Source organism: Schistocerca cancellata, chromosome 3, assembly GCF_023864275.1.
Source record: "Schistocerca cancellata isolate TAMUIC-IGC-003103 chromosome 3, iqSchCanc2.1, whole genome shotgun sequence".
In the NCBI taxonomy this organism is placed as follows: domain Eukaryota; kingdom Metazoa; phylum Arthropoda; class Insecta; order Orthoptera; family Acrididae; genus Schistocerca; species Schistocerca cancellata.
The window spans coordinates 69963039-70251396 of NC_064628.1; positions in this window are offsets into that span (position 1 = coordinate 69963039).

The following is a 288358-nucleotide window of genomic DNA, read 5'->3' on the forward strand; positions in this document are numbered from 1 at the left end:
ACATGCTGGCCTTCTTGTCGAGCGATGTCGTTATCCTGAAGGAAGTCATTCACAAGAGGTACACGATGGGGGTGCGAATTGTATCCCATGAAGACGAATGCCTCGCCAAAATGCTGCCAATATGGTTGCACAATCGGTCGGAGGATGACATTGTCCTTTAAAGACGTGGTGATGAAGTTTTCAAAGGCGACTTTCTGAATGTAAGTAATAGTGAGATTTTTTTCGACGTTGCCTTCTGTGTTACTTTTCTCAATCCCAGCCCGTGCACGTGATAGTGCGTCCGCAACAATGTTCTCCTTGCCGGGAATGGAGACTATTGTGAAGTGGAATTCTTGCAGAAACAATGCCCAACGTCTTAACCTGTCATGATTTAATTTTGAAGACATAAGAAATTGTAATGCACGATGATCACTGTATACTTTTACGTGCTTAACAGAAGGAAAGAAATGGAATTTGTTAAATGCCCAAACGATAGCTAAAGCTTCTAATTCAGAAACGGAATAATTTTTTTCAGATTTGGTTAGCACGCAGCTATCAAAAGCAATGGCTTTCTGAAGCATAGCGTCATATTCAATGGCTTCTTGAAATAAATGGGCACCAAGACCGACATTTGAAGAAGCCGTGCTAAGGCAAAAATATTGTGACGGATCTGGATGAGCTAGTATTGGCGCGCTAAATAGCGCTTCTTTCAGTGAATTGAATTCCAACTGTGCCTGTTAGTCCCAGTTCCAAATAGCACTTTTTCAGATGAGAGAACAAAGTTTTGGTGTAACTAGAATTTGCGTATTCAGAAAACGACGGTAAAAATTTAAGAGACCTAGAAAACTTCGGAAATGTTTTTTTGTGGATGGAACTGGAATGGCTCTGATGGCTCCTGACTTTTCAGGATCCGGCTGAATGTCTTCAGAAGAAATAATGTGTCCCAAAAACTTCACCTTTGTCCTACTGAATTCAGACTTTTCCAAGTTAACTGTAATTCCAGATTCTCCAAAAATACGTAACACACTGTTGAGGTTGCGATTATGTTGTTCCCATGAGGTGTCTGTTATTAGAATATCGTCCATATATAAGGTGATGTGACGTTTTAAGAACTCAGGTAATATGGAATTTAGCCCACTAATGAATGCTGCCGAAGAAATGTTCAAACCAAAAGGAAGTTTCCGAAAATAATAACAAACGCTAAAACAAAGACAAGCTGTGTACTTTCTACATTCTGGATGAAGTTCGATCTGATAAAAGCTGGATCTGAGATCAATAGAAGACAACACTTTTCCACCATTAAAATTTTGAAGAAGTTCTTCCAACGTTTGCAGCTTGTTTGTTTCAGGAATGATGATAGTACTGACTTGTCTCGAATCTAAGACAAGCCTGATCGACCCATTTTTCTTCTCAACAACATATAATAAATTGCTATATGAGCTTATTGCAAGGCTCAATAGTGCCCTCGTCAAGGATAGATTGTATTTCTGTTCTAACACAGTCCCTCTAATGTGTGGGAATTACGTATGGTCTAACACAAAATTTAGTATGCTCACGAACACGAAATTAGTATTGAAATCTCTTGATTGTTCCTGTTTTGTGAGTAAAAACTGTGGAAACTGCTTGTAAAATCTAAAAACGTCCTGCCTATCAGTGTCATTACAATTCTCAATTGTTTGAATTTTATTCTGAATTTACTCATTAGTATCAAATACGCAGTCGACATCATTCCTGTCAATACTTGCAGAGTGATTGATTGTTAGTGTGAAGTTCCGAACTGTTGTCTAACAAGAGGTAAAGCTGATTAATTTTCTCGTCATGGTTTGAGAGCCAATCTTAAAATTTCACAGCTATCGACTTACCTTCTTTCTCTAAACTTATTTCAGCATCGTGAAAGTTTAAGATTGCTTTGTATTCATGCAAAAAGTCTACTCCCAATATAATGTCCGTCGACAATAATGGAACAACAAGAAAGTTCATAGAGAATCTGTGGTTTTGACAAAAGAATTCTAAGATGGTTTGTTGGCGTACATCTACACTTTTTCCAAAGATTGCACCTTGTAGCCGGCCGAGGAACCACTACGGTCGCAGGTTCGAATCCTGCCTCGGGCATGGATGTGTGTGATGTCCTTAGGTTAGTTAAGTTTAAGTAGTTCTAAGTTCTAGGGGACTAATGACCTCTGAAGTTAAGTCCCATAGTGCTCAGAGCCATTTGAACCATTTTTTTGCACCTTGTAATTTAATCTTACGTAAAGAAAGTGTGGGACAATCGTTCGATTTGTTGCATTTGCTAAAGGCTGTTTCACTAATTACTAGAATGGGACTGCCAGAGTCAAGTACTGCCGTAAATTTTATGTCATTTACTGAAATGTGAATTACAGTATATGCAACGTTGCTATGTTGTACGTTGTGTTTCTGGAGTAAGATGTTTTCTAATGTTTTCCATTTTTACGTAATTAATAGCCAAGGCAGCTACTTCGTCAGTTTCATAAGCACGTTTTGTGGCTGCCAGCGGTGTGAGTCATTGTCTACTGTCTCTTCGTTGTCGCACGTCGTTATTGGGATTTGGAGATCTAACCTCTACAATTTCAGCTTGTCGAGAGGGCCCTGCCCTGTTTGAATTCCGCCAGTCCTGTGAAATTCAGGTCTGTCGTTATGATTATAACGTCTGTCGTCATGTCGGTAGTTTCTGTAATTTCTTTATTTCTTTCTTGTCGGTCACGTGGTGGAGAACTTCTCCCTGAGTCGTAACTGCGCGGTGGACCGTCGCGTCTGAAGTTATTCTTTTCCCTTGATAATAATTATTTTGGTTTCCATATTGTGTGTTTCTCTGATTGTCTCTGTCATAGTCATTACCGCGGAGAGGTGGTCTTTCCCTGTAATTATTATTACTCTGCCAACGGTTGTCATACGGGTGGTGTCTGTTTTGGTCACGATTTGCGTTGTAAGAATAGCCTTGTCATGTCCAGTTATTATTTCTGTCATCGCGGAATTGTGACGGATGTGACCTGTTTTCGCTTCCCGCGATTGTCAGTGTCAATTTCCAATTCTTGTAACAGTCCCTGAAAAGCTTCCAAGTCGTCTTTGCAACGTCCTGCCAAAATAATATGCCGTAAATGTTCAGGGAATTTGATTAAGCAAGTGCGGATGAGTTCTGACGGGCTGTATGGCTTTGACAGATACTGATTCTTATGCAGCATGTCTTCAAACTGGAAAATTCAGATTGTTCGAAATGTTTCATCATCATGATGCTATGTTTTACTCGGTCTTGTGTGGCTCGAGACCAATATGCTGAGAGGAAGGCATGGTAAAATTCTCCTTCACTGTGGCAATCGTGAATGACCGATCGCATTCTTACAGCTGGTTCATTCTCCAAGTAGCCACACATAAATTCTAACCTGTGCTCCAATGACCAGTTGGGAGGAAAACAATGAGAGAATTGATGGAGCCACGCTTGTGGATGAATGTCGTTGGCAGAATTCTTAAATGTTTTGAATTTATGTGTTGTAATGAACAGCTTATAGTCAAAATCATCACGTCAGCGAGTCGCGTATCGGTCATTGTTACGTCGTGTCGGCGGTTCCATTTCAAAATTCGGTGCACCTTGCCAATTTATTTCATATTTTCCGAAATGCCCTGTGTTATTAATTTTTGGCTTTTCCATATTTCTAAGTCCCTCTTCCAGTATTGGAGCGCAAGTGTCCTTTGAAATATGTAATTCTTGTATTACTTGTGCCAACTGATCTTGTACTTCGCGGATTTCTCTTTTGTGTTGTGTATTAATTTGATTCTCATTTTGTTTGAATTTCCTAATTTGTTCGTACTCTTCTGTGTCAGTAAAGACTATACCGGTCTTGTGTCATTCAGACTATTATCTACCTTCGTAGATAAATTATTTAGCTGATCCGAAAGTTTGACCACTTTCTCTGATAATGAACTGATTTCCTCCGTGTGTCTTTCTGAACCAAGTTTCAGAGTAACTACTGTGTCCTTTAAGTTTTCCTGAGTTTTTGCAAGTTGCGTAACCGAAACGGTATATGCAACTGAGTCAATTTTAACTTGCAAGGTGTTGTGATTTTCATGAACAGTAGTTTGTAGTTCTTTTATGGCTGCTTCGTGATTCTGTAATGCATTTTCACGCCGCGAAAAAATAGGTTGAAAATGATCACAAATTTGTGTTTTTACGTCATTACAGACTTTTTGACATTTCGACTCGATTTTAAGTAACTCAGGAGTTAAACCTCCACGTGTTTGTTGAAGTGTTTCATTAATTTGTTTCTGATTTTGTTCCATTTGTTGCTGTGATTGTTTTTCATTTTGATCCAGTTGTTTTTGATTTTGTTTCATTTGCTGCATTAATTGCAATAATAATGTGTTAGTGTATGGAACATGTTTCTTTGTGCCTATCGGCAGTGCATTTGCACCAGCAGCATTCGTACTTTGAAAAGCAGAAAATGTGCCTTGACTTAATTGAGAAAAAGGTGTGGAAGCAAAACCTGACTCTACAGTATTTGCAAGATTGTGTCCTGTCATCTCGGGTTCCTTGGGCGAGCTGTTGCCGACCGATCGATCGACAGTACTACCGTCTTCACTAGCTGTTTCACTGTCTACACGTTTATTTATTGCCTGGTCCATTCCCCTCTGTACAATTACCATATTACTATGTTCAACATTAGTTAATTCATTATACGTTGGCGCTAACAGACTACTCTCGTCATCACTGTCATTTCTCAGTTTACTTTGGAGCCTAGTATTACTTTTCTCACACGCCATTATTGTCACAATATTTCACACAATAACACAGAAAAGCACAATTTGAAGAGTAAAATTAAAAAGAAAAAAAAACACGTTAAAATAGCACTGAAAATAATATCCAATTAATTGGATGTGCGGCTGCGAAATACTTAGTGCAAATCTAAATGCATGCCACAACTGTTTAAGAGTGCAACAATGAAAAACTACAACGACAAAGGATATTCTCTCTACAATTACGCGCTAGCAATAAACAATAACTACATTAATTACACAAACTACAGGAAAAAATCAGAAGATTCCAGAGGTATCCTCGGCTAAGGGTCGACGTATGAAACGTCCTCTTTGAAAATTAAGAATGACCATGCTGGTAAAACTCTTACGTTATTTGATTTTCAAACACCTGAGCAAAACTGAACGTACTCAAACAGTTCTCTCTTTACTTATTCAGATCATCACTAAACTGACACACAAATTGCTTTAGCGCAACGCAATCTGACTTTCAATAGTCCCTACAAAACAATGACCTTGACTAACAATAACCTATACCTTTCATGAATCACTTACCCACAAAAATCTTCGTTACTCGAACTACTGCAATACAGCGAGCGCCAATACTGCCAGCTAAACAAAAGATTCTAACTACTGAAGGCACTAACTACTGATAGGCATAGTTAGCAAATCAAAGCTTTTGATAGAGAACAAACAATGTATTTACCTTAATAGCGTTCAAATGACATCCAATTAAACAAATTTCCTTTTTCTGACGGATACGCGTCCAGATCGTCCGCTCAAAAATCTGGCATCTCTTCTGTCCACATCCACCACTGCTGGCGGCTCACCTCCAATTGCGCAACGCTACCCGCTGTTCACATCCAACTGCCCAACACTACAATAGCGAAGATTCCAACAATGCCAACCAGCCACAGAGTGCACACAGCACACTCAGTGTTTTTCATACAGAGCGAGCGCTACGTGGCGTTACCAACATAAAAACCTAAACAGCCTACTTACAGTTTTAGAACTGCACCTTTTTTAGATTGAAGTCGGCTGATAGGTATACCTGCTTAAAGGAAGTCCCTCTAACGTAGGATTTAACCTCAGGAGACGTCATGTTTTCAAGTAGTGAAGGAATTACGATATTTCATCAAAATATAAGAGGTATCAGAGATAAAGTTAGTGTATTGCTTATAGATGTTGACTTTAAAATTATTGCTATATTGGAGCAGCACTTAAATTATTAGACAATTTAGAGGCTTCCTTCACCAAGAAGGCTGTTTCTGAAGGAGTTCCATGCGGAGTGGGGTAGTGGCCATGTACGTAAACAACAGTATTCCATTTGAGTCCATAAACGTATCAAGGCACTGCACTGAGCAGATATTTGAATGTTGTGCAGGGGCAGTTGAATTTAGTGAAACCAAACTTCTAATTGTTGTTGTCTATAGGTCCCTTAACTCTGACTTCAGAGCATTTCTGCTCAAGCTAGAGATGGTTCTTGATTCATTTTATAAGAAGTACCAGAGATTAGTGACTTCAATATTAATTTTGTATATGGCTGTGAAAGAAAAGGATGTTGGTAGATCTCCTAAATTCATATGATCTGATGCAGACTGTTTTTTCCAACTAGCGTGCAGGGGAACAGTAGCACAGCCATAGACAATATTTTTATCCATTCTTCATTACTAGATGGGAATTCTGTTAGTAAACGGGTGAATGGCCTTTCAGACCATAATGCACAAATTTAACACTGAAAGACTTTTGTACTCAAACAAATGTCACATGTAATTACAAACTATGTAGGAAAGGTAATCCAACGGCAATAGAGAGATTTTGAAACCTCGCCAAGGAACAAGTGTGGCAGCATGTTTATAGTGCCAATAATATAGATGACAAATATAAGACTTTCCTTAACATATTTCTCATGCTTTTTGAGAGTTGGTTTCCATTAGAATATTCTAAAGGGGGTACTAGCAGTAATAGGCAGCCTGGTTGGCTGACTAGAGGGATAAGGATATCATGTAAAACGAAGCGGGAATTATATCAAAACGTTAGAAGTAGTCATAATCAAGGTACAGTAGCCCGATACAAACAGTATTATAAGGTGCTTAAAATGTTATTAGGAAGGCAAAGAGTATGTGGTACGCAAATAGAATAACTAATTCACAGGACAAAATTAAAACCATATGGTTAGTTGTGGAGGAAGTATCTGGTCAGCAGCACTGTTACTGATAAATCAGTACAGTGTTTAACAATCAGTTTCTGAGCATTGCTGGTGAATTAAATAAAAATTTAGTTTCTACAGGGAATCATACAACTCTCTTAGAAAATGCCTTTCCGCGATTGATGTCTGAAATATTCCTGTATCATACAGACAAGGGGGAGATTGAGTCAATAATTAAATCATTGAAGACTAAGGACGCTCATGAATATGATGGAGTGCCTAGCAGAATATTAAAGTACTGTGCTGCCCATGTTGGCTCTGTATTTAGCCATATTTGTAAATTTTTCTTTAGGAATGGTCAGTTTTCCAAACGATTAAAACACTCAGTAGTAAAGCCGCTTTATAAAAAAGGAGAAAGGGATAATGTAGACAATTTTATACTTATATCTATTCCATCAGTGTTTGTTAAAGCTACTGAAAAGGCTGTGTACGTAAGGATAATTGATCATTTTATGTCACATAATTTGCTATCAAATGTACAGTTCGGCTTTAGAAGCCGTTTAACAATTGAAAATGCTATATTCTCTTTTCTCTGTGAGGTACTGGATGGGTCTAACAAAAGGTTTAGAACGCTACGCATATTTTTTTCATTTAACTAAGCCATTTGATTGTATTGATCACAGAATATTGCTCCAGAAGTTGGACCATTACAGAATATGGAAAGCAGCTCACAATTGGTTCACATCTTACTTTAACAACAGACAGTAAAATGTCATTTTTCACATTGCCTAGAATAGCTGTGACGTGGGGTCTGAGTGGAGTACGGTCAAATGGGGGGGAGGGGGGAGGGGCACCCCTGTTCCTTATTTATATAAATGATATGCTCTCTAGTATTATGGGTAACTGTAAAATCTTTCTGTTTGCTAATGACACTAGCTTGGTAGTAAAAGATGTTGTGTGCAACATTAACTCGGTTTCAAATGGTGCGTTCATGACGTAAGTTCATGACTTTTTAGAAAATAAACTAACGCTAAATCACAATAAGACACATTAAAGAAAACCCGACAGTTTACTTTCACAGAATGGGCATATGATTAGTGAAACTGAACAGTTCATATTTCTAGCTGCACATATAGACAGTAAACTGTCGTGGAAAGCCCACGGTCAGGATCTTGTTCAAAGACTTAATGCTGCCATTTTTACTATTCGAACGGTATCTGAAGTAAGTGATCGTTCGACACGAAAATTACTCTGCTTTGCTTATTTTCATTCGCTTATGTCGTACGGTATTATATTTTGGGGTAACTCTTCCCATTGTGAAAGGATATTTTTGGCTCAGAAATGGGTGGTTCGGACAACAAGTTATGTGATTTCGCGAATCTCTTGTCGACCCCTGTTCATTAGCCTGAGTATTTTGACATTGGCCTCTCAATATAAGCTTTCATTCAGTTAATACTCTGAAGAAATCCAAACTGCATTTGGATCAGAGTTACTTAGCTCTTGTGCAGAAAGGTTTGCAGTATACTGCTGCATCCGTTTTCAATAACCTACCAGTAGAATTCAAAAATCTTATCAGTAATCCACTCGCTTTCAAATCGAATCTGAAGAGTTTCCTCATGGGTTACTCTTTCTATTTTGTTGAGAAATTCCTTAAAAATTAAGTTGATTTTAATGTTATATTGTTGACTGCGTTTACTTAACCTCGTGGTTTCACTTTTTTTGGGTTCATTAACATTTAATTTTTCTGTTATCACTATTATGTTGTAATTTCATGTAGTGACGTTCCATGACCTTGGAGATTTGCTCCTCAATTTGGCCATACGGAACTTGACGTGTAAGCAAATAAATAATGCGCTACTGCTGTGAACGCTTATGTCACAGTGAGTGAAATTCATTCTAAAGATTCCTAGTGCCATTGCTGTGAAATGCTCACCAAGCACATGGAGAAATCTGGAATGCGGTGGCCAGTGTGTCTCTGCTTTGGGTTGAACGATGGACCTATGTTTCCATTTCCCATTCAGATCCATCTCTGCGCCAGATTCTTTGGGACAGAGGTGAAGTTTTAAAAGTGCTGTGTGTACAAATTCGTGAGTGAATAAATTGGTTGGTTTGTTGATGCGGGGAAGGTGACAGAACAGTGAGGTCATCGTTCCCCTCGGATTAAGGAAGGTTGGGGAAGGAAGCCGACTGTTCCCTTTCAAAGGAACCACCCCGGCATTTGCCTGAAGCAGTTTAGGGAAATCACGAAAAAACCTAAATCAGGATGGCTACTCGCAGGTTTGAACCGTCGTCCTCCCGAATCCGAGTCCAGTATGCTAACCACTGCGCCACCTCGCTCGGTCAGTAAGACAGAGCGATCGCAGTCCTTCTGCAGTTTTTGTTAGAGCGGGAGCGGTTTGTTGAAGGGAATTTGCTATGTGTTAGACAACGACTCGCTGGAGGTGGTGTTTGATAACGAGTCGGTCTTAGTAAGGTGTCACAGAAGACAATAAATTTCACTTGCTTCCGTGAAAACTTGGGGTACTTTTGCGTGTTTCCTTCTCCGCTAACTAGTGGTGTAGGAGAACTGACGTTTAACCATATCGCGCGGGTCACATCAAGGCTGGTACCTCCTTTTTAGCACGACAGTGTATTTGGCGCAGTGCACAGGAGTAATCTGGGCCCGCCATCAAACGTTTCCGAGGGAGTCTACGGCCGGATACGTCGCGTAATTTATCTTGCACACCGCACGTCCCTAGAGCAGTTGGCACACTGAACAAGGCAGCTAAAGTTGACGTGATCGCAGAGGGGATATCCACGTAACGAAATACAGCGCTGTCAGCATACGGGTCTGTCTAATTGAGGCGGTCGTGCTATCTCAGTGATCTCCGGCGACAATTCGCAACTTTATTTTTGTCGGAAACAATACAAATTGTTCAAGAAAAGGGGCGCGCGTAAAATTCCTACTTCAGCTCTATTAAAAGGCACATTTCTTGCATATGCTAATCACGCTATTTTGTCTTTAGTATCATCATCATCATCATCATCATCATCATTTAAGACTGATTATGCCTTTCAGCGTTCAGTCTGGAGCATAGCCCTCTTTATACAGTTCCTCCATGATCCCCTATTCAGTGCTAACATTGGTGCCTCTTCTGATGTTAAACCTATTACTTCAAAATCGTTCTTAACCGAATCCAGGTACCTTCTCCTCGGTCTGCCCCGACTCCTCCTACCCTCTACTGCTGAATCCATGAGTCTCTTGGGTAACCTTGCTTCTCCCATGCGTGTAACATGACCCCACCATCTAAGCCTGTTCGCCCTGACTGCTACAGCTATAGAGTTCATTCCCAGTTTTTCTTTGATTTCCTCATTGTGGACACCCTCCTGCCATTGTTCCCATCTACTAGTACCTGCAATCATCCTAGCTACTTTCATTTCCGTAACCTCAACCTTGTTGATAAGGTAACCTCAATCCACCCAGCTTTCGCTCCCATACAACAAAGTTGGTCGGAAGATTGAACGGTGCACAGATAGCTTAGTCTTGGTACTGACTTCCTTCTTGCAGAAGAGAGTAGATCGTAGCTGAGCGCTCACTGCATTAGCTTTGCTACACCTCGCTTCCAGTTTTTTCACTATGTTGCCATCCTGTGAGAATATGCATCCAAGTACTTGAAACCGTCCACCTGTTCTAACTTTGTTCCTCCTATTTGGCACTCAATCCGTTTATATTTCTTTCCCACTGACATTACTTTCGTTTTGGAGATGCTAATCTTCATACCATAGTCCTTACATTTCTGATCTAGCTCTGAAATATTACTTTGCAAACTTTCAATCGAATCTGCCATCACAACTAAGTCATCCGCATATGCAAGACTGCTTATTTTGTGTTCGCATATCTCAATCTCACCCAGCCAGTCTATTGTGTCTTTAGTATATTTAAATAAAAACTTCACTACCCGTGAACACCTAATAAGAGAAAAATGAAAGATATATGTCCAGTCAGTAAGGACATCAGCTTGTAAGAGTTCACCAAATTGAACAAACTCACTCCCAACAGTGAACGTACTTAATATTTACATAGAATTAAGTATTACATAAATTATTTCTATTAATGTCATAAGAAAGACCCACAACCCTTTAAAAAAGTGAAAGTGGAAATAAACTTAAGGGACAGCAGGATTCGAATCGTCTGCCAACTTACTCTTTATTCAGTAACGGTGTGACTTTATCCACTATACTAAATTGTAGCTTCGTGTTGACTGAATTTTGTTATTTTATAGTCTTCTATAGGCTTTAATCACTATAATGTTATTAATTTACATTTAATTTTGACAAATCCTAACTAGAATGACACTTTTTTCGTGAAACTTCGATGTGCGGTTATGTGAAAACTGCTTACTCTCGTTACACGCGAGTTATAACGCTGTAATAACTAAATACTAAAATTATTTAACCACCAAGATGACGCTTCCCGTCGTTTTACTACAAAAAATCGTATTAATAACGACTTGTTCTCGAGACATTCAGTGTAATGGGATTTGGAACAGCATAGATTCATGGAATGTAAGATGTAACATAAAACCCAACAAATGTGCGATTTACTGAAAATGACAAATGTAATATGGCGTCTTGATTTCTGCTTGTGATGTAGGGAGCGTTCTTGGTTCCTACTGGTTTTATTTCATGTGCCACATCACCGAAAACTACAGAATTTACTTCGTGTTTCACTTGACGAAATGGCCCTCAGCATGATGTAGACGGAAGTTGTGGTGTCACTTATCGATAGCAACCCGCGGCGTATCAAGGTTGGTAGCAGACTGGCAAGTTTCCGTCTGAAGCTGAAAGCTCTCGCGCGGGATCTAGCGGACCCAATGGTACACTCCTGCGGAGCCACACCCCCAGCAGCTCTGTACCAGGAGCGCCCTCTGCGGCCACGTTACAGGACGGCCGGTAGCAGCGACACAGCTCACTCGCTCCTGGAGCCACTTCGCTACAGGAGGCTACGCAGACACCGACTAGCTGTTACTGCCATATGTTTGTTCATGGGTATTTTTTTCAGCCTGTGAAGTAAATATCTGAAGCTGGCTGCTTTGTGAGTTACGGGGTGATTAGACTGGGATGAGGTGTACTGTGAACCTGATGCCAATTTAAAATATAATTTATTTCATGACATTTTTGTAAATGCATTTGAAAACTGCTTCCCCAAGAAAATAGTTAAATATACTCTTAAGAAACCTTGTAACAAACCATGGCTTACTAAGGGTATAAAAATATCTTGTAACCGGAAAAGTGAAATGTATCTGACAGCAAGAAAGAGTAGTGACCCAGAAACTATCAAAAATTATAAAAACTACTGTGTTATATTAAGAAAAGTTATTAAAAAATCCAGGAGTATGTGTATCATGTCTGAAATCAGCAACTCTGATAATAAAATTAAAACAATTTGGAATATTATTAAAAGAGAAACAGGTCAACCAAGAGCAGAGGAAGACAGTATTACCATCAAATTGAATGAAAGCTTTACGAACAAAAAGTCAGAAGTTGAAAATATTTTTAATAATCATTTTCTAAATGTTGTGGATATAGTAGGATCCAGGTGTTCATTAGAAGATGCTAGGCTGTTAATGGAAGAGGCCATACCTATGCAATTTGATACAATTGAAATCTCACCCACTTCTCCCTCTGAAATTAAGAAAATAATAAACTTGCTTAAAAGCAAAAACTCACATGGAATTGATGGCATTTCCAGCAAAATACTAAAAGCTTGTTCTCAACAGATAAGTAAGATTCTCAGCCACCTGTGTAATAGCTCTCTGGAACAGGGCATTTTCCCTGATAGACTGAAATATGCTATTGTTATACCTTTGCATAAAAAGGGGGATAGATCTGATGTCAACAATTACCATCCAATCTCCCTTCTAACAGCTTTATCCAAAATTTTTGAGAAAGTAATGTATTCAAGAGTAGCTTCACATATTTGTAAAAATGAAGTACTAACAAAATGATAGTTTGGTTTCCAGAAAGGTTTTTCAACAGAAAATGCCATATATGCTTTCACCAGTCAAATTTTGAATGATCTGAATAACCGAAAACCACCCATTGGGATTTTTTGTGATCTCTCAAAGGCTTTTGATTGTGTAAATCATGAAATTCTGCTAGACAAGCTCAAGTATTGTGGCATGAGTGGGACAGTGCACAAATGGTTTAATTCGTACCTAACTGGAAGAGTGCAGAAAGTTGAAACAAGTAGTTCTCGTAACATGCAAAGATCAGCACATTCCTCAAACTGGGGAACTATCAAGAATGGGGTTCCACAAGGGTCAGTCTTGGGTCCTTTGTTGTTCTTATTATATATTAATGACTTTCCATTCTATATTCATGAAGAGGCAAAGTTAGTTCTCTTTGCTGATGATACAAGTATAGTAATCACACCTGAGAAACAAGAATTATCTGATGAAATTGTCAATACTGTCTTTCAGAAAATTACTAAGTGGTTCCTTGTAAACGGACTCTCACTGAATTTTGATAAGACACAGTACATACAGTTCCGTACAGTGAATGGTATGACGCCATTAATAAATATAGACCTTAATCAGAAGCATATAGCTAAGGTAGAATATTCCAAATTTTTAGGTATGTCCATTGATGAGAGATTAAATTGGAAGAAACACATTGATGATCTGCTGAAACGTTTGAGTTCAGCTACTTATGCAATAAGGGTCATTGCAAATTTTGGTGATAAACATCTTAGTAAATTAGTTTACTACGCCTATTTTCACTCATTGCTTTCATATGGCATCATATTTTGGGGTAATTCATCACTGAGGAATAAAGTATTTATTGCACAAAAGCGTGTAATCAGAATAATAGCTGGAGTCCACCCAAGATCATCCTGCAGACATGTATTTAAGGATCTAGGGATATTCACAGTAGCTTCTCAGTATATATACACTCTTATGAAATTTCTTATTAACAACCAAACCCAATTCAAAAGTAATAGCAGTGTGCATAACTACAATACTAGGAGAAAGGTCGATCTTCACTATTCAAGATTAAATCTAACTTTGGCACAGAAAGGGGTGAATTATACTGGCACTAAAGTCTTTGGTCACTTACCAAATAGTATCAAAAGTCTGACAGATAACCAACAAGTATTTAAGAAGAAATTAAAAGAATTTCTGAATGACAACTCCTTCTACTCCATAGAGGAATTTTTAGATATAAATTAAGAAAAAAAAAATTATTAAAAATAAAAAAATAAAAAAAATAAAAATAAAAAAACACACAAAAAAATAAAGTTGTTATATTAACTTAAGTATGTTGTTAAATTAACCTAATTATGTCATGTATTGGAAAATTTGACTCGTTCCACATCATTACGAAATATCGTATTCATGATCCATGGAACTAGTATTAATCTAATCTAATCTAATCTAATCTGAGTAATGGTGCTGGTGATTGTGGGTTTTCTGTAGATTGTGAAATCATGTTTGTTGTTTCTCTTGTGTATGGCGAGTTCTAACAGTTTAAGTTTTTCATCTGTTTGTGTTTCAATGGTGAATTGTATTTGTGGGTGGATGGAGTTTATGTTGTCATGGAGTTCTTTTATGAGAGACTGTGGTTCATCTAATAAGCAAATTACGAAACAAATGAACACCACACAGCCACAACAACACGTAATGGCAGCGAAAACTTCGCCTATGCTTTGAGAAATCGAAAAAGTGCAGTGCCAAGCGACCATAGTTCACAGAGTAAACCTATTTACTTCGCCAACAACACAGGACAACGCACCACAACTTTAAAACTGTAAGTTACACACAAAAAACGTGATACAGACTCATTTCCGTTCGTAAATGCATAACAAACAGAAGAATAAATTACGTTTTGCTGTTTGCAGATGACAAGTTGTATATTGTGTAGCAGAATAGCTACCAAAATAAATGGAAATTACATCATGTGAGGTATGTTAACTAATGCATACATCCAATTTCGCCAATTAAGCTACAAATGGAACTTTGCCATAAAGTTATAAACAACACAAATGTTAATACACTACTGGCTATTAAAATTGCTACACCACAAAGATGACGTACTACAGACGCGAAATTTAATCTACAGGAAGAAGATGCTGCAATATATTAGCTTTTCAGAGCATTCACACAAGGTTGGCACCGGTGGCGACACCTACAACGCGCTGACATGAAGAAAGTTTCCAACCAGTTTCTCATACACAAACAGCAGTTCACCGGCGTTGTTGTGATGCCTCGTATAAGGAGGAGAAAGGTGTACCACCACGTTTCCGACTTTGATAAAGGTCGGATTGTAGCCTATCGCGATTGCGGTTGATCGTATCGCGACATTGCTGCTCGCGTTGGTCGAGATCCAATAACTGTTAGCAGAATATGGAATCGGTGTGTTCAGGAGGGTAATACGGAACGCCGTGCTGGATCCAAACGGCCTCGTATCACTAGCAGTCGAGATGACAGGCATCTTATCTGCATGGCTGTAACGGATCATGCTATCACCTCTCGATCCCTGAGTCAACAGTTGGGGCGTTTGCAAGACAACAACCATCTGCACGAACAGTTCGACGACGTTTGCAGCAGCATGGACTATCAGCTCGGAGACCATGGCTGCCGTTACCCTTGGCGCTGCATCAGAGACAGGAATATCTGCGATGGTGTACTCAACGACGAACCTGGGTGCACGAATGGCAAAACGTCATTTTTTCGGATGAATAAAAAAAAAATGGTTCAAATGGCTCTGAGCACTATGGGACTTAACTTCTGAGGTCATCAGTCCCCTAGAACTTAGAACTACTTAAACCTAACTAACCTAAGGACATCACACACATCCATGCCCGAGGCAGGATTCGAACCTGCGACCGTAGCGGTCGCGCGGTTCCAGACTGTAGCGACTAGAACCGCTCGGCCACTCCGGCCGGCTTCGGATGAATCCAGGTTCTGTTTACAGCATCATGATGGTCGCATCCGTGTTTTGGGACATCGCGGTAAACGCACATTGGAAGCGTGTATTCGTCATCGCCATACTAACGTATTACCCGGCGTGATGATATGGGGTGCTATTGGTTACACGTCTCGGTCACCTCTTGTTCGCATTTGCGGCACTTTGTACAGTGGACGTTACATTTCAGATGTGTTACGACCCGTGACTCTATCCTTCATTCGATCCCTGCGAAAACTTACATTTCAGCAAGATAATGCACGACGGTATGTTGCAGGACCTTTCCGGCGCTTTCTGGATACAGAAAATGTTCGACTGCTGCCCTGGCCAGCTCATTCTCCAGATCTCTCACCAACTGAAAAAGTCTGGTCAATGGTGGCCGAGCAACTGTCTCGTCACACTAGGCCAGTCACTACTCTTGATGAACTGTAGTATCGTGTTGAAGCTGCATGGGCAGCTGTACCTGCAAACGCCATCCAAGCTCTGTTTGACTCAATGCCCAAGTGTATCAAGGCCGTTATTACGGCCAGAGGTGGTTGTTCTGGGTGCTGATTTCTCAGGGTGTATGCACCCACATTGCGTGAAAATGTAATCACATGTCAGTTCTAGTATAATATATTTTTCCAATGAATACCCGTTTATCATCTGCATTTCTTCTTGGTGTAGCAATTTTAATGGCCAGTAGTGTATGTAACAACAATTTTACAGTTAAAAATAAATATTAAACCCACTGATGATGGCACAAAAGTGCTGAAACATATATGGGTGAAACAAAACAGAAAAAAGGTGTCTTGCATAAGGTGGAACTTTTCATCCCATGTTGCTGCTATCATTCGTGATTTAGTATAGAGAGAGCTGGACCCTATTTCTTGTTGCAGTATCTGTAACGAGTTTCCGTTCGCTTGGAGAAATACAAATTAAGTAAATCTTCTGATCGATGCGTTAATTTGTTCGCTAATCATTTCTGATCCTGTCCAGTTTTCCTACGACGACAGTTGCCACACGCTCTGTATCCCAGCTCTCCTTACCTTCACAAAACTGGTAGAGCACCTCGTCAGCATTAGATAATTCATCCCGTATGCCGACGGCTTAAGGGCATGTAGATAGTGATCGCGACTGCGAGTGGGCGTTCGTCACACGCTACGGAGGGTTCGAGATGACAGACGAGAAGGAATGTATCAACCATGACAATGAATTGCGGTTTGAACGTGGAGATAGTTGGGGCTTTCGGACGGTGGGAGAACGGTGTCGCCGAGTTGCTAGTCAGGCGGCCCCGGCGGGGTCGTGAGGAGGAGCGGCTAAGCCCGTGGCGGGGCCTGCTAACGTAGCGGACGTGGGCGTGTGCTGGCGTGGCGCACGCGGCCGCCACTTGCCATGGGCCCGGCGTGCCCTCCGACGCAGTTGGGATGCGGTGCGGTGGGCTCGCACGCGCAGCTCTCACCTGTGCAAACCGGCGGCCCTCACTCCCACAGCCAAGCACCTCGTGGCGTCTGGTTGAAGGTTGCCTGGCTGGTCGGTGTGTGTCGCCACAATTTACGTACACTCTAAGCCAAAAAAAAAAAAAATAAATAAATAAATAAATAAAATAAAATAAAAAGAAAGACACACCACGGTTGTTGTTGTTGTGGTCTTCAGTCCTGAGACTGGTTTGATGTAGCTCTCCATGCTCCTCTATCCTGTGCAAGCTTCTTCATCTCCCAGTACCTACTGCAACCTACATCCTTCTGAATCTGCTTAGTGTATTTATCTCTTGGTCTCCCTCTACGATTTTTACCCTCCACGCTGCCCTCCAATGCTAAATTTGTGATCCCTTGATGCCTCAGAACATGTCCTACCAACCGGTCCCTTCTTCTAGTCAAGTTGTGCCACAAACTCCTCTTCTCCCCAATTCTATTCATTACCTCCTCATTAGTTATATGATCTACCCATCTAATCTTCAGCATTCTTCTGTAGCACCACATTCCGAAAGCTTCTATTCTCTTCTTGTCCAAACTAGTTATCGTCCATGTTACACTTCCATACATGGCTACACTCCATACAAATACTTTCAGAAACGACTTCCTGACACTTAGATCTATACTCGACGTTAACAAATTTCTCTTCTTCAGAAACGCTTTCTTTGCCATTGCCAGTCTACATTTTATATCCTCTCTACATCGACCATCATCAGTTATTTTGCTCCCTAAATAGCAAAACTCCTTTACTACTTTAAGTGTCTCATTTCCTAATCTAATTCCCTCAGCATCACCCGATTTAATTTGACTACATTCCATTATCCTCGTTTTGCTTTTGTTGATCTTCATCTTATATCCTCCTTTCAAGACACTGTCCATTCCGTTCAACTGCTCTTCCAAGTCCTTTGCTGTCTCTGACAGAATTACAATGTCATCGGCGAACCTCAAAGTTTTTACTTCTTCCCCATGAATTTTAATACCTACTCCGAATTTTTCTTTTGTTTCCTTTACTGCTTGCTCAATATACAGATTGAATAACATCGGGGATAGCCTACAACCCTGTCTCACTCCTTTCCCAACCACTGCTTCCCTTTCATGCCCCTCGACTCTTATCACTGCCATCTGGTTTCTGTACAAATTGTAAATAGCCTTTCGCTCCCTGTATTTTACCCCTGCCACCTTCAGAATTTGAAAGAGAGTATTCCAGTTAACATTTTCAAAAGCTTTCTCTAAGTCTACAAATGCTAGAAACGTAGGTTTGCCTTTCCTTAATCTTTCTTCTAAGATAAGTCGTAAGGTTAGTATTGCCTCACGTGTTCCAACATTTCTACGGAATCCAAACTGATCTTCCCCGAGGTCCGCTTCTACCAGTTTTTCCATTCGTCTGTAAAGAATTCGCGTTAGTATTTTGCAGCTGTGGCTTATTAAACTGATAGTTCGGTAATTTTCACATCTGTCAACACCTGCTTTCTTTGGGATTGGAATTATTATATTCTTCTTGAAGTCTGAGGGTATTTCGCCTGTCTCATACATCTTGCTCACCAGATGGTAGAGTTTTGTCGTGACTGGCTCTCCCAAGGCCATCAGTAGTTGTAATGGAATGTTGTCTACACCACGGTGGAATTATCCAAATGGGACAGAAATCAGTAGATGTGATGTTCAGACTAACAAATAATTAGAATTTCATAAAAACTGCATGATTTATTCGAGAGAAAGAGCTTCACAAATTGAGCAGCACGTCGGTCTACCTTTAGCCCTTATGTAAGCAGTTATTGGGATTGGCTCTGATTGATAGAGATGTCGATGTCCTCCTGAGGGATGTCGTGCCAAATTCTGTCCAACTGGCGCGTTAGATCTGCAACATCCCGACACGGTTGGAGAGCCCTGCCCCTAATGCTCCAAACATCGTGGTTTGGGAAGAGATCACACTACAAGGAAACACTGGTCAACCAGGGATCATGTCGAAGCCAGACTCATCACTGAAAACAATTCCACTTGTGTCAGTGAGATTCCAGGCTGAAGACGTGCCTGGAAACGGCCTGGAGAGTGGTGAGATTGCAGCGGACGACCAGGAGTGATGGTATGGGGTGCTTTTCCTTTTCGTAGCAGGACACCTTAGATAATCATCAGCGACACCCTTACAGTTCAGCGGTGCATCGGTGATGTTACATCTCAAATTTTGCTGCCTTTCGTGGTAAGCTTACATTTCAGGAAAATAATACACGCCCAGACACGGCAAAAGTTTTGTCTTCGTGCTTGCCAGTCCCTCCCTTGGCCAGAAGGTCACCGGAAATTTCCCCAATTGAGAACATTTGGAGCATTATGGGCAGGGCTCTTCAACCATCTTGTGATTTCCAAAATTTTGTGCGGCAGTTGGTAACAATTTGGTGTGATATCCCTCAAGAGGACATTCAACAACTCTGTCAATGAATTCCAAGGCGAATAACTGCTTGCATAACCGTCAGAGGTGGATCAACGCGTTAATGCCTTCCCCATTTCCTAATGCTCTTTTTATTGAATACGAGGGACGTTTGAAAAGTCTGTGCAAAAAATAAAAAATACTTACATGTTTGAGGTAAACCTTTTTTATTTTTGGACATAGTCGCCTTTTAGACTTATACACCTCGGCCAATGCTGTTCTAACTTCTTGATCCCTTCGGAATGATAGGAATTGTCCAAGTCTGCAAAGTAGCTGTTATTTGCTGCAATCACCTCCTCGTTTGAATAAAATCTTTGTCCCGCCAGCCATTTCTTTAAATTGGCGAACAAATACTAGTCCGAGGGAGCCAAGTCTGGAGAACACGGGGGATGTGAAACGAGTTGGAATCCTATTTCCATTAATTTTGCGACCCTTCCGAATGATAGGAATTGTCCAAGTCTGCAAAATAACTCTTAGTTGCTGCAATCACCTCTTCGTTTGAATAAAATCTTTGACCCACCAGCCATTTCTTTAAATTGGGGAACAAATACTAGTCCGAGGGAGCCAAGTCTGGAGAACACGGGGGATGTGAAACGAGTTGGAATCCTATTTCCATTAATTTTGTGACCCTTCCGAATGATAGGAATTGTCCAAGTCTGCAAAATAACTGTTAGTTGCTGCAATCACCTCTTCGTTTGAATAAAATCTTTGACCCACCGGCCATTTCTTTAAATTGGGGAACAAATACTAGTCCGAGGGAGCCAAGTCTGGAGAACACGGGGGATGTGAAACGAGTTGGAATCCTATTTCCATTAATTTTGCGACCCTTCCGAATGATAGGAATTGTCCAAGTCTGCAAAATAACTGTTAGTTGCTGCAATCACCTCTTCGTTTGAATAAAATCTTTGACCCGCCAGCCATTTCTTTAAATTGGGGAACAAATATTAGTCCGAGGGAGCCAAGTCTGGAGAACACGGGGGATGTGAAACGAGTTGGAATCCTATTTCCATTAATTTTGTGACCCTTCCGAATGATAGGAATTGTCCAAGTCTGCAAAATAGCTGTTAGTTGCTGCAATCACCTCTTCGTTTGAATAAAATCTTTGACCCACCAGCCATTTCTTTAAATTGGGGAACAAATACTAGTCCGAGGGAGCCAAGTCTGGAGAACACGGGGGATGTGAAACGAGTTGGAATCCTATTTCCATTAATTTTGCGACCCTTCCGAATGATAGGAATTGTCCAAGTCTGCAAAATAACTCTTAGTTGCTGCAATCACCTCTTCGTTTGAATAAAATCTTTGACCCGCCAGCCATTTCTTTAAATTGGGGAACAAATATTAGTCCGAGGGAGCCAAGTCTGGAGAACACGGGGGATGTGAAACGAGTTGGAATCCTATTTCCATTAATTTTGTGACCCTTCCGAATGATAGGAATTGTCCAAGTCTGCAAAATAGCTGTTAGTTGCTGCAATCACCTCTTCGTTTGAATAAAATCTTTGACCCACCAGCCATTTCTTTAAATTGGGGAACAAATACTAGTCCGAGGGAGCCAAGTCTGGAGAACACAGGGGATGTGAAACGAGTTGGAATCCTATTTCCATTAATTTTGCGACCCTTCCGAATGATAGGAATTGTCCAAGTCTGCAAAGTAGCTGTTATTTGCTGCAATCACCTCCTCGTTTGAATAAAATCTTTGTCCCGCCAGCCATTTCTTTAAATTGGCGAACAAATACTAGTCCGAGGGAGCCAAGTCTGGAGAACACGGGGGATGTGAAACGAGTTGGAATCCTATTTCCATTAATTTTGCGACCCTTCCGAATGATAGGAATTGTCCAAGTCTGCAAAATAACTCTTAGTTGCTGCAATCACCTCTTCGTTTGAATAAAATCTTTGACCCACCAGCCATTTCTTTAAATTGGGGAACAAATACTAGTCCGAGGGAGCCAAGTCTGGAGAACACGGGGGATGTGAAACGAGTTGGAATCCTATTTCCATTAATTTTGTGACCCTTCCGAATGATAGGAATTGTCCAAGTCTGCAAAATAACTGTTAGTTGCTGCAATCACCTCTTCGTTTGAATAAAATCTTTGACCCACCGGCCATTTCTTTAAATTGGGGAACAAATACTAGTCCGAGGGAGCCAAGTCTGGAGAACACGGGGGATGTGAAACGAGTTGGAATCCTATTTCCATTAATTTTGCGACCCTTCCGAATGATAGGAATTGTCCAAGTCTGCAAAATAACTGTTAGTTGCTGCAATCACCTCTTCGTTTGAATAAAATCTTTGACCCGCCAGCCATTTCTTTAAATTGGGGAACAAATATTAGTCCGAGGGAGCCAAGTCTGGAGAACACGGGGGATGTGAAACGAGTTGGAATCCTATTTCCATTAATTTTGTGACCCTTCCGAATGATAGGAATTGTCCAAGTCTGCAAAATAGCTGTTAGTTGCTGCAATCACCTCTTCGTTTGAATAAAATCTTTGACCCACCAGCCATTTCTTTAAATTGGGGAACAAATACTAGTCCGAGGGAGCCAAGTCTGGAGAACACGGGGGATGTGAAACGAGTTGGAATCCTATTTCCATTAATTTTGCGACCCTTCCGAATGATAGGAATTGTCCAAGTCTGCAAAATAACTCTTAGTTGCTGCAATCACCTCTTCGTTTGAATAAAATCTTTGACCCGCCAGCCATTTCTTTAAATTGGGGAACAAATATTAGTCCGAGGGAGCCAAGTCTGGAGAACACGGGGGATGTGAAACGAGTTGGAATCCTATTTCCATTAATTTTGCGACCCTTCCGAATGATAGGAATTGTCCAAGTCTGCAAAATAGCTGTTAGTTGCTGCAATCACCTCTTCGTTTGAATAAAATCTTTGACCCACCAGCCATTTCTTTAAATTGGGGAACAAATACTAGTCCGAGGGAGCCAAGTCTGGAGAACACGGGGGATGTGAAACGAGTTGGAATCCTATTTCCATTAATTTTGTGACCCTTCCGAATGATAGGAATTGTCCAAGTCTGCAAAATAACTGTTAGTTGCTGCAATCACCTCTTCGTTTGAATAAAATCTTTGACCCACCAGCCATTTCTTTAAATTGGGGAACAAATACTAGTCCGAGGGAGCCAAGTCTGGAGAACACGGGGGATGTGAAACGAGTTGGAATCCTATTTCCATTAATTTTGTGACCCTTCCGAATGATAGGAATTGTCCAAGTCTGCAAAATAGCTGTTAGTTGCTGCAATCATCTCTTCGTTTGAATAAAATCTTTGACCCACCAGCCATTTCTTTAAATTGGGGAACAAATACTAGTCCGAGGGAGCCAAGTCTGGAGAACACGGGGGATGTGAAACGAGTTGGAACTCTATTTCCATTAATTTTGTGACCCTTCCGAATGATAGGAATTGTCCAAGTCTGCAAAATAGCTGTTAGTTGCTGCAATCACCTCTTCGTTTGAATAAAATCTTTGACCCACCAGCCATTTCTTTAAATTGGGGAACAAATACTAGTCCGAGGGAGCCAAGTCTGGAGAACACGGGGGATGTGAAACGAGTTGGAATCCTATTTCCATTAATTTTGCGACCCTTCCGAATGATAGGAATTGTCCAAGTCTGCAAAATAACTGTTAGTTGCTGCAATCACCTATTTGTTTGAATAAAATCTTTGACCCGCCAGCCACTTCTTTAAATTGGGGAACAAATACTAGTCCGAGGGAGCCAAGTCTGGAGAACACGGGGGATGTGAAATGAGTTGGAATCCTATTTCCATTAATTTTGTGACCCTTCCGAATGATAGGAATTGTCCAAGTCTGCAAAATAGCTGTTAGTTGCTGCAATCACCTCTTCGTTTGAATAAAATCTTTGACCCACCAGCCATTTCTTTAAATTGGGGAACAAATACTAGTCCGAGGGAGCCAAGTCTGGAGAACACGGGGGATGTGAAACGAGTTGCAATCCTATTTCCATTAATTTTGTGACCCTTCCGAATGATAGGAATTGTCCAAGTCTCCAAATAGCTGTTAGTTGCTGCAATCACCTCTTCGTTTGAATAAAATCTTTGACCCACCAGCCATTTCTTTAAATTGGGGAACAAATACTAGTCCGAGGGAGCCAAGTCTGGAGAACACGGGGGATGTGAAACGAGTTGGAACTCTATTTCCATTAATTTTGTGACCCTTCCGAATGATAGGAATTGTCCAAGTCTGCAAAATAGCTGTTAGTTGCTGCAATCACCTCTTCGTTTGAATAAAATCTTTGACCCACCAGCCATTTCTTTAAATTGGGGAACAAATACTAGTCCGAGGGAGCCAAGTCTGGAGAACACGGGGGATGTGAAACGAGTTGGAATCCTATTTCCATTAATTTTGCGACCCTTCCGAATGATAGGAATTGTCCAAGTCTGCAAAATAACTGTTAGTTGCTGCAATCACCTCTTCGTTTGAATAAAATCTTTGACCCGCCAGCTGTTTCTTTAAATTGGGGAACAAATATTAGTCCGAGGGAGCCAAGTCTGGAGAACACGGGGGATGTGAAACGAGTTGGAATCCTATTTCCATTAATTTTGCGACCCTTCCGAATGATAGGAATTGTCCAAGTCTGCAAAATAGCTGTTAGTTGCTGCAATCACCTCTTCGTTTGAATAAAATCTTTGACCCACCAGCCATTTCTTTAAATTGGGGAACAAATACTAGTCCGAGGGAGCCAAGTCTGGAGAACACGGGGGATGTGAAACGAGTTGGAATCCTATTTCCATTAATTTTGAGACCCTTCCGAATGATAGGAATTGTCCAAGTCTGCAAAATAACTGTTAGTTGCTGCAATCACCTCTTCGTTTGAAGAAAATCTTTGACCCGCCAGCCATTTCTTTAAATTGGGGAACAAATACCAGTCCGAGGGAGCCAAGTCTGGAGAACACGGGGGATGTGAAACGAGTTGGAATCCTATTTCCATTAATTTTGTGACCCTTCCGAATGATAGGAATTGTCCAAGTCTGCAAAATAGCTGTTAGTTGCTGCAATCACCTCTTCGTTTGAATAAAATCTTTGACCCACCAGCCATTTCTTTAAATTGGGGAACAAATACTAGTCCGAGGGAGCCAAGTCTGGAGAACACAGGGGATGTGAAACGAGTTGGAATCCTATTTCCATTAATTTTGTGACCCTTCTGAATGATAGGAATTGTCCAAGTCTGCAAAATAACTGTTAGTTGCTGCAATCACCTCTTCGTTTGAATAAAATCTTTGACCCACCAGCCATTTCTTTATATTGGGGAACAAATACTAGTCCGAGGGAGCCAAGTCTGGAGAACACGGGGGATGTGAAACGAGTTGGAATCCTATTTCCATTAATTTTGCGACCCTTCCGAATGACAGGAATTGTCCAAGTCTGCAAAATAACTGTTAGTTGCTGCAATCACCTCTTCGTTTGAATAAAATCTTTGACCCGCCAGCCATTTCTTTAAATTGGGGAACAAATACTAGTCCGAGGGAGCCAAGTCTGGTGAACACGGGGGATGTGAAACGAGTTGGAAACCTATTTCCATTAATTTTGCGACCCTTCCGAATGATAGGAATTGTCCAAGTCTGCAAAATAACTGTTAGTTGCTGCAATCACCTCTTCGTTTGAATAAAATCTTTGACCCGCCAGCCAATTCTTTAAATTGGGGAACAAATATTAGTCCGAGGGAGCCAAGTCTGGAGAACACGGGGGATGTGAAACGAGTTGGAATCCTATTTCCATTAATTTTGTGACCCTTCCGAATGATAGGAATTGTCCAAGTCTGCAAAATAGCTGTTAGTTGCTGCAATCACCTCTTCGTTTGAATAAAATCTTTGACCCACCAGCCATTTCTTTAAATTGGGGAACAAATACTAGTCCGAGGGAGCCAAGTCTGGAGAACACGGGGGATGTGAAACGAGATGGAATCCTATTTCCATTAATTTTGTGACCCTTCCGAATGATAGGAATTGTCCAAGTCTGCAAAATAACTGTTAGTTGCTGCAATCACCTCTTCGTTTGAATAAAATCTTTGACCCGCCAGCCATTTCTTTAAATTGGGGAACAAATATAAGTCCGAGGGAGCCAAGTCTGGAGAACACGGGGGATGTGAAACGAGTTGGAATCCTATTTCCATTAATTTTGTGACCCTTCCGAATGATAGGAATTGTCCAAGTCTGCAAAATAGCTGTTAGTTGCTGCAATCACCTCTTCGTTTGAATAAAATCTTTGACCCACCAGCCATTTCTTTAAATTGGGGAACAAATACTAGTCCGAGGGAGCCAAGTCTGGAGAACACGGGGGATGTGAAACGAGTTGGAATCCTATTTCCATTAATTTTGTGACCCTTCCGAATGATAGGAATTGTCCAAGTCTGCAAAATAACTGTTAGTTGCTGCAATCACCTCTTCGTTTGAATAAAATCTTTGACCCACCAGCCATTTCTTTAAATTGGGGAACAAATACTAGTCCGAGGGAGCCAAGTCTGGAGAACACGGGGGATGTGAAACGAGTTGGAATCCTATTTCCATTAATTATGTGACCCTTCCGAATGATAGGAATTGTCCAAGTCTGCAAAATAGCTGTTAGTTGCTGCAATCACCTCTTCGTTTGAATAAAATCTTTGACCCACCAGCCATTTCTTTAAATTGGGGAACAAATACTAGTCCGAGGGAGCCAAGTCTGGAGAACACGGGGGATGTGAAACGAGTTGGAATCCTATTTCCATTAATTTTGTGACCCTTCCGAATGATAGGAATTGTCCAAGTCTGCAAAATAGCTGTTAGTTGCTGCAATCACCTCTTCGTTTGAATAAAATCTTTGACCCACCAGCCATTTCTTTAAATTGGGGAACAAATACTAGTCCGAGGGAGCCAAGTCTGGAGAACACGGGGGATGTGAAACGAGTTGGAATCCTATTTCCATTAATTTTGTGACCCTTCCGAATGATAGGAATTGTCCAAGTCTGCAAAATAACTGTTAGTTGCTGCAATCACCTCTTTGTTTGAATAAAATCTTTGACCCGCCAGCCATTTCTTTAAATTGGGGAACAAATACTAGTCCGAGGGAGCCAAGTCTGGAGAACACGGGGGATGTGAAATGAGTTGGAATCCTATTTCCATTAATTTTGTGTCCCTTCCGAATGATAGGAATTGTCCAAGTCTGCAAAATAGCTGTTAGTTGCTGCAATCACCTCTTCGTTTGAATAAAATCTTTGACCCACCAGCCATTTCTTTAAATTGGGGAACAAATACTAGTCCGAGGGAGCCAAGTCTGGAGAACACGGGGGATGTGAAACGAGTTGGAATCCTATTTCCATTAATTTTGTGACCCTTCCGAATGATAGGAATTGTCCAAGTCTGCAAAATAGCTGTTAGTTGCTGCAATCACCTCTTCGTTTGAATAAAATCTTTGACCCACCAGCCATTTCTTTAAATTGGGGAACAAATACTAGTCCGAGGGAGCCAAGTCTGGAGAACACAGGGGATGTGAAACGAGTTGGAATCCTATTTCCATTAATTTTGCGACCCTTCCGAATGATAGGAATTGTCCAAGTCTGCAAAATAACTGTTAGTTGCTGCAATCACCTCTTCGTTTGAATAAAATCTTTGACCCGCCAGCCATTTCTTTAAATTGGGGAACAAATATTAGTCCGAGGGAGCCAAGTCTGGAGAACACGGGGGATGTGAAACGAGTTGGAATCCTATTTCCATTAATTTTGTGACCCTTCCGAATGATAGGAATTGTCCAAGTCTGCAAAATAGCTGTTAGTTGCTGCAATCACCTCTTCGTTTGAATAAAATCTTTGACCCACCAGCCATTTCTTTAAATTGGGGAACAAATACTAGTCCGAGGGAGCCAAGTCTGGAGAACACGGGGGATGTGAAACGAGTTGGAATCCTATTTCCATTAATTTTGAGACCCTTCCGAATGATAGGAATTGTCCAAGTCTGCAAAATAACTGTTAGTTGCTGCAATCACCTCTTCGTTTGAAGAAAATCTTTGACCCGCCAGCCATTTCTTTAAATTGGGGAACAAATACCAGTCCGAGGGAGCCAAGTCTGGAGAACACGGGGGATGTGAAACGAGTTGGAATCCTATTTCCATTAATTTTGTGACCCTTCCGAATGATAGGAATTGTCCAAGTCTGCAAAATAGCTGTTAGTTGCTGCAATCACCTCTTCGTTTGAATAAAATCTTTGACCCGCCAGCCATTTCTTTAAATTGGGGAACAAATATTAGTCCGAGGGAGCCAAGTCTGGAGAACACGGGGGATGTGAAACGAGTTGGAATCCTATTTCCATTAATTTTGTGACCCTTCCGAATGATAGGAATTGTCCAAGTCTGCAAAATAGCTGTTAGTTGCTGCAATCACCTCTTCGTTTGAATAAAATCTTTGACCCACCAGCCATTTCTTTAAATTGGGGAACAAATACTAGTCCGAGGGAGCCAAGTCTGGAGAACACGGGGGATGTGAAACGAGTTGGAATCCTATTTCCATTAATTTTGTGACCCTTCCGAATGATAGGAATTGTCCAAGTCTGCAAAATAACTGTTAGTTGCTGCAATCACCTCTTCGTTTGAATAAAATCTTTGACCCACCAGCCATTTCTTTAAATTGGGGAACAAATACTAGTCCGAGGGAGCCAAGTCTGGAGAACACGGGGGATGTGAAACGAGTTGGAATCCTATTTCCATTAATTTTGTGACCCTTCCGAAGGATAGGAATTGTCCAAGTCTGCAAAATAGCTGTTAGTTGCTGCAATCACCTCTTCGTTTGAATAAAATCTTTGACCCACCAGCCATTTCTTTAAATTGGGGAACAAATACTAGTCCGAGGGAGCCAAGTCTGGAGAACACGGGGGATGTGAAACGAGTTGGAACTCTATTTCCATTAATTTTGTGACCCTTCCGAATGATAGGAATTGTCCAAGTCTGCAAAATAGCTGTTAGTTGCTGCAATCACCTCTTCGTTTGAATAAAATCTTTGACCCACCAGCCATTTCTTTAAATTGGGGAACAAATACTAGTCCGAGGGAGCCAAGTCTGGAGAACACGGGGGATGTGAAACGAGTTGGAATCCTATTTCCATTAATTTTGTGACCCTTCCGAATGATAGGAATTGTCCAAGTCTGCAAAATAGCTGTTAGTTGCTGCAATCACCTCTTCGTTTGAATAAAATCTTTGACCCACCAGCCATTTCTTTAAATTGGGGAACAAATACTAGTCCGAGGGAGCCAAGTCTGGAGAACACGGGGGATGTGAAACGAGTTGGAATCCTATTTCCATTAATTTTGCGACCCTTCCGAATGATAGGAATTGTCCAAGTCTGCAAAATAACTGTTAGTTGCTGCAATCACCTCTTTGTTTGAATAAAATCTTTGACCCGCCAGCCATTTCTTTAAATTGGGGAACAAATACTAGTCCGAGGGAGCCAAGTCTGGAGAACACGGGGGATGTGAAATGAGTTGGAATCTTATTTCCATTAATTTTGTGACCCTTCCTAATGATAGGAATTGTCCAAGTCTGCAAAATAGCTGTTAGTTGCTGCAATCACCTCTTCGTTTGAATAAAATCTTTGACCCACCAGCCATTTCTTTAAATTGGGGAACAAATACTAGTCCGAGGGAGCCAAGTCTGGAGAACACGGGGGATGTGAAACGAGTTGGAATCCTATTTCCATTAATTTTGTGACCCTTCCGAATGATAGGAATTGTCCAAGTCTGCAAAATAGCTGTTAGTTGCTGCAATCACCTCTTCGTTTGAATAAAATCTTTGACCCACCAGCCATTTCTTTAAATTGGGGAACAAATACTAGTCCGAGGGAGCCAAGTCTGGAGAACACGGGGGATGTGAAACGAGTTGGAATCCTATTCCATTAATTTTGCGACCCTTCCGAATAATAGGAATTGTCCAAGTCTGAAAAATAACTGTTAGTTGCTGCAATCACCTCTTCGTTTGAATAAAATCTTTGACCCGCCAGCCATTTCTTTAAATTGGGGAACAAATATTAGTCCGAGGGAGCCAAGTCTGGAGAACACGGGGGATGTGAAACGAGTTGGAATCCTATTTCCATTAATTTTGTGACCCTTCCGAATGATAGGAATTGTCCAAGTCTGCAAAATAGCTGTTAGTTGCTGCAATCACCTCTTCGTTTGAATAAAATCTTTGACCCACCAGCCATTTCTTTAAATTGGGGAACAAATACTAGTCCGAGGGAGCCAAGTCTGGAGAACACGGGGGATGTGAAACGAGTTGGAATCCTATTTCCATTAATTTTGAGACCCTTCCGAATGATAGGAATTGTCCAAGTCTGCAAAATAACTGTTAGTTGCTGCAATCACCTCTTCGTTTGAAGAAAATCTTTGACCCGCCAGCCATTTCTTTAAATTGGGGAACAAATACCAGTCCGAGGGAGCCAAGTCTGGAGAACACGGGGGATGTGAAACGAGTTGGAATCCTATTTCCATTAATTTTGTGACCCTTCCGAATGATAGGAATTGTCCAAGTCTGCAAAATAGCTGTTAGTTGCTGCAATCACCTCTTCGTTTGAATAAAATCTTTGACCCACCAGCCATTTCTTTAAATTGGGGAACAAATACTAGTCCGAGGGAGCCAAGTCTGGAGAACACGGGGGATGTGAAACGAGTTGGAATCCTATTTCCATTAATTTTGTGACCCTTCTGAATGATAGGAATTGTCCAAGTCTGCAAAATAACTGTTAGTTGCTGCAATCACCTCTTCGTTTGAATAAAATCATTGACCCACCAGCCATTTCTTTAAATTGGGGAACAAATACTAGTCCGAGGGAGCCAAGTCTGGAGAACACGGGGGATGTGAAACGAGTTGGAATCCTATTTCCATTAATTTTGTGACCCTTCCGAATGATAGGAATTGTCCAAGTCTGCAAAATAGCTGTTAGTTGCTGCAATCACCTCTTCGTTTGAATAAAATCTTTGACCCACCAGCCATTTCTTTAAATTGGGGAACAAATACTAGTCCGAGGGAGACAAGTCTGGAGAACACGGGGGATGTGAAACGAGTTGGAACTCTATTTCCATTAATTTTGTGACCCTTCCGAATGATAGGAATTGTCCAAGTCTGCAAAATAGCTGTTAGTTGCTGCAATCACCTCTTCGTTTGAATAAAATCTTTGACCCACCAGCCATTTCTTTAAATTGGGGAACAAATACTAGTCCGAGGGAGCCAAGTCTGGAGAACACGGGGGATGTGAAACGAGTTGGAATCCTATTTCCATTAATTTTGTGACCCTTCCGAATGATAGGAATTGTCCAAGTCTGCAAAATAGCTGTTAGTTGCTGCAATCACCTCTTCGTTTGAATAAAATCTTTGACCCACCAGCCATTTCTTTAAATTGGGGAACAAATACTAGTCCGAGGGAGCCAAGTCTGGAGAACACGGGGGATGTGAAACGAGTTGGAATCCTATTTCCATTAATTTTGCGACCCTTCCGAATGACAGGAATTGTCCAAGTCTGCAAAATAACTGTTAGTTGCTGCAATCACCTCTTCGTTTGAATAAAATCTTTGACCCGCCAGCCATTTCTTTAAATTGGGGAACAAATACTAGTCCGAGGGAGCCAAGTCTGGAGAACACGGGGGATGTGAAACGAGTTGGAATCCTATTTCCATTAATTTTGTGACCCTTCCGAATGATAGGAATTGTCCAAGTCTGCAAAATAGCTGTTAGTTGCTGCAATCACCTCTTCGTTTGAATAAAATCTTTGACCCACCAGCCATTTCTTTAAATTGGGGAACAAATACTAGTCCGAGGGAGCCAAGTCTGGAGAACACGGGGGATGTGAAACGAGTTGGAATCCTATTTCCATTAATTTTGTGACCCTTCCGAATGATAGGAATTGTCCAAGTCTGCAAAATAGCTGTTAGTTGCTGCAATCACCTCTTCGTTTGAATAAAATCTTTGACCCACCAGCCATTTCTTTAAATTGGGGAACAAATACTAGTCCGAGGGAGCCAAGTCTGGAGAACACGGGGGATGTGAAACGAGTTGGAATCCTATTTCCATTAATTTTGTGACCCTTCCGAATGATAGGAATTGTCCAAGTCTGCAAAATAGCTGTTAGTTGCTGCAATCACCTCTTCGTTTGAATAAAATCTTTGACCCACCAGCCATTTCTTTAAATTGGGGAACAAATACTAGTCCGAGGGAGCCAAGTCTGGAGAACACGAGGGATGTGAAACGAGTTGGAACTCTATTTCCATTAATTTTGTGACCCTTCCGAATGATAGGAATTGTCCAAGTCTGCAAAATAGCTGTTAGTTGCTGCAATCACCTCTTCGTTTGAATAAAATCTTTGACCCACCAGCCATTTCTTTAAATTGGGGAACAAATACTAGTCCGAGGGAGCCAAGTCTGGAGAACACGGGGGATGTGAAACGAGTTGGAATCCTATTTCCATTAATTTTGCGACCCTTCCGAATGACAGGAATTGTCCATGTCTGCAAAATAACTGTTAGTTGCTGCAATCACCTCTTCGTTTGAATAAAATCTTTGACCCGCCAGCCATTTCTTTAAATTGGGGAACAAATACTAGTCCGAGGGAGCCAAGTCTGGAGAACACGGGGGATGTGAAACGAGTTGGAATCCTATTTCCATTAATTTTGTGACCCTTCTGAATGATAGGAATTGTCCAAGTCTGCAAAATAGCTGTTAGTTGCTGCAATCACCTCTTCGTTTGAATAAAATCTTTGACCCACCAGCCATTTCTTTAAATTGGGGAACAAATACTAGTCCGAGGGAGCCAAGTCTGGAGAACACGGGGGATGTGAATAGAGTTGGAATCCTATTTCCATTAATTTTGCGACCCTTCCGAATGATAGGAATTGTCCAAGTCTGCAAAATAGCTGTTAGTTGCTGCAATCACCTCTTCGTTTGAATAAAATCTTTGACCCACCAGCCATTTCTTTAAATTGGGGAACAAATACTAGTCCGAGGGAGCCAAGTCTGGAGAACACGGGGGATGTGAAACGAGTTGGAATCCTATTTCCATTAATTTTGTGACCCTTCCGAATGATAGGAATTGTCCAAGTCTGCAAAATAACTGTTAGTTGCTGCAATCACCTCTTCGTTTGAATAAAATCTTTGACCCACCAGCCATTTCTTTAAATTGGGGAACAAATACTAGTCCGAGGGAGCCAAGTCTGGAGAACACGGGGGATGTGAAACGAGTTGGAATCCTATTTCCATTAATTTTGTGACCCTTCCGAATGATAGGAATTGTCCAAGTCTGCAAAATAGCTGTTAGTTGCTGCAATCACCTCTTCGTTTGAATAAAATCTTTGACCCACCAGCCATTTCTTTAAATTGGGGAACAAATACTAGTCCGAGAGAGCCAAGTCTGGAGAACACGGGGGATGTGTAACGAGTTGGAACTCTATTTCCATTAATTTTGTGACCCTTCCGAATGATAGGAATTGTCCAAGTCTGCAAAATAGCTGTTAGTTGCTGCAATCACCTCTTCGTTTGAATAAAATCTTTGACCCACCAGCCATTTCTTTAAATTGGGGAACAAATACTAGTCCAAGGGAGCCAAGTCTGGAGAACACGGGGGATGTGAAACGAGTTGGAATCCTATTTCCATTAATTTTGTGACCCTTCCGAATGATAGGAATTGTCCAAGTCTGCAAAATAGCTGTTAGTTGCTGCAATCACCTCTTCGTTTGAATAAAATCTTTGACCCACCAGCCATTTCTTTAAATTGGGGAACAAATACTAGTCCGAGGGAGCCAAGTCTGGAGAACACGGGGGATGTGAAACGAGTTGGAATCCTATTTCCATTAATTTTGCGACCCTTCCGAATGATAGGAATTGTCCAAGTCTGCAAAATAACTGTTAGTTGCTGCAATCACCTCTTCGTTTGAATAAAATCTTTGACCCGCCAGCCATTTCTTTAAATTGGGGAACACATACTAGTCCGAGGGAGCCAAGTCTGGAGAACACGGGGGATGTGAAACGAGTTGGAATCCTATTTCCATTAATTTTGTGACCCTTCCGAATGATAGGAATTGTCCAAGTCTGCAAAATAGCTGTTAGTTGCTGCAATCACCTCTTCGTTTGAATAAAATCTTTGACCCACCAGCCATTTCTTTAAATTGGGGAACAAATACTAGTCCGAGGGAGCCAAGTCTGGAGAACACGGGGGATGTGAAACGAGTTGGAATCCTATTTCCATTAATTTTGTGACCCTTCCGAATGATAGGAATTGTCCAAGTCTGCAAAATAACTGTTAGTTGCTGCAATCACCTCTTCGTTTGAATAAAATCTTTGACCCACCAGCCATTTCTTTAAATTGGGGAACAAATACTAGTCCGAGGGAGCCAAGTCTGGAGAACACGGGGGATGTGAAACGAGTTGGAATTCTATTTCCATTAATTTTGTGACCCTTCCGAATGATCGGAATTGTCCAAGTCTGCAAAATAGCTGTTAGTTGCTGCAATCACCTCTTCGTTTGAATAAAATCTTTGACCCACCAGCCATTTCTTTAAATTGGGGAACAAATACTAGTCCGAGGGAGCCAAGTCTGGAGAACACGGGGGATGTGAAACGAGTTGGAATCCTATGTCCATTAATTTTGTGACCCTTCCGAATGATAGGAATTGTCCAAGTCTGCAAAATAGCTGTTAGTTGCTGCAATCACCTCTTCGTTTGAATAAAATCTTTGACCCACCAGCCATTTCTTTAAATTGGGGAACAAATACTAGTCCGAGGGAGCCAAGTCTGGAGAACACGGGGGATGTGAAACGAGTTGGAATCCTATTTCCATTAATTTTGCGACCCTTCCGAATGATAGGAATTGTCCAAGTCTGCAAAATAACTGTTAGTTGCTGCAATCACCTCTTCGTTTGAATAAAATCTTTGACCCACCAGCCATTTCTTTAAATTGGGGAACAAATATTAGTCGGAGGGAGCCAAGTCTGGAGAACACGGGGGATGTGAAACGAGTTGGAATCCTATTTCCATTAATTTTGTGACCCTTCCGAATGATAGGAATTGTCCAAGTCTGCAAAATAACTGTTAGTTGCTGCAATCACCTCTTCGTTTGAATAAAATCTTTGACCCACCAGCCATTTCTTTAAATTGGGGAACAAATACTAGTCTGAGGGAGCCAAGTCTGGAGAACACGGGGGATGTGAAACGAGTTGGAATCCTATTTCCATTAATTTTGTGACCATTCCGAATGATAGGAATTGTCCAAGTCTGCAAAATAGATGTTAGTTGCTGCAATCACCTCTTCGTTTGAATAAAATCTTTGACCCACCAGCCATTTCTTTAAATTGGGGAACAAATACTAGTCCGAGGGAGCCAAGTCTGGAGAACACGGGGGATGTGAAACGAGTTGGAATCCTATTTCCATTAATTTTGCGACCCTTCCGAATGATAGGAATTGTCCAAGTCTGCAAAAAAACTGTTAGTTGCTGCAATCACCTCTTCGTTTGAATAAAATCTTTGACCCGCCAGCCATTTCTTTAAATTGGGGAACAAATATTAGTCCGAGGGAGCCAAGTCTGGAGAACACGGGGGATGTGAAACGAGTTGGAATCCTATTTCCATTAATTTTGTGACCCTTCCGAATGATAGGAATTGTCCAAGTCTGCAAAATAACTGTTAGTTGCTGCAATCACCTCTTCGTTTGAATAAAATCTTTGACCCACGAGCCATTTCTTTAAATTGGGGAACAAATACTAGTCCGAGGGAGCCAAGTCTGGAGAACACGGGGGATGTGAAACGAGTTGGAATCCTATTTCCATTAATTTTGTGACCCTTCCGAATGATAGGAATTGTCCAAGTCTGCAAAATAGCTGTTAGTTGCTGCAATCACCTCTTCGTTTGAATAAAATCTTTGACCCACCAGCCATTTCTTTAAATTGGGGAACAAATACTAGTCCAAGGGAGCCAAGTCTGGAGAACACGGGGGATGTGAAACGAGTTGGAACTCTATTTCCATTAATTTTGTGACCCTTCCGAATGATAGGAATTGTCCAAGTCTGCAAAATAGCTGTTAGTTGCTGCAATCACCTCTTCGTTTGAATAAAATCTTTGACCCACCAGCCATTTCTTTAAATTGGGGAACAAATACTAGTCCGAGGGAGCCAAGTCTGGAGAACACGGGGGATGTGAAACGAGTTGGAATCCTATTTCCATTAATTTTGTGACCCTTCCGAATGATAGGAATTGTCCAAGTCTGCAAAATAACTGTTAGTTGCTGCAATCCCCTCTTCGTTTGAATAAAATCTTTGACCCACCAGCCATTTCTTTAAATTGGGGAACAAATACTAGTCCGAGGGAGCCAAGTCTGGAGAACACGGGGGATGTGAAACGAGTTGGAATCCTATTTCCATTAATTTTGTGACCCTTCCGAATGATAGGAATTGTCCAAGTCTGCAAAATAGCTGTTAGTTGCTGCAATCACCTCTTCGTTTGAATAAAATCTTTGACCCACCAGCCATTTCTTTAAATTGGGGAACAAATACTAGTCCGAGGGAGCCAAGTCTGGAGAACACGGGGGATGTGAAACGAGTTGGAATCCTATTTCCATTAATTTTGCGACCCTTCCGAATGATAGGAATTGTCCAAGTCTGCAAAATAACTGTTAGTTGCTGCAATCACCTCTTCGTTTGAATAAAATCTTTGACCCGCCAGCCATTTCTTTAAATTGGGGAACAAATACTAGTCCGAGGGAGCCAAGTCTGGAGAACACGGGGGATGTGAAACGAGTTGGAATCCTATTTCCATTAATTTTGTGACCCTTCCGAATGATAGGAATTGTCCAAGTCTGCAAAATAGCTGTTAGTTGCTGCAATCACCTCTTCGTTTGAATAAAATCTTTGACCCACCAGCCATTTCTTTAAATTGGGGAACAAATACTAGTCCGAGGGAGCCAAGTCTGGAGAACACGGGGGATGTGAAACGAGTTGGAATCCTATTTCCATTAATTTTGTGACCCTTCCGAATGATAGGAATTGTCCAAGTCTGCAAAATAACTCTTAGTTGCTGCAATCACCTCTTCGTTTGAATAAAATCTTTGACCCACCAGCCATTTCTTTAAATTGGGGAACAAATACTAGTCCGAGGGAGCCAAGTCTGGAGAACACGGGGGATGTGAAACGAGTTGGAATCCTATTTCCATTAATTTTGTGACCCTTCCGAATGATAGGAATTGTCCAAGTCTGCAAAATAGCTGTTAGTTGCTGCAATCACCTCTTCGTTTGAATAAAATCTTTGACCCACCAGCCATTTCTTTAAATTGGGGAACAAATACTAGTCCGAGGGAGCCAAGTCTGGAGAACACGGGGGATGTGAAACGAGTTGGAATCCTATTTCCATTAATTTTGTGACCCTTCCGAATGATAGGAATTGTCCAAGTCTGCAATATAGCTGTTAGTTGCTGCAATCACCTCTTCGTTTGAATAAAATCTTTGACCCACCAGCCATTTCTTTAAATTGGGGAACAAATACTAGTCCGAGGGAGCCAAGTCTGGAGAACACGGGGGATGTGAAACGAGTTGGAATCCTATTTCCATTAATTTTGCGACCCTTCCGAATGATAGGAATTGTCCAAGTCTGCAAAATAACTGTTAGTTGCTGCAATCACCTCTTCGTTTGAATAAAATCTTTGACCCGCCAGCCATTTCTTTAAATTGGGGAACAAATACTAGTCCGAGGGAGCCAAGTCTGGAGAACACGGGGGATGTGAAACGAGTTGGAATCCTATTTCCATTAATTTTGTGACCCTTCCGAATGATAGGAATTGTCCAAGTCTGCAAAATAGCTGTTAGTTGCTGCAATCACCTCTTCGTTTGAATAAAATCTTTGACCCACCAGCCATTTCTTTAAATTGGGGAACAAATACTAGTCCGAGGGAGCCAAGTCTGGAGAACACGGGGGATGTGAAACGAATTGGAATCCTATTTCCATTAATTTTGTGACCCTTCCGAATGATAGGAATTGTCCAAGTCTGCAAAATAACTGTTAGTTGCTGCAATCACCTCTTCGTTTGAATAAAATCTTTGACCCACCAGCCATTTCTTTAAATTGGGGAACAAATACTAGTCCGAGGGAGCCAAGTCTGGAGAACACGGGGGATGTGAAACGAGTTGGAATCCTATTTCCATTAATTTTGTGACCCTTCCGAATGATAGGAATTGTCCAAGTCTGCAAAATAGCTGTTAGTTGCTGCAATCACCTCTTCGTTTGAATAAAATCTTTGACCCACCAGCCATTTCTTTAAATTGGGGAACAAATACTAGTCCGAGGGAGCCAAGTCTGGAGAACACGGGGGATGTGAAACGAGTTGGAATCCTATTTCCATTAATTTTGCGACCCTTCCGAATGATAGGAATTGTCCAAGTCTGCAAAATAACTGTTAGTTGCTGCAATCACCTCTTCGTTTGAATAAAATCTTTGACCCGCCAGCCATTTCTTTAAATTGGGGAACAAATACTAGTCCGAGGGAGCCAAGTCTGGAGAACACGGGGGATGTGAAACGAGTTGGAATCCTATTTCCATTAATTTTGTGACCCTTCCGAATGATAGGAATTGTCCAAGTCTGCAAAATAGCTGTTAGTTGCTGCAATCACCTCTTCGTTTGAATAAAATCTTTGACCCACCAGCCATTTCTTTAAATTGGGGAACAAATACTAGTCCGAGGGAGCCAAGTCTGGAGAACACGGGGGATGTGAAACGAGTTGGAATCCTATTTCCATTAATTTTGTGACCCTTCCGAATGATAGGAATTGTCCAAGTCTGCAAAATAACTGTTAGTTGCTGCAATCACCTCTTCGTTTGAATAAAATCTTTGACCCACCAGCCATTTCTTTAAATTGGGGAACAAATACTAGTCCGAGGGAGCCAAGTCTGGAGAACACGGGGGATGTGAAACGAGTTGGAATCCTATTTCCATTAATTTTGTGACCCTTCCGAATGATAGGAATTGTCCAAGTCTGCAAAATAGCTGTTAGTTGCTGCAATCACCTCTTCGTTTGAATAAAATCTTTGACCCACCAGCCATTTCTTTAAATTGGGGAACAAATACTAGTCCGAGGGAGCCAAGTCTGGAGAACACGGGGGATGTGAAACGAGTTGGAATCCTATTTCCATTAATTTTGTGACCCTTCCGAATGATAGGAATTGTCCAAGTCTGCAATATAGCTGTTAGTTGCTGCAATCACCTCTTCGTTTGAATAAAATCTTTGACCCACCAGCCATTTCTTTAAATTGGGGAACAAATACTAGTCCGAGGGAGCCAAGTCTGGAGAACACGGGGGATGTGAAACGAGTTGGTATCCTATTTCCATTAATTTTGCGACCCTTCCGAATGATAGGAATTGTCCAAGTCTGCAAAATAACTGTTAGTTGCTGCAATCACCTCTTCGTTTGAATAAAATCTTTGACCCGCCAGCCATTTCTTTAAATTGGGGAACAAATACTAGTCCGAGGGAGCCAAGTCTGGAGAACACGGGGGATGTGAAACGAGTTGGAATCCTATTTCCATTAATTTTGTGACCATTCCGAATGATAGGAATTGTCCAAGTCTGCAAAATAGCTGTTAGTTGCTGCAATCACCTCTTCGTTTGAATAAAATCTTTGACCCACCAGCCATTTCTTTAAATTGGGGAACAAATACTAGTCCGAGGGAGCCAAGTCTGGAGAACACGGGGGATGTGAAACGAGTTGGAATCCTATTTCCATTAATTTTGCGACCCTTCCGAATGATAGGAATTGTCCAAGTCTGCAAAATAACTGTTAGTTGCTGCAATCACCTCTTCGTTTGAATAAAATCTTTGACCCGCCAGCCATTTCTTTAAATTGGGGAACAAATATTAGTCCGAGGGAGCCAAGTCTGGAGAACACGGGGGATGTGAAACGAGTTGGAATCCTATTTCCATTAATTTTGTGACCCTTCCGAATGATAGGAATTGTCCAAGTCCGCAAAATAACTGTTAGTTGCTGCAATCACCTCTTCGTTTGAATAAAATCTTTGACCCACCAGCCATTTCTTTAAATTGGGGAACAAATACTAGTCCGAGGGAGCCAAGTCTGGAGAACACGGGGGATGTGAAACGAGTTGGAATCCTATTTCCATTAATTTTGTGACCCTTCCGAATGATAGGAATTGTCCAAATCTGCAAAATAGCTGTTAGTTGCTGCAATCACCTCTTCGTTTGAATAAAATCTTTTACCCACCAGCCATTTCTTTAAATTGGGGAACAAATACTAGTCCAAGGGAGCCAAGTCTGGAGAACACGGGGGATGTGAAACGAGTTGGAACTCTATTTCCATTAATTTTGTGACCCTTCCGAATGATAGGAATTGTCCAAGTCTGCAAAATAGCTGTTAGTTGCTGCAATCACCTCTTCGTTTGAATAAAATCTTTGACCCACCAGCCATTTCTTTAAATTGGGGAACAAATACTAGTCCGAGGGAGCCAAGTCTGGAGAACACGGGGGATGTGAAACGAGTTGGAATCCTATTTCCATTAATTTTGCGACCCTTCCGAATGATAGGAATTGTCCAAGTCTGCAAAATAGCTGTTAGTTGCTGCAATCACCTCTTCGTTTGAATAAAATCTTTGACCCACCAGCCATTTCTTTAAATTGGGGAACAAATACTAGTCCGAGGGAGCCAAGTCTGGAGAACACGGGGGATGTGAAACGAGTTGGAATCCTATTTCCATTAATTTTGCGACCCTTCCGAATGATAGGAATTGTCCAAGTCTGCAAAATAACTGTTAGTTGCTGCAATCACCTCTTCGTTTGAATAAAATCTTTGACCCGCCAGCCATTTCTTTAAATTGGGGAACAAATACTAGTCCGAGGGAGCCAAGTCTGGAGAACACGGGGGATGTGAAACGAGTTGGAATCCTATTTCCATTAATTTTGTGACCCTTCCGAATGATAGGAATTGTCCAAGTCTGCAAAATAGCTGTTAGTTGCTGCAATCACCTCTTCGTTTGAATAAAATCTTTGACCCACCAGCCATTTCTTTAAATTGGGGAACAAATACTAGTCCGAGGGAGCCAAGTCTGGAGAAAACGGGGGATGTGAAACGAGTTGGAATCCTATTTCCATTAATTTTGTGACCCTTCCGAATGATAGGAATTGTCCAAGTCTGCAATATAGCTGTTAGTTGCTGCAATCACCTCTTCGTTTGAATAAAATCTTTGACCCACCAGCCATTTCTTTAAATTGGGGAACAAATACTAGTCCGAGGGAGCCAAGTCTGGAGAACACGGGGGATGTGAAACGAGTTGGAATCCTATTTCCATTAATTTTGCGACCCTTCCGAATGATAGGAATTGTCCAAGTCTGCAAAATAACTGTTAGTTGCTGCAATCACCTCTTCGTTTGAATAAAATCTTTGACCCACCAGCCATTTCTTTAAATTGGGGAACAAATACTAGTCCGAGGGAGCCAAGTCTGGAGAACACGGGGGATGTGAAACGAGTTGGAACTCTATTTCCATTAATTTTGTTACCCTTCCGAATGATAGGAATTCTCCAAGTCTGCAAAATAGCTGTTAGTTGCTGCAATCACCTCTTCGTTTGAATAAAATCTTTGACCCACCAGCCATTTCTTTAAATTGGGGAACAAATACTAGTCCGAGGGAGCCAAGTCTGGAGAACACGGGGGATGTGAAACGAGTTGGAACTCTATTTCCATTAATTTTGTGACCCTTCCGAATGATAGGAATTGTCCAAGTCTGCAAAATAACTGTTAGTTGCTGCAATCACCTCTTCGTTTGAATAAAATCTTTGACCCACCAGCCATTTCTTTAAATTGGGGAACAAATACTAGTCCGAGGGAGCCAAGTCTGGAGAACACGGGGGATGTGAAACGAGTTGGAATCCTATTTCCATTAATTTTGTGACCCTTCCGAATGATAGGAATTGTCCAAGTCTGCAAAATAGCTGTTAGTTGCTGCAATCACCTCTTCGTTTGAATAAAATCTTTGACCCACCAGCCATTTCTTTAAATTGGGGAACAAATACTAGTCCGAGGGAGCCAAGTCTGGAGAACACGGGGGATGTGAAACGAGTTGGAATCCTATTTCCATTAATTTTGCGACCCTTCCGAATGATAGGAATTGTCCAAGTCTGCAAAATAGCTGTTAGTTGCTGCAATCACCTCTTCGTTTGAATAAAATCTTTGACCCGCCAGCCATTTCTTTAAATTGGGGAACAAATACTAGTCCGAGGGAGCCAAGTCTGGAGAACACGGGGGATGTGAAACGAGTTGGAATCCTATTTCCATTAATTTTGTGACCCTTCCGAATGATAGGAATTGTCCAAGTCTGCAAAATAGCTGTTAGTTGCTGCAATCACCTCTTCGTTTGAATAAAATCTTTGACCCACCAGCCATTTCTTTAAATTGGGGAACAAATACTAGTCCGAGGGAGCCAAGTCTGGAGAAAACGGGGGATGTGAAACGAGTTGGAATCCTATTTCCATTAATTTTGTGACCCTTCCGAATGATAGGAATTGTCCAAGTCTGCAAAATAACTGTTAGTTGCTGCAATCACCTCTTCGTTTGAATAAAATCTTTGACCCACCAGCCATTTCTTTAAATTGGGGAACAAATACTAGTCCGAGGGAGCCAAGTCTGGAGAACACGGGGGATGTGAAACGAGTTGGAATCCTATTTCCATTAATTTTGTGACCCTTCCGAATGATAGGAATTGTCCAAGTCTGCAAAATAGCTGTTAGTTGCTGCAATCACCTCTTCGTTTGAATAAAATCTTTGACCCACCAGCCATTTCTTTAAATTGGGGAACAAATACAAGTCCGAGGGAGCCAAGTCTGGAGAACACGGGGGATGTGAAACGAGTTGGAATCCTATTTCCATTAATTTTGTGACCCTTCCGAATGATAGGAATTGTCCAAGTCTGCAATATAGCTGTTAGTTGCTGCAATCACCTCTTCGTTTGAATAAAATCTTTGACCCACCAGCCATTTCTTTAAATTGGGGAACAAATACTAGTCCGAGGGAGCCAAGTCTGGTGAACACGGGGGATGTGAAACGAGTTGGAATCCTATTTCCATTAATTTTGCGACCCTTCCGAATGATAGGAATTGTCCAAGTCTGCAAAATAACTGTTAGTTGCTGCAATCACCTCTTCGTTTGAATAAAATCTTTGACCCGCCAGCCATTTCTTTAAATTGGGAAACAAATACTAGTCCGAGGGAGCCAAGTCTGGAGAACACGGGGGATGTGAAACGAGTTGGAATCCTATTTCCATTAATTTTGAGACCCTTCCGAATGATAGGAATTGTCCAAGTCTGCAAAATAGCTGTTAGTTGCTGCAATCACCTCTTCGTTTGAATAAAATCTTTGACCCACCAGCCATTTCTTTAAATTGGGGAACAAATACTAGTCCGAGGGAGCCAAGTCTGGAGAACACGGGGGATGTGAAACGAATTGGAATCCTATTTCCATTAATTTTGTGACCCTTCCGAATGATAGGAATTGTCCAAGTCTGCAAAATAACTGTTAGTTGCTGCAATCACCTCTTCGTTTGAATAAAATCTTTGACCCACCAGCCATTTCTTTAAATTGGGGAACAAATACTAGTCCGAGGGAGCCAAGTCTGGAGAACACGGGGGATGTGAAACGAGTTGGAATCCTATTTCCATTAATTTTGTGACCCTTCCGAATGATAGGAATTGTCCAAGTCTGCAAAATAGCTGTTAGTTGCTGCAATCACCTCTTCGTTTGAATAAAATCTTTGACCCACCAGCCATTTCTTTAAATTGGGAAACAAATACTAGTCCGAGGGAGCCAAGTCTGGAGAACACGGGGGATGTGAAACGAGTTGGAATCCTATTTCCATTAATTTTGTGACCCTTCCGAATGATAGGAATTGTCCAAGTCTGCAAAATAGCTGTTAGTTGCTGCAATCACCTCTTCGTTTGAATAAAATCTTTGACCCACCAGCCATTTCTTTAAATTGGGGAACAAATACTAGTCCGAGGGAGCCAAGTCTGGAGAACACGGGGGATGTGAAACGAGTTGGAATCCTATTTCCATTAATTTTGCGACCCTTCCGAATGATAGGAATTGTCCAAGTCTGCAAAATAACTGTTAGTTGCTGCAATCACCTCTTCGTTTGAATAAAATCTTTGACCCGCCAGCCATTTCTTTAAATTGGGGAACAAATATTAGTCCGAGGGAGCCAAGTCTGGAGAACACGGGGGATGTGAAACGAGTTGGAATCCTATTTCCATTAATTTTGTGACCCTTCCGAATGATAGGAATTGTCCAAGTCTGCAAAATAGCTGTTAGTTGCTGCAATCACCTCTTCGTTTGAATATAATCTTTTACCCACCAGCCATTTCTTTAAATTGGGGAACAAATACTAGTCCGAGGGAGCCAAGTCTGGAGAACACGGGGGATGTGAAACGAGTTGGAACTCTATTTCCATTAATTTTGTTACCCTTCCGAATGATAGGAATTGTCCAAGTCTGCAAAATAGCTGTTAGTTGCTGCAATCACCTCTTCGTTTGAATAAAATCTTTGACCCACCAGCCATTTCTTTAAATTGGGGAACAAATACTAGTCCGAGGGAGCCAAGTCTGGAGAACACGGGGGATGTGAAACGAGTTGGAATCCTATTTCCATTAATTTTGTGACCATTCCGAATGATAGGAATTGTCCAAGTCTGCAAAATAGCTGTTAGTTGCTGCAATCACCTCTTCGTTTGAATAAAATCTTTGACCCACCAGCCATTTCTTTAAATTGGGGAACAAATACTAGTCCGAGGGAGCCAAGTCTGGAGAACACGGGGGATGTGAAACGAGTTGGAATCCTATTTCCATTAATTTTGCGACCCTTCCGAATGATAGGAATTGTCCAAGTCTGCAAAATAACTGTTAGTTGCTGCAATCACCTCTTCGTTTGAATAAAATCTTTGACCCGCCAGCCATTTCTTTAAATTGGGGAACAAATATTAGTCCGAGGGAGCCAAGTCTGGAGAACACGGGGGATGTGAAACGAGTTGGAATCCTATTTCCATTAATTTTGTGACCCTTCCGAATGATAGGAATTGTCCAAGTCCGCAAAATAACTGTTAGTTGCTGCAATCACCTCTTCGTTTGAATAAAATCTTTGACCCACCAGCCATTTCTTTAAATTGGGGAACAAATACTAGTCCGAGGGAGCCAAGTCTGGAGAACACGGGGGATGTGAAACGAGTTGGAATCCTATTTCCATTAATTTTGTGACCCTTCCGAATGATAGGAATTGTCCAAGTCTGCAAAATAGCTGTTAGTTGCTGCAATCACCTCTTCGTTTGAATAAAATCTTTTACCCACCAGCCATTTCTTTAAATTGGGGAACAAATACTAGTCCAAGGGAGCCAAGTCTGGAGAACACGGGGGATGTGAAACGAGTTGGAACTCTATTTCCATTAATTTTGTGACCCTTCCGAATGATAGGAATTGTCCAAGTCTGCAAAATAGCTGTTAGTTGCTGCAATCACCTCTTCGTTTGAATAAAATCTTTGACCCACCAGCCATTTCTTTAAATTGGGGAACAAATACTAGTCCGAGGGAGCCAAGTCTGGAGAACACGGGGGATGTGAAACGAGTTGGAATCCTATTTCCATTAATTTTGTGACCCTTCCGAATGATAGGAATTGTCCAAGTCTGCAAAATAACTGTTAGTTGCTGCAATCACCTCTTCGTTTGAATAAAATCTTTGACCCACCAGCCATTTCTTTAAATTGGGGAACAAATACTAGTCCGAGGGAGCCAAGTCTGGAGAACACGGGGGATGTGATATGAGTTGGAATCCTATTTCCATTAATTTTGTGACCCTTCCGAATGATAGGAATTGTCCAAGTCTGCAAAATAGCTGTTAGTTGCTGCAATCACCTCTTCGTTTGAATAAAATCTTTGACCCACCAGCCATTTCTTTAAATTGGGGAACAAATACTAGTCCGAGGGAGCCAAGTCTGGAGAACACGGGGGATGTGAAACGAGTTGGAACTCTATTTCCATTAATTTTGTGACCCTTCCGAATGATAGGAATTGTCCAAGTCTGCAAAATAACTGTTAGTTGCTGCAATCACCTCTTCGTGTGAATAAAATCTTTGACCCGCCAGCCATTTCTTTAAATTGGGGAACAAATATTAGTCCGAGGGAGCCAAGTCTGGAGAACACGGGGGATGTGAAACGAGTTGGAATCCTATTTCCATTAATTTTGTGACCCTTCCGAATGATAGGAATTGTCCAAGTCTGCAAAATAACTGTTAGTTGCTGCAATCACCTCTTCGTTTGAATAAAATCTTTGACCCGCCAGCCATTTCTTTAAATTGGGGAACAAATATTAGTCCGAGGGAGCCAAGTCTGGAGAACACGAGGGATGTGAAACGAGTTGGAATCCTATTTCCATTAATTTTGTGACCCTTCCGAATGATCTGAATTGTCCAAGTCTGCAAAATAGCTGTTAGTTGCTGCAATCACCTCTTCGTTTGAATAAAATCTTTGACCCACCAGCCATTTCTTTAAATTGGGGAACAAATACTAGTCCGAGGGAGCCAAGTCTGGAGAACACGGGGGATGTGAAACGAGTTGGAATCCTATTTCCATTAATTTTGTGACCCTTCCGAATGATAGGAATTGTCCAAGTCTGCAAAATAGCTGTTAGTTGCTGCAATCACCTCTTCGTTTGAATAAAATCTTTGACCCACCAGCCATTTCTTTAAATTGGAGAACAAATACTAGTCCAAGGGAGCCAAGTCTGGAGAACACGGGGGATGTGAAACGAGGTGGAACTCTATTTCCATTAATTTTGTTACCCTTCCGAATGATAGGAATTGTCCAAGTCTGCAAAATAGCTGTTAGTTGCTGCAATCACCTCTTCGTTTGAATAAAATCTTTGACCCACCAGCCATTTCTTTAAATTGGGGAACAAATACTAGTCCGAGGGAGCCAAGTCTGGAGAACACGGGGGATGTGAAACGAGTTGGAATCCTATTTCCATTAATTTTGTGACCCTTCCGAATTATAGGAATTGTCCAAGTCTGCAAAATAACTGTTAGTTGCTGCAATCACCTCTTCGTTTGAATAAAATCTTTGACCCACCAGCCATTTCTTTAAATTGGGGAACAAATACTAGTCCGAGGGAGCCAAGTCTGGAGAACACGGGGGATGTGAAACGAGTTGGAACTCTATTTCCATTAATTTTGTGACCCTTCCGAATGATAGGAATTGTCCAAGTCTGCAAAATAGCTGTTAGTTGCTGCAATCACCTCTTCGTTTGAATAAAATCTTTGACCCACCAGCCATTTCTTTAAATTGGGGAACAAATACTAGTCCGAGGGAGCCAACTCTGGAGAACACGGGGGATGTGAAACGAGTTGGAATCCTATTTCCATTAATTTTGTGACCCTTCCGAATGATAGGAATTGTCCAAGTCTGCAAAATAGCTGTTAGTTGCTGCAATCACCTCTTCGTTTGAATAAAATCTTTGACCCACCAGCCATTTCTTTAAATTGGGGAACAAATACTAGTCCGAGGGAGCCAAGTCTGGAGAACACGGGGGATGTGAAACGAGTTGGAATCCTATTTCCATTAATTTTGCGACCCTTCCGAATGATAGGAATTGTCCAAGTCTGCAAAATAACTGTTAGTTGCTGCAATCACCTCTTCGTTTGAATAAAATCTTTGACCCGCCAGCCATTTCTTTAAATTGGGGAACAAATATTAGTCCGAGGGAGCCAAGTCTGGAGAACACGGGGGATGTGAAACGAGTTGGAATCCTATTTCCATTAATTTTGTGACCCTTCCGAATGATAGGAATTGTCCAAGTCTGCAAAATAGCTGTTAGTTGCTGCAATCACCTCTTCGTTTGAATAAAATCTTTGACCCACCAGCCATTTCTTTAAATTGGGGAACAAATACTAGTCCGAGGGAGCCAAGTCTGGAGAACACGGGGGATGTGAAACGAGTTGGAATCCTATTTCCATTAATTTTGTGACCCTTCCGAATGATAGGAATTGTCCAAGTCTGCAAAATAACTCTTAGTTGCTGCAATCACCTCTTCGTTTGAATAAAATCTTTGACCCGCCAGCCATTTCTTTAAATTGGGGAACAAATATTAGTCCGAGGGAGCCAAGTCTGGAGAACACGGGGGATGTGAAACGAGTTGGAATCCTATTTCCATTAATTTTGTGACCCTTCCGAATGATAGGAATTGTCCAAGTCTGCAAAATAGCTGTTAGTTGCTGCAATCACCTCTTCGTTTGAATAAAATCTTTGACCCACCAGCCATTTCTTTAAATTGGGGAACAAATACTAGTCCGAGGGAGCCAAGTCTGGAGAACACGGGGGATGTGAAACGAGTTGGAACTCTATTTCCATTAATTTTGCGACCACAACTGCTGAGGTGTGTGCTGGTGCACTGTCGTGGCGGGAAAGGCCTTTTTGCGGTCCAATCGCCGGCGATTTACTTGCAGCTCGGTTTTCAAACTGTCCAATAACGATGAATAGTATGCACCTGTAATAAGTTTACCCTTTTCCAGATAGTCGATGAGGATTATCCCTTGCGAATCCCAAAGGACAGTCGCCATAACGTTTCTGGCCGAAGGAATGGTCTTCGCCTTTTTTGGTGCAGGTTCTCCCTTGGTTACCCATTGTTTAGTTTGTTGCTTGGTCTCAAGAGTATAGTAATGTATCCATGTTTCATCCACAGAGACGGAACGACGCTTAAAGTCCTGTGGATTCTTCCTGGACAGCTGCAAACAGTCCTTGCAACACTTCACACGATTCCGATTTCGGTCAAGCGTGAGCAGTCGCGGAACCCATCTTGCGGATAGCTTTCTCAGGTCCAAATGTTTATGCAAAATATTATGTACCCATTGATTCGAGATGCCCACAGCACTAGCAATCTCACGCACCTAAACTCTTCTGTCATCCGTCACTATATCATGGATTTTATCAACGATTTCTGGAGTCGTAACCTCCACAGGGCGTCCAGAACGTTCAGCATCACTTGTGCCCATATGGCCACTCCGAAAATTTTGAAACCACTTATCAACTGTTCTAATCGAAGGTGCGGAGTCAGCGTAATGTTTATCAAGCTTCTCTTTAGTCTCCTGAGACGTTTTGCCTTTCATAAAGTAATGTTTAATCATTACACGAAATTCTTTTTTGTCCGTTTTTTGACAATCACTCGACTTCCTTGATTCACACGAATATCAAACACAAAGAAATACACCAGTATGGCTGAAACTTGGAGTGCGTTCTTTTCAAAGATGTTACTAACTAAGCATGACCTCAATAATCGCCGGTTGTGCGATCTCTCGGACTTTGCACGGACTTTTCAAACGCCCTTCGTAAATCATCCAATTTTCCTGAAATTGTAGTCATTTGCTTGCTTGTACATCTAAATCTCACGCACCAATTTCTCTCATTTTCAGATAATTCCTTCGCGGTGCGTCGTTTCCCTGTTTTTGTCTTACAGTGCACCAACTGACGTACGACGGTCTGTAAAGGAGAACCCGCAAACGTACACGGGAGTACTGTAGCTGGTAGTAGCACTGCACAAAAAAATTGTTACCCACACGAGACGTCACGCCAAAACCCTGTAACACAGCCTCTGGCATTGATAATGGCAACAATTCGGTGAGGAAAGAAGTCCACAATATTATTCAGTCATGCCCAGTCCTGATGAATGTACTGACTGATGATTAGATACCATTATTTTGTAGTCGTCGGTCTTCCTATTGGCTTCACTGCAGGGATGTTGACTTACTCGTTTCAGCAGCCGTTCCACTTAGTCCCAGGCATTTTCTATGAGAATTGGAACACGTGATTAAGCGGGCCAGTCGAGGTCCGGGATAGGGTACTTCAGGAAAGGAACGTGTGCTGCTCTGTAGATAGGGCTGGAGTCGTGTTGCAAGTCGGGAGTGTGTACAGCAGACTCTTCATGGAGATGTAGAAGAAATGGCAACACATAGTTACCTGCCCAACACAAAGTCTTCAAAATGGGAGAAACTGCGAGCTCCCAGGGTGGAGAGGAGGGGCGTTCACCAGATTTTATATAAATCTGTATCTGAAAGGCGGGTACGCTCTACCCATCCTTGAACAGCCATTTTTTCTATCACGGAATGAGCAACAATTAATGGTGCAAGAAATCATTTGGGTCCTGAGCGGGCTATTCAAGAGTTGACACCTGCATCATTTTTTATTTTAGTGTAAGTTTGATTAATTAGTAACTCCAAAAAAATGTGTGGCAATGAGGCAGGGTGTAAAACTTGAAATGTTAGTCAGTTTGAGTATCACTACTATTTTTTTTTATCTTACGACACAATGATAATTGAGTATACTACGTGACGATACTGTAATGTCGACAAAAAAAATTACTGAGAATCAGCTGTTGGCAAACTCAAATAGGGACTTACTATGTAACTGCGGTTCCCTACATTCTACTGTAAGCAGGATGAAATTTCACATGGACTAAAAACTCGACTACGCTTGGAATAGTGTTCGAGTAAGATTATTCCACTATAGTTTCACACATGCAAATAATTCCTGCTGTGGCCACAATGCGATGGTGCACCTAGCTGAGAGCGTCAACATGAGCAAGCAAGTTCCTGTGAACAGGACGCGTGCAGTGGAAAACTTCAGCACTATTAAATTCCTCCTCCTTACACCAAGTGACCATCAAGATGTTAAGACCACATAGTTGTGTACCTCCAAGACTCTATGTCCTTCCAAAGGTTCATAAAGAGGGTCTTCCTCTGCGTCCACTAGTGAGCAACATTGGAGCTCCTACGTATGATTTAGCTAAACATATCGCTTCCTTACTCAGACCTTTTGTGGGCAAGTGCTCACATCACATTCGGAACTGAGCTGATTTTATCAATAGACTGGGGGCTCTTCGTCCTAGCAGTGTAGACCTTCTAGTAAGTTTTGATGTGGTCTCACTTTTTACAAAAGTTCCTCTTGCAGATTCTTTGACACTGATTGGTAACATGTTTCCTGTTGATATCACTGCTTTGTTCAGGCACGTTCTTTCCTCAACTTATTTTATGTTTAATCAAGAATATTTTGAACAGACTGACGATGTCGCCATGAGTAGCCCCCCGTCTCCTTTGGTGGCCAACCATTTTTTGGAGGATTTTGAGGAGAGAGCGCTTGAATCAGCTGCCCTGAAACCAACAGTTTTTTGGAGGTATGTGGATGACACTTTCATAGTGTGGCCTCATGGAGAAGATAAATTAATGGAGGTTCTACATCACCTCGTCTCCATTCATAGCAACATCCGGTTCACCATGAGAATAGAGAAAGATGGTTGTTTGCCTTTCTGGGATGTCCTGGTTCGAAGGAAGAATGACGGTTCTGTAGGGCATTCAGTTTACCGGAAACCCACTCATACTGATTTGTACCTGTAAGCATCGAGTTGCCATCACCCATCGCAAACCATGAGTTTGCTTAAAACACTTGTTCATAGAGCTCATACTGTCTCAGATCTAGATACCTTACCTCAAGAACTCGCCCATCTAAAGACAGTATTCAGCGAAAATGGGTATTCCATCAGGCAGATTAACAGGGCACTAACAGTTAAAACTAAGAAGCAGGAAGTGAATAAAGAGGAGAACATGCCGGAACAATCTTTAGCTTTTCTTCCTTTCGTTGCCTACATTTCGTTTAAAATAGCAAGAATCCTCCGAAAATTTCAGGTAAAAGTGGTTTTCCGACCACCATCGAAGATTGCGGACCTTGTGGGATCAGTTAAGGACAATCTGTTACTACGAAAGGCCAGAATTTACAAGATACCGTGCCAATGTGGTATGGTTTACATACAGGGTGTTTCAAAAATGACCGGTATATTTGAAACGGCAATAAAAACTAAACGAGCAGCGATAGAAATACACCGTTTGTTGCAATATGCTTGGGACAACAGTACATTTTCAGGCAGACAAACTTTCGAAATTACAGTAGTTACAATTTTCAACAACAGATGGCGCTGCGGTCTGGGAAACTCTATAGTACTATATTTTCCACATATCCACCATACGTAGCAATAATATGGCGTAGTCTCTGAATGAAATTACCCGAAACCTTTGACAACGTGTCTGGCGGAATGGCTTCACATGCAGATGAGATGTACTGCTTCAGCTGTTCAATTGTTTCTGGATTCTGGAGGTACACCTGGTCTTTCAAGAGTCCCCACAGAAAGAAGTCACAGGGGTTCATGTCTGGCGAATAGGGAGGCCAATCTACGCCGCCTCCTGTATGTTTCGGATAGCCCAAAGCAATCACACGATCATCGAAATATTCATTCAGGAAATTAAAGACGTCGGCCGTGCGATGTGGCCGGGCACCATCTTGCATAAACCACGAGGTGTTCGCAGTGTCGTCTAAGGCAGTTTGTACCGCCACAAATTCACGAAGAATGTCCAGATAGCGTGATGCAGTAATCGTTTCGGATCTGAAAAATGGGCCAATGATTCCTTTGGAAGAAATGACGGCTCAGACCAGTACTTTTGATCACATGGTGTATGAGCAATTTGAAAGAGCGGTTTTGTACAAGTATTGATCAAGAGGCTATTGAGAAAACAGGTGAGGAAACAGGAGCCCTTTCATATTAAACAACGTAGTCTCCGAAGATATTTTGAGAAGTACTTAAAAAAAAACTTGCTACTGGAATGAGCCTATCTCTCACAATGATGTGTTAAGAATTCTGAAGGCAAAGTTGCTTTACATATTCATGAGAAACTCCTACACATATCAGGAGAGGTTCTGAACATTTTATGCGATGTCACAGCGCCTTGTTATTCCGAATTAAGACGCAATGCCGACACCGGGCAAGCGAATTTCAAGTAAAATGTGTCCCCTCTACCGGAATATACATAGTGGATGTACGAGTAATGGTTTTAGACACATGGTTGACGGCATATGGATGTCTGGGTCTGGCCGTGAGTCGTGCTCCGGTAGCCAAATGGTAAGGCAACCACTCACGATAAGCGGGAAATCCGGGTTCGAGTCCCGGTCAGGCACAGACTTTCATTGTCGTCATTCCACAATACACCTGATGGTTGTCCATGTTCCTAACTGCGAATACATTTAATGTAGAGAACGTTTTATGTTTATTCTAGGTTCTATTGGTCTTACGATATGAAGGCCTATAACCACAACAATAATGGCCGCAATAGCGCGCCGCAGTCAAGTCAGCCGCGCCTGCAGAATCATAACACCAGCCATCCTAATGCCTACCACATTGCTCCAGTCACGTCACCTCCTACATCACCTGGATATGTTGCACGTAGCGTAGAACACCATCTGCAAAATTTGAATAGTAATAACAGAAGTAGGTTTAATAATAACTGGTACCACCTTGGTTACAAGGGAAATAGCACTCCGTCTTCAGACCCCAATGCCCCATCGGGACCATCCGACCGCCGTGTCATCCTCAGTTGAGGATGCGGATAGGAGGGGCGTGTGGTCAGCACACCGCTCTCTCGGTCGTTATGATGGTTTTCTTTGACCTGAGCCGCTACTATGGTAACAGCGCATGGCGGCTGGGTGGTCACCCATCCAAGTGCCGGCCACGCCCGATAGCGCTTAACTTCGGTGATCTCACGGGAACCGCTGTTTCCACTGCGGCAAGGCCGTTGCACAGGGGAAATAGGTGCATACAAAATTTTAGAAATATAACTGTAACTACACTCAAAATAACGAAACCCACGAACGAAACAAACATAGGCACCAATTATCCACAACATAATTGCGTACAACATCGTGCGCATGATACTAGTTGGCAAAATTAGGGTTATTCGATTAACACTGTTTAAGTCGCCAATGAGCCACCGCCAACTATCTGAACCAAAGCATCATTAAACTAATTCCGACCCTGTTAAGCCCTCCGACGTCGTATTACGGGATGGAGCAATCAGGGCAGTCACGTTAGTTGATTACGATATAATGATGGAAATGATATCAGAGACGAGTTAACTATAGATCACCATAAGTGTAATAGTTATACACAACCTTTACTACAAGCTTCAATACACGTCATAATGGGAACGATTCTTACCACAATAGAAGGAGATACAAATGCCTCTACCAGTGTTTTATCACAGAAATTGTTTAATATGATTAAAGATTACAGGGTAAAAAACTGTCGTATTGTTGGAACTGTAAATGCTAAATTGCAACTTGTCATATGCAGATGGAAGAACACGTTGTAATTGGAAATGGAGCTATGGTATGCCATTCCTTATTGTGAAAGGGCTTCTGGTCGACTGCTTGCTGGGGATTGATTTTTCCCGGAAAAGGACGCAAAATTAGGCTTTCCTTTGGGTAAGTGCTATTTATGCGTTGAGGGCAAAGATACTGAAGCCGACGTAATACAAACACCCGTGGAGCATGCTAAGAACTAACAGGGAATTAAAATAAAAATTTTAAAGGAAAAGAGAGCACTTGTAGGTAGTTTCTCAAGTAACTATGATAAAAATAACAATAACAAAACGTATATACATGGTAAAGGAATGAAATCTTTTTTTCTCAATGAACATCAGCAGAAAAATTTAAGAAACATCTTTTGAAATACTGACGTGTTTTCGAGGAGAAACCTGGTATAAAAAATACATGTGTTTACCACATGGATGTGATATCATGTGACACATTTTTCCTTAAATCCTACCCCATTCCGTGGATGAAACGAGAGGTTGTTGATTGAAAAATAAAACGGTAGTTTCCATGGAAAGTTATTGAACCACCACATTCTCCATACTGCAGTCCATTATTAGCAGTAAAACTGGAAATGAGCGTTTGCCGTCATTGGCCGGAGGCCCCTTGTGGGGCAGTTCTGACCGCCTTGGTGCAGGTCTTGTTACATTCGACGCCACAATGGGCGACCTGCGCGCCGGATGGAGATGAAATGAGAATGAAGACAGCTCAACACCCAGTCCCTGAGCTGAGAATATCCCCAATCCAGCCGGGAATCGAAACCGGGCCCTTCGGACGGCAGTCCATCACGCTGACCACTCAACTATCGGGGCAGACGTTACTAGCAGTGAATAAACCTAATGGTCAAGTATGCATAATTCTGGATGCACGAGCCATTAATAAAATAATTATGCCCATTCATACGCAACTTGAAAGTTTAGAAGAGCATTTACAAAAATTTCATGGAGTACACTATTTGACTAGCCTAGAACTCTGCTCGTCATATTGGTAGGTTCTATTGTCAGATGAATCTAGGAAATATGCGGCTTTGGTCCATGCTGGCAGAAGTTATTATCTTTGTGTTTTACCATTTGGACCCAATGTAAATTATGGTGTATTTCTTACGTTTGTTGACGGAGTTCTAGGACCTGACCTAGAAGATAAAATATCATTATATGTCAATGACATCCGGATCGCAACTGCTACATGGAAAGAACATCTCGAATTACTGGACAGAACATTATGTAAATTTTCGCAGGATGAAGTGATAGTTAACTTACAGAAATCAAAGTCTTTTCATGAGGAAATTAAATTTTTGGGCCATGTCATATCCCCTGAAGGGAAATACCAGAGTCTGATGAAATAAGTGCAGCAAAAAGTCTTCCAACCCCAGAAATAAAACGGCAATTGAAATCATTTTGTGGTCTCTGTTTCTTTTTTCGCCATTTTTTGTTTCTGGATAGTTACCTAGTAGTGCAGCACTGTTTACGACAGAAAAATTCTGTTGAGTACTGGTCATACAAATATCAGTCACATTTCGAATCAATAAAGGAAGATTTTCTAAATTCAAAGAGTTTAGAATTTTGTTTAGTCACAGAGGCATCCTTTTCGGCAATTGGGTCTGTCTGTATCAAATTCCAGAAAGCGACGGTAAAACTGAAGTTAGCATGATTAGATTCCCCAGTAGAACGCTTTCGGAGTGCGAATGTGGATTTTCGGCTAACGAGCTGCAAACCCTAGTCGTAATATGGGCGTTCAAAAAATTCAGCCATTACATTTACGGAAAACACATTAAGTAACTTTGTGACCTCCAAGATCTGAACTTTTTGTTAACCTGTAAGTAACAACAGCCTACGATTATGAGCTGAACAGGTTTGCTTCATGAATACACTTTCGAAATAATGTATGCAAATGTAATGATAATGTTTCAGCTGACGACTTGTAGCGTCTACAACAAGGATTGAGTGACCGTTCGGATTTAACGAAACAATGAACTAATTACAGGATTTTGTTGATGAGAGAGACGAAGTATAGCAAGACTATTTAGATTCCAAGTTGCTACTCCAAGTGGGTGTAAAAACAAATGTGCACAACAGAAAATACTGAACGCGAAAACGAAGATTTGACCCTGTGCGACTATCCTCTGAAGTAGATCTTAGGATCTATTAATGGTGATATTATCACCTCCTTCGTACTCTTTAACATATAAATTCCAAAATAAACATAAATGATTAAGGGAACTAGTAACTACTAAATGATAAATGTTGTTCCTGCTTATCATTTATTGTAGACTGAAACCCCTTTATATTTTACAGATGTTTGTATATCACTTTCCAGTGAATATAAAGAGATACAAAACAATTTCCTAACTAATATTATTGATCAATTGCCCAAACCTGCCCTTTTTATGGGTACGCGATCTAATATTAGTAATTGCGAGATGACTGACATCATCTACGTACCAGACACTAGGAGACACTACTGTCAAAGACGATCTACAGTGGTGTGCAACCGCAGTGGAAATAAAACTTACGTGATCATAGCTGTTTAGCTTTATAGCCCCAATAAGCCAAAATAGCAACATCACCGTATGTACCGCATCTGGTGCGTCGGAGTGATGGTTCTCGTACACGTCTGCGACGATGGAAGAACTCCAGGCACAAAATAAAATCTCTTTCAAACACTTGGACGGCAGAAGGCGGTCCTCTGACTAGTATAATCTAATACTGTCTTCTCCTCTCTGTGTTTTACAGACAAGAAACGCAAACTCCCAGCCTCAAGGATGGAATTCACGTAAGGTCTCTACGTGAGTATAGACAGAAAGAAGTGTTCTCTATCGCTGAACGCTGCGTACTCAACGATGAGTCCCTACCTGGAGTCGAAGTCAAGATTCATATAAGTTCTCAACAGTACAGTGCCTAATCCTTCTAACTATAAAAACTGCAGAAAGCGAAGACAGTAAGTCCGTCTGTACCAACAAAAGCTGATACTGAACGACCGTCAGACACTGCCGCTCAATAGAAGACCTCTTTCTCCCCACCGCTGGCTTCCCAGGGAAGCTCGGCTCCCCTCCCTCATAATTGCAGAAGGCGAATAATATTCTCGAGACCACGGAATATTCTCCCTCTCCACAGATTCTTCCGAACGCCAACCAATCGTCCAACATGGAAAGTTTGCGAGGAAATACATATTCCTGTTAATTAGGAATTCATACAATGGTATGCTTCTCAGAGTAAAAATCCTCGGTAATAACCCAGCCTGCATGATTTCCGAAGTAAAGCTTCCTTGTTTCTCTCTGCTGCGTCCAAGATTGTCAGAGTTTTCGAAGTATTATCCGGTTATCTTTCCGGCCTTGCCTGTTTCAGGAAACATCGTTCTTGTGCAACGCAACTAGCTCTTTATTCGCACGAAGTAATGGCCGCTATCGACAGGGGATCTCAAGTTGATTCCGTATTTCTAGATTTCCGGAAAGCTTTTGACACCGTTCCTCACAAGCGACTTCTAATCAAGCTGCGGGCCTATGCGGTATCGTCTCAGTTGTGCGACTGGATTCGTGATTTCCTGTCAGGAAGGTCGCAGTTCGTAGTAATAGACGGAAAATCAAATGGTTCAAATGGCTCTGAGCACTATGGGACTCAACTGCTGAGGTCATTAGTCCCCTAGAACTTAGAACTAGTTAAACCTAACTAACCTAAGGACATCACAAACATCCATGCCCGAGGCAGGATTCGAACCTGCGACCGTAGCGGTCTTGCGGTTCCAGACTGCAGCGCCTTTAACCGCACGGCCACTTCGGCCGGCAGACGGAAAATCATCGAGTAAAACTCAAGTGATATCAGGTGTTCCCCAGGGAAGCGTCTTGGGACCTCTGCTGTTCCTGATCTATATAAATGACCTGGGTGACAATCTGAGCAGTTCTCTTAGGTTGTTCGCAGATGATGCTGTAATTTACCGTCTAGTAAGGTCATCCGAAGACCAGTATCAGTTGCAAAGCGATTTAGAAAAGATTGCTGTATGGTGTGGCAGGTGGCAGTTGACGCTAAATAACGATAAATGTGAGGTGATCCACATGAGTTCCAAAAGAAATACGTTGGAATTCGATTACTCGATAAATAGTCAATTCAACTAAGTATCTGGGTGTTAAAATTACGAACAACTTCAGTTGGAAAGACCACATAGATAATATTGTGGGGAAGGCGAGCCAAAGGTTGCGTTTCATTGGCAGGACACTTAGAAGATGCAACAAGTCCACTAAAGAGACGACTTACACTACACTCGTTTGTTCTCTGTTAGAACATTGCTGCGCGGTGTGGGATCCTTACCAGGTGGGACTGACGGAGGACATCGAAAGGGTGCAAAAAAGGGCAACTCGTTTTGTATTATCGCGTAATAGGGGAGAGAGTGTGGCAGATATGATACGCGAGTTGGGATGGAAGTCATTAAAGCAAAGACGTTTTTCGTCGCGGCGAGATCTATTTACGAAATTTCAGTCACCAACTTTCTCTTCCGAATGCGAAAATATTTTGTTGAGCCCAACCTACATAGGTAGGAATGATCATCAAAATAAAATAACAGAAGTCAGAGCTCGAACAGAAAGGTTTAGGTGTTCGCTTTTCCCACGCGCTGTTCGGGAGTGGAATGGTAGGGAAATAGTATGATTGTGGTTCGATGAACCCTCTGCCAAGCACTTAAATGTGAATTGCAGAGTAATCATGTAGATGTAGATGAATACGAGCCAGCCGCCGCTGTATTGTGCTTCGGCGCCCGGGTGCACCGACCGTCCGTCTTGGGCTACTTCCTGTGTGAAGCAGGACCAACACACCTGTGCGGCTTTTTCCACCCAGGGCCTGAGTTACGCCTGCCGTTTCATTTCCACTGTCGTTCCAACCTCTGCTAGTATAGGAAATCATTCGTTACGCCATTTCGGTAATAAAGACAATCCATCACCTTTCATGCAATAAGCGTTAACCATTATTCACAAGGTGTACGTCACAATGTCAGTCTTCTTTGAATATTCTTATATGCGATGTACAACCTGTCAAGTGATACCTAATTCCGATTTTAAATCACGGCAAAGTATGTAGATGAGTGCTTGTAAGGTGCGAAATTATAGCCACCTTACAAGATGTATGTAACAGCATGTCACACTGCAAGATATAGGACTGAGGTGGAATAAGATAAAGACTCTCCTAGCACAAAACCTATCCAAGAAAATTTTACAGCATCACAGATCTCAAAATAATGTGTTATACTGTACACCACTGTGTGTGTGCATCTCTGTTGCTTGTAGAAATATATTAGTTTGGCATTTACATTATGCTTGAGGTCACTACGGTGCCATAAAATTTTGAAGAAAACTAAATCTGTATTTCTACGTTCCGAATGTGCGAAGCTATGTAAAACAGCGGTTGAAAACTTGTCTACTGTGTCAGAAGGAAAACTTGCTAATAAACGTTGCTACACTGAAGTACATCCCGTGTTAGCGACACAGTCATTACAAATTGTCCCTTGATGTTAGTGGACTAATGTCCACTGCACGAGGTGGTGTTAAGTACTCGTACTTAATAGCTGTACATGATTTTTTTTTCAAAGTATGACAAGCTATATACTACAAGATCGACAGCAGTGCCAGCTACGTACGAACGATTCTCAAACATTACGTACCAACAGTTGGAAAACCAGTTGTATTCCTTACAGGCAGAGCATCGAATTTAACCTGTAAAAAAATGGAAAGGTATTTTACAAGACAATAGTATTAAGCACATCTGGATATCCCTGTACTATTCTCAAAGTAACCCTGTTGAACAAATTTTCCAAGATTTTAACAGATTTTTAAGAACTTACGCCAGCACAGAACTCACACATTGGGTAGAATTTATTGATCTGTCTGAACACACTGTAAATAACTTACCGATGTAAACTACACCATATGCGAATACCCTTTCGAACTACTGAATAAACGCAAAGAAACCAACGATTGGTTAAACCCAATACCATGCCTAGATAAAGAAGAACCTGCGCTGGAAGAAAAGGTAAAACATACACGTGCTGCACTCACCGATCATGCCACAACCAGAAAGAAGACGTATGACAAAAGGTAAGGTCGTCTACAAAAATATTTAGCTGTAGAAACAGTTTTACTTAAATCTCATCTAGAATTTTCCGCTTTACACAAAAGAAATAGCAAATGGCAATTACTGTACACAGTAGCCTGGGTCGTCGAGCAGATGCGCAAAACTATAGACCTATCTCTCTGACGTCGATCTGTTGTAGAATTTTAGAACATGTCTTTTGCTCGAGTATCACGTCGTTTTCGGAAACTCAGAATCTACTATGTAGGAATCAACATGGATTCCGGAAACAGCGATCGTGTGAAACCCAACTCGCTTTATTTGTTCATGAAACCCAGAAAATATTAGATACAGGCTCCCAGGTAGATGCCATTTTCCTTGACTTCCGGAAGGCGTTCGATACAGTTCCGCACTGTCGCCTGATAAACAAAGTAAGAGCCTACGGAATATCAGACCAGCTGTGTGGCTGGATTGAAGAGTTTTTAGCAAACAGAACACAGCATGTTGTTCTCAATGGAGAGACATCTACAGACGTTAAAGTAACCTCTGGCGTGCCACAGGGGAGTGTTATGGGACCATTGCTTTTCACAATATATATAAATGACCTAGTAGATAGTGTCGGATGTTCCATGCGGCTTTTCGCGGATGATGCTGTAGTATACAGAGAAGTTGCAGCATTAGAAAATTGTAGCGAAATGCAGGAAGATCTGCAGCGGATAGGCACTTGGTGCAGGGAGTGGCAACTGACCCTTAACATAGACAAATGTAATGTATTGCGAATACATAGAAAGAAGGATCCTTTATTGTATGATTATATGATAGCGGAACAAACGCTGGTAGCAGTTACTTCTGTAAAATATCTGGGAGTATGCGTGCGGAACGATTTGAAGTGGAATGATCATATAAAATTAATTGTTGGTAAGGCGGGTACCAGGTTGAGATTCATTGGGAGAGTCCTTAGAAAATGTAGTCCATCAACAAAGGAGGTGGCTTACAAAACACTCGTTCGACCTATACTTGAGTATTGCTCATCAGTGTGGGATCCGTCCCAGATCGGGTTGACGGAGGAGATAGAGAAGATCCAAAGAAGAGCGGCGCGTTTCGTCACAGGGTTATTTGGTAACCGTGATAGCGTTACGGAGATGTTTAACAAACTCAAGTGGCAGACTCTGCAAGAGAGGCGCTCTGCATCGCGGTGTAGCTTGCTCGCCAGGTTTCGAGAGGGTGCGTTTCTGGATGAGGTATCGAATATATTGCTTCCCCCTACTTATACCTCCCGAGGAGATCACGAATGTAAAATTAGAGAGATTAGAGCGCGCACAGAGGCTTTCAGACAGTCGTTCTTCCCGCGAACCATACGCGACTGGAACAGGAAAGGGAGATAATGACAGTGGCACGTAAAGTGCCCTCCGCCACACACCGTTGGGTGGCTTGCGGAGTATAAATGTAGATGTAGATGTAGATGTAGCCTACAAAATAGTCAACATACAGCACCCATGTAGTATCTTTTGGCGTTTCCTAAGTCTAACAGAATTAAACGACGCTACCGTCACCAGAATCTGAATAAATTGTTTTCATGTGTAATGCTTATGATTCTGTTCTCTGGACTGAAGAAATATTTTAAGTACCAATTTTTTTTCCTAATGGCCTATGTTTGAAAACTGAGAAGAAACGAAATGGAAACTAGTGCTTTTATACCGTGTATTTTGTGCTGATCGAGAAAAATGCAAGGAAAGTAATGAAACGGAGTTCACTATTTACAAAATCTTTCTGTAATATGTCTAAATTTTTTAACTACAGCAAAAAATGTCTTATTCACTGGACAGATTACTGAGAGACCAGAAGTTGTGAGAATTATTGCACAACACATCATAACTGTAATGGAAATTACTTTAACTCGTCTTGCTGTGTGTATAGTGTACTGAAATGAGATATGAACAGAAATATGGAATGAGAAATACTGAAAAATGTATTTATGAAGAAACTCGCGTTTTTCTTTAACAAAAGTCTGAACAGTAGTCTTAACATTTCTTAACCTATCATTAGTTATTATGAGCATATGTACACACCTGGAAATTGAAATAAGAACACCGTGAATTCGTTGTCCCAGGAAGGGGAAACTTTATTGACACATTCCTGGGGTCAGATACATCACATGATCACACTGACAGAACCACAGGCACATAGACACAGGCAACAGAGCATGCACAATGTCGGCACTAGTACAGTGTATATCCACCTTTCGCAGCAATGCAGGCTGCTATTCTCCCGTGGAGACGATCGTAGAGATGCTGGATGTAGTCCTGTGGAACGGCTTGCCATGCCATTTCCACCTGGCGCCTCAGTTGGACCAGCGTTCGTGCTGGACGTGCAGACCGCGTGAGACGACGCTTCATCCAGTCCCAAACATGCTCAATGGGGGACAGATCCGGAGATCTTGCTGGCCAGGGTAGTTGACTTACACCTTCTAAAGCACGTTGGGTGGCACGGGATACATGCGGACGTGCATTGTCCTGTTGGAACAGCAAGTTCCCTTGCCGGTCTAGGAATGGTAGAACGATGGTTTCGATGACGGTTTGGATGTACCGTGCACTATTCAGTGTCTCCTCGACGATCACCAGTGGTGTACGGCCAGTGTAGGAGATCGCTCCCCACACCATGATGCCGGGTGTTGGCCCTGTGTGCCTCGGTCGTATGCAGTCCTGATTGTGGCGCTCACCTGCACGGCGCCAAACACCCATACGACCATCATTGGCACCAAGGCAGAAGCGACTCTCATCGCTGAAGACGACACGTATCCTTTCGTCCCTCCATTCACGCCTGTCGCGACACCACTGGACGCGGGCTGCACGATGTTGGGGCGTGAGCGGAAGACGGCCTAACGGTGTGCGGGACCGTAGCCCAGCTTCATGGAGACGCTTGCGAATGGTCCTCGCCGATACCCCAGGAGCAACAGTGTCCCTAATTTGCTGGGAAGTGGCGGTGCGGTCCCCTACGGCACTGCGTAGGATCCTACGGTCTTGGCGTGCATCCGTGCGTCGCTGCGGTCCAGTCCCAGGTCGACGGGCACGTGCGCCTTCCGCCGACCACTGGCGACAACATCGATGTACTGTGGAGACCTCACGCCCCACGTGTTGAGCAATTCGGCGGTACGTCCACCCGGCCCCCCGCATGCCCACTATACGCCCTCGCTCAAAGTCCGTCAACTGCACATACGGTTCACGTCCACGCTGTCGCGGCATGCTACCAGTGTTAAAGACTGCGATGGAGCTCCGTATGCCACGGCAAACTGGCTGACACTGACGGCGGCGGTGCACAAATGCTGCGCAGCTAGCGCCATTCGACGGCCAACACCGCGGTTCCTGGTGTGTCCGCTGTGCCGTGCGTGTGATCATTGCTTGTACAGCCCTCTCGCAGTGTCCGGAGCAAGTATGGTGGGTCTGACACACCGGTGTCAATGTGTTCTTTTTTCCATTTCCAGGAGTGTATATCTTAGTTTTTTAGTTCTGCTATGCATTTGACCTGGCTCTGGATTGATTAAAGTTAACATGAACTTTCGAGATGAATACTGAAAGTATAATGTAAATATTTCTCATGGGATTAACATTTTAGGTGTAGTTGTCGTATGTCTTACTTCTTTATGCTTACGAAATTTTTGGCCTAGATGAGGCGCTTATTCACTAGCTTTAGGTAAATATGTATTTGTAAATAATGACGATGGGAAATACTTTAATGAACCGTTCTGCTTTTAGCTGTTCTATATTTTCGGTTTGTTTTGCTTGTATTTGCACACGTACGCATGTCTTTACTCTGCACTGTGTAGATAGCTGTACTATAGTGACACAGGTCATGCCTGTTGTCCAGACTTTACCAGGTGTTGGACCCGCACGACAGCAAATTTTAAAGCAAGATTGGCTTGTTCTGGCCTAAAAATTTGCCCACCAATCTGAAGATGACCACGAAAAATTAAAAAAAAAATTGTTCAAATGGCTCTGAGCACAATGGAACTTAACTTCTGAAGTCATCAGTCCACTAGAACTTAGGTTAGTTAGGTTTAAGTAGTTCTAAGGACATCACACACATCCATGCCCGAGGCAGGATTCGAACCTGCGATCGTAGCGCCTAGAACCGCTCGGCCACTTCGGCCGGCGAAAAATTCCATAAATGAATATAAACGACTGATTCATTTATATAAATATAATGAAAAGATGTTTAATTTCATGACTAATAACGATATCAGTAGGGACAAATCGAGACTTTAGCTGTGTAATGTAAATAACAAGGCTCTGAGCGTGTTTTTACTTTTTTTTTTCTTCGTGGTAAGTTCATATGGGACCAAACTGTTGAGGTCATCGGTCTCTACGCTTACACACTACTTAATCTAACTTAAGCTAACTTACGCTAAGGAAAACTCACACACCCATGCCCGAGGGAGGACTCGAACCTCCGACGGGGGCAGCCGCGCGAACCGTGGCAAGGCGCCTTAGACCCCACGGCTACCACGCGTGGCTGAGCGTGTTTAAACCGTTAGTGTTTAAACCGTAGTGTTACCCGAAAAGAATGTCGCCTTCCCTCCAGGGATTCCCACCTCAGTTCGCAAAACATCTCCGTAACACTTGCGTGTTGTTTGAACATACCGCTAACAAATCTAGCATCCCGCCTCTGAAATGCTTCTGTGTCGTCCTTTAATCCGACCTGGTACGGATACCAAATAGTCAAGCAGTAGTCAAGAATAGGTCGCACTAGCCTCCTACATGCGGTCTCCTTTACAGTTGAGGTGAACCACACTTTCGTAGAATTCTCCCAATAAACCGAAGTCGACATTTCGCCTGTCCTACCACAATCCTCACACGCTCTTTCCATTCCTTATAGCTTCGCAACGTTACGGCTAGCTACTTAAACGGCATGACTATGTCAAGCAGGACACTACTAATGCTGCATCCTAACAATACGGGTTTCTTTTCCCTACTCAACCGCATTAACTTACATTTTTCTACATTTACAGCTAGCTACCATTTACCACACCAACTAGAAGTTTTGTCTCAGCCATCTTGGATTCTCCTACAGTCACTTAACTACGACACCTCACTTCATCAACAAACAACCGCAGACTGCGGCCCACCCCATCCGCCAAATCGTTTATTTATACAAAGAATAATAGCGCTCCCTTCACACTTCACTGAGGCACTCCTGACGATACCTTTGTCACCGATGAACACTCGCGATAGAGGACAACACACTGGGTTCTATAACTCAAGAAATCTCCGAGCCACTCAAATACTTACAAATCTATACCATATTCTCATACCTTCTTAACAGCCTGCGATGGGGCACCCTCGCAAACGCTTTCAGCAAATCTAGAAATATGGACTCTGCCTGTTGCCCTCTGTGGTGTCACCGCCAGACACCACACTTGCTAGGTGGTAGCCTTTAAATCGGCCGCGGTCCGTTAGTATACGTCGGACCCGCGTGTCGCCACTGTCAGTGATTGGAGACCGAGCGCCGCCACACGGCAGGTCTAGAGAGACTTCCTAGCACTCGCCCCAGTTGTACAGCCGACGTTGCTAGCAATGGTCCACTGACAAAATACGCTCTCATTTGCCGAGACGATAGTTACCATGGAGCCGGCCGGAGTGGGCGAGCGGTTCTAGGCGCTCCAGCCTGGAACCGCGCGACCGCTACGGTCGCAGGCTCGAATCCTGCCTCGGGCATGGATGTGTGTGATGTCCTTAGGTTAGTTAGGTTGAAGTAGTTCTGAGTTCTAGAGGACTGTTGACCTCAGAAGTTAAGTCCCATAGTGCTCAGAGCCATTTGAACCATTTTTAGTTAGCATAGCCTTCAGCTACGTCATTTGCTACGACCTAGCAAGGCGCCATTATCATTTGCTATTTAGCTTGTGATGCATGTACCGTCAGACCGATGTTCACCAATTATGAATTAAAGTTAAGTATTCCAGAAGCTACGAACTATTTTTGCTACTATAAAGACCTTGTCCTGTTCCAGACCTCACGCCATCCTGCGTGAGCTTAAACGCGTGCCCTTCGGCATCCCGTCCTAGTGGATTGGCTGTCTTGCCAGTCCACAACACCCTCCATCCGTAGTTCACAGCATATCGTGTGAGAAAAGGACAAGGAGAGTTCCACACGAGGGACGTAATTTTCTTGGTCTCAAAAAAACGTATTGTATTCGAACTGAGAATATGTTCAAGGGCTCTGCAGCAAACCGATGTTAGAGATATTAGTGTGTTATTTTGCGGGCCATTCTTTTGCTCTTCTTATACATAGCAGCCACCTGTTCTTTTCTCCAGTCGCTTGGGACTTGGCGGTGGGCGAGAAACTCGCGATAAATGGAAGCGAAATAAGGGGCCAATTTCGAAGAGTATTCTTTCAAAAAACGAACTGGGAATCCGTAAATGTTAAAGAGAATCCGAAAGAAGATCGGCAAAAGTTTAGGTGATAGTCTGCGTCTTAAGGTAGCTTGTTGTCAGTTCCTACCTCGACAGATAGAAAAGGATATTTTTTTTTATTTAGAGAGACACGATAAATTTCCTGTCCCCCATTGCGTTGGAAAAACTGATGTGACACATCGTTCTCCTGGACAGAGAAGCAGCCTTGTTATTTCGGTCATGGTTGTTGCGCAAACGTAATGGTGTCGAGGAGTGCATTGGCGACCCTCCTCACACGCGCGCGACCGGATTTGGCGACTCTCCAAAGCCGCCAGCTGTCAATCACCCGCGTGATTTGTATGGCGCAGGCGACAGCTGATTAGCATTTGGCGTCCTCATCATTCACGCACGGCCGGCGCACGACCGGAAACAGCCTAATAACACCGGCGCGTCCTTAATAGGGAGCGGGGTCGGCCGTTGGGCTTCCGCCCGCCTGAGCCACTGTGCAGCGCCCTCCGCCCAGCCGAGGGGGCGGGTCCGCGAGTCCATTCACCCCAACCTGCTTCTGGTCCCACTGTCGCTTCTGACGGAATCAGCTGGGCGAGGTGGCGCGGTGATCAAATTTCTACTACTTTTCAGGAGGCGTGCCATTAAAATATCAGTTTGCATTTACATATATGCACTAGATTCCCCCCCCAAAATGAACCATGGACCTTGCCGTTGGTGGGGAGGCTTGCATGCCTCAGCGATACAGATAGCCGTACCGTAGGTGCAACCACAACGGAGGGGTATCTGTTGAGAGGCCAGACAAACGTGTGGTTCCTGAAGAGGGGCAGCAGCCTCTACAGTAGTCGCAGGGGCAACAGTCTGGATGATTGACTGATCTGGCCTTGTAACACTAACCAAAACGGCCTTTCTGTGTTGGTACTGCGAACGACTGAAAGCAAGGGGAAACTAAAGCCGTAATTTTTCCCGAGGGCATGCAGCTTTACTGTATGGTTAAATGATGATGGCGTCCTCTTGGGTAAAATATTCCGGACGTAAAATTGTCCCCCGTTCGGATCTCCGGGCGGGGACTACTCAGGAGGACGTTGCTATCAGGAGAAAGAAAACTGGCGTTCTACGGATCGGAGCGTGGAATGTCAAATCCCTTAATGGGGCAGTTAGGTTAGAAAATTAAAAAAACGGAAATGGATAGGTTAAAGTTAGATTTAGTGGGAATTAGCGAAGTTCGGTGGCAGGAGGAAAAAGACTTTTGGTCACGTGAATACAGGGTTAGGCATCAAGGGAAGACCAATTTAGTATTTGAGGGCAGCGTGGAGGGCACAAATCGTAGAGGGCGACCAAGAGATGAATACACTAAGCATATTCAGAAGGATGTAGGCTGCAGTACGTAGTGGGAGAAACCAGTCTCAGGACTGAAGACCACAACAACAAACAACAACATATGCACTAGCCTATTTGATCAGAAAAATCCGGACACCCTTTACTGGACGTTAATATGGGGTGTCTTCACCCTTCGACTTTATGACGGCAGGACATTTTCAATGAGCTGCCTGAAGGTCTGTGTCGCAATGGCAACCCGTTCTTCCTCAAGAGCGGAAATTAGAAGAGGTAGTTGATGTTGCAAACTGGGGTCTGGAGCAAAGTCGCCTTTCTGACTCAGCCAAAAGGTATACCATTAGGTCCAGCTCGACAGTCTATTTCAGGAATGTTAGTGTCCACAAACCATTGCCTCAAGATGCTGCTTTGTGACAAACTCCATTGTCATGCTAACACAAACACCCATTGTCTCCGAACTGTTCCTCTACTACAAGCAGTACACGACGCTGTGAAATGTCATCATGTTACCTTCCATTCGGAAAGTGGATGCACTCAGCGACTGTATGTGACCTATAAATTATAGAGTGCAGCAATCAGTCGTCCTTTGTAGATTTTCTTATTCAAATCAAGAAATTCTTCCAATCCGTATGTGGCATACAGCTGACCAGTGCTTAACAGTGGTGGTTAAAAAGTCTTGGTTGCAATTTTAGTTTTTTTTTTCAACTACGCGTTTCGCCTTATTTACGCATTTTCAGGTTATCTTAATTTGGTATTTCTTAGGATCCTTTAGTCAGTGTAGCCAAAGGGCATCGTCGAATATATCAGGCCAAGCGCTGTGAACGGGAACGCGTGATGCAGGTCTTGGTGTCATTCGCGTCCATCTAGGAACGTTTTTACTGAGTTTAACGAAAGCGATGTTGGCCTGATATATTCGACGATCCCCTTTGGCTACACTGACTAAAGGATCCTTCTAAGAAATACCAAATTAAGATAACCTAAAGATGCCTAAATAAGGCGAAACGCGCAGTTGAAAAATAAAAAAATAAAATTGCAACCAAGACTGTTTTTAACCAATACCCAAATCCAGATTTCGGCTAGTAGCTAGCCATTCTCAATCCGCTATTTTTTTTTTTAAATTCTCAATGCATGTAAGTTGTTCGGACGTCAGTCACAGTTCTTTGACTGTGACTGACACCCGAACAACAGAGAATTAAAAAAAAAAAAAATGCGCATTTAGAATGGCTAGCTACTAGCCGAAATCTTGATTTTCGTAATAAAATCTAAAAAGGACGACTGATTGCTGCACTCTGTAATTTATAAGCAGTAAAACGTGTTCACATCCATCCACATTCAGCATAGTGCAATTAGGGGACCACACCCAAAACGCGAAAAAACCTTCCTTCATACTACACTGTTGGCACTACACATGATGACAGGTAAGATTCTCCAGGCATTCACCAAACCTAAACTCTTCCGTCGGACTGGCACAGAGCATAGCGTGATTCGTCATTCCAAATCACTCTTTACCACTCTGGAGATCGGCACACCGGAAACTGATCTCCTATCGGTAATAGGCCGGAAAGTTTTCGGGATCTGGAATACCAAATGCCACACGCTAACAACGCTATGCTGTAAGGGAAACAAAAAATGTGTGGAGGTCATCCAAGCGAGCCACTCTCAGGGACTCCATTGTTCTTTGCCGGGTCCACGTCGGCCGTACTTGGCTGACTCTCACGGACACCTCCTCCGTCGCGAGGACCTACCCCAGTGTCGATGCGGATCTCGATTGACAGTAGTCCGCCATATTGTGGCGGACTTTTAACCCTTCCCGGCGCACTACCTACCGTCTTACCGTGTTATATAAAAAAAAAACCTCTTGAATAAAACTTGAAATTAGATCAGCCGTTGACGCATTGACACCTCAATCTAAGGGTAGCCGCCTAGTCTTCTCTTTCAGGCCATCATCCTACCTGCGTTTTCACTATACCTCGTTCCCTCTGGTGCTGTCTGTTCGACTTGGTGTTTATCTTTCCACCATCAGTGATTCACTTTCCTTTTTTTTTTTTTTTTTTTTTTTTAGGCTGGAGATTTTAATGTGTTACAGAGTGACTGGCCCCTCCACTTTTTATCTTGCGATCAGCCACTCAAGACCGTCTGCTGCATTGTTTTAACACCTTATAGTGTTTCTTTCCTTTTAGTTAATGTTTTTCAATTTTGGCTTGATGCTTTCCTTTTCTACTTCAATGTGGCTTCACACATAGTTCAATGCATTGAAAGGTCTCTGTTGGATTCCTTTCATGTTAATTTCTTAAATCTGTTGTCATTTACGGCATAAATTCCTCTTCTAAATTTACTGGGGCGTTTCTGACTATCTGGGAGGAGACTGAGTAGTGGAACGTGTTACTTTTACACATAAACAAGAACGATCTGTCACACTACTACACTTTAAAACACAGTTTATATGTAATTCATGTCACACAGTCTCATACGGAACCTACATCCGCTTTCTTTTATATACTGTGTATGATAAGATACTGTCAACCCCCTTCCCTTCTGTGTGAGAGGATGAATGAGCATATATATTTCTAGTTGCATGCCTCAGGGTAGCAGACAAGCCTGTCTGCTAGAGAACAGTAGGACCAACGTCGGAACAGGTAGCTACGCTTTCTAAAAGCAAAGAGGTTTCTATCCTTAGTATGGTCCTGTCTGTCCCTTGTCATGTTGGTATAGGAAGCTGCCCCTCTGGCCACTTCCATTTGTAGTGGGGAGCCACCCTCAGAAAGTGACCAGGGCAGTCGGTCCGGGGCGAGCGTCTGAAGTGGTAAGATCTCCGGCTAAGCGCGTGTCTGCTAAGTCCGTAGGACAATGGATTTCTTAAGTTCAGCCTAACTGAAAATTTAATCACCTTGATTTCAGGTTTAGCTCTAAAATATCTAATGTTATCTTAAAATTGCAGCGCAGTGTAATTCTCGTGTGAAGTTCAGAATATATTCCGGTAGTTGCTTTGTCACTACTTTGTGAGTAAAGTGGAACCACGTGTTGATCAGTAACTCTAACTAAGTTCATCAATCTTAAATGCGAATGTGCGTGAGATTATAACGTCTCGTCTTGACAATATTTTTCAATATAGCAACTTTTCTTTATGTTCAACCCACGTGGGGTGTACTTTGTGGAACCAGTACCACGTGCTTATACAATTGTTTGACCCATCAGGTTAATAGTAAGAAGATAGTAACCAGTTCGAGGTTTTTCTTTTGTAAATTGCTTTTCGATCCAATTTATTTTAATTATCAAAATTATTGTGGAGTTACACTCTTTGTGTAAACCAAGTTGACCACGTGAAGCATGTGGTGTAATCATCAAAGTAGCCCTCAGCTATTCTTTTCGGGAAGTTTTCACAGAGAGTTAATATGAATTTAGTATGGTAATTACATGACGGACAGGATTGTGCTACGAACGTAACTTCTTTGGGTGAAAATTGAATCGGTTGGTAGTGGTTAATTTTCTCCTGCATATGTTTCAACGTTCTTTGTGTATTGTTTTATGAATGCAGTCTCCCAATCTTGGCTCCATATTTGATGTGTTCCGTAAGATTACAATCTCACATTTTCACAATCCTAAATAAGGCACCAGTTTAGTTAGGAATCAAGTTTAATGTGCTGAAATTTCAATGATCAATGTTAAAATAAATTTCCAAATATAAACTGATTTATTTCCTTTTATCTAAATTCTCTTTTATATATATATATCACCGGTTGTCGTATGACTATTAAAAGATTATAATTAATGTTAGTCTGGTTGGGAATTTGGTAAGCTAGACTGGATACCTGGTGAAACAGTTGCGCAGTAATGCAAGGTTAACTTCCCCAGACAGCGCACAGCTTTTAAACCGCTTTTATTGTCTATGAGTTCCGCTTTCATAGTAAATTAAAGCAACAACGTTACAGCATTTTGCTCCTTCCCGGGGTTTCAGGCGATATGGTTCTGTTGGGGTATGGTTTTAATCCGAGACCTGCGTGACTAAGGAAAAAGGGTTCATAACCTTGCAGTTTAGTCCCTTTAATGTCCAAACCAACAAATAAACCAAGTCTTTACCAGTCGTCCACTGTCGCTCTTTACAGCGCCCAAGCAGCGCTTAGCACTGACTGACCCACTCTTTTTATCTACCCACGTACAGTCACTGTGCTGGCTGGACAGCTGGCAGCTCTTCGCAACTCACAAGTGATTCTTTCCCCCGATTTCATGCAAGTTTTTACAGCCATCCTCCGCAACGATCGGCGGTCTCCCTCCGTCAGTTTATGAGGTCTGCGTGAACTGGGTTTAGCTGCGGTTTATCATGTTCGATTCCATGGGAATGATTGTGGTCCATGACCGCGAAGTAAATCAGGACAGAAAGAAGGTAAGCATCGGTCATAATGTCATCCGTCACTTTTATTGCATTGCGGATCTAGTTTTCAACTGACAGTGAAGCTGTCATCAGTGCGTTATAAGCAATCATGTAGAATGAACGAAATTATTACATCACATATTCCAGTCTAATTAAAGCATGTACAAGTATTAATCCACTGTTAGTTGAAACCTAGATCCGCAATGCAGTAAAAAAGATAGATGACATTATGACCGATTCTGACCTTATTCCTGTCCTGGGTTAGCTGTGGTTCTTCTTTCTCCTTTACACTTCACATTCAAATGGTTCAAATGGCTCTGAGCACTATGGGACTTAACTTCTTTGGTCATCAGTCCCCTAGAACTTAGAACTACTTAAACCTAAGTAACCTAAGGACATCACACACATCCGTACCCGAGGCAGGATTCGAACCTGCGACCGTAGCGATCGCGCGTTTCCAGACTGTAGCGCCTAGAACCGCATGGCCACTGCGGCCGGCACACTTCACATTCGGACCACCAAAAGCCGATTTGGGCAGCTTTATAAGGGTTGAAATTTCTCTCATGAATCTATTACTCAGGTGGCGACCAGTCACTGACCTCTCCTGATCGACCGATTCTACTGTTAGTGCTTCTCTACTGGAAGCAGGATAGCCCCGCCTCCTTTTATATTGTCAGGTCCGCTTCTCGTTACATCTAGTGCTCAGTTCCTTGCTACGTAGTGATGTCCGGATACTTTTGATTGGATCGTGTGTACTCCGCAAACCACAGTACAGTGCATCATACCGATACTATTGATTTACTGTCCTCGTCCATTCGCTTGTTAAGCAAGAGGAAAAGGCCTCTCTATGTTCCCCACTCTTTGAACTTAGCAGGTTTGTTTGGTGGTATATAAATAAACCGCACCTAACTACCACTGTCGAGGTCAATGTCCAGTAACTTTTCTTGCGTGTCTCCGCACTGGTAGATGGCTACCAACAGAATTACTACAGACAGTAAACTCTGAGATCTCCTTAAACACTGACAGCGCGGTGCTCACATTCAAGGGCAGACCCGTTTGTTTCGCTCTCGCTGTTACATGCTGTAATTACTCAGTTTCTAATTTCATAAAGATGTGGCCATGGAAGGAGAGGGTTAACTGCTGAAATATGCACCTCTTCTGCAAATTTATCGAACCGTAATATAGTTATCTGCACAAGGAGAAACTTATTCAGCATTTGCAGAAAAAACGGAGCTACATAAACAGTAATATCTCCAAGTTCCCAGCACCCACACAGGCATAAAGACGAAGCTTTCCATTCGATGGTGCTTTGCCTCATATCTGTTCAATTATGAATCTGCCTTTCAAACAGAACTACGATCTATGAAGCATATCGCTTCCAGTAAGGGCTACAGCTCTGCTACTTATTAGTTACAAAATTTGCTGCATTATCCCATGTATCGGCAACATTGCACATAAACTTGCAATAAAGTTGATGTCTCGCAACTACAGACCGGCATTTTATAATAGCAATAGCATGTCAGAATTTTTATTCAATGGTAAAACAAACTGCAGTCGTTGACCCAAAGAAGTGTGCATAAAATGACTTGTAGGCGCTGCGGAAAAGTGTATGTTGGTCGAGTTGTGGCAGGAAGATTATCTGAACATGAGTGAGGCTGCAGGTTAAGAAAGAAAGATTCAACTTTTACCGATCACCTTTTAGTAGAAAAGTACTTATATGATGTAGAACGTAAAGGTTCGCATTTATTTCTTAAAACTGACCCCACTGATTGGTAATCAACAAACATATGACACAGAAAGCCATCTTAGTATTAAGTGATGAAACTCAGTTTCCTTTTCCCCCCTGATGAACTACGTTTCTGTTACACATACTAGATTGATATTGCAAAATCAGTTTTATTTTTTCATCAGCTGTTAAATGTATCTCCACATAAAAAATTATTTCCTTTTTTGGTTTACGTAACTGTCTGCATGAAAAAAATGAGTAATATTTTCCTACGTAAATACTAAAAGCCATCATTTTTGTTATTCACTGTATAGATAATATTTAAGTAAGTCGCACGTCATTTTATCTGTGTTTTCGACGTCGGTTGTCACCTGAAGATGGCCTAAGAAGCGGAAAGCCGGTTCATTACGAAATAAATATAATTTTGCACAACGTCAAAAGGTATTGCCTTGTACTGTTCAAAATGGTTCAAATGGCTCTGAGCACTATGGGACTTAACATCTGTGGTCATCAGTCCCCTAGAACTTACAACTACTTAAACCTAACTAACCTAAGGACATCACAGACATCCATGCCCGAAGCAGGATTCGAACCTGCGACCGTAGCAGTCGCGCGGTTCCGGACTGAGCGCCTAGAACCGCTAGACCACCGCGGCCGGCCCTTTTACTGTTGACAAACTGCCTTTTGGCTTCTGTCTCGGGTTCTTCGGCCGACGTTCATCTAATGATTTTTCTGACGTTTCGCCAGCACGAGTGGCTGGCATTGTCAAAGCTTCACCCTCCATTGCCGGTGGTGAACTGGAGGCGAGCTCGCGGCCGCAGGCTATATGTACCTGTCGCGCCAACGCCCGAGGGCTTCTCCGCGGTCATTTGCGGTGCGGTTCTCCTCTTGCTACCTGCGACGGTCGTTCGCTGCAGTACGGGAAGCCAGGATCCGTTTACCTTAAGGCTTTCCTCTTTCTTGTTCAAGCTGTTCGCATGTTCAGAGAAGCTGTAGAAATACAAAAACACGCGAACAGCTTGAACAAGAAAGAAGAAAGCCTTAAGGTAAACGGATCCTGGCTTCCCGTACTGCAGCGAACGACCGTCGCAGGTAGCAAGAGGAGAACTGCACCGGAAATGACCGCGGAGAAGCCCTCGGACGTTGGCGCGACAGGTACATATAGTCTGCGGCCGCGAGCTCGGCTCCAGTTCACCACCGGCAATGGAGGGTGAAACTTTGACAATGCCAGCCACTCGTGCTGGCGAAACGTCAGAAAAATCATTAGATGAACGTCGGCCGAAGAACCCGAGACAGAAGCCAATAGGCAGTTTGTCAACAAGTGGCCACGAAAGCCTTAACACTTTTGCCTTTTACTGTTACTGATTATTGTAGTAACGAGAGTGATACACATGAAAATGCCTCAAAAGAAGTTAGACCTGTTAGTGCTCTCTAAGTAATCAATCCAGAGCAATTATTAAGAAACTTGGAACATGTGCAGAAATTTATCTACCTTTCAGATGCATTATCACTAATGACATCTCGCAGAGTGTCACACACATTAATATTCTAACAAATGGCTCTATGATTCCAGCTAAAATTCCTCTGCATTTAAATCCCTTCGGCGGTGGTCCTGGAGATGCTGGAACTTGCCCACTGCCGGCTGGTTTGGCCGAGCGGTTCTAGGTGCTTCAGTCTGGAACCGCGCGAGCGCTACTGCCGCAGGTTGGAATCCTGCCTCGGGCATGGATGTGTGTGGTATCCTTAGGTTAGTTAGGTTTAAATAGTTCTAAGTTCTAGGGGTCTGGTGACCTCACATGTTAAGTCCCATAGTGCTCAGAGCCATTTGAACCATTTGAACTTGCCACTGACGAATCGGACGTGGAGTGCGACTTAAATACTGTGTGAAATGGGCGTGGTCTGATTTCCTCATGGTCAGTAGACACACTCGTTTTCAGAGCTAAAACGTAACTGTCGATAGTCGACTGTCAAAGATAAAAACTTATCTATCGTAACTGTCGATAGTCGACTGTCAAAGATAAAAACTTATCTATCGATTCTGCAGAGCGACTGTCTATGTATCACCATGTATCACCAAGTTCAGTGACTTCCTCTTTTCTATCAGAATTATCTCCAAGCCTATAAATTGATCAGCCAGAACATTATGAGCACCTACCTAATAGCCGGTATGTCCACATTTGGCGCGGATAGCAGCGATGATGCGTCATGGCATCAATGCAGTGAGGCCTTAGTAGGTTGCTGCTGGAAGTTAGCGCCATATCTGGCACACACAAATCTCCTAATTTCCGTAAATCACATCCCAGATGTGTTGGATAGTGTTCAGACCAGGCGAGGCGGGCTGGGGGGGGGGGGGGGCAGTGCACCACTCCATCACACCCCTGGCCTTGTGACACGCCGCATAATCTTGAAAAATGCCACTGACTTCGGGAAACATGATCGTCATGAAGGAGTGCACCTGATCTGTAGTCAGTGTACGACACTCGTTGGCCCACATGGTGACTAACACGAGCTCCAATGGACCAATGGATGTGCAAACGAATGTTCCCCAGAGCATAATGGAGCCGCCGCCACCTTGTCTTCCTCCCATAGTACGGGTGACAGGCAACTGTTCCCCTCGAAGACGACGGAACGACGGATGCGCGACCTCCCTTCGGCAAGATGAAGAACGTATCTGGATTCATTAGACCAAACTTCTGCCACTGCACCAACGTCCAGTGGCGATGAGCAGCTGCCCACTTCAGTTGTAGTTGCAGATGTCGCGGTTATAACATTGTTACGTACATGGGTCGTCGTCTGTGGAGGTCCATCTTTAGGAGTGGTCGGTGCACTGAGTGTTGAGACACACTTGCACTCTGCCCAGCATTAAAGTCTGATGTTACTTCCGCCACAATTCGCTACCAGTCCTGTTTTACCAGTCTGCCCGGCCTCCAACGTCTGACATCTGTAATGAGGGGTGACCACCCAACCCTATAACGTCTGGATGTAGTTTCACCTTGGTTTCGCCACGTGTTGAAGAGACTCACCACAGCTCTCCTCGAACACCTGACAACTCGTGCAGTTTCTGAAATGCTCGTGCCGAGCCAATCTGCCCTCGGTCAGACTCGGACAGACCGCGCGCCTTCCCCATTCTACACACGGACAGCAAGCTCACTGATACTACATGCCCAGTGCGAGTGTCTGGCTATCAGCCATTCCTCTCCAGGTGAAGCTGGTATCTGCTGGACAGGTTTATATCGATAGTGGGTCGGTGGTGATGGTGTTCTAGCTGATCGGTGCGTATTCCAATGGCTTTATTTAATCTAATAAAACTTTTTTCTGTTTTAAACCAAATCTTATTAAAAGAGCAGAAAAAGAACAAAATCTACAAAGCCATGGATAATAAATATAATTGTAGATTACATTTTGGTTTCAGAATACTTCTGTTCATGATTAAGATGCTCTGCTACCGCTATTTTTTCTGTGTTGCCTAATCGGAAGAGACATTTATGTTCTTTCACTTTTGTACTCACGCTATTGATGCCGTTTCCAATGTCGACCGTTCGACAAGTACATAACAATGTACCATTAATTTTGCACCAAATATTAACTCTCTCATTGGCATTAATTCTTCTTCTGTTCCTTGTGTACAATGAGAAAGGCTTGTCCGTTGTAACAACACAGGTACCATAATTCCTATCTGCAACCACTCCAATTGCAAATGTTCTATAACAGATAATGTCTCTATCATAGTACGACTCCAAACCAGATTTAGGCTTCTCATCACCCCTCACTAGAGCAATCGTCATCCATGAATTGCCTGGTACAACTTCATTTGTTGTACAAGAGAAATTAATTTTACAGCCAACAAAAGTTATTGGCCCACTCAGAATCTCCTGTTGAGAAACATCATTTGGTGTCTCATCAAAAGTGAAAACAGTCTTGTACACTGGCATTCTGCTCCTTCTTGCATATCTTCTACGGCGGTACAGCATGGCTGTGTGCTCGGTGCAGCTGCCTCGAGTCGACTGAGCATGCTGCTGCCTCAGAACAGGATGTGAACTTCCTGCCCCCACTCGCGCGCCCATTCAGTAAGCGAGCGTGACTCAGCATGTCGCAACCGGAAGTGTTTGATTATAGCCCCACACGGCCTAAGTAATACTAGCGGCCGTGTGGCGCGGCTGCCTCGCTCAGCGGCTAAGTCTGCTTCAAGGTCATGCGCCTATAAGGCGAAACAGCCATGTAAATGGCTGTGTGTTTCGCCTTATAGGCGCATGACCTTGAAGCAGACTTAGCCGCTGAGCGAGGCAGCCGCGCCACACGGCCGCTAGTATTACTTAGGCCGTGTGGGGCTATAATCAAACACTTCCGGTTGCGACATGCTGAGTCACGCTCGCTTACTGAATGGCTGTGTGTTTCGCCTTATAGGCGCATGACCTTGAATCGGACTTAGCCGCTGAGCGAGGCAGCCGCGCCACACGGCCGCTAGTATTACTTAGGCCGTGTGGGGCTATAATCAAACACTTCCGGTTGCGACATGCTGAGTCACGCTCGCTTACTGAATGGCTGTGTGTTTCGCCTTATAGGCGCATGACCTTGAATCGGACTTAGCCGCTGAGCGAGGCAGCCGCGCCACACGGCCGCTAGTATTACTTAGGCCGTGTGGGGCTATAATCAAACACTTCCGGTTGCGACATGCTGAGTCACGCTCGCTTACTGAATGGCTGTGTGTTTCGCCTTATAGGCGCATGACCTTGAATCGGACTTAGCCGCTGAGCGAGGCAGCCGCGCCACACGGCCGCTAGTATTACTTAGGCCGTGTGGGGCTATAATCAAACACTTCCGGTTGCGACATGCTGAGTCACGCTCGCTTACTGAATGGCTGTGTGTTTCGCCTTATAGGCGCATGACCTTGAATCGGACTTAGCCGCTGAGCGAGGCAGCCGCGCCACACGGCCGCTAGTATTACTTAGGCCGTGTGGGGCTATAATCAAACACTTCCGGTTGCGACATGCTGAGTCACGCTCGCTTACTGAATGGCTGTGTGTTTCGCCTTATAGGCGCATGACCTTGAATCGGACTTAGCCGCTGAGCGAGGCAGCCGCGCCACACGGCCGCTAGTATTACTTAGGCCGTGTGGGGCTATAATCAAACACTTCCGGTTGCGACATGCTGAGTCACGCTCGCTTACTGAATGGCTGTGTGTTTCGCCTTATAGGCGCATGACCTTGAATCGGACTTAGCCGCTGAGCGAGGCAGCCGCGCCACACGGCCGCTAGTATTACTTAGGCCGTGTGGGGCTATAATCAAACACTTCCGGTTGCGACATGCTGAGTCACGCTCGCTTACTGAATGGCTGTGTGTTTCGCCTTATAGGCGCATGACCTTGAATCGGACTTAGCCGCTGAGCGAGGCAGCCGCGCCACACGGCCGCTAGTATTACTTAGGCCGTGTGGGGCTATAATCAAACACTTCCGGTTGCGACATGCTGAGTCACGCTCGCTTACTGAATGGCTGTTTGTTTCGCCTTATAGGCGCATGACCTTGAAGCGGACTTAGCCGCTGAGCGAGGCAGCCGCGCCACACGGCCGCTAGTATTACTTAGGCCGTGTGGGGCTATAATCAAACACTTCCGGTTGCGACATGCTGAGTCACGCTCGCTTACTGAATGGGCGCGCGAGTGGGGGCAGGAAGTTCACATCCTGTTCTGAGGCAGCAGCATGCTCAGTCGACTCGAGGCAGCTGCACCGAGCACACAGCCATGCTGTACCGCCGTAGAAGATATGCAAGAAGGAGCAGAATGCCAGTGTACAAGACTGTTTTCACTTTTGATGAGACACCAAATGATGTTTCTCAACAGGAGATTCTGAGTGGGCCAATAACTTTTGTTGGCTGTACGACTGACTTAGCCGCATGACGACTGACTTAGCCGCTCGAGCGCGCCTATATATTTACTTAGACTCGTGTGGGGCTATAATCAAACACTTCCGGTGTTGCGTAATGCTTTTGAATGAGATTGACGTCATAGATAAGGGACTTGTATTATTTTGTAGTTCGTCGTGCCACACCTTACGCCGGAAGAGGAGGGCGTTTATCCTTTACTGGTGGAAGTGCATGACTTATTTTCTTAGTTTGTCTAAAAATCGGTATGATGTCATGTTTCTGTAAAATCTTCCCAATCTGATCCTCTGCTTTTTCGACAAAGGGGTGAGAAACCGTTCTTCCATCGCTGTGGTATATCGTTGTCTTTTGGCCTGCTGTTATTTGGCCGCAGAACCTTCGACCATAAATATAATAGACTGGTCCTGACGTCATTTTCGTGGCTCCAACATCTCTGGGCTAAAGTCACATGACTGTTGGCAAAACGTGGTTGTTTCGTGTTGCACTTATGGCTGTACTCAGCGTTTTGTCGGGGGAAATGGCATTACATTTCACGTATAAGTGTTTCTATGATAGTACAGATGCGTTTATTGAAATCTGCTGAAGTGACTTTTATGTTTTTTACACTCGAAATAGAGTATCACGTAAATTGAAGTGTTGAAAGTGATGCCTGTAAAGTCAGACTCATATTACATTTTGGAAAGTATCTGTGATAATTCGGTTACAGAAGTAAGTATAACTGTTTCTCGTTCCTACTCATAGGTTCCCTAAGGGTGAAAACCGAAGGCACATTTGGATACAGGTCCTGAAACGGAAAAACTGTAAGCCATCTGCACATACGCGCCTTTTTGTATACACAAGTGAGATTATAATAAGGTAGATCACCTATAGTCGACACGTGCTAAAGAATTTTTTTGTACCTTCTAATACTATTAAATAAATGCAGGCTGCAAAATTATTTTCTGAAACTTCAAAGTCTCACCTTTCATCTAAAATATCATTTTTTTAAAAACTGATAGTTTAAACTTTTGTAAAAATAGTAGGAACTGAACCTTTGAAGTGCACCTAAAATTGATACTCTAAAATGGACCTGCTCCTAAAGTCGACAATTTTGGCACCTATAGTTGACATAATTCCCAAGTCCCATTTTCTTTTATAAGTGACTAGAGCTCAAAACGCGGCAGATCCAATGTTTAAAGTTTTGACACGGGCACACTCTTACTGTTTAAAAGAATTTTAACAACATTTTACTTTAATTAGTTTATAGTAATTTCGTCCCGCTGCCCACCAGAGGGGCGTTGGATGTATTTGTTAGATTTCATAAATGGTACTGTGAACAAATCCAGGTCAAATGTAGTTCTGACATAATTCTTCGCAAATAAAAAAGCAATTTTTGTTGGAAGCGTTTGGCAGTCAATTGAGAAATATCGGTAAAATACGATACAAACATAGGATGGCAGACCGCTGATTTGAAATCCCACCAAGTTTTGTCAACAGTCACGTGGTTTATGTTGGAGCCACACCAGCCCTATAGCTTCTGCACAGCAAGGCCAGTCTACTAGTATCTATGGTCGAAGCGCAGAACCCAATTTACAATCTTTGCCTGAGCAGCCATTTTTCTCGAAAGCCTGTTTCAGGTGGTTTAATTAGGCGTTCAGGTGTTCCAGCGTGCAATTCTTTCGGCTCAGATAACAAAACTTTTCAACCTCTCTTTTATTGTGAATGATGATTGGAGTCGTTATGCAAATATCTGTTAGTATGCGTGACTTTACGAGAAAACCTTACGTTTCAAAATTTCATCAGTTTCTCTCATAACTAAAACATCTAAGAAGGATATTGTGTTTTCATTTTCAGGTGCCACGGTAAACTGGATATTTGGATTTATGTCATTTACTTGACTCCGTCTACTTGTGGAAAGGTCTACATTCGAACTACCAAGGGCAGCCTGAATACAAAACTGAAAGAACATGGAAGTGAAATCCAGCCGCATACTGTGATTGCTACTGGTGAAACGCCAACAGGGCAGGGAGCTCACTGTTAATGCTATTGCTGCTGCCGCTGCCGCTGCCGGCGTTACTGGCTGTGTGGAGTCATGTAGTTCTCCTACTGTAATGAAAGAATAGCGCAAGTATATATGAAGAATATAAGAATAAAAGTAGCAATAATAATAATAATAATAAGCAAGTACTTACTTTCAGATGCACACTTATTATTCCTCCTGGTTGGTCGCTGCTGTTGTACACGCTTCATCATGATTTCGCTCGAATTGCTGGGCGCAAGTGGCTCTGGTGCTTCTCAGATTTGTTGGTGTGAAATGTTATTCCACAAGGAGTCCCTGCGCTCAGGAGTCCATTGACCGATAGGCGCCGATACTCTAATGCAATTGGACTTCCCAAAACACTAGGCGAGAGGGAGAAGGAAGGAAAGGGGGGATGGGGAGTGAGTGAGTTAAAAAACCAACTAGCGTCCAACTAATTAAGATGCTATCTGTGAGGGGACGAGAGCCAAGATCATAAATTAAATAAAACGTCCCAGAAACGGCACTGTCGTTCAACTTACCACTCACAGACTGGTAACAAGACATACAGGGTGTTTCAAAAATGACCGGTATATTTGAAACGGCAATAAAAACTAAACGAGCAGCGATAGAAATACACCGTTTGTTGCAATATGCTTGGGAGAACAGTACATTTTCAGGCGGACAAACTTTCGAAATTACAGTAGTTACAATTTTCAACAACAGATGGCGCTGCAAGTGATGTGAAAGATATAGAAGACAACGCAGTCTGTGGGTGCGCCATTCTGTACGTCGTCTTTCTGCTGTAAGCGTGTGCTGTTCACAACGTGCAAGTGTGCTGTGGACAACATGGTTTATTCCTTAGAATAGAGGATTTTTCTGGTGTTGGAATTCCACCGCCTAGAACACAGCGTTGTTGCAACAAGACGAAGTTTTCAACGGAGGTTTAATGTAACCAAAGGACCGAAAAGCGATACAATAAAGGATCTGTTTGAAAAATTTCAACGGACTGGGAACGTGACGGATGAACGTGCTGGAAAGGTAGGGCGACCGCGTACGGCAACCACAGAGGGCAACGCGCAGCTAGTGCAGCAGGTGATCCGACAGCGGCCTCGGGTTTCCGTTCGCCGTGTTGCAGCTGCGGTCCAAATGACGCCAACGTCCACGTATCGTCTCATGCGCCAGAGTTTACACCTCTATCCGTACAAAATTCAAACGCGGCAACCCCTCAGCGCCGCTACCATTGCTGCACGAGAGACATTCGCTAACGATATAGTGCACAGGATTGATGACGGCGATATGCATGTGGGCAGCATTTGGTTTACTGACGAAGCTTATTTTTACCTGGACGGCTTCGTCAATAAACAGAACTGGCGCATATGGGGAACCGAAAAGCCCCATGTTGTAGTCCCCTCGTCCCTGCATTCTCAAAAAGTACTGGTCTGGGCCGCCATTTCTTCCAAAGGAATCATTGGCCCATTTTTTAGATCCGAAACGATTACTGCATCACGCTATCTGGACATTCTTCGTGAATTTGTGGCGGTACAAACTGCCTTAGACGACACTGCGAACACCTCGTGGTTTATGCAAGATGGTGCCCGGCCACATCGCACGGCCGACGTCTTTAATTTCCTGAATAAATATTTCGATGATCGTGTGATTGCTTTGGGCTATCCGAAACATACAGGAGGCGGCGTGGATTGGCCTCCCTATTCGCCAGACATGAACACCTGTGACTTCTTTCTGTGGGGACACTTGAAAGACCAGGTGTACCGCCAGAATCCAGAAATAATTGAACAGCTGAAGCAGTACATCTCATCTGCATGTGAAGCCATTCCGCCAGACACGTTGTCAAAGGTGTCGGGTAATTTCATTCAGAGACTACGCCATATTATTGCTAAGCATGGTGGATATGTGGAAAATATCGTACTATAGAGTTTCCCAGACCGCAGCGCCATCTGTTGTTGACAATTGTAACTACTGTAATTTCGAAAGTTTGTCTGCCTGAAAATGTACTGTTGTCCCAAGCATATTGCAACAAACGGTGTATTTCTATCGCTGCTCGTTTAGTTTGTATTGCCGTTTCAAATATACCGGTCATTTTTGAAACACCCTGTAAGAAGAGCGGTTGCAAAAAAATCCTAACCGATGGGGACTAGAGACGAATGTCACGTCTGCTCAATGACAGTCGGTTTCAGATCCGACAGAGATCACTGCTGCCAGTTAACGCAGGCCCTCAATCAGCTTCCGCAAGAAAGTCGTGAAGGGATCTGCATGCAGTCGACATTTGGAAATGTGGCCTCTCAATAAGCTGTTTCTCACATCAGCACGTAACGTTGGCACCACATCTGCACACACGAGTCGTCTAATTCCCGTAAATTCCGGGAAGGAGACGATGAGCTGTGATTCCACCTTGAATCACATCCCAAATGTGTTCGATCGTGTTCACATATGGCGATTTAGGCGGCTAGTACATCAACTGGAACTCGCCACTGTGCTCCTCAAACCACTCCATCACGCTCCTGACGTTGTGACAAGGCGCATAATCTTGTTGGAAAATGCCACTGCCCCCACATAACACAGAACTAGACAGGAACTGAATGGAGACGTGTCGTGTCGCGGATTTACCTCTTTTGAAATTGCGTCGACGGCACCGATCGCCCAACGACATTTAACCAACCCACTGGCAGGCGAGACGATGAATTCTTGTTTCGCAGAGTTTCCTCTCTTGTACTTCCTCGTTCGACTTTAATACACGTCCATGCATGTCTTTCTTCGGATCACCATGGCTATGGATATCACACGGTGAAAGATCCGGGCTGTATGGAGGATGTAGCAGTGCTTCCCAACCAAAGTGTTGAGACGTAGAACTTATCCAATTGGCAGTGCGAGAATGGGCGTTACCGTGCAACTGGATTATTCTGCCCGATAGCATTCCTGGCGTGTCACAGATCCTGCACGGTGTCTTCACAGTATTAAACATTGATTGTGGCTCTACACTCAGAGCGCGCCGCGCAGGATTAGCCGAGCGGTCTCAGGCAATGCAGACATGGACTGTGCGGCTGGTTCCGGCGGAGGTTCGAGTCCTCGAGTCCTCCCTCGGGCATGGGCGTGTGTGTTGGTCCTTAGGATAATTTAGGTTAAGCAGTTTGTAAGCTTAGGGACTGATGACCTTAGCAGTTAAGTCCCATAAGATTTCACACACATTTGAACATTTCAGAGCGCCCCCTGCGGCCGAAAACCAAGACCTTCCAGGAATTTGTGTGAACAGCTGTGAATATCTTTGTGGTGGGGCGGGGGGGGGGGGGGGGGGAGGGGAAGTGAGATGTTTCCACTGTCGGCTTTGCCCTTTGCCCTCAGGCTGCCGGAATGCTGTCAGACGGAATCATCCTGTTGCACGATAAGGCCCTTCCCCCACTGCCTAGCAGACGAAGGCTATGCTTCAGCGATTTGGATGGGAAACATTGCACTATCCTCTGTGCAGCCCGGACCTTTCACTATCTGATTTTCACATCTTTGGCGACCTTCAGATATGCATGGACGTTTATTTCAGTCGCACAAGGATGTTCCAGAGTGGGCGCAACTGTGGATCCATTCTACGAAACAGGAATTGATCGTCTCATCTCCCAGTGGGAGAATTGTCTAAGCGCTTCACGTGATCACTTTTGAATGAGACCTTTCCATGGTCCTAGTGTAGCGAATTTTCTGTTTTCATTTCGGTGCCCTTATAGTTCAAGATGGACGATGGTCTATGACGTACTGAGTGTGTTTCTCTTACCATGTAGTGGTCCCAATTCTTCACGTTTCGGTCTAAGTGATTCAGGATGTTTATTTCAATATTCTCAGTAGCCAAGTGTAATCCTTTTTTATGTATCTAAATGGTGACTATGCTGTGGATACATCGTTTTGCTAAGGTTTGAAGCTCGTCTTCTCGTTCTTCCGTGTTTGCGATTTAAAAACTGGGTTACTTCGGAAATCAGCCGTATGCAAACACAAATAGATTATTTTTATATTTCCCCAGACACGTTTCGACACCAATGTGTCATCTTCTGTGGGTTAACTTTTATTTTCTGTAAAGTACAATATCACATTTGTAATAATTTAACTACTGTAGGCCTAAGAAATACAATATTTGCGATTTGCTTCGTTTTGTTTGGACACTCACCTTAAGGTTTGACATCGCTAATTGAATTGAATTATTAAACATCGATTTTAATGCTGGTTTTCGTCGTCTTTTTGACAGCACGTCATCTGCAAACTGCCCATGAAGAAAATTATTGGGTATTTGCGTATTTTTGGAGAACTGTTTAGAGTTTATAGGTTATGTACGTTTCTGTACTTACATTTTCCGCCCTGTTTCGTGTCCCTGGTTGGGGTCTCAATCAGGTACTATTTAATGCATTGCTTTCACTCAGTTCTTCATAAATTTCCGCTCACTACTTTACCTCAAAAGCACTTACACAAAATCTGGCGAAATGTGATCTGAGCAGACTCTTCTGGCAATACACTCAGTGAGATGTGTCATGTTATTGTCGTTGCTCACTTGTTCATCTTTCGTCTTGTGTCTGTTATGGCGCTGATTTTGAATGTGAATATGAATGTGTGTGTGTGTGTGTGTGTGTGTGTGTGTGTGTGTGTGTGTCAGCGAATGAGATAGAGAGAGAGAGAAAGAAGGAGAGAGAGTGGGAGAGAGAGAGATGGGAAAAGGAGTTAAGTTTTTTCTATGGTGTCACGTTTGTATAGTTCCTTGAGTGTTCCAAACAGTGTTTTGTTGCACAGTGCTGTGAGTACATCCCTCTATCAAGGTGTCAACAGCCATGTTCACAGATGTTTAGACAGACGTTTCTGGTTTGACAAACACTGAGGCATCCTATCAGTAGCTGGCTGACTCTCTATACGTCCCTATCATGTAGCCATAGAAAATTTTTGTGACTCTTTGGAGCGGAGGGGGAATGTAACAGTCAAAATCTCTACATTTCTTTAGCTCTATGGGACACAATAATTAATGAGTGGCTTCATCTGAATTTGGTATACCTGATGTAACTTGTAGACACTGTTCCTCGCCGAATTGTGGCCATTATCGGTACTATAGGCCCTTGTCACACAGTATTAGCGTGATATTTCCTGGCTCTGACTAACGTTTTGGCCAGTGTGCTTACGTACCAGATGTCACACTTCCTTGCTCGTTAAACACTCTTATTATCTGCTATTGAGTTTCTAATACCACTGCTATGAAATCAGCGAATCTGTCACGTTAATTTTCTGTAGTTGTGAAACAGCTCCCACAACGAGATAGCCTGTTGCTTCCCTCATAGCCTCTTTCGCACATGAATTGAGTATCAGTGCCGGCCGGAGTGGCCGTGCTGTTCTAGGCGCTATAGTCTGGAGCCGAGCGACGGCTACGGTTGCAGGTTCGAATCCTGCCTCGGGCATGGATGTGTGTGATGTCCTTAGGTTAGTTAGCTTTAAGTAGTTCTAAGTTCTAGGCGACTGATGACCTCAGAAATTAAGTCGCATAGTGCTCAGAGCCATTTTGAGTATCAGTGAACTATCATGTGCTGTCTTACACCTTTCCTGATTTTGACCTAATGGACCAGGGTGTTCAGTGGTACCTAGATGCGGACGATAGGTGGTCGGTCGGTCTGTAAGGACCGCTGAGTTTAGTTTGCTATGCATTTAGAAGCAGATAATCTGACAGCCCTTTGTTCAGCTTGACCCCGGCTTCCTGAGGCAACACATTTGAAGAACAGTTGCGTGACGGAGTGTTTGCTAAACGCAGATTAGAGCAGGATGCCCACGCCTGTTTCCTGGAAGGCGGCGGCGGTTCCTGCCCCCCCCCCCACGGCCCCGCCCCCCGTGCCCCCTGCGCCCACCCGGCGCCTCTCGCTAATTACAGGCTGTTCCCGCTCTTCGCCAGGGCGGGCACTTTGTGGGCTTGCGTGCCCATTCCAGGCGGGGCCCGGCCGTCCTGCCAGCACACGTTTAATCTCCAGGCCCGCTGTGCGAAAACTTTAAGCACCGGCGCGGGGAGGTTCCTAAATTGCAGGATGTCTTCATATTTCAGTTCCGGCGTTCTGTTACATTTATGCCAGTTTGCACCCGTAGCTCACTTAGTCCCCGCTGTGCTAGTTAACAGTTTTCCTTTCGTGGTGCGCAGCAAGCAGTTCCAGAGTGGCTCACAAACTTTCTTAACAGAATTGTTTTGCCTGTATGATGATAACTCATTAAGTAAGTTACAAACCTGGTCCGTAGTGTTGGTAAAGTGAGAAAACTGTCTTTGCCGATAACAGAAATATTGTCAGTGAGAGAACAATAGAATTCATTATACAGAAAGCGAATGAAACCCTTAAGGAAGTGTACAACTGAGGTGCTGGTGGAAGTAAAAGCTGTGGGGACGGGTCGTAAGCAGCACGTAGCTAGCTCACTTGGTACAGCATTTCCGCGCTGAAGTCAAAGGCTCTGAGTTCGAATCTCGGCCTGGCACACAGTTTTAATCTGCTGGAGAGTTTTATATCACCGCACATTCCTCTGCAGAGTGTCTCATTTTGGAAGTTTACAATTAGTTATCGTTATCAGTAGCTGCTCTGCCATGCAGCTGGTCCAGCCATGACATCTGGTCACCTCTTACAGTCTTGATCTTTCTTCTTCAGTTCCACGTAGTCGTCTTACCTAACTCTGTCTTTCCTGTTCTATAAATTGCCAGCCATTGTTCCACGTACAACGGCGGTGGCTCCTGCATCCAACATGAGCCTTAGCTGTCAATGAGGAATCCATGTCTCCAACATGAGCACAATCCCTCCAGCTCAAAATACTCCATTCAGAATTTTTATTACAACCAGCACCATGCCTAATCACTATCAGTTCTCTGTACTGTTCATTGAAGTGGTCAATGTGCCTCCTTAATGTGACACGAGTGCTTTAAGCTGATATGGTCCGTAACTGGGCTGGGCTGTTTTGAGGGAAGAGACCAAACTGCGAGGTCATCGCTCTCATCGGTTTAGGGAAGGACGGGGAAGGAAGTCGGCCGTGCCCTTTCAAAGGAACCATCCCGGCATTTGCCTGGAGCGATTTAGGGAAATCACGGAAAACCTAAATCAGGATGGCCAGCCGCGGGATTGAACCGTCGTCCTCCCGAATGCGAGTCCAGTGTGCTAACCACTGCGCCACCTCGCTCGGTGGTCCGCAACTGTGATCACTTAGGTGAAAGAGAGGTGAGCCCAAAAGACCAGGCACCTTCCACTCTCATGTCCAAAACTGGCTGGTGGGGAGACGTTTTTGCTGAAATTTTGAAAATGTCAGTGATTGCCTAGTTCGTGATTCAGCATTTTGTCATCTCCCTTATTCAAGAACATCTTCCTCACCTCCAAAGTAACAATCTCTTTCATGTGGTGGGGAAAACTTTTCATAAAATCTAAACATTTGAAAGAACTAAACTGACTTTCCAGCCGATTCTGGCTCTTTTCCTTCCACTGTCACCACGATCAATGTATTCTTCATTAAGCACACTGCCACCAAATACGTACGCACGCAGTGTAAACAATGAAGCAACTTAAATGGAATAAAACACCTAACATCTCTCACCTTCCTTCCAGAGGGCTTAAGTGCAATCTCATGAAGACTAGAATTTAGCATGGCAGACTTGTACAATGCCACAGTGGAATGCACAATTTGTCAATGTGTGCAGGGTTGTCAGAAACACTCTGAAAAGGTCGTAAGAGTGTTGCACGGGAGTTTGTGGTCAGAAATAACTGTTAACAAAAAAATTGATACGTTGAGCCATTTCCAAGTTAACTGAATTTAGTCATTCAGGTCATCGCCCACGCAAATTCAAGCAGCATATCACAGGTGGTGACACCAAACGTGTTCTTCGTTTGGTTTCCTCAAACCGAGCAAACGTAGCTTTCGTTCGCCCAGCTTAAATTTATCACTGCCAAAAAGGCACATTTTAACTAGTAATGAGCATACCACAAGTGGTCTCTCACGGACCTACAGATGTCTGTGCATCACCTCATTTTAGCGCCTCCAACGACATGACTGGTTAACTCCAATGTTAAATAACTTGGAAACGACGCAACGCATTGAATCTTTTCCTTCACAATCATTTTTAAGCACAACGTCCCCCTGAAACACCCATCCAAGCTTCTCAGGCTGTTTCTGACAACTCTGTGTAAAGAAAAAGAGACTAATAGTCGGCCACGTTTCAGTATGCGTCAACATTGAACAAAAACACTTAACTTCTATGTCATATGCTAATGGTTTTCATTAAAACATTTATCTATACAATAAAATGAGTTTTCACGAAGAAACGATTTCAGTTCGTGTTTATTAGTTAGTTTCCCACCTGTCAGACTTTTGTAGTATTCAACGAGTGACACAAGGTTAATAAAACTTATTTTGAGAACACTCCGTGAACAAAACAGAATTTCTTCTTGTTTACCATTTTGCTACACATTTTCAGTGCTGTTACACCATAAGTGGATGTTTGTTTTACTTAACATCTACCACCCTCTATTTTACACGTTAAATCTTACATTTCGTCGTCTGTCGTAAGCTAACCAAAATGCAACTATGGCTTCATGCTAACTTAATGCTGTTCCTTGTATCTTTGTAAGTTGGTTTTCACGGCACGGTTGCCGCATACGGGATGGTTGCAGATTCTCTTGCATCTCCGTGACACTCTCCAAAGGGGCAAACAAACTTGCGAGCATTCGCGCTGCACTTCTTTGTATAGTTTCAGTATATGCCCAAAACTCCCAAACAAACCTGTAAACATTCATGGTTGAAATGGCTCTGAGCATTATAGGACTTAACATCTATGGTCATCAGTCCCCTACAACTTAGAACTACTTAAACCTAACTAACCTAAGGACATCACACACATCCATGCCCGAGGCAGGATTCGAACCTGCGACCGTGGCGGTCACGCAGTTCCAGACTGAAGAGCCTAGAACCGCACGGCCACACCGGCCGGCTAAACATTCATGCTACCTTTCTTTGCACCCTTATAATTTCAATATCAAAACTCCGTTCAGTTTACCAAAAGCACTTCACGCCATTTTTACTGTTCTGTATATTATGTCTTTAAATACCCTAAAGATAAAAACTCGTTCTAAACACAAAAACCCGTGAACTTGTTACCTTTTTATAACACTAACTCTCGTTTGCTGTGATACAAAGTAATGTTACCCTGTGGGTGGATTTTGAGTTTTGACCGTGCGTGTGTCTAATGGATAAAGGGTATCGGACACTAGTTTTGTATATATAATGCAATTAGTAGAAACAATAAACGGTCTCCAGTCTCATTAGGCATATGAATTTGAAATATTGTGTTTAAGAAAATTGAATATTAGTTGTCGAAGTGACTTTCATCAAGATTCCCTTTTGAATATTATACTGGATACACAAGAATACAGGACGATCTAAGTTATGGGTAGCAGTAGTTACCATAAATGCACAAGCCAGTAGTTATAGAAATCCAAATAGTATTCCACTCATAATAATAAGTTACAATCACAATCATTATGCAACTCAGTACTGAGATGTCACTGCAGGAAGCACTGGACCAAAGTTAGATATGAAAAGGTTTCTGACTTAACCGACATATAAAGACACAAATACAATTAATTAATAACATAATTACACTGTTTATACTCCCACTTATAGAAATGTATAAGATTTCTTTAGTAGCGATAATATTCCAAATAACTTTCAAATACGAAAAGGATATAGTGGGGACCCATAAACTGATACTGTCTCGCCAGTCAAACTCTATGAATATTACAGAAGCAAAGTTCGATTCAACCAAAATTAATTCTTAGCCCCACTTGGAATAATTTATGTTTTCATCCTTTAAAGCAAATTGCTCCACACTGAACTCGATTAACCCAAAAAAAAATCATTCATGAAAGCAATCAAGGCTAAATTACGTTTCAAATATGTTTGATTTATGTCCCTTTTCAATCACCTGTGAAGCAGGTATTTTAGACAATAACATTTACACTCTCTGGCACTGAACTTTTGCACATTTAATACACAGAAACAAATCACCAGTTAGAAACTGGATACTCGGTTTTCTGTACAGTTGTGAGGGAATCCTGCATAGGTTCATAATCAGGATAAAAGATATAGTTCTAAACACAGGTTTATAACACTTGTATTGTTATTAAAATCACTCACACAAATTAACTGGTCCATGCTCTAATACATACCTGTACGCATGAAGTTGGTGGAGCAGTGGCCAAGTTGTGGTGGCAAGCGACGTGGCGGCTAACTGTACTCACGGCTCTTGGTGTTTGAATGCTCTATACAATTTTTTCTTGGCGACATATTTTTACTATCCGTACTATGCAACAGCCAAATCCACATCCGAGGCAAACTTCCCTGCTAAGCGGCTTCCAAAAGACTCCCTTGGCACCGTCGGTGTGTACCGTGCAACGGCTGGTCACTGGCTGCGTCCCGTTCCCACTAAGTAGCCGGCCTGTTCGACCACCAAAACCACCTTTTACATCACGCCAAGCCACTTCCGTTGCGGAGGGACTTCACTACAGCTTTTACCTTTCACAATAGAAGTTCCCTAAGCGTGAACCAGCTTGCAATATACAAATTTTTTCTTTATGATCACATCCTATAATATAAAATTTCCGCTTGAGTCTGGAACCGTGCGACCGCTACGGTCGCAGGTTCGAATCCTGCCTCGGGCACGGATGTGTGTGATGTCCTTAGGTTAGTTAGGTTTAAGTAGTTCTAAGTCTAGGGGACTGATGACCTCAAAAGTTAAGTTCCACAGTGCTCAGAGCCATTTGAACCATTTGTTCTCGTCAGTTCTGAATTTCTCACTGGCCAGAAGAAACCAAATGGAACCTGTAGCATTCACGTTCAAAAATGGCTCTGAGCACTATGGGACTTAACTTCCATGGTTATCAGTCCCCTAGAACTTAGAACTACTTAAACCTAACCTAAGGACATCACACAACACCCAGTCATCACGAGGCAGAGAAAATCCCTGACCCCGCCGGGAATCGAACCCGGGAACCCGGGCGTGGGAAGCGAGAACCCTACCGCACGACCACGAGCTGCGGACAGCATTCACTTATGCACGTATTTTTCAGTGTAGTGCTATCACTGTTTCAATCAATACTTTCTTTGTGAATGGATTATAGTACGTTTTGAAGAGACTTTTTCAGTATTTATGTATCACATCCAGTGTGGCAATTCGTCTTCGAAGTATCGCTTGTGCGAAATTCGGCTTACCCCTTTCTCGCACCCTGTCGATGTAGGGCAATAGGGAGGCTCCTCATTCCTGGACTTTCTGAAGAAGTTTGACACAGTGTCCCACTGCAGGCTGTTATTGAAGGTCCGAGCATAAGAGATAGATTCTGGGAGTGGCTCGAAAACGTTTTGATTAGTAGAACCCAGTACGCTGTCGTAGACTGCGAGTATTCAGCAGCGACAAGGGTGTCGTTAGGAGTGCTCCCAGTGGAGTTTGATACGATCGTTTTTATTCTCTATAGACATAAACGCTCTGATGGATGGGGTGAGCAGCAGTCTGCGACAGTCTTCTGAATACATTGCAGCGTACAGGGAAGTGTCGTTCGTCATTAATTTTAGCAGGATACAAGATGGCCGACAGAATTTCTATTCCATGTCATGATTCTCAGCTTGCTGATACTGAGGAAAAATCTGTGAAAATGCAGACAGGTAGGAAAAACAGTCCTGTAATGCTCGAATACAGTGTTATTTATTTTATTTATTTACACTCCTGGAAATGGAAAAAAGAACACATTGACACCGGTGTGTCAGACCCACCATACTTGCTCCGGACACTGCGAGAGGGCTGTACAAGCAATGATCACACGCACGGCACAGCGGACACACCAGGAACCGCGGTGTTGGCCGTCGAATGGCGCTAGCTGCGCAGCATTTGTGCACCGCCGCCGTCAGTGTCAGCCAGTTTGTCGTGGCATACGGAGCTCCATCGCAGTCTTTAACACTGGTAGCATGCCGCGACAGCGTGGACGTGAACCGTATGTGCAGTTGACGGACTTTGAGCGAGGGCGTATAGTGGGCATGCGGGAGGCCGGGTGGACGTACCGCCGAATTGCTCAACACGTGGGGCGTGAGGTCTCCACAGTACATCGATGTTGTCGCCAGTGGTCGGCGGAAGGTGCACGTGCCCGTCGACCTGGGACCGGACCGCAGCGACGCACGGATGCACGCCAAGACCGTAGGATCCTACGCAGTGCCGTAGGGGACCGCACCGCCACTTCCCAGCAAATTAGGGACACTGTTGCTCCTGGGGTATCAGCGAGGACCATTCGCAACCGTCTCCATGAAGCTGGGCTACGGTCCCGCACACCGTTAGGCCGTCTTCCGCTCACGCCCCAACATCGTGCAGCCCGCCTCCAGTGGTGTCGCGACAGGCGTGAATGGAGGGACGAATGGAGACGTGTCGTCTTCAGCGATGAGAGTCGCTTCTGCCTTGGTGCCAATGATGGTCGTATGCGTGTTTGGCGCCGTGCAGGTGAGCGCCACAATCAGGACTCCATACGACCGAGGCACACAGGGCCAACACCCGGCATCATGGTGTGGGGAGCGATCTCCTACACTGTCCGTACACCACTGGTAATCGTCGAGGGGACACTGAATAGTGCACGGTACATCCAAACCGTCATCGAACCCATCGTTCTACCATTCCTAGACCGGCAAGGGAACTTGCTGTTCCAACAGGACAATGCACGTCCGCATGTATCCCGTGCCACCCAACGTGCTCTAGAAGGTGTAAGTCAACTACCCTGGCCAGCAAGATCTCCGGATCTGTCCCCCATTGAGCATGTTTGGGACTGGATGAAGCGTCGTCTCACGCGGTCTGCACGTCCAGCACGAACGCTGGTCCAACTGAGGCGCCAGGTGGAAATGGCATGGCAAGCCGTTCCACAGGACTACATCCAGCATGTCTACGATCGTCTCCATGGGAGAATAGCAGCCTGCATTGCTGCGAACGGTGGATATACACTGTACTAGTGCCGACATTGCGCATGCTCTGTTGCCTGTGTCTATGTGCCTGTGGTTCTGTCAGTGTCATCATGTGATGTATCTGACCCCAGGAATGTGTCAATAAAGTTTCCCCTTCCTGGGACAATGAATTCACGGTGTTCTTATTTCAATTTCCAGGAGTGTATTTAAATTGATCTGATTATGACCATCAGGTCCTCTTTTACATCAGACGGTGGATTTCACACATGCAGCACCTTTTTAACATTGTAGTTACCTAAGAAATGACCATTTTAATATGGCAACTAGAATTAAAACGATTTTAGTGTCTGAAGTGGCAGTGTGAATAAATTATGCTCACTATACACTAAGAAAGTTAATACTGACAGTACTTGTACAACTGCAGCTGCTGCAACTAATAGTGATAGCAGTAATAACGATAATAAGAATAAGAATATGAATCAGAATAATAATAATGTCAGTAATAACAATAATGATAGTGGCAGAAATAAAAAGAATTTAGAACTGAGCAAAAGAAATGTTCTCTGATGTAGCGAGTTCTGCAGAAAGGAAATTTAAGGAGACTGCATCAGCCAGGAATATTAGGAATTGAAGGAAGATCAGGTTGGAAAGAGAGTAGTGCAAGGGTAACGAGTGCGTACAGGGCCAATGGTAATACTTATCATTGCTTTAGGGGCTATGTCATTAATTGTCTTGTGAAGCTGGAGATGTTATTTAGTTCTCTAATATAATGTGGGAGGCTGTTCCAGAGTCGCGTTTCTGCTACCGAGAAGGACTTCGAGAAAGTCACTAAACGATGCACTTGGACAAAAAGGATTTTGCTCTGCTGGGAGCGAGTTTTTCTGCCGTGTTGTTTAGGCAAGAGAGCTGTGGTCGGGGAGAGATATGAGGCACGGTGTTCGTTGATATGGCAGCAGTGAAGTCGAGAGCATGGAAATCCCTGCCCTTGTCTGCACGCAGCCAGAGTAGTTGTGCGCACGATGGCGACATATCATCAAAGAGTCGAATATCACAGACATAAAGAATACAGGAATTCACAATTAAATCCAGGCGCCGTAAGCTTTGCAGTGTGACGTCTTTGTAATCGATAGCTGGAAGTATATTTGTACAAGTTACTTATTCAGTCAAAAGGGAAGAGCTTGTTATACTTTCGTAGAGCACTGAGCGTTGCTGATGCTTTCTTGCACATTGCGGCTACTTGGGCAGTCTAATTTAGATTTCCCTCTAGTATTACTCCTGAACTTTTTGCTGAAGGAAAGTTGATATCTGTACCCTATGGGACTAAAGATGGTAGGGATTTCCGATATTACGGGCTGTTGAGCATAGAACAACGAGCACCGGTCGGGTTTTGGATAGGCTGAGCTTTAACCCTATGTCCAGCGCCCATTTTGATAGTGCACATAGGTCGGTGTTGACCTTGTCGATAGCTGTCTTCAGGTTTAGTGGTGCGCTCCTTGGGAGTAAGGTCGACTACAGGGACGGCGAATAGTGTGGCCTTCGGTTTATTGAGAGAATTCTGGAGAAGTGTAGTTCATCCATAAAGCTGACCGCGTATAAAACGATCAATCATTGTGCACTACATGAACGCTTGGTATGTCCACGAGGTCGAATTAAAGGAAGGCATCGAATTAAGTAAGAGATGCATTGCTAGATTTATTACTGGTAGGTTTGATCAGTATGTGAAGATTACGGAAACGCTCTGTGAGTCCCTGGAAGGGAGAAGATGTCCTCTTTGCGAAACCCTGTTGAAGAAGTTTAGAGAAGCGGCAATTACGACAGACTGCAGAATTATTCTGCTGCCACCAGTGTACATCTCCTGTAAGGACCGCGAAGACGAGATACGAGAAATGAGGTCTCGTACGGAAGTACTTAGATAGTCGTTTTTCCGTAGCTCCATTTGCCGGTAAAGAAGAGCATATAAGTTGTAAGGTGGCAACGGCCTTGGACCTTACATGAGTCCATTTAACGTGACACTTTAGGTTTTGTTGGGGTAATACTCTGAGTTACGGTGTAGGAAATCTGTGGAAACGCATCGGCAAGCGAGAATTCCGCGATTTTGTAATTATAAGATTTTGCGGAAAGGCAGTACGCGAGACAGAGCTCGGCTACGTCCCCGCCTAGCCGCCGAAGGCCACAGCCTAACGGTATGAATGGTGAACTGGGGGGATTTCTGTAATCCGTTTAGAGAGGCCACAGCGGCCGCCAACCTCTGAAGGACGCGCGGCTGCAGGTGTTCAAGTGTTTACCAAAACAGAGCAGCGGATAGCTGGACAGGCTTTCCTGTGCGTTCTCTCGCCTGTGTCCCACTAATTTTACTCCTTCGAGTAACTCACGTGGGGCAGGCCAGGAGTACCGAATAACAAACTTTCAATGCAAGAATCTGTGTTCGCTACGACGAGGAATCTTGCCGGGAAAATCTCGAGTGGTCTCTTGGGAGAAAACTTCCAGTAAACGTGTTATTGCTCACAGCTGTGGTTCTTCCCAGCCAACGAGGGCGGAGTTTACTTGTGAAATTTTGTAGAAATAAAAGAATAGTGGAAAAGAGTTCTGTTCCCAGGCCGTACATTGGTCGGCACTGGCAAACTGGGTATTTTGAGAGCTTCTAGTGATGTGATTCGCTCGGTAAAAGTTGAGGGGAGAAAACAAAGGTGAAGAGCGATCTTGCTGGACTCTCGGTCGCGGTCTTCCATTCTGGGCTCTCGTACTGAGAGGACGTCAGCCAAGTCGTCTCCCCTCTTGGTCTTTCGTTCTGAGAGGACGTTAGCCGTGCCAGCTGTTTGCTGCCGGGAAGATCGTTGCAAATAGAGAAGTTACGGACAGCGGTCTGTTGTCCGAGTAGTATAGGAGTGTACTTTCCGAGACACCACATGCCGATCGCACAGCCGCGCCGTCGCCGTCGGAGACCGCCGCTGCAACAGGAGTATTTTATACGGTGAGATCGCTCCCACTTCGGCCTGTGTTAGGAGTAACGTTAAATAGTTGGATCACGTGCAATTGCTGTTTCCACAGAGGTTACACGGTACTTTGGGGTGTAATGGTTCTTCGTATTTTACGTTTTGTGTCGATGTCAGTCGGCCAGCCAAGTTATAAGAGATCGCATTTTGTATCGATTTTAGCACAGTTCACTGCCAATGCCAGTCAGGAGGATAATTTGTAAATTGTTCATTGTGTTTTATTCAGCATTGATCTGAAGGTTATGCTAAAATTATTGTGATTCAGCAGAGACTTTACTTTCAGTAGTTGATCCTGAATTCACCCTTTTGCTTTATTTTATTTTTGTGTATGTGTTTGACGTCATTGAACATCCTAAGTGTTCGTGATCGTTCATGTTTGGAAGTAAAAATAGGTGTGATTTATCGTCAACACTACCACTTCAGACTGATTAGTGGTGACAGGGCTACATTTAAAGCTAGCGTTATCCATTTTTGTGTACAGTTCCACCCCCAATATTTCTTTAACTTGTTTGTCAGGGGCGAACACACGCAAAAATCGGACAAGCAACGGGTGGGGTGTTACAAAGTAAATGAAGGCACACACATCTCCTGCAAGGACCGCGAAGAGGAGATACGAGAAATGAGGACTCGTACGGAATTACGTAGAGAGTCGTTTCTCCGTAGCTCCATTTGCCGGTAAACAAGAGCATGTAAGTAAATGTAGAAAAACACACGCACGCACACAATGGCACTCAGATCATCGCCCGCAACAATATGAAGACCTGCTGGACAAGACTGCGTGCGGCGACTCCGCGTGACACCGGCTGAGTGTGGTGTAAGTGTTCTGCGAGCTCTCGCGAGGTAATTCTCTCTTACGTCACGCTGCAGTAATTGGGAGGCTGCCTACTGCCAGTCCACGACAGTCGTTATGTAATTATATCGAGTTAGGAAGCGTCTTGCGGTTGCTTAATCCCTTCCACATTCGCGATCTGCCGTGAAATGAAATTGTCAGCATTTGGTAACTTGCACCCTGTGTTTTCCCAGATGTCGACAGCTAACTGAAATGCGGCTGTATTTCACGTAATTTCCAAAAGGTTACTCGATATTTATTTCATCGGTAACAGTTATCCTTGAACAGAGATTCCGATTTATTTCAAATCACATCGACTTACGAGGGTTGGAACTTTAATAGAGGAAACTATTTATTTACAGCTCGTACAAAATAGATACGTATTTCAAAGTTTTACTGACTTTCAAAGTAGTCACCAGCATGTGTATAACCCGTTGTCAGCGATGTGCAAGTCGTAGGATACTCTTAGCAGTGCCATTTGTATTGACGGCTCGAGCGGTGCGGCCTATTGCCCGACGAATTTGTAGCAGTTCTGAAGCGAATGCTGTGAAGTGTTTCATTCAGTTTAGAAATGAACTGATGACGCCTTAAGTCAGGGGAGTGCAGTAAGTGGTATCGCACTTAGCAGTCCCATCAGTCAAACAAATCAATAACAGCTTGCACTGTACGTGCTTGAGCATTGTCCTTCAAAATGATTGTCAGTTCCTGCAGAAAGTGTCATCACTTCTGTCTTCAAGCTGGTCGTAGGTTGTGTTCCAAAAATGAACAGCATAGAGACAGAAGTGATGATACTTTCTGCAGGACCTGACAATCATTTTGCAGGACAATTCTCACGCACGTACAGTGCAAGCTGTTATTGATTTGTTTGACTGATGGGGCTGATAAGTGCTATACCACCTAAGGCATTCCCCTGACTTAAGCCCTCGTAAGTTCAACTCGACGATTTGAACCACTTGTCAGAGTGTAACTAAAATATTAGTGGATGAAGGAAGATGGAAAATTAATACTTTTTTCTACTTTGAAAAGCAGTGTAAAACTGAGGCAAGCGAGAGAAAGAAATAGGAGCAAAGAGATGCAAAAGTGAGACATGACAGCGTTAAGTTCGAATTTTACATATAATGGCCTTACATCGGCTCACTTATATAAATGAAACAGTGTGTATGTGTGTATGTCCAGGAAGTCGACCCAAGCCCTTGGATCATTTTCAACCAAGTTTGGCGCAAAAACAGCAGACCTCGCAAGTAACAGCACTGTGGTATTTATAACCTTCTAGATCCAAAAGGAGCATGGATATCGGCAAGAATGCCTCTGATAGCCAGTGGAATATAGGTTGTCCTGTGGGAACAGCATTGGCCTACCATATCAGCCAGCTTTACAGGGCAGCCTGTGTGTCACGGGCACAAAACAGTTTTCTGGCCTCTTGATTTGTAGTCTGCACTGCATTGCAGGCATATTGTGGGAATAGTATTGGCCTGCTTAATTGAACCGTATTGTAGGAGCAAAATGTACTGATGCATATGGCTGCAGATAGGTTGAGATGAGGAGGGGATGGATAAAACAAGTGGAATGAGGAAATGGACAGAGAGAGGGAAGGAGAGGGAGGTGCATGAAATCAGGTGGAAGGCATACAGGGGTAGTGAGCAGGTGGGAAAGGAAGAGGGGCAGGCAGAGATGGAAAGAGAGAGGCGGAGGAGGAAATGGTCAGAAGGAGGGGTGAGAAAGATGTGGTCAGAGGGGATGGAGGAAATGGACAAAGAGTATGGGAGGAGTAGGTGAAGGGACGGGGAGTTTGGGGAGTAGGAGATCGAGAGGTAGAGGTGGGCAATTAGATGGACAGACTCAGGGAGGAAGCGGTGGACACAGAGAGGGGGAGCAGGAGGTGTCTGCAATATATCTGTCGAACGCATAGTGGGTGAAGTGATGGGGAAGATGGTAGTTATTAATAAAAGCATGTGAGTTTCCACACTAAGAGTCAAAAAATAAAACAATACCTAAGTGCAGTTACGTTGGTGTAAATAGCGGTTAATTTTTGCAGATTTCTCAATTACGTAATCTACAGTGAAAGCAGAATCACTAAGAAAGTCCTAGCTATGCTCCAATGTTAAATTTGATTAGTGATACTGCTTTATTGTCCGAAAAGGTTCATCACGAATGCATCATTTTCGGTAGCGAAAATTTACGCTTGAAAGCAGGGCAAAAAATGTCCAAAACCCTCCTTGTTGCTCAAAATTCTATCACCCGAAAAACCTGCTAAAACCCGGCACAGACCCACAGACGTCTACCAGCCGCCCCACAAACGCGCCCAACAGAATGACGTAGAGGGATGCGAACGTCTTGTATTTATAACACTATAGATGCCTGTGAAGCTAATCATTTTCACAACTCAAACAGATTTACTTTACATATGGCCGCCAATTAATTCTATACATTCTGGACGGAGCGCCTCCGCACACTAATTTCTTTACGCTCTGAAAAATCTTTGACACAATAATATTACGTCAAAAACCAATAAAAACTTGAAACGGTGCCATCTTGCACCAACGCACAAGTAAATATTACTACAAAAATATGTGATATACAGGGTGAGTCACTAGCTATTGCCAACTGGAATAACTCCGAAAGTATGACTGGAGCTGAAAAGTTTATGGGACAAAAGTTGCATGGGACAACGGGGCCATAATATGACGTTGATTTTTAGTTGCTAGGTGGGGTCGCGTCAGAGATACGACGATAAACTTTTTTTTTTTTTAATTGGGATGCTAAGGTTTGGCACTTATTTTCTGATAGCGGTTATCGAGACGAATCCAATGATAACAGTAAGGTCTTTGAAGGTCAACGAAGGTCAAAAAGGTGTCATGAACGTCAATTTACAGAAGGCGTTCGAAGTGATGACCACTGGTATCAATGCAGTGCTACAATCTTCTTATCATGGATTGACTGGTATTCCATATCACATCGGCACTTATCGAAATGGCTCAAATGGTTCAAATGGCTCTGAGCACTATGGGATTCAACTGCTGTGGTCATAAGTCCCCTAGAACTTAGAACTACTTAAACCTAACTAACCTAAGGACATCACACACATCCATGCCCGAGGCAGGATTCGAACCTGCGACCGTAGCGGTCATGCGGTTCCAGACTGTAGCGCCTTTAACCGCTCGGCAACTCCGGCCGGCTGCTTATCGAAACACTTGCTATGAAAATTCTCTCTCGCGTATCTTCAGGTGTAGTTGGAACGTCTTTATAAGCAATGTCTTTTACGAATACCCACAAGAAAAAAAAATCCAGAGGCGTCAAGTCTGGCGAACGAACCGGCCACGACACATCTCCTACGCGTCCGAACCAACGATTTGGGAATTGTCTGTGCAACTTATTTCTAGCCATCAGCGAAAAATGCGCGGACACCCATTGTGTTGATACCACATTCTTTTCCTTGTTCCTAAAGGTATTTCTCCCAATAACAGACCTAATGTTTCTTGCTGGACTGTGGTGCATTTCCTACCATTAAGATTTCCTTCGATGAAATAGGGGTCTACAATTCTGTTCTCCAGAATCCCACACCATACATTCATCGACCACGCTTTTTGGTGTGGAACTTGCCGCAGACAACATGGATTTTCAGTTGCCCAATAATGCGTGATTTGCAAATTAACATTTCTATGGTTCGTAAATGTAGCCTCGTCTGTAAATAAAATAAAATTAATAAGTGTCTCATCCCTCCGAATGTGAAGTTCAGCCCATCGGCAGAATTCAATGTGACGCATACAATCCGTATCAGTTAATTCTTGGTGGAGACTGATATGGTAAGGACGATATTTATGGCGATGCAGAACACGAACAACACTACTCTGGCGCATGCCAGTTTCCCTTGCGATTTGACGCAAACTAGCACAAGGATCTCGAGCCACAGTGGCAAGAGAAGCAATTTTCGTTTCCTCGTTAGTAACTTTCCTTTGCCTGATATGTTTCCGATGCGATAAAGAACCAATTATTCTCAGTGTATCATAGACATATTTAAATGTACGATGTGTAGGGTGAGTACGTTGAGGATATCTTTCAGCGTAATACTCTCTAACTCTCACTAAATTTCGTTGGCATTCTCCGTAAATGGGGGGTTGGGGTTGGGTTGTTTGGGGAAGGAGACCAGACAGCGAGGTCATCGGTCTCATCGGATTAGGGAAGGATGGGGAAGGAAGTCGGCCGTGCCCTTTCAGAGGAACCATCCCAACATTTGCCTTGAGTGATTTAGGGAAATCACGGAAAACCTAAATCAGGATGGCCGATGCGGGATTGAACCGTCGTCCTCCCGAATGCGAGCCCAGTGTCTAACCACTGCGCCACCTCGCTCGGTCCGTAATGAGAAGCATATCGACTTGTTCTTCGAAGGAATACATCATTCACATTCGCTTGATTCGACGATGCTATCAGTGTTGTACTGCGAAACCGCCGATTGGTGTTTACATGTCAATGGCACGTTAGATGGATAATCCGTATTCTGTGAATATTTACTATTTGCACGATGTATGAGAGAGAACTGTCAGAGCATGTGCTTCGATAAGTGACGAAGTGATAAGGAATACCACTCAATCCATGACAAGAAGATTGCAGCCCTGCATTGATACCATTGGTCATCACTTAGAACACCTTATGTAAATAGACGCTCGTGACGCCTTTTTGGCCTCCGCTGTTAAGTACCATAGTGCTCAGAGCCATTTGAACCATTTGATGGAAGTAGTGTTACAGTATGGGGATGTATTCCGTGGCGAGGGTGTAGTTCCCTTGTTGTGGTTAAGAAAATTCTAAATGCGAAACGTTACGAATACATTTTACAGTATTGTGTGCTGAGTACATTAGAGGAAGAGTTCGGAGATGATGACTGTAATAGGACGACGCCCGACCTGATCTCCTTCGGGATGTTTAGATCTTTAGAACGTCCACTTCGATTCAGATCCCAGAGTCCAATATTGGTACGTCTTCTGGTTTGGGCTCTTGAGAAAGACTAAAGCTTTATAAAGTTTAGCTGCATATTTCACTATAAAGATGTGCACTCGTGAAATACAATGTGTTTACGTACATACACAGCCCGAATGTTCGTATGAAAACTGTCACCACAGCGTAACTATGATAATGACGCTTCATCTTTATTGATCTCCAGCAATATAAACATGTACATGAATGTATAAACACGTGAGGATGGGCGCAAGCCCAAAACCGGTCGTGTGACAAATAAGTAACCTTTTATTATGACTGGTAGCGGAAAATTTTTCTACAGCCTATAAAGGAACAGTCACGGAGTTCAACACCATCCACTATGGATAAAATTCATAAAATTATGTTGTCGTAAGACACATAGTTTAGGACATGTGGCGTGCTAAGTATTGAGCAGCACGAAAGACAGACTTTTTTTAAAAGCTCAAGTATTTCTCTATTTGAACAGCACAGAGGCTTCATTGAATTAAAAAAAGATCTCACTTTATCGTATAAAGTTGTCAAATTATTGAGAAAACTTTGAAACGTCCCCTTAGAACAATTATACATGACTGTCCTTAAACTGACACACAGTATTTTTAGCGCAACGCAATCTGACTTTCAAAAATCCCTACAAAAGAATGGCCCTGACTAACATTAACCTATACCTTTCACAAATCACTTGCCTCACAAAAATCTTCATTACTCGAACTACTGCAATACAGCGAGCGCCACTACTGCCAGCTAAATAAAAGATTCAAACTACGGAAGGCACTAACTACTGATAGGCATAGTTAGCAAGTGAGAGATTTTAATAGAGAACAAACAATGTATTTACCTTAATAATCATAATATATATGCCATCCAGTCTTACAAATTTCAAAACTCCGCCATTTCTCTCCCCACATCCACCACTGCTGGCGGCTCACCTCCAACTGCACAACGCTACGCGCTGTTAACATCCAGCTGCCCAACATTACAATGGCAGACAACAAGGCGAACTAGCTACAGACTGCACACAGCACAGCCAGTGATTTTCATACAGAGCGCTACGTAACGTTGCCAGTAAGAAAACATAAACAGCCTACTTACATAGCCCCCATGCTCCCCACAAAAAATTTTACAAATTGTTTTGGGCAGTGGCCAATAATGATTTGATAAAATTTTTCATAATTACAATAACAAAGATATCAAATGCACACACTTATTGATACAATGTTGGTCAAAAGCTAAAATTTTCTCACAGTCCCATAAAGACAGTCCTGATCATTCATCACAGTAAAATTACAGTGGTTTTTTTTCTCAAAGTCTGAGTAGTAAAAGAGAATGCACACGGAAGTAGTGGATTTCCATGTCATCTTGAAGAAGTAGTGTTGTCCTTCCAACGGAAAGACAGTGCTGACTCTTGACATGCTGACAGGCAATGGGCCACAACAAAGCAAACCCACAGCAGAGTCATTCGACGTTTTGAATAAGATTGGTAGGTAGGTCATCACAGAGCAGACCCACTGTAGGCCCGGTAGAGATTACGGTATTGGTGGGCCATCAAAGATGCAGACCCACTGCAGTCCTTGTAGAAATAATGATATTGGTGGGCCATCAGAGATGCAGACCCACTGTAGTCCTTGTAGAGATGGCCAGCAGCCATCTGTTGTGACTGTGCGGGTGCACAATCACCATCGAAGAGTCTTGCAGAGAAGATAGCAAGTCCATAAACCACCACTTGTACAGTCACGAAGTTTTTGGAATTGTCCTTAGAACCAGCAATGCTGTTATCCAGTCCCTTGCTGAATTATTAACACACGTGCAAACACTAACAGTCCCTACTTTCCACATATTGTCCATATACTATGACCAACAGAAATGTGTGTAGTGAAATGTAACTTACAAGTTAATAATATGATGAACTGGTGTCAATTACAATATTATAACATAATAATACAATTACAAAGGTACAAAATACATCATTAAAGAACATAACAATACAGATAACATTTGTAGTACAGGCTTTACAACAGAATAGAAATAAACATATACATCAGTGTTACAGGAATTATGACATAAGTTCATACATAAAAGATAAGAATAACTTTGGAAACATCGACTTTACACATGAGCATTAAAACAAAACAGAATAAATAATGTCTAAGCATATTTACAAGGTAAATAACTTATTATTAATGCCAATTATATTTGAGGAGAACAGTATTCCTCATCATAGTGAATGTAGCTTAATATTTAAAGAAGAAAAAATTCTATGAAACTACACAGAGACAGGCAGAACACAAATACACAAGGGTACACAAACACATAGTGGGATATCACAAAAGGAAAGGACAGGGTTCGTTTTCAGTGTAACATTTAGTACTGCAGTCCAACACAATACTTCATTCCATGGAGCTTTCGTCTTATTTCAACCTTTGCTTCCACCAAAAAAAATCCTATCCAAGCATGCTTTCTGTATTTTTCTCGTATAACCTCTCAGTGCATGTCTTCAAATTCATCGCAACTCATTCTCTTATAGGCTATCCGCTCTTAAGCTAACTTAAATCTACTGAGCTCAGATGCTAAACTAAGGGACGAGGCAATGCAGCAGCACAAAACAATTAACACAAACATCAATGACAAAAAATTTAAATAGGCAAAGCAATTGCAATATTACAACTGATATAAGGCACTGTGCAGCAAACAAGAAAAATAAATCAATAGTAAACTGGCTTAGCAGAGTAACACAAAGTCAAATTCAGTAACACTATGCCTGGCAAACAGCAGCAGCAAATGAAATAACTTATATCTAAACATGACATAGCTCAAGCAAAAAAAAAAAAAAAAAAAAAAAAAAAAACGTTACACTAAAGACAACAATGCAGACAAGGGAAATGTATATTCACATCTTAATGTTTATGTAATTAAAATGGTGCACCACAAAACTAATTCTACAAAAAGTTACCAAGTACTTGAAAAGAAAATTATATATGCAGTTACTGTTATTAGTCCCTTCTTATTGTTCTTTCCATTCCAAGAGCTCCTTTTTCGAAGAATGTGGGTCATAAAATAATTATTTAATAGATCTGTTGACAGAAAGTGTTCACATTAGCAAATGCATTTAATTTTATTTTATGAAACCAATGCTGCAAGACAGCTAGAAACTTTATATTAAACAAAATGAGTAAATAAATACATAAAGCAAGCCATATGGCATTTCATATGAAACGTCCCCTTAGAACAATTATACATGACTGTCCCTAAACTGACACACAATATTTTTAGCGCAACGCAATCTGACTTTCAAAAATCCCTACAAAAGAATGGCCCTGACTAACATTAACCTATACCTTTCACAAATCACTACCTCACAAAAATCTTCATTACTTGAACTACTGCAATACAGCGAGCGCCACTACTGCCAGCTAAATAAAAGATTCAAACTACGGAAGGCACTAACTACTGATAGGCATAGTTAGCAAATGAAAGATTTTAATAGAGAACAAACAATGTATTTACCTTAATAATCATAATATATATGCCATCCAGTCTTACAAATTTCAAAACTCCGCCATTTCTCTCCCCACATCCACCACTGCTGGCGGCTCACCTCCAACTGCACAACGCTACGCGCTGTTAACATCCAGCTGCCCAACACTACAATGGCAGACAACAATGCAAACTACCTACAGACTGCACACAGCACAGCCAGTGATTTTCATACAGAGCGCTACGTAACGTTGCCAATAAGAAAACATAAACAGCCTACTTACAACTTAGTTTAATTTTTTATGTTCTGGCGCGCATAGCCCCGCACCTAAGATAACGCAATGTCTTGCAGCCCACATAGGACAGCATAGGACAGCGAAAGACGCGAGCGTATTCCGCAGCACGCTGCGATAAATCTCTGCATCTTGGTAAGTAAATTTGTGGTAAGATGTTATTGGGCCAAACTACTTAGGTTATCGGTCCATAAGGTTACACACTAGTTAATCTAACTTAAACTAACTTATGCTATGGGCAACACACACACACACACACGCACACACACACACACCCATGGCCGAGGGAGGGCTCGAACCTCCGCGCGGACCGTGACAAGACGCCATAGAACGCGCGGCTACCCCGAGCGGCCGCACCTAGGAAAACGAAGCTTCACGTACCATTCGAGGCCGCGGAGTAGACTTTTGCTAGTCGCTATTGTGAAAGCCAGTGGCAGTTTGCCAGTTTCTGTGGGTCGGAGACTGTTCTCCAGTCTGGACATAGTGGGCCGTTCTTCCTTTAATCCGGCTAAACGAGCGGCGATGTGTGCCGACCCTGCTGTTCTCCACAGAGCATACAATTATGTAGCGGGCCCTTTCCCTTCGAGAAGGTTTGGAGGACGTGTGCCGCCCCCCCCCCCCCCAATCCTTGGGTATCTAACCAGCTAGCGCAGCACGTGTAGCAGTGCTGTTTTCCCTGTGTTTACTCACTGCCTCATCTCGAGTTGCTATCGGATTTGCTTTAGATTTGTTAGTTTTCAAGCTGTTGCCGACGGCAGAACGCCGAACTAAACTTTGTTTACGTACAGACGAGACTAAAGGCTTCAGACAGTAATCGACAGTACTCGTTTGGCACTCGTGCCATGGCATTTGGCAGTCACCTTATAGCCATAGTGCATTACTACTTCTGCGTATTCTTAGCATCTGCCGAAGTAGATAGTCATCGCGCAGATACGTATATATTATTGTAGAGCATGCCCATATGGAAAAGTGTTGATAAGTAATGTAGTGCAGTCCTCCCCAAAAGATAAAAGGAAAAGTTTGATTTCTTTTAAAAAAACGTAAGAATAGGACATCTTTCGTTGAGAGGAAGGACATTGTAACATGGCTTGCACACTTTCTTCGAACAATGAGAGAAAACGCGAAAGAGGCGAAAAACCGTACAGCTTTGATCTGAACCTCAGTTCCAGTTACCAGACTGGAAAAAAAAACTTAATTCCGAACACTTCGCTTAAGTTATTATACACGTACGCTAGTTTCATTTTAACATTTTAATTGAGTCCAGTTATACGACTCGTGCATCATTCGACACAATCAATAGCAGAACATGGCAACAGTTCGCAGTGCGCTCAGCTAACATGACAGTTGTAGAGTGAACAGGTTATAATAAACGAACGAATAAATTAAATAATATAGGTAATGTTTTTTTCCTGAAACTAGGAAGCATAGACTTAGAAAACACAGTCAGTGTCGTGAGCTGTTGACTCCCGGTGACTTTTCATGCCATTAAGATTCTCTTTCATTTCCAGCTTCAGTTTGTATCGGTAGCATACGAAGAAGAGATATATGAGACAGCTTCGCACAACACATAGCAGGCCATAACAGGTGGCGTATAGTTGCCAACATCATCGCGGAGAATCTCCGATATATCTCACGTATTTGCTCGAGAATGGTAAAGGACATCAACCTCCTCCCAGCATTAAAAATAATTTCGGTATGTTAGCCACATTTCGCACGCAGAAACCCATATCCTAAAAGTAACCGAGCCTAAATTGGTCAGCGACTATATTTTTTACTGCAAACTATGCCGAGGTATCGCAGTAACTAAAGACCATAACAAAAAGAAAACAAGTTCGTTATCAAGCTGCAATGTGTGGCTATAAGATGCGGAAAAATAATATATATATATTTTTACCGAATAGTTTCCTCAAATTCGAATGAGGAAGACTGCAGAGTGGAGAAGTCGCGTGAATCCCATAATAGTGGTTTTTAATTTTGTATGTGAAAATTGTTTTATTGATAACTACAGCCGGCCGTTGTGACCGAGCGGTTCTAGGCGCTTCAATCTGGAACCGCGCTGCTGCTACGGTCGCAGGTTCGAGTCCTGCCTTGGGCATGGATGTGTGTGATGTCCTTAGTTTAGATAGGTTTAAGTAAGTCTAGGGGACTGGTGACCTCAGCTGTTAAGTCCCACAGTGCTCAGAACCATTTCATCCATTTGATAACTACAGAAATGGATGTAGCTTTGCTTCATCTAGTAAAACATCTCTTTAAAGGCAAATGAGAAGACAGGAAATTTCACTGCTCGTGTACCGTGCAGTACGTTTAGCATGGAGCGACCAGCAGCTCAGTAATTGTCTGTACCCAGATGGAGGGGGGAGCTGGACACACCTCAAGCCGCCTGAAGGCCACTCTATTTACTTCTACTCTCTGTGATGTTCTCAAAAGTTGGGTGATTTCCACCGGATGGCTGCTGGTGTTTCCTAATATATCCCGGAAGAGAGACTGCTTAATGTGTTGATAGGAAGGAGCGCCTTACAGCAAGTAGTATGGGCGTTAGCAGGAAACTGCCGATCTTCAGAGCCTACATACTTCGCTGGAGGCTAATTGGCAGAGATATCAGCATGTTAAAATAATTTCGTGGAGTGATTTTGTATGTCTTACATAACAATCAAACCCCAGTGGTACGATATAACATTCATAAATGCCCATGCACCGACTGAAGATTCAACTGAGGATGAGAAAGATGAGTACTATGAAGAATGAGAGAGAGTAGTCGAAAGTATTCCAACAAGAAATATGAGAATTATCTTAGGGGACTTTAATGGAAAAATAGGTAAAGGGGATATGTTCATCCCGACAATAGAAAAACATAGCAAGCAGTCGACCACAAACGAAAATGGATTAAAAATGATCAACTTTGCACTGCCAAAGGATATGAGAATTTGCTCGACGATGTTCCCTCACAAAGATATACACAAAGGTACATGGTGCGTTCCAGATGGCAAAACAGTAAATCATATTGACCATGTTATGACAGATCAACGTTTCACTTCATTTATAAGAGATGTCAGAACGTACAGAGGAGCTGAAATTGGCTCAGATCATTTCCTAGTTGTAGGAAAGGTGAAAATCAAGATGATCTGGAATCAACAACCAAAAGCCACACCAAAACCTAATTTAGACATCGAACGACTGAAGGAAGTCTGTTAAAGAAGCCTATGTGATGGAAATAAATAACCGATTTAACGCATTGCAAGAAGCTGAGGAGGAAACAGTGTCGAGAATGCTTGGGAAAGAATAAAGACTGTAGTAACAGATGCAGCAGAAAAAACAACGGACAAAAAAAAAAAAAACGAAGACACAGAAATGGTTCAACGAAAAGTGTCAGAGAGCAGTAGAAAGGAGGAAAGAAGCCAGGATGCTATGGCTGCATAATAAGGAGAGTGGGGACAGGAGGGAGACGTTCTACGCGGTTAAAAGAGAAGTAGCAAGAGTTCTATTAACAGAGAAAAGGAAATATATAACTGGAGTCCTAGAATCTATAGAAGTGGAAAGCAGGAATGGAAACTCAGAGAAGTTGTTTCAGTATACAAAGAAAAGTAAGAGAGGTTATCAAAGTGAAAATCTATTCATAAAAGAGAAAAATCAAAATATGCTAACGCAGCTAGAAGGTATCCTAGAAAGATCGAAAGAGTATTTCTCATAAATGTTAAATTCCGCTGATCCGCACATAACCTTCGATTACGCAATGTCTGAGAGTGACAGCATTAATAATGACGAATGTAGAATCACAGAACAGGAAGTGATCCACTCCATTCAAAAGCTCAAAAACAACAAGACAGCAGGCGAGGACCAGATATCAGCAGAAATGTTAAAAGAGGGCGGAAGCAAACTACACAAAGAAATTTATAACCGTATCACAATGATCTGGAAAACTGAAACACTGCCTGAAGATTGGAAAACTGCAATAATTTGTCCCATACACAAGAAAGGAAACAGAACGGAATGCGGAAATTACAGAGGAATCAGTTTGCTGAACATAACGGACAAAATCCTGTCAATGACCATTCTGGAAAAACTTATACCTTGCGCAGAAAACATTATTCAAGATTACCATGCTGGATTTCGAACAAACCCTTCCACAACTGATAATTTGTTTACTGTACGACAGATCTTTGAGAAATACTGGGAATTTAACAAAAACATCCACTGTCTCTTCATTGACTTCCAGCGAGCCTACGACAGCATCCACAGAAGTAGCCTCTACAACACATCACGAGAATTTAGTATACCCAATAAAATCATTAGGATGATACAACTGTGCATGACTGGCTCCCAGGTAGCAGTGAAGTTCAGAGGATCCATATCCCCCCACCTTTCCAATTAAAACAGGCTTACGACAGGGAGACGCTCTTTCATGTGTCCTCTTCAACCTCGCATTAGGGAAAGTGGTTCGGGAGAGTAATTTACATCTATACAATGGTGTCCGATTCGAACACTGTGAAGTAAATCTCCTGGATTATGCAGATGTTATAGTGTTGCTGAGTGAAACTGAAGAAGAACTGAAAGACATGTACAGATCTCTCAGGCACAGTGCCAACAAAATCGGGCTTTTGATTAACCAAGAAATGGAAATGAGCGTTTGGCGTCATTGGCCGGGAGGCCCCTCGCGGGGCAGGTCCGGCCGCCTCGGCGCAGGTCTTATTACATTCGGCGCCACATTGGGCGACCTGCATGCCGGATGGGGATGAAATGATGATGAACACAACACAACACCCAGTCCCTGAGCGGAGAAAATCTCCGACCCAGCCGGGAATCGAACCCGGGCCCGGAGGACGGCAATCCGTCACGCTGACCACTCAGCTACTGGGGCGGACTGATTAACCAAGAGAAAACCGAATATATAGAAATAGGTCGAGTCATAAACCCAAATCCTTACATTGGAATTGACCAACATTCTAAATTCAGAAAAGTTCTCTCGTTTAAATACCTTGGATAGCGTTTCACCAGTAAAAATATCACAACATTGGATATAAATGAAAGAATAGCCTCAGGTTCAAGATGTCTGCACTTACAAAGTAACCCACTCAAAAGTAAAGCTTTGTCAATCACCACAAAGAGAAGATATACAACATTATTATCTGCCCCATTGTAGTGTACGGTTCAGAAAGCTGGACACTTACAAAGAATGAAAGAGAAAAACTGAATGTTTTCGAAAGAAAAGTAATGAGAAAAATCTGGAGACCTGTGTTGGAGAATGGCGTATGGAGAATTCGAAAGAACAATGAAGTTTGTCAGTTATTGAAGCAACCCACTGTCATCCAGAAATTAAAAAGTAGGAGACTGCAGTGAGCTGGACATGTGGCCAGAATGGAAAACAACAGAATCACCAAGAAAGCGTTTGAAGGAACTCTCCAGGCAACAAGACCATTGGGCCGACCTCGTACAAGGTGGAAAGATGACATAGAGAAGGACATCGCGGCATTAGGAATTTCCGCAGGGTGGAGAGAGGCTGCGAGAGATAGAAGGCGGTGGAAGCAGATCGTTGATGCAGCGCGTGGTCTACAGGGCCTGTGATCTCTGAGAAGAGAGAAGAGAGAGAGATTTTGTAGCTCGCGAAATTGGGAATCACCTGGTAGTCATCAAAGGTGTAGGAGTAGTGTTGTGGGGCTTGAGAGGCGAAGCTGAGCTTTTAAAAACTTTACGAATATGAGGTCTGGAGTGAGTGATCATCAGTGATCAATAAAAGTATGAGAAAAGAAGCAACTTAATGAGTGAGAACGTGGAGATATCGGCTAGCTGGAGGTAGCGTTCTATAACGAAGCGGACTTGGTCAGGGCTTGTAGAAGACAATTTGTTTCAGTGGAAAGTTGCGGTGCTGTTGGTGTGCACTTCTCCCTTTTAAATATAGATTTTTGTTCCGTTTTGTGTTGGAGACGTTGTAGCGACTGCCTGCGATGGTTATTTACCAGTCTAGTGGTCGTATCTGAGAACCTTCCGAATATCGTTGGACTGATACACGATATGAATTAGTAATAAAGAAGAGGTGCCCGATCCAAAGCGAGGCAGGCGACACTTGTTTACACAGATGTTGTGTGTGTGACAGTTAACGATTTAATTCGGGCCTTCCGACAAATCTTTTCGAGGAATTCTACAGAGCAATACGTCGCGTGATGCTTTTCACGTACCGCATGAGGGTAAGAGTGCGTAGTTGATGGTGGCTGCCGCGAATGGCACTTGGACCGACGCTATGGAAGCTCCGAGGCGACAGATGAGAATGAACGTATCAGGTCTCAGCAGTTTTCTAGCTTCCTGGCCGTCCACACACAGCTGTGACTCCTACACTGTTGAAACCTGTGGACACTCTCATTCTAGGTGATCGACGGACCACTATCAAACACCTCGTGTTCGACACAACCCGTGTGTCAGAGTATTTTGTTGTATTGTAACGACACAGGTCGTTCACGACGTTGCCATTACTTTACCTTCTTTGTTGTAGATATTTATCTTACGTGTCGTTACATAATAAATGTAGGTGTTGTAAAATGAGTGTATTTTAAGAGAGAACTATTATCAGTCCATGTCAACTAGGGCGAAAGCGCGCTTAGTAGCACAACAGAGCATAGTTGTAACAGTGTAGAAATGGCAGATACACGGGGTAGTCAAGAGAGTCTAAGGGATGAGACAGAGTTAGCTATGTTAGCAGCACAAGGCACTGGTGAGGGGAATACCGACCCAAGGGAATTTTTTGAGGATGATAGACACAGTCAAGCCCGTGATGGGCAATCTGATAGCGAAGGTGAAGAACAGCGACACACTGAGGGAATCGTAGAGATACGGGAATATAATGTAGGAAGTCCAAGTGAACGCAGAACAACTAAGAATAGTGGTAGATTGCCGTCAGTGGCATCGTCACAAGGTAGCATTTCAGGGGCATGCGGTGATGATTTTCTTGAATACCAAGAAATGGAAAGGGAAAAGGGGAGAAGATCACCTAAGAGTAGAGGAAGTGGAAGCTGCAATAGGAGAGAAGATTTAGATAACACAGGCGTATTGGACACCTTTGCATACCTTAAAGAAAGGGGAAATGAAATTCAAGGGATCAGCTCTGAATTGGGAGAGCAAATAAAAAGGGTGAATGATGAAGTACGTGCTGAATCGGCAGTTCAAATAAAAAGAGGGAATCATGAAATACGCTCAGAAATGGGAAGTAAAATTCAAAATGTTAGTGCTGAAATGTAGAAGGTCAGATCTGAATTGGGAAGTCAAATAAAAAGGGGAATGACGAAGTACTCTCAGAAATGGGAAATAAAATTCAGAATGTTAGTGTCCAAATTCAGTCCATAAAACATGAAACGAGGGAAGTAAAAAATGAGGTAGTGACGCTCCGAACAAAACTAGAATGAGAGCTTGCGGAGGTCAAAAGAACCGCGAACGAGGCACGATTACTAGCGAAGGGTGCAAAGCGGATTGCTAATGACACATTAGAGAAAACAGAAAATACGACAAAGATAGGTAGAGGCGCATTAACGAAGTTGCGGAGGTGCGTGAAACAAGTAGATATAACGCAGCTGCAACAGACGGAAATTGCACCAAACAAGGCCAAAACATAGAGAGCGAAATTAAGCAATTATCTCAGGAAGTCAGGTCGTAACCAAGGCAAAAATCACCTCTCAGAAAAGAAGTAGTAGGCGATTTGGAAACAACAGAAACCGAAAGAGCCAGTTCAAACTCTGAACGGACGTGTCCAAGTCAAGACGATGTTAGAATGTGCTCGAATGTAAGACTTGCTCGTCAACTGCAGACTGAAAGTGTATCTGCAGAGAAACGAAATATCGCTAGAGATATGGTCCCCGCGTCTACACAGGAAGCACGCCAGAAGCATGTAATGAAGATGAGGCCCATCTAATCATTCACTTATGAGTGTTTGTGTGTGCAGACGTGCACTTTATTGTTCACAGGTATTTACGACGACATCTAAAATGTAAACCAAGAGCCATGAGATCGGACGATCTTGTGATACCCACGACAGTGTAGTAGTTAGACTTATAGAAACATCCTACTGGCCAGTAGTTCAACAAGTAGTTTAACAAATAGTTTAACAAGTAGTATTTGCAACTATTAACATTGGGATTTGGTGAGGATTAATTCTTTTATTGTATGAATAACTAATGAACATGTATTTTTATTGGTATACACGTGCCGACATATATTTAGTAATTTATTGACATAGGTAGAGGAGGCGTATTCCTTTATAAGTAAGATTAACTTTTCCCAAAAATAATATCAAAATAATAATAGTAAATACCTGAGTGTCTTCGCTAATTATACAAATAGAACAATAATAAACGTAAAGGTAAATGACCTCACTAGTGGATGAATCTTAAAATTCTATATTTCATAAATGTCAATAATGTTGTGTTATGTATTGTATAGTATTTGTTGTCAATCGGAAAATAATTGTGGGCATTAGTAAGCACAGGATGCGCAATAAAAATTGCGAGCCATACTGGAATGAGCAACATGGCGTGCAGACGGAACGAGAGGCTAACGGGATGCCACCTGTAAAGCAAAGCCCGGTCGCGGATGTGGGCTATTCATCTGCTGCCTGAAGACCCCGCCGGCGACAACAGAGCAGGTAACAAGCGACCATCGACAGTAGCCCTTTTGATCCGGACAAGATGGGAGTTTCAACGGTCACTAATGACTTGTCTCCACTGTTGTAGTACACGTTGGAGATGAGATAAACCAATTGCACACATAATACAGTCAGTTAAGCCTACAGTAGAACTGCTAGGAGCTGTACGGAACTGTGAACTGTATTTGCTTTTCTTCTGCGGTCCTCCCCCCAGACAGAGGGATAATCTATAGCAGTCACTCACCTGGCATTGACTCCAGAGGAATCTGAGTCAGACACAACGACGCAAGTTCCATGTATAGTGTCACCAAACATATAACCTACCTGTCCACAATTACCGATATCCTTATACAAATACAATAGTTATATCGAGAGAAAGAAACGACATGAAAATAGTTAAAGAATGAAACACGAAGAACTGAAGACTACATACAATTACACTTCTCTTAGGCGATGCAGAAGAATTCTGAGTGACCTAAAGATCCTACCTAACTGTACCTTCCCCATACAGTGTGCAAATTCGACAAAAATCTTGGCTGTTTCAAAACATACACCCAGTTACCTGGCTATATATTCTGAGGACCCTTCCTCATCACCAACTCTACGAGAGGCTGGTAACCTGACGGAATCAACAATAGGCTGAGGGTCCAAAGACTGACTTGCAAAGGAAACGTGTCCAATCTCGAACAATCTTCACGTCCTAAACTTCACACAAATGAAGACGGAAGTGTGTTGTGAAATCCGAATCAGTGTGTGACTCTTGATGAAAAAAAAATGCATAACTTAGTGAACATGAACAGTTACACCCACAAACTAACAGTTTCCGATATCTATCATTTGTGTAAACATTTTGTACTTATTTTTCAAGGTACTCCTAAGAAAATATTTGTGTATGTATTCATGTAAAATATTGTTTGACATTCCCTTTGATAATGATGCGATGTCCTTCACTGTTTTTACATATTTACGTATTTCCAGAATTTTATTTGTGAACGTATTAATGTAAAATTATTGTTTGTCTTTTTTTTCTAATGATGCTATGGGTTGTTGATGTTTTTATTTATTACATTTTACACACTATGAACAAACACGTTAGTTAAAATTGGTGGTCGATCCGAACTCTTATTACAAAGGCTAATTGTCACAATAAATGTAAATGCAGTTTGTCAAAGAACGCTTTAGAACATAAGATTTTGGAAAAGTTTAAAGGGTATACACGTTAATAAAAAACTAATTTTGGTCAATCAGTTTGTGAAATGATGTTTTCTTTTGTAATGTAAGCCAAGAGCATAAATACGACCAAGTGAAATTACATAGGATGTTTCACAGAATTTTGTATAATCATATAATGACCAATAGATAACCTCTTGAATAATTGACGTAACTGCTTGATTTTGTATATCAATGGCTATATGAAGCACTTGTAATTTATTGGACGACCACTTTGGAAATATTAGGATACTTTACTTTAATATTTCTTAGCCTATGTCTTAGGGATGGATGAATGACAGGGAGCGTGGGTCTTAAGTCAAAAGAAAGTGGGAACTGCCATTTTTGAAAGAGTACAAAAAATTTTTGTAGTGTTAGATAATTTCTTTTCATATTGTGTATTCCAATTGTCACGTCCCGGAAAAATATTCCAAACATAAAGGATAGACAGATTATGATAAACATGTAATAAGTAAATTTATGGCAGTAAACCCATGACTGTCGAAGAACGTATCATGATTCAAGTGTTCCTCTTCCCTCTTATTATTACTAGTTCGCTACTACAGACAATTGATGGTTATATGATTTTGTACTGGATGAGATAATACTATAAGAGTTACCCCATCCTAGCACAAAATAGTTCGTTAGGTGGGGTTATTGTAATTTCGCACCTAACAAGAACTCGTTCACATACTTTTCCGTGCTCTACAAACACAATTAGGTAATATGTGATAGGTTGTACATCGTATATATGAATATATAAAGGAGACTTACACTGTCACGTACGTCTTGTAAATAATTGTTTACGTTTATTCCATGAAAGGTGATGGAGTGTTTTTATTATAAAAACCGCGTAATGAATGATTGCCTATATTAGTAGAGGTTGGAACGCCAGTGGAGATAAAACGGCAGGCAGAACTCAAGCTCTGGCTGGAAGGCCCGCGCGGGTGTTGGTCCTGCTTAAACACAGGAAGTAGCTAGACGGACGTCGTGGCACCTGAGCTCTGGAGCACAATAGGGTGACGGCCGGCCGCTATTGTAGCAGGGTCTGGAAGAATAACCGGATAATACTTGAAATCTTGGACGCAGGTGAGAGGAACGAAGAAGCGGCACCTCGGAAACCACGCAGGCTGGGTTATTTCCAAGGATTTTTACTCAGAAGCATACCATTGTACGAGTATAGGTTTTTCCTCGCAAACTTTCCGCGGTGGACGACAAAAGAGTAAAGTGTGATTGGTCGGTGTTCAGAAGAATCTGTAGAGAGGGGGAATATTCCGTGGTTTCGGGAATATGATTCGTTTTCGGAATTACGATGGTGGGGAGCCAAGCCTTGCTGGGAAGCCAGCGCTGGAGAGACGTAGTCTTCCGTTGTGAGCGCCCCTGTGTGGCGGTCGCTCGGTATCAGATTTGCTGGTACAGACGGACTTGCTGTCTTTGCTCTCAGTAGAGTTTATAGTTAGAACAGTTAGGCACTGTACTGTTGTGAACCTACACGATTCTGGACTTCACCGCCGGGTTGGAAGTCGTCTTCGAGTACGCAGCGTTCAGTAATCGAGAGCACTTCCTCTACCTATACTTATGTTGAGACGTTATCTTAACTCCGTCCTTGTGGCTGGAAGCTCGTGTTTCTCGTCTGTAGAACACAGAGAGGAGAAGACAGTATTAGACTATATTAGTGAGAGGATCATCTTTTGGCTACCTAGTGTTTGAAAGAGTTCATTTGTGGCAGACAAGTACGAGAACCATTACTTCAACGCACCAGACGCAGCACATACGGTGACATCACAAATTGCTTCGGGTTATTAGGGTTATAAAAGCTAAACAGCTGTGATCACGTAGTTTATTTCCACTGAGGTTCCACACCACCGTAGATCATCTTTGAAAGTAGTGTCTTCTACTGTTTGGTACGTAGATGATGTCAGTCATTTCGTGTCATTGACATTAGACCGCGCAGTCATAATAAGGGTCAGAATTGGACAATTGATTAGTAATTTTACTTACGAAATGTAAACTTTGCAATCTAAAGGTTTTTTTTAACCTACAATAAATATGTAAGCAGGAACAACGTTTATCATTTAGTAGGATTAGTTGCCTTCGTTATTCATTTATGTTTATATTGTAATGCATAGAATTAAGAGATCCTAAAGATCTGCTTCAGGGGGTAGTCAGCCAGGGCGAAATCTTCATTTAGCGTTTAGCATTTTCCGTACATTCATTTTACACCCGCCTAGAGTAGCATCTTAGCATCTTGGAACCTCTCCTGCGGAGAAAAAGTTCAAAGCCGCAATAGCAACCGGTAAAGTCGTGGTGACGGTCTTCAGGGACTCTGAATGGATTATTCTGTTTGATGTCCTCCCTCATCTTGCAACAATCAGCTCACAAATGTACTGTGCCGCCCCCCCTCCCCCCCCCCCTCCTTCCAGGAAATTGAGGAAAGGACTTCAGCCTGTTCGTCGCCACAACAATGCAAACCAATTTCTCCTTCCCGTTGAAAACGAAAGTTCACGCACAATTTTGCGCACCCTAGAGGAGCTCACAAAACTTTCCATTGGCCTGTTGTCCCTCATTGACTCTACAGCCCGTATCTTGCTCCTTCCGACTTCGTCCGTTTGGCTCAAAGAAGGGTGTTCTCTGCGGGAAGCATCGACCAGTAGGGTGGTACCATGTAGGCGTACAGGTCCCCCTGCTAAGGTGGCGTAGTACCGTCGCACTGAGTGATGATTGTGTTGAAAAATAGGGTTTTGTAGCCGGAAGAGTAGGCAATGATATGATGTAGTGGATTTCTGAATAAAAACCAACGTGCTTTCGGAACAAATGTGTTGCATTATTTATTGAATGCCCCTCGTACAATTTAAACTACATTAGATTTACTAAAGAGATAAGTAGTATAGTTGAACAAAGATCGTAGAGAGGTTTCGGGCTGGAGCTATAGTGCTTACTTCGCACGATCCACTTGAAACACGACAACACAATGCTTAATAATTTTCTCGCATAATTAATGCTGTAACTATAATGTAACTGTGATGTAGTTTTTGTCATGTCTACCTATTACTACATTATTAATGTTCTCATAATATAGCCGGCCGAAGTGGCCGTGCGGTTCTAGACGCTACAGTCTGGAACCGCGCGACCGCTACGGTCGCAGGTTCGAATCCTGCCTCGGGCATGGATGTGTGTGTTGTCCTTAGGTTAGTTAGGTTTAAGTAGTTTTAAGTTCTAGGGGACTGATGACCTCAGCAGCTAAATCCCATAGTGCCCAGAGCCATTTGAACCATTTTTCTCATATTATTAAATGTCAAAGAATTATTTTCAGTGAGCTAATTAAATAAGAGTATTGTAATTTTTACGTAGTAAAAGTGCTGGCGTAGTCAGGGAAATTTGCTACTGTATAGAGCCAAGAAACACGTTTGAGATAAGGAGTATTGTCCGTTAAACGCGTAAGCTCGGAGGCGGCCAGAAATAGTCGGCGGAGATATTTGGTAGCGACGAGTGGTGAAGTGCAGACGCGGTGCACAGGAATATGAGGAATAAACTGCAAGATTTTCAATATATGACCAATCATATTGTGTGATTGTAAGGAGTCACAGTATATTGTTATCAGGCAGAGTATAAATATTCGAGAAGAGTACTGCGAGCCCAAAGAAGGGCCTATTGCTACACATTGTCGACGAATAATGCCTTACATCGCACCAGTAGTAAATCATAAGTTCCGACGAGTTTATCCTTTATATTTGACAAGGCTAGCCAGAAAAAACTACAAGGCTAGCCAGCGTAGTAGTTTTTCCTAATTCAGTAACGGAGTAATAAATGAAAAGCACCAGTTTGCTATTGATCTACAATATGGTGCTTTTCATTTATTATAATTTTGTTCTACCAAGAACCGACGGAAGATTCTGTTAACATCAGTAACAGAGTGTTTAGTGCGGCAACTGTTATAGTATAAATGAATTTTAACTCAGTCATCTACCTAGCAGGATCCTATCCTATCACCATTATTGACTCCGAGAATACCACCAGTTAAAGGACGGTAAAATACTGAAAGTAATGAGCTTATTTAATTTCAGTAATTAAGATACAGAACTGCAATTTACAAAACTGAGAACTATCTAAAACTGTTATTTAACAGCAGTGAACTTTGTTGCTTCGCAGCGCAAATAGTTAAAGAATAATGAACAACAATAAAAGAGTAGAAGTTTAATTTAAATGAATGTTGACGAAGTATTACTTCAGAACAATGCGTTCCACGTTTTTTGCGTGCATTGCAAATTCAGTTCTCATTCACAAATTACTTCACTGTCTAGTATAAAACTACTAATTTTTCGCGAAATGAAACATTGCAAACTTTCCAGGGGTAACTAACTATAATAGAAAACTAATATTTACGAACATCTGCATTTCTAAAATTGGTAATAGTATTACAGTGAACAGCGCAAAGCTATTCATTATGCGCACTGTTTTTCGAACAATTAACTTTTACGTTAATGTATTCAGTATAAATTATTTAGCTGGTTTTTCTGACCGGCTTTAATTCATGGTATTAACTGTGTCTTTACATTTGAGCTCAGTGCCTTTGGTTCCGTTCTCACCTGATTACAATTCAATGATTAGTTCGTGATTACAGTTTATAAACAATTCATAATCTTACAGTAATTTTTCCTCACACATTGAGCTGGAGACCGACCTTCAGTAATTTGCTATCTAAAATTACAACAGATACAATTACAACAGATTACAATTATTTATACCGAATTTCACTATTTCTTATTTTTACCTCATCATCATCATCATCATCATTTAAGACTGATTATGCCTTTCAGCGTTCAGTCTGGAGCATAGCCCCCCTTATACAGTTTCTCCATGATCCCCTATTCAGTGCTAACATTGGTGCCTCTTCTGATGTTAAACCTATTACTTCAATATCATTCTTAACCGAATCCAGGTACCTTCTCCTCGGTCTGCCCCGACTCCTCCTACCCTCTACTGCTGAATCCATGAGTCTCTTGGGTAACCTTGCTTCTCCCATGCGTGTAACATGACCCCACCATCTAAGCCTGTTCGCCCTGACTGCTACATCTGTAGAGTTCATTCCCAGTTTTTCTTTGATTTCCTCATTGTGGACACCCTCCTGCCATTGTTCCCATCTACTAGTACCTGCAATCATCCTAGCTACTTTCATATCCGTAACCTCAACCTTGCTGATAAGGTAACCTGAATCCACCCAGCTTTCGCTCCCATACAATAAAGTTGGTCGAAAGATTGGACGGTGCACAGATAACTTAGTCTTGGTACTGACTTCCTTCTTGCAGAAGAGAGTAGATCGCAGCTGAGCGCTCACTGCATTAGCTTTGCTACACCTCGCTTCCAGTTCTTTCACTATGTTGCCATCCTGTGAGAATATGCATCCTAAGTACTTGAAACCGTCCACCTGTTCTAACTTTGTTCCTCCTATTTGGCACTCAATCCGTTTATATTTCTTTCCCACTGACATTACTTTCGTTTTGGAGATGCTAATCTTCATACCATAGTCCTTACATTTCTGATCTAGCTCTGAAATATTACTTTGCAAACTTTCAATCGAATCTGCCATCACAACTAAGTCATCTGCATATGCAAGACTGCTTATTTTGTGTTCACATATCTTAATCTCACCCTGCCAGTCTATTGTTTTCAACATATGATCCATAAATAATATGAACAACAGTGGAGACAGGTTGCAGCCTTGTCTTACCCCTGAAACTACTCTGAACCATGAACTCAATTTACCGTCAACTCTAACTGCTGCCTGACTATCCATGTAAAGACTTTTAATTGCTTGCAAAAGTTTGCCTCCTATTCCATAATCTTGTAGAACAGACAATAACTTCCTCCTAGGAACGCGGTCATATGCCTTTTATAGATCTATAAAGCATAGATACAACTCCCTGTTCCACTCATAACACTTCTCCATTATTTGCCGTAAGCTAAAGATCTGGTCCTGACAACCTCTAAGAGGCCTAAACCCACACTGATTTTCATCCAATTGGTCCTCAACTAATACTCGCACTTTCCTTTCAACAATACCTGAGAAGATTTTACCCACAACGCTGATTAAAGAGATACCTCTGTAGTTGTTACAATCTTTTCTGTTTCCATGTTTAAAGATTGGTGTGATGACTGCTTTTGTCCAGTCTGATGGAACCTGTCCCGACTCCCAGGCCATTTCAATTATCCTGTGTAGCCATTTAAGACCTGGCATTCCACTGTATTTGAATTTTTACCTTTTTTGTCTAAATTTCTTTCTATTGTTATCGTGCAAAAGTAGTCGCACATAACGGTTCGGTTACAACTGCAGTTTCCCTTGTCGAGGTTTTCATTGCTCTTCGGAATGGATGCCTTCCCAAAGAACAGGGAACACCAGGTGCACGTGTCATTTAAGAAATCTTAATTAACCGGAAGGGTAGGTTCGCTATACACTCGAAGTCCATTTTACAGTTCGCCAATCAAGTAATTTTGCAAGACGTTATTTGAAAAGCAGCATTTGCGTGTGATCAGAGGTGAGGCCAAGTGGCCCAGAGAGAGACAGCACTCTGGTCGGAGAGAGTTACAGCGCTGAGGCCACGCAGGGAGGAACCGCTCTGGACTGGCTGGGGCGAGCATTAATCAGAGAAAGTAAGCAGGCCGTTTAAATGTCTAGGCACGCGTGGCGCTGACGCAACTCGCTCCTAGGCTGAGCAGCCGGCTAAGGCATGGCCATCCCAAAAGTAATCCGGCCACACCTCCACACGTCGTGATTCACCCGACACACGAAACAGAGGACAAGTGGCGTGCAACCACTGTATGCACTTCGGTCGTATGACGTACCACGTGAGTCTCAAGTCACTCGAGCACTTTCTTAACCATTTTTCATGTAAAACAATTTCTCATTTCCTTCATACAAAAATAATATTATGTCAGAAATACTTTGTCAGGTAGCCGTCAATTTCTGTCGATGCCGAAGACTACCATACGATTTTATTTCTCTGATATTCAGAGCTCGACAAACCGAGGAAAAAACTTTCGCTACAACCGTGTCAGTTTGAAATCGGGTACCAGACCAGAACTTCTACGTGCTACTGACCGAACAGTTACTACCTGAGCTAACCACGTCGTCTTCACGGACCTCGTCACAGTCACAGTTTATGCCAAGCTCTCGGTGTTTGCCAAATTGTCAGACCAAAAAAGCACTACTGTATCAGATGCAGCGAGAGCTTTTACCAGGAGATTTCCTGCAGTTTCGATAGTCTCTCACGCAAGACAATTCAAATGAGCCCACAAGAATAAATCAAGCGCCGTCAGATCAGGGGAACCAGCTTGCAACAAAACAGGCTCTCCTTTTGCTATCGTCCTTTCAGGTGTCCTCAGTCGTAAGGGCTCACGAAGAAGATAACAAGTGAGACATCTTCTTCAGTGGGGGGGGGGGGGGGGGAGAGTGTGTTAAATTCTGTATACGCTGTTGCAGTTTATACGAAGGTGAGTCAAATGAAAACCTGAAATATTTTTTAAAAATATTATTTATTGTGCAGAAGTGGTACAGAGCTGTATCACTTTTCAACATAATCTCCTCCACGCTCAATGCAAGTCCTCCAGCGCTTACAAAGTGCATAAATTCCTTTAGAAAAAAAAAATATTTTGGTAGTCCGCGCAATCATTCATGCACCGCGTGGCGTACCTCTTCATCAGAACGGAACTTCTTTCCTCCCATTGCGTCTTTGAGTGGTCCATACATATAGAAATCACTTGGTGATGAGAAACGGTTCCATTCCTTGCTCGCTCTCTTCGTTTCCGGTTGGTGGAAGTGAACCCAGGTTTCGTCTCCAGTAACGATTCTTGCAGGGAAGCCATCACCTTCGCGTTCAAAGCGCCGAAGAAATACTTCACAAGCATCAACACGTCGTTCTCTCATTTCAGGAGTCAGCTGCCGTGGCACCCATCTTGCAGACACTTTGTGAAACTGGAGCACGTCATGCACAATGTGGTGTGCTGACCCATGACCAATCTGCAAAAGTGCTGCAATGTCATTCAGTGTCATTCGAAGGTTTTCCTTCACTATGGCTTCAACTGCTGCAATGTTCTGTAGAGTCACAACTCGTTGTGCCTGACCTGGACGAGGAGCTTCTTCCACTGAAGTCACACCATTTGCGAACTTCCTCCTCCATTCGTAGGCTTGCTGCTGTGACAAACATGCATCACCGTACTGAACCTTCATTCGTCGATGAATTTCAATAGGCTTCACACCTTCACTACGCAAAAACCGAATAACAGATCGCTGTTCTTCCCTGGTGCAAGTCGCAAGTGGGGAGGGAGAGATCTTTATACCAATACTGCGACGGTGTGTATGCATCTGCACTATGCTGCCACCTACAGGCAATTCTGCACGCTGTTTGTAGCATGCTTACCAACTTACAGGATAACGGCGCTAAATTTCGATTTGTTATTACAAATTTAAGGTTTTCATTTGACTCACCCTCGTAGGATTTGCTTACCCTATAGCGTTAGTAACTACGTACATATTTCATTAACTTATTACATCGTGTAAATAAAGATAGAGTGAAACGCTCTAGCTACCCACAGGACAAAGTTCTCTCAAAATACGATTGGTTTCATAACTTTCGATCCAGTCGTTTTCAGATGTTCACACCCTATTCCATCTTCCCCAAAAGTCTATAACACTTTCATCATGGACAGACATCATATACTCGTGCTTTGTGGGATACATACATTAAATTTCACATCACCAAAGGTGGTAATAAAAACGGAAACTGAAAAGTACTGCCAACGTGCTATGTTGGGAATAGCGTGCACTTACTAAGAGTTTTTCATTAGTTCTCTATTTATATACATCGGAAAAAGGTGGTATTTGGTGTGTGAGAAAGGAGATAACGATACAAAACCAGTGTAACAGAAATAAAACTATATTCAAGCAAACAATCCACGAGTGAACGGTGAAAACTAGGAGTTTCAAGTATGGATGTTGTAATTAGTAGTCTAGGAGACAATACTAATTCTGGTTTGACACTTTTAGAAGATCGTTCAGTTGCCTGAAAAAAAAATGCACAAATATTCAGTGAGAGCGCGATCACATTCCAAAGTGGTGCACAAATTGTAAACTCGTCTTAAATGTTCAGACATGAATTATTTTGTACTTCACAAAATGAAAAAGCGTAGTATCCTATGACTAGAATGCCGAGGAGTCAGAATTTGAGTCAGTCGACTCATGCAAATGCCTGTGTGTAACAACGTGTGGGTAGGAAATGGAACTATCACATAGCTCAGTCGTAGGTAAAGAGAGTAGACATCGCTTCTTTGGTGGTATACTGGAAAAATGCAATGAACATATAAAGCAGACGGCTTACAAAACATTCATGCGAATCATCCCATAAAACTGCCCACCTGTGTGGGACCTGCACCAAACAGAGCTGACAGCGGTTACTGAACGTGCACAAACAAGGGGAGCACGATTGATCACACGTTTGTTTGACCCTTGGGAGAGTGTCAGAAGCTTGAAAACAGACAGAGACTAACCTGCGAAAGCCTGCTCAAAGAGTTTCAGGAGCTAGTATCAAGTGACCAATTTCGGCATATGTGGGAATGCAGCCTTTCTCGGCAAATTTAATTGATGGAAAATTCTCGGGTTATCAGCCTAGTCTTGAGGTCATGTTCTCGCAACGTTTCGACGAGTTTCCTACTCATCGTCTTCATGCAGTGTTGTCGTAATGTTTCTACGAGTTTACGGCTTGTTATCGTCCAGAGAATGACGAGTAGGAAACTCGTCGAAATGTTACCGGAACACGACGCAGCTACTCGGCTAATAGCTTGACAAGATTTCTTCAAAGTTAGAAATAAAGTACAACTACCGAGGTACCGTTGCCTTAGGGGTCACTAAGACAGCTGGCCGGCGTGGCAGAGCGGTTCTAGGCGCTACAGTCTGGAACCGCGCGACCGCTACGGTCACAGGTTCGAATCCTGCCTCAGGCATGGGTGTGTGTGATGTCCTTAGGTTAGTTAGGTTTAAGTAGTTCTAAGTTCTATGGCACTGATGACCTCAGAAGTTAAGTCCCATAGTGCTCAGAGCAATTTGAACCACCTCTAAGAAAAGACTTCACTTATTACAGCGCCCGAAGAGGCACGTTCTTCCTGCATCCCGCATGCGGCTGGAGCCGAAAGAGACCGTAACACGTGATACATGGAAGAGTATCCTTTCACGCCCACGGTGGTTTGCAGGATACAGACGTAGATGTAAGTCGGTAGACAACAACGAACTTTCCTGCGGTGTGGTAAGAACACCTGGGCGGAAGCGCTATCCCACGGCATTGACAATCAGCGTGCGCCCTGCTTAGGATAACGGGCACCCGTGCCCAGGTAGCGGCCGGCACGCTTCTTAGCGGAGAACACTGACGAAAGCTACCTGTCGGTCCAGCAGACAGCGCTCTTCACAAGAGGGAAACACGTCCCCGGGATGTAATCCGATTACGGCCATCAGCGCTGTTTCTGGCAGGCGTTTCCGTGGCGCATCGACCGACCGAAGGACGTGTTTCTGGACCCTACAGAAAGATGGAGAACTACGGTTTAAAGTCGAATTAATGGTCAGACAGAGATTCCGAAATCAGATACTGGATTGTAAGGCGTACCCAGGAGCAGATATAGACTCAGATCACAATAAAGTAGTGATGAAAAGTAGGCTGAAGTTCAAGACATTAGTCAGGAAGAATCAATACGCAAAGAAGTGGGATACGGAAGTACTAAGGAATGACGAGACACGTTTGAAGTTCTCTATAGCTATAGATACAGCAATAAGGAATAGCGCAGTAGGCAGTACAGTTGAAGAGGAATGGACATCTCTAAAAAGGGCCATCACAGAAGCTGGGAAGGAAAACATAGGTACAAAGAAGGTAGCTGCGAAGAAACCATGGGTAACAGAAGAAATACTTCAGTTGATTGATGAAAGGAGGAAGTACAAACATGTTCCGAGAAAATCAGGAATACAGAAATACAAGTCGCTGAGGAATGAAATAAATAGGAAGTGCAGGGAAGCTAAGACGAAATGGCTGCAGAAAAAATGTGAAGACATCGTAAAAGATATGATTGTCGGAAGGACAGACTCAGCATACAGGAAAGTCAAAACAACCTTTGGTGACATTAAAAGCAACGGTAGTAACATTAAGACTGCAACGGGAATTCCACTGTTAAATGCAGAGGAGAGAGCAGACAGGTGGAAAGAATACATTGAAAGCCTCTATGAGAGTGAAGATTTGTCTGATGTGATAGAACAAGAAACAGGAGTCGACTTAGAAGAGGTAGGGGATACAGTATTAGAACAGGAATTTAAAAGAGCTTTGGAGGACTTACGGTCAAATAAGTCAGAAGGGATAGATAACATTCCATCAGAATTTCTAAAATCATTGGGGGAAGTGGCAACAAAACGACTATTCACGTTGGTGTGTAGAATATATGAGTCTGGCGATATACCATCTGACTTTCGGAAGAGCATCATCCACACAATTCCGAAGACGGCAAGAGCTGACAAGTGCGAGAATTATCGCAAAATCAGCTTAACAGCTCATGCATCGAAGCTGCTCACAAGAATAATATACAGAAAAATGGAAAAGAAAATTGAGAATGCTTAGGTGACGATCAGTTTGGCTTTAGGAAAAGTAAAAGGACGAGAGAGGCAATTGTGACGTTACGGCTAATAATGGAAGCAAGGCTAAAGAAAAATCAAGACACTTTCATAGGATTTGTCGACCTGGAAAAAGCGTTCGACAATATAAAATGGTGCAAGCTGTTCGAGATTCTGAAAAAAAGTAGGGGTAAGCTATAGGGAGAGACGGGTCATATACAATATGTACAACAACCAAGAGGGAATAATAAGAGTGGACGATCAAGAACGAAGTGCTCGTATTAAGAAGGGTGTAAGACAAGGCTGTAGCCTTTCGCCCCTACTCTTCAATCTGTACATCGAGGAAGCAATGATGGAAATAAAAGAAAGGTTCAGGAGTGGACTTAAAATACAACGTGAAAGGATATCAATGATACGATTCGCTGATGATGTTGCTATCCTGAGTGAAAGTGAAGAAGAATTAAATGATCTGCTGAACGGAATGAACAGTCTAATGAGTACACAGTATGGTTTGAAAGAATATCGGAGAAAGACGAAGGTAATGAGAAGTAGTAGAAATGAAAACAGCGAGTAACTTAACATCAGGATTGATGGTCACGAAGTCAATGAAGTTAAGGAATTCTGCTACCTAGGCAGTAAAATAACCAATGACGGACGGAGCAAAGAGGACATCAAAAGCAGACTCGCTATGGCAAAAAAGGCATTTCTCGCCAAGAGAAGTCTACTAATATCAAATGCCGGCCTTAATTTGAGGAAGAAATTTCTGAGGATGTACGTCTGGAGTACAGCATTGTATGGTAGTGAAACATGGACTGTGGGAAAACCGGAACAGAAGAGAATCAAAGCATTCGAGATGTGGTGCTATAGACGAATGTTGAAAATTAGGTGGACTGATAAGGTAAGGAATCAGGAGGTTCTACGCAGAATCGGAGAGGAAAGGAATATGTGGAAAACACTGATAAGGAGAAGGGATAGGATGATAAGACATCTGCTAAGACGTGAGGGAATGACTTCCATGGTACTAGAGGGAATTGTAGAGGGCAAAAACTGTAGAGGAAGACAGAGATTGGAATACGTCAAGCAAATAATTGAGGACGTAGGTTGCAAGTGCTACTCTGAGATGAAGAGGTTAGCACAGGAAAGGAATTTGAGGCGGGCCGCATCAGACCAGTCTGATGACCAAAGGAAGAAGAATGGCAAGTTCTTTAAGGCCGGAGTACAAGTTCGTTTTGAGCAACGATTGGCGAGGAATTAGCCGTGTCCTTTAGGAAAGAACCAATCGTGCATCCACCATAGGCGACATAGGGAACCACAGATAACATTATCGTGAATGGCCAGACGTAGATTTAAAGCCCGATGATTTCAAATGAGAGTCTAGAGTACGAAGCCTGTTTTCCATATGAGGAATAGTACGAGGGTCACTCCAAAAGAAATGCACACTATTTTTGTAAAAATACAGTTTTCATTCTGCATGTGTGAAAGTTTTACAGTGTGTAGATACATCCTTCCCGCTTGTTTTCAAACTTAGTTCAACCTGTTCCCGTGAGTGGCGCCGTCACAGCATATCTTCAAGATGGCTGCTACACTTGACGTTCACCAGAAGCAACGTACTGTTAGAGAATTCCTGCGCTGTGAAAACGAGACAGTGGGAAACATCCATAAGAGGTGAAAAAGGTGTATGGAGATGCCGCTGTCGATCGCAGTACAGTTAGTCGGTGGGCAAGCAGGTTACGTAATGAAAGAGGGCACGGCAATATTGAGGATTGTCCTCGCAGCGGCAGGCCTCGTATTGCACACACTCCAGACAATGTGCAGAGAGTTAACGAAATGGTGACTGCTGACAGACTTACCACAGTGAACGAATGGTCATGCTACGTTGGGATAGGGGAAGGAAGTGTTTGCAGAATACTGAAAGTGTTGGCGTTAAAAAAGGTTTGTGCTAGGTGGGTTCCCAGGATGTTGACAGTGGCTCACAAAGAAACAAGAAAAACGGTATGCAGTGAACTTTTGGAACAGCACGAGAATGGTGGAGATGAGTTTATTGGAAGAATTGTGACAGGTGATGAAACATGGCTCCATCATTTTTCACCAGAGACGAAGAGGCAATCAATGGAGTGGCATCATGAAAATTCACCCAAGAAAAAAAATTCAAAACCACACCTTCTGCTGGAAAAGTTATTACTACGGTGTTTTACGATTCCGAAGGACTCTTGCTGGTTGACATCATGCCAAGTGCAACCACCATAAATTTTGATGCATATGTGACGACACTGAAGAAACTTCAAACTCGACTGAGTCGTGTTCGACCACATCGGCAAAAGCAGGATGTTTTGCTGTTGCACGGCAATGCACGGCAACATGTCAGTCAGAAAACCATGGAAGCGATCACAAAAGTCAGATGGACAACACTGAAACACCACCTTACTGTCCCGACCTGGGTCCATGTGGCTATCATCTCTTTGGGAAACTGGAAGACTCTCTTCGTGGAACAAGGTTTGGAGATGGTGACTCCCATATGCACGGTGCCAAACAGTGCCTCCAACAGGTTAATCCATAATTTTACCGTGCGGGTATACAGGCGCTGGTTCCAAGATGGCGTAAGGCAGTTGAGAGAGATGGAAATTATGTGGAGAAATTAAAATATTGTTCCTAAAGGATATATCTACACACTGTAAAATTTTCAAACATGTAGAATAAAAGATGGATCTTAAAAAAAATAGTGTGCATTTCTTTTGGAGTGACCTTCGTACATCACGTCAGTTGACGTGAATGTTTAAGTTGTAATGGTGCTATGTGCTGCCATTTCCACACGATGCAATTTTAATTATTATGCTGCAGTGGCTGATTACGATGTAAAGTTTCTTTGGACATGCATGCACGTCCAAAGGAACAAGCACTGAAGCGATTACAGCTGTTATGAAATACGTTGAATGTATTCGCAATTGCGAGTAAGGACAACCATCAGCTGCAGAACGGAATGTGCAGACAATGAAAATTTTTGCCCGACTGGGGCTCGAACCCGGATTTCCCACTTATCGCGAGCGGTCGCCTAAACAGCTTCGGCTATACGTGCACGACCTACGGCCAGACATGCATTATAACCTGCCCCCCAAAAAAAATAAAAAATGAAAATTTTAAATATTTTTAATCTCCCCACAAAAATAATAAAATGAATTTAAATATTAATAATTGAATGTAACCTCTGAACAAAATTGGCTCCCATTTATAATCTCTGTGCAGAAATGCATTCGCATTTAATGTTCCCACAAAATTCTTTTCTCATTTAATGTTAAGTTCGAAACAGAAAAATTCCTAAACACCAAAATAATAAAAATTCAGTAACCTGGTAAATTTTATGACGACAACAGCGCTGCGCCTCGGCCCTGTATTCTGAATAAAAAAAGCAAAAATTCTTACCTCAATATAAACTGCGAATATATCTGCTCTTACATAAAAACTTTTCGGCACAGCTCCGTGCAATGCTGGCTTATGCTTTGTGATTCATGAAAGGAAAGATAATCCATTGAATAAAATCTGTGGTGTCACCGCCAGACACCACACTTGCTGGGTGGTAGCCTTTAAATCGGCCGCGGTCCTTTAGTATACGTCGGACCCGCGTGTCGCCACTATCAGTGATTGCAGACCGAGCGCCGCCACACAGCAGGTCTAGAGACACTTCCTAGCACTCGCCCAGTTGTACAGCCGACTTTGCTAGCGATGGTTCACTGACAAATTACGCTCTCATTTGCCGAGACGATAGCATAGCCTTCAGCTACGTCATTTGCTACGACCTAGCAAGGCGCCATTACCAGTTACTATTGATGCTGTAAAACATGTACCGTCAAGAGCGATGTTCACCAATTATGGAATAAAGTTAAGTATTCCAGCAACTACGTACGTTTTGCTAGTCTCATTACCTTGTCCTGTTCCAGACCTCACGCCACCCTGCGTGAGCTTAAACGCGTGCCTTTCGGCTTCCTGTCATAGTGGATTGGCTGTCTTGCCAGTCCACAACAAAATCTTTAAATTGAAATGAATGCTTTTTTTTAAAAAAATTACTTTATATTATAAAAATTATTATTGGGGCATTTTTTAAAAGAAATTGAATGACAGTTAACATACATTATTAGATATGCGCAAGGCTGCTTCTTTACCTTCTACTATAATACTCATCCTCCAGAGTCCCGACCAGAGCAGACTGCCGACACGCGCAGACACGCGCAGACTCCTGCCGACTACTGCCGACTCACGCAGACTACTGAAGACTACTGCCGACTAGCGACAAGCAACAACTAACTACATACTGCTCTCTGGTCAGAGACTCTCCTAAGTCTTGCCTGTTGCAGGCAGCGCATATAGCGCATACCTCTTACAGCATGCATGTTCAAAGGAACTTTACATCGTAATCAGAATAACACAGGCACTGCAGTATGCAGCAAGCGTTTCAAGTACAGCGTCAGACCTGCACGGGAATACTTATAATGGATATACGAGTACAGGTCGAAGAGGCATGGCTGACCACGTATGGAAGTTCGGGTGTGGCTGCGAGTCGTGTACGGGTAGCCAAATGGTATTAGAAGCAGTTTATGTTTGCTATCACAAAAAAAAATATTAAAAACAACTTAAAAAAATAAAGTGGTCAGCGTGACGGTTTGCCGTCCTCCTACGGGCCCGGTTTCGATTCTCGGCTGAAAAAAAAGAGTGGTCAGTGCGACAGAATGTCAATCCTAAGGGCCCGGGTTCGATTCCCGGCAAGGTAGTTAAAATGGTAAGGAGACCGCTCGCGATAAGCGGGAAATCCAGGTTCGAGTCCCGGTAAGACACAAACTTCCTTTGTCGTCATTTCATTCCAGGTGAAGGTTGTCTGTATTCGCAACTGCGAAACCATTTAATACAATCATAATTCTAGCGTCACAGTTTTAAATGCGGCGTCAGCTGAAATGTTACAGGCGGGCAGATTGTCATCGTACAGGTTATGACAGTAAAACGGCGCCAAGATCTATACAGAGAGATCAGAGAACGCAAACGACGTGTTCAAAAACTGGACAACGAGTAAAATTATATGGGGGTTCCAGTACACATAAACACGAACGTTCATTTGTTACGATGTACTAAATTTTGAAGTATTAGTGAAGTACAAACGAATGGAAAAACTGGTAGAAGCCAACCTCGGGGAAGATAAGTTTGGATTCCGTAGAAATGTTGGAACACGTGAGGCAATACTGACACTACGACTTATCTTAGAAGCTAGATTAAGGAAAGGCAAACCTACGTTTCTAGCATTTGTAGACTTAGAGAAAGTTTTGACAATGTTGGCTGGAATAGTCTCTTTGAAATTCTGAAGGTGGCAGGGGTAAAATACAGGGAGCGAAAGGCTATTTACAACTTATACAGAAACCAGATGGCAGTTATAAGAGTCGAGGGGGATGAAAGGGAAGCAGTAGCTGGGAAAGGAGTGAGACAGAGTTGTAGCCTCTCCCCGATGTTATTCAATATGTATATTGAGCAATTAGTAAAGGAAACAAAAGAAAAGTTCGGAGTAGGTATTAAAATCCATGAAGAAAAAATAAAAACTTTGAGGTTCGCCGATGACATTGTAATTCTGTCAGAGACACCAAAGGAGTTGGAAGAGCAGCTGAACGGAATGTACAGTGTCTTGAAAGGAGGATATAAGATGAACATCAACAAAAGCAAAACGAGGATCATGGAATGTAGTCGAATTAAGTCGGGTGATACTGAGGGAGTTAGATTAGGAAATGAGACACTTCAAGTAGTAAAGCAGTTTTGCTATTTGGGGAGAAAATAACTGATGATGGTCGAAGTAGAGAGAATATAAAATGTAGACTTGCAATGGGAAGGAAAGCGTTTCTGGAGAAGAGAAATTTGTTAACAACGAGTACAGATTTAAGTGTCAGGAAGTCGTTTCTGAAAGTATTTGTATGGAGTGTGGCCATGTATGGAAGTGAAACATGGACGATAAATAAATTGGACAAGAAGAGAATAGAAGCTTTCGAAATGTGGTGCTACAGAAGAATGCTGAAGATTAGTTGGGGAAATCACATAACTAATGAGGAGGTGTTGAACAGAATTGAGGACAAGAGGAGTTTGTGGCACAACTTGACTAGAAGAAGGGATCGGTTGGTAGGACATGTTCTGAGGCATCAAGGGTTCTACATCTACATCTACATCTACATCCATACTCCGCAAGCCCCTGACGGTGTGGCGGAGGGTACCCTGAGTACCTCTATCGGTTCTCCCTTCTATTCCAGTCTCGTATTGTTCGTGGAAAGAATTGTCGGTATGCTTCTGTGTGGGCTCTAATCTCTCTGATTGTATCCTCATGCTCTCTTCGCGAGATATACGTAGGAGGGAGCAATATACTGCTTGACTCTTCGGTGAAGGTATGTTCTCGAAACTTTAACAAAAGCCCGTACCGAGCTACTGAGCGTCTCTCCTGCAGAGTCTTTCACTGGAGTTTATCTATCATCTCCGTAGCGCTTTCGCGATTACTAAATGATCCTGTAATGAAGCGCGCTGCTCTCCGTTGGATCTTCTCTATCTCTTCTATCAACCCTATCTGGTACGGATCCCACACTGCTGAGCAGTATTCAAGCAGTGGGCGAACAAGCGTACTGTAACCTACTTCCTTTGTTTTCGGATTGCATTTCCTTAGGATTCCTCCAATGAATCTCAGTCTGGCATCTGCTTTACCGACGATCAGCTTTATATAACCATTCCATTTTAAATCACTCCTAATGTGTACTCCCAGATAATTTATGGAATTAACTGCTTCCAGTTGCTGACCTGCTATATTGTAGCTAAATGATAAGGGATCTATCTTTCCATGTATTCGCAGCACATTACACTTGTCTACACTGAGATTCAATTGCCATTCCCTGCACCATGCGTCAATTCGCTGCAGATCCTCCTGCATTTCAGTACAATTTTCCATTGTTACAACCTCTCGATACACCACAGCATCATCTGCAAAAAGCCTCAGTGAAATTCCGATGTTATCCACAAGGTCATTTATATATATAGTGGATAGCAACGGTCCTACAACACTCCCCTGCGACACACCTGAAATCACTCTTACTTCGGAAGACTTTTCTCCATTGAGAATGATATGCTGCGTTGTGTTATCTAGGAACTCTTCAATCCAATCACACAATTGGTCTGATAGTCCATATGCTCTTACTTTGTTCATTACACGACTGTGGTGAACTGCATCGAACGCCTTGCGGAAGTCAAGAAACACGGCATCTACCTGTGAACCCGTGTCTATGCCCCTCTGAGTCTCGTGGACGAAGAGCGCGAGCTGGGTTTCACACGATCGTCTTTTTCGAAACCCATACTGATTCCTACAGAGTAGATTTCTTGCCTCCAGAAAAGTCATTATATTTGAACATGATACGTGTTTCAAACTTCTACAACTGATCGACGTTAGAGATATAGGTCTATAGTTCTGCACATATGTTCGACGTCCCTTCTTGAAAACGGGGATGACCTGTGCCCTTTTCCAATCCTTTGGAACGCTACGCTCTTCTAGAGACCTACGGTACGCCGCTGCAAGAAGGGGGGCAAGTTCCTTCGCGTACTCTGTGTAGAATCCAACTGGTATCCCATCAGGTCCAGCGGCCTTTCCTCTTTTGAGCGATTTCAATTGTTTCTCTATCCCTCTGTCGTTTATTTCGATATCTACCATTTTTTCATTTGTACGACAATCTAGAGAAGGAACTACAGTGCAGTCTTCGTCTGTGAAACAGCTTTAGGAAAACACATTTAGTATTTCGGTCTTTAGTCTGTCATCCTCTGTTTCAGTACCATTTTGGTCACAGAGTGTCTGGACATTTTGTTTTGATCCACCTACCGCTTTGACATAAGACCAAAATTTCTTAGGATTTTCTGCCAAGTCAGTACTTTACTTTCGAATTCATTGAACGCCTCTCGCATAGCCCTCCTCACACTACATTTCGCTTCGCGTAATTTTTGTTTGTCTGCAGGGCTTTGGCTATGTTTATATTTGCTGTGAAGTTCCCTTTGCTTCCGCAGCAGTTTTCTAACTCGGTTGTTGTACCACGGTGGCTCTTTTCCATCTCTTACGATCTTGCTTGGCACAAACTCATCTAACGCATATTGTACGATGGTTTTGAACTTTGTCCACTGATCCTCAACACTATCTGTACTTGAGACAAAACTTTTGTGTTGAGCCGTCAGGTACTCTGTACTCTGCTTTTTGTCACTTTTGCTAAACAGAAAAATCTTCCTACCTTTTTTAATATTTCTATTTACGGCTGAAATCATCGATGCCGTAACCGCTTTATGATCGCTGATTCCCTGTTCTGCGTTAACTGTTTCAAATAGTTCGGGTCTTTTTGTCACCAGAAGGTCTAATATGTTATCGCCACGAGTCGGTTCTCTGTTTAACTGCTCAAGGTAGTTTTCAGACAAAGCACTTAAAAAAATTTCACTGGATTCTTTGTCCCTGCCACCCGTTATGAACGTTTGAGTCTCCCGGTCTATATTAGGCAAATTAAAATCTCCACCCAGAACTATACATGGTGGGGAAATCTACTCGAAATATTTTCCAAATTATCCTTCAGGTGCTCAGCCACAACAGCTGCTGAGCCAGGGGGCCTATAGAGACATCCAATTACCATGTCTGAGCCTGCTTTAACCGTGACCTTTACCCAAATCATTTCACATTTCGGATCTCCGTCAATTTCCTTCGATACTATTGCTTTTCTTATCGCTATAAACACGCCTCCCCCTTCTCTGTCCAGCCTGTCTCTGCGGTATACATTCCAATATGATTTTAGGATTTCATTACTGTTTACGTCTGGTTTCAGCCAACTTTCTGTCCCTAGAACTATATGGGCGTTGTGACCGTTTATTAATGAGAGCAGTTCTGGGACCTTTCTATAGATGCTCCTGCAGTTTGCTATTAGCACATTAATATCGTTATTCCCTTTTGCATTTTGCCTACTCCTACATTGCCGCGTCTCAGGAAGCGTGTTGTCGGGCCTAGGGAGGGAATTCTCTAACCTAAAGAACCCACATGTGCACTCCACACGTACTCCGCTACCCTTGTAGCCGCTTCCGGCGTGTAGTGCACGCCTGACCTATTCAGGGGGACATTTCTCCACCCGATAGCGGAGGTCGAGAAATTTGCCCCCCAGATCTCCGCAGAATCGTCTGAGCCTCTGGTTTAAGCCTTCCACTCGGCTCCAAACCAGAGGACCGCGATCGGTTCTGGGAACGATACTACAAATAGTTAGCTCTGATTCCACCCTGCGAGCGAGGCTTTCCGCCTCCACCAATTCCGCCAACCGCGTGTACGAACTAAGGATGACCTCTGAACCCAGACGGCAGGAGTCATTGGTGCCGACATGAGCAACAATTTGCAGTCGGGTGCACCCAGTGCTCTCTATCGCCGTCGGCAGGGCGTCCTCCACATCTCGGGTGAGACCCCCCGGCAAGCAGACAGAGTGAACACTGGCCTTCTTCCCCGACCTTTCCGCTATTTCCCTAAGGGGCTCCATCACCTGCCTAACGTTGGAGCTCCCAATAACTAATAAACCCCTCCCCTCGTGTGCCTGCTCGGACCTTGCTGAAGGAGCGGCCACATGTCCACTCACAGGCAGAGCGGGCGATGCCACTCGGCCAGCCTCCACATTGACCCTCCGCCTCGTGCGCCGCGAATGCCGCTGAACCCGCCACTCCCCTTGGGGAGAGGGTGGCCCAACCGCGCCCGGTACCCGCGAAGATGTCTCGACAGCAGGGACAGTGGGTGAAGCATGTAACACCTGGGGTGTACCATGCGACGCACCAGACTCCCCACAGCCGCTACACTCCGAGACAGCAGCCTGAAGACGGCTGACGGTGGCCATCAACACGCTCAGCTGTTCGCGAACAGTGGCCAGCCCCTCCTGCGTCCGTACACAGCAGTCACACATCCTATCCATCCTGTTGTTGTTGTTGTGGTCTTCAGTCCTGAGACTGGTTTGATGCAGCTCTCCATGCTACTCTATCCTGTGCAAGCTTCTTCATCTCCCAGTATCTACTGCAACCTACATCCTTCTGAATCTGCTTAGTGTATTCATCTCTTGGTCTCCCTCTACGATTTTTACCCTCCACACTGCCCTCCAATGCTAAATTTGTGATCCCTTGATGCCTCAAAACATGTCCTACCAACCGATCCCTTCTTCTAGTCAAGTTGTGCCACAAACTTCTCTTCTCCCCAATCCTATTCAATACCTCCTCATTAGTTACGTGATCTACCCACCTTATCTTCAGCATTCTTCTGTAGCACCACATTTCGAAAGCTTCTATTCTCTTCTTGTCCAAACTAGTTATCGTCCATGTTTCACTTCCATACATGGCTACACTCCATACAAATACTTTCAGAAACGACTTTCTGACACTTAAATCTATACTTGATGTTAACAAATTCCTCTTCTTGAGAAACGCTTTCCTTGCCATTGCCAGTCTACATTTTATATCCTCTCTGCTTCGACCATCATCGGTTATTTTACTCCCTACATAGCAAAACTCCTTTACTACTTTAAGTGTCTCTTTTCCTAATCTAATTCCCTCAGCATCACTCGACTTAATTCGACTACATTCCATTATCCTCGTTGTGCTTTTGTTGATGTTTATCTTATATCCTCCTTTCAAGACACTGTCCATTCCGTTCAACTGCTCTTCCAAGTCCTTTGCTGTCTCTGACAGAATTACAATGTCATCGGCGAACCTCAAAGTTTTTACTTCTTCTCCATGAATTTTAATACCTACTCCGAATTTTTCTTTTGTTTCCTTTACTGCTTGCTCAATATACAGATTGAATAACATCGGGGAGAGGCTACAACCCTGTCTTACTCCTTTCCCAACCACTGCTTCCCTTTCATGCCCCTCGACTCTTATAACTGCCATCTGGTTTCTGTACAAACTGTAAATAGCCTTTTGCTCCCTGTATTTTACCCCTGCCACCTTCAGAATTTGAAAGAGAGTATTCCAGTTAACATTGTCAAAAGCTTTCTCTAAGTCTACAAATGCTAGAAACGTAGGTTTTCCTTTTCTTAATCTTTCTTCTAAGATAAGTCGTAAGGTCAGTATTGCCTCACGTGTTCCAACATTTCTACGGAATCCAAACTGATCTTCCCCGAGGTCGGCTTCTACCAGTTTTTCCATTCGTCTGTAAGAATTCGCGTTAGAATTTTGCAGCTGTGACTTATTAAACTGATAGTTCGGTAATTTTCACATCTGTCAACACCTGCTTTCTTTGGGATTGGAATTATTATATTCTTCTTGAAGTCTGAGGGTATTTCGCCTGTCTCATACATCGTGCTCACTAGATGGTAGAGTTTTTTCATGACTGGCTCTCCCGAGGCCATCAGAAGTTCAAATGGAATGTTGTCTACTCCCGGGGCCTTGTTTCGACTCAGGTCTTTCAGTGCTCTGTCAAACTCTTCACGCAGTATCTTATCTCCCATTTCGTCTTCATCTACATCCTCTTCCATTTCCATAATATTGTCCTCAAGTACATCGCCCTTGTATAAACCCTCTATATACTCCTTCCACCTTTCTGCCTTTCCTTCTTTGCTTAGAACTGGGTTGCCATCTGAGCTCTTGATATTCATACAAGTGGTTCTCTTCTCTCCAAAGGTCTCTTTAACTTTCCTGTAGGCAGTATCTATCTTACCCCTAGTGAGACAAGCCTCTACATCCTTACATTTGTCCTCTAGCCATCCCTGCTTAGCCATTTTGCACTTCCTGTCGATATCATTTTTGAGACGTTTGTATTCCTTTTTGCCTGCTTCATTTACTGCATTTTTATATTTTCTCCTTTCATCAATTAAATTCAATATTTCTTCTGTTACCCAAGGATTTGTATTAGCCCTCGTCTTTTTACCTACTTGATCCTCTGCTGCCTTCACTACTTCATCCCTCAGAGCTACCCATTCTTCTTCTACTGTATTTCTTTCCCCCATTCCTGTCAATTGTTCCCTTATGCTCTCCCTGAAACTCTCTACAACCTTTGGTTCTTTCAGTTTATCCAGGTCCCATCTCCTTAAATTCCCACCTTTTTGCAGTTTCTTCAGTTTCAATCTGCAGTTCATAACCAATAGATTGTGGTCAGAATCCACATCTGCCCCTGGAAATGTCTTACAATTTAAAACCTGGTTCCTAAATCTCTGTCTTACCATTATATTATCTATCTGATACCTTTTAGTATCTCCAGGATTCTTCCAGGTATACAACCTTCTTTTATGGTTCTTGAACCAAGTGTTGGCTATGATTAAGTTATGCTCTGTGCAAAATTCTACAAGGCGGCTTCCTCTTTCATTCCTTCCCCCCACTCCATATTCACCTACTATGTTTCCTTCTCTCCCTTTTCCTACTGACGAATTCCAGTCACCCATGACTATTAAATTTTCGTCTCCCTTCACTACCTGAATAATTTCTTTTATCTCGTCATACATTTCATCTATTTCTTCATCATCTGCAGAGGTAGTTGGCATATAAACTTGTACTACTGTAGTAGGCATGGGCTTTGTGTCTATCTTGGCCACAATAATGCGTTCACTATGCTGTTTGTAGTAGCTAACCCGCACTCCTATTTTTTTATTCATTATTAAACCTACTCCTGCATTACCCCTACTTGATTTTGTATTTATAACCCTGTAATTACCTGACCAAAAGTCTTGTTCCTCCTGCCACCGAACTTCACTCATTCCCACTATATCTAACTTTAACCTATCCATTTCCCTTTTTAAATTTTCTAACCTACCTGCCCGATTAAGGGATCTGACATTCCACGCTCCGATCCGTAGAACGCCAGTTTTCTTTCTCCTGATAACAACGTCGTCCTGAGTAGTCCCCGCCCGGAGATCCGAATGGGGGACTATTTTACCTCCGGAATATTTTACCCAAGAGGACGCCATCATCATTTAATCATACAGTAGAGCTGCATGTCCTCGGGAAAAATTACGGCCGTAGTTTCCCCTTGCTTTCAGCCGTTCGCAGTACCAGCACAGCAAGGCCGTTTTGGTTAATGTTACAAGGCCAGATCAGTCAATCATCCAGACTGTTGCCCCTGCAACTACTGAAAAGGCTGCTGCCCCTCTTCAGGAACCACATGTTTGTCTGGCCTCTCAACAGATACCCCTCCGTTGTGGTTGCACCTATGGTACGGCCATCTGTATCGCTGAGGCACGCAAGCCTCCCCACCAACGGCAAGGTCCATGGTTCATGGGGGGCTATCCATCCTAAGGAATCAACTTACTATAGAGAGTTAATCAACTTTTAACTAGACTGCTAATTCACTAAAGGCGGCTTATTGTTGACTAAACTGTGATTGCTAGCCACTTCTTGTAGAAAACAATTAAAATAGCACTACCTGTCTCTGGACTGTATTCAAAACAAACACTAGCACTACTGGCACCATGGTTGAGTATTGGAGGACAGCGTGAAGGGTAAAAATCGTACAGGGAGACCAAGAGATGAATACACTAAGCAGATTCAGAAGAATGTAGGTTGCAGCAGGTACTGGGAGATGAAGAAGCTTGCACAGGATAGAGTAGCATGGACAGCTGCATTAAACCAGTCTCAGGACTGAAGACCACAACATCAACAGTGAAGCGCACAGTAATATAGAAAAAAAATTTACTTTACCAGTACCCTTAGGATTTTCTCTTGTCATCCAATTTTCAATTTTTTAAGTGTATTTATGATCATACACTCCTGGAAATTGAAATAAGAACACCGTGAATTCATTGTCCCAGGAAGGGGAAACTTTATTGACACATTCCTGGGGTCAGATACATCACATGATCACACTGACAGAACCACAGACACATAGACACAGGCAACAGAGCATGCACAATGTCGGCACTAGTACAGTGTCTATCCACCTTTCGCGGCAATGCAGGCTGCTATTCTCCCATGGAGACGATCGTAGAGATGCTGGATGTAGTCCTGTGGAACGGCTTGCCATGCCACTTCCACCTGGCGCCTCAGTTGGACCAGCGTTCGTGCTGGACGTGCAGACCGCCTGAGACGACGCTTCATCCAGTCCCAAACATGCTCAATGGGGGACAGATCCGGAGATCTTGCTGGCCAGGGTAGTTGACTTACACCTTCTAGAGCACGTTGGGTGGCACGGGATACATGCGGACGTGCATTGTCCTGTTGGAACAGCAAGTTCCCTTGCCGGTCTAGGAATGGTAGAACGATGGGTTCGATGACGGTTTGGATGTACCGTGCACTATTCAGTGTCCCCTCGACGATCACCAGTGGTGTACGGCCAGTGTAGGAGATCGCTCCCCACACCATGATGCCGGGTGTTGGCCCTGTGTGCCTCGGTCGTATGCAGTCCTGATTGTGGCGCTCACCTGCACGGCGCCAAACACGCATACGACCATCATTGGCACCAAGGCAGAAGCGACTCTCATCGCTGAAGACGACACGTCTCCATTCGTCCCTCCATTCACGCCTGTCGCGACACCACTGGAGGCGGGCTGCACGATGTTGGGGCGTGAGCGGAAGACGGCCTAACGGTGTGCGGGACCGTAGCCCAGCTTCATGGAGACGGTTGCGAATGGTCCTCGCCGATACCCCAGGAGCAACAGTGTCCCTAATTTGCTGGGAAGTGGCGGTGCGGTGCCCTACGGCACTGCGTAGGATCCTACGGTCTTGGCGTGCATCCGTGCGTCGCTGCGGTCCGGTCCCAGGTCGACGGGCACGTGCACCTTCCGCCGACCACTGGCGACAACATCGATGTACTGTGGAGACCTCACGCCCCACGTGTTGAGCAATTCGGCGGTACGTCCACCCGGCCTCCCGCATGCCCACTATACGCCCTCGCTCAAAGTCCGTCAACTGCACATACGGTTCACGTCCACGCTTTTGCGGCATGCTACCAGTGTTAAAGACTGCGATGGAGCTCCGTATGCCACGGCAAACTGGCTGACACTGACGGCGGCGGTGCACAAATGCTGCGCAGCTAGCGCCATTCGACGGCCAACACCGCGGTTCCTGGTGTGTCCGCTGTGCCGTGCGTGTGATCATTGCTTGTACAGCCCTCTCGCAGTGTCCGGAGCAAGTATGGTGGGTCTGACACACCGGTGTCAATGTGTTCTTTTTTCCATTTCCAGGAGTGTATTTTATAGTCTCTGCCATGATCTCATATATTGATGATAGGTTCTTATAATTCTAGTTCTTCAATATTCCCCAGTTGTAGAATGAACTGAGTTGTTGGGAAACTACAGTTGGCCTTCTGTCACCAATTAGTTGTACCGATTTACTTACAAAGTAATTTACACTCGGAGAAGTCTTACCAATGAGTCAAACACTATAAAACCTGTATTCATTCAGCACATTGATATGTTAATATGTTCCTACGAGGAATGATACAATGCTTAACTGTCAGAACGTTTGAAAATAAGATGTAGAAAAACAATAACGAGCTCCTGTTAATGTATATTCTAACACTTTGTTGTCATGATCCCTTGGATGTTACGACACACTATGAAATACCAAAATCACAAACTAAATTTTTACTCAGTTCCAGAAATTATCTCACTTGCATTGTAATTAATTTTTAATATGCATAAAATGGTGACGTAAGTTTATCAGAAAGTATAAATTATTTTGCGTAATACATAAGGGGACATCAAACGGTTTCCGTTTGACGACGCTGCTGCAGCGTAAATGCAACGTAGCGCGACTCTGATGCGGCTATACAAGCGCCGATATGTTGACAAGGGATTACTGTGGCATTAGTGTCTTTCCAACGAGCGTGCGGTAAATGCGGGAACGTGAACTATGGCGACGTTACTACCAAATGCGTGCAAAGAGGACCAACCAATATGCTGGTGTCATTTTCTTGCCCACCGAAAGACAAACACGGGTAGATATCGATCGGAGAACGAAGAATGTTTATGGGGCATCATGTCTGACAAAAATCACCGTTCTGTAATGGTGATGCTTCATGACGACGCACGTCCCCATATTGGAAACGTCGTAACGCGGAAGTAGCGCCAACTCAAGTGGGATACCCGCTCAACAGTCCTGATCTCTACCCACGTGATTATCACACTTTCGGTCCCTTACAAAAACTCCTGGAACATCGACGATACCTGTCATACGACGATGTGCGGCAGACAATTACGGACTGCTCCACGCAACAATACACAGTGCTTTAGAAAACGGGTGTCATCAATATGGTGCTTCGATGGGACGATAGCCTCATTCACGATGATTTTGCCTGATTGGAAGACCGATTCTGTACTGTACTGCCACCGAAGGGAACCTTTCGCATCGCCTCTTATAAGTTATCAAAACAGATTTTTTCTGCCTTAAACTTACCGGATTACCAACAAGTCATTCTTTAAGGTAATTATCTTGTTATGGTAAGAAGCTACTGGCGTCTTTTTCCATGTTTGACAACCAAGATTCTGTTTTTAAAACTCCGGTTTCTGAAAAACTTAATGATTTTCAGAAGCATGCAGTACAAAACGCCTTATGAGATGCAGCAGTCTTCTCTTGTACACAAAAATAAAACTATACAATTGACCACGACTTGTTATTAACTCTTACTAATCCTTAAAGGTTTCGGCTTTACGCCCTTGTAAAGGGAACCAAAACGTATTTACACAAGGTATCTCGTCTAAGTACTTTCAAGAAGTGTTTATGCAAACTAAATTCTTTATTCATAACATCTGTCGGTGAGTGTGGTGACATGTTTCCCTAAATCACTTTTTTGTTCTATGAAAGCTTATGAGATAGGTAAGTTGTTATGGTGGTCTTCAGTCCTGAGACTGGTTTGATGCAGCTCTCCATGCTACTCTATCCTGTGCAAGCTTCTTCATCTCCCAGTACCTGCTGCAGCCTACATCCTTCTGAATCTGCTTAGTGTATTCATCTCTTGGTCTCCCTCTACGATTTTTACCCTCCACACTGCCCTCCAATACTAAATTGATGATCCCTTGATGCCTCAGAACATGTCCTACCAACCGAGCCCTTCTGCTAGTCACGTTGTGCCACAAAGTCCTCTTTTCCTCATTTCTATTCAATACCTCCTCATTAGTTATGTGATCTACCCATCTAATCTTCAGCATTCTTCTGTAGAACCACATTTCGAAAGCTTCTATTCTCTTCTTGTCCAAACTATTTACCGTCCATGTTTCACTTCCATACATGGCTACACTCCATGCAAATATTCTCAGAAACGACTTCCTGACACTTAAATCTATACTCGATGTTAACAAATTTCTCTTCTTCAGAAGTCCGCAGCTCGTGGTCGTGCGGTAGCATTCTCCCTTCCCACGCCTGGGTTCCCGGTTTCGATTCCCGGCGGGGTCAGGGATTTTCTCTGCCTCGTGATGACTGGGTGTTGTGTGATGTCCTTAGGTTAGTTAGGTTTAAGTAGTTGTGCGTTCTAGGGGACTGACTCAGAGCCATTTGAACCATTTTCTTCTTCAGAAACGCCTTCCTTGCCATTGCCAGTCCACATTTTATATCTTCTCTACGTCGACCACCATCATTTATTTTGCTCCCGAAATAGCAAAACTCCTTTACTACTTTAATTGTCTCATTTCCTAATCTAATTCCCTCAGCAACGCCTGACTTAATTCGACTACATTCCATTATCCTCGTTTTGCTTTTGTTGATGTTTATCTTATATTCTCCTTTCAAGACACCATCCATTCCGTTCAACTGCTCTTCCAAGTCCTTTGTTGTCTCGATACAGGTAAGAGTGAAGCAAAAAAAACGTGAAAACTGTATACGGTCCCCTTTTGGTAATTATAACCTCTGTAAATCGAATTTCTAGATAAATCGAAATTTTTGTTCAGTCTCCTAGAAAATCCTCGATAAACGGAAGAAATCTTACGTGTTTTGGTACAATCAAAGCGTTTGTCGTGACAGATCACCGCGAAGTCACTCTACAGTTCGAACTATCTTACAGTCGGCAATTCGAATAGCTTCGTCAGTTGTTCATATAATTGTTTCTTAGTTCTGCTCTTCAGGACCCTCGTTTGTTTTCTCAACAATGAGTAACATGCTACCGTACATAAATTAGTGGCAAAAATGACTTCAGAGAAGAACAAGTCCTTAACTTCCGCCAAAAGAAGCAGGTTAAGAAGGCTGTAGCGTGAAATGTAGCGAGAAGTCACGAGATTCCGTCATCCATGCTGTCGAATATCTTAAGCAGAAATTTAAGACTGCTGTGGGCGCATCGAAAGGATGGAGCAAACAGAGACGACGAGGTGAGTTCCAGCGTGTTGAATACTGCTTACTGAAATGGCTTAGATTCTGCAGAGGACATAGCATACGTGTCAGAGGTTATGAGCTTAAAGAAGACGCTGAACCGTTGTCTATTAGTCTGGGTAATGAAGGTGTCGTCACTAGAGAAGGATAGGTCTCTATCTTTTCATAAGAAGATAACCTCGTTTTCAAGAAGTTTTGGGGGAAAATGCGAGCGTTGACGACGCAATTCGTTCAGCAGTGTAAAAATGAATGAAAATGTTTTCTTACCTCCTCTTGCAAATCTGCACATGTTTCGAGTTTCGAATTTTAAAATAAATCAAAAATAATTAAGTAAGTTAAAAATTAATGCTCATTCAATTTCATTTGTAATTATTACTTTCTGCTTTCTTTTGCAAAGCAACCAGGGCGTTATTGTAACTGCAGTAGTGTTTTTTAACTTTTATTTCTAATTTGTTTTTGATTCCATTTTGGTCAATGAAACTTTTGTTAAATCGAACTCTCAATTATTCGAACATTTTCTAGCTCCCTTGGACTTCCAACTATCGGGAGTCGGTTGTGTTTACGTAATTACACCTCAAGAAGAAACACATCAACCATGTACAGTACGACGGAGAACGAGACCTATTACTAAGCTATAAAGTACATAAAATTTATGAAATAATTTAGCTGCTTGTAATCTCCCCTCCCTCCCCCCCCCCCCCTCCTTCTTAATGCCAGTTATTGTCCACAATAAGCAAAGTCTTTTAAGAAAAAGCGAAGATTACAATACACTTTCTAGTTTACTAAGCTTTTCGTATATAGTTGGCTCCAGTTACTCTTGTCTTGGGGTCTGATTCTTGAAGCTGAAATTCTCGTAAGTCTTCGTAGTTGAATTGAGTTGAAGTTTGTTGCTGTAGAATTTTTGTTGTTAGGTTAATATATTTTGTCACATTTTAGTGCAACATACAGTCCTTTGAATTATCACATTAACAAAGCCGAAATTACATTGTTCGCTCAAAATACAAATATTCGTCCGATGACATCAGAGACATGCTTACTACTACTTCACTCTGCGGTAATAACAGTGTTCCAAAGGTTTACAGTTTTTATTGACAAATTAATTTCTATTAGTTCGATTATTATTTCACAAATGAATCCAGAAATAAACGTAATAAACAGTACTAGATTGCGTAATTAATAATAGAAATTTTAAGTGTGCCAAATAGTTCGTAATTTCAAAATATTTCTCAAAAAGTAATTTTAACTGTACATTCAAAAATGGTTCAAATGGCTCTGAGCACTATGGGACTTAACATCTGAGGTCATCAGTCCCCTACAACTTAGAACTACTTAAACCTAACTAACCTAAGGACATCGCACACGTCCATTCCCGAGGCAGGATTCGAACATGCGACCGTAGCGGTCACGCGGTTCCAGACTGAAGTGCCTAGAACCGCACGGCCACAGCGGCCGGCCAACTGTACATTCAGAACTAGTATATATCGATTATAACACACAAAATAAACTAATTCCTTTTCATAAATTTTAGCTTGAAACATAACATACATTTGTATGAAGGTTTTCAGAGAAGCGGCTGAGATAGTATTGACCTGTCCAAAATTCAAAAAATAATAGTGGTATCGACAACTACTGAGGAAAAGTGGTGCTAGAAGAAAATGTTCCGTTACATGCTTCAGTCACTTTTTACTAACATTTACTAACAAGACACATTTCGGCACCATGCTGCCATCATCATGTACATTACAGCTATGTGTATTAGGTTTACAATTTAGCTTCCGGTGTTTTACCTTGAAATTCGAGGCTTTATTGTGAAAAGCTTACCTCCAATCTTTCGGGCAGCACACAAATACAGCGGCGTCTTTTGAAGAGATCCAAATTTGCATGTGTTCATACGCTGAAGAGCCAAAGAAATTGGTACACCTGCCTAATATCGTGTACCGTCCCCGCGAGAGCAACAAGACGTCGCATAGATTCGACTAATGTCTCAAGTAGTCCTGGAGGGAAATGACACCATGAATCCTCCAGGGCTGTCCATAAATCCGTAGGAGTAGGAAGGGGTGGAGATCTTTCCTGGACAGCACGTTGCAAGGTATAACAAATATGCTCAATAATGTTCGTGTCTGGGGAGTTCGGTGGTCAGCGGAAGTGTTTAAACTCAGAAAAGTGTTCTTGGAACCACTATGTAGCAATTCTGGACGTGTAGGGCATCGCATTGTCTTGCTGGAATAGCCCAAGTTCGCCGGAAAGCACAATAGACGTGAATGGATGTAGGTGATAAGACAGGATGCTTACGTACGTGTCACCTGTCAGAGTCGTACCTAGACCTATCAAAGGTCCCATATCACTCCAACTGCACACGCTCCAAACCATTACAGAGCCTCCACCAGCTTCAATAGTCCCCTGCTGACATGCAGGGTCCATGGATTCATGAGGTTGTCTCCATACCTGTACACGTCCATCCCATCGATACAATTTACCACGAGACTCGTCCGACCGTGGAACTTGTTTTCAGTCATCAACAGTCCAATGTCGGTTTGACGGGCCAAGGCGAGATGTTAAGCTTTTTGTCATGGAGTCATCAATGATACGCGAGTACGCCTTCGGCCTCGAAAGTCCTTATCGATTATGTTTGGTTGAATGGTTCACACGCTGAAACTTGTTGATGGTTCAGCACTGAAATCTGCAGCAATTTGCGGAAGAGTTACACTTCTGTCACGCTGAATGATTCTGTTCAGGGCCGGCCGGTATGGCGGAGCGGTTCTAGGCGCTTCAGTCTGGAACCGAGCGACGGCTACGCTCGCAGGTTCGAATCCTACCTCGGGCGTGGATATGTGTGATGTCCTTAGGTCAGATAGGTTTATGTAGTTCTAAGTTCTAGGGGACTGATGACCTCAGATGTTAAGTCCCATAGTGCTCAGAGCCATTTGATTCTTTTCAGTGCGGCCGCAGCGATGTCAGAGATTTGATGTTCTACCGGATTCCCGATATTCACGGTACACTCGTGAAATTGTTCTTACGGGAAAATCCCCACTTCGTCGCTACCTCGTAGATGATGTGTCCCTTTGCTCGTGTGCCGACTACAGAAACATGTTCAGACTCACTTAAATGTTGACAATCTGACATTGTAGCAGCAGTAACCGATCTAATAAGTGCCCTAGACAATTGCTGTTTTATACAGGCGTTGCCGACCGCAGCGCCGTATTCTGCCTCTTTACATATGTTATGAGATAATGTCCGATAAGTATACAGCACACCTAACGTACAGGTAACGTAGGCACAACCGTAACTGCCCAAAGCTACCAGGAAAACTACGGTAGTCCACCCTTGTTTACGATAGTCTACGATAGTTTTACAGTTCTAGTACATCTACATCTACATGATTACTCTGCAATTCACATTTAAGTGCTTGGCAGAGGGTTCATCGAACCACAAGCAAACTATCTACCATTCCACTACCGAACAGCGCGCGGGAAAAACGAACACCTAAGCCTTTCTGTTCGAGCTCTGATTTCTCTTATTTTATTTTGATGATCATTCCTACCTATGTAGGTTGGGCTCAACAAAATATTTTCGCATTCGGAAGAGAAAGTTGGTGACTGAAATTTCGTAAATAGATCTCGCCGCGACGAAAAACGTCTTTGCTTTGATGACTTCCATCCCAACTCGCGTATCATATCTGCCACAGTCTCTCCCCTATTACGTGATAATACAAAACGAGCTGCCCTTTTTTGCACCCTTTCGATGTCCTCCGTCAATCCCACTTGGTAAGGATCCCACACCGTGCAGTAATATTCTAACAGAGGACGAACGAGTGTAGTGTAAGCTGTCTCTTTAGTGGACTTGTTGCATCTTCTAAGTGTCATGCCAATGAAACGCAACCTTTGGCTCGCCTTCCCCACAATATTATCTAAGTGGTCTTTCCAACTGAAGTTGTTCGTAATTTTAACACCCAGGTACTTAGTTGAATTGACAGCCTCGAGAATTGTACTATTTATCGAGTAATCGAATTCCAACGGATTTCTTTTGGAACTCATGTCGATCACCTCACACTTTTCGTTATTTAGCGTCAACTGCCACCTGCCACACCATACAGCAATCTTTTCTAAATCTCTTTGCAACTGATACTGGTCTTCGGATGACCTTACTAGACGGTAAATTACAGCATCATCTGCGAACAACCTAAGAGAACTGCTCAGATTGTCACCCAGGTCATTTATATAGATCAGGAACAGCAGAGGCCCCAGGACGCTTCCCTGGTGAACACCTGATATCACTTCAGTTTTATTCGATGATTTGCCGTCTATTACTACGAACTGCGATCTTCCTGACAGGAAATCACGAATCCAGTCGCTCAACTGAGACGATACCCCATAGGCCCGCAGCTTGATTAGAAGTCGCTTGTGAGGAACGGTGTCAAAAGCTTTCCGGAAATCTAGAAATACGCAGTCAACTTGAGATCCCCTGTCGATAGCGGCCATTACTTCGTGCGAATAAAGAGCTGGCTGCGTTGCACAAGAACGATGTTTTCTGAAACCATGCTGATTACGTATCAATAGATCGTTCCCTTCGAGGTGATTCATAATATTTGAATGCAAAATATGCTCCAAAACCCTACTGCAAACCGACGTCAATGATATAGGTCTGTAGTTCGATGTATTGCTCCTACTACCCTTCTTAAACACTGGTGCGACCTACGCAATTTTCCAATCTGACAATTAATGTAACTGTATTAAATTTAAGTAAAAATGTATGACAGCCACTGTACAACCTCGTCTTGAAAGTAACGCGGTTTCCGAAATAAAGGTCAAAATGTACGCGAATGGCGAGGTAGCCGACAGCATTCCTGCCGAGGAATGCCAACACGTGACGGCAGAGACACACGTGGGCGCATGACGCCGTCATTTGACGCCACGGACGAGGCGTGGCGTGGCCGGGCAGCGCGGGGAAACGCACGAGTTACGAGCGCCCCACAGATTGCATCAGTGTTTGTATATAAGGCCGATAATGGCACGAATAATGTATGATAAAAGTGAAGAAATTCAAGCATCGCCCGGTATTTAGTTTCTAATTTGTAAGGTTAAACGGCGCATAAAAAAAGGACGGAGGGGAGGGGTACAAGAACGCGCCAGCGAGCGTCTCGTCCCCGCTGCCCGACGTGTTAACAACCTGTTATTACGGCGGCGATACAGTCACCGCGAAAACGGCCCTCCCGCGCCGGGCAGCCCGTTCCGCGGGACAGAGCAGCGAGGGTACAGTCGCGGCACGGCAAAAAGTGGCCCCCGCCCGCCCTGGCTTCCAGCTCGGCGGGGAATGGATGCTGCCTTGCTGCCTACCTGTCCGCCAGTTGCAGCTTTTTCGCTCTCCGAGTCTGCTTCTCCGATCTGATACTTTCCGACACGATAACCATCTCTGCCTCCCCAGCATTGCAGCTGCGAATAATGACGTATTTGTGGGCAGTGGCCACAAGCAACGTGCGATAATTCGACCCCTCGGAGCCGCTCTGTAGCGCTGCACGTATTTCGAAAATATTCATTTACCGCTATTTACACTAACTTGCAGAAAATTTATGTCATCCAGGGTTCTCGACTAACGTTGTATATGAGTGTATTTATATTCTAAAAGCTGCCCACGAGGATGACATAAAATATGAACCAGACCCCAACCACATTTCTGAAGCTCTTCGAGAAAATTTTCTGAGTATTTCGTTATAAAGCAACCGTGATGCGTGGTGGCTCTGTAAAGATTAATTGAATTTCGTTTGTTTTCGTGTCCCCATTCATCTTTCTACTTGTCTCCTTCCTTCCTTTTCCTTAACGTATGTCATGTCTGGTTGTTGTTGTTGCGGTCCTCAGTCCTGAGACTGGTTTGATGCAGCTCTCCATGCTAATCTATCCTGTGCAAGCTCCTTCATCACCCAGTACCTACTGCAACCTACATCCTTCTGAATCTGCTTAGTGTATTCATCTCTTGGTCTCCCTCTACGATTTTTACCCTCCACGCTGCCCTCCAATGCTAAATTTGAGATCCCTTGATGCCTCAGGACATGTCCTATCAACCGATCCCTTCTTCTAGACAAGTTGTGTCACAAACTCCTCTTCTCCCTAATCCTATTCAATACGTCCTCATTAGTTACGTGATCTACCCACCTAATCTTCAACATTCTTCTGTAGCACCACATTTCGAAAGCTTCTATCCTCTTCTAGTCAAAACTATTTATTGTCCATGTTTCACTTCCATACAGGCTACACTCCATACAAATACTTTCAGAAACGACTTCCTGACACTTAAATCTATACTCGATGTTAACAAATTTCTCTTCTTCAGAAACGCTTTCCTTCCCATTGCAAGTCTACATTTTATATTCTCTCTACTTCGACCATCATCAGTTATTTTGCTCCCCAAATAGCAAAACTCCTTTACTACTTTAAGTGTCTCATTTCCTAATCTAATTCTCTCGGCATCACCCGACTTAATTCGACTACATTCCATTATCCTCGTTTTGCTTTTGTTGATGTTCATCTTATATCCTCCTTTCAAGACACTGTCCATTCCATTCAACTGCTCTTCCAAGTCCTTTGCTGTCTCTGACAGAATTACAATGTCATCGGCGAACCTTAAAGTTTTTATTTCTTCGCCATGGATTTTAATACCTACTCCAAATTTTTCTTTTGATTCCTTTGCTGCTTGCTCAATATACAGATTGAATAACATCGGGGAGAGGCTACAACCCTGTCTCACTCCCTTCCCAACCACTGCTCCCCTTTCATGCCCCTCGACTCTTATAACTGCCATTTGGTTTCTGTACAAATTGTAAATAGCGTTTCGCTCCCTGTATTTTACCCCTGCTACCTTTAGAATTTGAAAGAGAGTATTCCAGTCAACATTGTCAAATGCTTTCTCTAAGTCTCGGGTACTATGTTTCAGGATTTGGCAAATTTTATTTTATTATTTAAACATGTGGGAGGACGCCCTTCCTGATGCCATAGTTGCCAAGATAAACTAAGGGAGTTATGGTGTGCCAGCTGCCTGTGAATCGTGTAAACGTTTTTCTGTATGTTACCATATTTTCCAACCGAAGACATGAAGCTTGTAAACCAATTTACGATCATTTGGAGGGCTTATTTCAGTAGTGGTACAAGTCCATTTTTGTTCATATTGAGATACAGAATCCTAAAGTTAAATGAGCGCTGAAAAATCTGCAGTTGAGATACCAGAAATATTCAAGCATATGGCTTCTTGCTAGAGATGAACGTTTCTTTCTGTTTGTTTGGCTCATTAATTTCAGAAGCATTATAGACAGAAAAGTGGAGGTAATGGACTTGTGCCACTACTGAAATAAGCCCTTCGTTTGTTACACTTTATTCATAAATGTCCGTCTTAATCACATATAGTCGCATAATTCCCAATGACCGGTTTCACCTTTTTGCCTTCATCACATCTGTTGTGGCACATGTAAGTTCGACAGGCCGAACGCAGAACACAAATTTAGATTTTTCTGTATATTTGGCCTTCAGTCAATCGAGCTCATTGTTGTCAGATGTGGTAATGGCAGTATGCCGAAACTCAGCATTGCGAATTATAGAGGGTGATTGATTCTATTACAAACTCTGAGGGATGATGGAGAATGGTGAATTTATCAATTTGAGTTTACGGGACTCTGGCCCGGAAACCATAACGTCGACAGTTGTAGTGAAAATATTTCTACAGTTTCATTTCTAGTGGCCCTGTAGCTTGCATGTGCTAGAAGAACGACGTATTTTATTTTCCCTACAGCTTTCCGCAGCACTGTTGATTTTTTTACTCGTAGTGGTTGCAAAGTTACACAACGAACACATTCCGACTTTTCGCTATTATGGGGCTTTTCTGTATCTACATGTGGTACACTATGCTTACGTCTTAGCTGGTATGACGTGATACATATTCCATCTTGGAGTGGAAGTATTGATTGTCTTCTTTTATGTTATGATCATATTAGAATTTCTATATAATTTTATTCATGTGATCGTGGTGAAATTATTTTCTTATTTTATCCTACATTATTTTTTTTATTTTATTTATTTATTGATTTATTTTTACAATCGTATTGACCAACTAAGATCACGTTAATAACTTCAGTTCCTCTTCTTCCTTTGTTGTTTTCTATTTTTCCAGTATTGCCTCATTTTCTATCCATGAAGTCTCTTCCTTTCTTCTGTCCATGTTGTTCCTGATTTTTTATTTCTTCTGCTTTGAAAGCCTTCCAAATTTAGTATTTTGTTTTTAAAACGGTTTGTTTCTGCTATTTTTGATTCTTTGATGTTGTTTCTTTCAAGATCTTATCTTACTTCTGTAATCCATGCTATTGTCGATTTCTTCTTCCAGAAATATAGGAGTATTTGTTTAGTTAGTCTATTTCCATCCATTTAATTTTATTTTAATTACGCCACTATCTCGTCTCCTGCTGTGAGGACGAGTCGTGCGTAGTTCTTGGGTAGCTCAGCTGGTAGAGCACTTGCCCGCGAAAGGCAAATGTCCCGACTTCGAGTCCCGGTCCGGCCGCCAGTTTTAATCTGCCAAGAAGTTTCATATCAGCGCACACTCCGCTGCAGAGTGAACATCTCATTCGGGATGTTCTAGGTAGCTTCATGAATCATGCACTGTCTCTGAGAACATGGGTTGTTTATGTAGACGATTTAACAATAAACTTGAAAACAAAAATTAAAGTTAGTGTCATTTACAGTGTCTTTCACAGTTGACCACTTGTTCCTCCCTTTTGCGGCATCTTGCCTGCCGTTTGATCTTTTCTTGAGATTTACTAACCATTGTATATCATAAAAATGTCCCTTTTTCTATAGTTTTTTTGTAATACGATAACATCTGTAATAATATACACTGTTCAGTTAACCAAACCCGCCTACATTTATTGCGATTTAGGTTTTCATATATCTAAAAAAATTAATTTAATAAATGTGCAGCGTCCATCCAGCCTTGTATTATCTGTTTTTGGTTTTGTAGGCTGGTTATATAATTTAAGTATACTATTTTGGGGTTGAAGCCATTTTGTTGCGCTACATATGGCAGTGTTTCTATTTCGTTTTGTATTTCGTTATTATCGAGAGGTAACTTTAAAATCCTGTTAATCATTGATTTGAAGTATGCATATTTATGCGAATTTGAGTGACAAGAATTTTTACTTGTAATAATATCAGTTGTAGTAGGTTCTCTATATATCTCATATTGGTGGTGACTGTTTTCTTTTATATTTATGCTTAAAAAGGTTATGGATTTGATTTTTTTCTATTTATGTGATAAATTTTATGTTATGGTGCAAGCTGTTTAGTTGCTGATGGATGATTTGTGTGCCTTGGTCTTCTTCATCTATTAGTAGTAGGTGTCATCAACATATATCTGGTAGTAGATAATTTTGTTTAGAATTGGACAGTCTGAAGACCTTTTTTCCAATATGCTAATAAATATGTTTGCTGCGGTGTCTGCAAAACAATTTACCACCTGATAGTGTGTAAATTTTATTTTGAAAGTAAAAATCGTCCTGAGATAAAGTAACTTGTAATAGTATTTTTATTTCATAGATAACAGACATTCTTCTATTATGTAGGAGGTTTTTCTTTATGGTCTCTGTTGATTCTCATACTAATATATTTGTGTATGAATTGCTTCTCTCAAATAAACATTTATTTTCCTGCTTGGGTCATCTGTATGTGTTTTTATGATGGGCAAATGTTCTGCAGTTTTTTTATTGTGTAGTTTTCGTTGTAAGTGTGGAGCGCAGTTTTCCATTTATTTAATTTTTTAGAGATACCTCATGCTGTCTATACAGTTAATTACTGGGTGAACTGGTTTCAGTTCTTTATGGCTTCAATAAATCTATAGTAATTTTCTTTCCATCAATTTACGATTTACCGTTAGAGAGATCTAATGTGGCATCCCTCCCCTGTAAAAATTTAATATCAAGCATGCAATTCATGATCAAACCTCTGCAATTATGAATATGCATCTAATGGCTCTATTTTCTAGTATTATGGGCATTTGTGTTAGTGCCTTCACACTATGTGACCTACTGCCTGACTGCACTGATAATTTTACAATTCTGAACTGGCATGACGCACTTCAGTAATCTCATAAATTCTACTCAAAAAGTGCATCACACTCGCATTAGGATCAGTATTTAGTACAGTAGTATTCGGTACATTTCCCATTACAGCATTAAAAGCAACCTGAACTGGGTTTTCATGTCGCTCATCAAACATCTTAAAATCACAACACAACTCATCTCTAATATCTATTTCAGCATTGCGTCGCAACTGGTTGATGAAACTGACATTGTTGCCCTCACCCCATGCTATAACATTCATTTGGGGGCGTGATGAGATTGTTTCTATTTTGTTGAATTTGACATAGCAGGGCTGCCATCTTCCACCACCTCAGCTGCTCTGCTGTTCCATTCTAAGTGTGCCAGTTCGTTTTGGCAGTGCGGTTTTGCACTCGATAATCATCCTGGTGAGAAATATTTGCATTCGACTGGCCATGATTTCTTATACTAGATTTCCACAAATTGTGATGCTACTGATTTTCCCCGTTAGCGAAGTGTCTAGGATTCTATGTACTGTCACCTCTTCTTCTTTTATTTAGGTTTGACGGACTCTGATCTTTTTGTGCACGATTGTTCTTCAGATGATCTACCGTGGCGCTACACTGTGGTCACTGCAATTGTTTGCTCAGTCTCGATTGTTAAAATGGCTTTTCGGTGCAGCGACCTGGCCAGTGGCGTTGACACTTTTCGTATCAAAATCCTCACATATCAAGTCAATTGAGTTCAATATATATATGTTCTAAGTTGGTTTCAGGAAGATTTACTAGCTTTTCTCTGACACCTAGTTGTAGTATAGCACTAAGAATCTGCAACACATCGTGGTGTGAGATTGTATTGTATAGTATTAAACTGGGGACCTAGAAAAGATGGAGAGGCCTCAGCAGTCCACCCATCCCACCGCCGCCCCACACCGAACCCAGAGTTATTGTGCGGTTCGGCCCCCAGTGGACCCCTTCGGGAACCTCTCATACCAGACTAGTGTAATCCCAAATGTTGGCGTGGTGGAATCATTCTGGTGTATGCATAAGTGGAAATGTATGTGCAGCAATCGCCAACACAGTGTAACTGAGGCGGAATAAAAGGAAACAGCCTGCATTCGCCCAGATAGATGGAAAACCGCCTTAAAAACCGTCCACAGGCTGGCCGGCACACCGGACCTCGACACAAATCCGCCGGGCGGATACGTACTGGGGACCAGCACGCCTTCCCATTCGGGAAGCAGCGCGTTACACCACGCCGCTAGACGGATGGGCGGTATGAAATTAGTTCATCCCAGTAAAGTGTTTTTTTTTGTCCATACATTTTGTGAAGTATTTAGGCAAACTACCTTGTTGCCTATGGAAGGACTGTGGATTAAAAAATGCTTTCCTCAGAGTTCCCTGTATACAGGTGTAACGGAACATATTAAAGGCTTTACTGTACCGAAGTATGCGATACCCTCCAAATTCAACCAGTTTAACGAGTATTTATGATTATAGAAAAGTTGTTGTGTATGTTAACAATGATAGCGTAACATGTCTCCATAAACAGTCAACCCATTAAATCATACTGAATAACTAACCCACACAAAAGTTAATATCACTTGATCACTGATACAGCAAATGTCATCATGTAAAAACACTGAGTTCATCTTAAATAATTAATATGAAGTACGAAAAATAGTGTACAACATAGGTATTTTGGATCTCCTTAAATAAAAATCACCCAGTGAAACCTATTTGTTCACTAGGAGCGGTTTCACTTAGTATTCACGAAATCAATCCTGTTTTAGACGAAAACCAATGTATTTCTTAATAATTCATGTTAATTACTTATTTATGCAAATTAGAGAAGTCAATTGACAAACTTCTAAAAAACGGACTTTTTGTAACAAAGAATTATTCTGTCAAGTCAACAAATCTGTCTGTCATTTTAATAACATGTTAAATTATGTCACTCGATGCAAATTAATAACTTTTCTGCACAAATTATGATAACAGATGTACATGTGACTTGTAAACTATATCTCTTTTTAGTAGTTCTTTGACAATGTTATAAATACGAGCAGCAAGAAGGGTCGAGAGGCAGTCGGAATGTCACTTTGGTACAGTGTGTTAGTGTGTTATTGTTTGAGGTGGATAAACAATGCAAAGACCATGTAAAGGAAGTTGTGTTGTGTCATAGTCTTTGGTGGACAGTGGAATTAAGATGGCCACCAGAGAAATAAATATTTGAAGTTTACATATTTGTTGGTTTCGTTCATCCTTTATCATCAAAAGCACATAAAACAAAACACGGGACCTCATGTTTTTTAACCCTAGACAACCAGATTTAGAGCCAGCATCAACATCGAGACACAGCAGCGATCCAGCAAGCAGCAGTGATTACTACAATGCATTGTAATGGCGCCAACCTAACATCAAGTGCTAACAAGCTCCGTAAATGGGAGTGAAATAGTGCGATTATAGCAATTAGCAATATCTACGACCAGGCGACCATTACACAGGTAGACTGATGCACAGATAAGAAAGCCTTATCATATTGTTCATATGACCGGTAACACTCAACTGTTTCTGCTGCCCTTTGTGTTAATTTCCCCCGTGTAGGTCCTGTAGTGAAGTGCATGTTTTTTTCTTTGTAAGTCAGACCGTGTCTTCGGTAAAACTCCTTTAACAGGTTTCGTCTGGGTGTGAGTGCTTTTTATCAGGTAAGAAAGCTTGGAACCGCCTATACTTCAGCGGACTTTCCTCTAAAAGAACAGATGACAAAGTCGGAGCTGTCCCCATCCCATATGGTGTACAATTAGGCGATTGGAAACTATGATCTCCATCATTTCTAAGTATTCTATCAAACTGACGCAGAATGTTGTGTCACTAGACCTAGTAATGACTGGTGGTGCGTCACGCATTCCTTTAACAGAGTACAGCCCCCTCCTCACACCATTTTAATGCAACACAAGGAGGTCCCTACTTGGTGTAGTTTTAATTTGAGGCAAGATACTCCAGTGTTAGCCTGTTGAAAGGTGGCTACACTGAGCCACAGCGCCAAAAATCGCGCCAGAGAGAGTATTGTTCCGCCGCCTCCACTGGCAGTGCGTGTTGAGAGGTAGCAGCGGGCAGTTCTTGCCGAGAAGTTGTGCGGGACACTGCTTGTAGCAGAAGTCAGTGTGGGATGCGGTAGTGGACAGTGTTGTTCCATGTTTATGCAGTTATTGATGGGAGAGATAGCAGATGTTATTCTAATGGAGATATTGTAATGATCTGAGTGCTTTTCGTCAATATAAATTAAGGTAACTAACTACTGTTCTTTATTTTCTTATTATTGTGTGTCCTGAATAATGTGCCATTACAGGTTCAGTCAACAAAGCATCTGGCTTGTGTTCTTGTATTAGAGTGTAATTCTGCTTTCCTTACGCAATTGTAGTATTTCTAATTTTCTTTTATCACGTCAGTAAATGGTATTTAAAATTTCTTGTCTTGTTGAAGAAGAACCGTGCCAGATGTGCGTTGAGTCACACTCCCACACACAGAACAGTTATACTTGTGCTTTGGTTTCGTAGGTTTTATAGTTGCTGGGGACTTAATTAATTAATGGTGTTAACGAAAATTTCATTTCATTCTTTGTTGTCATTCTATGCAGTCAGATAGCGTAACAATTAGTCGTCAGGGCCAGCCGTTTACGAGACTTGCGTAACCGGACATACAGCTACTAAAATTATTTGCATTTTCATTTTTCATTTTTAACCCCATGCACGTGGCGACCGCTGCTTCGGATCGTCCCTTGGAATTCTTCTGATTGGAAAAATAGTAGACAGTAGTATTGTTGTAGTAATTTGTAGTTTAGTAATTGTAGCTTGTATTGCATGTGTAGATTTGGTGATTGTCATTCTTCTATTGTTCGTTAATCGTGTTTGAAGGAAGCATTTCGTGTGATGGATATTGTTGGTGATAAAGTGTCATTGTGTATAAATTTCATATAGTAACGAGTTTTGTACATTTTGTAAATGATTACGCGGTCGATGAAAAAGGCAAAAATGATGGATAGTGAGAATGACGAAATTGTTAACATGGCGAACTCGCTAACACAGGACAACAGTGTGATGGATAATGAAGTGGAAAACAATGTAATGAGTCGGGAAAATAGTCCGGAACCATTTCAAAATTTTTCTCAATCAGAAAATTCACAGAACCCGAGATTAACGACAGAAGATTCTGGAATAGTATCGAATACAGATAGCTTTATGGCTATGCAGAAGGAAGTTAGTTTTGTGGGAAATGTTAGGGGCGAAAAGAATTTCGAACAACTTAACACGGAGCAGTTGATGAGTGCAATACTAAATTTGGGATCTCGGTTAGAATCACAAATGGGAACAATGCAAACTCAGTTTAGATCTGAATTAAAAACAGATAGGGAAACAATGGCAACACGGTTAGACTCACAAAGGGAAACAATGGAAGCACGGTTAGACTCTCTAGGATCACAAATGGGAACTTTGGCAACACGATTAGAAGCTGATATGGAAACAATGGAAACCCGGTTAGACTCACGAATAGGGACATGTTTCAAAAATATGAAAGATGAATTAAAGAAAGAAATCAGAGAAGAAGTACAACCGATTTTGAATTCTCACAATAATAGATTAGTTGCAGTAGAGATTAGACAAAGGGAACAGGATAGAGAACAGGAGGAAAAAGATCGCGTGATAGTACAGAAATTTTCAGAATTAAATTTACAACGTGCACACGATAAGAAAGAAATATTTGAGAGAATCGAGGAATCCGTACCAATTGACAGAATAAATAACTTAACGCAACAGTGTGAACAGTTAACTATTAAAGGTGACAATACCGAAACGAGAGTCGCGACACTTACGGAAGACGTAAATAAACAGAAGGAACAAATAGGTGACTTATCGGAAAGAGTGGAGGAGATTTCAGATAAATTGACAAATCTTAGTTTGAATGGGGACAGAGATTCAGATGACACAGCTCCATTGCCATTTTCAGAAACCGAAGAGTACCAGAGCATAAATAAACATGTTGAAAATTACGGAAAATTTAATGAACGCGTTAAAAAGGAATCTGAGGCATTAGAAAAGCAAGTCAAACAAATTGAAAGCAAAATCGTAGGAAAGGACGGTAGAAGAAATTTGGAATCACCGATAGCAGCGGGTTTTGAAGAAAGTAATTTATTTCATTTACGAGATGCAACAAGAGAGCGCCAGGCGCGCGAACTTGACAATAATCGACATTCGAACTGGGACAGACGCGGTAGGTCTTTGTCGCCACGAGGAGAAAACTTTGACTATAAACACTTTTTGACTGTTCGGAAATTTAACATCTTCCGCAATTCTAAGAATGACATACATCCATGTTCATGGTTAGCTCAATTTATGCACGCACTTCCGCTAAATTTGCCACTAAGTCACAAACTGAAAATTATGTGCAGCTATTAATGTCCTCAGGGGATTCACTACTCTAAGTGAATATGTGCCGTAGCGTGCACAGGGCCTCGAGCTGTAGTGGTGCTATTTCTCTTTTAGTTTTCTGTACCGCTGCCTACTCTTTCACTATTCTTTGCATCTATCGAAACAACTCTTCGACTATCAATCTATCTAGTGAGTAAGTAAACAATAACCGGATATGACTATTTACCTAAATGTGATTTCGTAAATTACCGTTTGGACTTACCGTATCTTCAGCAGCATTCATTCGTAGTTTAAATGAAATTTTACCTGTTTATCTTCGTGACAATATTACTTCTTATGTCAACAAAATTAACTCATGGCAGATTGTCACGATGGGCGTTGTACCTACAGGAATTTGATTTTAGTATTGTTTACATACAGGGTTCTTCAAATATTGTTGCTGATGCTTTATCACGTGCACCTATGGGTTTGAAACAAAGTGCTGAAGAGGACTGCAAGGAAAACAATTATTGTTTGATGTATATTCAAGGTGTTGCGTTTGAGAACTTTATTTCGTCTTCGCTCCAGGACATCGCTAAGGAGCAAAATAAGGATCCAATCTGGAAGGACATTAAGGAGAAGTGGAGGAGAAAGGAAAGCGTAGCGATTAGACAGCATTATTTAGTTCGCAATGACATTCTTTTTAAACGAAAATCGGTCGACAACACTGTTTGGTTAGTTTGTATTCCTGATGAGTGGATTAATAAGCTGATTTGGTATACGCATTTCAGTTATGCGCACTTTGGTCCCAGAAAATGCTTTCATAAATTACGAGAAAATTGCTACTTCAATAATATGGAAAGACGTATTCGATTTGTTCTTGCCAAATGCAAATTATGTCAAAAGGCTAAACCACCAACAGTATCTCACAGAGCACCGTTGTTTCCTATCATTCCAGCAAAATTAAAGGACATGGCAGCGGTTGATTTGTTCGGTCCAGTGGTTCGATCTACTAATGGTTTTGCGTACATTTTCGTAGCAGTGGAGTTGACATCAAAATATGTGTGTTTTACACCGTTACGCAAAGCAACAGCTCGTTCAGTATCTAATGCTTTCATCAAACATTTTCTTAAAGAAGTGGGTCATGTTGATAAGATTATATCAGATAATGGATCACAGTTTCGCTCTAAAATTTGGCTTCGTACTCTACGGCGTCGTAAAATTAAACTAATTTTCATTTCACTTTTTCACCCTCAATCTAACGCTTCAGAGAGATGGATGAAGGAAATCAATAAATTGTGTCGTCTTTATTGTCATCAGAATCACAGAACGTGGGATCAGTATCTTCATATTTTTCAAGACATTCTGAATGAACTTCCTAATGACTCAACTTCTTTACCGCCTATACTGATATTAAAAAACAAAGCACCGACAAATCGCATTTCTGAAATCGTTCCTTTTCCGCCTTCACGGAAACTGCGGCATTCTGAAGTTGTCAACCTGGCTCTACAAAATATTGCATCTGCGGCTGCTAGAAGAGAGAAATCAGCTAAGCGTCCTGGTCGTTTAAAAATCTTGTCAGTTGGTCAGAAGGTGTTAATTAAGTCTCACCGTCTGTCTCACAAAGGAAAGGGCTTGTGTCGCAAATTTTTTCTGCTTTATAACGGCCCATATAGAATTCGCAAAATTATTCATGATAACACTGTCGAAGTAGAAACTCTTAAATCACGACGCTCTAAAGGAATACATCATATATCTAACGTTAAAATTTTTGTGGAATGATATACTTTTGAAAAATTTTTGCAGAATGACATACTTGTGAGAAACTAACAGCTACATGTAAACATGCGGAGAGTACAAGGACACCGCGCTGTGTTTTGGCGGCGGCGTATACTCAAAGCAACAGTCAAGTCTGCGCGCCGCACAGGGCAGACGTTGACCGCAAACAATCACTTCCTACGTCACGCGCCTACAGCTGATCGAGCGCTCAGTGCGAATGCACTGACAGCCGTAAATAAATACACAGTCTAATTTCTCCGATTAAATTCAGTATAAAGCTATAGTGACTTGATAAATTCTGTTATTAACATTCAGTATTTTTCAGGATACGGTTCTATAAGGTATTTAAGAACTTCAGGTAAATTCTGTGCGTGTCCGACGTTGAGACGACTTGCTATCGAGAAAATTTCAGGAAAAATGTCATTTCGAAGAAGAAAGTAATAAACTAAAAAAGGTAATTATTAATTGAGTTTATTTTTCAGATAACATATTTCCACTTAGGTACGTACTTTAGACGTAATTTGCTGCTCGCGATTACGTGATTCATACTTTGTGCTAATTACATGTTCTATGGATTTACTTGTGAAGCGACGTGCTTGCGTACGTTAACTGATTTTGACAATTTTTATTAATGTACTGGATTGTAACTTGTGTATACTATGCATCGCTTGGCTGCACTGCTTTTTCACTGATGTCATATTTTTAATTATGTGCCTGCTGTGCTTATTTATTTAAATTATAATTGTCACCTGATAAATTGTGCTGATGTGGTTAGGTATGTAAGTTATACTTTGTGATTTATCTACTTGCGCCTTCATGTTTACTTATTTTGCTTGCGCCTTCATGTTTATTTATTAGATTACATATGAACATTTATTTGCTTACGGTTATACGATGCTGATGACCTGTTTATTACGTAAGATATGTTTGCTGCTATGCGTATGGATTGCATATTTACACATTTCTGCTTGTTGTCATAACTATACTTTAATTTGGTATATAGCAATGCTGTTGTACTGTGTATGAACATAGAGTTTAGGTTACACTATGGTACTAGTTACAGATTGTTCGCTTGGCAGAGCCTCGTTGTAAGATTGGTGCTGCATCCAGTTGTTGACATTCTGTTCTCTACTGGTATATTTACTCGCTATTGCTTGTTTTGCTTACGCTCAGTGCTTTATATTTTAACATAAGAAAATGAACTGCAGTAATTCGACGAACGACATTAGTACAAGAAACTTCATAGAAGTCACATGAGCTGGAGGTTTAATGAAAGCTGTATAAATGTATGCCAATAGGAAGGAAGCTAACGACATGACATACCAACACAGTTATTACACTGCATTTTTCGTGAGCAATTGAAATAGGAAGTGACACTTGACACAAGAAATACTCCACATGTTTGCTGCTGTTTGCCATAATTCTTGAAGTGGTGTACACACTGTGAAATATTAGGATCATTCACACTCCGTAATCGTACTTAATTACTGAGAGTTATTCGAACTAAGTCTGTTAGAGGCCATGTATGCATTCTTTGTTTATAATTCATAATGAGTAGAAGAATTTGGTCAGATGGATTACACAGAGGTTGTGTGTTGACAGTGTGTCTTCGGATTGTATGGGATGAGGAGGTTTGCATTAGGATTTTATCGACGAAACTGACTAGAGGAAAGAGTTGTTATGGAAGTGAAATGATATTGGTGCTAAGGTTTATATGTCGACGTATTGAAGAGGTATTATGGAGGTATTGAGATTGTATGAAGTTGATTGGAGTATGGGTATAAGAGGTAAAATAAGTGAGGTGCATATTTTTTTTGATGTTGGTCTATAAGGAACAAGGAGGATGAAGATAGCAGACTAGAACACTAAAATGGAAGGAAGATTGTCTACACACAATTTGTTAAATCACTAAGCAGTATGTATTTTTTTTTTTTTTTTTTTGGAGAGAGGAAGTTGCATATCTTGGCACACTGACAGTTGTTCAGTAACAGTACATTTTGATCTGGCTTGGCAAACATTGGTCTTGACATGATGACTATGACGTTGACTTAACAATTATTGACTGTTATACATTGCTGTCACTACTACTTGATACACATGATGAACATGAAATTTGACAGAAGTGGATTCAGCCAGTCAACACTATACAATTACACAGTAGTACTTAATGTGGATGAAAGATGAGTGAGTGTGTTTTGTGTGTTTTCCTTTACTAATCCTACCCACCTATCTCCTAAATATTATTTTATTTGTTTGTAGTGGCTTGCACTGACACCCAAAAATATTAACTGATGTTTGTGTATTTGTAATAGTAATATAACAATTATCTGATATCATTTGTGTGTTTGTTATGATTTATATGTTTAGTGTAAAAGCATTGTAAAAGCATTTGTAAGTGTATTCAAACTATTGTTCATGCTTGAACTGTCTGAGTAGGGATGAAATTATGGACTGTTACTTGTACTGTTTCTACATGATTGGTGCCACTAGGACATGTTTAATTTGTGCTTAGGAACAGTGTAATCAGTGATAGTTGTTTAATGTCATTTGTTGGGGTCTGCATCTACTCCACAATGCTGGGTGCCACTGATGGAACTGCTTCTACTGACATAATGTCACTTGATGGTGTCTGCACCTACTCAACATTCCTGGGTGCCACTGATGGACTGCTTCTACTGAAATGAAGTCACTTCTTGGTGTCTGCACCTACTCAACATTGCTGGGTGCCATTGATGGACTGCTTCTACTGAAATGATGTTACTTCTTGCTGTCTGCACCTGTTCCACAATGCTGGGTGCCACTGATGGACTGATTCTACTGAGATGATGTCACCTGTTGCTGTTTGCACCTGTTCAACATTGCTGGGTGCCACTGATGGACTGCTTCTACTGAAATGAGGTCACCTGTTGGAGTCTGAACCTACTCCACAATGCTGGGTGCCACTGATGAACTGCTTCTACTGAGATGATGTCACTTGTTGCTGTTTGCACCTGTTCCACAATGCTGGGTGCCACTGATGAACTGATTCTACTGAGATGATGTCACCTGTTGCTGTTTGCACCTGTTCCACAATGCTGGGTGCCACTGATGAACTGATTCTACTGAGATGATGTCACCTGTTGCTGTTTGCACCTGTTCCACAATGCTGGGTGCCACTGATGGACTGCTTCTACTGAAATGATGTCACCTGTTGGAGTCTGAACCTACTCCACAATGCTGGGTGCCACTGATGAACTGCTTCTACTGAAATGATGTCACCCGTTGGAGTCTGCACCTGTTCCACAATGCTGGGTGCCACTGATGGACTGCTTCTACTGAGATGATGTCACTTGTTGCTGTCAGCACCTATTCAACAATGCTGGGGGCTACTGCTGGAACTGTGAACTACTTGTTGTGAATATTTGTATTAACTGGTTTTTTTGTGTATTACTGTTTGTGAAAGTTATAAGACTCTTACCTGCTCATATTCGTCATTGCTGACGTTATCGATTGAATTGTTTAACCACATGATATTTCTGTAAACTATTATGTAAAGTCATATGTATGAAAGAATTTGTATTCCTTAGTGTATTTTATATATTAGGCTATTGAAAGGTCAGTGCAAAGCCAAAATTTTATCTAGTTATATGATATTTACGTATTAATATTATCTTTTATTTTTGTCTGTATTTTTTTTTTTTTGACGAATTTGGTGGTATTTTCACCACCAATGCTGGCAAAAATACCATCAAATTCTAGCCCGTGGAGGAAGGGCATATGAAAGGTGGCTACACTGAGCCACAGCGCCAAAAATCGCGCCAGAAAGAGTATTGTTCCGCCGCCTCCACTGGCAGTGCGTGTTGAGAGGTAGCAGCGGGCAGTTCTTGCCGAGAAGTTGTGCGGGACACTGCTTGTAGCAGAAGTCAGTGTGGGATGCGGTAGTGGACAGTGTTGTTCCATGTTTATGCAGTTATTGATGGGAGAGATAGCAGATGTTATTCTAATGGAGATATTGTAATGATCTGAGTGCTTTTCGTCAATATAAATTAAGGTAACTAACTACTGTTCTTTATTTTCTTATTATTGTGTGTCCTGAATAATGTGCCATTACAGGTTCAGTCAACAAAGCATCTGGCTTGTGTTCTTGTATTAGAGTGTAATTCTGCTTTCCTTACGCAATTGTAGTATTTCTAATTTTCTTTTATCACGTCAGTAAATGGTATTTAAAATTTCTTGTCTTGTTGAAGAAGAACCGTGCCAGATGTGCGTTGAGTCACACTCCCACACACAGAACAGTTATACTTGTGCTTTGGTTTCGTAGGTTTTATAGTTGCTGGGGACTTAATTAATTAATGGTGTTAACGAAAATTTCATTTCATTCTTTGTTGTCATTCTATGCAGTCAGATAGCGTAACAATTAGTCGTCAGGGCCAGCCGTTTACGAGACTTGCGTAACCGGACATACAGCTACTAAAATTATTTGCATTTTCATTTTTCATTTTTATTAAGCCCCCATGCACTGTTACGTGGCAACTGTTAACTCAGAATGTAGCTTTTCATTAATCTGCACATCTCTCTCAAATATCAATTTCGTAAATTAATGAAAAAAATTCTGGCGCCGTACATCAAATTGTTCAAAGATATTTACTCTCTCTGAACAGTTCCCTTTAGTTTGCATTTTTCCGATTGCATTTTAGGCCGTTACATCTGGTACTTTCTTATGGCATCAGGGATGCCCTGGTAAGTACCTATTAATTATGAGATTTCGGGTGTTAGGGCGCCTGGTGTGGACTGAGAGGCACTCTCAGTGGACTGAAAGGTGTCGTGTCATAATAATAAGCAATCAGAATTTGTGTTCAACATTGCTTCTAATTTTTTTTTACAGTTTCACAAAAGAGGCCGGAAGTAGGGCTAGTTTGTGGAATAAAGTCCTCACATTCAGCTTGTGATTCTATTTTGCCAGTTGAAGGTTCTACATTATCACATGTAATATCAGCAAGTTTGCAGCCATCGGCATAAGATTCCGTATCACTGTTCTCTATAGATTCCACATTTATAATTTTTCCAATACCACAGACGGCTGAAATCAAATTCTATTGACTCAAAGTGTAGATTTTCAGCGAGGAATTATCGATCTGAAGAAACAAGTTGATAGTGCTGTTCCATGTTGCCTACGCTGTGTACGGAGTCACCATCTCGTTGACGTTGATTTCATTAATTAATTAAGAAATTTGAACACTAGTTCTGAGATGGATTATACACCATGAACCACGCATGTATCGAATCGACAAGAGTTTCTAACACGCTTTTCTGCATTACCAACCTAGAGACGAAGCCTCGTGCGGAACAGAGATGAGAAAGGACCTTATCCAGTAAATAAAAAGTTTTGAACTGAATGTTAAGTACTCCAAGTGTTCTTTACCCAAAAGACCTGTACATGGTTATATCTGCTATGCGTCAACCCATAAAAATTCATTGGTTGGTTGCCACTTAGTGTTTATTTTAGGGCATGGTTACCTGGGTGATAGTTAATTGGTCAGATTCAGAGCAGAAATATGTTTAAGTTGGTTACAATCGATCTACTGGATATTAACATTGTGGCTCGACGGAAGAAGGGAAGTAAAATTACGTTTAACGTTCCGTTGACTATAATAATAATAATAATAATAATAATAATAATAGTAATAATAATAATTTCGTGTGGGTCAAGTCTTTCAATTAGATGCCACTTCGCCAACTTGCATGACTCTGACTCACTCCAGAAGTCCTACCGTGAATGGGGAACTATACCTTAACGTGTATTCAAGACCACGTGCCGTCCATGGCGAATCTTCATATCATTGAGAGGTGAACGCTAGGTTAAAAATCAGGCTGAAAAATTTCCGCGGGGTTCTAGCGAGATTCGAATCACGATGACCCGGTATCCATATACGTCTATGCATCTAGACCGGTACTAACAAGTCATTACAGATTCCGTACAAGTCGGACTGCAGAAGGATGGGGAAGGAAGCTGACCGAAACGTTCTTAAGGAACCGGCCGAGCGGTTCTAGGCGCTTAAGTCCGGAACCGCGCTGCTGCTACGGTCGCAGGTTAGAATCCTGCTTTGGGCATGGATGTGTGTGATGTCCTTAGGTTGGTTAGGTTTAAGTAGTTCTACGTCTAGGGGACTGATGATCTCAGATGTTAAGTCCCATAGTGCTTAGAGCCATTTGATCCATTTCGTAAAGGAACCACTGCAGCACAGTCATTAACCAATTTATGGAAATCCCATAAAACCTAAAAAATCTGGATGGCTTTTCGAGAATCGGAGCCGTCGTCCTCTCGAACACAGACGCCGCCCTCCTATAGTTTCTCCAAAGAGAAGTCAGTTCCTGCACAGAGGAAACAGCAGCTAACACCAAATCAAATATGAAGAACAGTTGATACCGAAGTGTTTTGTAGGCTGTAAGGGGTCCGTAGGCCCTTACTGTAAGTTTGCACTCGGCACAGGTCGATAGGGCAAACAATCGATTGTGTCGTGTTGCGAGAGCGAGTGTAGAGTTGAGGCTGTCCCATGTTGCGGGCCGAGCTGTGCGGAAGCCAGTAGTTGTAATGCAAGGCTTTACTGACAAAGGGAGTGGCCATCGCCGCGGTTTAACCCCTTTGTGCTAGAATAATACTGGGAAAGTGAAGTAGTATAATTTCGAGAGTGATCAGTGATATTTCTAGTGCCGATATTTTGGTTTCGCGTCTACCGCGCCGGCATCATTTTGGATTGCAGTGTTGGATTGCAGTGTTGGATTGCAGTGATTGGATTAGCGTGTGACGATAATGAATAACGAAGAAGCCTGTGCTGAGATTAGCCGTAATTAGATATGTATGACGAAGGCAGTGGCTGTCTCCTCCTTTTTGTGTTTTTGAGACGAATATAGGTTCTTGATGAGTGAAACTGTGTTGGTGTTCTTCTTGTTACCAGACATTTCATTATTACAGCATTTGAGAAGGACAAACTGGAACGTAACAACTCCGTAGCAGTCAATTCCGATTGCCAGCCCCATTAGGTACACGGTCACATTAATTAATAATTATTGGGCTGCTATTCGGTCAGATCAGGTCGGCTCGAATTTAAATCGGAGGTGTTACAAGGCTCTGTCCTATGTTTACAGTAAGTGATTCCTAAAATGTACAGAGCGGTCCTGCGAGGGAAGACAATAGAGGGAGAAAGAGAGCGCGATCGCTACAATGCGCTGTCCGCATTCTTCGCCGGGTAGCGCGCTGGCCCAGCCATTGTTATTATTGTTATTATTATGATTAGTGTGCTTTAGAAAGCAAAATGCACCCTGCACTTTGGAGCGCGGTGCAGTTCACGAGATACAGATAACCCGGAATTTACTGCTCGTAATAATTTAGTGTGAAAATAAATTAGGAGCGGAGAGGCGCGGTGGACCGCCGCAGGGGCGGACCCACGCCTTAACAAATACTTTGACCACTTCTGGGAAGCTCATCACTTGGCGCGCGCCATCAAGCGCTCACACACACGCACACACACACACATACGCACACACACGCACAAAACACGGTGGTTGTAAATATCCTGCGAGGCACGACGCTGCGCCAGGTACAGTCTGCCGCTGTTGGGAGTGTTTCCTTTCTGAAGAAAGAGCGTTTATAGTTTATTCTGTTGTTGATACGAAGGTTGTTATAACCATGATGATGATAATGATGTTGGTAGGCTTGTATGGATGCACGACGTCTAGGTCTTTAGCGATCGTGCTGAAATCACACGGACGGTAAAGGTCGCAGTACCATAAAATAATTAATGTAACGATATTTCGGGAATACATTTGTATTGCTAACACATTTAAGTGATAAACATTGCAGGATCACAGGTTAATGGAAGCGCAAGATGTGAAATGCTGGTATATTAATAAGCAGTGTAATCAGCAGAATCTTGAATGAGAGCAAGCAAACGTGCATGCATTGTGTTGTATAGGTGCCGGATGGAATTTCATGCCTGTTGCCCTTAGTCGGTTAATACAAGGACGGTTGAAGCTGTTTTTGGATGACTGTCGTCCGATGATGTTCCTAATGTGATCGAGCTGGCCAAGGGCCACGTCGATACTCTGTGGGGCATGTTGGGTTACAATAGCGGCGTGTGGGCGAGAGTTATTCTGTTGGAAAACACTCCCTGGAATACTGTTCATGAACGGCAGCACAACGGATGAATCAGCACAGTGGCAAACAAATTTGTGGTCATTGTGCGTGTAATACCCTCAACAGTACTCCTCCTGTCATACGAAATGGCTCTCCAGATCACAACTCCAGGTGCAGGTCAAGTTGAAACGTCCCCTTAGAAAAATTATGAATTACTGTGCTGGTAAACTTCTACGTTATTTGATACAGAGACAGCTGAGCAAAACTGAACATACTCAGACAGTTTCTCTCTGTACTTATTCTGATCATCAATAAACTGACACATAATATTTTTAGCGCAACGCAATCGACTTTCAATAATCCCTACAAAAGAATGGCCCTGACTAACAATAACCTATACCTTTCATGAATCACTTGCTCACAAATATCTTCGTTACTCGAACTACTGCAATACAGCGAGCGCCAATACTGCCAGCTAGATAAAAGATTCCAGCTACTGAAGGCACTAACTACGGATAGGCATAGTTAGAAAATGAAAGATTTTGATAGAGATCAAACAATGTATTTACCTTAATAATGTTCAAAAGTCAGCATATACATACAGGGGGAGTCACCTACCATTACCGCTGGATATATTTCGTAAACCACATCAAATACTGACTAATCGATTCCACAGACCGAACGTGAGGAGAGGGGCTAGTGTAATTGGTGAATACAAACCATAAAAAAATGCACGGAAGTACGTTTTTTAACACAAACCTACGTTTTTTTAAATGGAACCCCGTTAGTTTTGCTAGCACATCTGAACATATAAACAAATACGCAATCAGTGCCGTTCGTTGCATTGTAAAATGTTAATTACATCCGGAGATATTGTAACCTAAAGTTGACGCTTGAGTACCACTCCTCCGTTGTTCGATCGTGTGTATCGGAGAGCACCGAATTACGTAGGGATCCAAAGGGAACGGTGATGGACCTTAGGTACAGAAGAGACTGGAACAACACATTACGTCCACATGCTAACACCTTTTTATTGGGCTTTTTCACTGACGCACATGTACATTACCATGAGGGGTGAGGTACACTTACACACGTTGTTTCCGTTTTCAATTACGGAGTTGAATAGAGTGTATCCCGACATGTCATGCCAATAGATGTTCAATGTGGTCGCCATCATTTGCTGCACACAATTGCGATCTCTGGCGTAATGAATGTCGTACACGCCGCAGTACATTTGGTGTAATGTAGCCTCAGGCTGCCACAATACGTTGTTTCATATCCTCTGCGGTTGTAGGCACATCACGGTAGACATTCTCCTTTAAGGTACCCCACAGAAAGAAGTCCAGAGGTGTAAGGTCAGGAGAACGGGCTGGCCAATTTATGCGTCCTCCACGTCCTATGAAACGCCCGTCGAACGTGTACCTCACCCCTCATGGTAATGTACATGTGCGTCAGTGAAAAAGATATATATATATATATATATATATATATATATATATATATATATATTCATATATCAATTTATGACATCCACCTTTACAGATTTCCTTTTTCTGGCGGACACACGTCCAGATCGTCCGCTTATAGTAGCTTCTCAAAACTCTGGCATCTCTCCCCCCACATCGACCACTACAGGCGGCTCACCTCCAACTGCACAACGCTACGCGCTGTTCACATCCAACTGCCCAACGCTACAATAGCGAATATTCCAACAATGCCAACCAGCCACAGACTGCACACAGCACAGCCACTGATTTTCATACAGAGCGCTACGTGACGTTACCAACATAAAAACCTAAACAGCCCACTTACAAAGTGTGCCTAGCACACAGCCAAGTTGGATAGGTCCCTCAACTGCCCTCCATTTAACCAACACACGGGCATCACTGTCACCGGGATAGAAACAGATTTCATCAGAAAACACTACAGACCTCCACCCTGCCATCCAAAGAGGTCTCGCTTGACGCCACTGAAGTCGCAAATGGCAGTGACTTGGGGGCCAGTGGAATGAACGCTACGGGGTGTCTGGCTCGAAGCCGTCTTTGATGATGATGATGATGATGTTTGGTTTGTGGGGCGCTCAACTGCGTGGTTATCAGCGCCCGTACAATTTCCCAACCTTTGCTCATTCCAATTTCGCCACTTTACTGGATGATGATGAAATGATGACGACAACACAAACACCCAGTCATCTCGAAGCAGGTGAAAATCCCTGACCCCGCCGGGAATCGAACCCGGGACCCCGTGCTCGGGAAGCGAGAACGCTACCGCGAGACCACGAGCGGCGGACACCGTCTTTGAAGTAACCGATTTGTCACGGTTCGTTGTGACACTGTGGTGCCAACTCTTACTCCATTTGCTGCTGTAGGTGTAATGCGATGCACCACAGTCATAAGCCAAACACGAAATCGAATCATCTTTCATATGTAGAAACATGCCTACCAACTTTCGTTTATGTCACACAACTCCTTCTTGGTCTTGCGATTTTTTTCCGTCAGTTTATGATGAGATGAATGTAATTAAAATAGGTGAAACATAAAAAAGAAAGCTGTAGTGAAATTAATAATAAAATCTTTTCTGAAAAATAATTTTGTGCATATTTACACCCACTCGCTACAAAACTTCTTCCAATGTCAAATTTTTAAAAGATTGATTGAAAAAAGACGCAGTTACAGTAACAAAGTGATTAAAATATAATAACTGATATATGTAACTGGCTGACCTCTGGCAACAAGGATGAATCAGCCACTAAGGTACAAAATCCTAAAAGTTTTGTAACCCTCGTCCAGTCATGAGATACAACAGACGTTAGATGCTTTCCTTGCCATTCTTCTTCCCAAGGTTGCATGAATTTTTGACTCAACACCGAATTGACAGCCTTCATGCCCATAGTACACTACACATTGAGCTCCCTGCAGGCCTCCTTACGTGCTACATCGGCTAGTTCATTTCCTCGAATCCAGCGACACGATTCTAGCTTTCTCTACTGCTGGAGAAGGAGCATTGGGTCATTATCTTTGTTGAGTTCTTTGGCTGCAAAGGAAATCGGTGCAGATGGCAAACAGTTTGCTTCTGCTCCATTGTCTCCAGATTTGCTTTTATGGTTCAGCACTAAAAAATGTAAACTGACCTGGTAGTCGATATCTGAAAGACTTAGTTGGGGAAGACTGCTCAGCCAAGGGTATCCTCTTGTTTTGAAGCATGAAAAGCTGTCAGTGACTGAGCAATAGATCAGATAGACTGCATTAGAGAACGAGGTCTGCTGCGTTTTTGTATAAGGAACCAACTTAGTATTCAGCTAAACTGACTGATGCATATAACTGTACACTTATTTTGCTCTCGTGAAACTGCATTAGAATGATTCAACATGTTTTATGCTCAAGGACTACGACGTTTTTGGAGAACTGAAACCTTCCTATAAAAATAAGTTGGTTTCCCGTAAACATTAAGATCTTGAAAAATACTACTTGGTCTGTTCGTCCATGAAATCCACAACGCACTAAACATAGACGCATAGGGTGATGCCGTGTTCCTTGGTATCCGGACAGTTATCCACTCTCGCTTAGTGAACAAAATACGAGTTTATGACGGAAGTCAGGCCTTCCTAACAAATAGAACTCAACACGTCGTTCTTAACGGGTTGATATGAGCAGGATGTATCTAAACGGAGTGTTACAGGACCGTTACTGTTTATAATATAAATAAGTGATGTAGCAGTTAAAGTCGGAAGCTCAATAAGGCTGTTCACAGTTGATACTGTTATCTATAGCAAGGCTGCAACGTCAGAAATCTGTAGCGATATCCAGGAAGGCCTGCAGTGGATCGATAATTGGTGCAGGGACTGGCAATTTACTTTCGATGTAAGTTAATGTAACGTATTGCCCATAAATAGACAAAGAGATCTACTACCGCTTTTCTACGCCATTAGCGATAAACCACTCGAAACAGTAAAAGCTGCGAGATACCCAGAAGGAACGATGCGGAGCGACTTAAAGTGAAGTTACCTCGCGATTCTAGAAACCTTATGAATATGTAGTTCATCCACTAAAGAAGTGTCTCATAAAAACACTTGTAAGACCGATTCTTGAGTCTGGTATCATATCAGGCTATATAACAGACGATATGGTGAAGGTCCAACGAAGAGCGACTTCTTTCGTCACGGGATCGTTTTCTAAGCGTGAGAGCTTTGCTCAGAAGCTGAACAAATTCCTGTGGCAAAGGCTAAAAGAGAGACGTTGTGTATCACGGAGATACAGGGTTATTACAAATGATTGAAGCGATTTCACAGCTCTACAATAACTTTATTATTTGAGATATTTTCACAATGCTTTGCACACACATGCAAAAACTCAAAAAGTTGTTTTAGGCATTCACAGATGTTCGATTTGTGCCCCTTTAGTGATTCGGCAGACATCAAGCCGATAATCAAGTTCCTCCCACACTCGGCGCAGCATGTCCCCATCAATGAGTTCGAAAGCATCGTTGATGCGAGCTCGCAGTTCTGGCACGTTTCTTCGTAGAGGAGGTTTAAATACTGAATCTTTCACATAACCCCACAGAAATAAATCGCATGGGGTTAAGTCGGGAGAGCGTGGAGGCCATGGCATGAATTGCTGATCATGATCTCCACCACGACCGATCCATCGGTTTTCCAATCTCCTGTTTAAGAAATGCCGAACATCATGATGGAAGTGCGGTGGAGCACCATCCTGTTGAAAGATGAAGTCTGCGCTGTCGGTCTCCAGTTGTGGCATGAGCCAATTTTACAGCATGTCCAGATACACGTGTCCTGTAACGTTTTTTTCGCAGAAGAAAAAGGGGCCGTAAACTTTAAACCGTGAGATTGCACAAAACACGTTAACTTTTGGTGAACTGCGAATTTGCTGCACGAATGCGTGAGGATTCTCTACCGCCCAGATTCGCACATTGTGTTTGTTCACTTCACCATTAAGAAAAAATGTTGCTTCATCACTGAAAACAAGTTTCGCACTGAACGCATCCTCTTCTGTGAGCTGTTGCAACCGCGCCGAAAATTCAAAGCGTTTGACTTTGTCATCAGGTGTCAGGGCTTGTAGCAATTGTAAACGGTAAGGCTTCTGCTTTAGCCTTTTCCGTAAGATTTTCCAAACCGTCGGCTGTGGTACGTTTAGCTCCCTGCATGCTTTATTCGTCGACTTCCGCGGGTTACGCGTGAAACTTGCCCGCACGCGTTCAACCGTTTCTTCGCTCACTGCAGGCCGACCCGTTGATTTCCCCTTACAGAGGCATCCAGAAGCTTTAAACTGCGCATACCATCGCCGAATGGAGTTAGCAGTTGGTGGATCTTTGTTGAACTTCGTCCTGAAGTGTTCTTGCACTGTTATGACTGTGAGTGCATTTCAAGCATGACAAACGCTTTCTCGGCTCCAGTCGCCATTTTGTCTCACTGCGCTCTCGAGCGCTCTGGCGGCAGAAACCTGAAGTGCGGCTTCAGCCGAACAAAACTTTATGAGTTTTTCTACGTATCTGCAGTGTGTCGTGACCATATGTCAATGAATGGAGCTACAGTGAATTTATGAAATCGCTTCAATCATTTGTAATAGCCCTGTATTTATTGTTGAAATTCCAAGAGGGTACATTCCGAGAACAGTGGGTGACGTTTTACTTCCATCTACAGATGTCTCGTGAAGTGAGAAACTTCATCCAGAAATTTATCAACAGTGATTACTCCTGTGCACCGTTCGCGAATTGAATAAGGAAGGGAAGAACAGATAGTTGTGTCAAAAATATTATCCGTCATACACCGCAGCCCATGGTCTTGTGGTAGCGTTTTCGCTTCCCGCGCACGAGGTCCCGGGTTCGATTCCCGGTGGGGTCAGGGAGTTTTCCCTGCCTCGAGATGACTGGGTGTTGCGTCATTCATCCCCATTACGGTCAGAGGAAGGCAATGGCAAACCGCCTCCGCTAGGACCTTGCCTAGTCAGCGGTGTGGGTCTCCCGCATCGTCCCCTACGCTCCTTGGAGTATGGGACCTCATCATACACCGTAGGGCAGGGCCGGCCAAACGCTGCACAGTGTGCAGAGGTGCGGAAGTGCTGCACATGTGCGCACGTGTGTGACAGCGAGCGACAGCGACATCTGTTACTAGATATGTGTCATAAATGAACGGCGGCGGCGCCACTTCGTGTTTATGTGGTACAAGCAAGAGCGCAACATACCCAGTCTCGTTTACCCCTGGTAACCGTAAACTTAACAGAGAAGTACTGAGAAGTGGCAGGTACTGTGAAAAAGCAAAGGACGGGAGCTCTATGTTCTCAGTCGTTTAAAAATGACTGGGAACGGCAATTCCTTTTTGTAACCGTTGGTGAAAACTCACAGTGTTTGCTATGGCGCCGAATAATAGGCGGCCAGCGTAAGTTTCCAAATGAAAGACACTACAGTATATATCACAAAGACGAGTGTAGTGTACTCAATAGTGAAGAACGGCAAGCAAAATTAAATCTCCTTAAGAAAATGGATGAGACACATCAACTCGATTATCATTTCTCATGACCAGTGATAAACGAGTTTGGATTTATTCCTTTTATAATTAAAAATTATTGTTTACTAACTGTGCATTGTTGCCTCATTCTGCTCCTTGTTACATTATTATCACGAAGTTTATCATTTAACTGATTGTTCCGATAAATACTTACATTTAGGGTATTTTTATTTTTTTATATTTTTTTTATAGTGTGTGAAGGGCTACGCTCAGCTGAAGTCGATAAAACGTAACATTCATCTAATTGTCGATTATTATGCAGATTTCAGACGGAACTGATGAAAGATATAGCAATAATGGTATTGAAATAACAGGTGATCATCGAGAGGTCTGCGGTTATCATTCTGTTCAGAGGTTAGTGAGACAGAAATTATGTGGGTGTAACTGAGGGCACCGAGAATTAGTTATAGAAACGTTACATTAGTTTAATGTTATTTGAAATCATGAATAATGTTCGTTGGAAGTCGCTAAGTGCTCTCTTTCTTAACTAATAGATCAAAAACATTACCCGTATTTACGTGCCGTCAGTCAAGCTGCCTTAATAAAAACCCACGGTTGTTAACTGTATTACTTGTCTTACTGGGTTAAACTGTTAACATAAAAGTAGACGTCTCAGTGAGTAGACTGTGACAGTACTTTAAACGTTTAATACGCGAAATCCCTTCCCTTGGTTGGCTTGCAAGCTGTGGAAAGAGCACTAGAATGCGCCGGTACAGAGTATTCCAGCAAGTGGATAAAGCGACCGACATCTGTGCGTAGAAACATGCACTACGTAAACGGTGACGGCTGCGGCGTGCACGCTGTGACCCGGAAGTTGCACATGTGCAGGGGCACCGCACGCGTGCACAATTTCTGGCCGGCCCTGCCGTAGGGTCACTTGCGGAGTAGCTATGGATGTAGAAAGGCGGGAAACCTAAATCTGGATGGCTAACGGTTATCTGAACTTCTCTACTTCGGAAAATACATTGACAGAAAAAGTTTGTACACTTCGAAAGATGACGCCAGTTTTGAACCGATGACTATATGTGCCTCCCTGAGAAAGGTAGATAATGGTTCCAACGTTGTCCGTCAACGGAGACCGTAGTGGCACAGCTACCAGAGCGCAATCTGTGTCTCACTTTTAATAGGGAATGCTCACAGCCAGAAGGCTCAGTGTGGTGCAAACGTGTGAAGCAAGCAGGCAAACATGCCAGGAGACGCAATCGTGCTTTCTACAGCCAACTGAGCGAGTATGAAAGGGGTCGAATTGTGGCCTTCCGAGTTGAAGGACAGTCCTTTCAGAGGACTGCCACAAAAGTTGGACGTCCTGAGTCAGTTGTGCCACAGTCCTGGTGTAACGCCGGAAATGCATATCCTCCTATTTCCATCTATTGTACTATAGATTTTTCCTTATTTTCTTACCTGAAGATATAACATTTCTGTGTCTTTATATGTTGTAATTGTTTTACTGTTTGTATATATATATATATATATATATATATATATATATATATATATATATATTTATGCATTTATGTTGGTTTGTTTTGTGAATATTATTTGTATTTATACGCTGGGTCTGGCCTAGGGAAAACTATGGTATCGAACGAATATATCGATAGGTCGTGTGGAGAACCAAAGTGTTTAGGATCTTTGGTAGTGTTAACTCGGTCGCGTGGAGCGCGGGCAGAGGGAGAGTCTGGCTGGGGTGGTGCAGTGGAGCAGGTGTGTTGTGTGACGCTCCCACGAGTTGCCGCGCTTTCGGGGTTGGGCAGCATGTAATTGTGATCGACTTGCTATGATAGTTTCTGACACGATGTCGCGGACGGGAAGCATTAGCTGGCGCACATCAAGAGCCCGTTTCCCTGGTGACCGTGTCGAGAAGAAGGCGCGCCAACATCCAGCTTCTGCAACAGCGACGGCCGACAATGAGTGACTGTCGCCACCTCCTCGATCGACGGCTTCAAACCTTCAATCAACCAACAAGGGAGACTGGAAGCACATAAAGTTTTAGAACTGTATGGCAGACCTCAGCTTTTCAACTGTTCCATTTTCATAACTAAATTACAGCAACTTAGCATGAACCTTTGTTGCTCATTGTCCCAATTGCATTCCCAAGCAGGGTCCCTTCCTTTTCCGGAATGAATCAGAGTGTCGTTGAAATTCAAACGCCAGCATCATTCGATTCCACTGCTTTAATTTCGAAGTTCAGTTAAGTTATTCATAGCTGGCTACAATATTTAGATTACACAAGCACAAATTAAGAGTGCAACTTTTGTTACCGTATTTTAGCTTACCTGTGACTGCAGCTCAGCTTGGTACGCACTAAATTTTACTATTGTTAATTCTTCAGAATCATTTAATTCAAGTTCTAAGTTAAATCTCTTATTTCTAAATTGCGTAGATTCAAGTAGCTTTTGAAATGATTGTTGAGGTAGTCCAAGACTAACCGTATTTTACTGAATTTCGATGTGCTTCAGAAAGAAAGCTCACTATTAACTTCAGTCACTAAATTAACTTTCGATTTTCCAGTTTTATTAATTCTTTTGCTAAATTAAGTCAGAGTGTAGCGAAATTTATTACTTCTGACAAACTTTCAGTTTTCACACTACACGTGTCAACCTTCAGTTGCCATGCTTCTAGTGCTAATTATATGTGTAATAACCTTTCTTTTTCAGTTACTATAGTAATTGTCCTTAGGACTGGCGACCGTAATTTCCCCCAAATCTCAAATATCTAATTACCGCTAGTTAATTGTTAACGTAACGGCCGCACATTTACTTTCTTTATTAACTTTACCCCTTTTCAAAATTAATTTCCACCAGTTTCATTTGCATTTTTCCTTTCATTTAGATGTAACCCTTTCCTCCCTCTTTACCGACAGATTAACTTCGGTGACGATTGATTTTCCCAAATTTCCATTAGGTACACGCGGTTTAATTTTTCACTGTCATGAAGGTCGATAAGTGAGGGGGAGGTTACAACCTGACGAGGGCAGTCTCGTGGAGTGCATACGCCCAAGTCACACTGGTCCCATGTCAGGCCTCATGGTCTGGCATGCGATGAGCTACAACTTTCGTCAACCTTTGGTGTCGCTGGAGGGGACGCTAACCAGCTCTCAGTACTTGCACAATGTTGTTAGACCCGTTCTTTTGCCGTTCTTGTAACAGGAAGGCGATGTGTTATTCCAGCAGGATAGCGCTCGGCTACACACTGCCCGTGAAACTCAACGTCCTCTCAAGATGTGCAGCAACTCTCCTTGTCAGCAAGGTCTCTGGACTTGTCTTCAATCGAGCAAGTGTGGGGTACGATGGGACGAGAAGTCACTCGTGCGACTCGTCATCCAAGAACTCTTACATAACTACGTGAACAGATCGAGCAGGCGTGGCATAACGCATCACTGGATAGTATTCGCCATCTGTACGATCGACTGGGTGCCAGAGTCAGCGGCTGCTTCGCCAGCCGTGGAGGCTACACCAGATATTTAATACAGGTGTTTCATCACTCGATGCATTGTACCTCAGAACCACTTGTGCTATTGGTCTATAAATGTAGTCATTTCATATACTCCACATACGCTATTGCAACACTAAACCTTGAGTGAATTGGAAACCTCCTAAAGGCTGTAATAACTTTTTCCGGCAACGTACGTTCGTGATTCCACTTCCTCAGTGCTTTGCTTCCCGGTGCAGATAACCAGTGAAACACTATGAGATCATTTAATTTTTGCCAAATTGATACCAATCACCCAGTCGTTCCATCCCTCTACAGTGCTACACTTATACCAGTATACTCTCTAATACCTACAGACTCATATCACATCCCAATGAAGCTTTAATGACTTTTCGTTACCTGATCATAAAACCCATCCAGCGATCAACTCACAATTCTTAATTCAATGGAATACTCCTACACTCCTGTTATTCTTCATGTCACGACTCTTATTCCCACCGTTCCTCCCACTCACTTCTCAACAGCTTCGTTGGGTTCTCTTCCCCACCATGCCACCCCAAATTCTTTTTGTAAGCACTCTTATACACAATGTCTGCATTACTATTTTTTATTTCATGAAATCGACACTTGATGTTGATTTCATACTAAACTCCAAAAAGCATGTACTCCCTGATAGGTTCGGAGTAATATACCACCACTATCATTAACAACCTCAACTGTCAGTCTAAGACCACGTTTTAGTTACATAATCACGAAAACAGTTAAAGGAAGTCATCCGTACATTAATTCACAACGTATACGTATTTTAACACATTGTTTCTAGCAGATGTATTTATTTCTGCTGGAGGCAGCCTCGGCTGACAGCCATCCCTCGACCATATAGAGTGAGCAGTAAAATTTTAATAAAGAAAATTAAAACTTTTTGAACATTGTTGTGGAACATAGTGTTTTGATGCATTAGAAATAGTTGAGAGTCGCAAGGAAGATCATGATAGAAAAATAGAAAAGCTGAGTGTTGAAAATCGAAGAACGCTAAGAACAAATCACTCAGAAGATTTTATTTGAATCGATAACATAAACGAATGTTTGTAAACTCATATAACCTTAAGAACGTATCACAGGTTAACATTTTGTTAGCATACTGTCAAGAAATTGTGCATGACGGTAGCATCAACTAGAAATGTTTGCGGAATATGCTGTATTATTCCTGTACATTATGACAGATTTTCCTCAGCGCTTAGAGTCAAAAGGGGCAGCCGATCATACCAGAGAGCACGGAAGAAAATGGGTTTCCGTGTCAACAGTGGCTAGCATTTCATGTACAGCTACTTTCGATCTTCCTGATTTGTTTTAGAGTATGTGTGATATAGTGACTGTGTGGCCATATCGGGAGCATAAGTGTGCAACAATTTTAGAGCCTATCTCCATATTCGTTTGTACAGATAAGTGTAAGGGCGCTGGTAATCTGATCCAAACACAACAAGCTGAAACAACATCACAGGATGACCACAAGTAAGACTTCTGTAACCTGAGCTGAACTGTCAGCTACATTTTCCCCGAAGTATAGGATATTAATACTTGTTTACATATGAGTCAGTATGCGAGTGGAGATTTCTGATTAAATGTCTTCGAGAATTTATCGTAAATATGGGTGGCTGCTCAGCTGTGAACTGGACTAACTATTACAAAACTGATTTCCACAGGCTTAGATTTCCAAGTGATCCCGAATGAAGAAAATGATGAGCCATAAGTTGCTGCAGAGACATCTGGGAACCAGCACTGGGCCTTAATTTGTGTCCTGTAAGTACATGTTAATAAAAGTAGACACAAACATGAACATTTCTTATCCCGTCGCGAATTATACTAAACCAGTTCGTCTCAAAAGTTTTCGATTCGTGAGATATTTTCTCAATTGGCAAAGTGGAGAAGAATATTTATTATGATGTATGTACACATCGCTATCATAAACATACATGCGCAAACTGAATAATACTTCAGCCCTGTTCTTATATAAATTTATATAATTTTTTTAGTGTGTTCCTCGTTGTGAAGGAACCTGCACAAGTAATCTAACATTCACAGAAAAAAGTTTTGACCACTTCGCAACAAGCAACAAAATTTCTATCATATTTTTGTGTTGATAATAGGACGTTTAACAACAGTGTGAATTCTAGATACGGAGAATTTACAGTTGGCGTTTTGAGCGGGGTGGAGGGATTTTATTCAAACCACACTGCGCGGCAGGAACTAACTTAATGAACAAAAGCTCATAAAATGTTAGTTTTGGCTAATAGACGTATATGAATATTCTTGTAGGGTACAATTCTATGGACTTCATAGGTATAGGAGCTTTCAGTTTTCAGTATGGTTAGATTCTCGCTATGAGGAGGGGACATTAGGTACTTAATTCTGAGGATTACATTTCCAATAGTGCCAGTGTTGTGGCATATTAATATTGTACCTTGATCTTCAGTAAAGAGAAAAACTAAGAAACAAGCACAGGTCGTTATTGCATAACACTCATATTTGAAGACATGTTACCGAGTTAATAACTCATTACATTTAATGTTTAGAAACTACAACGCAAGTTCCGAGCCTAAGTTTTATAGTCGTGTAATAATACATTTCAATTTTTCTGTTATATGGAAGAGACCCTCTAAATATCTCTATACAAAATTAGTTTCTGTTCTGTACACTTCGTACATGCCATATCAAACATTTTATAAGAGGTACTGTAAAAAGCTGTGTGAATAGGTTAACCACACACAAGGTAATCACTGCCGAATCTTCAGATTTGGGGAAACTATGGCACGTGATTCAGCGTATTATATAGGTGCTGTAAACGCAACCGTTACCGCATATCGCCCACGCACAGCTATACAGTGCGACTGACAATCTACTGTGAGCCTATGGTTCTGAGGAGTCTCTTATGTAGCGTTTCGCAAGATATTTCCAATCTGATTTTTGTAATGCATAGTTGAGATCAGAAAAGAATGTAACGCATAATTGGGGTAGGAAAAAAAATGAATTATTTCAGAATGGCTTAAACGACGCACAATGAGCGTTTTGCGATATTTATTTCAGTCGCGTATGTAGACGTTGACAGAAAACATCAGTGTTGCGAGTAACGTATCGGAAAGGTTCTTGCAAAACGCCACTGTGCGCAGTCATTAGTCGCTTCTGGAAATACTGATCAATCTCAACATCTGCTGTGCAATATCTGCTGTGACGGTCTACACGTGTTTCTGAACTGAGTGAAGCACTACAATCACCTGAAAACTGTGTTTTAAGTTAGAAGTGCTACAGGGAGGCAAAATAAGGAGAATAAGGACCTGGTGTCTCTTACACGAGCTCAGAAGATGTGGAACACAAACTCGGATAGAACTCGGACAGAGAAGGAAATCAGTTGTGTCATTTCCAAAGGAACCATCTTCATCTCAAATAGCTACTAATAAGAAGCCAATGTATTGAAAGAGGAAATACCATGGTTGATGTATGCCATACTGTGATTTATATGAAAGACGAGCCACTTTTATCAATCAGAAAACAGAAAGGGCTGTTCACAATTCTGGTAATTCTTCTCAACGGCACAGGGGATTTTTCTGTAGATTTTTAAAATATCTAATTTCAAGTTGCGTAAAAGCAGAAGCCAACACTAAGGGGATTTGAATCTAATTGTGTTATTCTGCTGTAAAAAATTTAAAGGCAATGTGAAATGGATTTTGTTGACGATAGTGCTATTACTATTATTACAAATAAAACGTCGTGCCTCTGTATTAATTGCAATTGAAACGCAAGCTGTCTTATTTGCACTTAGAATCAGTTAGTTTCCTGTTATATCAATTACAACTTTCTTACTAAATTAATTGTTTCTTCATTTGTCTTTTTTGTGAGGGGTGTCAAAATTTCTCCACGACTGTAGGGACTCAAATGCAGAGCATAGCCTACATCAGCTGCCAACCGACTCGTGTGCCTTCGCCTTCCCATAACGTTTGGTCTCTCAATGCACACAGACGTGAAAAAATTCATGACATATCTCGTAACATAGTGCCGGACCTCCTTTTGCTCAGATTAGTGCAGCAGTTGTAGTGTTGTTATGTGTAATGTTGTTACATTAATTTATTCTGAAAGCGGTGCTGATATTCAAGACCATAAAAGTGGGTTAAAAGCTGTGAGCTATGTGAGGAAGTTAACCTTGCATTACTGCGCAACTGTTTCACCAGGTACCCAGTCTAGCTTACCAAATTCCCAACCAAACTAACATTAATTACAATCTTTTAGTACTCATCTTACGATAACCGGTGATATATATATATATATATATATATATATATATATATATATATATATATATATATATATATATATATATATATATAAAGACAATTTAAATAAAAAGAAAAAAATCAGTTTATATTTGGACATTTATTTTAACATTGATCATTGCTTCGTTATAACTTCAGCATATCAAACTTTATTCATAACTAAACTGGTGCCTTATTTAGGATTGTGAAAATGTGAGTTTGTAATCTTACGGGACACATCAAATAGGGAGCCAAGATTGGGAGACTGTATACAACACTGCATTCATAAAATAACACACGAAGAACGTTGAAGCATATTCAAGAGGAAATTAACCACAACCAACCGATTCAATTTTCACCCAAAGAAGTTACGTTCGTAGCGCAAACCTCTCCGTCATGAAATTACCACACACTGGTATACTAAATTCATACTAACTCTATGTGAAATCTTCCCGAAAAGAATAACTGAGGGCTACTTTGACGCTTACACCACATGCTTCACTTGCTCAATTTGGTTTACACAAAGAGTGTAACTCCACAATAATTTTGATAATTAAAATAAATTACATCGAAACACAATTTACAAAAGAAAAACCTCAAACTGGTTACTATCGTCTTACTATTAGCCTGATGGGTCAAACCATTGCATGAGCACGTGGTACTGGCCTCACAAAGTACAACCCACGTGGGTTGAACATAAAGAAAAGTTGCTATATTGAAAAATATTGTCAAGACGAGACGTTAATCTCACGCACATTCGCATTTAAGATTGATGATCTTAGTTAGAGTTACTGATCAACACGTGGTTCCACTTTACTCACAAAGTAGTGACAAAGCAACTACCGGAAGATATTCTGAACTTCACACTTGAATTACACTGCGTTGCAATTTAAGATAACGTTAGATATTTTAGAGCAAAACCTGGAATAAAGGTGATTAAATTTTCAGTTAGGCTGAACTTAAGAAATCCATTGTCCTACGGACTTAGCAGACACGCGCTTAGCCGGAGATCTTACCACTTCAGACGCTCGCCGCGGACAGACTGCCCTGGGCCGCTACATAAGAGTGCTTAACAGATACAAACGGAAGTGACCAGAGAAGCAGCTTCCTATACCAACATGACAAGGGACGCACAGCACCATACTAAGAATAGAAACCTCTCTGCTTTTAGAAAGCGTAGCTACCTGTTGCGGCGTTGGTCCTACTGTTCTCTAGCAGACGGGCTTGTCTGCTACCATCAAGCATGCAACTAGAAATACATTTGCTCATTCATCCTCTCACACAGAAGGGAAGGGGTATGACAGTATCTTATCATATACAGTATATAAAAGAAAGCGGATGTAGGTTCCGTATAAGACTGTGTGACATGACTTACATATAAACTGTGTTTTAAAGTGTAGTAGTGTGACAGATCGTTCTTGTTTGTGTGTAAAAGTAACATGTTTCACTGCTCAGTCTCCTCCCAGATAGTCGGGAAACACAACAGTAAATTTAGAAGAGGAATTTATGCCGTAAATGACAACAGATTTAAGAAATTAACATGAAAGGAATCCAACAGAGACCTTTCACAGTTCGACGTTGCATGAACTCAACAAGTCATTAAAAGTTCCCTGCAATGATATTCAGCCATGCCCCCCTGTAGGTGTCAATAATTGCGAAAGTGTTGCCGTTGCTGGATTTCGTACACAATCTGACCTCTCGATTACGTCTCATAGATGTGCGATGGGATTCATGTCGGGCGATCTGGATGGCCAAATCATTCGCCTGAACTTTCCAGAACGTTATTCAAACCAATCGCGAACAATTGTGGCCCGGTGACATGGTGCATTGCCATTCATAAAAATTCCGTCGATTTTTGGGAACATGAAGTCCCTGAATGGCTGCAAATAGTCTCCAAGTAGCCGAACATTACCATTCCCAGTCAATGATCGGTTCAGTTGGACCAGATGATCTATTGCATTCCATGTAAGCACAGCCCACATCATTAAGGGGGCCACCATGAGCTTGCACAGTGACTTGTTGACAATTTGGTTCCATGGCTTCGTGGGGTCGGTGGCACAGTTGAACCCTACCACCAGCTTTTACCAGCTCAAATCGGGAAATCGTCTAGGGTCCAACTGAGATTGTAACGAGCCCAAGAGAGACGCTGCAGGCGATTTCGTGCTGTTAGCAAGGGCCCTCGCGTCGATAATCTGCTGGCACAGCGCATTATCGCCATATTTCGTTATACGTCCCACATTGTTTTCCACGGTTATGTACTAAAGCACTGTTGCTTGTCTGTTAGCACTGTCAACTGTATGCAAACGCCGCACCTCTTGGTCATAAAGCCACACATTCTCGATACTGTGGTTCTCGGAATATTGATATTGAATTCCCACTGCCCACGTCGACGTTAGATGCCATCTGGTGGCGTTAGGGGCACGTAACGCGGTAACACAAATATGTAAGCGGAGCGGACACGGACGGGGGATCATCGTAGGGGAGACATGGGCTGCAAATGGAGAAATCCATTCAGATAAGCGACTTTGACGAAGGGCGATTATTACAGGGTTATTACAAATGATTGAAGCGATTTCACAGCTCTACAATAACTTTATTATTTGAGATATTTTCACAATGCTTTGCCCGCACATACAAAAACTCAAAAAGCTTTTTTAGGCATTCACAAATGTTCTATATGTGCCTCTTTAGTGATTCGGCAGACATCAAGCCGATAATCAAGTTCCTCGCACACTCGGCGCAGCATGTCCCCATCAATGAGTTCGAAAGCATCGTTGATGCGAGCTCGCAGTTCTGGCACGTTTCTTGGTAGAGACGGTTTAAACACTGAATCTTTCACATAACCCCACAGAAAGAAATCGCATGGGGTTAAGTCGGGAGAGCGTGGAGGCCATGACATGAATTGCTGATCATGCATCTCCACCACGACCGATCCATCGGTTTTCCAATCTCCTGTTTAAGAAATGCCGAACATCATGATGGAAGTGCGGTGGAGCACCATCCTGTTGAAAGATGAAGTCGGCGCTGTCGGTCTCCAGTTGTGGCATGAGCCAATTTTCCGCGGGCTACGCGTGAAACTTGCCCGCACGCGTTCAACAGTTTCTTCGCTCACTGCAGGCCGACCAGTTGATTTCCCCTTACAGAGGCATCCAGAAGCTTTAAACTGCGCATACCATCGCCGAATGGAGTTAGCAGTTGGTGGATCTTTGTTGAACTTCGTCCTGAAGTGTCGTTGCACTGTTATGACTGACTGATGTGAGTGCATTTCAAGCACGACATACGCTTTCTCTGCTCCTGTCGCCATTTTGTCTCACTGCGCTCTCGAACGCTCTGACGGCAGAAACCTGAAGTGCGGCTTCAGCCGAACAAAACTTCATAAGTTTTTCTACGTATCTGTAGTGTGTCGTGACCATATGTCAATGAATGGAGCTACAGTGAATTTATGAAATCGCTTCAATCATTTGTAATAGCCCTGTATTATGCAGAGCCTGTGAACGAGTGTCTCGAAAACGACGAAGCTGGTCAGATGTTCACGTTATACTGTCTTGAGCATCTAGGGAAAGAGCTAGGACAGTGAAACTACCAGTGTACGCTAAATGGTTCGACGTCCACGTGGCGTTCGGAGGCTTGTCTCCTGTGTAAAGTAGGATAGATATTGTTGCTCTGTGCCATCTCTGACGTAAGACAACAATGCTTGTGCACGTACAAGTGTTTCAGTGAACACGGTTGATCTTACATTGTTGAACATGGAGCTCCGCAGCAAACCACCCCTACGTTTTCGCAAGCAGACCCAACGACATCGCCAGTTACGATTGCAGTGGGAATGCCACCATCGGGATTCGACCGTCGATCGATGGAAAACGTGTCACATTTTTTCTACTCTAGGTCGCTGGTCGTCTCCACAAATGCCGTCATCGAGGTGAACGGCGGCTCGAAAAGTCAGGGCACCCGGACGCCGGCTGCTGGGAGCAGTATTATGCTATGGGAGACTTCTGCGCTTGCATGGGCCCCGTGGTGCAAATCGAAGACAAGCTGACAGCTGTGAACCCTTCATGCCTGATGCTTTTTCCGACGGCGATGTCATCTTTTAGCAGTATAATTGTACGTCTATCGGAGCCAGAACCGTTCTATAGTGGTCTGAGCAGCATTATAGTGAACACACGTTAATGTCTCGGCCACCAAATTCACCTGATGTACGAGGTGCATTCAAGTTCTAAGGCCTCGGATTTTTTTTTTTCTAGTTAACTACTCACCCGAAATCGATGAAACTGGCGTTACTTCTCGACGTAATCGCCCTGCAGACGTACACATTTTTCACAACGCTGACGCCATGATTCCATGGCAGCGGCGAAGGCTTCTTTAGGAGTCTGTTTTGACCACTGGAAAATCGCTCAGACAATAGCAGCACAGCTGGTGAATGTGCGGCCACGGAGAGTGTCTTTCATTGTTGGAAAAAGCCAAAAGTCACTAGGAGCCAGGTCAGGTGAGTAGGGAGCATGAGGAATCACTTCAAAGTTGTTATCACGAAGAAACTGTTTCGTAACGTTAGCTCGACGTGCGGGTGCGTTGTCTTGGTGAAACAGCACACGCGCAGCCCTTCCCGGACGTTTTTGTTGCAGTGCAGGAAGGAATTTGTTCTTCAAAACATTTTCGTAGGATGCACCTGTTACCGTAGTGCCCTTTGGAACGCAATGGGTAAGGATTACGCCCTCGCTGTCCCAGAACATGGACACCATCATTTTTTCAGCACTGGCGGTTACCCGAATTTTTTTTGGTGGCGGTGAATCTGTGTGCATCCATTGAGCTGACTGGCGCTTTGTTTCTGGATTGAAAAATGGCATCCACGTCTCATCCATTGTCACAACCGACGAAAGGAAAGTGCCATTCATGCTGTCGCTGCGCGTCTACATTGCTTGGCAACATGCCACACGGGCAGCCATGTCAGCATTCGTGGCACCCACCTGGATGACACTTTTCGCATTTTCAGGTCGTCATGCAGGATTGTGTGCACAGAATCCACAGAAATGCCAACTCTGGGGGCGATCTGTTCAACAGTCATTCGGCGATCCCCCAAAACAATTCTCTCCACTTTCCCTGTCACGTCGTCAGACCGGCTTGTGCGAGCCCGAGGTTGTTTCGGTTTGTTGTCACACGATGTTCTGCCTTCATTAAACTGTCGCACCCACGAACGCACCTTCGACACATCCATAACTCCATCACCACTTGCCCCCTCAACTGTCGATGAATTTCAATTGGTTTCACACCACGCAAATTCAGAAAACGAATCATTGCACGCTGTTCAAGTAAGGAAAACGTCGCCATTTTAAGTATTTAAACGAGTTCTCATTCTCGCCACTGGCGGTAAAATTCCATCTGTTGTACAGTCCTGCCATCTCTGGGACGTATTGACAATGAACGCGGCCTCATTTTAAAACAATGCGCATGTTTCTATCTCGAGGCCTTAGAACTTGAATGCACCTCGCAAATCCTATGGGATGCATCTGGGTCACTATCGGGCGCCATCACCGCAAATCACCAGCCCGTTATTTACGCGAATTATATGACCTGTGGGTAGACATGTAACGTCACATACCCTCACTAATTTCTCACAAACTGTAGGATCCCTGATACGCAGAATCATTGATGTATTTCGTTCCGAAGACGGACAACCAAGCTATCAAGCAGGTAGTCATAATGTTTTGGTTCATGGGTGTATACTCCTTACAGACGCAGCAAATGTGTTTCGCATATCTCACTGTCTGGTAAATCGAGCGAAGTGCTACACCGATGCAGACGCCGACCTTTGCCAGCACTTTCCATTAATATCAGTTCTCTGTTTATTGAGTTGGATGACTCATTTCGTGTCAGACTTACAAACATTCTCCGCACCTGTAAGATTTTTCTCTCTTCTTCCGTCAAAATATTATTTGGGCCACCCAATACTTTATGAGCGCATGTTTGATTACAGCAAACCAACTATATTCTTCCTCTTTCTACTTGAGGATCATATCCAAATGATTCTAAAGTTACTCATCTTCATGGCTACGTTTTGTGATCACTTCCTCCATATTTTCGAAAATGTTGGCCTTAGTCATTCTCCTTACGTTACACTCCTTTCTAACACTTTACCTTCCAGATGCAGTTTTGGTGATAATTTAACGACAAACTCTATAACGAATTGTGAAGCATAAAATGAGCATTTATAGGGATAGCTGTAAATCTATAGTCATCGTACCTATTATGCTGAGCAATGTTAGGTCTTTTTCTTCAAAGCATTTCCGCATTCCAAGACGAGTTTCTGAACGTTATACACTCCTTCACCCGTTTGTTTTAGTACAAAGGACGACCTGAAAGAAATACCGAAAAAAATGCTGCCATTTGGATTAAGAAATTTCGAAGATGTATTTGGAAAGCACCCGTAAACCTCGTTTGCAGTAGGTAGTGTACTTAGCTCGAAAATGTATCATGTGTTATACTCTTCTGAGTGCATAAAATATGAAACGTCCCCTTTGAAAAATTGTACATGACTGTGCTTAAACTGACACACAATATTTTTTAGCGCAACGCAATCTGACTTTCAGAAATCCCTACAAATGAATGGCCCTGACTAACATTAACTAACATTAACCTGTACCTTTCACAAATCACTTACCTCACCAAAAATCTTCGTTACTCGAACTACTGCAATACAGCGAGCGCCACTACTGCCAGCTAAATAAAAGATTCAAACTACTGAAGGCACTAACTACTGATAGGCATAGTTAGCAAATGAAAGATTATAATAGAGAACAAACAATGTATTTACCTTAATAATCATAATATATATGCCATCCAGTTTTACAAATTTCAAATCTCCGCCATTTCTCTCCCCACATCCACCACTGCTGGCGGCTCACCTCCAACTGCGCAACGCTACGCGCTGTTCACATCCAGCTGCCACTGCCCAACACTACAATGGCAGACAACAATGCAAACTAGCCACAGACTGCACACAGCACAGCCAGTGATTTTCATACAGAGCGCTACGTAACGTTGCCAATAAGAAAACATAAACAGCCTACTTACAAAAATATAATTCTAATATTATCAGATAGCAAATGTTTTCCGCTCGCCTTATGAGAAAGTCTAAAAGCAAATAATTCTTGACTCACTAATGGAGCTGCAATCGATGTAATCTTTGAATGAAATGTCAGATTAAAATTAATAGATAGTCTTCATTCGGAATTAACAAACGATAGATCATTTTTCGCATAGTGGAAGGTTTTGAGGATCGCAATCAATCGTCCTGAACCATTGGCACTGCGATATATTTTGATGCCCGTGTCTCATTTAGAATGTCCCGTTACTGCTTTAAAGAACGAAGTCCTTGGAAATAAATAATAATTTAGCTTTTCCGCCTTGAGAAGTACTTAACATGTAAAACGTAATTACCTTACGTTTTGAGTGCATAGGTACATATTAAACACACTCGCTGCCGAAAGATTGATAGGTATCATGTTAATCTGTAACACGTGAACTAAATTACGTTCATTCGGGGGACACTTTGCCAATGCATCGATATAATAAAGTATAATGAACAGTAGGCTGACATAATCGGAGACAGGTTGACTATTTATCATAACGGGATTACGAAACTGGTTCTGATTTGAATTAATTAGATGGTCTCATACATATTCACTCACATTTGGCGTTTCTAATAGGAGTATTCCATCTGTCCGCATCCGGTCCCGTGTCATATTTAAAGAGTAAAGCCTTCTGCGTGTCCAATGATGTGTGCTTCCCCCTGGCTCGTAATTCAGCAAACAAGGGGAACTGATTTTTATGTGATTTCTTTGCGGACTCGAATTAGCGCCGATTATAATTAACTCAACGGCTGTGAAAGTTGCCTAACGTTCCTGTTCTCAAGCTCGCATCTCCATCACGTTTATAGGCCGTTGTCATTGGCAATTTAAATCACTGAGCCCCATTATCTCTGTTTGGAAATGTCATTCTCTGTCTGAGAGGGACAGGATGGCTCCTTGATTAGGCATTTCCAGTCAGATTTGTTTTAAACGCAACCGGTGATCTGAGGATACGATTAACATAAACATGTAGTCTCTATCATACTACTCTGACAGGTCACACCAGTACGAAATTGGTAGCAATCGTAATATACAGGGTTATTCAAAAAGAATACCACAACTTTAAAAATGTGTATTTAATGAAAGAAACATAATATAACCTTCTGTTATACATCATTACAAAGAGTATTTAAAAAGGTTTTTTTTCACTCAAAAACAAGTTCAGAGATGTTCAATATGGCCCCCTCCAGACACTCGAGCAATATCAACCCGATACTCCAACTCGTTCCACACTCTCTGTAGCATATCAGGCGTAACAGTTTGGATAGCTGCTGTTATTTCTCGTTTCAAATCATCAATGGTGGCTGGGAGAGGTGGCCGAAACACCATATCCTTAACATACCCCCATAAGAAAAAATCGCAGGGGGTAAGATTAGGGCTTCTTGGAGGCCAGTGATGAAGTGCTCTGTCACGGGCTGCCTGGCGGCCGATCCATCGCCTCGGGTAGTTGACGTTCAGGCAGTTACGGACAGATAAGTGCCAATGTGGTGGCGCTCCATCCTGCTGAAATATTGAATTGTTGTGCTTCTTGTTCGAGCTGAGGGAACAGGCAATTCTCTAACATCTCCAGATACTGTAGTCCAGTTACAGTAGCACCTTCGAAGAAAAAGGGACCAAAAACTTTATTGGCTGAAATGGCACAGAAAACGTTCACCTTAGGCGAGTCACGTTCATACTGAGTTGTTTCCCGCGGATTCTCAGTGCCCCATCTACAGACATTGTGACGGTTGACTTTCCCGTTAGTGTGGTAAGTTGCTTCATCACTAAACACAATCTTTGAAACGAAAGATTCATCTGTTTCCATTTGAGCAAGGATAAAATCACAGAAATCGATTCTTTTAATCTTATCAGCTGCAGACAGTGCTTGAACCAATTTCAGACGATAAGGTTTCATAACTAACCTTTCTCGTAGGACTCTCCATACAGTTGATTGTGGAATTTGCAGCTCTCTGCTAGCTCTGCGAGTCGATTTTCCTGGGCTGCGAACAAATGCTTGCTGGATGCGTGCTACATTTTCATCACTCGTTCTCGGCCGTCCAGAACTTTTCCCTTTGCACAAACACCCATTCTCTGTAAACTGTTTATACCAACGTTTAATACACCACCTATCAGGAGGTTTAACACCATACTTCGTTCGAAATGCACGCTGAACAACTGTCGTCGATTCACTTCTGTACTCAATAACACAAAAAGCTTTCTGTTGAGCGGTCGCCATCTTAGCATCAACTGACGCTGACGCCTAGTCAACAACGCCTCAAGCGAACAAATGTACAACTAAACGAAACTTTATAGCTCTCTTAATTCGCCGACAGATAGTGCTTAGCTCCGCCTTTTGTCGTTGCAGAGTTTTAAATTCCTAAAGTTGTGGTATTCTTTTTGAATCACCCTGTATTTTAGACTGTTCCGTTGTGGCCGACAAGATTATTTAATTTTTGTATTTATTTTTTCTTTCAACACATCGTGCAGAATGTTAACACTAATTGGTTGATTGTGGCTAAGTAATGGTCCTGTGACTGTTACGAATACATTATTTGTTTGTTTTTGCTACCAGTCACCGTATTTACTTATTTCCTAATTTCACACATTGCCTCGCGTTTTGGGTAAGTTATGCTCATTATCAGGCGATTTTAAGGCGTGTGCAGCAAAGCAAGAGTTACTGAAATAATCTAAAATTAACTGTTTGAAAATTTACAAACGACATCTTAATAGAATAATGTTAAAAAGTCGGACTTTGGATTCGTGGGAGGGGGAGTGAGAGAATGAATGGATGATTTTCATTATTGTTTTTATTGTTGAGACGATGAACTGCATCTTGTTGATCGTGGAAATGTCTGTGTTGGATGCATGGCAATATGTTGGGATCCTAATACCAGTACGTTGCACTAATTATATAATATTCTCTCTGAACGTGAGATACTATTTGCGAATTATGCGTTCCCCGCTTCTTTTTCACGTATTTCCTGATAGAACCACTACATTGTATTGTAAAATTACTTTCCAACATTATCTACACCGAGAAATAGGAACCTTGCTGCAGCATTTTCTGTGCTTCACTGCAGAAGATGGTTTTCAGCTGTCTGTAAACATTTACAACAGTACTCCAATATGGCGTACATTCAGTTTGTGTCAGGGTATCGATTATCGATCCTCTCCATGACAATCCTTCCAATAATAAGTAGGTAGTCATCTATTTACCACTGGTGCAATGTACATCTATTGGATTAGACTAGGCTATGATGTTTCAAGAATTTTGAGTTTTTAAATTCTGTTGTTTCATCTGGAATAGTATCGATGAATGTTTCCTTTTCTTCCGTGATATCCATATTTTCTACTTTTCTTCGATTTAGCATAGAATTTTTAGGCTGTCTTCAGTTTTCTTTGAATGGCCAGTTTCTTTAACATGTAATGCTACTGTTTGTTGTTTTAGTACAAACTGTAACAATAGGTGTGCTCCGTTAATCGAGTCTTGAAATTTCTGTCGTCTGTCCTATATACAGTTTATTGTACTGTCTACAGGTGAGTATGTGGATGCCATGAGTGCCTAGATTTGAGTCTATAGATTTTGTGTTGTTGATTAGCCTTCTAATGCGGTTACTAGAGCTCTGAAGCTTATTCCGACATTGGTGTTTTTGAGTAGGAAATTACATCAAAGTACATTTATATATATTTAAAAGCTAAGGTACTATTAATGTGAGTGTCTACTTCTGTTTATTCAACTTATTGTTATAATTTTTGTTCACTTGTCCACCATAGAGCCCACGTTAGTGAAAGCGTTTGTAAAATAAAAATGTTTGTGGGACGTTTCTTTGGACATTTTTGTTGTCTTGTTAAGGATGAATTAATCTATTGTCATTTAGATCACAACTTCTCCCTGAGTTCTGATTAACAGTACCTTCCCATTTTATTATTAAAGTCTAGATTTGAAACGTAAGTAGAAGGCTTTCACAACAATGCCTAAGTTGTACGTTTGACGTTAAACAAGCTGACTACTCAGTGTGCACGGATTTACAGGTGTGATACTGTTAGTTACGTAAGTCCATCTATCACGGCAAGGTCATATCACGTCGGATGGCAAAAATCGGTTTTTATGTGTCCTGAGGCCAAAAACCGCATAAAAAGCATCAACCAAAATCAATTCGGATTATTAATTTCTGTCTGACTGGCGCAAAACATGTCCAATGTGCTGTCCACCGTTTTCTGCAACAGGTTGAAATCGAGAAACAGTATGTTCCACAACTGATCGAAGTGTTTCCAGGGTCATGTTCAGAATGTGTTGCGCAATGCGTGCCTTGAGTGCAGCTAAGTTTGAAATCGGAACACTGAACACAACATCTTTCATATAGCCTTACAGCAAGAAGTCACACAGATTAAGGACAGGTGATCCGCACTGCCAGGCTGTAGGCAAATGGAGGCTGATAATTCTATCATTTTTGAAAGGGGCATCAGCAGCTGCTTGACTGGATTTGCAACGTGCGGAGGTGCGCCATCTTGCATCAAAATGATACCATCCACACATGCACGCTGTTGGAGAGCTGGAATGACGTGGTTACGCAAAAGACGCTTACCAGAGTCGGTACAAGCAACAGGAACAGAAGTACCTGTCGCTTCGAAAAAATATGGCCCATGATAAATGAAGCCGTAAAACCGCACCACACAGTGACCTTTTTAGGATGAAGTGGTACTGGTTAATTTGCGCGTGGATTTTCCGTTAGCCATATTAGACAATTCTGTGTATTGACATATCCTGTCAGATGGAAGTGGACTTCGTCTGTCCACACAATGTTACAAGGTCAGTCATTGTCCACTTCCACGCGAGCAAGTAATTTTAAAGCAAAGGGCTTGTAACAACAACAACGCTGTACTATTGTACATACACTCCTGGAAATTGAAATAAGAACACCGTGAATTCATTGTCCCAGGAAGGGGAAACTTTATTGACACATTCCTGGGGTCAGATACATCACATGATCACACTGACAGAACCACAGGCACATAGACACAGGCAACAGAGCATGCACAATGTCGGCACTAGTACAGTGTATATCCACCTTTCGCAGCAATGCAGGCTGCTATTCTCCCATGGAGACGATCGTAGAGATGCTGGATGTAGTCCTGTGGAACGGCTTGCCATGCCATTTCCACCTGGCGCCTCAGTTGGACCAGCGTTCGTGCTGGACGTGCAGACCGCGTGAGACGGCGCTTCATCCAGTCCCAAACATGCTCAATGGGGGACAGATCCGGAGATCTTGCTGGCCAGGGTAGTTGACTTACACCTTCTAGAGCACGTTGGGTGGCACGGGATACATGCGGACGTGCATTGTCCTGTTGGAACAGCAAGTTCCCTTGCCGGTCTAGGAATGGTAGAACGATGGGTTCGATGACGGTTTGGATGTACCGTGCACTATTCAGTGTCCCCTCGACGATCACCAGTGGTGTACGGCCAGTGTAGGAGATCGCTCCCCACACCATGATGCCGGGTGTTGGCCCTGTGTGCCTCGGTCGTATGCAGTCCTGATTGTGGCGCTCACCTGCACGGCGCCAAACACGCATACGACCATCATTGGCACCAAGGCAGAAGCGACTCTCATCGCTGAAGACGACACGTCTCCATTCGTCCCTCCATTCACGCCTGTCTCGACACCACTGGAGGCGGGCTTCACAATGTTGGGGCGTGAGCGGAAGACGGCCTAACGGTGTGCGGGACCGTAGCCCAGCTTCATGGAGACGGTTGCGAATGGTCCTCGCCGATACCCTAGGAGCAACAGTGTCCCTAATTTGCTGGGAAGTGGCGGTGCGGTCCCCTACGGCACTGCGTAGGATCCTACGGTCTTGGCGTGCATCCGTGCGTCGCTGCGGTCCGGTCCCAGGTCGACGGGCACGTGCACCTTCCGCCGACCACTGGCGACAACATCGATGTACTGTGGAGACCTCACGCCCCACGTGTTGAGCAATTCGGCGGTACGTCCACCCGGCCTCCCGCATGCCCACTATACGCCCTCGCTCAAAGTCCGTCAACTACACATACGGTTCACGTCCACGCTGTCGCGGCATGCTACCAGTGTTAAAGACTGCGATGGAGCTCCGTATGCCACGGCAAACTGGCTGACACTGACGGCGGCGGTGCACAAATGCTGCGCAGCTAGCGCCATTCGACGGCCAACACCGCGATTCCTGGTGTGTCCGCTGTGCCGTGCGTGTGATCATTGCTTGTACAGCCCTCTCGCAGTGTCCGGTGCAAGTATGGTGGGTCTGACACACCGGTGTCAATGTGTTCTTTTTTCCATTTCCAGCAGTGTATAAATAATATTTTTTCTTCTGATTCTTCGATAAATTAGTGTAATCGATGTACTGATTTCATTTCTTTTTTGTTTCATGTCATTGTGTTAAGAAAACTGTATACAAATTTCAATGTGAATATTAATGTTTATGTCAAATGTCAAACAATATTGTAACAGAATTGAAATGTAAGAAACGTTGAAACTATTGTAAGATGTTTAAAATTGTAACTGTGCGTCTGGTCCATACGTACGCAATGTGTTAGGATATGTAGAATGCAAAACCTCGGGTGAATACCCTGTCTGTAAGGGAGCGGTAAAAGGTGGATGGCAGGCGAGCGCGTGAAAATGCGCACGGGCGCTGCACGGCATAACGGGCTCAGCAGTTGTAGTTGGAGTTTGGCATTGGTCTGAGCAACACGTTCTGGAGCGAGGAGCTCTCCTGGAAGACGTAGTTTCATTGAGCCTCGGATATGCCGTTCCAACGCCCATACAGCATGGCAAAATTCCATAGGCACTAAATGGAAAAGTATTGCGACGCTATGAAGAATTAAAGTGCCGATACGTCAAGAGCCATAGCTGTGGTTATATGTGTGCTCTGTGCCTCGCCATCTCGCCGCCTGCCAACCGCCGCATCGATACGAACAGGTTGAAACTTTTAGTACTGTATTCGTATGGACCAGTGTTAATTTTGTTCCATACTCTTCAATAACAACTTAAATTTTACCAGAACTTTCCTATCATTTAATTATCCTCACAACTAACCTAAATAGGGTCCTTTCCAAATGTTGTGCAATCCGAGTGCTCCGAGATGAAAAATTAAAGTTTGTGTTAATAATAATTACCTGCAGACCTAGCTATATTAGAATGATGTTTAAAGAACTGTTTTGTTAATGAACCAGTAAATGAATAACGAAGGTCTGACAAAGTTGGAAAATAACTATAATATTGATTTAGTAATGAAGTTTAATTATTTCGAGACAGATATAAAGGTATTTAAATGAGTTGGAAATAAGATAAAGAGAGTAGTAACTCATATATTGGAAATCTTGAGCGCATAATGATTTCAGTAATTAATTGTTTTAATACAGTGATCATAACAGTTTCAAGGTCCCCCCCTTTTTTTTATTCATTTGAATTCTGAAGTGTTCTAAATTGATTGGACCAGCAAAAGTTAAAGTCAATATAAAAAAACCAAAATTTATCAGTGTTTTATCTTTATTAAAATTGACGTTGTATGTGTGACTCGAAAATGCTATTTCTAGGGTAACCTATGCCCGATTTTAATCAGATCAATATACAGTGCGAAGTTTGGTAGTATACATTATAGTGTAGTGTTATGTATTTATGGTTTTTCCATATCAGTACAGAAAGTGAAACTATTAGTTCAGTAGATTTTGTGGTTCTAAAATTCTACTCTATTATGAAGTGTTACTACGTGTTGGTTTGCATGAATATACACCAACTTGTACAGGAAAGAAACTCAGTTAATGCCTAATTAGGCTGGCGACCGTATTATTAACAAATTGGTAGCATCTTCTGTGTTGTTTCTTGTCCGTCCTGACGTGTAGTTGCATTTCGGACTTATTTGACGTATCATTATTATTACTGAGTGGGTGTAAGTCTGATTTGCTTCCATTCAGGTACACGCGGTCAATATATATACGAAAATCCTTTCTCATAAGGTGAAGCCCGTCAACTTACCATAGTACAGGCTTTAAAGAGTATCGTGTGCCCCACGCGCACGTTACAGGCTCTCTTGCTGGTAGGTCAACAGGAAGCAATTCGTGCCCATGGGTAATTTTGAATAGATAGCAAAGAAGGATGTTTCGTAGGATTTTACGCACCGTGCACACGGGTATGTCAAATGTTCGGGCAATTCTCCGTGCACTACACGTTTGCATACCACCACTCGTCTCCTCCTGCATTGCTATGGCCACTGCTTTCACTGACGTCGAATCAGTTCGTTTCCTCCTTCTACCAAGCTGCACACCAAAAGAACCCGTATTTTCGAATTTCCTCATCATTTTCACCATACCCACGGCAGTCATCGGACCAACGCCTTTTTTTCAAACCCTTCAGTGTCCGTAACTTCTGCAGAGCGACGTGTGCACAATCATCATTCTTGTAATACAGCTTTACAAGCAGAGCTGCGATCCTACATTTAGACAGTCATGGCGAACGTCGAATAGACGCGCAAGGAGAAAAAGCCGTGTACCCTGCTGTTTATACCAACTTGAATGTATCGTGCGCAGGACAGATTTTTTCATTTACATATTCTGACACACACAGCGCCATCTATTGATCAATTTTCACACTATTTTTTTTTTCATCTGCCACACATTTTCCCCCTTCTACGATAATACTCTGTTGCATTTTGACGTCAACCTGCATTTTGAAAGCTTTACTTTAATTGTAATCACCCTGTATGGTTGTGCCACATCGTAGGGTTCTTTCTGTTGTTAGTAGCATTATTATTGATTAAAATGTGTGGTCCTAATGCCATATGTTAAAAAGTGTTCATTACGCTTCCTTTTAGCGAAATGAAACGCAGAACAGACAACTTCCTACAGCCAGCAAACGAAAAGTTAACTAATCCGTTGAGTCTCCTAAAGGATGTAGAACCGCGTCATGGGAGAAAATAAAAAGTAACTGATACAGATAATTGTTTTGATTGATCTTTTCTTCTTCTTTCGTTTCACCCTCTTTGGGGTACGCTGGATAAATCATTTCTTTGTGCGTTGTTCTTTTCTTAGGGCCCAGTATTTCTTCATTCTTTCTAATCTTCTTCTCCTCTCTTCTTCCGAGATGAAGGATTTGGACTTTTGTGTGGATTTGTCTTGGAACCTTATGTTTTCATCTTTAGTAATTAATTTAGCAGTTCGATCAATAAGTGAATTTTCTGAAATATTTAATTCCACTAGGTCTTTCTCAGTTTCTTTAAACCAGTTGGGCTTCGTTTTTCGGTTACGGAAGAAGTCAAAGATTTGTTTAGTTAATCTGTTGGAATTCATTCTGAGAAGATGACCATAAAAATTTATTCTCCTCTTTCGCATAGAATCTGAAAGTTTTTCAATTTTCTTGTAGAGAGTTTCATTTTTGATGTATATAATCTTATTGTCTTGAAATTTTGGCCCAATGATTTTTCTTAAAATTTTTCTTTCCTTTACCTGAAGTTTCTCCATTTGGCCTTTGAAATTCATGTTAAGTGTTTCTGCTGCATACAGTGCTTCTGGCTGAATCACTGTCTTGTAATGTGTAATTTTGGACCCCCACGAAAGGGATTTTTTGTTGTATGTATTTTTTGTTAGTTGGAAGGCCAATTCAAGTTTATTTTTTCTGGATTCCATTGCTTTGCTTTCCCCAGCATTCCAAGTAATCCATTCTCCGAGATATTTGAATTCTTTTACTATTTCAATCTTCTGTTCTTGAACTTTGAGGTATTTACATGAGTGCTTGATGTTTGTCAATATCTTAGTTTTTTCAGAGGAGATGTGAAGACCAATTTTAGCTGCTTGTTTCTTTAGTTCAAGGATTTGCTCCCGTGCTTCTTCCATTGCTTCAGCAAACAGGGCCATATCATCTGCAAAAGCAATGCAATTTACTTTAAGGTTCTTCTTTTTGCAACCCGGTCTTATACCACTCTTAATATTTGTGTTCCATTCTCTGACTACTTCCTCAAGCGCACAATTGAACAGCAACGTTGAGAGCCCATCGCCCTGTCGCACTCCCGTTTTTATTTAAAAGGGTTCCGATAGTTCGCCCATAAATTTAACTTTCGAAAATGTATTTGTAAGGGTCGCTTTTATAATATTTGTTGTTTTCTTATCCAGACCCATTTCTTCCAGGACTGATAACAGAGATTCTCTACCAATCGAATCATATACTTGTTTGAAATCAATGAAGAAGATTACGTTGATCTTTTATTGTCATAGACAGTAGCAGTTTTCTAATCACAGTCCAACATGGTCAACGTAAGTTTGGTATATTGTATGTTGGAGTACTTACGCTGAAAATCCATATATGCAGTGGACCTGTATGTGCACCACTGTGCCTTACACAGAGATCTATGCATCCCCTTGTTCTTTTTGACATGGTTTTGGGCATCTCAGAAGCTACGCTTCGAAAAGCTGCACAGGCGGTCGATTCATTACGAGTGCAGTGCATTATCATATACACGAAGCGCCAAAGAAACTACACTCCTGGAAATTGAAATAAGAACACCGTGAATTCATTGTCCCAGGAAGGGGAAACTTTATTGACACATTCCTGGGGTCAGATACATCACATGATCACACTGACAGAACCACAGGCACATAGACACAGGCAACAGAGCATGCACAATGTCGGCACTAGTACAGTGTATATCCACCTTTCGCAGCAATGCAGGCTGCTATTCTCTCATCGAGACGATCGTAGAGATGCTGGATGTAGTCCTGTGGAACGGCTTGCCATGCCATTTCCACCTGGCGCCTCAGTTGGACCAGCGTTCGTGCTGGACGTGCAGACCGCGTGAGACGACTCTTCATCCAGTCCCAAACATGCTCAATGGGGGACAGATCCGGAGATCTTGCTGGCCAGGGTAGTTGACTTACACCTTCTAGAGCACGTTGGGTGGCACGGGATACATGCGGACGTGCATTGTCCTGTTGGAACAGCAAGTTCCCTTGCCGGTCTAGGAATGGTAGAACGATGGGTTCGATGACGGTTTGGATGTACCGTGCACTATTCAGTGTCCCCTCGACGATCACCAGTGGTGTACGGCCAGTGTAGGACATCGCTCCCCACACCATGATGCCGGGTGTTGGCCCTGTGTGCCTCTGTCGTATGCAGTCCTGATTGTGGCGCTCACCTGCACGGCGCCAAACACGCATACGACCATCATTGGCACCAAGGCAGAAGCGACTCTCATCGCTGAAGACGACACGTCTCCATTCGTCCCTCCATTCACGCCTGTCGCGACACCACTGGAGGCGGGCTGCACGATGTTGGGGCGTGAGCGGAAGACGGCCTAACGGTGTGCGGGACCGTAGCCCAGCTTCATGGAGACGGTTGCGAATGGTCCTCGCCGATACCCCAGGAGCAACAGTGTCCCTAATTTGCTGGGAAGTGGCGGTGCGGTCCCCTACGGCACTGAGTAGGATCCTACGGTCTTGGCGTGCATCCGTGCGTCGCTGCGGTCCGGTCCCAGGTCGACGGGCACGTGCACCTTCCGCCGACCACTGGCGACAACATCGATGTACTGTGGAGACCTCACGCCCCACGTGTTGAGCAATTCGGCGGTACGTCCACCCGGCCTCCCGCATGCCCACTATACGCCCTCGCTCAAAGTCCGTCAACTGCACATACGGTTCACGTCCACGCTGTCGCGGCATGCTACCAGTGTTAAAGACTGCGATGGAGCTCCGTATGCCACGGCAAACTGGCTGACACTGACGGCGGCGGTGCACAAATGCTGCGCAGCTAGCGCCATTCGACGGGCAACACCGCGGTTCCTGGTGTGTCCGCTGTGCCGTGCGTGTGATCATTGCTTGTACAGCCCTCTCGCAGTGTCCGGAGCAAGTATGGTGGGTCTGACACACCGGTGTCAATGTGTTCTATTTTCCATTTCCAGGAGTGTAGTATAGGCATGCGTACTCAAATACAGGGCTATTACAAATGATTGAAGCGATTTCATAAATTCACTGTAGCTCCATTCATTGACATATGGTCACGACACACTACAGATACGTAGAAAAACTCATGAAGTTTTGTTCGGCTGACCCCGCACTTCAGGTTTCTGCGGCCAGAGCGCTCGAGAGCGCAGTGAGACAAAATGGCGACAGGAGCCGAGAAAGAGTATGTTGTGCTTGAAATGCACTCACATCAGTCAGTCATAACAGTGCAACGACACTTCAGGACGAAGTTCAACAAAGATCCACCAACTGCGCAGTTTAAAGCTTCTGGATGCCTCTGTAAGGGGAAATCAACGGGTCGGCCTGCAGTGAGCGAAGAAACGGTTGAACGCGTGCGGGCAAGTTTCACGCGTAGCCCGCGGAAGTCGACGAATAAAGCAAGCAGGGAGCTAAACGTACCGCAGCCGACGGTTTGGAAAATCTTACGGAAAAGGCTAAAGCAGAAGCCTTACCGTTTACAATTGCTACAAGCCCTGACACCCGATGAGAAAGTCAAACGCTTTGAATTTTCGGCGCGGTTGCAACAGCTCATGGAAGAGGATGCGTTCAGTGCGAAACTTGTTTTCAGTGATGAAGCAACATTTTTTCTTAATGGTGAAGTAAACAGACACAATGTGCGAATCTGGGCGGTAGAGAATCCCCAAGCATTCGTGCAGCAAATTCGCAATTCACCAAAGTTAACGTGTTTTGTGCAATCTTGCGGTTTAAAGTTTACGGCCCCTTTTTCTTCTGCGAAAAAAACGTTACAGGACACGTGTATCTGGACATGCTGGAAAATTGGCTCATGCCACAACTGGAGACCGACAGCGCCGACTTCATCTTTCAACAGGATGGTGCTGCACCGCACTTGCATCATGATGTTCGGCATTTCTTAAACAGGAGATTAGAAAACCGATGGATCGGTCGTGGTGGAGATCACGATCAGCAATTCATGTCATGGCCTCCACGCTCTCCCGACTTAACCCCATGCGATTTCTTTCTGTGGGGTTATGTGAAAGATTCAGTGTTTAAACCTCCTCTACCAAGAAACGTGCCAGAACTGCGAGCTCGCATCAACGATGCTTTCGAACTCATTGATGGGGACATGCTGCGCCGAGTGTGGGAGGAACTTGATTATCGGCTTGATGTCTGCCGAATCACTAAAGGGGCACATATCGGACATTTGTGAATGCCTAAAAAAACTTTCTGAGTTTTTGTATTTGTGTGCAAAGCGTTGTGAAAATATCTCAAATAATAAAGTTATTGTAGAGCTGTGAAATCGTTCATTCATTTGTAATAACCCTGTACAAAGACATGTAAACAGCCCGAATACGGCACTGCGGTCGGCAACGCCTGTATAAGACAATAAGTTCAAAAAAATGTTTAAATGTGTGTCAAATCTTATGGGACTTAACTGGTACGGTCATTAGTCCCTAAGCTTACACGCTACTTAACCTAAATTATCCTAAGGACAAACAAACACACCCATGTCCGAGGGAGAACTCGAACCTCCGCCGGGACCAGCCGCACAGTCCACGACTGCAGCGCCTAAGACCGCTGGGCTAATCCCGCGCGGCAGACAATAAGTGACTTACGCATCTGTTAGATCGGTAACTGCTGCTACAACGGTAGGTTATCAAGATTTAGGTGAGTTTGAACGTGGTGTCATAGTCGGCGTACGAGCGATGGGACACAGCATCTTCGCGGTAGCGATGAAGAGGGAATTTTCCTGAACAACCATTTCACGAGTGTACTGTGAACATCAGGAATCCGGTACAACATCAGATCTCCGACACTGCTGCGGCCGGAAAAAAGATCCTGCAAGGAAGGGGCCAACGACGATCGAAGCAAATAATTCATCGTGACAGAAGTGCAACCCTTCCGCAAATTGCTACAGTCTTCAATGCTGGGCCATCAGCAAGTGTCAGTGTGCGAACGATTCAACGAAACATCATCGATATGGGCTTTTGGAGCCGAGGGCCCACTCTTGTACCCTTGATGACAGCACGACACAAAGCCTTATGCTTCGCCTGGGTCCTTCAACATAGACATTATACTGTTGATGACTGGTAACATGTTGCCTGGTCGGACGAGTCTCGTTTCGTATTGTCTTGAGCGGATGGATGTGTACGGGTATGCAGACAACCTCGTGAATCCATGGACCTTGCACATCACCAGGGGACTGTTCAAGATGGTGGAGGGTCTGTAATGGTGTGTGGCGTGTGCAGTTGTAGTGATATGAAATTCCTGATACATCTAGATACGGCTCTGACAGGTGACACGTACGTAAGCATCCTGTCTGATCACGTGCATCCATTCATATCCATTGCGCTTTCCGACGGAGTTGGGCAATTCCAGCAGGACAATGCGACACCCCACAGAATGGCTCCAGGAACACTCTTCTGAGTTTAAACCCACTGCCACCAAACTCCCCAGACATGAATATTATTGAGGTTATCTGGTATGCCTTGCAACGTGCTGTTTAGAAGAGATCCCCATCCCCTCCTACTCTTACGGATTTATGGATAGCCCTGCAGGATTCGTGGCGTCAGTTCCCTCCAGCATTATTTCAGTTATCAGTCGAGTCCATACTACATTGTGTTGCGGCACTTCTGCGTGTTCGGGGGGACCTATACGCTATTAGGCAGGTGTACCAGTTTCTTTGGCTCTTCAGTGTATCATAGATAAGTAACACCGACGGTGTTTTCGTCGGTGGAAGAAAGTCGATCGATATGTTGCATCTTCGTCAAATGTGAGAATGTAGGAAAGGATTTCTTACTGTCTGGCTGAAGTCTTAGACAATCGTCGGCCTATGAGAAAGCAAGATGCATATAAGTTCCGTCGGTTGCAGCACGATCTTTCAACCACAAAGTATTCAGCACTTCTCGTGTCGTCTTCCGCCTAGGCATGACGCTGATAACAAGTAGAAAATCAGAAATTTTTCTTGTGTGCAAGACGGAAACTTTGGACCAGCACACCTCGATGTAAATAGCCGCTTGCACTTGAAGTTGCTGTTCTACGTATGAACTTGATGGTCAGGGACTGCTAAAGTCATCACCATTTCGTGTTGCTTGTTGTGTGGAAATTTAACGAGTTAATGCAGTGAAGGGATTTAAAGGTAGGTCATTTGGAATGTGTAGTCAACGCCATCAGGGCTGTATCGTATATTACACTTCCTTGTCAGTTCTAAGGAATTTCAGTTTAATTTGTCTATGGAAATTCGTTATCTTACACCATTTTTTCTGACTTACCAAGTGTACCACGTGTAACCGCAACCATGTTGGAGTTTCAGAATTTGCGCCCAAGGGACAGCGTACCAACAATATACGCTGCACTTTGCTTTTTTTGTACTCTAGTGTTCCATTAGAATTTATTTTCTTGTAAGTGATTTTCAGTTGTTGATGTAAGTTCGATGGTGATGCAGCACTCTGAGATCATCTGACGGTAGCGGCGAGAAATTTGTTATTAATAGCTTTCGTAGGTACAGACAGTGCTATAAGTTTATTAGGAGGTTATAAGTGGCTGCTAGTAAGATACATCACGGAAGTTGTTTCGACCTATAAGGTGCACCTTGTCACAGTATGAGTTCGTATAGCGTTGAGTTCACAGTTCCCACTTGATATTCAACCTTCAGGTGGTACTGGGCAGTTATAATTAAAGTGGATCTGCTCACAGAGGTCCAGTGCGGGCCGTAACTATCGCCTGGGGAAACGTCTTAGCTATTATAATTCGTTAATGCTGAACAGATTTACATTGAAAAAAAAAATTCCAGCCCGCATCTCGTGGTCGTGCGGTAGCGTTCTCGCTTCCCACGCCCGGGTTCCCGGGTTCGATTCCCGGCGGGGTCAGGGATTTTCTCTGCCTCGTGATGGCTGGGTGTTGTGTGCTGTCCTTAGGTTAGTTAGGTTTAAGTAGTTCTAAGTTCTAGGGGACTGATGACCATAGATGTTAAGTCCCATAGTGCTCAGAGCCATTTGAACCAAAAAAATTCCTGTTTTGGACACCACGGAAAATCAGAAAGCTCTTACGTGTAGAAATGTTTCCATGTGTAATGGATTAGGAATAGGATGCGGGCAGAAAAAGTCAAACAAATGAGAAAGTCGAAATGTTGATTTTGTTATTAACCGTTTCTTACACAGTTTGTCCAATATGAACACGGGAGACATCGAAGAGGTCTGCATCCTTAAAACGACGTAACCAACAGTTGCTCACAGCAGTTCCGGTGGAGTCTGAGCAACATCTTCCTGTATACTCATCTTCAGATAAACTAGAGACCGAACGTGCCCCTGGTAAATGCTCTCTTTTAGATATCCCGCGAGGCGGAAGCCACGTGGATTCAGATCTAGTGATCTTATAGGCCATGCATCTGCGAATCCTCTGAAGACAACTCACTCGAGGTAGGTTGGATTAGTCAGATCTTTCACAGGAGGAACGACACGAGTTGTTGCCCCATCTTGCACGAAAACAGTGGTTTCCACACAGTTGCGCTCTTCCAAAGCAGGAATCACGTGCTGTACACGGAGGTTTCGATAACGTACACCTAGCCGGTCCTCTGGATGTATTCACTTCAAAGAAGAACAGACCGAGAATAGAGGTGCTTGTGAGTCCACACCACACAGTCATACACGGCGAGTGAAAAGGCTCCCGAATTCGGCAAGTTGTGTGTATTTATCGGACCGTATAGTGTAAAATGTGCCTCGTCACTCCGTAGAATATTACCGGGGCACATCTCATCAACTTCGAAACCGAAAAGAGATTTCAGAATGTTGAAGCGGATCATTAGGTTACAGCTGTTGCACTTGTACGGTTGTTGTTGTTGTGGTCTTCAGTCCTGAGACTGGTTTGATGCAGCTCTCCATGCTACTCTATCCTGTGCAAGCTTCTTCATCTCCCAGTACCTACTGCAGCCTACATCCTTCTGAATCTGCTTAGTGTATTCATCTCTTGGTCTCCCTCTACGATTTTTACCCTCCACACTGCCCTCCAATGCTAAATTTGTGATCCCTTGATGCCTCAAAACATGTCCTACCAACCGATCCCTTCTTCTAGTCAAGTTGTGCCACAAACTTCTCTTCTCCCCAATCCTATTCAATACCTCCTCATTAGTTACGTGATCTACCCACCTTATCTTCAGCATTCTTCTGTAGCACCACATTTCGAAAGCTTCTATTCTCTTCTTGTCCAAACTAGTTATCGTCCATGTTTCACTTCCATACATGGCTACACTCCATACAAATACTTTCAGAAACGACTTCCTGACACTTATATCTATACTCGATGTTAACAAATTCCTCTTCTTGAGAAACGCTTTCCTTGCCATTGCCAGTCTACATTTTATATCCTCTCTACTTCGACCATCATCGGTTATTTTACTCCCTAAATAGCAAAACTCCTAACTACTTTAAGTGTCTCATTTCCTAATCTAATTCCCTCAGCATCACCCGACTTAATTTGAGTACATTCCATTATCCTCGTTTTGCTTTTGTTGATGTTCATCTTATATCCTCCTTTCAAGACACTGTCCATTCCGTTCAACTGCTCTTCCAAGTCCTTTGCCGTCTCTGACAGAATTACAATGTCATCGGCGAACCTCAAAGTTTTTACTTCTTCTCCATGAATTTTAATACCTACTCCGAATTTTTCTTTTGTTTCCTTTACTGCTTGCTCAATATACAGATTGAATAACATCGGGGAGAGGCTAAAACCCTGTCTTACTCCTTTCCCAACCACTGCTTCCCTTTCATGCCCCTCGATTCTTATAACTGCCATCTGGTTTCTGTACAAACTGTAAATAGCCTTTCGCTCCCTGTATTTTACCCCTGCCACCTTCAGAATTTGAAAGAGAGTATTCCAGTTAACATTGTCAAATGCTTTCTCTAAGTCTACAAATGCTAGAAACGTAGGTTTGCCTTTTCTTAATCTTTCTTCTAAGATAAGTCGTAAGGTACGGGTACCAGTGTAAAATAAACCACAAAGGGTTGGGTTGTTTTGGGGGAGGAGACCAGACAGCGAGGTCATCGGTCTCATCGGATTAGGGAAGGATCGGGAAGGTAGTCGGCCGTGGCCTTAGAAAGGAACCATCAATGCATCGGCTGCAGCGATTTAGGGGAATCACGGAAAACCTAAATCGGGGTGACCGGACGCGCCATTGAACCGTCGTCGCCCGAATGCGAGTCCAGTGAGCTGACCATTGCGCCACCTCACTCGGTAAAACCACGGAACTTTCCGTACTGTTGACCAGGGGATGGACAGCCCTCGTGGCCCGGCGCATGCGCTAGCACTACCCAGGGCACGTATTGCAAGGTCAGTTACAGCAACAGCCATCTCGTCAATAACTTCCAACTCGATGGGACGCCTTCCTCTTCCAGGTGTCGCACTAAGCTCTCCCGTGTTTTAGAATTTTATTATCGTCTTTTTAAAACCATTTAATGAGACCGGGCCTGTCCTCGGAGCTTTCAGTCCGTGATACTCTCTCAATGCAGCACTGCAATTGCTGCCACTCACATAAAACGGTTTCACTAGTAGCGCACGGCCTCTCTTCTCGATAGCCATGATGCTCACTCACGTTGTGGATGTCGTACCGTCACAGAAACAGTATACAGCGCCAGATTTCCAGCTGGTGAACAAAATTGGAACTAATTTTTTTTTCCAGCGTAAACTGGTTCTGCATTAATGCATTAGCATGACTACCAAGTTTCGCTGCCATACGGTAATCGCAGCCCAGACTGGACCTCCGTGAGTATCTGCACTTTTATTATAAACACCCGGTATTACGAGCGAGTAACTTCCCCCTCTTCTTGCGAGCTGTAGAATCTTTACCATCTCCTTATTACTAGCAAAAGACAGATCGCGTTCGCCATAAATCACATTTTCCGGTTGGGAGTATATATCGGGACTCGAACAGTGCTCGTATTCCCGTATGAACTCTTGTGGTTAGTTAATGAAGGAGTGGGAGCTCTGAAATATCGTAAAGAATTTTGGGTAGTGCTTCATTAGCATTGTAAAGACTTTCAATCACGTGGGACTTGGTTATTCACCATAATGAGCCGCTCCCAGGGTATGGTCGGTGTTTCATTGTGGCCTCTTCTATAGGGCTGGAGGTAGCTGAACTGTGCAGATTCCAGCAATATTGACTAACTTACTTCGGCCCCTATGGGCGCATAGGGCATCCAGGAGAGCTCGCCATCCATCTCTGTCTTTGGCCATTTGCCTCAATTCTGTCCAGGTCTTGCCAACTCTTCTTGCTTCTCCTTCCACTGCCCTCTTCCATGTGCCCCTAGGTCTTGCTCTTTTCCTTGTTCCCTGGGGATTACTTTCCAATGCTTTTTTCTCGATGGCTATATCTGGTTTTCTCACGGTGTGCCCCAACCAATCCCAATTTCTTTCTCGTCTTCTATAGGTATTCCAGAAATCTCGAAATGGTTAATTATGGAACTCAAGCACCCGAATAGCAAAGTTTACTGGAGCTCTTTCCTGCTGTAACAACACACGTTACATGATGCCTTTGTTGTCTTGGAGGTGAGATGTATCCACGTTTACTGCATTTCGAAATAAGATTTTTCTTTTTTTGATGCGTAATAATGTTTTAAAGTGGCGGTACTCTCAAAGACCAAAAAAAAAAAAAAAGAAGTAAATACGCCCCATGAAGAAATTATCCAAACGGGACAGAAACAGGCAGATGTGATATACGTATACACGCAAATGATCAAAATTTCAGAAAAAGTTGCTAATTTATTCAAGAGAAAGAGCTTCACAAACTAAGCAAGGCAATAACGTGTTGCTCCATCTTCGACCCTTATGCAAGTAGTTATTCAGCTTGGCATTAATTCATACAGTGGTCGGATGTCCTCCTGAGGGATATATGCCAAATTCTGTCCAATTGGGGCGTTAGATAATCAAAATCCCCAGTTGGATGGAAGGTCCTGCCCACAGTGTTCCAAACGTTCCCAACTGGACAGAGATCCGGCGAACTTGCTGGCACCGGCTGGTGTGGCCAAGCGGTTCTAGGCGCGTCAGTTTGGAACCGCGAGACCGCTACGGTCGCAGGTTCGCATCCTGCCTCGGGCACGGATGTGTGTGATGTCCTTAGGTTAGTTAGGTTTAAGTAGTTCTAAGTTCTAGGGGACTGATGACCTCAGATGTTGAGTCCCATAGTGCTCAGAGCCATTTGAACCATTTTGAACTTGCTGGCCAAGGTTGTGTTCGACAAGCACGAAGACGAGCAGCAGAAACTCTCGCCATGTGCATCATCTTACTGAAATGTAAACCTATGATAGCTTATCATGAAGGGCAACAGAACGAGGCGTTGAATATGATCGACGTACCGTTGTGCTGTAAGGGTGCTGTGGATGACAACAACAGGGCTCCTGCTGTGAAAAGACCATCACTCCTGGTTGTCGGATCGTACGGAGGGCGACATACAGCAACTTTCTATTATTTAACATTCATATTTACTCATGAATTGACTGTGGTGGGGTGGCAGCCGATCGTTGTCCAGGGCGTCTCCAAACATGTCTTCACTGGCTGTCGTAGCCCATTTGGAAGCAAACTTATCAATGAAGATCGTTCTACTCCAGGCCGCGTCTGGAGACACCCTGGACAGCGGTGAGATACCATCCCGTTTGTCGCCCACCATACGGCCCGACAACCAGGAGTAATGGTCTGGGGTGTCATTTCTTTTCATAGCAGGACCCTTTAGGTTGTCAACAGCGGCGCCCATAAAGCACAGGGTACGTCAACGATATTCTACGCCCTGTTTTGTGTCCCTTCGTGGTAAGCCGTCCTGTACTTACATTTCAGCAAGATAACGCCCGTCCACGAACGGCGAGAGTCTCTACTGCTCGTCTTCACACTTGCCAAACAAGGTCGTCGGATCTCTCCCCATCTGAGAACGTCTGGAGCATTGTGGACTGAACCTTCCAACCAGCTTCTGATTTTCACGATCAATAGCGCTATTTGGACTTTTTGAAAAAACAAAAACATGTCCCAGAACGACATCGAACATTTATATCAATCAACGCCAAGCCGAATAACTGCTTGCGTAAGCTCCTGCTGTGGACCGACGCATATATCTACATCTACGTGGTTACTCTGCAATTCACACTTAAGTGCCTGGCAGAGGGTTCATCGAACCATTTTCATAGTACTTCTCTACCATTCCACTCTCGAATGGCGTGGGAAAAAGGAACACCTAAATCTTTCCGTTCGAGCTCTGATTTCTCTTATTTTATTATGATGATCACTTCTCACTACGTAGCTGGGTGTCAACAAAATATTTGCGCATTCAGAAGAGAAAGTTGGTGATTGAAATTTCGTAAATAGATCTTGCCGCAAAGAAAACCGCCTTTGTTTCAGTGACTGCCACCCCAACTGGCGTATCGTATCAGTGACACTCTCACCCCTATTGCGCGATAACACGAAACGGGCTGCCCTTCTTTGCACTTTTTCGATGTCCTCCGTCAATCCTACCTGGTAAGGATCCCACACCGCGCAGCAATATTCCAGCAGAGGACAGACAAGTGTAATGTAGGCTGTCTCTTTAGTGGGTTTGTCGCATTTTCCAAGTGTTCTGCCAACAAAGCGCAGTCCTTGTTTCGCCTTCTTCACAGTATTATCTATGTGGTCCTTCCAATTTAAGTTGCTCGTAATTGTAATTCCTAGGTATTTAGTCGAATTGACAACCCTTAGATTTGTGTGATTTATCGTATACCCAAAATTTATCGGATTTCCTTTAGTACAAATGAGGATGACCTCCCACTTTTCTTTGTTTAGTGCCAGTTGCCACTTTTCGCACCATGCAGAAATTCTCTCTAGATCATTTTGTAATTGGAATTGATCGTCTGATGATTTTACTAGACGGTAAATTACAGCGTCATCTGCAAACAGTTTAAGGGGACTTATCAGATTATCACCTACATCATTTATATAAATCAGGAACAGTAGAGGGCCTATGACACCACCTTGCGGAACACCAGATATCACTTCTGTTCTGCTCGATGATTTACCGTCTATCACTACGAACTGTGACCTCTCTGATAGGAAATCACGAATCCAGTCACACAAATGAGACGATACTTTATGTTCACGCAATTTGATTAATAGTCGTTTGTGAGGAACGGTATCAAAAGCCTTTTGGAAATCTAGGAATATGGAGTCGATCTGAGATTCCTTGTCGACAGCACTCATTACTTCATGAGAATAAAGAGCTAGCTGTGTTGCACAAGAACGATATTTTCTGAATCCGTGTTGGTTCTATATCAATAAGTCATTTTCTTCAAGGTGATTCATAATGCTACAGTACAGTATATGCTCCAAAATCCTACTGCAAATTGAGGTCACTGAAGCTGGTTTGTAATTCAATGGGTTACTCCTGTTTCCTTTCTTGAATATTGGTGTGACCTCTACTACTTTCCAGTCTTTAGGAACAGACCTTGCGTCAAGTGAGCGGTTGTATACGATTGCTAAGAAAGGCGCTATTGTGTCAGCATACTCTGAAAGGAAACTGATTGGTATACCATCTGGACCGGAAGACTTGCCTTTCTTAAGTGATTTGAGTTGTTTCGCAACACCTAAGATATCTACTTTTATGTCACACAAGCTATCAGCTGTTATGGTTTCGAACTATAAAATATTTACTTCGTCTTCTTTCGTGAAGGAATTACGGGAAACTTTATTTAGTAACTCCGCTTTAGTGGCACCATCATCGTTAACATTTACATCGCTATCGCGCAGTAACGAACGGTATTCACTGTTTTTTGCCACTGGTATACTTTACTGACCTGTTCAGTTTGTGAAGCTCGTTGAAGCTCTTTCTCTTGGATAAATGATCCAATTTTTCTAAAATTGTAATCTTCTGTTTGCCTGTATATGTACACCACATCTATCGATTTTCGCCTCATACTGGTGACTCCTTCGTAGTTCGCCGTTTTCTTTTCTCTAAGTATGTATTTTCAGATATGTTACAAAGTACATACAAAATAATAAAACAGCTTTTCTGGTACATTTCCTGAATAGCATCCACTCAGTTAAGATCGTCGAAATAAATGTATCGATTTTACATTATCAACGAAAGAGTAGCCTCGGAAACCTATTGCAAAAAACTATAATATATTCCACTAAAAACCGGAAATAACACTTAACGACCACATTCAGTTTCAGCGTAAATATATTTCAGTATATACAGAGATTTATCACTTAATATGCCAGTTATTGAGGGCAGTGAGACACAGGCTGAAGACACTCTTTCCTTGAAGGGTGCCTCGTTTGCTGCAATGTTTATGTGTGCCACGCTCCACGCTGCGAACACGGATGACCCAATCGCCGCTTGATGTTCCCACGCTGCCGACAGAATCAAAACTAGGCAGCTCACTGCCTGCTAGGATCCACCGATCTAAGGAGGGATAATACTACCAGAAGCACTGACCACTACACAGACATTGAATTTACGACACAAACGTAAAAAAGATAATTTTGTCACTATTTTATGCCATAATTTTCTATTTCTTTAATTTTTGCACTGTTTTTTGGTTCTTCTTTATTATATCACCTTCGAATTTTTCCTGCAGTTCTACATTTTGTAATCAAAGATTGTAGTAGACACTACATACCATCTGTAAGTAGGCTGTTTAGGATTTTATGTAAGTATGCTGTTTAGGTTTTTATGTTGGTAACGCCACTTAGTGCACTGTGTGCGGTCTATTGCTTGTTGGCATTGTTGGAATATTCGCTATTGTAGTGTTGGGCAGTTGGATGGGAACAGTGCGTAGCGTTGCGCAGTTGGAAGTGAGCTGCCAGCAGTGGTGCATGTGGGGAGAGAAATGCCAGAGTTTTGAGAGGTTGCTATAAGCGGACGATCTGGACGTGTGTCCGCCATTAAAAGGAAATTTGTAAGGATGGATATCATGAACTGATAGATATATATATGCTGACTTTTGAACATTATTAAGGTAAATACATTATTTGTTCTCTCCCAAAATCTTTCATTTGATAACTATCAGTAGTTAGTGCCTTCACTAGTTAGAATCTTTTATTTAGCTGGTAGTATTGGCGCTCGCTGTATTGCAGTAGTTCGAGTAACGAAGATTTTTGTGAGGTAAGTGATTCTTGAAAGGTATAGGTTAGTGTTAGTCAGGGCCATTCTTTTGTAGGGATTATTGAACGCCAGATTGCGTTGCGCTAAAAAATATTGTGCGTCAGTTTAGTGATGATCAGAATAAGTAAAGAGAGAACTGTCCGAGTACGTTCAGTTTTACTCAGCTGTCTTTACATCAAATAACGTAGAAGTTTACCAGCACAGTCACTCATAATTTTTCTAAGTGGAAGTTACACATCCTAAATACAATAATTGCAACTGGTTTTGTATATACACAAACGTTTAACATTTTAAATCATGAAACTTCGTGGCAGCCTGAAACTGTGTGTCGGGCTGGGTTCCAATGGTTCAAGTGGCTCTGAGCACTATGGGACTTAACTTCTGAGGTCATCATTCCCCTAGAACTTAGAACTACTGAAACCTAACTAACCTAAGGACGTCACACACACCCATGCCCGAGGCCGGATTCGAACTTGCGACCGTAGCGGTCGCGCGGTTCCAGACTGTAGCGCCTAGAACCGCTCGGCCGTACAAGCCGGCTCGAGCTGGGACTCGAACCTGGGAGCTTTACCTTCCGCGAGTACATCCATCGACCGCGCTGCTCAAGCACGACACACAACCCTCGCTCACAGCTTTACTTCTATCAGTACCTCACCTCCTACCTTTAACACTTCTACATACCTTGCGCTACTACCACTCCTGAAAGAAGGGATGTAGCAGAGATTTTAGCCACATCCTAGGGGCTGCAGCGGAGTGTGCGCTGATTTAAAATTTCCTGGCGGGTTAACATATCATTAGGCAGCTATTTCTAGAAGTTCAGCTAACGAAGCGCTACAGTTACTGCGACCTGCTTTTAGATATAAAGATAGAGTCACTTACATTCTATTTCATTTATTTCTTTTTGCTCATCAATACTTTTATTCTGTGTAACAGACAGTAACTCTCTATTATTTAACATTCATTTGTAGACCTGAAGATAGCTGGAACAGTTTACAGAAAACGTAATAAAAATTGTGATAACACTGTTATACAGTTGGAATATTTACGTCTCTCTATTGTCTCCATAATTGCGTAATGACGTATTTCAGTAGTCTGAACAGGAATCTTACGTCTTTTTTTACCTGTACTTCCCTGCAAATTTTTATAATCGGCATACGGTCTTTATTGTTTTACGCTGTTTCAGGAAAATTAAGCAAAGCTGCCATCCTAGTTACAGAAACAGGTAGTACTTACTCACTACGCATGGGACTCCATGAATTCTCTGAAGGGTGAGCTCAAACTGCGACGTAACGTTGCTGAAACACCAAGATCGTTCGTGCATGAACTTTGCCACGAAAGGCTTCGTAGTTGTGGAGAGTATATTTATGGAGCTTAAAATTTGTTGAGAATGGAGCCGCCTATGTAACATTTTCGTATTTGTTTCTTCTTGTGCACCTTTGCTGAATTATACTACCAGAAGTACCAAATCCCTGTACCTTATCTCATTGTAAGAGAAGATATGTGAAAAGGTTCCCATCGCGATTCCAGCTTCCCGCATTTTATACCCGTCGAACATCTGTCACCTGGGGGCGTCGACAGCAGGAAACGCTCTCTGGGAAAAAGTCGGCCCGGCGAGCACGCGGCAGTCCTTTCATCCTGTTTATGGTCTTCAAAACGCCGTGCCGTTGCCATATTTTCTAACAGCAGCCGGTACTGCACGAGGAAGTGACCGATGATTGTGCTGCGACGTCGACAGCAAGAAACCCCCTCATGATCATCAGATGAATTATCCATCCGCGTCCGTTCTTTCCCTCTTCCGATTCATAGTTCCACAAAAGGAAATGGCGAGCTATCTGAGTGATTTTGCTGCAGATATTGCCGTCGCTCAGTGGCTGACTACCTGAAGATCACAAGCCCGTACTGCGCCTTCGATAACTTTCCCGGTCATGGAACCCGGACCTATGCATCTGCAATTAAGATCACGTCATCTCTCGTGACAGTACGTTTTCCTTTTCACCAAATACAAAGATGCTTTGCTATTTTTAACCCTAGCCATCTTTAATTATTAGTTTTCAAGGCAATCAGTATCATATAATATCAGCCTCAGAAAATTTCCGTGCACTTGGCATCCGAGAAACATACTTACCGAACACGATTCCTTCAACGACAATCCTATCAGCCCATATGGATATGCTGATCTCATACAGCAACACGTTTCAAGAATCCATTTTGTTAAGCCATCATCCGCTTCTACCTGGTACACCTATTTGTTCTCTGATCTGCACTTATAAATCATTTACATAAAAAAGATAATTTCAAATTACATGAAAATATAAGAGGAGCTCGTGTACAAAACTTTAATTATAATTCAAACATACAATGCAAGTTAGAGTTTCTAAAAGTATACAATTAACGCACAACTTTCTAGCGTCTGAGATAATTCCTTTAGTGTAATATCTGTCAGTAAAATACAGGTTTGAGAAGCTTCGTTTCTTTTAAATTCGTAAAGATTTCTCAAAGAATATAAATTTGTAGAGCTACGCTATTTTCTAAGACATGCACTGCCGTCCAGTATCAATCGATCCTTTAATTGCTTTGAGGCATTTTTCGATTTCTGTCCACCCTGTGGTGTTTACGTCACTAATTTATCATACATCCTCGTTTTCTTCTTGTTCTTTTTTTTTTTGAGTCATCAGCCTTCTGACTCGTTTGACGCAGCCCAAAGCGAATTATTCTCCTACACTAACCTCTTCATTTAATCTTTATTTAAGAGTAGCACTCGCACCTCACGTCCTCAGTGATTTGTAGGATGTATTCAAATTTCTGACCCCCCCCCCTGCTGCTTTAATCCTCTACAGCTCCCTCTAGTACGATAGAGGCTATTCCCTCATGTCTTTACACTTGCCCTGTTACCCTGTGCCTTCTTCTCGTCATTGTTTTCCATATGTTCTCCTGTTCACCGATTCTGCGGAGAACCTCCTCATTTTTTATTCTATCGGTCCATCTAATTTTCAACATTCTTCTGTAGCAACACATCGGTAAAGCTTCGATTTTCTTCTGTTCCAGTTTTCCCACTGTCCGTGAATCACTACCATACAATACTGTGTTCGAAACGTACATTCTCGGAAATTGCGTCCTCAAATTAAGGCTTATGTTTGACATCAGTAGACTTCTCGTGGGCAGGAGTGCCGTCATGGCCTGTGCTAGTCTGCTTTTTCGTGCTCCTTACTCTTGATTAATTTTGCTTCCAAAGTAGGAGAAGAATTCCTTACCTTTGTTTACTCCGTGAACACCAATTTTTATGTTAAGTTTCTCGATAGTCTCTTTTCAACTACATCTCATTACCGGTGTCTTTTTCTGGTTTGCTTTTGATCATTATTCTGTCCTCATTAGATGTTTATTCCATCCAACAGTCCCTTTAATTCTTCTTTACTTTCACTGAGATTAAAAATGTCTTCATCGAATCTTACCATTGATATCATTTCACCCTAAATTCTAATGCCACTCTTGAAACTTTTTTATTTGCGTCATTGCTTCTTCGATGTATAGATTGTTCAGCGGGGGCGAAACACTGCATCCACGTATTACACTCTTTTTTAATCTTAGTACTTCGTTCGTGGTTTTCCAGTCTTGCTGTTCCCTCTTGATTATGGTAAATACTGTAAATTACCAGTCTTTCCCTATGTAAGTAGGCTGTTTATGTTTTCTTATCGGCAACGTTACGTAGCGCTCGGTATGAAAATCACTGGCTGTGCTGTGTGCAGTCTGTAGCTAGTTTGCATTGTTGTCTGCCATTGTAGTGTTGGGCAGCGGCAGCTGGATGTGAACAGCGCGTAGCGTTGTACAGTTGGAGGTGAGCCGCCAGCAGTGGTGGATGTGGGGAGAGAGATGGCGGAGTTTTGAAGTTTGTTATACTGGATATTATGAACTGCTATATATATTATGACTTTTGATGATATTAAGGTAAATACATTGTTTGTTCTCTATTAAAATCTTTCATTTGCTAACTATCCCTATCAGTAGTTAGTGCCTTCAGTAGTTTGAATCTTTTATTTAGCTGGCAGTAGTGGCGCTCGCTGTATTGCAGTAGTTCGAGTAACGAAGATTTTTGGTGAGGTAAGTGATTTGTGAAAGGTTCAGGTTAATGTTAGTTAGGGCCATTCCTTTGTAGGGATTTCTGAAAGTCAGATTGCGTGGCGCTAAAAAATATTGTGTGTCAGTTTAAACACAGTTATGAATAATTGTTGAAAGGGGAAGTTTCACCTATAGCTTAAGCTTATTATTCTCAGAACTTCGAACACTTGCACCGTATTACATTGTCGAATACTTTGTCTATTACAACAAATCCCAAGAGTGTGTTTTGATTTCCCTCCTCTTGCTTCCATTATTATGAGCAACGTGAGAAATGCCTCTGGTGCCTTTATCTTCCCAACACCCAAACTGATCGTTACGTAACAGATCCAATATTTATTTTCCGTTCTTCTGTATATTATTCTTGACACTAGGTTTGATGCACGAATTGTTAAGCTAATTGTGCGATACTTTTCGCACATATCTGTCCTTGCTATCTTCGAAATTGTGTGGATGATACTTTTCCAAATGTATGATGATCCGTCGCCAGTTTTATAGATTCTGCACACCAACTTTAACAGTCATTCGGTTGCTACTTCCCACATGATTTTAGAAATTCCGATGGAACTTTATCTATCCTTTCTGCCTTATTTGATTTCTTCAAGAGCACTTTTAAATACTGTCTCTAATACTGGATCTCGCATGTCATCCATATCGGCTCCAGTTTCTTCTTCAATGACATCATCAGACAAGACGTCCTCCTCATAGAGGCCTTCAGTATACTCTTTCCATCTAATCTCTCATCTGAGTTTAACAGTGGAATCCCCATAGGACTCTTAATGTTACCACTCTTGCTTTTGTCTTCACCGAAGATTGTTTTCACTTTTCTGTGTTTTGAGTCAGTCCTCCCGGCTTTCATTTCTTTTTCGATTTCTTCACATCTCTCTTGTAGCAGTTTCGTCTTGGATGCCCTGCACTTCATATTTATTTCATTTCAAAGGGATTTATATTGTTGTGTTCCTGTCTTTCCCTAAACATGATTGCACTTCCTTCTTTCGTCGAGCAGTTTAAGTATACCATCTATTACCCAAGGTTTCTTCCCAGTTACCTTCCCTGTGCTTACGTTTGTCTGTCCCACATCTTTGATTACCTTTCTGGAAATGTCCACTTCTTTTCAACTGAACTGCCAACAGTGTTGTCCCTTATCGTAGTATCCACATCCTTAGCGAAACATCAGAAATTTATTGCAGGACTTAATTAGCCTTTCTTCTCCCATTTTTATATCGCTTTACATACTGTAATGCCCCTTCAATATCCTCATACACTTTCTCTATCTTCCGCTTGCAACATTGGGTGTACCTGAACTTTCGTTGTCGGCGTAGGTTTGGTGTCGAATCTGATAAGAACAAACCTATAACTTAACTGTAACTCATTCTCTGCCCTGCCTTCCTATTCATAACGAATCCCAGACCCGTTATGCGATTTTCTGCTGCTGCCGACGTTACCTTATACCCATATGACCAGAAATCATTGACTTCTTTCCATTTCATTTCACTGACTCCCAAATATCTAGAGTGAGCATTTTCCTTTTCAGACTTTCCAGCTTCCCTGCCAGGTTCTAATTTCTGACAATCCATGTCCAGACTCGTGAACGTTATGCTTTCCTTGGTTATTCAATTTTTACCTCACTGTCACCACTCTCTTGACAGCCCCCTCCTAGAGATCCGAATGGGGACTGGTCCGGAAACTTATGCCAATGGAGGGATCTTCTTGATACTTCCTGAATTACAAAAAATGGTTCAAATGGCTCTGAGCACTATGGGACTTAACATCTGAGGTCATCAGTCCCCTAGACTTAGAACTACTTAAACGTAACTAACCTAAGGACATCACACAAATCCACGCCCGAGGCAGGATTCGAACCTGCGACTGCAGCGGTCGCGCGGTTCCAGACTAAAGCACGTAGAACCGCTCGGCCACAGCGGCCGGCTTCTCAATTACAGGTCACACGTTCTGTGGCTACACAGTATGTGCCTTTAATCCCTTCTGCATCCTCATGCTGTTAATCATTGGTGATTCTTCCGCCTTTTAGGGGCAGTTTCCGAACCCCATGACAATAGAGTGCCTTGAATCTCTGTCCGCCCCTCTGCGCCCTCTTTGATAAGATCGTTGGCATTAGGAAGGTGATTTCTTATGTAGGAAGTCTTCGGCCGCAATTGCTGACGATTTTATCCAAAATTTAAGCCGTGGCGGCGTTCAAAGGCGGAACAGAGGACATTTTGAGTACTAATAATAGACGCTACTCTTAGACCACAGGTGCTTACTAGGAGACGTATCAAGAATGAGACGAAATCGTCAAGATGAGAGCGAAGCATGAAGAGCTACAGAGGGATAGGTAATATTTGAATAATTAGTATGGATAAGTACGGATTCCACATTTGGCCCGCTTTCGGATCTCCGGGAGAGACTCCCAAAGGGGGGAGGGGGGGGCGGTGACGATGTGGAATAGATTTAATAACCAATGAAAGCATAAAGTTCTACGAGTCGGAGCATGGAATGCAGAAGGGAAGCTATAAAAGCCAAAAACGGAAAAGCAAAGGCAAGTGAAGTGAAATGGAAAGAAAACAAAGATTTCTGGTCATATGAGTTAGGGTTATGCAGCAGCAGGAGGAAATGGTATAACGGGAGTAGGATTCGTTATGAGTAGGAAGGTAGGGCAGAGAATGATTCGCTGTGAACAGTTCAGTGGTAGAATTGTTCTCATTAGAATCGATAGCAAACCAACACTGACAACGAAAGTTTTGATGTAGATGCTGACGTACAAGCAGCAGATACAGAGACAGAAAAAGTAGTGTATGAGGATAGTGAACGGGTAATTATGTACGTAAAAGAAGATGAAAATCTATTAGTTGTGGGGAAGGAGTAGAATAAAGGCTTACGGGAGAATTTAGACCCGGTACTGGGAGCGAGAGATGAGAAAGACTAATTGAGTTCCGCAATAAATTTCAGCTAGTAATAATGAACATTCTGTTGAAAAATCACAAGAGAAGGAGGTATACTCAGAAAAGACCCGGAAATACGGAAAGATATTAGCTAGATTACCGTAAATCATGGTCAGGCAGATATTCCGAAATCAGATACCGGATTGTAAGGCAAATCCAGGAACACATATAGACTCGGTTCACAATTCAGTAGTGATGCAGAATAAGTTGAAATTTAAGAGACTAGTCAGGAAGAATCATCCCAGAAAAAAGAAGTTGATGTGCGCCTGAAACTCTCTGGGGCTATAGATACTGCAATATGGAATAGCTCAGTAGGCAGTTCAGTTGAAGAGGAATGGTCATCTCTAAAAAGGGCAATCACAGAAGTTGGAAACAAATCATAGGTACAAAGAAAGTAAATGCGAGAAACCATGAGTAACAGAAAAAAATTGATCGTTGAAAGAAGAAAGTACAAATACGTCCAGGTAAATTCAGGAATACACATGTACAACTCATTCAGAAATGAAATAAATCGGAAGTGCAGTGAAGCTAAGGCGAAATGGCTGCAAGAAAGATATGAAGAAGTCGGAAAAGAAATGATCGTCGGGGACTGAATCAGCATATAGAAAAGTCAAAAGAAACTTCGGTGAAGTTAAAAACGAGGGTGGTAGCGCTAACAATGTAATGAGAATTCCGCTGCTAAATGCAAAGAAGAGAGAAGTTACAAAGCGTATATTGAATGCTTCTATGAGGGGGAGAACTTATCTGATGACGCGATAGTAGAAGAAACAGAAGTCGATAGGGAATGTATAGGGGATCCAGTACTAGTTTCAGGATTTAAATAAGCTTTGGAAGACTTAAGATCAGATAAGGGATGTATAACATTCTGTCAGAATTTCTAAAGTCATTGGGGGAAGTGTCAACAAAACGACTGTTCACATTACTGTGTAGAATGTATGAGTTTCGTGATATACGGTCTGATTTTCGGAAAAACATCATCCACACAATTCCGAAGAAGGCAACAAGAGCCGACAAAAGCGAGAATTATCGCACAATTAGCTTAACAGCTCATGCCTACAAGCTGCTGAAGAGAATAATATACAAAAGAATGGAACAGAAAATTGAGGATATGTTGGGTGGCAATGAGTTTAGCTTCAGGAAAGATAAAAGCACCAGAGAGGCAGTTCTGAAGTTCAGGTTCATAACTGTAGCAAGACTAAAGAAAAATCAGGACACGTTCATAGGATTTGTTGACCTGGAAAAAGAGTTCGACAATGTAGAAAGGCACATAATGTTCAAACTTCCGAAAAAAATAGGAAAATCTATGGGGAAAGAGGGTAATATATAATATTTACCAGAAGGAACAAGAGGACCAAGAACAAAGTGCTCAGATTAAAAAAGGCAGGGATGTAATCTTTCGCCCCTGCTGTCCAATCTAGGCATCGAAGAAGCAATGATGAAAACAAAAGAAATATTCAAGAGCGGGATTAAAATTCAAGGTGAAAGGATATCAATGGTAATATTCGTTCATGACCTTTCTGTCTTCCGTGAAAGTGAAGAAGAATTACAGGATCTGCTGAATGGCATGAACAGTCTAATGAGTACAGAATATGGATTGAGTGTAGATCGAAGAAAGATGGAGGTAATGATAAGTAGCAGAAATGAGAAGAACCTGAAACTTAACATCGGGATTGGTGATCGTGATGTCGATAAAGTTAAAGAAATTCTGCTACCTAGGTAGCAAAATAACCCATGACAGACGGAGAAAGAAGGAAATAACAAGCACACTAGCACTGGCAAAACCGGCATTCCTGGACAATAAAAGTCTACTAGCATCAAACACAGAACTTAATTTGAGGAAGAAAATTCTGAGAATGTACGTTTGGAACAGAGTTTTGTGTGGTAATAAAACATGGACTGTGGGAAAACCGGAACAGAAGAGTATCGAAGCATTTGAAATGTGGTACTGCGAAAGACTGTTGAAAATTAGATGGACTGATAAGATATGCAATTAGGAGGTTCTCTAAAAACTCGTTGAGGAAAGGAATACTTGAGAAACACTGACAAGAAGATGGAACCGGATGGTAGGACGTATGTTAAGACATCAAGGTATAATTTCAGTGATACTAGAGGGAACTGTGGAGGTAAAAATAGTAGAGGAGAGATTGGAATACATCCAGCAAATAATTGAGGAAGTAGGTTGCAAGTGCTACTCTGAGATGAAGAGGTTAGGACAGGAGAGGAATTCATGGTTGGCTGCATCAAACCAGTCAGAAAAATGATGACTCAAAAAAAAAAAGGCTAACAACATCAACATTTCACTACCACTTTTCTTGCTTAACCTATTCGTATTTCTTCCATTCACAGCTTATGTTAATTACAGTTAATACTCTGGTAACGCATACTAAATACTTTCAGGTTTCTTTTTATCCATCTTTACAGACGATTTCAAACATTGCTACACCCTTTACAAAACATTTTTACACATTTACTTCTATATTTGACACCAGTACATTTATTTCGTTGCAAGAAACTTCTTTCCTGTCTGCTAATTGGTCCACTTGTTTTTCTTGCTCTAACTAGATATTGTAATATTCTTTGCATGGTGACATTACTTCCAAAAGCATTTTGTGTGTGGTAAACGGTTATTGCCTTATCCCCTACTACTCTTGACTGTCGAAGGTGTCTTTTTTTTATATCTTTCATCTAAATTAAGTGGTAAGGAGCTTCCACGTTTAGTTGCTCTAATTGTAAGTCCGTTCTGTTTGCAGCCAGATATGATCGAAGGGCGTTAATATGAGTATATGCTCTCTGTATGTTGTGAGACTTTTTTGATCCCCGTAATTGCCTTTTCAGTAGGAAATTTGGATCGCAGCGATACCAAGTTGTTCCCAATGCTTACCTATTTTATTATTCCCAGTTGTTATACATGTCTATTTCGCCTGATCTAATATTAGGTCCACAGACTACATGGCAGTTTCCTGATTTCCCTAACATTTTCTCCAGTTACTAAGGGCAACATCGGAATCCTTCCTCGAAGTTTTTGTAATTCAAAATGTACAGTGTTCATCATGAGTTTCGTTATTCTTAACTCCTGTTTAAAAACAGTTTGTCAACGACAGAGAAGCACGAAATGCCGAAATTAACCTTTTCCCATGTTCACAATCCCATTCAGTGTGATGACAACGATGGTCTGACGGGACAGCTCAAAGGCTTTGAAGTTGAAACGAGATTCTAATACAAGCATCACAAGAGGACTTTAATATGGCTAACTCACAGCTGCTACTACGTTTAATTCCAAACTTCTCACTGTTCTTTCACACTTAAGTCGCAGCAATGAAAAGTCTGACTCTTCAGTATACATTACGTTTTTCCATTTATTACATTTCAATACAACTCATTCCCTTCGGAAACACTTTAGGTGGATTCCTTTCCTCTCCTAATTTAATTTTCGTTTTTTGGTAACATACCTATTCGTCACTTATCTGAGTACGTGTGCAGTCTTATTTCCCTCCTTTCCTTGCCTCTTAGCGATTTAAAGTAGGAAGGAATTCTACTCAACTTGTATGTCGACGGAAATGTTCATTGATGTATTACTTCTTCGCTTTCTTCTTTCTTTTGATTTCTGTGCATAAAGTTCTGTTCTCAACGATTTACACTCCGAACGTCCTTATTTTTACTTCGTTCATAAAGAAGAACAGATTCCTCTTCCACTTAACCTTCCAGAACGCTTGTACTTCGATAACTCACTGACCTGAAATTTTCAAATTTACCCCTGCATTTATTAAATTTATAGCACCGTGAGAATTTGCATAATTATTTCTATAGCTTTTTAATTTCTTCTAATCACTGTTGTTGCTAGCGTCCAATAAAAGCCTATGCTTGCATCAGGTTATGTTTTGTTGTTAATACCTCGTTCCTAAATCCTTTCTTAGGTATGTCGTGACAGAATAGATGTCTTACGTAAACATATGTTTTTCATATCAGGTGCTATTTGCCAGATACTCCAAATCAGCGACCTCAGTAGTCATTAAACATCGTGAGAGAGCAGTATGGGGCCCTCCACGAACTCACGGACTTCGAACGTAGTCAGGTGATTGGATGTCACATGTGTCATATGTCTGTACGCGAGATTTTCACACTCCTACACATCCCTAGGCCCACTGTTTCCGATGTGATAGTGATGTAGAAACGTGAAGGGACACGTACAGCACAAAAGCGTACAGGCCGACCTCGTCTGTTGACAGAGACCGCCGACAGTTGAAGAGGGTCGCTATGTGGAATACGCAGACATCTATCCGGACCATTGCACAGGAATTCCAAACTGCATCAGAATCCACTGCAAGTACTATGACAGGCGGGAGGTGAGAAAACTTGGATTTCATGGTCGAGCGGATTCTCATAAACCACACATCACGCCGGTAAAATCCAAACCACGCCTCGCTTGGTGTAAGAAGCGTAAACATTGGACGATTGAACGGTGGAAAAAGTTGTGTTGAGTGACGAATCACGGTACACAATATGATGATCCGATGGCAGGGTGTGGGTATGGCGAATGCCCAGTGAACATCATCTGCCAGCGTGTGTAGTGCCAGCAGTAAAAATCGGAGGCGGTGGTGTTAATGTATGGTCGTGTCCTTAATGGAGGGGGCTTGCACTCCTTGTTTTGCGTGGCACTAACACAGCACAGGCCTACACTGATGTTTTACGCACCTTCTTGCTTCCCACTGTTGAAGAGCAATTCGGGGATGGCGATTGCATCTTTCAACACGATCGAGCACCTGTTCATAATGCACGGCCTGTGGGGGAGTGGTTACACAACAATAACATCCCTGTAATGGACTGGCCAGCACAGAGTCCTGACCTGAATCCTATAGAACACCTTTGGGATGTTTTGGAACGCCGACTTCTTGCCAGGCCTCACCGACCGACATCGATACCTCTCTTCAGTGCAGCACACCGTGAAGAATGGGCTGCCATTCCCCAAGAAAACTTCCGGCACCTGACTGAACGTATGCCTGCGAGAGTGGAAGCTGTCGTCAAGGCTAAGGGTGGCCCACACCATAGTGAATTCCAGCATTACCGATGGAGGACGCCACGAAGTTGTAAGTCGTTTTCAGCCAGGTGTCAGGATAATTTTGATCACATAATGTATATGGAATGTAGTTAATCAAAACTGGTAATAGTGAATTTAATGTGATTCCAAATGATACTGTTTGCTTCGAGTGTACAAGTGCACCTGGTTCGTTACGGACTAATGAACTTTTTCCGCAAATGAAAATAATGCATTAACAGTGAAACCTGAAACATATGCTCATTGGTTCTGTGCAATTTAGCCGTAATACAGAGCATAGGGGTTTGTAAATATACAGTTTACAGAAATTTAGATTTTTTTCTGTAGGCTTGAGTACCCTTTTAAAGTATAAATTATAATTTATGCAAAACCTTTAACCATTATGGATGTGGAACACTACAACTGTGATGGATAAAGGTTATCACAAGTATCAGGAAGCAGACGCCTTATGTGTTGGTTCATTTGTTATTGAGCCAGTTGTTATTAAGCCAGTACCAAGACGGTTAACGACTCTTCATCAGATGGTAAACTCTTTTAGTGATTATTTGTAGGATTGTGGGGGTCGTCTGTTTGTGGCAAGATATAAAAAAAAAAAAAAAAAACGAAACCCTAAGTAGTAATTGTGGAGAGGTACCAGGAATTATTTATTTCATAATCGACTTCGAGGTATTACTTGCAGATATCAGCATCCATGTGTTTAATCCTAGTACACACTGCATTCTCGTGAAAGTCGTTAATGTGTCCCAGTTATGCTGATTACACAACGCTACACAATGTTTGCCACAGCAAGAATAATTGCTTCACAGGGCGTAAACGAACCAAACATTTTGGCTAACGTTAATGGTCGTAGATTTTCTTTGGTCAGCACTCACATTTCGGAAGACGCACGTTGATACCGTAAATATATATACTGATTTAAATTACATCCAATACTACGAAGGTAACATGTTTTCATTATTGCAAAATTAACATGTGCTATTTACAAAGGTTATAAATTTGAGTTCAAGACGATATTTCTTTCATAATTTTTGGAAATGCAATTACGTTTTAAACGCTTATTCTTGCTTAATAAATATTAGTTATGAACTGGACGTCAGAGCTTAGTATATTGGTGGCTGTCAATAGAGTTCACAGTTGAACACCAAACAACATATGGAATTAATGTTCTACACTTAAGCATTTATTTCACAACATTAAGCATAAATTTCAAATTTATAGGAAACCTATCAAATCACAAATAACACAACATGCCATCTAAATTAACACGAACTAGTATTCTTTAGGATCAGCAGTCACACCTATAAAGAAGTTGTAGATGAACCCACTGCAAAACCAAAGACGTAAACATTTAAAAAATACCCTACAACAATGCTTATGACCTATCCATAAATAAACAATTAGATGCAAAAATCAAAAACAATCAAACAATATCAAAAACTAATCCTTATTAGCAGAAGCTAAAAAAGACTCAGTGCCTTTTTTTGGCACCATCTCATATCAGCTCACAAAGCTTTTTGGAACTGCACAAAATCAGAATGAGTTTTCACACAAACAAAATATAAAAAGAAATATTTCACAACCTTCCCTTTCCTAATCGGCCAATTGGATCGCGATATAAATGACCGTGATCGCGTATACCTACTGAAATTTTTACAATGAGTAATGCTATTGGTACCTAAGGAAATAATACCGGTTAGTAGGAGGAAAGTGTACAACAGACCCTTCTAATCTAAATATTGATAATAATTTTGATACAGCTGGAATTTAGGGCAATCGCTCACGAACCACGCAAGGGAGAAAAGGGTACCACGTAATATTTAATACAAAAAATAAGGACAGTTAAATGGCCAACAGTCCACTCGGGAAATGAATATCCAAAGTCCTAAGAAAGGTAATGGCAAAAAAAAAAGCAAGCAAACTATCACTGACATGGTAACAGGAGGTTGTTACGCTTTTCCACACGAGAAAATAAATGAATCAGAAAGCACTGAGTTTGCAGTTACATATTCCGAAATACTAAATTTTGAAAGCAAACTTAAACGTAGTTGCTGAAATAAAGGACTAACTGTAACCGAAACTTTGTTATGTGAAAAGTAAGTTCCAATAGCCTCAGCATAATGTAATGCAAAATTTGAAAAAGACAAGCAGTTAATTTTTAATTATTGAAAGACAGAATTGAATTTACTTTAATCAAATGAGAAACTGATTTGCTTTTAATGTAAGAGCCATAAAATGCATACCAAGTCGGCAGAAGTCACTCGCTAAGCTAAATACAGAATAAATGAAATTGCACACTCTTAATTGGTGCTGTATCTTTAGTTATTAGTTCTGCCAGGGAAATTTCACGTATTTTCAGTAAATAAAGTTAATACTCAAAACTGCAAATTAGTTAAACCTCTGTTATGCAATATAAGAATAAACAGTTACTGAGGCAGCAACATTTAGACTGAAATTGCTAATTAACAAACACACAAAACTGACAGTAAATAGCCAATTAATTTTCGTATTTTTACGACGCTTGGTGATGCCTTGGAAAGGAAAGGGAATCTGCTTGGTAACAATATCTGAGGACAAATTTTGACTGTTAGAGGTTATTATTAAAGAAATTTAGTCATTAAAATTGTTAAAGAAGTGCGACTGGGTAATGCCTGTACAATGATAGTTATACTCTGTCAGTTAACAGTCTTACGACGTTTTAGCTGTGCGGACGACGAAGAATGTAGCCGCCCACAATGCTGAGCTCCAGCTACTGTTGCTGTTGGTGGAGAACCACGAGTCGTCTCCACAGCCACGGATAATTATGGAACAGGCAATAGTTAGAATTGCAGCTTCCTCCACCTGCACACTCCGACCGTGCTCTCAATACTGGCTGGTTAATAAAGTAGAAGCGCCTACATTGGTTCCATCCTAACTGCACACCGCATCTGCGGGAGAGCCCAAGCTCCTTCAAGACTCAAGCTTCCGTGTCTTATCTCTGCTCGCAGCGCGACAGAGACTTTCCATAAGCAAAGATAAAAAACAGCACAGCTACTGGCATTTCTTCGTTGCTATCGATATCTTTAAACAAAATTTCCTAGGCGATTACCCAGCAGTTAACAATATTTACATTATAGTTACAATCAGTTACATACGTTCACAAATAAATACACTATTACGTAATAAATAAAGTTCTCTAATAGAGCCTACATATTCAGATATATCACTGTATTACAAGTTAGTTACCAAGAGATATTAAACGGTGAAAAATTTTGGATGGTGCAGAAAGTATTATACCTGCAGGTTCGGTGTTACAAGTTCATAAGCCTAAAACAGCCAACTCACCTCTTCAGTAATTTAGTAGTTTTCTTAAATTTTATTAACTTTTTAAATTAGCTGTAACTGTGAAACATTGCTATGAACTGGTTTATCATAATGCTGGCCCGCGAATATTATTTGAAGTGTCTAGCTTACAATAGACTATTTCTCTCATAATCACAATAATCTTAGGTGCACTCTAAATGCGGAAGTGTGTTCTCCAGCGACGAAATCTGACAGAAAAATATCGCGAGGTAATTTCGCTATGTGAAATAATAGGTTTGATGAAAAACGTGACAAGGCAACTCGAATCTTTTAGTAGTGATGTGACTCAGAAGAGAATCACAAAGATCTTGGCACTATCCGTTTGGCTACAACTGTTATCAGTTTAAAAATAAGAGACCCATATAAACCTGTCACGCATTGGAGGTATTAATTTCTTTTCTCTTTCGTCAATAAACTCAATTTGAACAGTTATAAAACTCCTAGAAACAGTAAGCACCATCACAACTGTTGTACTGTTTTATAGCCCGTTTAAAGACAACGTGGTCGGCTCCCTTCTCTGAGGCACTTTAGGTCGCTGAAGCAACCGCTTTTTCAGCAGTTGCATACTTGCTTGTTAGCTGAAAAAAAAAATTGACCCTGGAATGGGTTTCTGCACACGTAGCCGAAAATGGGAAACCCACACGAAAAAATCGTGAAACAAAAATACCTGGGCAATTTGCTTAACCTTCAAGTCGAATCACAGTGGAATGCTGTCAGGTGCTATTAACAGTGCCAAATATAGCTCCTGTCCACAAGTTTCAGAACTGGTAACTGTCACGCTGCGGGCTTTTTATTGGGACCACTTTTAACTTAAGTCTTGCAGTATAAATGCTACAGAGTGATTCGAACCTGCGAATGTAGTTGGAAAATCTATTGGATCGGGATATTTTGCGTTAGTTACTCACTGAAATACCTTTCTTGTTGTGAAGCACATCTAGATCTTTACTCACACGAAGTGATGAGTGCTGTTGACAAGGGATTTCAAACTGATTCGGCATTTCTAGATTTTCAGAAGGCATTTGTCACTGTATCTCACACGCGACTTGTAGTTGAATAACGTCTCAGTTAAGTGACTGGATTCGTGATTTACTGTCAGAAAAGTCACAGTCCGTAGTTATTGACGGGAAGCCATAGAGTAAAACAGAAGTGGTTCCTGGCGTTCTTCACGGTAGTGTTATAGAACCTCTGCTGTTTTGTATCTATATAAAAGTTTTAAGGGAAAATTTGAGCCGTTTTCTTAGGTTGCTTGCAGATGATGCTGTCGTTTATCGCCAAGGAAAATCATCAGATGATAAAAAAACTGCAAAACGATGCAGATAAGATACCTGTATGGTGACCCTAGATAACGAAAAGTATATCGTCATCCACATGAGTGCTAAAAATAAATCCGTTATACTTCGGTTACAGGATAAATCAGTCATATCTAAACTTATTTAACTAAATACCTATGAATAGCAATTATGCACACTCCTATTGTAATCGCACTCCTTTGGAGTGCAGCGAGACCGCAGGTTTTGCTCTCGAGCACACCACTAGAGACCGTTCAAAAACATTCGATAAAATTTGAACGTGATCCAAAGCTGAGAGGCTGCTTATGCTTTTCCGGGTCTCCCGTCTGCGTCCTCCTGTGACGTGATCATGGACGGTGCGACATTGACACATGCGTGCATAAAATGCAAAAGAGCTCGCAGTTCGGCTAAACACTCGGTGACACGAGCGCACCTTTACCGAAAATTTTAAAAATGAACATGTACAATGTCAACCGGTGAATTAGTCCCAGGCGTCTGTAGGCAGAAACTGGAATCTCAAGGGTGTCAAGGAGTCGCCTAAATTATACTAACCAGAAAAAATATTTCATACAGAAATCATTGACCACACATTCGCAATCATCTTGCAAAAGGCTGTAACTTTTTACTGGAACTTTTTACCACCTGTGATCGTATACTTTCACATGTATCTGTTTTCCCTCTTAATTGTAATCCAATGCATATAGTTAATAACACAATTTTTATTACAATTTTTATCGTTCAGCAAATAATAAATCTCGAGTAGCTCTGAGCTTCGTGCATTATTGTTATCTGAAGCCATTTCACCGACAGGAACAATAGTTTAAATTGGTACTGTCATCAGTAATCGAACCCAGCTCCGCTATCTGAAAAACGTGGACGCTTCCTCTCAGCTATAGAAAGAGATAAATATATTTGTGACTCTAATAAACAGAATAAAAGTCCAAGGAAGGCAACAAATATCTGAGATGGGGCGACAGGCACCAAATGACACATAAGTTGCGTGCAGAAGTTCTCGAGTCGGCTCTGCATTAAATTTCACCAAGGTGTCTATTAACGAAATTTTAAGCGGTGTTCATGAATGCCCAAACATTATATATCTTCTTCTATTGCGAATGTGGGACGTGTTGGGCACAGGGCTTACCTGCACCCCACGATGTCCGTTGCTCAGATATGTATTCTCCTTCCATAACAGCGTAAACTCCGTCAGGTGCTGCTGCGTGACCAAGTTGTGATTGAAAACCACGAGTGAAACATAGAAACCCTGAAGATGGAGCTTTCGTTCCGTAGTATATATCTGAAACAAAAACGAAAATACCTAAGTTCGACTGAATTTTATCGTAAAATAATAAAATGACAGCTTCGGGGCACTTTAGCTGGATTAGCTGAGTTGCAATGGTAGCTACAAACAGATTTGTCTTCTGGTTCGCCAATCATTATTTAGATAGTAATTTCACGGATTAATACTTATCACGGCAAAATTGTAATCCTCTGCTTTGGGATGACTAGTACTAAGGGGACTTGACGATCTGCTCTGCCATCTTCAATTTTACTCATACTTAAAGAATTTGGACGTTATTGCCCGATCATAAATTCCCTAAAACTGACAGAAATTTAGAGCTTCTTAATAGAATTGCCACTAGTAGGCTTCGTTGCATACAAGCCTTGTAATCATGAAGTCACTGGCCCGAATGTTGTTGGTAGCAACTGCCTTTTAATTTTATTTAAATTCTTATTTAGTATCCAATAGAAATCTTATATATCAAATATTTTATCATAATTTTTAATAAAAAATGACATGTGTTTATATTTAATTAATAAAGAAACATTAAAAATCGATACAGATATGCGAAATACGCTTATATTAAATGAAAAAATTACATCCGTATTGCTGTTCCATTTCTAGATACAAAAAGGTGTTTAATTTTCAATGTGATGTTTATATATCATCAGAAAAATTTAATTCATTATGAATACTCTTATTTTTCATGCAACTACTGGCAGCAATGAAAAATCAAAGTGCTATTTTTATTAAAATATGTGATTCAGTATCTGTCAGTTACCATTTCTAATTGTTAATAAATATGACATTTAAATATAAGTACAGATGGTTACTTTTATAGAGATTCGAACAATTGACTTCATGATTATAAGACTTTTATTCTTTCAGTTACCGGCAACGTTGTTCGTAAATTAAAAATATTCTAAATACAACACATACCAAAAATATTATAATTGTAAAAAGTTAGTTTTTCAATCTTTTCTGCATTTTTAGAACTGCCCCACCAGTACCTCGTCTCCTACCGAAAGGCAAAGGCCCCGAGTTCGAGTCTCGGTCCGGCAAACGGTTTTAATCTGCCAGAAAGTTTCATATCAGCACACACTTCGCTGCAAAGTGAGAATTTCATTCTGGAAACACCCCCCCCCCCCCCAGGCTGTGGCAAAGCGATGTTTCTACAATATCCTTTTTTCCAGGAGTGCTATTCTGCAATTTTCGCAGGGGAGCTTCTGTGTAGTTTGGAAGGGCTCAGTCGAGAATTAAAGCTGTGAGGACGAGTCGTGAGTCGTGTTTGGGTAGCTCAGTCGGTAGATCACTTGCCCACGAAAGGCAATAGTCCCGAGTTCGAGTCTCGGCCCGGCACACAGTTTTAATCTGCCAGGAAGTTTCACTATCATAACTAATGTTAGCTGTGAATCGCGTCACATTCGGAAAATGCGTGAAATTACGGTCCTCGAATTGACCTCTCCATATGTCCAGTTTCGTTTGCACTGCGCAAATCAAATTTTAGAAAATAGGGATACAGTTAACTGACCTTTTCCCGGCAACGAAGCATTGAGACTATTCAAATGATTCGCTTTGTCGGTAGCAAATGTTAGGTTAACAACCCATGGAGGGTCAGAAAGCCAGGAGCCGACATTACTTTCTTATTTATTAAAGATTTATCTGTTCAAGTAAAAGGAGGAAATGTTCAAGGGTTTTACCCCTACTCAACCATCTTACCTGACAAGAACAGGGTACATCGTTCAAGTCAGATTCCAGTGAATCCATTAACTCTCGAAACTGTTTTTCAATCTTGCAGACGGTATGAAATTTACGGTCGTAGCAACGACATTCATAAACTGTCAAACTGCACAGTCTTCGCACAAAGTGCCTCTTGTTGAATTACACAGTACACTGAGTGAAACTGATGTCCTGGGCTCACCTTAGCTTTTAGACGTGCCACAAATCACACGTTACAGCCAGCCATGTTTGGGGTGCCATCAACGGCGACAGAAACGAGCTTATTCCAGAGCACATTTAATTTCGTAACAGCATGTTGAACAGCACTAAATATGTCTTCACCGCGACACGTGTGTCTCATGGGGACTAAATCAAAAAACTCTTCTGTGATATTTAAATCTATACCCACCCCTCGGACGAATACACAGCCAATTGTGCTGTGTCAGTAATGTCGGTACTTTCATCAAGACACAGAGAATATGCAAAGAATTACTGCCCTCTCACCATTAGCTGTCGTTCAACATCTGCACTAAGGTCTTCTATACGGCGTGCAATTGTATGTCGAGACAAACAAATTGCATAAAATTGTGCTGTACTTAGATGTTATACGAATTCACTATCGGTGTCGAGGTACTCTTCCACAAACGGTCCAGTGGAGAATGGTCGAAATTCCCGAGAAATTAAACGGGCAAATACAAAGCTAACGCTCACTGCACCTTCATTTGTATCTTCAAATTCCTAGATATGAAAGTGGCAGGTAAGTCCAATTCTAATATAACTTGAAATAACTTGAACAATATTAACAGCAGATTTTTTTCATTTTTTTTCTTTTGCGTAACAGAATGTCGACATACTAAACATGTAGCATATCCTCCAGTATGCACAAAAATATACGGCAGTTCCAATTAGGGTTCTTGCTCCACCCAATTTGGAGTAGAACTTGGTGTCTTCTCAGTTGAACTCACCGCAGCGAACCAATAGGTTTGTTTACGCAGCAAAGACTGACAACAACATGCGTCTACCCTGCCTGGTGTGAGCAAGGTTGGCATAATGAGTTAGTGAGAGAAAGACAGAGAGAGAGAGAGAGATCGAAAGCGAGAGAGAGAGAGATACGGAAGCGTGAAATGTATCGGAAACGCCTGCAGGCAGAGGAAGAGAGTTGGGAGAACCATCCAAGTCACCAGTTCTTCTAAACTGTTGTTGCAAACCAAAGTTCTTGAAACTGTACCTCTAGTGAAGTACAGCCAGTGCGCAGTCTTGAGGAGAGCAGGTATTGTCATCTAATGTTCGTCAAACGTAACAAGGAATAGCTTCCATATGACAGATTCTTACATGGGTATTATTCCTAATGCAATTCGTTACATTTTAAATAGACATAATTAAGCCATTTAGCAGCACTGGGTAGAATCCGCCGAAAACCGTACAAATGAAGCATGGGCGTCTCAGAAACAGCAATAGTAGTAGTATTAGTAGCAGTAGTAATTGTTTTCTACCTTGGATCCCCTTTACAAATTAATAATAATCAATAAAACATGATTCACATATACAGGTATTTACATACAGGCCTAGTTTGACAAGGGTTGGATAGGAAGCCGGCCGTGGCCTTACAGGCAGGAAACATTCCGGCATTAGTCTGAAATAATTTGGAGACACAACGAAAAACGTAAATTAAGATGATCAGATGGACAATATAGTCTCTAACCTCCCGAATACAAGGACAGTCTCTTTAAAAGGGCGCAACCTCATTTAGCTTACCCCTAGTTCAGAATACTGTTCTACAAAGATGTAATGTGAAAAGCTAGTGCCTTCTTTTTGGCCTCTATTTTGTGTACCGCAAATTCTCATTCGTTTGCCTGAAAAACTGCGTCGGCAACCTTGCAGAGGGAGTGAGACTTTTAGCTCCGAAGGACGATAAAGAGTTACTAGTATACCATATAAATTGGGGGTAAGGTTTTCCTCAAAAGAAAAAATTATAGTACTGTGTGAAATGATCGTAATATTTTATTATTATTACTATTATTATTATTATGTATTGTGCTACATTTTTACGGAATCATTATTCCTTATTACCTAAGTAAGACATCATAGCATAAAATGTATTGCTTAACGCGTGCTTTTAAACAGTCTTTTAGATACCTTTGGATTAACATCTTCAAGTTCCTTGGGCAATATATTGTACAGTTTCATTCTGTGGTACAAAATACTGTTTTCAGTGTCATGTTTATTGGTAACTATAAGTTCAGCCTCGATCTCGTTCCATGATCATGGACAGAGCTGTTTATAAAGTAATCTTATGGTAAGATGTCCTTTAGCTCGCTCATTGTCTCTTCTAAGTGCAAATTAAGTACCGACGGTGAGTAAGAGCGTTTCTCAATTTTGGCGTATTATATATTTCCGTCAGAGTGTGTTGCGCCGATGTGTCCAATGTTATTTAACAGGTCATAAATTTTTAGATTTTCCGAACTGCACCTAAGTTAAATAATTCTGAGATATATTGGCAGCAGTTGTTCATTTAACATATCTGACTACTGCAAACATAGAGAGCAGCCTCGATCCCCATTGCTCTGTATTCGACTATAAGTTGGACACTGTTACTCTACGTACTTTTGGTAGAGTCTTATGGATTTTCTTATTCACTGGTGTTCGAGTATTCATACGTGCCTGCCATACATTAAGTTTCACAATTTACGTAAGTGTGGGCTACTCTTCTAATTCATTTTTTCATTGCACAAATCAGATAGCGTTACAAAATTGATCAGTCGTGTCATGAGTTTTAATACAACAAGGCATGGTTTCACTAAATCAGGGCTAATGGTTCTAGTTGCTCTAGTTGTTCGATTCCTAAACCAGAGTAGCCATGTTATTTGATGAAGCACTGACGTCCAGTCCTCGTCGTCAACTCCTGGTTTCGCCGTCCTTCAACCACTTTCTATTGACAGTGGCATAAAGAAAAAGAAACTATTGGGACAAGTAAAGTGGACATTTCACATACTTAACAATCCATATAAGCGTCCAATCACTAAAAAATACAATATAGCGATTTTAAGTTGAGCTTCATATTTGCACAATAACATTAGTTACCGTATACTGGCATAAACACATAGAAATCTCTGACGTGTAGTATTATCGTCGAATGAAAGGGCAACTTTTTCTTTAGGGCTAATTCAAAACTTCAGCGATCATGCAATTAGAACAGAGAAGAATATTGTAAAAGTTTTATAGTAAAACAGTCTTGGTTGCAAAAGATGTTCGGTTTTGTTGGCGACCAGTTTCGGTACATAATTTTGACCAACTTCAGGCCACAGGCAGCATTATACCGACTGGTGGCGGTGGACGGTGCAAGATCGGTAAGATCATGGACGTCAATATAGATTACATAACAAACAAAAAGTTTCTAGCAGTACTTACTGATTCTCCGCTGAAGCGGGGTGAACACACAAAGATACTTGCAAACAGAATGTCATCAGCATGTTATGTCGTTAGAATCCTGTTATCAGCTTTTAACAATCAGTCTCTTCTAGATTCTTATTATCCTTAAGTGCTCTTTATTCTTAGATATGGACTTCTTTTCTGATGAACGAATCCAAAAAGTATCAACAGTTTCCAAATTAAAGAAAAATGACCACAAGCATAACAACTGAAAATAGTAATCGGGTTCATTTCAAAGATCTCTTCAAAACATTAGGGATCTTAACTACAGGAGTGAAACAAGAAACGTAATTCATCCTACCAGGTGACAAACACACATTAATCCACAGGCTCTATCATCTCTGCCCTCTGCAGTCTTAATTGACTATACCGTTGAGTCAGAGTGGAAGTACTTACGGGTCGCATGCTGTAGTGGTCCATGTTCAACATTGTGCGCAGAACGGCTTGCTATGAAACACTTGTGTCTACACCAACCTTGTACTCCGCCGCCAGATCTGCCATAGATCGCCACGTATCGTACTTTATAGAGCGAACATGCCCCCCCACTTCCATGTTATTTGATGAAGCACTGACGTCCAGTCCTCGTCGTCAACTCCTGGTTTCGCCGTCCTTCAACCACTTTCTATTGACTCTCACAACAGTAGCACGTGAACAGCCTACCAACTACGCTTTTTCCGAGAGGCTCGTTTCAAAGTGCCGGGTCATAGCGCTCTGCCGCTTCTCAAAGTCACTGATTACAATGAAAGGGATACCCCTAGCTGCATACAGGCGTTGATATAACGGGGACAGTTGAAAATGTGTGCCCCGACCGGCCCTCGAACCCGGGCTCTCCTGCTTACACGGCAGACGCTCTATCCATCTGAGCCACCGAGGACACGGAGAATAACGCGACTGCAGGGACTTATCTCAGGCACGCCTCCCGTGAGACCCACATTCATAGTGCCCCTGCCCATTATACTCATTACTCGTGGCTTTTTGCCGATTCCCGCGTTAGTTCGGGCACTATATAAAGTCACTAATGTCAGTGTATTTCGCGGTCTGCTGTCCATATCGCACTATATAAAGTCACTAATGTCAGTGTATTTCGGGGTCTGCTGTCCATATCGCTGCTAGGAAGACCCCATTCGTCTCTGCTCCTCTTATACACTTTCCTTACCACGGAACGTGCCCGCGACTCCGTTAGACGCCAATCAGTCTCGCCCTGGGTAGTGGTCGTAATAGTCTGGCTCGTAGCAAGGATTGCACTGGGCAAAACGGCTTTCCACAAAATGAAATGGTTACGAACATCCAAAAATATGTCCTAAGACGAGAGAAAGATTCATTAAAAGCTGTGTTTGGAATATATCTCTGTATTTGTGAAAATATGATGAATAAGGAAGACAGAAATGAAACCTCTGGAAGTATGGTGTCACAGGAGGTTGTTGAAAATCTAATGGATTGATAGAGTAAGGAACAAAGAGAAAAACAGTGTACTAAAAATTACAGAAAAGAAGGAACAGAATGGTTGGTCACACTACAAAATGGGTCGTTGTTCAAAACACTCGTTCGACCTATACTTGAGTATTGCTCATCAGTGTGGATCGTACCAGATCGGGTTGACGGAGGAGATAGAGAAGATCCAAAGAAGAGCGGCGCGTTTCGTCACAGGGTTATTTGGTAACCGTGATAGCGTTACGGAGATGTTTATCAAACTCAAGTGGCAGACTCTGCAAGAGAGGCGCTCTGCATCGCGGTGTAGCTTGCTCGCCAGGTTTCGAGAGGGTGCGTTTCTGGATGAGGTATCGAATATATTGCTTCCCCCTACTTATATCTGCCGAGGAGATCACGAATGTAAAATAAGAGAGATTCGAGCGCGCACGGAGGCTTTCAGACAGTCGTTCTTCCCGCGACTGGAACAGAAAAGGGAGGTAACGACAGTGGCACGTAAAGTGCCCTCCGCCACACACCGTTGGGTGGCTTGCGGAGTATAAATGTAGATGTAGATGTAGATCGAACTTGAGTGGATGCTGTGAGAAAAGAATTGCAGTGGTAGGAGTAGATATGAGCAGATAAGGTAGATCGTCAATAATGTTGGACCTTGGCAGGCGACACTGAGGAGAGATGTATGAAACCATCCATAGGGTTGGTGACCACTATTAGAATGTTGTGGTTTCAATATTTTTTATATTAGGTACTACTTCATTTTGGAAAGTTTCGCATCGGTGTCAGTGAAGGTATTTCAAAATTCGGGACTCAGATATTCTCAGATACTTGACAGTTCCTTTCGCCAGTAATAGTTGTACTCTGTACTTGTTGTTTGTCACGACACACACATCTGTAAACATCAGTTACTCCTAGAGCTATCTGCTCCTCCTCTGTCAGTCAGAACCGTATCAAAGTCGTCGCTAGATTGGCTTCCACCAAGGGCGCAGGCACAGATGAGCAAAAATTGACCAAAAAAATATTACAAGAAAGAATGACGGTTTGAGGTCTTCCCAAGGAGGTACGTGAAGCTCTTATTCCTATCTTCTGCCCACAAGAAGAACCTTTTCCCTCAGCCCGCGAACACTGTCACAGCGTCATTTCTGCAGTGTCATTTCGTCCAACTAGCTCATAAGGAAACGACTACTCTAGAAAAGACGTCTATCGGTAACATGATTTATGTGGCAACATGGCGCTTGGTTGATGCAGCTGCCGCCTGTATACTGCGCTCCTGTCCAACACCGGAGCACTTTCTTGCTTTTGTTGCTTTTGTTCCTCCCAAGTTCCAGTTGATGCGATCTGATGCGTAAAAGAGAAACAATTCAAGAATAAGCCTTTTGTGGCTGATTAATAATATAACTGGAGTTATTAGTCGTTGTGTCTATAGACATCAATACTCCGTTCATCTGAATTGAACCCTCACGTAAACGAACGTATGCTCCGGGACTTGTTGTCGACGTCTTTGCTCAAAAGTCTTATGTTAGACCACTGGAAGTACTCCTAGTTACATATAGGATATTTTGGTTCAAATGGCTCTGAGCACTAAAAAATGGCTCTGAGCACTATGGGACTCAACATCTTAGGTCATAAGTCCCCTAGAACTTAGAACTACTTAAACCTAACTAACCTAAGGACATCACACACAGCATGCCCGAGGCAGGATTCGAACCTGCGACCGTAGCAGTCCCGCGGTTCCGGACTGCATCGCCAGAACCGCTAGACCACCGCGGCCGGCACTGAGCACTATGGGACTTAACTTCTGAGGTCATCAGTCCCCTAGAACTTAGAACTACTTAAACCCAACTAACACAAGGACGTCAAACACAACCATGTCCGAGGCAGGATTCGAACCTGCGACAGTAGCGGTCGCGCGGTTCCAGACTGAAGCGCCTAAGATATTTTATTATTACTTTTTGTGAAAACATTGCTAATTATGAGTGATAATTTTTTTTCTTTTTCTTCTTTCTATTCTTGTGCTTCCCTTTACTCTGTACATATATGTTTGAAGGTCTAGAATAGTTTCTTTGTTTCGATCTGTGTTATAGAAGATTACAATGTTTGCTTTATCTGTACTGCTGCGTGAATCTCCTTTTAACTGAATATGCCAAAGTTTCGATTCATGTTTCATTTTCTTTGTAATGCTTATGGGCAATACGCTGCGTAAAACTCAATGTAGCATGCAGCATTGTTGTTGGAACTGAGATGCGAAGGCGATAACGAGACTTGCAGTTCGGATAGTGAAGTCAGTCAGAAGGTGCGTAGTGTCATGGCGGTTTTATGGACTCACACGAAAATTAGGCCCGCGTTCTTATTTTTTGGTCACGGTTTCAACTAAGTTTCAACGTGGACGATATGGAACGAAATGTTAGACTGTGTGAGTGCTGTGAGTTTCGTGGATGACTACTAAAAACAGCAGTGACTAAGCTTGTGTGAATGGAGTGTGATCATCGTGGTGTGAGCTGAACTGTTTGCAGCAAACCAAACTGCGTAAACTGTAGTCTGGGAGACGAGTCTTTGGTATTGACAGCTCGGTAGCGTCTTTCCGTTGCCTAGCGACCGCAGGCAGGCAGCCAATGACGGCCTGACTTTGAGCGGGTAGCAAGGGCCACGTTGCCGCTCTGAAACCCGGGCGCGCGCGCTTATGAAACTTACCAGTGTCTCGCGTGCATGCGGTGAGGTCGTTCGTCGTTGGTCTGAAGTTGAATTCGCAGTTCATTTCGTTTTTGTTGTTTTTAGTGTTTCTTTGTTTATGTTTCGTTGTAAACAATGTCTAGTGCGGCGGGTAGTACCAGCCCAACACAAGAAGTGAAACGGAGGAAGAAAAGTGTGCTACACACCCAGGCCCGTGAATTCGTGTGCTCTGTGAGGGATTACTTTGAGAAAGAAAAGGACAAAGGTGGGCCCTTAATTCCTGTTGTTCAGGTTGTGAAGAGAACTGCAGCAGCATTGAAAATAAGTAAGAACACTGTTGTAAAGATAGGGAAAGAACAGTATAGTGTAGATTGTGACGAGAGTGGCACAACAAAGCTGCACACACCAGGAAAGAAGCGACCGAGAAATAAGCAGGTGACAGCTTTGGACGATTTTCAGAAAGACGCTATTCGTCGTCATATATACAGCTATTATAAGAGAAGGGAACATCCCACTCTATCTAAATTACTGGTGTCGCTTCAGAAAGACGATCTTTTTAAAGGGAGCTAATTTTCATTGCATACAGTGTTGAAAGACAAAGGCTTCAGCTATTCACTGTTTAACGGACGCAGAATATTAATGGAAAGGACAGATATAGTTGCATGGCGGTGCAGATTTCTGCGCAGGATCATGGGTGTGGAATTCGAAAGTATAGTGTGGTTAGATGAAACTTGGGTCAATGCCAGCCATTCTTTACGTAGAGGCTGGAATGATGGAACGCCCGAGGGGACATTGGCAGTGCCTGTTGGCAAAGGAGGGCGTATTATTGTCTTACATGCAGGAACATCGAAAAGGTTTTGTGCCAAACTGCTTGAAAATGTTTCGGTCAAAAAAGACGGGAGATTACCATGAAGAAATGAACAGTGTAGTATTTCAAGAATGGTTCGAGACATCGCTTATGACGAATCTGACAAGTCCGTCAGTGATTGTTATGGACAATGCGCCTTATCATTCCGTTGTTCACGATAAGGCGCCAACCTTGGCAACAAAAAAAGACGATATCATTCAGTGGTTGAAACGGCGAAAAGTAGATTTCAGAGAAGATTTAAGGAATGCGGAACTGCTCGAATTGTGGCACAAAAGAAACCCCGATTTCCAACATATGTAATTGACGAGATTGCTAAAAGGCACGGGCATGAAATCGTTCGGCTTCCTCCATACCACGTCACTTCAATGCAATTGAAGGAGTGTGGGCGCAGATAAAAAATTACATTGCTGCAAACAATAAAAAATTCACGATCTCTGAAGTGGAAACTCTCCTTCCAGCAGCTATCAATAAAGTGACAAGCGAGACGTGGGCTAAAATTGTAAACAGCACTACTGCAAGTGCCATTAGAGAGGCGGCCAAAACCGAAGGGGTTGTGGAAGAATGCATCGAAAATTTAATTATACATCTGGGAGAGAGCAGTGATAGTTCGAGTAGTGCTGAGGAACACAATGTCAAATCAGATTCTGACAGTGATGTGAGTGGTGTTTTTCCATTACAGTAACTACAACGTATTCAGGAATGTAAGGAGGGAGTTTGCTATCGACCTACAACCAGATCATCATATTGTGAGTACTTTCTTCAGATTATAACTCTTAATACACTGACCAATTATTCTGTAGCTTGTAGTAGAACAAATTAATAATGCTAATACTTAACAATGGAAACCAAAACTGCTAATGTTCAACAACTTGCGAAAATAGTTTTCATTTCAGTTGTGAAGTTTAACAAATAACTTTATTATGTTTCAGCATCATAGATACTTGTACTAAATAGCTCTTATCAGTTTTCGAGTTAATATATTTCAAGCATCAACTTTAAATAAATTCGCGCGTACCAATACGACTTGTATTTTGTCTCGCTTTTATTTCTGCTGCTAGAGAATGCGTGTAGCAGACAGGGCGCCGCGTGCTGTGAGCCACGTTCGGCAACGGCGCCGTCTGCCCGCCGGAACTGTCAGTACCAATCACTCGTCTCACGGACTATAATACACTGCCGCATACATTGAAACATTAAAGTGTCGCCGCGGTGACTTGCAAACCGTTCGTGACGTGTGACACTGTTTTCACCAGAATCGTGAAATCACCGTCGTGATTGCTGAAAGCGTACGGACTGTAATATCGAAATCAGCAGGTCAAAGTGAATTGTATACTACACTCCTGGAAACTGAAATAAGAACACCGTGAATTCATTGTCCCAGGAAGGGGAAACTTTATTGACACATTCCTGGGGTCAGATACATCACATGATCACACTGACAGAACCACAGGCACATAGACACAGGCAACAGAGCATGCACAATGTCGGCACTAGTACAGTGTATATCCACCTTTCGCAGCAATGCAGGCTGCTATTCTCCCATGGAGACGATCGTAGAGATGCTGGATGTAGTCCTGTGGAACGGCTTGCCATGCCATTTCCACCTGGCGCCTCAGTTGGACCAGCGTTCGTGCTGGACGTGCAGACCGCGTGAGACGACGCTTCATCCAGTCCCAAACATGCTCAATGGGGGACAGATCCGGAGATCTTGCTGGCCAGGGTAGTTGACTTACACCTTCTAGAGCACGTTGGGTGGCCAAGGATACATGCGGACGTGCATTGTCCTGTTGGAACAGCAAGTTCCCTTGCCGGTCTAGGAATGGTAGAACGATGGGTTCGATGACGGTTTGGATGTACCGTGCACTATTCAGTGTCCCCTCGACGATCACCAGTGGTGTACGGCCAGTGTAGGAGATCGCTCCCCACACCATGATGCCGGGTGTTGGCCCTGTGTGCCTCGGTCGTATGCAGTCCTGATTGTGGCGCTCACCTGCACGGCGCCAAACACGCATACGACCATCATTGGCACCAAGGCAGAAGCGACTCTCATCGCTGAAGACGACACGTCTCCATTCGTCCCTCCATTCACGCCTGTCGCGACACCACTGGAGGCGGGCTGCACGATGTTGGGGCGTGAGCGGAAGACGGCCTAACGGTGTGCGGGACCGTAGCCCAGCTTCATGGAGACGGTTGCGAATGGTCCTCGCCGATACCCCAGGAGCAACAGTGTCCCTAATTTGCTGGGAAGTGGCGGTGCGGTCCCCTACGGCACTGCGTAGGATCCTACGGTCTTGGCGTGCATCCGTGCGTCGCTGCGGTCCGGTCCCAGGTCGACGGGCACGTGCACCTTCCGCCGACCACTGGCGACAACATCGATGTACTGTGGAGACCTCACGCCCCACGTGTTGAGCAATTCGGCGGTACTTCCACCCGGCCTCCCGCATGCCCACTATACGCCCTCGCTCAAAGTCCGTCAACTGCACATACGGTTCACGTCCACGCTGTCGCGGCATGCTACCAGTGTTAAAGACTGCGATGGTGCTCCGTATGCCACGGCAAACTGGCTGACACTGACGCCGGCGGTGCACAAATGCTGCGCACCTAGCGCCATTCGACGGCCAACACCGCGGTTCCTGGTGTGTCCGCTGTGCCGTGCGTGTGATCATTGCTTGTACAGCCCTCTTGCAGAGTCCGGAGCAAGTATGGTGGGTCTGACACACCGGTGTCAATGTGTTCTATTTTCCATTTCCAGGAGTGTATTTTAAAACTGCGTATGGGACATTAAAACAGAAAAATATGTTTAAGGAATATTGTACTCGTACTCATACGGACATAAGCAACGACAGTTACATGTCTGTCCAAAGGAACGTCAAAGAGGATAATATTATTGCATGTGGAAACATGTACTAAGCAAGAGGATGTGTTCATGGCGATTTCACGTTCGGTGGAGGTGCCATCATTACGCCACCAGCATCTACGAGCTGCCGACTATGTCACAACAACCACACAGTCAGATACGTTGCAACACGAAGTGCTGTCCCCCTGTAAAAACTCAAAGCATTTCAAGCCGTTTCAATTTTAATGTCTTTTCTTTTTTTTCATTTTTGTAACTAGTTTTGCTCAACATTTTCTTTCCTTAAAACTAAAGGATAACACTGTTCAGTCCACCCTTAACAACAGTTCTTACTATTGGCACCAAACAAAGAAAAGTGCGAGGTCATCCACATGGGTACTAAAAGAAATCCGATAAATTTTGGGTGTACGATAAATCGCACGGCTCTAAGGGCTGTCAATTCGACTAAATACGTAGGAATTACAATTACGAGCAACTTAAATTGGAAGGACCACATAAATAATATTGTCGGGAAGGCGAAACAAAGACTGCGCTTTGTTGGCAGAACACTTAGAATATGCGACAAACCCACTAGAGAGACAGCCTACATTACACTTTTCCGTCCTCTGCTGGAATATTGCTGCGCGGTGTGGGATCCTTACCAGGTAGGATTGACGGAGAACACCGAAAAAGTGCAAAGAAGGGCAGCTCGTTTCGTGTTATCGCGCTATAGGGGTGAGAGTGTCACTGATATGACACGCGAGTTGGGGTGGCAGTCATTGAAACAAAAGCGGTTTTATTTGGGGCAAGATCCATTTACGAAATGTCAATCACTAACTTTCTCTTCCGAATGCGAAGTTATTTTCTTGACACCCACCTACGTAGGGAGAAATGATCATCGTAATAAAGTAAGAGAAATCAGAGCATGAATGGAAAGATTTACGTGTTCCTTTTTCCCATGCGCCATTCGAAGGTGGACTGGTCGAGAACTAGTTTTAAAATGGTTCGATGAACCCTCTGCCAGGCACTTAAGTGTGAATTGCAGAATAACCATGTAGATGTATTTACTTTTTGTGTATTATTCATTGGTTTATTGTAGTTCGTGGTGCACGTGTTTTACGTATTGTCTTGGAGGGTGTATATTCATATATGTGGACAGTATTTTATCAGGCATAGTAACGTGTTTTGGTTGTGGTATGTGCCAGCCCGCACCATTAAACTGTGAGCTCCGATCAACAGTAGTGTAGTTGCTCTTCTGCCATTGGTGCAAGACACGTTATAGGTGGGAATTTTGAATCTGACAGCTGTCAAGTACGTAAACTGTGAAACTTCCTGGCAGATTAAAACTGTGTGCTGGACCGAGACTCGAACTCGGGACCTTTGCCTTTCGCGAGCAAGTGCTCTACCATTTGAGCAGGAGAGCTTCTGTAAAGTTTGGAAGGTAGGAGACGAGGTACTGGCAGAGGTAAAGCTATGATGAGGGGGCCTGAGTCGTATTTGGTAGAGCACTTGTCCGCGAAAGGTAAAGGTCCCGAGTTCGAGTCTCCGTCCGGCACACAGTTCTAATCTGCCAGGAAATTTCATGTCAGTGCCAACTCCGCTGCAGCGTGGAAATCTCATTCTACGTAAACTGTGTTTACATTCAATAAGAAGTCATATTACAGAAGTCTCATCACCAACTTTATTTCACTCTTACAAGCCGGCCGGGGTGGTCGAGCGGTTCTAGGCGCTACAGTGTGGAAACGCGCGACCGCTACGGTCGCAGGTTCGAATCCTGCCTCGGGCATGGATGTGTGTGGTGTCCTTAGGTTCGTTAGGTTTAAGTAGTTCTAAGTTCTAGGGGACTGATGACCTCAGAAGTTAAGTCCCATAGTGCTCAGAGCCATTTGAACCATTTGAACCACTCTTACAATTATAGCTATCAAAATTATAGGCATTTCCTTATTCGTGTACGAACAGATTTACAATAGTTTTCGTATTTTCTGTTCTTTTGGTGTTCATTGTCAAGCCCTAATGTCATTACATTCGCTGAAATGGGTCCTTTTGAGTTTAAATAATCAAAATTCACAGTCAAGAGCAGACCTCTGGGAACCGTTTTCTTCACGTCTTGCGCGAATGAAACTCTGACACATTGTAAAGCTTCGAAAGTCGTAAGTTTCTTTACGAATCATCCATGTAGTTCTCATATCAAATTTTATGCGACAGTTTCATATTCATTACCCCTACTCACAAAATAAAAAAATTCTACGTCTGCGTAGAAAAAAAATTTACATAAAGGTTTTTTACGATTTGGATGGGATGGGTCCGCAGCTCGTGGTCGTGCGGTAGCGTTCTCGCCTCCCACGCCCGGGTTCCCGGGTTCGATTCCCGGCGGGGTCAGGGATTTTCTCTGCCTCGTGACGACTGGGTGTTGTGTGATGTCCTTAGGTTGGTTAGGTTTAAGTAGTTCTAAGTTCTAGGGGACTGATGACCATAGATGTTAAGTCCCATAGTGCTCAGAGCCATTTGAACCATTTTTTGGATGGGGTGGAGACGCAGCGTTGGCAGTTCTGCCAGGGGCGCTGTATCATCTTGGTACCGTTCTGCCTTCATTGTACCCCATATTGTTTTTACATTGTTCACTGACGTCTCTGTTCCCGTGTCACATACGTTTGGTTAGATGTCTGCATCACTTTCCTTAGTATTCTGTACCACTGCTTGCAATCAGCTGCGTCATCAGCATGAGAGTTGTTGCCTGCTCACAGATGCAGGTTTATTTTTATCCTACATGATACAGATATTCTTGTAGTACACAATTTTTCTTTTGTATACTCTGTTTAATCTGAGTTTTCCTAGATACAGCTGTCATCAATCACCTGCGTACAGTAACCTGTCAAGCCTCTTATGCACCAACCTCACCTGCAAGCATTACGTGACGTAAATCGCGAGCTAACCTCGGAGCTCTGCACAAATACTCGCTCTCAAGAGTGTATTTAGCGAGTGTGTTACCCGTTACGGAGCGTGCGCTGAGCAGGTCGGTAGCCACGACGCACCCATCACAGTTTTCGACAAAATGCGAGTGTTCCCAGAGTTACGAGAAAACCGCCCTTGCCCGAGTGGACGTCGCGAGATTAGGTGTTGAATGCCAAGCCGGTGGCGAGCCTATTACTGCGTCCAAACAAGGCAACGGCCAACCCGCCGGCCCGGCTTTGGGTTTTTCTCGCGCGACCCAGCGGACGGCGGCATCCCGACTTCGTGACGGAACGCGCAGATGCCTTCAAATTACCGAATGACGGCCGCGTATCGCAGGGGCCGGCCCAGCCAGCGCATAGCACGCGAATTGAGTTGTTCGCTCCTAACAGTACTGCGAGCACATTTTCGTTCCTCTTTCAATTGTTTATGGCGACACAGTTTAAAACTATTTGCGGTCGACACAAAGACGATGCATTTTCAACTAGAACAGTGAACTAGGAACCACTGTAATCTCTTAGATAGACCACATGGGTCACGTCGTCAAAAAATGACTTTTAGCAACAGTAAGCAGTTTTTGCTTTTCAATGACATTATTCCGTTTTTGGAATGTGCCTCGTTTTTCAGTGCATTTGCCTATGGCGTTTGACGTGCAGTTCTTTCTTATTACTGTAGCCACATGCCACTTTCCGTCACGCGCTGGATTTTCAGAAGGAAGGTGTTTAGAAAGATATTCTAAGGGAAAAAAGTCTGAATGCTCTTCAGGCAAAATACTGACTTTCTTGTGCATATACAGTAGTTATTCGAAACATTTCCGTAAGTCACAGAGGAAAAGTTGTGACATTTGACCAAAACTGCAGATAATACACTACTGGCCATTAAAACTGCTACACCACGAAGATGACGTGCTACAGACGCGAAATTTAACCGACAGGAAGAAGATCATGTGACATGCAAATGATTAGCTTTTCAGAGCATTCACACAAGGTTGGCGCCGGTGGGGACACCTACAACGTGCTGACATGAGGAATGTTTCCAACCGATATCTCATGCACAAACAGCAGTTGACCGGCGTTGCCTGGTGAAGAAACGTTGTTGTAATGCCTCGTGTGAGAAGAAGACATGCGTACCATCACGTTTCCGACTTTAATAAAGGTCGGATTGTAGCCTATCGCGATTGAGGTTTATCATATCGCGACTTTTCTGCTTGCGTTGGTCGAGATCCAATGACTGTTAGCAGAATATGGAATCGGTGGGTTCAGGAGGGTAATACGGAACGCCGTGCTGGATCCCAACGGCCTCGTATCACTAGCAGTCGAGATGACAGGCATCTTATCCGCATGGCTGTAACGTATCGTGCAGCCACGTCTCGATCCCTGAGTCAACAGATGGGGACGTTTGCAAGACAACAACCATCTGCACGAAGGTCGACGACGTTTGCAGCAGCATGGACTATCAGCTCGGAGACCAAGGCTGCGGTCACCCTTGAAGCTGCATCACAGAGAGGAGCGCTTGCGATGGTGTACTCAACGACGAACCTGGTTACGCGAATGGCAGATCGCCATTTTTTCGGATGAATCTAGGTTCTGTTTACAGCATCATGGTGGTCGCATCTGTGTTTGGCGACATCGCGGTGAACGTACATTGGAAGCGTGTATTCGTCATCGCCATACTGGCGTATCACCCGGCGTGATGGTATTGGTTACACGTCTCGGTCACCTCTTGTTCGCATTGACGCACTTTGAACAGTGGACGTTACATTTCAGATGTCTTACGACCCGTGGCTCTACCCTTCATTCGATCCCTGCGAAATCCTACATTTCAGCAGGATAATGCACGACCGCATGTTCCAAGTCCTGAACGGGCCTTTCTGGATACAGAAAATGTTCGACTGCTGCCCTGGCCAGCACGTTCTCCAGATCTCTCACCAATTGAAAACGTCTGGTCAATGGTGGCTACCTGGCTCGTCACAATACGCCAGTCACTACTCTTGATGAACTGTGTTATCGTGTTGAAGCTGCATGGGCAGGTGTACCTGTACACGCTATTCAAGCTCTGTTTGACTCAATGCCCAGGCGTATCAAGGCCGTTATTACAGCCAGAGGTGGTTGTTCCGGGTACTGATTTCTCAGGATCTATGCACCCAAACTGCGTGAAAACGTAATCACATGTCAGTTCTAGTATAACATATTTGTCCAATGAATACCCGTTTATCATCTGCATTTCTTCTTGGTGTAGCAATTTTAATGGCCAGTAGTGTAAATAATTTGACATTCATTTACTATCTATCTATCGACATCCACACACCGCAAGCCACCCTCTTGCCTCTAGCAAAGCGCTTATGCGTTTTCCGACTCAGTATCTCTATAGTACTTTTCGTCTTCTCAGTCCATACTTGTACCAATTAATTGATGAAATAGCCTTTCCTTTTCAAACTCGCCCATGCAGTCCAAGTGTAATATCATTTTCTTAAAGCGTAACAACCGACTGTTCGCTACGTTCCAAAGAAGGATAGTAACCCCAGCAGAGGGTGTTTGTTCCTCTCAAGTGCTGTGACTCAGTATGTACAGCCGATACGGAACACGGGGGAAAGATTATGTGTTGGCGGCTGGCCGCGGCATAAAAGTCGGTCCAGGCGGTTGGCCTCTCTGTTGTACTGTAGCCCGGCTAAAGTTATGAAGTGCTACCTTCCCTAATCCATCGACGACTCAGATCCGAAATGGTCACAGTTGCTCTCCTAATGTGACCATTACCTGACCACACCAGGATTAACTGCCGGGCTACCAGACCACCTAAGCGAGATCCACTGTAAATTGTCGTTGTTGTTGTGGTCTTCAGTCCTGAGACTAGTTTGATGCAGCTCTCCATGCTACTCTATCCTGTGTAAGCTTCTTCATCTCCCAGTACCTACTGCAGCCTACATCCTTCTGAATCTGCTTAGTGTATTCATCTCTTGGTCTCCCCCTACGATTTTTACCCTCCACGCTGCCCTCCAATACTAAATTGGTGATCCCTCGATGTCTCAGAACACGTCCTACCAACCGATCCCTTCTTCTTGTCAAGTTGTGCCACCAGCTCCTGTTCTCCCCAATTCTATTCAATACCTCCTCATTAGTTATGCGATCTACCCATCTAATCTTCTACATTCTTCTGTAGCACCACATTTCGAAAGCTTCTATTCTCTTCTTGTCTTAACTATTTATCGTCCACGTTTCACTTCCATACATGGCTACACTCCATACAAATACTTTCAGAAACAACTTCCTGACATTTAAATCTATATTCGATGCTAACAAGTTTTTCTTCTTCAGAAACGCTTTCCTTGCAATTGCAGTCTAAATTTTATATCCTCTCTACTTCGACCATCATCAGTTATTTTGCTCCCCAAATGGCAAAACTCCTTTACTACTTTAAGTGTCTCATTTCCTAATCTAATTCACTTAGCATCACCCGACTTAATTCAACTACATTCCATTATCCTTGTTTGGCTTTTGTTGATGTTCATCTTATATCCTCCTTTCAAGACACTGTCCATTCCCTTCAAATGCTCTGCAAAGTCCTTTGCTGTCTCTGACAGAATTACAATGTCATCGGCGAATCTCATAGTTTTTATTTCTTCTCCACGGATTTTAATACCTACTCCGAATTTTTCTTCTGTTTCCGTTACTGCTTGCTCAATATACAGATTGAATAAAATCGGGGAGAGGCTACAACCCTGTCTCACTCCCTTCCCAACCGCTGCTTCCCTTTCATGTCCCTCGACTTTCGCTTCTTATATTTTACCCCTGCCATCTTCAGAACTTGAAAGAGAGTAATCCAATCAACATTGTCAAAAGCTTTCTCTAAGTTTACAAATGCTAGAAACGTAGGTTTGCCTTTCCTTAATCTTTCTTCTAAGATAAGTCGTAAGGTCAGTATTGCCTCACGTGTTCCCGTATTTCTACGGAATCCAAACTGATCTTCCCCGAGGTCGGCTTCTATCAGTTTTTCCATTCGTCTGTAAAGAATTCGCGTTAGTATTTTGCAGCTGTGACTTATGAAACTGATAGTTCGGTAATTTTCACATCTTTCAACGCCTGCTCTCTTTGGGATTGGAACTATTATATTCTTCTTGAAGTCTGAGGGTATTTCGCCTGTCTCATACATCTTGCTCACCAGATGGTAGAGTTTTGTCAGGACTGGCTCTCCCAAGGCCGTCAGTAGTTCTAATGGAACGTTGTCTACTCCGGGGGCCTTGTTTCGACTCAGGTCTTTCAGTGTCAAACTCTTCACGCAGTATCGTATCTCCCATTTCATTTTCATCCACATCCTCTTCCATTTCCTTAATATTGTCCTCAAGCACATTGCCCTTGTATAGGCCCTCTATATACTCCCTCCACCTTTCTGCTTTCCCTTCTTTGCTTAGAACTGGGTTTCCATCAAAGCTCTTGATATTCATACAAGTGGTTCTCTGTTCTCCAAAGGTCTCTTTAACTTTCCTGTAGCCAGTATCTATCTTACCCCTAGTGACATAAGCCTCTACAAGTCTACATCCTTTCATTTGTCCTCTAGCCATCCTTGCTTAGCAGTTTTGCACTTCCTGTCGATCTCATTTTTGAGACGTTTGTAGCCGGCCGCGGTGGTCTAGCGGTTCTGGCGCTGCAGTCTGGAACCGCGGGACTGCCACGGTCGCAGGTTCGAATCCTGCCTCGGGCATGGGTGTGTGTGATGTCCTTAGGTTAGTTAGGTTTAAGTAGTTCTAAGTTCTAGGGGACTTATGACCTCAGATGTTGAGTCCCATAGTGCTCAGAGCCATTTGAACCATTTTTGAGACGTTTGTATTCCTTTTTGCCTGCTTCATTTACTGCGTTTTTATATTTCCTCCTTTCATCAATTAAATTCAATATTTCTTCTGTTACCCAAGGATTTCAACCAGCCCTCGTCTTTTTACCTACTTGATCGTCTGCTGCCTTAACTACTTCATCCCTCAAAGCTACCCATTCTTCTTCTACTGTATTTCTTTTCCCCATTCCCGTCAGTTGCTCCCTTATGCTCTTCCTGAAACTCTGTATAATCTCTGGTTCTTTCAGTTTATCCAGGTCCCATCTCCTTAAATTCCCAACTTTTTGCAGTTTCTTCACTTTTAATCTACAGTTCATAACCAATAGATTGTGGTGAGAGTGCACATCTGCCCCTGGAAATGGCTTACAATTTAAAACCTGGTTCCTAAATCTCTGTCTTACCATTATATAATAATCTGATACCTTTTAGTATCTCCAGGGTTCTTCCATGTATACAACCTTCTTTCATGATTCTTGAACCAAGTGTTAGCTATGATTAAGTTATGCTCTGTGCAAAATTCTACCAGACGGCTTCCTCTTTCATTTCTTAGCCCCAATCCATATTCACCTACTATGTTTCCTTCTCTCCCTTTTCCTACTGTCGCATTCCAGTCAACCATGACAATTAAATTTTCGTCTCCCTTCGCTACCTGAATAATTTCTTTTATCTCATCATACATTTCATCAATTTCTTCATCATCTGCAGAGCGAGTTGGCATATAAACTTGTACTACTGCAGTGGGCGTGGGCTTCGTGTCTATCTTGGCCACGCCGGCCGCGGTGGTCTAGCGGTTCTGGCGCTCAATCCGGAACCGCGGGACTGCTACGGTGGCAGGTTCGAATCCTGCCTCGGGCATGGGTGTGTGTGATGTCCTTAGGTTAGTTAGGTTTAAGTAGTTCTAAGTTCTAGGGGACTTATGACCTAAGATGTTGAGTCCCATAGTGCTCAGAGCCATTTGAGCCATATGTTGGCCACAATAATGCGTTCACTATGTTGTTTGTAGTAGCTTACCCGCACTCCTATTTTTTTTATTCATTATTAAACCTACTCCTGCATTACCCTATTTGATTTTGTATTTATAACCCTGTATTCACCTGACCAAAAGTCTTGTTCCTCCTGCCACCGAACTTCACTAATTGCCACTATATCTAACTTTAACCTATCCATTTCCCATTTTAAATTTTCTAGCCTACCTGCCCGATTAAGGGATCTGACATTCCACGCTCCGATCCGTAGAACGCCAGTTTTCTTTGTCCTGATAACGACGTCCTCCTGAGTAGTCCTCGCCCGGAGATCCGAATGAGGGACTATTTTACCTCCGGAATATTTTACCCAAGAGGACACCATCATCATTTAATCATACAGTAAAGCTGCATCCCTCGGGAAAAATTACGGCCGTAGTTTCCCCTTGCTTTCAGCCGTTCGCAGTACCAGAACAGCAAGGCCATTTTGGTTACTGTTACAAGGCCATATCAGTCAATCATCCAGATAGTTGCCCCTGCAGCTACTGACAAGACTGCTGCCCCTCTTCAGGAACCACATGTTTGTCTGGCCTCTCAGCAGATACCCCTCCGTTGTGGTTGCACCTACGGTACGGCTATCTGTATCATTGAGGCACGCAAGCCTCCCCACCAACGGCAAGGTCCATGGTTCAGGGGGGGGGGCGGGGGGGGGGTTCTGTAAATAGTAGGGGAGTAAATTAGCATTTATTTCAGGAACGCTGCGAGAAGAGCCGAGGGCATTAGCGCGCCACCTCCAGTATGCAGGGAGACGAACCTGCCCCAGATAGAATCCACCTCGCGCATGAACGAAGGGGTCTGGTGGACCAGCGAGCCTGGATGTGATTTTTGGGTCGTTTTTCGGATCTACGTAGGTAATACTGAGTTGGTACCAAAATCACGCCGCGAACATGTGCCGCGGAAACGTTTGCAAAACTTTCTAACACTTGAACGTGAGATTTACTCTAGACTCAGACAGTTAGGGCAAACAGATTCCATCCTGCGGGGAGTTCTGGTGTCAGGAAAGGCCGACAAATGCCACAAACATTGCCAAAACTCTGATGAAAATGCCAATCCCGTGGAGAAACGGAAAAAAGCAAAGGGGAAGAATAAAAAAAAGGAGCAGATGAAGAAGAAGAAAGAACTTTTTTCTTTACTGTTCCGTAAGGATGTCGACACCTTGCGCACCCTTACCATGTACCCTCCTTGCGTCTGTACATTATCAGTCCTTACAAACAGATTACAAACTGAATAATAGCGATACACCGATGAGCCAATACATTATGATCGTTGCACACTATGAGACTGAATGCCGACTGGTGTCCAAGGAATAGAAAAGCAACTGGAATCACTCAACAGAGGAAAGTCCACTGGACCTGACGGGATACCAATTCGATTCTACACAGAGTACGCGAAAGAACTTGCCCCCCTTCTAACAGCCGTGTACCGCAAGTCTCTAGAGGAACGGAAGGTTCCAAATGATTGGAAAAGAGCACAGGTAGTCCCAGTCTTCAAGAAGGGTCGTCGAGCAGATGCCCAAAACTATAGACCTATATCTCTGACGTCGATCTGTTGTACAATTTTAGAACATGTTTTTTGCTCGAGTATCATGTCGTTTTTGGAAACTCAGAATCTACTATGTAGGAATCAACATGGATTCCGGAAACAGCGATCGTGTGAGACCCAACTCGCTTTATTTGTTCATGGGACCCAGAAAATTTTAGATACAGGTTCCCAGGTAGATGCTATTTTTGTTGACTTCCGGAAGGCATTCGATACAGTTCCGCACTGTCGCCTGATAAACAAAGTAAGAGCCTACGGAATATCAGACCAGCTGTGTGGCTGGATTGAAGAGTTTTTAGCAAACAGAACACAGCATGTTGTTATCAACGGAGAGACGTCTACAGATGTTAAAGTAACCTCTGGCGTGCCACAGGGGAGTGTTATGGGACCATTGCTTCTCACAATATATATAAATGACCTAGTATATAGTGTCGGAAGTTCCATACGGCTTTTCGCGGATGATGCTGTAATATACAGAGAAGTTGCAGCATTAGAAAATTGTAGCGAAATGCAGGAAGATCTGCAGCGGACAGGCACTTGGTGCAGGGAGTGGCAACTGACCCTTAACATAGACAAATGTAATGTATTGCGAATACATAGAAAGAAGGGTCCTTTGTTGTATGATTATATGATAGCAGAACAAACACTGGTAGTAGTTACTTCTGTAAAATATCTGGGAGTATGCGTGCGGAACGATTTGAAGTGGAATGATCATATAAAATTAATTGTTGGTAAGGCGGGTACCAGGTTGAGATTCATTGGGAGAGTCCTTAGAAAATGTAGTCCATCAACAAAGGAGGTGGCTTACAAAACCCTCGTTCGACCCATACTTGAGTATTGCTCATCAATGTGGGATCCGGACCAGATCGGGTTGACGGAGGAGATAGAGAAGATCCAAAGAAGAGCGGCGCGTTTCGTCACAGGGTTATTTGGTAACCGTGATAGCGTTACGGAGATGTTTAGCAAACTCAAGTGGCAGACTCTGCAAGAGAGGCGCTCTGCATCGCGGTGTAGCTTGCTCGCCAGGTTTCGAGAGGGTGCGTTTCTGGATGAGGTATCGAATATATTGCTTCCCCCTACTTATACCTGCCGAGGAGATCACGAATGTAAAATTAGAGAGATCAGAGCGCGCACAGCGGCTTTCAGACAGTCGTTCTTCCCGCGGACCATACGCGAGTGGAACAGGAAAGGGAGGTAATGACAGTGGCACGTAAAGTGCCCGCCGCCACACACCGTTGGGTGGCTTGCGGAGTATAAATGTAGATGTAGATGTAGACGTCATGGGAACGTGACGTATGAGCCAAAACGTTATGTCCACTGCCCACCTGGTGGCGTTGCAGGGACATCATGTGTAACAAAAGTATGTAAGTGGAGCAGGCACGGACGGGGGGATCACCCCAGCGAAGATTTTCCTGGGGAAAACGACTGAAATAAGCGACTTTACAAAGCGCAGATTATTGTTACGCAGAGCCTGCGAACGAGTATTTCGAGAACGGCGAATCTGGTCGAACGTAACAGGTAGAAGGACAGTGAAACTAACACTGGACGTTAAATGGTTGGACGTGAGTGACTCTTCTTAGAACTTGAGGTTCGGAAGCTTGTCTGCTCTGCAAACTAGGATAGATGGTGATGTGCGGCATCTCTGCTGAAAGAGCACAATGCTGGTGCACGCACAAGTGTTTCGGAACACTCCGTTCGCCGTACATTGTTGAAAATGGAGCTCCGCAGCAGACCATCCTAACATGTTCACATGTTGACCCAACGACATCGTCAGTTACGATTGCAGCGAGCGCGGAACATCGGCATTCGACCGGCGATCTATGGAAACGTGTCGGCTCTTCGCGTGAATCACATTTTCCCAGAATGAAATTTTTACTTTGCAGCGGAGTGTGCGCTGATATGAAACTGCCTCGCAGATTAAAACTGTGTGCCCGACCGAGACTCGAACTCGGGACCTTTGCCTTTCGCGGGCAAGTGCTCTACCATCTCAGCTACCGAAGCACGACTCACGCCCGGTCCTCACAGCTTTACTTCTGCCGGTATCTCGTCTCCTACCTTCCAAACTTTACAGAAGCTCTCCTGCGAACCTTGCAGAACTAGCACTCCTGAAAGAAAGGATATTGCGGAGACATGGCTTAGCCACAGCCTGGGGGATGTTTCCAGAATGAGATTTTCACTCTGCAGCGGAGTGTGCGCTGATATGAAACTTCCTGGCAGATTAAAACTGTATGCCCGACCGAGACTCGAACTCGGGACCTTTGCCTTTCGCGGGCAAGTGCTCTACCATCTCAGCTACCGAAGCACGACTCACGCCCGGTCCTCACAGCTTTACTTCTGCCGGTATCTCGTCTCCTACCTTCCAAACTTTACAGAAGCTCTCCTGCGAACCTTGCAGAACTAGCACTCCTGAAAGAAAGGATATAGCGGAGACACGGCTTAGCCACAGCCTGGGGGCTGTTTCCAGAATGAGATTTTGACTCTGCAGCGGAGTCCGCACTGATATGAAACTTCCTGGCTGATTAAAACTGTGTGCAAGACCGACACTGAAACTCGGGAGTTTTGCCTCTCTCTGCGAGGGAAAATTTCACTCTGGGAGCATCTCCCAGGCTGTGGCTAAGCCATGTCTCCGCAAGATCCTTTCTTCCAGGAGTGCTAGTTCTACAAGGTTCGCAGGGAGAGCTTCTTTGATGTTTGGAAGGTAGGAGACGAGGTACTGGCAGAATTGAAGTTGTGAGGACGGATCGTGAGTCGTGCTTGGGTAGCTCAGTCAGTAGAGCACTTGCCCACGAAAGGCAAAAGTCCCGAGTTCGAGGCTCGGTCGGGCACACAGTTTTAATCTGCCGGGAAGTTTCAAGCAACTTTTTGCTGTACTATGTTGCTGGCCGTCTCCACAAACGTCGTCATCAAGGCGAAGGGCTGCTCGAAACGGACACATGCTGGTGAGAGTACTATTATGCTATGGGAGACATTCTCCTGCGCTTGCATAGGAGGTGTGGTAGTAATCGAAGACACGCTGACAGCAGCGAAACACCTGCATCTCCTCATACTTGCTGTCTTCCCCGGCTGCGATGTCAGTTTTCAGCAGTACAACTGACCGGGACTCGAAGCCACAACCTTCATATTGTGGTTTGAGGAGCATTATCGTAAACTCACGTTGTCTCGGCGGCCACATTTGCCTGATTTAAATCCTTTAGAACCCATGTGGGTCGCTATTGGGCGCCATCACCGCGTAAGCAAATCAGCGTGCCTTTTCTTTTTTACGAGAATTACATGACATGTGCGTAGGATCTAATGACACAAACCTCCACAAAACTACCAACAAACTGTCGGGTCACTGAACGCAACATCATTGATGTATTTCGTTCCAAAGACGGACAAACAAGCTGTTAAGCGGGTGGTAATAGTGTTTTGCCTCATCAGTATAAGTGGAGCGGAGAGAAATGGAAAATCATTCGAGCGACGATACAGGCTGAAAATGGGGAAATCCACTGACATAATCGACTTAACTTATGTTTTTCTCCCTACAAAATTATTTATTAATTACCACTGTTCATATGTGAACACAGACAGAATTACTAACTTCTGATAAAGTAGATGAAAGAGTTGTAGAAATATATACACACACCAAAAAAAAGTTTTGCATCACCCCGGTTCCCACAACTCCTGAAGATAGACGTTGACTGTGTATATGGTATCACAGACTCAGTCCTTTTAACTGTTCAGAGATGTCACTAAACCCGGCCAAATATTTAAACAACCATGCATGAGCAGCGCCCATTAGACGGAGGGGGTCCGACGGCCGATCAGTTCCAGTCATTCCACCAAGAAGGAGATACACGGCTCGTGTCGTCTGTAGTTCAACCATGCCCAGACAGTCAATACAGCGATTCGATCGCTTCCGCATTGTTACTTTGTGCCAGGAAGGGCTCTCTACAAAGGAGTGTCCAGGCGTCTGGGAGTGAACCAAAGCGATGTTGTTCGGACATGTAGGAGATACAGAGAGACAGGAACTGTCGATGAATGCTCCCCCAGACCGCCCAAGGGCTACTACTACAGTGGATGACCGCTACCTACGGATTATGGCTCGCAGGAACCCTGACATCATCGCCACCATGTTGAATAATGCTTTCCGTGCTGTCACAGGACGTCGTGTTACGATTCAAACTGTGCGCAATAGGCTGCATGATGCGCAGCTTCATTCCCAACGTCCATGGCGAGGTCCATCTTTGCAACCACGACACCATGCTCTGCGATACAGATGAGCCCAACAACATACCGAATGGAACGCTGAGGATTGGCATCACGTTCTCTTCACCGATGAGTGTCGCATATGCCTTCAACCAGAAAATCGTCGAATACCTGTTTGGAGGCAACCCGATCAGACTCAACGCCTTAGACACACTGTCCAGCGGGTCCAGCAAGGTGGAGGTTCGCTGCTGTTTTGGGGTGGCATTACGTGGGGCCGACGTACGCCGCTGGTGGTCATGGAAGCCGCCGTAATGGCTGTACGATACGTGAATGCCATCCTCCGACCGATAGTGCAACCATATTGGCTACATACTGGCGAGGAATTCGTTTTCATGGACGACAATTCAGATGGTACAAACGGCTCTAAGCACTTTGGGACTTAACATCTGAGGTCATCAGTACCCTAGACTTAGAACTACTTCAGCATAACTAATCTAAGGACATCGGACACATCCATGCCCGAGGCAGGATTCGAACCTGCGACCGTAGCAGCAGCTCGGTTCCGGACTGAAGAGCCTAGAACCGCTCGGTCACAGCGGCCGGCGATGACAATTCGCGCCCCCATCTTGCACATCTTGTGAATGGCCTCCTTCAGGATAACATCGCTCATCTAGAGTGGCCAGCATGTTCTCCAGACATGAACCCTAGCGAACATGCCTGGGGAAGATTGAAAATTGCTGTTTCTGGACGACATGATCCACCAACCACTCTGAGGATCTACGACGAATCGTCGTTGAGGAGTGGGACAATCTGGACCAACAGTGCCTTGAAGAAGTTGTGGATAGTATGTCACGACGAAAACAGGCGCGCATCAATGCAAGAGGACGTGCTACTGGGTATTAGAGGTACCGGTGGGACAGCAATCTGGACCACCACCTCTGAAGGTCTCACTGTATGGTGGTACAACATGCAATGTGTGGTTTCCATGAGCAATAAAAAGGACGGAAATGATGTTTATGTTGATCTCTATTCCAATTTTCTGTACAGGTTCCGGAACTCTCGGAACCGAGGTGATGCAAAACGTTTTTTGATTTGTGAGTAGTCATACTATCGGCAACGAAAATATGCTTGCAAGACCTACATTCATTTAATTTCGAAGTAATTAACATCTTTTGATAAAACATTGTCATTGAAATAGAATCGCAGATTTAGACAAACTAACTAGCAAAATTAAACCGAAACTGTTATCGTATCTTGAAGATTATTTTCAAACGAATCTTCATCCATTTTTCAGTTACCCAGAAATGTAAATGTTTAATTGCAATTTATGAAAAACTGGCAAACAAAAATCCTTAAATTAAGTTTTCTAACCTACCCCTCATGAACCATGGACCTTGCCGCTGGTGAGAGGTTTGCGTGCCTCAGCGACACAGATAACCGTATCGTAGATGCAACTACAACGGTGGAGTATCTGTTGAGAGGCCAAACGAACGTGTTGTTCCCGAAGAGGGGCCGCAGACTTTTCAGTAGTTCCAGGGGCAACAGTCTGGATGATTGACTGACCTGGCCTTCTAACGTTAACAAAAACGGCCTAGCTATACTGGTACTGTGAACGGCTGAGTAATTTTTCTCGAGGGCATGCAGCTTTACTGTATGGTTAAATGATGACGGCGTCCTCTCGGGTAAAATATTCCGGAGGTAAAATAGTCCCCCATTCGGATATCCGGGCGGGGACTCCTCAGGAGAACGTTGTTATCAGGAAAAACAAAACTGGCGTTCTACGGATCGGAGCGTGGAGTGTCAAATCCATTAATCGGGCAGGCAGGTTAGAAAATTTAAAAACGGAAATGGATAGATTAAAGTTGGATATAGAGGGATTAGTGAAGTTCGGTGGCAGGAGGAACAAGACTTCCAGACAGGTGAAGACAAGGTTATAAATACAAAATAAAATAACGATAATGCAGGAATAGGTCTAATAATGAATAAAAAAATAGTAACGCGGATTATCTATTGCGAACAGCATAGTGAAAGCGTCATTCTAGGCAAGATAGACACGAAGCCCACGCCTACTACAATAGTAAAAGTTTATATGCCAACTAGCTCTGCAGATGATGAACACATTGAAGAAATGTATGATGCGATAAAAGAAGTTATTCAGATAGTTAAGGGAGACGTAAGTTTAATAGTGATGGATGACTGGAATTAGACTGTAGGAAAAGAATGAGAAGGAACAGTAGTAGGTGAGTATGGAATGTGGGTAAGGAATGAAAGAGGAAGCCGCCTGGTAGAATTTTACACAGAGCATAACTTAATCATAGCTAACACTTGGTTTAAGAATCATGAAAGAAGAGGCCTGGAGACACTGGAAGGTTTCGGGTAGATTATTTCGTGGTAAGACAGAGATTTAGGAACTAGGTTTTAAATTGTAAGACATTTCCAGGGGTGGAAAGATGTGGTCTCTGAGCGGGTTCATAGTGCTGTGAAATGTGGGAAAAATCCGCAAATTGGCATTCATGAGAAGACGAACAACACCAACAATGCAACAGGAGTGTAATATGAAGAAAATCGTCCACGCAACCTGTAAGTACAGTTCAAAATACACTCCTGGAAATTGAAATAAGAACACCGTGAATTCATTGTCCCAGGAAGGGGAAACTTTATTGACACATTCCTGGGGTCAGATACATCACATGATCACACTGACAGAACCACAGGCACATAGACACAGGCAACAGAGCATGCACAATGTCGGCACTAGTACAGTGTATATCCACCTTTCGCAGCAATGCAGGCTGCTATTCTCCCATGGAGACGATCGTAGAGATGCTGGATGTAGTCCTGTGGAACGGCTTGCCATGCCATTTCCACCTGGCGCCTCAGCTGGACCAGCGTTCGTGCTGGACGTGCAGACCGCGTGAGACGACGCTTCATCCAGTCCCAAACATGCTCAATGGGGGACAGATCCGGAGATCTTGCTGGCCAGGGTAGTTGACTTACACCTTCTAGAGCACGTTGGGTGGCACGGGATACATGCGGACGTGCATTGTCCTGTTGGAACAGCAAGTTCCCTTGCCGGTCTAGGAATGGTAGAACGATGGGTTCGATGACGGTTTGGATGTACCGTGCACTATTCAGTGTCCCCTCGACGATCACCAGTGGTGTACGGCCAGTGTAGGAGATCGGTCCCCACACCATGATGCCGGGTGTTGGCCCTGTGTGCCTCGGTCGTATGCAGTCCTGATTGTGGCGCTCACCTGCACGGCGCCAAACACGCATACGACCATCATTGGCACCAAGGCAGAAGCGACTCTCATCGCTGAAGACGACACGTCTCCATTCGTCCCTCCATTCACGCCTGTCGCGACACCACTGGAGGCGGGCTGCACGATGTTGGGGCGTGAGCGGAAGACGGCCTAACGGTGTGCGGGACCGTAGCCCAGCTTCATGGAGACGGTTGCGAATGGTCCTCGCCGATACCCCAGGAGCAACAGTGTCCCTAATTTGCTGGGAAGTGGCGGTGCGGTCCCCTACGGCACTGCGTAGGATCCTACGGTCTTGGCGTGCATCCGTGCGTCGCTGCGGTCCGGTCCCAGGTCGACGGGCACGTGCACCTTCCGCCGACCACTGGCGACAACATCGATGTACTGTGGAGACCTCACGCCCCACGTGTTGAGCAATTCGGCAGTACGTCCACCCGGCCTCCCGCATGCCCATTATACGCCCTCGCTCAAAGTCCGTCAACTGCACATACGGTTCACGTCCACGCTGTCGCGGCATGCTACCAGTGTTAAAGACTGCGATGGAGCTCCGTATGCCACGGCAAACTGGCTGACACTGACGGCGGCGGTGCACAAATGCTGCGCAGCTAGCGCCATTCGACGGCCAACACCGCGGTTCCTGGTGTGTCCGCTGTGCCGTGCGTGTGATCATTGCTTGTACAGCCCTCTCGCAGTGTCCGGAGCAAGTATGGTGGGTCTGACACACCGGTGTCAATGTGTTCTTTTTTCCATTTCCAGGAGTGTATTACTTCATAATAGAAAAACCAATCACCAGAAATGTTTATAACCTATAGGTATAGTGACCAAAATGTAAACTAAATAGCAAACATATGTACATATTCCAGGCCACTGAAGATGCCTTGCAGAAAACAAAGGCGAAACGCATATGACATGAAACTGGGTTTCATTCTATTGCTGTCAGACAGTCCATAAAGTAAAAATTATCAGTATACCGTTAGGACCATGTACTTGAGGGCAATATTAGGTAAATGGAAGAGGACGTAGATGAAGATGAAATGGGAGATATGACACTGGGTGACGAATTTGACACAGCACTGAAAGACCCAAGTCGAAACAAGTTCCCGGGTGTAGACAACATTCCGTTAGAACTACTGATAGCTTTGGGAGAGCCAGCCCTGACAAAACTCTACTATCTGGTGAGCAAGACATAAGAGACAGCTGAAATACCATCAGCCTTCAAGAAGAATATAATTTGTACAGAAACCAGATGGCAGTTATAAGAGTCGAGGGACATGAAAGGGAAGTAGAGGTTGGGAAGGGAGTGAGACAGGGTTGTGGCCTCTCCCCAATGTTATTCAATCTGTATATTGAGCAAGCAGTATAGGAAACAGAAAAATTTGGAGTAGGAATTAAAATCCATGGAGAAGAAATAAAAGGTTTGAGGTTTGTCGATGACTTTGTAATTTTGTCAGAGACAGCGAAGGAGCTGGAAGAGCAGCTGGACCGAATGGACAGTGTCTTGAGAGGAGGATATAAGATGAACATCAACAAAAGCAAAACGAGGATAATGGAATGTAGCTGAATTAAATTAGGTGATGTTGAGGGAATTAGCTTACGAAATGAGACACTTAAAGCAGTAGATGAGTTTTGCTATTTGTGGACCAAAATAACTGATGATGTTCGAGAGGTTATAAAATGTAGACTGGCTATGACAAGGAAAGTGTTTCTGAAGAACAGAAATTTATTAACGTCGAGTATAGATTTCAGTGTCAGGAAGTCTTTTCTGAAACCATTTGTATGGAGTGTAGGCATGTATGGAAGGAAACATAGACGAAAAACAGTGTAGACAAGAAGAGAATAGAAGCTTTTGAAATGTGGTGCTACAGAAAAACGATGAAGATTAGGTGGGTCGATCACGTAACTAATGAGGAGGTACTGAACTAAATTGGGAAGAAGAGGAATTTGTGGCACAACTTGACTAGAAGAAGGGATAGTTTGGTGGCACATGTTCTGAGGCATCAAGAGATCACCAGTTTAGTCTTGGAGGGCAGCGCGGAGGGTAAAAATCGTAGTGGGAGACCAAGTGATGAATACACTAACAGTGTAATGAACGACTACTTGAGTGACTGTGTTAATGATTTACGTGACACCCGTGAACAATTGTGACTAATTATGTTATTGTTAGGTTACATCACTAGAACAATATTATAGGACATCAACTGGTTGTACTAGTTTGTTACTTGTTTACCTGTGGACAGTAAAAGTACATGAGACTCGAACTGGCCATAAACATTAGTTTATTCAGCAACCGGGGGCAGTTAAAGTGCCTGAACTTCAATTTTTGGTGTGAACTACATTTGTGTTGTATTGTATGTTAACCGGGGACCTAGAAACGACGGAGAGGCTCCGTCCCCGACGCAACCGCAGTGGTCCGCAACCCCACGACGACTACCGCAGTCCACTTCACCCCTCCGCCGACCCACACCGAAGCCAGGGTTATTGTGCGGTTCGGCCCCCGGTGGAATCCCCCCAGGGAACGTCTCACACCAGACGAGTGTAAGCCCTATGTTTGCGTGGTAGAGTAATGGTGGTGTACGCGTACGTGGACAACTTGTTTGCGCAGCAATCGCCGACATAGTGTAGCTGAGGCGGAATAAGGGGAACCAGCCCGCATTCGCCTAGGCAGATGGAAAACCGCCTAAAAACCATTCACAGACTGGCCGGCTCACCGGACTTCGACGCAAGTCCGCCAGGCGGACTCGTGTCGGGGACCAGCCCCTCCTTCCCACTCCAGAAAGCCATGCGTTAGACCGCTCGGCTAACCGGGCGGGCTGTGAAGTACATTACTGACAACAGACTGTTCCCGCCACCAACTTTTCAGCCATTTTAGACGGGGCTGCTGCTACAGAGGTCAACTATAGAGGTAAAATGTCGTAGACCACAGCTTCATCACAGAATGAGGTCAGACATTTGCTCGGTCTGTAAAGCACAACAGGCGCTGATATGTGGGATATCTGACGGCAGAGTACAATGCTGGCTCAAGAACAAGTGTTCTGAGCATTCCGTCCATTGTACATTGTTGGACATTGGTCCACTGCTTCAGACAACACTTGCGTGACGCGATACTGGCCCGACGACACTGTAAATTACGATTTCAGTGCTCATAGGATCAACCAGATATGACAGTGCGTCAGTGGAAACATGCCTGATTCTCAAAATATGCAGCGTACTGCAGGTGCAACCCGATGGCGGCAGTATTGTGCTGTGGTGCATATCCATTCACCTGGGCTTTCATGGGACTTATGGGCTACGTTAGTATTATTGTGAACCACCTGCTTCCCTTCATGGTTAATGTCTTCCCCGCAAGCGATGGCATCTTCCATCAGAATAATTGGCAGTGTCACAAGGCCATAATCATTCTAAAGCCGTTTAAGATGCGCGATGGTGAACTCACGTTGATGTCTTGGCCAGCAAATTCTTATAATTTTTGCGGATCACCTTCAAACAGGAAATCACTCATGTGATGAAGAATGTGAAGTCGTCATTCTAAAAAGAAAAGTAGAGCGATGGCCCTACTATAATTATTGGAAATCAACAAACATATGACACAAAATGTCAGCTTTATATTAAATGATCCAATACAGTTCTTGTTTCTCTTCTTTTAAATCAAACTTTAGTTACAGATAATAGACCGAAATTATTAATTCAGAACAGTTTTTCATCAGTTGTTAAATGTACCTCCACATAAAACCTTTGTTTCTTTTTTTACCTTTTGGTTTTATGAAATTATTACTCCGTGACAAAAACGTAATAATTTCCCGTGTTAACACTCTGAATGTCCAGAATGTCCAGAGCATTTGCCCGCGAAAGGCAAAGGTCCCGAGTTTGAGTCTAGGTCCAGCACACAGTTTTAATCTGCCAGGAAGTTTCACTCTGAATGTCATCGTTCTTGTTTCTTGTGTAATCTGTGTAAATGGTATCCGTGTAATTCGCGCGTCATTGTATCTGTTTTTGCGACATTCAGTTATCACCTGAAGATGGCCTGAGTAGCCGAAAGCCGGTTAATGCAAATAAATACTTTTTTTGAAGAACATCAGGAAGTTTTTGCCATTCAATATATATCTGAATATTTTGTTCATGATAATAAGTGATCCGATTCCTTATTTGCGTTAAGCATTCGGGTCTTCACCAACATCGTAGCATCGCGGGGACAGGGGTGGGGGGGGGCGGGGAGGATTTGACGAAAAACCACATAAATTACAGATAATTTTGCACATTACAGTTCACTTGCACATTCCACATCTGAACTCAAAGCTTACATTACACACTGTCCAACCACGATCTGAAGTTTTTACCAGCGACTAGCTTTGTAATTCGCCCATTCATATTTCCTTCTCACTGCAATCAGTAAATGTTCGTCAGCGAACCACCTCTACTTGTTATGGTGTGTTAAATTGCCTCCCTCTGGATGACAAGTTTCCCTCAATAACGTGCCAAGAAGGCGACCAGTTCTCAGCAACCTAAAGACTTTGTCCACAACGGTATCCAGGTCCCCATAAACTTTAATCTGACACGCATCACTTGGCACGATTGTTGACAATATTTTTCTATCTCTGGCAATTATCGATCAGTCAGCGAGGAAATTAGTTTCAGGCAACTATCGAGATCGGCGTCGCTAAAAACAATATGGGTTTCACGGCCACTGGCAAATATTGCTGGGAAAAGTGACTGCGGCCGGTACTGGGTAGGACCGACACAACATTCCTTCTGAGAGTTTGGCAATAAGGCACTCTGAGAGAGGCACATTGCGTACCGTATCGATTAATTTAAAGAACAGTACAAAAGCGAACGAGAAAAAGCTGTAGGAGATCGGACACTGATGATAATAATCGCAGGCAGCGTAGCTCTTGTAGTCGAAAATTTACACTGCTTTAGTAGTCGAGTTGGACGTTTTTACTACAGTAAAAAGCGATTTATCATTTATTGATAAGAAGTCAAAGCCTGGTTTTCAGATAAAAGTTGGGCGAAGTCTAAACGACGGTAGTTGTTGCTATCTTCAGCACGGAGACTGGCTTACGCAGCTCTCCCCTGCTAATTTCGTAGAAGCTTCTACAACTGCGAATAACTGCTGCAAGCTACTTCCATTTGAACAAGATTAATGTATTCATCTCTTGCTCTTCGCCTACAATTTCTGTTCTCCACACTTCCCTCCAGAACTAACTTAGTAATCCCTGAAACGTCCCCTTAGAAAAATTTGTGAATGATTGTGCTGATAAACCTCTACGTTATTTGATTTTCAAACAGCTAAGCAAAACTGAACTTACTCAGACATTTCTCTCTTTACTTATTCTGATCGTCACTAAACTGACACAATATTTTTAGCGCAATGCAGTCTGACTTTCAAAAATTCCTACAAAAGAATGGCCCTGACTAACAATAATCTATACCTTTCATGAATCACTTACCTCACAAAAATCTTCGTTACTCGAACTACTGCAATACAGTGAGCGCCAATACTGCCAGCTAAATAAAAGATTCTAACTACTGAAGGCACTAACTACTGCTAGGCATAGTTAGCAAATGAAAGATTTTGATAGAGAACAAATCATGTATTTACCTTAGTAATGTTCCAAAGTCATCATGTACATATATATCAGTTCAAGACATCCAGTCTTACAAATTTACTGTCTCTGATGGACACACGTCCAGATCATCCGCTCTCTGAACTCCGCCATCTCTCTCCCCACACCTACCGCTGCTGGCGGCTCACCTCCAACTGCGCAACGCTACGCGCTGTTCACATCCAACTGCCCACCACTACAACGGCGAATGTTCTAACAATGCTAACCAGCCACAGACTGCACACAACACAGTCAGTGATTTTCATACAGAGCGTTACGTGGCGTTACCAACATCAAAAACGTAAACAGCCTACTTACATCCCTTGATGTCAGAGAACGTGTCCTATGAACTGTCCCGTACTTTTATTCAAGTTATGCCACTAGTTTCCTTTCTCCCCGGTTCTTTTCAGTACTTGCTCATTATTTATGTAATCTACCCGTCTGTAACACAACATTTCTAAGGCTTTTATTGTCTTCTCATGTGACCTGTTTATCGCCCAGGTTTCACTACCGTACAAAGTTCCAGTAGATACAGATACCTTCAGAAAAGACTTCCTAACTCTTAAATCGATATTTGATATTAACAAATACTTCTTTTTATGAAGTACTTTTCTTGTAATTACCAGTCTGCATTTTATATTCTCTGTACTTCGGCCGTTGTATTTCTGTTACTGCCCAAATAGCAAAACTCGTCTACAGCTAATGTGATCCCCTCCGCATCGCCTGATTTAATTCGATTACATTCGATTATATCCCCCCCCCCCCCATGAGCCATGGATCTTGCCGTTGGTGGGGAGGCTTGCGTGCGTCAGCGATACAGATGGCCGTACCCTAGGTGCAACCACAACGGAGGGGTATCTATTGAGAGGCCAGACAAACATGTGAACGTGTAGTTCCTGAAGAGGGGCAGCAGCCTTTTCAGTAGTTGAGGGGCAACAGTCTGGATGATTGACTGATCTGGCCTTGTAACACTAACCAAAACGGTCTTGCTGTGCTGGTACTTCGAGGGCATGCAGCTTTATTGTATGATTAAATGATGATGGCGTCCTCTTGGGTAAAATATTCCGGAGGTATTCGGATCTCTGGGCGGGGACTACTCAGGAGGACGTCATTATCAGGACAAAGAAAACTGGCATTCTACGGATCGGAGTGTTGAATGTCATATCCCTTAATCGGGCAACTAGGTTAGAAAATATAAAAAGGGAAATGGATAGGTTAAAGTTAGATATAGTGGGAATTAGTGAAGTTCGGTGGCAGGAGGAACAAGACTTTTGGTCAGGTGAATACAGGGTTATAAATACAAAATCAAATAGAGGTAATGCAGGAGTAGGCTTAATAATGAATAAAAAAATAGGAGTGCGGCTACTACAAACAGTATAGTGAAGGCATTATTGTGACCAAGATAGACACGAAGCCCACGCCTACTACAGTTGTACAAGTTTATATGCCAACTAGCTCTGCAGATGATGAAGAAATTGATGAAATGTATGATGAGATAAAAGAAATTAGTCAGGTAGTCAAGGAAGACGAAAATTTAATAGTCATGGGTGATTGGAATTCGAGAGTAGGAAAAGGGAGAGAAGGAAACATAGTAGGTGAATATGGATTGGGGGTAAGAAATGAAAGAGGAAGCCGTCCGGTAGAATTTTGCACAGAGCATAAATTAATTATAGCTAACACTTGGTTCAAGAATCATGAAAGAAGGTTGTATACATGGAAGAACCCTGGGGATACTAAAAGGTATCAGATAGATTATATAATGGTAAGACACAGATTTAGGAACCAGGTTTTAAATTGTAAGACATTTCCAGGGGCAGATGTGGACTCTCACCACAATCTATTGGTTATGAACTGTAGATTGAAACTGAAGAAACCGCAAAAACGTGGGAATATAAGGAGATGGGACCTGGATAAACTGACTAAACCAGAGGTTCTACAGAGTTTCAGGGAGAGAAAAAGGGAGCAATTGACAGGAATGGGGCAAAGAAATACAGTAGAGGAAGAATGGGTAGCTTTGAGGGATGAAGTAGTGAAGGCAGCAGACGATCAAGTAGGTAAAAAGACGAGGGCTGGTAGAAATCCTTGGGTAACGGAAGAAATATTGAATTTAATTGATGAAAGGAGGAAATATAAAAACACAGTAAATGAAGCAGGCAAAAAGGAATACAAACGTCTAAAAAATGAGATCGACAGGAAGTGCAAAACTGCTAAGCAGGGATGGCTAGAGGACAAATGTAAGGATGTAGAGGCTTATCTCACTAGGGGTAAGACAGATACCGCCTACAGGAAAATTAAAGAGACCTCTGGAGAAAAGAGAACCACTTGTATGAATATTAAGAGCTCAGATGGAAACCCAGTTGTAAGCAAAGAAGGGAAATCAGAAAGGTGGAAGGAGTATAGAGGGTCTATACAAGGGCGATGCACTTGAGGACAATATTATGGAAATGGAAGAGGATGTAGATGAAGATGAAATGGGAGATATGATACTGCGTGAAGAGTTTGACAGAGCACTGAAAGTCCTGAATCGAAACAAGGCCCCGGGAGTAGACAATATTCCATTAGAGCTATTGACGGCCTTGGGAGGGCCAGTCATGACAAAACTCTACCATCTGGTGAGCAAGATGTATGAGACAGGCGAAATACCCTCAGACTGCAATAAGAATATAATAATTCCAATCCCAAAGAAGGCAGGTCTTGACAGATGTGAAAATTACCGAACTATCAGTTTCATAAGTCACAGCTGCAAAATACTAACGCGAATTCTTTACAGACGAATGCAAAAACTGGTAGAAGCCGACCTCGGGAAGATCAGTTTGGATTCCGTAGAAATATTGGAACACGTGAGGCAATACTGACCTCACGACTTATCTTAGAAGAAAGATTAAGGAAAGGCAAACCTACGTTTCTAGCATTTGTAGACTTAGATAAAGCTTTCGACAATGTTGACTGTAATACTCTCTTTCAAATTCTAAAGGTGGCAGGGGTAAAATACAGGGAGCAAAAGGCTATTTACAATTTGTACAGAAACAAGATGGCAGTTATAACAGTCGTGGTTCGTGAAAGGGAAGCAGTGGTTGGGAAGGGAGTGAGACAGGGTTGTAGCCTCTCCCCGATGTTATTCAATCTGTATATTGAGCAAGCAGTAAAGGAAACAAAAGAAAAATTCGGAGTAGGTATTAAAATCCCTGGAGAAGAAATAAAAACTTTGAGGTTCGCCGATGACATTGTAATTCTGTCAGAGACAGCAAAGGTCTTGGAAGAGCAGCTGAACGGAATGGATGGTGTCTTGAAAGGAGGATATAAGATGAACATCAACAAAAGCAAAACGAGGATAATGGAATGTAGTCAAATTAAGTCGCGTGATGCTGAGGGAATTAGATTAGGAAATGAGACACTTAAAGTAGTAAAGGAGTTTTGTTATTTAGGGAGTAAAATAACCGATGATGGTCGAAGTAGAGAGGATATTAAATGTAGACTGGCAATGGCAAGGAAAGCGTTTCTCAAGAAGAGGAATTTGTTAACATCGAGTATAGATTTAAGTGTCAGGAAGTCGTTTCTGAAAGTATTTGTATGGAGTGTAGCCATGTATGGAAGTGAAACATGGACGATAAATAGTTTAGACAAGAAGAGAATAGAAGCTTTCGAAATGTGGTGCTACAGAAGAATGCTGAAGATTAGATGGGTAGATCACGTAACTAATGAGGAGGTATTGAATAGAATAGGGGAGGAGTTTGTGGCACTACTTGACAAGAAGAAGGCATAAGTTTTTAGGGCATGTTCTAAGGCATCAAGGGATCACAAATTTAGCATTGGAGGGCAGCGTGGAGGGTAAAACTCGTAGAGGGAGACCAAGAGATGAATACACTAAGCAGATTCAGAAGGATGTAGGTTGCAGTAAGTACTGGGAGATGAAGAAGCTTGCACGGGATAGAGTAGCATGGAGAGCTGCGTCAAAGCAGTCTCAGGACTGTAGACCACAACAACAACAACAACAACATTCTATAACCCTCATTTCACATTTGTTGACGTTCATGTTGTAATCTCTTTCCAACACATTATCTATTCTGTTCAAATGTCCTTCCAGGTCCTCTTCTGTGTCGGACTGAATTGCAGTGTGATCGGAAAACATTAAAAGCTTTTGCTTCATTTCCCCGAACTTTTATTCCCTTGAGGGAAAGGATAGCATATCCCAAAAGCGTTCAATGAAGAGGAAATTAAAATTTTTGCTTATCGAACTGATGGTAAATGAATAATATCAGTCGCTCATTGACAATACTGCGGTATCGAAATAGATGATGACTCGCCGAAGGCAGAAACACTGAATTCTGTGTTCCGAAATGGTTTCATTACGGGAAATCGTAATATGGTTCCTTGTTTCAATCACTGAATGAGTGCAGAGATGACAGATATAAGGATAAATGATCGTGTGATATACAGAAAAGCTGAAGTCGCTCGCATAGTAAAGGCAACTAGACCTGATCAGCTAGCTCAATGCAACACCATAAACTTGCTAACGTGAGTGAAAGGGATTGTTAGTGACTGTGTTAAGACTAGCACGGGCTTGGCAGTGACACTTGTTCACCTAAGCTTCAGAATATATTAATTAAGGACAAAATTTCCAACCTTTCATTTCGTGTGAAAACTTTCTCCCGAAACGTAGATTAGTGACTTTAATTGCAGCCTGGTTCACGTCGAAGTACAGTAGGTTTCACTCGGCTTCCCTACTGATGATCTGCTGAGACAATGTTCACAGGTAGGTGCTGGTTCGTCGTAAAGGGACGGAAGGAACCGCGCCGCCGCACTACCCCTTGTTATATTGTGGCTGGGATGTTCCAGCCGCATATTTTTCACGTTGACATGCTTACTCTCGCTTTGTTTGACGAGTAACCCTCAAGAACGCTTGCTCGATGGGGGCAACTAGATCCACCTAAGAGCACTGTAATCTCTCCAGCTACTACCTCGACTTCAGCACATGCCGTGTGGATGAACTTCGGTTAAGATGCCACCACCACAGCTCCCGTCGCCAACTTACGATAGCTGGACTTTTGTACCTGGCTTCCAACCCGACAACGACCTTGAGCACACCATTTTCGAGCAACAAATGTGTCAACGGTCTGCAGCTGAAGTCATCCTACCATCAATTTTCAGGCTCTGTCTGCTAGTGGCTTCAACCCTTGCAGCGGTCTAATGCTGTTCTGGCGTTGCCACTGAAGAACACCATACTGAGCTCATTCACCTATTGGGTAACCCTAGAGTCAGTCCTGGCTCCACCCTTATATCGGAAACTCTCACCTAAGATGACAGTGAGAAACCAGGAAGGACAAAAGTCTACGAGATTTTGAGACAGTAGGACTATATAGCATGGTGGGGATTCGTACACTGATTTCACATTTTATCCGCGTGCTTATGATATTTGTAGTTGATAATATGAAATTGTTTGGAAGGAACAGCGTCACCAATTCACTATAAAGGTGTCGAATATGAAGTTCGAAGTTTAAGTCTAGATGCGACGTATAGTGCGATTGTAGATACGATAACTCAGCAGTCTGTTAGAGACAGGTGTGGTGGAACACGATGCGAGTTAACCTACTATGAAGATCGGATGATGATGTTGCATGCGCCTTGTTGATTTTTGTGTTTGTGACACTGAAGTACTGTATTTGGTCGTTTTGCATTTATATTTGCGTATTAGGAAAACATATAGTTTAATAGACAAACAGCATTTAAGATCTCTCCACAACACGACGCTTTCGGTGTGATTTTTTATGGGAAATGTGACGGATAAAATTTTTAACTTTATTCCAAGGGAGGATAGCTTGAAAATTGCTTTATAGAGATATATGAAGGAAGAAATACATCAGGCAAAGGTTAAGGAAACACTCGAACGAACTGGCCTGAAGGCGCAACTAGGCTTACAGTTCTTAAAGCCACAGAACCTTGCAAATCTGCGTTCACTCCCTTATATTCTTGTTTCAACCATAGGATGACAATGCCGAATTCCATTAATGCTGCCATGGCGAAGAGTCTTGTGTTATACCTAGAATGGCAAGTTCCAGCCGTGTAGATGTTCTGATATCTCCTTAGTTTCTTGTCCAGTATGTGGAACATGGTGATGCAGGGTTGGCAACTGTGGGACTGATTTGGAGTAAAATGACAGCACCAGGACTTATCCGGGTCGTTCTGTGTCCTCTCACGACATCAGATATATATAGCCACTGGAAAACGGTGTTAGCGAACGAAACTGGTCGGGGCTTTTAAAATTAAAATAAAAATACAATTCATCCTGTCATTTTATTGCAAATTATTAATCTCTCATCTTAATTTAGTGAAAAAAACAGTAGGAAATGTGGACATTGTCAAACGTCTTAAGTTGTGCTGAAGGCTGATTGTCTCTCGCGTTCAAATAAAGAATCTGGGCGCTTTCATAACAGAGAAATGTTGACGGATTGATGGCATAGTGTATCAGGAGAGAACAGAGGATAAGACAAAGCTTTCTTTCGAAAAATTTTCACATGCGTGACTGAAGAGATACATTTCTCTTTCATTGATTAGAAAACAATTTTAACAAGTTCCTTTTTTCTAATAAAATAAGTAAATGTGACGCCGCTGTCAGTAAATGTAATGTCACTAACACGTAGGTTTACTGCACACCACTGTACAACAGTGGCACAACACAAAAATAAATGAAACGCTTTGCTTCAAAAATAGCCCCAAAACTGGCAGAAATTAATACCAAAATTGACAAAAAAGAACGCCGACATTGGAATAAAACATCGAAATTGGCCAAAAATTAAAATAATTCTCTTCTGACCTCTACTCAGCGTCCGCCTCCGTAACTCAACACAACACTCAGTCCCTGAGCGGAGAAAATCTCCGACCCAGCCAGGAAGCGTTTTTTTTTTTTGGTTGATCTCATATTGTTCTACATTTTTCGTGGAATTTGTTTGGGGAGGACGTACGATGACCTACGTTTAGGTTCTTCGATGATACGTTCACTCAGTTTTTTTTTTTTTTTTTACATAGAGTAGCTAACTCTCTGACCGAAGACGCTGAGTTACCGTGCCGGACTTTTTTTTGTGTTCGATGTCTTGCATTACATTTGTTCGGGGCGGACGTCCCATGACACCCATTCAAGTTCATTGTTGTTGATGCCAGTTTCTTTCTTAGAGACGGCAGCTAACCCTCTGACCGGACTCGCTGAGCTACCGTGCCGGCGTCCACTCAGCTGCCGGGGGCGGACCGTAGCTCAGTGATCAGTGTAGATGGCTGCCATACGGAGGCCCCGGGTTCGGTTCCCGTTACTGCCTAGGATTTTTCCTTGGTGGTAAGATTGGATGGGAGTACATTAAGCCTCGTGATGCCAATTGAGGCGCCACCTGACTGAGAGGTAGAGGCTCCAAAGTTTAAACGTCGACAACGGCCGGGAGAGCGGTGTGCTGACCCCATGCCCCTTCGTAACGCATTCAAATGGTGCCATATGGCAGGGGATGACACGGCGACCGGCCTAATCGTGGAGATTCGTTTCGTTTGCGGTTACAATACATCGAAAAAAAAAAGCAGTAGACTTCGTGTTTCCGCTGTCAGCAGCGTCTACGGCGTCCTTCAACACTGCAGGAAAAATGTTTCCATTCGTAAAACCTGTTGCACAGGACGACCACAAGTGTCTGAAGAACAGCCGTCACGTTGTCATACGGGGCGATCTGTAGCCCACTGGGCTCAGATAGCCGCCGATTTGAATGTGGCGACTTAGGGACCCCATTCTGCGAGGAGTGTAAGAGGAAAAATGGACCGCATAGGCTTCAGCAGCCGACGATCGACGCCACATCCAGTGCCTTCCCGTGACTTTTGACCACTTCGTCTACAATTCACTGCAGTGAACTAAAAATTAGGAATAACTGTTCATTTAAACGAAAAAAATATTACCTTGATCCACCCATTATAATTTGGGTTCTCCATACTTTGATCAAGTCATTCCAAAGGCTATTTCCTACTAACTCAGCATTTCTTTTCGTATGTCAGTAATTTGGCATTACTAATCTATTATTATTGTTATTATTATTGGTGTTATTACTGATGATGGATTTTAATTCTGAAATTTGATAGTTCAGTATTTTGATGCACATACTTTTTTCATTTTAAAACTTTGCACACATTTTATTATATTGAGATTTTGCTATGCAAAAAACAAACAAACACCGCCCGAATTGACCGTGAAGCCCAACGATACCGACCAGCCGCCGCGTCGTCATTAGCCGTTAGGCATCACCGGATGCGGATACAGAGGGGCATCTACATCTACATCTTCATTTATACTCCGCAAGCCACCCAACGGTGTGTGGCGGAGGGCACTTTACGTGCCACTGTCATTACCTCCCTTTCCTGTTCCAGTCGCGTATGGTTCGCGGGAAGAACGACTGCCGGAAAGCCTCCATGCGCTCTCGAATCTCTCTGATTTAATATTCGTGATCTCCTCGGGAGGTATAAGTAGGGGGAAGCAATATATTCGATACCTCATCCAGAAACGCACCCTCTCGAAACCTGGACAGCAAGCTACACCGCGATGCAGAGCGCGTCTCTTGCAGAGTCTGCCACTTGAGTTTGCAAAACATCTCCGTAACGCTATCACGCTTACCAAATAACCCTGAGACGAAACGCGCCGCTCTTCTTTGTATCTTCTCTATCTCTTCCGTCAACCCGATCTGGTATGGATCCCACACTGATGAGCAATACTCAAGTATAGGTCGAACGAGTGTTTTGTAAGCCACCTCCTTTGTTGATGGACTACATTTTCTAAGGAGTCTCCCAATGAATCTCAACCTGGCACCCGCCTTACCAACAATTAATTTTATACGATCATTCAACTTCAAATCGATCCGTAAGCATACTCCCAGATATTTTACAGAAGTAACTGCTACCAGTGTTTGTTCCGCTATCATATAATCATACACTAAAGGATCCTTCTTTCTATGTATTCGCATGTGGCGAGCACACCGCTCTCCCGACCGTTATCAGTTTTCGTGACCGGTGCTGCTACTTTGCAGTCACGTAGCTCTTCAGTCGGCCTCACTAGGGCTGATGCACCCCACTTGCCAACAGCCCTCGGTAGACCCGGACGGTGAACCCACTGAAGTGCTAGCCAAGTCCGACAGCGCTTGACTTCGGTGATCTGACGGGAACCGACGTCACCACTGCGGCAAGGCCGTTGGGTTTGCGATGTAAAACAGAATTAACATTGGAATTAATCAGCTTTGATTAAAGTTTCCCTAGGATACTACAGCGTGGCAACACTAACACGAAAGACTGTGTTAATGAGTCCATCCCAGTCTACGACGTGAACAACTTAACGTCATATTCCAACAGCAATCATAGTACACGAAGTTGCCTTGTTGCTATACACTGGCATGGATTCTCTTTGTCACTCACCATAGCTTCGAACTACAGTTACACACATGAGCAACCATTCCGTGATAGACTGCCGCAAACTGATATCATTCCTTGAATATACAACTTGAAACGCATTATTTATTTCTTTCACATTTAATCCCTTATTTAGGTTCTAAAATGCTTCGTACTTTGAACGTAAAACTAAAATTGTTTCTATAACACTTAATATATTCCTGTAAAACCTAATATTCATTAACACATTTCTGTGGAAGGCTGTTATACACAAAATACGTAGGAAAGAAGAAGCCATAGAAAGAACTTCATGTTAGGGAAAAGAAATCTGTCTACTTACTATGGCCTGTGCAATTGGAACCAGAGTATACCCACATCATGTATCCGGAAGGCGCACTACATGCTCCAGAAGTCAGGTTACCTTCCATTCGGCAAGTGGCAGAGTACAGCAATCAGTCGTCTTTTTTTTTTTTTTTTTTTTTTAGCATCTGAGGTCATCAGTCCCCTAGAACTTAGAACTACTTAAACCTAACTAACCTAAGGACATCACACACATCCATGCCCGAGGCAGGATTCGAACCTGTGACCGTAGCGGTCGCGCGGTTCCAGACTGAAGCGCCTAGAACCGCTCGGCCACTCCGGTCGGCTGCTCCAGAAGTGCTATCCCCCAGTACTACAGCACAAAGTTAGCAGTTTACAGTTCTACACGACATTACACATCACTGAAGGACGCTGTAGTGCACTAGACGTTAGGAACAAAACTGTTGTTTTTCTCTTTTGTCGTAGACTGTTAGGCCCTGGCGTGCTGAGAAATAATTGAGCGCTGACACCGCCTGTGCTGCCGTGGCTCAGTATTCTTCTCTTTCCTTTCATCGTTATAGAGTTGCCAGGGGTCGCCTCCCATTGTCTGAGCAAGCCCATCCTGGTTCTGCCTGAGCTTCAACTCCTCGCTACGTCCGAAAACACGTTGCGGTTGCAACTGCCAGTTAATGGTTGGAGTGCTGACACATTATCTGCGATCCAGTAATGCTGGCAACTGATGGGTTATGCATGGGGATCATATCGACCTGTACCGCATCAAAAACAGCCTGAAGATTACGCAATGAAGCGTTGAAACTGGTAGCGACAAAATAAAATAAAATCATAAGGACGGCTGTAGGTTTTCTTTCTTTCTTTCTTTCTCACTGGTCATACCGGACTCGAGAGTCCATTACCGCAGCAACGTATTTTCTGCATCTGTCCCTGTCTTGGGCTATTTCCTTCCATTCACCTTCACTGCCTAGGCTCCTTCAATCAGCATTCACATTGTCCTCCCATCTACGCCTCGGTCTCCCCACAGGACGTTTTCCTTCTAAGTGCCCTACCAGTACTCTGCGCGCTGCCCTGAGCTCATCCATTCGAGCTACGTGACCCGCCCATCGCAGCCTACGTGATTTAATAATACTGATTATGTCAGGGCTTGAAAAAAGTTCGTGTACCTCTTCGTTATGCAGTTTTCGCCACTCTCCACTAATGTCATCCCTTCTTGCTCCGAAAATTTTCCTCAAAATTTTGTTTTCAAATACTCGAAACGGCTTTTCATTTTGCATAGTGAGAGACCAACTCTCACACCCATACAGCATAACTGGTAGAATAATAGTTTTGTATATTCTAATCTTTAAATTCCTAGACAATGTCCGTGATGAAAGTAATCTATTCAGTGAGAAGTAGCACGCACTTCCCGCCCGTAATCTCTTCTTCAGTTCGGATTCAATCTCATTTCTCCAAGTGATATCCACGTCTAGATACTTAAATGCGTTCACTTTTTCGAACTGCGTGTCTCCAACACTTAACATTTCCTGATCTACTGCTGTTGGCATTCTAGTAGTAACCTGGTATTTAGTTTTGTCTTCACTTATCCTTAGACCTACATCTTCACTAGCCTTGATTAACGCATTCGCATTTGCTGTTACAGATTCTTTCCTATTGCTAATGATGTTTAGATCATCTGCATGCCCTAATATCTTAATATTTCCATTTAACTCCACACCCTCTGAATTATCTGCTGCCATTCGTGCAACATATTCTAGGACTAAATTAAAAAATAGCGGAGACAGGGCATCTCCCTGCTTAAGTCCGTTCTTTATTACAAATTCTTCTGACTCCAATTTTCCCACGAGTACTCTACCTTTTGTGTTTTTCAAACTCGCTTCTATAAGTCTAACATACTTCTTTGGTATTCCAAGTTCCAAAAGAATTCTGTACAATTTTGATTGCAATACTGAATCATATGCTTTCGTAAAATCTATGAAAAGATTATGAACTGGTTTATTGCATTCACATTTCTCTTGCAAAATTTGACGCAGGGTGAATATTTGGTCTATAGTTGGTCTGTTCCTCCGAAAGCCAGCTTGGTAGTACCCCACAATTTTATCTGCATATGGTGTAAGCCTGCGTAGCAGAATATTCGAGAAAATTTTGGAACATACTGGTAATAGCGATATCCCCCTATAATTACTACAATCCATTTTGTCGCCCTTCTTAAAAATTGGGATCAGAATCGATTCCTGCCGCTCTTCAGGTATCATCTCAGAGTTCCATACTTAGCTATCACTTTGAGAACTACTTCCACTATTTTCTGTCCCCAATTTTCAACTAATTCTGCAGTTATGCATTCTGATCCTGGTGCTTTATGGTCATCATCATCATCATCATTTAAAACTGATTATGCCTTTCAGCGTTCAGTCTGGAGCATAACCCCCCTTATACAGTTCCTCCATGATCCCCTATTCAGTGCTAACATTGGTGCCTCTTCTGATGTTAAACCTATTACTTCAAAATCATTCTTAACCGAATCCAGGTACCTTCTCCTCGGTCTGCCCCGACTCCTCCTACTCTCTACTGCTGAATCCATGAGTCTCTTGGGTAACCTAGCTTCTCCCATGCGTGTAACATGACCCCACCATCTAAGCCTGTTCGCCCTGACTGCTACATCTATAGAGTTCATTCCCAGTTTTTCTTTGATTTCCTCATTGTGGACACCCTCCTGCTATTGTTCCCATCTACTAGTACCTGCAATCATCCTAGCTACTCTCATATCCGTAACCTCAACCTTGTTGATAAGGTAACCTGAATCCACCCAGCTTTCGCTCCCATACAACAAAGTTGGTCGAAAGATTGAACGGTGCACAGATAACTTAGTCTTGGTACTGACTTCCTTCTTGCAGAAGAGAGTAGATCGTAGCTGAGCGCTCACTGCATTAGCTTTGCTACACCTCGCTTCCAGTTCTTTCACTATGTTGCCATCCTGTGAGAATATGCATCCTAAGTACTTGAAACCGTCCACCTGTTCTAACTTTGTTCCTCCTATTTGGCACTCAATCCGTTTATATTTCTTTCCCACTGACATTACTTTCGTTTTGGAGATGCTAATCTTCATACCATAGTCCTTACATTTCTGATCTAGCTCTGAAATATTACTTTGCAAACTTTCAATCGAATCTGCCATCACAACTAAGTCATCCGCATATGCAAGACTGCTTATTTTGTGTTCACATATCTTAATCTCACCCAGCCAGTCTATTGTTTTCAACATATGATCCATAAATAATATGAACAACAGTAGAGACAGGTTGCAGCCTTGTCTTACCCCTGAAACTACTCTGAACCATGAACTCAATTGACCGTCAACTCTAACTGCTGCCTGACTATCCAAGTAAAGACCTTTAATTGCTTGCAAAAGTTTGCCTCCTATTCCATAATCTTGTAGAACAGACAATAACTCCCTCCTAGGAACCCGGTCATATGCCTTTTCTAGATCTATAAAACATAGATACAATTCCCTGTTCCACTCATAACATTTCTCCATTATTTGCCGTAAGCTAAAGATCTGGTCCTGACAACCTCTAAGAGGCCTAAACCCACACTGATTTTCATCCAATTGGTCCTCAACTAATACTCGCACTTTCCTTTCAACAATACCTGAGAATATTTTATCCACAACGCTGATTAAAGACATACCTCTGTAGTTGTTACAATCTTTTCTGTTTCCATGTTTAAAGATTGGTGTGATTACTGCTTTTGTCCAGTCTGATGGAACCTGTCCCGACTCCCAGGCCATTTCAATTATCCTGTGTAGCCATTTAAGACCTGACATTCCACTGTATTTGATGAGTTCCGACTTAGTTTCATCCACCCCAGCCGCTTTATTACACTGCAATCTATTGACCATTTTTTCCACTTCTTCAAATGTGATCCTATTTCCATCATCAGTCCTATCCCATTATACCTCGAAATCTGAAACATTACTGATCGCATTTTCACCTACATTGAGCAACTCTCCAAAATATTCCCTCCATCTGCCCAAGGCATCCACAGGATTCACCAGCAGTTTTCCTGACTTGTCCAAAATACTTGTCATTTCCTTCTTACCTCCCTTTCGAAGACTGCTAATTACAGCTTCTTGACCCATAGTCTCCAACCTGTTTCCAAAGTGTTCCCACGATTTCTTCTTGGATGCCGCAATTATCTGTTTGGCTTTGTTTCTTTCTTCAACGTAACTTTCTCCGTCTACCTGGGTTCTGGTATGTAGCCATTTTTGATACGCCTTCTATTTCCTTTTACAGGCTGCCTTGACTGTATCATTCCACCATGCTGTTTGCTTCATCCTACTTTTACACACTACTGTTCCAAGACATTCTTTAGCCCCTTCTAGTACTGTGTCCCTGTACCTTGTCCATTCCTTTTCCAATGACTGTAATTGACTACATTCAACTAACTGGTACCTTTCTGAGATCGCTGTTATGTACTTGTGCCTGATTTCCTTATCCTGAAATTTCTCCACTCTTATCCTCCTACATATGGACCTGACCTCCTGCACTTTCGGCCTTACAATCCCAATTTCACTGCAGATTAAATAATGATCAGTGTCATCAAAGAATCCCCTGAATACACGTGTGTCCCTCACAGCCTTTCTGAATTCCTGATCTGTTATTATATAGTCAATGACAGATCTGGTTCCCCTGTCTTCCCAAGTATACCAGTGAATGTTCTTATGTTTAAAAAAGGAGTTTGTGATTACTAAGCCCATACTGGCACAGAAATCCAAGAGTTGTTTCCCGTTCCTGTTGGCCTCCATATCCTCTCCAAATTTACCCATAACCTTTTCATACCCTTTTGTTCGATTTCCAATCCTGGCGTTAAAATCACCCATGAGCAGAACACTGTCCTTGTCCTTTACTCTAACATCACTGAGTGCCTCATAAAAACTATCCATCTTATCTTGATCTGTCCCTTCACAATGTGAATATACTGACACAATCCTAATTTTCTTGCTAGACACTGTCAAATCTATCCACATCAGTCGTTCGTTTACATACCTTATTGCAACTACGCTGCGTTCCATTTCTTTCCTGATGTAAAGCCCTACACCCCATTGTGCTGTTCCTGCTTTGACTCCTGACAGGTAGACCTTGTATTCTCCCACTTCCTCTTCTTTCTCACCCCTTACCCGAATGTCACTAACAGCTAAAACGTCCAGCCCCATCTTACTTGCAGCCTCTGCCAGCTCTACCTTCTTCCCAGAGTAGCCCCCATTGATATTAATAGCTCCCCATCTCATTACCATCTGTTTGCCAAGTCGTATCTTAGGAGTCCCTGGTTTGTCAGTTAGAGGTGGGACTCCGTCACCTCCAAAGGTCCGAGGTATTTTGCTCTGATTGTTGCCAGCATCATATTTAAAGTACCAGGGAAGCAGGTTGCTAGCCTTACTTGCCCCGAGTCCCATTGGGTTTTACCCTTAACGGCTGAGGGACTAACCAGTGGATTTGGTAGTCTTTGCCGTATGAGCACAAAGGTGACCACGACTCAGAATATGTCCTAGATGCCCAGCCTTATTCCAAAGTAACTGGTATCCTGACTGTCGGGACCACTTACATGGCCACTCATACGTTGCCCGTGGTTCATGAACTAGGACATGACTACAGGAACCCACACCATGAACCACATTAAAGGTGCTTTATGGTTTTTTTATTTATTATTTTTTGTCACGATAGTAAACTTCGTCGTCCTAGAGACCTCCTCCTAAAAGAGTGGACATACGAAAGCAATGTTAACTAATTGGAGGTCGACGTGCTAACCATGGCCCGTCCGTCCAGCGTTGAAAAAAAGTAAAAAAGCGGAAGCGAGTAGACAGGTCGATGTGCTGCTTGCTCTGAAACGCAGAGATGGTGTTGGAATAGTGAAAAACACTACCGATAAACAAACAAGGAGCAGAAAGGAAAGATCTCTTCACGCTGCCTGTCACATATGAACTATGAGTTACTACTTGTTTCAGTTATTATTAAGTGTGCGGTAAAATATGTGACGCAAATAACTCACTGACCTTTAATGTGCATCGGAACGAAAAGCTCCTTCTTCGATTTGTTAGGAATGCTGAACAGTATATTTCGGTATTAGCTACTCGTGTCAGTGGAAAAGCCTACACGTTACGTCTATTCGTAAATTTTTCGGAACGGTAAGCCGATTAGCATTCCTGCGCCTCTAACATCTGCATTTGATGTCTTAGATTGATCATAAGACTAATCAGGTATCGGATAACGGAACTAAAATAATAAAAAAAAGAGATCCTGTCATTCCATTTGCTCCCTTTTATTCCCTGCATTCGTGCCCCTTAGTGATTTGTGGTAGATGCTCTCCGATATAGTCCAAACAGATTTTCTTGTTGGTACCAACAATTCATACAACTTCAGGAATGTTTCCTCCACTGAACTTAGCGGCGTAAATCCTCGCTTTCCGATTCCTCATCCCGTCAGAAATTGTGAATGGAAAGCACAAGCCTTATCAGACAGTTTGGTATCACTTTACAGGATTCTATTTATCTCAGGGAAATACAGCAACCAAATGCATCGTCTGTCTAAAACGCCTGTTTGTAATAAGTACTGAGTC